Source organism: Ammospiza nelsoni, chromosome 6, assembly GCF_027579445.1.
Source record: "Ammospiza nelsoni isolate bAmmNel1 chromosome 6, bAmmNel1.pri, whole genome shotgun sequence".
NCBI classification, from domain to species: domain Eukaryota; kingdom Metazoa; phylum Chordata; class Aves; order Passeriformes; family Passerellidae; genus Ammospiza; species Ammospiza nelsoni.
In genome coordinates, this window is record NC_080638.1 from 25,899,222 (window position 1) to 26,122,678 (window position 223,457).

Here is a 223,457-nt window from a genome sequence, read left to right on the forward strand (position 1 = left end):
GGCAGATCTAAGTGGGAGTGAGCTGTTGTGTCTGGGGATGAAGTGAAACCGTAACTGGGATGGCTGCAGTGGCCAGCTCCTATGGGAAAGGTGTGTAACTTTCTTTGTGCAGAACTGACATTAATCACATGCAAAGGACCCTGAAAATATTTTGCCTTATAACATCTGCATGGAAAAGCAAATGATGAAATCAAGGGGGAAAACCAATAAAATGGAAGAAAGTGGAGATCACAGATTTGTTAAAATAGTGGAATTCTTGCTAAATTCTGTTAGCTACACAAAAGAGTATTTGGAAGACAGCACCGCAGAACCCTGCCACTGTACAGGAGTTGCAGTCAAAATATTTTTCCAGCAAAAACACACATCCGTAGCCTGGTGATTCACTCCATAATATAAGAGGACATAGTGGTGAATGTTTTTTTCCTTTTTGCTACATAATGCATAAGGTGTTTTCAAAAGTAACACCTTTATGGACTCACTAGAGGAGAAGATAGAGACCAGATGATGATATAATGGTTGGAGTACTTAGGAAGAGAAGCAAATCGCTTAGTGAGAGAGAATATAAACCAACTGAGACTGAAACAGTAAATGAAGATTATGGCAATTAATTCTAAACAGAATAGAGGAAGCATTGAACATTTTTCAGAATATAGTAGAGAATTAAGACCTAATTAAGTTTTATCTGAGGAACATTTTAAAATTTTTCTTTTGCTTTGTTAACTTTGTCATTCTAGTTTCTATACCACAACAAAATAAATTGACCATTCTGCATTCGAATCTAATAATAACATTAGATATTAAGAAAATATCCTTAAGATTCTAACTTAAAGTGTTAAATTTTACACTGTGTTAGTGAAGGAAGAGGTGTTCCTTGAATATGTAAAGTTTAGATGTGGATCCGAGTTTCAAATTGTGTGGCTAGAGTCCGTTTCTAATATTTACTAAACATACTCAGTGTGTTCTAAGTTATGTGAAACAGAAGCAAGAGAAACCTATAGTCCCTATGACATGGTCTTCCCCTGTGCATTAAAAATGTTGGGTTTTGCTCACTCAAATCTCTGATAGAGTTACCTACAACTCTGCTGACATAGAATGAAGAACAAATGAAAATGCAATACACAGCCTCAGATTACCTTAAACTCTTAGAATGCTAATATCATGTTAAATAGTCAAGTTTCTAAAATCTCAAACTTGCAATGAAATGGACATAAGTATATGTGACTGTGAGGGAGGTTAGATGTGTGTGCATACATGTGGGTGACTCATGTGAAGGGAGTGTGCAAGTCTGGATCTTGCTCCCACCTGTGCCTTTATCCAGGTGTCACCCAGTGCTCGTAGGGAGCAATTAATTTGTTCCCTCACTCCCATTTTTCAAGAGCTAGTATGACAGAGGGAGAGGTGTTAAGAAGTATCTCTGATTCAGGCACCTGACAGGAAAGCAGATGGTTGACATCTTATCAGAAACACTCAAGGGTTATATCTTGTTTGTGTTGGCAGTACTTGCCAGACCTATCGTGCCAATAAAATATTAGAGGTGAATCATCTTCAAAAAAGAAAACTCTCTTTATCATTCTGTCTACATTTTTACATCTCCATAGTGGCTTCTGCAAACAAGAAAGGTGTGAGAGCTGAGAGAAAGATGTCTGTCTTTCACATCTATTCCCATGACTACTTGTTTCTTTACAGGCCCAATTTATGAATTCTAGGTTTTTTAAGAAAGGAAAATTCAGCCCATCTAAGCTGTTCCACTACTGAGATATAAGGTCATCTTTCTTTCTGATTGTGTGATTGATTTTTACCACAAACTTCTTATCTGAGTACAGCAACTATTGATGGCCAACTACATTAATAGCTGGAAGTCAAAGAAAGACACAAGTCTTCAGTTCTTTAGAAAATGCTTCTCTGTGGACTCAAAAATTAATTTAGGAGATACAGCTTGCTACTTATCCATTTGAATGTGTTTGGGGAATAAAGGTGGCTAGGCTTCTGTCTTCAAACTGAATTCTTCTTTTGCTGGCTTTTGAGAGAACATTTCCCTTTTAAGCTCTTCCTCTTCCCTTTTTTTTCTGTGCCAGAGTGAAGGTATTAAGCTGTGCAGTTCCTAAGGGTAGGCCATAGGCTACCTTTGCAATGCAGACATTGTGCAAGGCCTGGATAATTGCCATTTCACTGCAGGGAGGAGTCTCATCAGGAACAGAAGAGGGTGTTTATTTGCATTATTTTTACATAGAGGATGTTAGGGAACCAGCAAAAGAAGGAGCAGAACCAGCTTTCAAAAACACAGAAGGAGCTACCATCTCAAAGAAAACGTGAAGAAAGATTTGGTTTGGTCTGTTGTTTGGTTTTGCAGGTTTTTTTTTCCTATTTTGAAAGTCAATTTACTTATGGTTTTGTTTCCTTTTCTTCTTATTTTTTTTTCCTAGAGTGAAGTATTAAAGGGCCTTAGAAGTTGGTTTCTGTCCCACCTTCTAGATACACACACAAAAAGGGGTGGGGTTAGATGAATCTGTACTTTGGACATTACATTACAAAGGACCTTTTGCAAGATTCTTTATATCTCAGCTTTTGAATGTAGCCATTTAATGTAATCTTTAGTTTTGCTGGTCTGCACTGCGAAGTAGAATTAATAGTGGTCCATGAGATGATCATAAAGTTTCCCACAACAAATGTGCAATTGGAATGCTTAGAAAACGGCAGTTAAATGAAAGGTCAAGAAAATTAAGTAACAACTAAACTCTCATCTGCTAATCTGAATTTTATATTTTTGTGAATGAAAGCAGTTGTGGTAACACTGCAGAAGATGGCATCTAGTTTTATTAAGAATAAGTGAGCAGTAACTTGAGAAACACTGCAGGGGACAATGGTGACAGTATTTGAATGTTTATGACACCTACAAGCATCTCTGGGTACACAGTAGTAGTGCCAGTACTTAGAAAGGGAAGGCAGCAAAGGAAAAGGTGATAACATAAAATATAAATTAATGTTAAAATTTCATTTAATGTATTTAACATGGAGACCATAATTTACAAACTAGGTAACCAGATGCAAAAGCTGTCAATCCTGCATCTCTTTAGAAAATTAAACAATTTCTTTACACCAGTAAAGTTGGACACCCAACTGTCCTATGTATGGGTAAAATTTGACTTTTAACTTACCTGGTAATTCAAGCTACCACCTCTTTAGTTCACTGGTGGTATGGAAGAGGGAACTCATGTGGATAATGTGCCAGTGAAATAACGAAAGAAATTTAAAGGGCCACTGGAAAATCTCATGGTCTAATACCTACGGTTTTATAATTTTGGTGTTTTTCTGTCTTTTCTGTTTATTTAGTGGAGGTCACTAGTAAAAAAGAATTTGGTCAGAGTGCAGAGTTTGTAATTATCTTTACAGTTAGAATTTCCTGAACTATTGTTGAACCAAAGTTCGCTAGGGGTTCTAAAAGATCACCTCGTCCAGTCTGTACTGCATCAAGACTAAACATATCAAGGCTAGTACCAGCATGCTTATCAAATTGTGTTCTTATGAAAATCCAGTGAAAGAGACTGCACAGTCCCCCTACACAGTCTGCTCCATTATTGAAAAATCCTCAGTTGGAATGCTGATCAGAAAAATCTTTTAAGCATTTCTTGTTGCAAATGAAGTTGACTCTTTTATGTCTTTCTACTGGAGCCATAGAGGATGGCTGATCAACATCTCTGTAATTAGCTCTTATAAATATCAGCTGCATCTGGCTTGAAGCTTTCATATCTTGACTAGGCATACCTAATTCTTTCAGCTTTTTCTCAAAGGGATTGATTTATACATTTCTTGTTCATATTATGTTCTTGTTTCTCTTCAGTTGTTTTTATGTTTCTATGGTGTTCAGGTGGGACCAGACACAGTATCCAACTGGGTCTTCTGTATTGTGCGAATTTAAGAAATCAAATTGTCTCCTGTGATCACTATGTGATACACCTGTTAAGGCGTTCCAGAATTCAACACATTCCTGGCAGTGCTGCTGCACTGTTGGTTTCTATTGTTTGCTATCCTAATATGCTGTATCCGTGTAGCCCAAAATTCCGTGCAGTTTATTCATTTTTCATTCTGTTTCCCAAGAATAATATGTTTCTAACTACTGTATTTTTCCTTGTTGTTTTTTGGACAATCTGACCAATGGGATTTGGGGTGTCTGATCTCATCCTTCCTAGTCTTTCCAGCCCTTTGCCTTTGTTTAGAGGTTATCAGTTGTTGTAGCACAGATTTTACAAGCATAAATATTGCATCATTTAAGTTGTCAGTGAACATAGTAGGCAAAACAGAACTCAGGACACATCTTGAAACAGATCTGAAGTGCCTTTGCCTTTTGATGAATAATGACTAATGACCACTGTGGTTTCCTTCTATCAGATGCTTGCACATCTTCCCATATCTGTATTTAAAATGTTGTTCCATGAAAGTGCCTTGTGAGATGATGCCAAAAGCCATACAAGGTGTAACATATCTGTTGCCTTCTGTTCACACAGCGAGCTTTACATTACTTGAAAAAGGGAACTTGGTTTAGCATAAATGCATTTTGCCAATTTTTCATGTGTTTTTCATTCTAGGAAATTAATTCACTCTATCTCAAGTATTTAAAACACGATTGCTCCAAACCTTTCTGAACACAACAATTAAGCTACCCAATGTGTTGTTCTCTTCTACGAAACCTAAGGTGTGGAAAATCATCTTCACAAGGAAAAGCTCATTTGAATCCTTTAAAAATACTTTGATAGGTAAGACTTAGACTTTTTGTTTCTTTCTTTCCCCCTTTTTTTCTTTAAACCTATTATTAAGATCTTTGCAGTTTCAAAATAGATAAAGTGTCTTCTCCCTAACAATCTTACCTTGTTCTGGTCCCTTTCTTCTTTTTCCAATGACACCATGTTCTTGGTTTTCTTTTTCCTGACACAGGTTTGTTATTTAAAATCACCCTGAAAATGATGGAAACTATTAATGTTATTTCGTAGCATTTATTTTCTGTCATCAGATTGGTTTATTTCTCAAATGTTTCTTTTGGAGGGGATGTGTCTGAATTATGTCCCAAAATGGTTAATAGGATAATAATCTTCTTCCTGTTCCATTTATAATGACTGGTTGAGTTTTTTTGCTTGGGCATGTTGTCATATAAATTAATTGTTAATTATATTTTAATTACTTCTTTCTCATCTGTCTCACAACACATAAGTGTTATATATCACTTATCAGTGATCTATAAATTGTTGCTGGTTACTTCATGATCCTCCTCCCTCATAGGTGTGAGTAGAAGCAAGTACCTATGCTGTGCATGGGTTGAAGTCTATTCTGATATTTCCATAACCTTAAAGTTATTTACTCTGAAAGAGGCAAGACCAAAGCCATATGGTTAAATTCTACCAGCATTATTTAGCAACTAGTCTGCTTTTACCATAAATGTCCATTTTCACTGCATAAATCTACTTTACAATTATTCCTCAAAGATCCCAAATGTAATCAGGGCTATATTTAATCAAAGTATTTATCAACAGGTAGGTAATTGAGAAGTTTATAATATACATTTTCATCTGTTCAACTGCAACCTACTTAGGAGATTTTTGGGAAAGATAATACTATGTGCTTCTCTAACATTTCACCAGGGGATTTCAAAATTACTAATAAGACAGAGGTATAGTTTAAGGAAGAGAGGAAAGTGATTTACCAGAATACAGTGTAAGATGCAGAGGACTGGTAACCACTCTTTAACAGAGTGGGTAAAAACATTTGTTCTCTGGGGAGAGAAGAACTGAAGAGCTAACAAGTAAATTTATTTGTATGTAGGACAAATATTTTTCAAGAGGCTTTTGTTTCAAACACAGGGAAACACTCATCTTAACAGCTGACTGTTCCATGACCTAAGTATATCATTATCAAGAAGTTCTGGGCCCTATGTCTGTTCTTTATCCCGCTCAGTACTTCAGCACCTAAACTTCTAAAAGCTTCTGTGGGCCTGAAGTCAGAAGAACTCCTCTGAGTTATACAACGTGATGATCTAGCCTTAGTAGAGAATATAAACTTAAATGAATTTTGGTTATGTTGCTCTGTATTTTAGGGAGATACAGTGAGGGTTTTGCATTCTAGTCAATCAGCCAGTCAGTGTGAGGTTATTGTTTTGTCTCTCTAAACTTTAACCCACTATTCAGAATTCTTCCCCTTCGGCCATCTTAAACTCTGGTATCTTGAAGTTTATTACTTTACAATAATTGCGTGTACTTTCTGTCCCTCAGTCTGTCACTGACTCCAAGTCAATATTAGGATAGAGAAGTTTTTTAATCTCTTCACCTCGACCAGTCCCTCTTGACGACCTGTATTTGTTGTTACTCTTCTGCAACTTTGCACACGTTGCCCATCTTGCACTAATGTGGATCTATTCCTATCTTGAGGCAGTGGTTCTGCATATAAAGAAAAAGTCTGCTTTCTAAAAATTTTGGTGGCCACGTACAGAAGAATTTAAACATGGTTTGTTGCTTACTGTTTCTTTTGGTGTTACTGCTCTTGGGAGTTCTCCTCAGTCAAGCTGTGTTGGATTATTTTCTCTTTTCACTGAGCATAATTTGTCAAGACAGTCCCTGTTTTAATTTTACATTGACATTTTTAATAATACCCCTTGTCTTCACCATTTTACACTTAATTAGGAGTAGCATAATTCAATCACATGCTGTGCCATTTTCTTACTCTTGTGATTATTTAAAGGATGGGATCAATTGCAGCTTCCTCTGGATTCATCTATGGGATGGCTTTAAATAAGATCATTTCTATTACTGTCCCTTTGGTGTCAATTTGACAAAATTCTCATCTTCTTCTGTGGTCCAGGGTTTGGACTATCTGAGTCAGCCTTCTGTTCAAGTCAATACTTTGAAATCAACTGAGATTAATTATTTAACAACAGTCCCTATGCGTTAAAATGTCAAATCATGCCAAAAGGACCATAAAACTGGCTCTAAGGGTGATCTCCAGAGAAAGCCCATCTACTTTTTAGTGCAGCACAGAATATGAGGCAATTGTCCAAGAGTTCATTTCTACTGCTGCAGGGAACGACCCTACCTCTTTTTTTAGGGTACCTGAGATTCATACGTAGTCAGCTGTCTTCGGACACCGCGGCTATAAGGAAAACACCAAATAGCAGAATATTGTCACGAACGGAGGGGAAAATCAGACGTTTCTCATAAGTAGCAACTTGCATGCTGGGCAAAGGGCTCGTGAACGTTTTCCTTTCGAAGGAGTTTGGCAAACGGGGACAGGACGGGGAGAAGGGCTCTGCGATTTGTCCTGGGTACAGCAGGCTCGCACAAGTCGGGAAGCGGTGGCAGCGGGCTGGGACCGGAGGATACCGGGCAGCCCTGCTGCGGGCAGCCGAGACCCTGGAGCGATGTTCCTTGGCGATGCTGCGGGAGTTGGGACAGGGAGAGCCGACACCGACGGCCCCGAGCACCGGAGCCGCTTTGGGAAGGGCTTCCCCGCCCGCGGCGAGGGAGCTGTACCGGGAGCAAGGACTGAGGGCGTCCGGGGTGCTCTGGGCGAGCCCAAGGGTCTCGCCGAGGTGACGGCCCCTCGGGGTGGGGAAGGGAGGTGCGCGTTTCGCCGCGGAGCCTCCGCCACGGAACCGCCTCTGCCTCGCCGAAAGTTTGCGAAGTGCCTCGGCGCTGGGGGGAGCGGGGCGGGGGCTGCCCCGGCAGAGCTCCTCCTTCGGGGCCGGGCCTGGGCGGGCGGAGCGGGGAGGGAGCCCCCGGCCCCGGAGTGCCGCGGCTGCGGACGGAGCGAGCGGCGGTCGTGTCGGGGTGCTCCGCGCAGGAGGAGCCCGCGACGTCGCTGCGGGCGGCCCGGGCACGGGGCCGGGGCGCTGCCACCATGAGGCGGCGCGGCGGGGGTTGTCTCCTGCCCGCGTCTCCGCAGCTCCTGCTGGTGCTGCTGGGAGCGCTGCTCCGCTCCAGAGGTAAGCGGCTGCCGCGGCACGCTCTGCCCCGCGGCAGCGCGGGGGGCCCGGCTGCCGTCCCGGGCTCGGCGGCGGAGATCCGCGCCCGGGCGGAGAGCCCTGCCCGGCCGCGCCGCTCACCTGCCCGCGCCCGCCGGGCGGGGAGCCCTGCCCTGCGCCGCCCCGCCGCGCTTTGTCCGCGCCCCGTCCCGCGCCCGGACGCGGGGCTCTCGCCTTCGCGTGTCGCGGCGGGCTGGAGCCGGCGGAGTGCCCCGGCAGGCCGGAGCGCGGGGCGCGGAGAGGCGCTGCCCCGGAGCCCACGCGGCCGCTGCCCCCCGCGGAAGTTTGGCGGCGGCGGGCGCGGGCTTTGTTCCCGCGGTGCGAGCGGCGGGCCGGGCCGGGGCGGGCGCGCAGGTTGCCTCGCAGGCTGCCGTGCCCGGCGTGTCGGGACAGCCGCCGCTCCGGAGCAGGAATGCAGCCGCGCACCCGCCGCGACGGGCCCCTTAAAGGTACAGCCCGGCTCCGCGGCGGCGCCCCGGGCAACCTGCCTCGCCTCGGCGGGGACTGGGAGTCCTCCCTCAGCGCCCTGGCACAGTGGGGCCAGAGCAGGAGTACCAAAAATAGTGATGAGGGGAGGCTTTCGCTGCGCTCCTAGCGAGCCGGGAGGTAGTCTCATCAAGTCTCTCCATGAAAACTTTAGCTTTGTGGTTGCTCTATCAACTGACATCTGCTGTTTCTTCGTCTTGTGCCGTGGTTCTTGATTTTACAAATGCGCCCGGTGGAGAAGAAAACATCCAAACGATTCGCAAAATTGTTTATAAAGAGTTAGAAGGCTTTTGGGGGAGGGGTGTGAGAGGAGATGCGTACCTCATTTCTTTCCCTTCACTGCTTTGGCAGCTGCTGTATAATTTCACCCATCCGTTTTCTCCTGTGCTACTCTGAAATTACAGGAAGCATTTGCAGTAGTGCTGCTGACCTCCATCATTCTACAAGTATTGCCCCTGGGGCACAATCATAGGAAGTTTGGGTTTCAAGTAATATTATTTCTCTTCTAACAAAAAAACTAATTGCAGGCAGTTTTGAAGAGTGTGCTAAGCTAACTTGGATAGACTGACTAGAGAGGGCTGTAGTGCTGTGTATCAGAAAGCCTGCTTTTTAGGAGCCACAAGGACTCTTGAGTTCCCCCATGCCACACAGATACTTAGCTGCCCTCTAGGAGTGAGAAGGATCTAAAAGAGAGATCTTAGTGTAGGTACAGATCTGCATGTGTTTTGTTTTGGCTGTTACCCAGGTGCTCCTAGTTAATGTGTCTGGGCTGTTAACAGCCATGTGGGGGATGTCTGATTGTAAAATGCAAGTTTGCTAGTAGGTGGTTGTTCCTTGATGTCTCTAGGATGCTTTTTTTATGGCAGTTTGTTTCTCTTTCAAGTAGTTTTCCCATCAGTGCACTTTTGTATCTTCTTGTCGGGTGACTGTGAGTTTATGTTTGCACGTGCCAGCTGCTTCCAGAAGTGAATATCCTCTTTCCTACATCAAAATATGAGGAAATAAGGACACAATTTTGCAATAAGGACACAATTCCTGAACAATCTTTTTTCTATTTGAAGTAGGAACAAACATGAGGAGATACTAGGACTGAGGTGGCAGAGAAAATGCCAAAGTTTGTGATGAGTCTGTGTTCTTTGACTTAGCTAGAAAATTTTCCAAGTTGTCCCTTAGAAGTACCTGCAGGGGTGGCGTGCAGCTTAACTGTCACAAAGCATTCACGGAAGTTGTGATGCTGAACAGGTAAGCTGTTAGAAACTCTTGGTCATTCACTGCTCTGCCTCAGTACAGGACAGCGTAGAGCAAGCAAGTCTGCAAGACTGACCTTTGACTCTTTTGTAGTGGATAGTGGCAGATCAAACTGGATAAGTCTGTGCCAAAAAATCCCCAAACCAACAAAAGAGGTCTGCAAGTATCATGAGCTCTTGGAAAAGTGCACTGCAGGTAAAAACAGGTATAGAGAGGGAATTTAATGCTCATGTCAAGCACTGCTGGTGGCTAGAGCAAAGAAGACCTGATGTTAAGATGGTCTGTGTTAGTATAAATACAGAATGTCACAGAACCCGTCTGGCTGATGTGTTTGCTGTTTTGGCTCCTGGAGCTCTGTCAGAACAATACATAGCTAATATCAGAGATTCACTTCTGAAACATCTTGACTATGTTTTATAGTTGGAAACCTAAACATATTGCTTCTGTGGAAGTATATTTTGCAGTGGGAATCAGAGTTTCAACTGCCTGGCATTGCTGTTGGTTCTGCAGCTATTAGCCAAGTGTAAAGCACCCATTTGTCAACTTGGAGCTGATAATGTCCTTCCTGGGTGTGCTGAGAGTGCCAGGGTTTGCTGAATCATCAATTTGGATGATATTCAGAGATCTCTTGATCACCCTGAATTATCTTGAATATTTTTTTTTCCAGAGTGGTGATGGTTTTTTCTGTATTTCTAAAATGACGAGCAATGTGCTGCAGGTGGTGACAAGTGATGGTTTTTTGTTTTGCTTTTGACAATTCCATCCACTAAAACATAGTGGAAAAGCATATGGCATAAATCTTCCAGTATGAAGTTAGCGTAACTGTTTTATTTAGTATATATAACCAATTTTTTTTTATATTCTCTTTCTAGAAGCTTTCAGTTGTGTGCTATAGCACTGTTTTCTGCAATAGAGAAACTCTTCTTATGTCTTGGAAGTGTGGGTGTATGCAGCAATTTATATTAATAGGTGCAAAATTAATAGGTGCATAGTTGCATAAAGTGTTTGCATTTCCAGAATGTCTTGTGAACCTTGAAAAGGGATATTCTGTTCATGTGGGCCGCAAAATATGATTGCAGAAAACTGGTGGTTGTTTTTCTACATTGTATTCCTTGAAATTACAGAAGGAAAAAGTGGTTAGATACAAACATTATCCAGTTGTTTGTAGTTCAAACGAGAAAACAGTACGTGCTGTATGTTAACTAGAAAAGAAATCAAAGTGATTTGTATTTTGTTTTTACTTGTAAATGCTCAACAGACTAGTGAAATTAACATTAAAAAATAGTTAAAACATTAATTCTGTGAGAATGATCTGTAGTCTGATAGTGCTCTTGAATCTTCGTGCACTCTTGTGAAATAGGCAAATATTATTCTTGTTTTGTAAATGTGGGAAGTGAAGTAGAAATTGTCTTGCCCAAGGCCAACTCCATTTGCCCTAGAATGCAACTTACAGTCAAACACAATAGAATGTATGCTTCATAACACTTATAAAAGCTGATAAAGAGATATTATCTTAAAAACCAGTCAAGGTTTTAAAAATAGGTTTATATAGTAAGTGCATGTTCTGCAGCTTCATTGAATTCCTTTGCTGCTTGTGACTATTTCTCTTTTTAATAATACTTACATTTCTCTCGCTGATGGTCAAAAGATCATAAAACCACAGAAATTTTACTGACTCTGTTGGAAAGGGTGAATTGGTAAATAAAGTATTATTAAAAGAAATATAAAAGAAAGGTGGATACTTTATTTCTCTAGTCCTCCATTATTTGTGGCTTAGCTTTTTGTGATGTTTTGTTATATGGGTTTACATAATCAGATGGTATATATTAGACTTAAGCTGACCATCTTTTAAGGTGTCTGGCTTTACCTGATAAAACATCCAGAGCTGGAGCTCTGATATACAACAAACCCACTCCTTTAAATGGTATACTGTATTTAGTGGCTGTCTGTGTTTCACACAAAGCAGGGCAAGAAACAGTAATGTAATTGTCATCCACAAATCTCATGTCCTTGGTGGTTAGGCTCTTACTTTTGTGTCTGTGGTGTCAATGGTTCTTTGCCATTGCTGTTAGGTTAGGTATTACTCTTTTATGGGATTTTGTTGTCTCTACTGAGTGAAAACTGGGCACTGTAATGCTCCTTGAATCTCTTCTTTCTTCTGTCTGTAGATTTCCATTTCCTTGTACTAAAGATAGTAAGCATATGGATGCAGGAGCTTGTTATTCTGTAGACTTGTGGTTTATTCATGCTTTATATCTGGTTGCTCTGGGACTGTTATCTGGGAGTATTTGACTGCCCTCCTGTTGTGAGTGAATTCATGTTCGGGTTTTTTAGCTTTCCAGGCATGTTTTTTTGCCTCTCTTGTGCAGAGCTGTCTGATAGATGCTGAAGTGTTCCAGCCTTTGCATCTAGTCTGGGGGACTCTTGAGCTGCAATCAGTCTTTCTGTGAGCAGCAGATATCCTTGGCTGTTGAGACCCTAGATGAAAGGAGACTCACTGTGTAAGGGCAGGAAAAGAAGTTTTCATAAAGACTTTATTAACATCAAATGGAGCTGATGTTTGTTGAATTTTATAGTGCTGAATTGTGAATGACTGAAATTCCTCATGTCAGGGAATTAGGTAATTTAATATAGAAGATAAAGAAAAAAAGGGAATGGAAGTATCATGAGCCCTATTCTGATGGCATGAGATGCATTAAGCATTCTGGTATAAGCATGTTAGCACACCTGTGGGTTGAAAAGTAGTAACAGAAGCTTTGTCTGTCATGAGGTTCTTAGGTGATTAGGTTCTTCTGGTATTAGCCACCAGTCAGCAAGTCACAAACCATTAAGATTAAAGGACAGCAATGTAGGTGCATATTCAGTGTTTGCACTGCTAGCTGGAGTTTTGTCAAAATGTATATGACCAAAGACAGCGCAGATCTTGTTTCTCAAGCTGTTGTATGTTGATAGCAACTTTCTATTGTTGCAATACTCAGAAGTAAAAAGCACCAGATTTTTTCCCTGAATAGGTTAGAGTAGAATTCACCTTCCTGTACTGTAATGATGAGGCTGTATAAGGAACTGTTGTCCAGCAAAGCTTCCAGTAGATAAAATATTTGCCTGAAAACAGCCCCCATGTTCTGTAGTGTCAAGGTGGAATTTTACTCTTGAAGTTAAATCTGCCAGCAGTGAGACGTTATCATGACTCCAGGCAGGGGAGACCCCTCTCCTGGCTACCAGCATGGTGACTTCCTCAGTATGCCCTAGCAGGGCATAGTCTTCTGTGTCTCTTTGTTACTGCCTGACAGCCCCTCCCAGCTGCTGGAGCTTTCTGTTTCTATTGCATAGCAGCAGTTCTTTAATCAGAAATCTTGTTAGTATTCAAGGATAATTGATCCGACTCTCTGGTAGGGGGTGGGGACCCAGCCTTGCATCCTTCTCCTACTTGCCACCCCTAGTTTGACCCCTGTTGTCTCTTTGTTTCCTCCTGTTAAGTTTGTGCCAGTGATATGTGTGTGTGCTGTTTTTCCAAGCAGCCTGAAGTTGGCTGTAACCAAGAGCAGCAGTTAAATAGAGCCCGATTTCCCCGCTTCCTGGCGTTCAGTTGTTCGGCTCCATTTTCTGGTCTTCTGTGTTTTTGATTTGCAGAGAAGGAACTTACTTGGTGCCCCCGGGCATCTCTTAAACCCATTAGAACAAACTCCATTATTTCACTGTACTTAGAAATCCTCCTCCTTTAGCCCCAGCATCCATCAAAATAATGTATCCTCTGTAAGGCCCTCTGGAAAATGTTTAATAGGATCTTTTCAAACTCAAGGAGAGTTCCAGTTGGAAAGGGGGAGGGTAGAAGGCTAATGGAAGATCTGACTGTGACTTGCAGTAAGCCTGAACTTGGCCTGTGTCAGCTCTCCCTTCACCTCCATGCTGAACAGAGCGGATCCAACACTGGGATCAAAGCTGGAAACAAAAGGCTTTGGGAGAAAAATTTCCTGTCTGGCCAAGAGGCAGCCACACAAAAGTGGTTCATAATTTATCACTCAAGGTTTATTTCTGCTATGCTTCTTCTGGAGAGATGAGGAAAAAAGAAGTGACTCTCCTGCTGTTTCGAAGTGGATAAGTGATGGCTTTGGAGATTTGAGGCAGGAAGGAGCTAGAGATACCATGGAAAAACCTTTTCAGTGCATTCTGTACCCCGCTCCTCTCAGACATGGTCCAACATTATTTCTCTTGAGGGGAACCCTATTCTTGCATTTTGAACTTTCAGAGAGTGAGGACTTTTAACTTCTCTCGTAATTTCCAAATCACAGTGGAGTGGTGTTGCCCTTGGCAAAATCAAGTTCTTTGACTTTCCAAGGTGTTTTTCTTAACTTAAGGATTGGTCTAGGTGCTGTGTCTCTGTGTAACATGAAGGAAGGGCTACATTTGCCCCAAAGGCTTTATAGTCTTAATTGGACATCTGACATCTGATAAGGATCAGGGGGTATGATAATTCTACTGGGATAGATAAGGTCAATATTAAAATTGTATTGCTTTCTAATTAAATTTCCTTTAGCTTTGATTTAATGGGAAAAGCTTCCAAAGTTTTTCATTCCAATCACTTCTTAGAATGATGATAGAGAGAGGTTTTGGGTAGGAGTTGGCATCAAAGACTACTGAAAGCTGGTAGCTGTGTAAATAAGGATGAGGAAGTAAATGCAAGAGTAGTGTAAACCATGAGAAGAAGGTAAAGGGATATAGGAGTATAGATATTAACAGAAGCAAAGATAGGCATTTTGGAAATGAGAGCCAAGGATTTGAGCTGGCAAAGGAACAGAAGAGTCGTGTAAGGAAATCCAAGTGGAGTAATTATGTGGGATCTGATGGCAGAAAGCGTTGTTAATTAGGTAGGATAAAAGATGGAAATTTTGAAAGTGAAGATGAGCATTGAGCATAATTTAACTGCTGAGACAGGGAAAGACTTATTTTACTAATGCTTTAAAGGAGGATGTGACAAATTGTTAGGAATCCGTGACAGTAGAGTCCCTGACCTAATGGAGTGGTTTTATGAAATATTAGGAGCCTGGCAATGGAGTCAGAGGTGGAAAGGGAGACTGTTAGCAGAACACTGTGAGGGTGAGCCCATGAGATAGATTCCACATTCCACCACTGCAGACAGAGGTGGTGATGGAACTGTCGGCCTTGGGAGTACATTAGCTGGAAGGATTTTTGAGTGGGATGTCCCAGAAGGTATTTTGGCAGACAGTGTTGTCTGGAAAAGTGTATGAAATTGGGAGGGCAGAACTGAAGTGAGAAGGTAGAACTTTTGAGATAATTGCTTGGACAAAAGCATCAAGAGAGAATAGGACATTACTATGGGTTTGGTAAGAAGTCTGAATATAGAAACAAGTGTAAGTCTGGTGGCAGAAAATTGCTCCTTTCCTGGAAAAGCAGCCTACTTCTCTTCCCCTTCCTTGTTAAGAATTGCTGTGTGAAAGAGTGAGTCACTATAGTGAACAGTTAAAACACAGACACCTGATGTTTTCAGCCTTCTTCTCTGAAAGGCTTGTAAGGAGCATCCTGGGACTGTGCGAGGTTAGAGGGAAATACACACTCTGCTCCTTTAGCCTGAATCTCCAGCTCTGTCAGTTCATTTGACTTGGTGACAGCTGGTAGTGCTGGGACAGGTTCTTGCTTAAGGTGCAGCCGTTCAGTATATCAGAACGGTCTCGTGGGATCTAGGATTAGAATAAAATAAAGACACACCTTCTTTCTTTTTTTTTTCTCCTTTGTGCTCCCACCCAATTTTAGTTCTGAATTTCCATAACTGCTGAATAGTCAAATCCTTTCTTTGCAACTCTGAGAGCAGCGAAAAAAAAAAAAAAGAGAGGGAAGTCTTGGGGTTGTAATTTCCTGCTTCTGTTCCAGGCTTCTGAGGATGAACTGGGAGGTGGGATAATTCTCTGAATTAAAACTGCATTTGTTAGGAGGAAGCCAGCTTTACTGCTGTCCTTTCTTTGTTATTCAGACTTTGCCACTTCTTCAAGCTTGACAAATTTAAGAAATTAGGTTTTTGAGGCCTCAAAGACTGTATTCTCTTCACTGTGATTTTTGAAGCCTGCTACTCTTGAAAAGCCTGAGTTGAGCTTCTTGTGGCTGAAGAACATGCTGCTAATTTGTGCTGCCTTTATAAAAAGGGCCTTAATCAGCATAGTACCTATTAGCATGAGGAAAAACACAACAAGTCTGTCTGTGAGAGAAATCTAGAGAGTTTGTAGTATGGGAATGGGGAGATAGATTGGAGGCTGCCATTCTGGAGCCTTTAATAGCCAAGAAACAGGAGAGAATTGTCATTGGTAAATAGGAATGCTAGAGAACTACCTGCATTTTAGTCATGGATCTCAAATAGAAGTATTCAGTGTTTAAATCTTAGAAAGCATGATGCAGGAATAAGTGAGAGACTGGGTCAGGAGTTCTTTAAGAACAGTAGTCATTAGCCTGCAAACAGACCTAAGTTAAATACAAGGAAAGACCAGGTTGAGCTCAAAGCTGTATTCATGCAGAGATGAAGTGATGAAGGGAATTTTCTTGGGCATTGTCTTGGAAGCTGGGAAGGACAGATTTGTCTGGTTGATGTGGTTGTGGCCCTTTGCTATCTTAGGGAAGGCTGCCTCTGCACCTGACTTCTTCCCTGATGCAGTGAACAGCAGCTGCAGGAGGGTGTTGAGTCATGAAGAGCTGATTGCTGAGCAGTTGTCTCCACCACAAGGGTGGTAACCTCGTGTGTTCCAGTTTGAACTGTCACCACTCATGAGTCAATACTGTCTGTAGGCCTTTGTTCACTGCATTTTTGAGTGTATGGAAGAATTCAGACCTGCAATCAGCATTACCTTAAACAACAGAAAACCCTTAGGCCTTTTGGAGAAGACCTTTAGGCCTTTTGGGTGATAGCTGTTAGTTTTAGGGGGTTTGTTTTTGTTTGTTTTGTTGATTTTTTTTTTCCCAGGCACTATGTTCTTTTAGCTGGGAAGCAGGTGGATCCCCTGCCTGTGCCTCAGCTCCTCCAAAAGGGCAGATTTGTCATCTTTGCATCTTTACAGTTACGCTGAATAATTTCTATGCTACCAGTATTCAAGCAAGAAGAACCCTGGTGTTCCTGGACTTCTGCAATCTTCAACTACAACCTTTGGCTTGAAGCAGCTTGCTCACTAACAGGAGAAGCCTGTTATTTCTCTGAGGTTTCTCTTGTTTGTGATCTGCCTTCTGTGACCTGGAAGAGGAGGAGCTGTAATCTTCTGTTGCTCCTAGGGCAAATTCCAGACTAAAACAAAATAAGTAAATTTCTTAGGTTTAAGCTTTCCAGTCAATTGTCCCTAGAAAATGTTGAATGTTGTTTTGGTGCTTCTTTTCTTGCCTTGTTATGGTTAGTTGTTTACCCGTTTGGGAGCAAACTTTTAAGCTTTAAAGGAATGTCTAAAAAAAAAAAAAAAAAAAAAAAAAAAAAAGAGGACAATTCCTGTGATACACTGTAGTAACCTTTTCTTGGTTGGTTGTGCTGGAGAAGCAAACTTGGTGATGGTAATATGGAAGAATAAGAGAAACTCAGATGATTATTTTTTGAGAAAGGACCTGTGAGCAGTTTTCGTGATGATGCTTTAGAGCAGACTGGCAAGAAAGAAGGGGTGGCAGACACTTGCCTCCTTTAAATGCTTGGCAGTCCCCCACTTAATTGGGTACACAAGGTGGAAAGTTAACAGTTACAATATAGAAATAATGGGAGATACAGGGCAAATTAGACCTATGTACAGTTCATGAATTGAAGGATAAAAATAAACAGTGCTCACACAGTAGCCTTCGAGCAAGGAAGGGAGCGAGGCAGAGATGCCATCTTTGGTATGTACGTCTTGATTTACGTGCTCGGGCAAAGCAGCCTGTGAGCTCAGGCTTCGATTAAGTGACTGGGACAGCTGCCAAAACACCTACGTTAGCTGGCTAAGGTACTGCGGTGCATTGGTCCTGCAGGGTCATCTGGGGAAGGTGTGGAGTGTTGTCTGGGTTTGTCTTGGGTTTTTCTTGAACAACACTGTAACAACATGCTTTACGTCCTATGTCAAGATCTTAAACTAAATGTGGTGGCAATGCTAAAACTGCTTCTTGAAGTGTTGTGAGGACAGAGGGCCATTGGAGTTACACCCTAGAAGACCAGGTAGCCTAAGGAGCCAGCTTTTCTGACTGTGCAGGCTGCATACCATAGTCTCTAACATATGTGCTTTATGGCTCCATGCCCTTTAGAGACAAGCAGAAGGGGACTGGCTCACAGGAGCAGAATGACAGTAGCTCCTTAAGGAGAATATTACCTGTTATGGGATGGGGTGGGTAGACAGCACAGACCCTCTACAGCCCCACCATAAGGAGCCTCAGGAACCTTTGCATGCTTAAGGCTTTGTGTGACTGTGCTGGCTGCGTTAGTGGCCCTAGCAAGTAGGGCATGTTTGAACTGTTCAAACCATTAGAAGTGAATACACTGCTGAGATTTTCCTCCTATACTAATCAAGAGTAAATTAAATATTTGACTCCCACAAGAACGAACTCCAGAGCTCTGAATGTTCTTCCCTTGTAACCAAAGGGAGGTAAACTTTTTTATTTTCAGATATGCAAAGACATGAAGTTACTGGATCTAGAGATCTGTGTAATGATTACTATAGAGTAGGACTGGGAGGATTCCCACTGCTGATCCTGGCAGCAGCAAAACCAATTCTTTTTATGCAATCTTATCCGAAACAGCAAAAATTGTCTCCACCTAATAGCACAGGAGAGCCATAGGCTGAAACCAAATGAAAATGCTATCCATGCCTATGAAAACATTGTTTCTGGGGTTTGACACTCCTTTTGAGGCTTGGGAAGCAACTAATTTTGTCCAAAATTCACATGAGAAACTAGTCAGAATCTAAGCCAGAACACAAGTTTCTGTAGCAGAAAAAAAAGTCCAAACCTGTTAGCCAACTAAACTGCCATAAGTTATTGTAAAAAGTTATTCTGCTGGCACTTAGTGCCAAGTGAAATGTGGAAAATGAAGTCAGATTCTACCAAATACTGAGCTGGCATGTGCAATTTGGGTTGCACTTTGCATACAGGGAGAATACCATAAACAATAAATGTTGGAATGAGAAGTAAAAGGAAAGGCTGAGAAGAAAATTTTATAATCTTATGAGTAAAAGACAAAATATATTAGAGCAAAGAACATTTATCTTACTATAAATAAAATGTTCTTCTTTGAAACTTGGACTCCATTCTGTGTATCCCTTTCTCTTAAAACCTCTGTGGACATGGGCCCTTCATATGTTGAATCCACTTCTGGAAGAAACTCAAGCGTGCTGTTTTTTACATGTGGGTAACACTTGCAGAGCTGGTTTTGCCAATAAAAGTGTCTCCGAATTGATTGTGGTGGGATGTGGTGTGAGTTCTGATGTAACATGAGGCTCTTTGCAAGTGCAAATTTTGATGAGAACTCATCTTTAAAATCTCTAGTAATTTTGTTTTCTTGTTGCTGTTGTGATTTGGCTCCTTTCTTTCGGTGGTCCATTGTTGTATGGATGATGTTTGGAAATGAAATGTCTTCCATCTGGTTAAGAAATTTGATTTATCCTTGGAGGCCTGAACTGCTGTCTTTGCTAACAGGAAATAAACAATGTTCCAACTGTCCCAGTTATCACCCACTTGCCTTTCTCCAGATCCATGTCTTTTGCAAGGATCCTAGAAAGATGACTTACTGATCATGAATTGCATTTTGGCAATCCTCTGTTCTTTCATATCTATCAATTCAGTCCTCTCCTCCTGTTTAAACTTGGTAAATTAAACACATTGCTTAAAACAATTAAACAGTGGGCTTTACTGTGGAGGTCTGGTTTGCCTGGACACAGTTCATAGCTTGTTTCTGGTGGCACTAAGAATGCAGCTCCAAATGACTTACAACGGCATGTTACTGATTCAGAGTAGGTTTTAGTATAACCTTGCTTTCTGGGAAATATTCTCATCAAAATACAGTTTTATGGTAATATATCGCTCATGTTTTGGAATAGCAGAATTAGAGGAGTTTTTGCTCCTGCTCCCTTTTATTTTAGTAAAACTTGACTTCTCTGAGAGAAATTTTTTTGGCAGGGATACTAGGATGTTGTCACTGCTGAGGGTTCTTCTTCTCTGCCTACAGTGTGTGTGGCTTGGCCTCTAGCTGCTGGGCCTCCTTGGCCCAGGGGCGCGGTTTCTTGTTGCGCCTAGTCTGGTGTAAATGTGGGTTGTCCCAGAGAGCAGTCTCACTCCCTTGTCCCTTTGATAGGTCTGTGTAGATATCTGCTGGGTGAATCAGTCCAGCTTGTTGGTTTGTCGCAGAACTGGCCTGCAGAATGGTGAAACCACAGGTTGTGTGGTATTGGCAAACTGAAGTGAATTGCTCTTCAGTGAGCTCATCAGTGTAGGCCTGATGGAAGGACAGAGGGAGGCAAGACCAGCCGTTTTTTTAGCACTGAGTTGCTGCTTCTCTGCTTTGCCTTGATAGTAATTTGGAAAGGCTTCCCTAGAAACAAGGAGAGGTGAGAATTCAAAACCAGGATTTAGCTTCTGTGGCTCACATAAGCATAGCCTCTTCATTGTATTGTTACTTGTATGACAGCGCTGTATTAGCATCCAAGTGTGGTGAAAGATCAACCTATAGATGTTACAATACATTAATACATATAGATGGTGCAGTACATTAATTGTTGATGCCCTTTGTGGTGGAAACTTCTATTCATTAAGGTGGCAAGAAAAGACCTAATATCTTGTTTTAGTTGGGCTACCACAGACTAAAATTGTGAGTTGTTGCCAGAGAAATTGTCAATCTGAATATGAAAAGCTTTATCGCCTTGCTAGTGCCTTGATTATTCTTCCTTATTCTTGCCTTTTAAATCGCTGATGTCTGGCAGAGAGTTGGTTTTTGACACTTATTTGCAGACTCTGGATTAGAGTTTTGCTTGCTCTCCCCACCACTCTCCACTGATGTAGTGTGATGATGAGGTTTCACAAGCCCAGCCTGGGCATGCACACAAAAGAAGACACAAGCCACTCTCCTCCCAAGCCAAGATGTGGAAGTGGCAGTGGTGATGCAAAGTGTCTGTTTAGTCACGGGAAGACAGAGTTAGCTGTGGGAAAGCATAAGCTGTCTAAATGGCCATTCCTGTTCTCCCTGAATGAATATGTGGCAGGCTGAAGGGGAAGATGTACATAGGATGAATCTTACACATGAATTGTCAATTGGATCACGTCAAGATTCACTCTAATGGAAATCAGAGCTTCACAGTGTTACATGCAGCATGCACGTACAATATGAACAATCCCCTCTCTGAAGAATTAATTTCTGCATGTAGTAAATTGACAGATGTATGAAATAATGAGAAAAAATACCCACAATGAAATTAACGTAGTAAATAGAGGCTTCACTTAAGCTTTGCCTTTTAGTCTGTATGGTGATGCTTTTTCCTGCCTTTCTCTAATTGTTCTTGTTGAAGCTGCCTTTCTCTAATTGTTCTTTTTCCCCTTCTGATACAATGCACGCAAGATTATCACAATTAGACACGCTTGTTGTGTCTGATGTCTGATAATAGGAGAGTGAAAATTATTCTCAGACGTAATGTCCGTCTTAAGAGGATTTAGTTGCTCCTTTTGCCTTGGATCGTGCATGTTCCTGTCATCTGCCAGCATATTCTATGAACAGTTGGCACTAGTCTAATGAGGAGCATCATATCTAAACCCAGCTCTCAAAGATCTGTTCTGTGTCTGTGACTCTTCCACTCTTTCCCGTACCCTGACTGTAGCATCTCTTAGGATGGATCACAAATTGATATTTAACCATGTAATCACAAAAGTCAAGAACAGAAGCTTAACTTGGTCTGGGTTAGAAATCCAAGTTTTAACCTAGATTCCTGGCTTGGGTTAATTTAGCTGTTGATAACTTCACCTAAAAATTAGGTGTTCCTTGTCGCTGCTTTGTAGCAGCAAGCTAGATTGCTGGGTAGAATTCTGTAGATGTGTAATTGGCTCCAGTGGCTGTATTTACCCAATAGCTCAAGTGTTTTTCCCCACACCTCCTGGAGATCAGCTGTACAGAACTTGGATTGGAAGTGCCATCTTTTCAAGCTGTTACATGAAGATTCCCTATGGTTGTTGAGTCAGGTATGCTAAGAGCTAGGTCTGGGATTTTTTTACTTTTCTCGCAGGATAGTTGACAATTTTATTTTGGAGTCTGCAGGCTTTTTTCTTTGGAGGGTAAAGAAGTTAACCACAGTGACTGGTTGCTTAATAGCTGGTTTTTTTTCTGTATGCTAAAGTCAGTGTTTTTTTCCCAGATTACAATGTTACATTTTTAAACATTTACTTACTCAAGTGTAGAATGATCTAATTCCCTATGTTTATTCCTTTTCATAAGAATTTTCAGCACAGTAGCATGTCTATCCTACTTCCAAATGTACAAACACTTGGTAAGCAGACTGTAATAAGAAAGTCACGCATGACCCACTGTAGTAAATACATTTTTAAAGCCTTAAACAGGAAATGACCCCAACTACTTCTGTCAGTTTGCCTCTGAGGCCATGGTTCTGCAAGCAGTGAAGCAACAGAAGGAATCAAACTGGGCTGGGTGAGGAGGAGTTGGAAGATCCTTCAAATTTGCATCTTTTTGAAGCTCATTGCCCACTGCATAGCTTTTACTCATCCGTTTTTTTATCAGACTGCACAAAACTATGCCAGTTTATGGGGTTGTAGGACTGGCAGTAAGAGAAGGAGGGCTAAGAGCTCTTTAGGGTGGGACAACTGATGGATGTAAAATCACCATCCTGAGTCTTCTTTCTCATTTTGAGCAAACATCTTAGTGTTTCTGGAGAGCCTGAGACTTGTGTTAACAATTAACTATATTTAAATCAAGACTGCTTTCTGCCCTTTGCTTATTGTGCACAGAAGGTTTGTTTCAGAGGGATACCTGGAAAGAAATCAAGAAACTAGATTACAGTGTGAAGGGCAGAAAATTTTATCTTCCCCATGGAAAACAGGTATTTTCCTCTGAGGACTTAATACCTAAATCATCATATGTGTATTCAGTTTGCAGAGTGTTTGTGCAGTTTTAAGGAGGGGCAAAGGCTGTTGCTATTTGTAATTCCACATTATCAAATTGCATGTTTGTACAGTGAAAAAATGAAGGGAGGGTAACGAAACTCCAAGCAAGCTTCTCAGAATGCGGACTTAGTGGACCACATTCAGTTTCAGAATAAAGGGCCAGGAAATGGGAAAGCTAACTGAGCTCTGAAGCTGAGATGGATGCTGTCATGACGGTAATGCTGTGTAGCTTAATTGGGTACTGTGACTTAAGCTGACCTGATCTTGACTCATCAAGGCTTGTTGGCTGAAGGTCCAAATGTACCAGATGTTCTTACTTATAGAATGATCCATTGGAATAAATGTTATGTTCTTACTGTGTCTGAGAATGGTAGCATAAGGTACCAGAAAAATTCAGCAAATTTAGTCAAGAAACAAACTGCACACTAGGGCCTTTTCCCCCCCTCAGAAATACTTATTTTTTCTTTTTTCTTCCTGACTGAAAAAAAGGTAATTTTACTTCACAACTGTTGAAAAGAGTAACTCCTCCACTTAGGAAAGAGAGGGGGAAAAAGTCTGTATTCAACTGAAAAAACTCCCAAGAACTTCTCAAGGTAGACTGTAATTACTGGAGGTAAAATTCTGCTACAGGTAGACACATAGCCCTGTGTTCTGTCACTTCTCTACAGTTATCCAGTCATTTTAGGTAGCATTTTTAGCACTGATGGGCTTGGGTTGCTCTTTGATCAGAGGAAGTACTCTATATTTGGCTGAATAATATTGTATTGCAATGCCCACAAATTGGCTCAAAAGCCTGATTCAACTTAATTTGTCTATTGTACTCTACTCCCCAAAGTATATAACAGAATACAGAAGGAAATACAGGTGGAATAACAGAAGGAAAATTGCTCTTGAGTCATTGTGGTAAGTGCATCTGTAAGACAGGAGACATCACACAGTCTATTCATGGGTTTTGGCCCTGAGATCATTCTAGCAAAAGGAAGTGTGCTTGCATGGGGGACACAGAAGAGTTTAAAAACTTTTCAAGTAGGGAAAAATTCTTCTTCCAGGGCTGAATGATGTGTCTGCTTAAATAGTTTCTGAGCTTTATGAGGAATCTTTTATTTGAATAGGCACTTCAAACCCTGGAACTTGCTCCAGGAAGTAGTATCAGAAGCACTTCTTAATAATATTATTAATACAGACTATTCTCATGAGAAAAATCTGCAGGCATCTTTAGCCTGCTTTTGTATGGAAGCAGTGGTTATTTCAATATGTGTGCATATCTTCGCACCCAAAAAAACTGGTCCCAGAGAACAGAAGTTTTATGAAAACAGGCAGCACAATAAAGGGAAGGGACCACAGGAGCAACCTGGCTGTAGGTGGAGATTGCTCATGAGTTTGCATTTTGTTAGACATGAAAGAATCCCCTCCCTCCATTTGGCAACAGATGCATCAAAATTGTCTGTTAAGAGATGAATCCATCTGAAACTGGCTTTGTGAATCCTGTTTCTCATGTAGCTATTGAGATTATTCAGGTGTGCAAGTTGAGGTCTTACTGGACATAAGCCTGTTTGCAGGTCCTCAAGCAGTGGCAATGGTCTGAGTGGTTAGTTCATCAAGCCAAGAGATGTTTAGTCCTCTCTCATTGGGAGGCTGAGGTCTTTAATGGGCTTTAATTGGGTTGCACTTCAGGACTCAAAGGCTTTGTTTGGTTTAGGATGTGGCTGCTTGGTTAGAGTGTAATATTTCTGGAAAGAAGCATATTAAACCTGTGTTTTGAGCTCACTGGTTGCTGGCTATTTCCCAAATATGAATGAGGTTTTGGATGGGTTTTCTTTTTTCTTTTTTTGTGTGTTTTTTTTTTTTTTTTTTTTTTTTTTTTTGTGTTTGTTTTTTTTTAATGTTTATACTCGTGAAGTTTTTGGACTGGATGTTATCAGTTAAGGTTCTGATATTGTGCTTATCCCCAGCTTAAGGGTCCATGGAGGCTGTGCTCTCTTGTATACCAAGAAATTCTAAGTAGAATATCTGAAATAATTACTACTCCCAGTGATCTGCCCTGTGCCTCTCAGTGGCTGAATATGAGATGAAATATTGCTGAATGTCACAATTTACAGCCTGGCAACTTTCATTTATTTTAGCATGCTGGGTTATAAACTGGAGCTTTAGGAACTGTGCACAAGTGTCCTGAGGTGATGTATTGCCAGATAAGATCCTCTGGATTGCTGGCTCTAGTCTGATTGAACTGGAAGGAAGCTGCAGGCGTGCCTCTCTTTTCCCTCTGTTGCTGTGCCTCTTGTGCTCCTCAGGCCGTGTTACGAGGCCTGCGTGCCTCAGCCTGGCCAGGGCAGAAGGTAGCTGAGGGCTTTTGCTGAGGGCAGGGAAAGGAAGGGAAGGTGTCCTATTTACTCCTAAACCTCCTCCATGTCTTGAAGCACAAGAGAGACATTTTGTAATGCAAGTTGAACCAGTTCTGATGGTTTTTCCTAACTAGTTACATCAGAAAGGCCAAGGATCATTACTTCTTTTGCTGATTTTTTTTTTCTTTTTTTTTCTTTCAGCCTTCCTCCCCCTCCACCTTTTGTCTTGCTTTCAGTTCACCCATCTGCATCTGGTCTTGCCCAGGCAGCTGCTGCTCTATTTGTATGTTCCCTGGGGGAGCTCTGGTGCTCCTTTAAGATCTCCTGTTGCTTTGGGAATTCACCTTTTAGACATGGTGCTTCATTAGCCTCTCTCATTTATTTAGTACTGTGAGAAAAGATTTCCCCTCCCAAAAAGCAGAAGAACGAGTTTCCAGCAGCATGTGCTTGAGAGAAGAGTGTCTCTATGTAAATAGAACAGGTTTAAAAGCAATTGGCAAGGGAGCAGCTGGAGAGGTTTTGAAGGAATATTGTTTGACCGAGTTGGCACTGTGAGACCCTTAGGAGGCTGAGGCTGAAGAAATCCCCCCTGCTCTTTCTCCATGGGGAAGGTTTGTCCACTGATGAGTGACTGCACTGCCCCTGTGCACTGTTGTCTCTTGTCCCCTGCCTCGGTCTCAGCACGGTTGCTCCTTTTTGTTGCAGCTCGTTAGAGGAAAAATAGCCATTTGGGATTTTTTCAACCATTGGGTTCTGCATTTTCTCATTTGCCGCCCCTCTCCCCTGCCGGGCGTTGTGGGAGTCGTCCCCTCTGCAGGCGATGGTGGGAACGACTCCGGCCTCACTTATCATCAGTGACAAATCAATGGCAGCCTTCAGAAAGCTGGCCCCCAGGATCCCCGCTCGGCCCAGCTCTGGAGCAGTGGGAGGCTTCCCTGGTGGATAAAGGACTCCTTGCAGCCCTGACTTGTTGCCTTAAATCTAACTGAGGAAACCTTTTCAGTCTCTTCATCAGTGGCCCCCTCCCCTCTCGATTTTTCTTGGGGAAGGTGGCGGCTGGTGGAAGGGGGGCACATGGGGGAGGTGGGGGGAGACGAGAGTGGGAGAGCATTGGGGTTTGTAACACTTTTTCTGTTTCCCCTTCACAATAGCCTGGCTAGTGCATGCAGAGCTGGGCTCACAAAGCCTCCCTGAAGTGCCTGGAGTCCCGCAGGGCTCCTCACAGTGAAAGTTTGCTGTGTGTATTCCTACCAACAATGCAGCTGGGCCCAGCAACTGGCTCCAGCTTTGGGCAAATATTTCTACAGCTTTTCCTTAATCACTTTTGAGGGAAGGAGGGTGAGATGGGTTTGAGAGGTAGGACGGTGAATGAAATTTTGTATATGCAAAGGAGACAAAAATATACGTGGGTGGACGGATTTATCTCTGGCCTCTGTGGCCCAGGCTTCTAAAAGGAACCTTTGTCAGCATCTGTGCTAAAGCTAGAGAGGGTTTGGGGGGCATCACTGTTGGATCTGAAGGAGAAGGGAGATTAAGGCAGACAGTGCATAGTGGTTTCAGCTCTGCCAGTCTAGTTTTTTTGTTTTTCTTTAAGAAGGAAGCATAGCTGACAAGCCCTTTCTGTGTAGTTTAATCCAAAGTGTTGGTGTGGACTGAAAGTACAGCCTTTTTTTGTGTTATGTCTAGCTTATTTCTGCTCAGCTGTTCTGTAGGGTTTATGCTTGATTTCCTATTCTCTCTTTACCTGTGAATTACCTCTCAGTTTCTAGTTCATTTGATCTGGGTCGCAGCTCAAGACTGGAAGAAATCAGAAAAGTGATATCCCTTTAAAGCAAATTATTTCACCTTCACTGTCTGATAAATTTTGGCCTTGGATGTTGCTTAAACCCACTGCTGTAGCCCTGGGATCGACATGTAGGCTCATATTAATATGCTGGTTTTGTCTCCTGTTTCTAAAGCTGCAGTGGAGATAACTAAGCAACATGAAACTGCTTGATTGAGCCAAGAAGAGATCATGTGAGCCCACTTTTCTGTTGCATTATGAGGAAAAATTAGCCAGGACACCTCCTTTAAACATTGCTTTCCGCCTCTGCAGGGATGGCAGCAAGCTTGGCATTCCTACAGTTTGGAGTTAAATTCTTACATTAGTTAAGATGTGTTGCATGTGTATTAAAGGTTCAAATGCCATCTTAGACCTGATGTTTCTGTTACTGTAGGAATATTACCAGAAGCATAATCCTTGTTCCAGATGTATTATGTCAGAAATTAAATTTGGGCAGGAGGTGCTTACCTGTGTCAGTATTCTCCTAGAACACAGAATACTTTTGCTCTAAGGTCATAGTTCCACAGATGCTTCACACTGAGCATAACTAGGGTCTGCACATATGGAGACTGAGCTTCCTGGACTCTGTCCAAGGCCACATGCAGGATGAGCAAGACTACTGTGCAATGGTAAAGCTGAGAGCAAAGTTCTTAGCATAGATATAACCAGTGCTTTTAAATAAGGGATATCCTTGCCTTTCATTTGAAGATGAGCACAGAATATGAATCCTTATTTGTAGGAGGAAATTCCTAATAGGCCAAATACAGAGCTGAGTAAAAAGAACATAGAATAACATGTGTCTTTATGTAGATGTTCAAGTACCTTTACCCCCACTAGCATCTGGTGACTGCACCATTGTTTTCTATTACTGATGATATAGTGTTTGTAGAAGCATTCTATCCATGGAACATCACAACTAGTAGTGAGGCAAGGCTTGTAGGGAAAGAGAACCACTTTAGTTAGTCCAACTAATGTGGCTGGAAAAACAAACAAGATTTTGGGAGCAGTTTGTCCTGAGAACTAAAGTAGAAGCCTAAGTCTTTAAATTAAGCACAAGTTGAGAACAGTCACTTTGAGTTCAGCTTGACTGTGTTAGTGAATTGGATATTACAAAGGAAGTTCCTGATACTTCTGGAGCAGAGGAGGGATGATATGTAGGAAAGGAGTTAGGGCATTAGGAGCCAAGCCTATTCCAGTCCTTGCCTGATTCTCTCTTGCAGTTGATTAAAGTGTCACCAATTTCTAACTTTCCTGGCTGAAACTTGAGGGAGAGAGAGAAGAATTTCTCCTTATAAGTGTCTGTGTAACTTCAGTTAGACATAATTTGGTAAGTTTGGAGAATAAGGATGGAGAATGCTTCCCCCTTCCGTGTTTAAAACCTTGCCATAGTACAGAAAAGTTGGAGAACGTTAGAGAGCTTCTCATACTCTAGAAATAAAAAAAAAAAAAAGTAAAGGAAAAAGTCCAATCCAAAACCAGAAGAAGCTTAAGGATTCTTTGGTGTCTGAAATTAACCCATGAATAGTGGAGTTGCAAATACTTGGTAAATATTCAAACATTTCTAATGTTTTAAAAACTTTCAATCAGTATTTGTATGTGCTGAGTAAGAGTTAAAAACCCTCCCAGCAGCAGAAGCCTCTTTGATGCTCACTGTGGTGGACATTGACTGTCCAGTCACAGAGGCTTGAGTTACCCAGGAGCTCTGCTCCAGTTATTGCTCTGTGTGAAGGGCACCAGAGGAGCTCTGGTCCACAGAGTGCCTTCTGAGAGGCTGCTCTATGGGCTGAGGGCTTCTTTGCTGACCTACAGGCCATGAGGAGGAGGAGGAGAAGGCAGCTGCAGGAGGCTATTTCTGTGTGTCACAAAGCAGTGTTGAAGATTGTGTTGCAATGCAAGAAATAGCATGGAGAGCTGAGTCTATCATCCCACAAAGGATACATGGAAAACCAGTGCAGCTGTGTGCTGTCAAATACCAAATAATACAGCCTGTCTGCCTGGTCACATTATTGCAGGTAATTTTAAAGGATTAACTTTTTTGGTAGCTAAGTGATCCAGATGGAAAAGAGCTATTCTTTTGCCATCAGTGTGGACCTGGCTTAAACTTGTATATTTGTTCTCAGTGGGAATAGAGAGAAAAGTGATTGTGCTGGCATCTGATTTGGACTGAGATTGAATTTATGGACATTTTTCAGGGGAGGAAAAAAACCAGTAAAGTTTAGGACGAAGGAGTAGCAGAAGACAATTGAAGATTATAGAAGTAGGGAAGCTTGTTAAGAGACAGAAGGAAATGAAGGAATGTGGGTATGTGTAAGGATGGTTCTGGGTAGTGGTTGTCAGATGGGACACTCTGCCTCATGCTCTCTTTGCCTCCATCTAGTTCATTCACACCTGTACCTCATCTCCCAAGCTCATCTAGCCTGTACCTTTTACTCCCAAGCCCCATTTTCCTATAGTGGCTCACCCACAAAGCAACTTTTGTCTTTCACATTCTTTTCTGTAGCCCATCCTTTTTCTTAGGAAAAGGGGACTTGCTAGTTTGAGAGGCCTGAGGCTGACCTGTTTGGCACTCTGTTTTACCTTCATATCACCTGTGTTACTCCCCTTTCCTTCTGTAGCGTTTTACAAGCATCCAACCCTTCTGCAAACCATTCTTTGGCTTTTCAAGTTGGAGACCTGGAAAAAAGTTGTACACTTGGGTTTCTGTCATGGGACTCTGTCAGAGGTTTAGAAAACAGAGCTGATGATACCATTTAAAGAAGTAGGACGTGAAGGTGAATCTGTGTTTATGGATTGCATGACTGTTCTGGTGATGAATACAATATAATAACTGTGCATTGAGTTCAGGAATTTGTGTTGCAAACAATATGGAGATTGTGTGCTGCCATAAAAGTGCAGAAGCTGTACAGGTGAATTTAATTCTGGGATTTCATTAAAGCTTTTTCTAACTTGTTTATAATGGATTTTAAATGTTCTGTGTAATCAGTAACAGCTGGATTTTTCTTCTGAAGCATGCTGCATAAGATACTGTTTTTGCTAGACTGTTGCTCAGTTCTGCATACCGGGAAGCAACCCTTTTAAATTCACACCTGTGAGATGAAATTTACTAAAATCTTCCAGGTCTTGGCCCCTCATTTCCTTTCTGTGGAGGGAGAGCTGGTGTTGGGGGTGTGTCTCCTAGTATGGTGTTTACTGCTACCTCTGCTTATCCTCATGGACCGTTCAATGCATTCAATTACACTACTGTTCCTCTGTTGAGGACTGTATTTGTATATAATACAATATTTTTGCTTGGACTTGTCCCATAGCAGTTCCTTTCTCTTCCTGCTCCTGCAGGAAGAGAAGGTCCAGGTCTCTCGTAATGCTGTGCTTGCAGCCTCTTTCAGTCTCTTTTGACCCATTCCCTGTTGAATGAGAGCGTTGAGTAAAGGCCACAGGTCTGCAGATGAAAAACACAGAGAACATGAGTTGAGATCCATGTTAATTTCCCTCCGGAAACTGCCTCTCTGTAATTACAGTTCCAACATCCTCTAGAAGAAAAGGGCCCTGTCTCCCCCTATGGCCCCCCTGGCAAATTTGATGTTCCTTGCAGCAGGGAAACCAGGCGTGGAGCGGAGCAGGTCAGCTGGGGCTTGAGAACGCTCCCTTTTGGTGTCTTCATTGCTGAAGGGGGGTGGGGGCCTCTTGCTGTTCTCAACCCCCTTCTTGCCCCTTCCCTCAAATTTCCCAAGTAAATACAATTTTATTTTATTATATTGCTGCTGATCTGCTGTTGTTTATGATACAAAAAAGGTGGAAGGGGCAAGAAGGAACGAAAGAGTCTGGCGACTGGAAGAGATGAATTGCTGAAGAATGACACTGGCAGGGACTATTGTTCATTTTAACGCTGGAGCAGGAGCAGAGAGAAACATTCACACGCCATTCTTGGGCATCCTGCTGGGCAGGCTAGGAAAGGGGCATTCCAGCTGGTCGTGAGATTTGGCTGGACAGATTGAATTGGGTTGAATAGAATGCTTGCCGTTTTTTATTATTATTATTTTTTTTCTTATAAAGAAACCCACTGATTAATTGCAATGGAACCCGATTAAAGGCAGAGTCTGAAACCCACACAGACATTAGACATAAAGCTGTCAGCCTACCAGCATGTGATGACTGGGCCTTAACCCTTTACAAGGCAAATGGGGGAGGGGGATCCTCACCAGAGTCAACGTTGCTCAGTGTGTGTATACGTGTTTGTGAGAGACAGGACTTCTGTCATTTCGGGAAGGAGTTGTGTGCACAGCAGGAGACCTGTAAACAGACTATGTCTCATGAAAGACAAGGGACTGGAGAATGAAAATAGGGTTTAGGATCATTTTGTTCATGGAGAGGATGTATGAGGGTTTGCTCAAATGTTACTAGCTATATTTTAATAGTTTTGCAGAATTCAGTAGCCCTTGTCCACCCATATCTGTCTTTGCTTCTCTGCAATCCTGAATGCTGCAGTAGGAAAAATTCTGCAAAGAGACCTGTGAAGTTCCACAGATTGCATGGGGAATGTTGCAAAAGAACTTGATAGAAACATGAAGAGCATAAATACCAGGTGAGTATATAAAGGAATGCTATAATGTGTGTGAGAACAAAGCTGTAGTTGAGCTCAATTTGGGGACTGGTGTGGAAAGTGGATGGCAGCTTGGATATATGTTGTCTCAGCAATGATAGGATGGAATTTCAGAATGCTTAGAAACCCCTTTCTAGGACTAAAAACTCATTTCTGTTATACATTGATTTAATTTTACAAATTTTCAAAAAAATCCGTGTTGTGGTACTTGTGGTTTTCTTTAACCTATTTTTTTTGCTCATCTGATTTAGTGTCTGGACATGGTTCAATGCTCTCTGCTCATTCTCTTTTTTAATACCCTGTTTGCAGCTTGCTTCTGTTGAGAAGCACAGATGATTTATTCAAATAGACTCTTCAAGCTTTGAAAGAGGTCTCTGTGCTGCAGTGCGAGGAGATTGGTGGGGGACAGATGCTCTTGCCCCCCAGCAATGCTCAGCTTCAAGTGTGGCACAGTAAAGGATGGCACATAAGTCCTCTAATGAGTGTGCTCTCCAGTCGTTTTATCTTTTTCTGCAGCACCCTGTGCACATGTGTGCCCACTGGCTTGGAAATGTTTCTGTAGAGAAGTGGAAAGAGTGGGGATACGGTTGGAGCAAACAAAGGTCCTTTGTGGGCTCTGGGAAAATGACAGAGGGGTTGCTTTTTGCTCTCTAAAGCTCCTCATTCCTTCCAATTCATTGAATAGTTAAGGTTGGAAAAGGTCTTTAAGATCAATGAGTCCAACTGTTAACCAAGTACTGCCAAGTACACCCCTAAACTATGTCATTAAGTACAATGTCTACATGCCTTTTGAATACCTCCAGGAATGGTGACTCTACCATTTCCCTGGGCAGCCTGTTCCAATGCTTGACAACCCTTTTGGTGAAGAAATTTTTCCTCATAAATCTAAACTAGGTCTTCCCTTGTGTAACTTGAGACCACTTCCTCTTTTCCTATTGCTTGTTACTTGGAAGAAGAGACTGACCCCCATTTCACTACAACATCCCTTCACGGAGTTAAATTTGGTCTCCTCAAGCCTCCTTTTCTCCAGGCTAACACCCCCCGCTCCCTCAGCTCTCCTCATTAGAGTTGTGCTCCAGAGCCTTCTCCAGCATCATTGCACTTCTCTGGATGTGCTCCAGCACTTCCAGTGTCCTTGTAGAGAGAGGCCCAAAACTGGACACAGCACTTCAGGTGTGTCCTCACCAGTGTTGATACAAGGAGACAATCACGGTCCTGGTCCTGCTGGCCACACTGTTGCCGATCCAGACCAGCATGCCGCTGGCCTTCTTGGCCACCTGGACACAGCTGGATCATGTTCAGCTGCTGTTGAGCAGCACTTCCAGATCCTTTTCTGCTGGACAACTTTCCAGCCACTCTTCCCCCAGCCTGTAGTGCTGCATGGGATTGTTGCAACCCAAGTGCAGGACCTGACGCTTTGCCTTGTTGAACCTCATGCAATCAACCTTGGCCCATGATCCAGCCTGCCCAGGTCCCTCTGCAGTGCCTTCCTGCCCTCCCACAGATCAACACTCCCACCCAACTTATCTGCAAGTGCCTGAGCTGTGCCTGATCTCCCCATCCAGACTGGTAAAGACAATAAATGGGACCAGGCCGATACTGAGCCCTGGGGATCATCACCGGTGACCGGCTGCCAGCTGGGTGTAACTCCAGGCACCACCACTCTCTGGGCCCGGCCATCCAGCTGGTTTTCTAACCAGTGAACAGTGAACTCATGTGAGCCACGAGCAGCCAGTTTCCCTGGGAGAATGCTGTGGGAAACAGTGTCAAATGTTTTACTGAAGAGGAGGTAGATAACATCCAGAGCCTTTCACTCATCCACTAAACAGGTCACATTGTCATAGGAGTTTTCTGAGGTAGAAGTTGCTTATCTTCCTTTTTTTGTCCTACATCTCTGGTCACTTCATTCAGAATGCTTGGCTTCACAGGAAGCAGCTGTCAAATGGGGGACTCTTCATGCTCACTTCCTGTTGGGAAAAGAAAAGTCAAAACATGGTCTTTAAACTCTCTCCATGTAGATATTTGTGTTGTATCAACGAAGAAGGGCATTATGCTAAGTCCTACAATTCATCAGTAAAATGAAGAACAACGTGAACAGACAGGATCTTGTATAATTTTCACTGCATCCTGTTCATGAAAAAGAGACTGCTGCAAAAGTTCTTCCTGCAGACAGATGTGTACCACTCCGCTTGAGAATATGGGATCTCTTGAGATCCTATCAAGGGGTACTGGAGATATTCACTCACTCTCAACTGACCAAGGATGACAATCAAATTTTGTGGTAACTCAGAAACAGTGTAGCCCAAGGAATCAGGAATGACAGTTTCCTGAGATTCTTATTCTGTATTTTGAACATGGAGATAGGAAGGTAGATGTTAACTACTGTAGTGCAGAAAACCCTGTGAGCAAGTGGGACTTAAAAAGTCTGCTGTTCATGCAGCTGAATGTGGAGGGGAGGCATGGGGAGAGTAACTTCTATACAAAAATCTCCTTACTCTTTGGTCACTTCCCATGTCTTCTTGTTTCTTTTTCTGCTGTTCATTTGTGGCTTCTCTTCCTCTTCCCCACCACCTACTAGTCCTGCTGTAGTCCTTTCCTGCAGCTCTGTTAACGTTTAACAAATTTCCCTCCAGTTCCTATGTTTCTTTTGGCTGTAGCTCAAGGCAAACTCCCCAGATCCAAAACTAATTTAGGGCTCTGAGCAACAGTAGCATTTAAATGTTGGCTTTGTGCCATCAGGCGGGCAGCCTCTTCACTGAGAAGAAATCTAATTCCAGTGTTTATTAGATTAACAGTGGCCTCAGGACTGGACTTCCTTTTAATGTTGTCCTTTTAAGAACTGTAAGGCTAATACAGGAACTTGGAAATCCCCAGGAGAGTCTCAGGAGCCTGGCTCTGACCTTTTTTTTTTGGAAGCAGGACTTGGATCTGATATAATTTGGGTCAGATGGCATAGGAGAGCAGACTGGTGAGGTAGAGCAGGAGGTGTTGACTTCCCAAGCAGTGTGTGTAAATCCTTCCATGTTTGTGCAATAGTGGCTTTGATTTCCTGCAAGTTTGTTTCAATAAGCTCTCTGGGGTAAGAACCTAGGTATGGAAGGGCAAATTGTGCCCTGGTTAAGAGGTGGACTGGGACTGGGTAGGATCTGTTTTAATTTCTCAGTTTGGCCACAAGCTCTTTGGGAAGTCACTTAAGGCTCAGGTTTCCAAGCGTGAAGACTGCCTGTGGTGGGAGGTATGAGTATTTTGTAATATTAAGAGTCAGGTCTGAGTCTCTTAGGCCAGCTGTGTAATGATAGTTAAATGTCTAATTTTCTACTGATTTTAATTGCCTTAGGCACCCAAATACTCACAGTTCTGTGCTGTTTACCTTCCAAGTTTTTGCTCCTGTATTGAAGATAATACTTCTCAGCTTTTTAAGAGGTGTTAAAATTGTTCATTAGTAGAAAAAGGCAACTTGACACTGTACTAGTAGAGACCACCCACATACCTAGAAAGATGTGGTTCCATGACTGGACCATTTTGCTTTCTGTGTGTCTTCCTCTGCCTGCCTCAGTGCTGTTGCTATTATTTAATTGAAAGTGAAACCCAATGTGAACAGTATGAAACTAGCTGTAAGGGATTCTCTTACAGCTTTTTGGGTGCTTTTTGCTATTGTGGTTAATTTTTCTGGGGTGTGAATATAAATGAACTGTGGAACTTGGGGGTTTGTAGAGGCAGCACCTGAGACTTTGCAGAGGAAGAGTTTGATGACCATGTTCTAAGTATTGCGAGGCAGTCTGGAGTCCAGGTGCTGTGGGAGGTGTAGGTCGGTGCTTCGTGGGCTGCCCTGAAAGCAAACAAATATGGGTGGGCTAAATAGGGGTGATGTACAGTATAGCTGCCCTGCAGTAACCCCAACACTGACATTCTTGTTCTTCCTGTTGGCAATTCTGTTAGAAAGAATTTATCCCACCTAAGCCCATAAAACATATTTGCATTAAACTTGTGTTTTTGAGTGCATGTCTCTGTGTGTATATGTGTGTGCATATATATATTAAAAAATATTGCTGGTAAAGGTTTCTTTTTTACTTTAAAGATAATCCAGTTCTCTGGTAGTTGCTGTGATGTCTGTGGTTGTGATACCTCTCTCTTTGCCAGACCCAGCTGTGTTCTTCCAGCTAAATCTGGCTTGTTAATAATTGCCCCTTTGCCCCTCATCCTCTGAGGGCAACATAATATCATGTGTGGAGTTATTTTTTAAAAACAACATACAGAACAACTCTCTTTGTCCCAAGATAGCTGCATTTATCTTGTGGTTTGTGCTTTTGAAGTCCTCCTGCCCGTGGGATTGCAAAAACGAGCTCCTGCCTCCTTATTGCCACAAAACCACATTGTGTATCCTATCCCTCCCTGGAGGACTCCTCTGCTAGGCTGGGCTCTTGTGGTTGGCTTCCCAGTCTCTCGTGTGGCAGAGCTGGAAAGCTACAAAGCTCAGATGCTCCACTGCTAACATGAGGGCCTCTTTATAGAATACCAAAATAAACTCCTTAACATGATCTCTCTATAAGAAAACAGTCTCTATCTTGTCCAGGAACCTGGTCTTTTTTGTATCATGCCGTAATGATGGGAAGAATCTGACTGCAGCCTGCAAAAGCCAAAATGAGGTTTTTTTGAGCCAGTTGATCTCGTTGCAGTGTGTGCCTGGACAAGTGCAGTCCTGCTAGAACCTAAAGTTCCTTGAAAAGGAAGACTTTTTAATGCTTTCACTTTTACTTTCTGAAAAGAAGTGTATGGCTGTGAGTATTGATTGGTGTGTTCTGGGACTGAGCAGAAGTCTTGAAAAGGTTAAACAAATAAATGAGTTTTCTGGGTTTTGGAGAGAAGTTCTGGAGGGTAGAATGTCCTTACAGCTTGTCCAGTGCCTGGAGCATCTGAAAGATGAAAGAAGCTGGATGATAATTTCCTGTGGGACTAACTTACTTAGAGTAGTTCAGAGAGCCAGTGCCAGGTGAAACCTTGAAGACAGAATAAAAATGGCTTTGAAATTGTGTTGAGCAAAGTTATGGGTGATTTGTAAATCGAGAGAGCATTGGAGAAGCACTGATGCAGTAATTAACAAAGATCATGCGGGGTGTGGCAGAAGAAGCTAAAAGCTCAAGCCACTTTTAAATCAAAAGGAAAAGGATTTTCCTGTAGACCTTGTAGTAAGGAAGTGGCTGGATTCTGAATTTTCCAAAGCACGTTTATCCTTGCAACCCAGGTCGAAAAATGGCACTTGTAGTTTTTCTTGGATCCCTGAAGCCTGTGAGCACAACTTCTCAAGCAAAGATGGCAGTGGTGCTTCCTCCTCTTAGCTGCCATCTTTTGACCTCATTTTCCTTTGGCCCACCTCAAGACACCTTAGCTGCTCATGACACTGCAGGTAAATCAGTGCAGTTTACAGCCAGCAGATGAAAACAAATTGACATTAATTTCAGTTTTTGTTAATGCTATGACCTGTAACTGTTTCCTAAATAGCCTTTGTCATGGTTGGAAGCTGTTATTGTTCAACACTATGTGCAGACAGGAAGATATATGGATCTCCTGTATGAAACTGAAAACTGAGTGAGGATTTCTTTTTTTTGCTTGTTTTTAGCTCAATTCATATTTAGTTAGTGGTGAGATGACACCTGTGTGTTTCTCAGCTGTGAAGCAAGGGATTCAGTGAAATCTCAAGGATGCTTGCAGCTTGGAAGAGGAATGGGGGCAGAAGCAGAATAGATGTTGGACAAGCACTGCTTGTTTGTTACACTTAAAAGTTAATACTTGAGTTACTTAAAATAAGAGAAATTAAGTAGAAGAGGGAGGAATGCATGTATTCAAATTAAATCTTTATTTTCTCATATTGTAGTTATGAGTGACAGATGCCAAGCTGGTTTTCATTAGGTCTTGTAGGTTGCTTGCATTCATCTCCATTTAGTGAAGGGGAAGGATTGCAAAGCTCCAGAATTTCTGCAATAGCTCTGAGATTCTGATTCTTTGAGATTGTTTCCCAGAAGTGACAGAGCTTATCCTTACTGTGACTATAATTAACCTTTGATGCTTCTGTAGCTGAGATAATGTAAGGATCACTTTAGGATAATTACTTCAAGGATGAGAGAAATCTGTCTATGAAGTAATGGAAAAGTTAAAGGAAAGCTCACAGAACTTAAAATGCCAATGTTTTCTGCTCCATAACTGGGAAAACAAAGTCCAGTGTTTTACTTCCATGAACTTTGATATAGCAGAACACTTTCTGGCTGTTCATTCATGAGTGCTAGTGAAACTCATAGGTAACCGTCCTAGGTGAAGTACATCAGAAGTACTTTCTTACTGTGGCTTATTTGCTTAAAACAGCAGGTTGCTTCTCCAGCTGGCTCTTAGCAATTGCTTCTCTAGCTGGCACTTGATAATTTTGAAAGTCACCTGGTAACTTTTCTGCTGTTGTAATATTATTTTCTAAAATTTAGTGTACTGCATGTTTCATGATAAACGAACAGTAAATTGTTTGCAACCTTTATGGAACAGGAAAGGGTAGAGGTTGTAAGTGTGTGGGTTAAAAAAAACCAACCCCAGTGAAAGAAATGGAAAGTTTTGTGTCTCATATTGCTGAAGTGACTAATTCTTGCAAAGCATGACGTAGGCTTAAGGTAGTATTTTCAAGTGTTTGTCCAGCATGTGTGTGTATTCTGAAAGGATCTGAGTCCTGTAGCTCTGCCTGTCAGCCCTTGTGGTCCAGCTAAACATTCTCAGAATGTTTTAGGTTGGATGGTGATATCCTTGAGTGCTGTTATACAGTAACAACCTTTTGTCATTCTGTCTATTTCTCAGTGGACAGTGTTTAATTTATTTTTTAATGTGCTTGAGTGGAATGATCCTGCATGACAAGTAACTTAGTCCTGGAGTAAGTCCCTTGAATTCTTTGCTGCATTCTATTGACATGCAGTTGCACAGGAGCCTGCGGCTATGTAAGAAAATGCTGCTTCATGTTAAAATCAGCAAAGCATGTTTCTTGATGGCATCCTTCAGGTATCACTCTGCACTTCATAATATAAAATGGATGACATGCTCTCTGCCTAAGAGAGAAAAGCTACAGGTAATGAAATGCCAAGACTGAAGGGATACTTTTAACAGTAACATGAAACAAATTCACAGAGTGGGAAACAGTGTTACTGCTCCTTGGAATCCCTGTAGGGAAAATTATTTAGTCCACAGAGAAAATAAAAGTATGTGGGTTAAAGGTTCGTAGGAGGCTCAGTCTCTTCCAGTTATGGCCTTGGAGGTAAGAAACAGAATGTCAGAGGTAACATACTGCAGCTCGTGGTTTTCTGAGGTCTTTGCACCTTCATAGATTCTTGGTAAAACAAACAGATGCTCCCACTGTCTAATGTTTTTGTACAGACTTAGAGGGAAAGTGGGAGAACCACCATACTGAATTCAGCTCTTTTGAAAGGCTCAAAGACTCTTTTAAAATGGCTATTTCTGTCAACATAGGACATGATGTTTGAAGTAGGCTGATATGGTGCTTGGTTTCTTGGATGTCACAGTATTTGACAGATGTGTGTGGAGCTACAGAGCAAAGCCGGCATTTTCTAATCTCCTCCAGTTACAAACGTTTGAGGGAACCATGTAGTTATGGAAAGGACATTTGCCATATAATGGCTATTAAAAATGCAAAATGTATCACTGTATGATCACATTTCAGCCAAAATATCTGGAAATTAGAGTTGAGGTGTTTTACCAGGTCCTTAAAAAGTGGTTCTGGTATTCCCAGGAAGGAACTGCATAGGATTCTAAAGAGAAGGCTGGGGGAAAAAGTCACAGAATGGGTTGGGTTGGAAGGGACCACAGTAGGCAACCCCTTGCTCATGTAAGATTATCCTAGATCACATGGCACTGGATTGCACCTAGGTAGTCTTTTAATATCTTCTGTGAGGGAGACTCTGCAACCTGTTCCAGTGCGGGTCACCTGCACAACAAAGAAGTTGTTATGCTTGAGTGGAACTTCCTGTGTATCAGTTTCTGCCTGTTGCCTCTTGTCCTGTTGCTTGGCACCACTGAGCAGAGCCTGGCTCCATCCACTGACACCCTCCTTTCAGATACTGATAGACATTGATGAGGTCCCCTCTCAGTCATTTCTTCTCAAAGCTGAACAGGCCCAACTCCCTCAGCCTTTGCTTATAAGAGAGATTCTTCATCTCTGTAATCATCTTCTTAACCTTCCACTGGACCTGCTTCAGGAGCTCCATGTCTCACTTGTGCTTAGGAGCTGAGAGCTGGAGATAACACTGCAGGTGTGGTCACTCAGATGCAGCTTTCTCCTGTCTAGCCTCACCTGTTAAAATTCCTCAGTCCATTTGAAATAGTTGTCATTTACGTGATACTTCATGCCCGCTTTTGGACAAGAGCTTAAGGCTGAGATTTTGATGTGTTTAACATGCTTTAGGTGGTTGATAGGTTTCTGCTTCTATGCTGAGACTTCATGTGTTGTCCGCTGTGAGCTACTTCCATGGGTAATTAAAAAGTTGCTCAGGAAACAATGTTTCCTATTCAGAGAAAAAGCCCTCATAGAATTGGTAGTTGTTGCCTTTTGTCTGATTTCAAGAACTAAATAGTCAGCAGGGAATAAAAATATACCATGTTGGTTCAGGCTTCAGACAATCTTTTTGCAGTCTTGAGGGAACTGTGGGCTGTAGCACACTTTTGATAAATGTTTGGTTACTGTGGTTAGAATATGATGCCTAATTTCCCTGTCCAAGCCTCAGTATGGACCTTAATCTTACACTCCACTTCTGCAGATGGGGAGACAGTGTCTTCCTCCATGATGTGACATTTATGCACAATTAGCTTAAAGTTTTTTTTTTTTTGGTTGCCATATTGTGTCATAGCAGAAACCAATGGCTAGTCTTTTATTATTGCTCCTTGATTTTTCCAGGCATTGCTGCATCCCAGCCTTTTCTATTAATTTGTTCAATCTGTTTCAAATTAATTTTCACCAGATGTACTAGTTTAAAAAGTATTTTTTAAAGGTTGAATCTTAATTTCCTGCCCATAATTCCAATCTTCTAAGGTCCCTTCTGTATTATTTCTTTTTCCTCTGTTGTGTTTGGAGTAGAATATTTCCTACTTTGGTATCCTTTGCAGGCTCCTTTAACTTGATACTTATTCTTTCTTCCAGATCATTAATGAAGTTATTTAATTGGACTGGATCTAATGCTGATCCCTGTAATACCTACTAGCTATCTCTACCCCCTACAGCTTGACTTGCTGCCATTTCTCATTATCTTTTGTTTATGGTCCTTCAGCTGACTTTTTTGATCTGTGTTTGCTGGTAACCCAGCCAATTTGAATAAGATTTTGAGTAGGATTTTATGGCAATAATAATGCACCTTCTGTTCAAAGACTCTGTATATGTAGAAACAGATTAAACATTAAGCCTCAGTACATTGTGGCAGCATAATAGTAGTACACCCACTGGTAGAAGGGAAGAAGTAATTTTGTCAAGTTCTGTAGAAGATACAGAGTTAGGACAAGTATCTAGAGACCTCAGTTATAGTCCGGTTGATTATTGCAAGGTGTTAATTTATGACTTTAAAGTTTTGGAAGAAGGAACTGTAACAGTTGCTTCTTAATTATTGAGTCTTTTAATGTTCAAATCAAATGCTTCTTCAGTGTATTTTTTCAATAATTGTTTCTGTAAATGCTTTCCTACTCCCCAGGTGCAGCTAGAAGTTTTCAGTGGGATTGCTGATCTTCAATTCTGTGGGATCAGAATTGGGATCCAGAGACTCTCAAGCATGTTTTTAAAGACCTCCCATTTCTCTCCCCAGGCAGTGTTTCTGAAAATATAGCTTCTGTTCCAGTCTCACTCTAGCTCACTCATACATCATTGCACTAACACTCAGTCAGTTTACACTTAGCTGTACCCCTTATTTTCTTCAAGTTCTAATTAGCAAATGCCCTGTGGAATTTCTCTTCCTTATGCTTTCTATTCTTTGTGCTCACATTGAGTGTAACATTTTTGAGGTTTGAGGCGTGTAGTTGTGCAGTTTAATATGGTAACTGAAGGTGATTATGCTTGATAATGTGCCTCTCCCTAGCACTTTGGACAGTCACATGTTTAATTGAGAACAAGGTGGTTCAGCATTGAGGTTATCTCTGCTTTTTCAAATTGAAAGGGGAACTTCTAGGACTAGGAAACTTTCATTCTCACTTGGAGACTGCCAAAGTAAGGACCATATTCCATTACCAAAAAGCTGTAACTTCAGTGTCTTCTCTGGTTCCATGTGGTTTTGTTGATGGTTTTGTCTTTTTTTTCCCCCTTAATCTTTGCACTATCACATACATCCTCAAACAAAACTGTAACGATTCTGTTTAAAGCTTTGAAAACTTTTGGATTGCTCTTCCTAGTGATGTTAGCTTTAGTCTAGGCAGGCTTCAACAACTCGAAGACCATGTGGGTACCCAATCAGAACTGCTTCAGATGCTTCTGTGATGGAAGTAGAAAAGAAAACTGTTGGCTTTTATCAGTGCATGGTGCCCCTTCTGACATCAGGCTGTTGTGCTGTAATGTTGCCTTTTCTGTGTCTGCCAGCAGAGCTCTGAGTTTAAACAATGGTCAGCAAATCCCTCTTCTAAAGCTGGATTAACTGTACTTTTTCCTTCAGTGGAAACTGCTATTTGGGTAAGAGAGGAATCCAAAATTTTAGTTTTCCCTCAAGACAGACAAGCAAATAAAGCCGAGCTTCTTTGCTGTAGGAATTCAGGGAAGTGCTGGATAAAGAAGGAACGTGTATCATCTGAACTATGTTCAAGACCATCTGACATCCCCCCATATGCCCTCATCAAGATGTCTATGTGATGGGAATGCAAAAGAGAGCCTGGCCTGGAAGTGCAGAAAGAAGGATAATTGTTATCTGATACAGATCTTCTAGCAATAGGTGGACAAGGTGTTAAGAAGGCTATTAAAGGCTGTGCTACAGAATTCACTAATTTTAACCCCAAGTAAACAATCAGATGCTCATGAGTTCTTAAAATACAGAAGAAAGAAATTCAGTGCATCTGTTGAAGCCAGGGCAAAATACTCTGATGCTTATTCCAGATTTGTTCAAAAACATATCTGGGGATACCCTGCCATGCTTTCTCTGTGGGGAAAAAAAGGTACAGCCTTATACCCATCACTGTTAGGACTTTAGTTCTGTCCTTTCACCTTTAAGGCCATTAATCATATTCCATTTCATTTACACAGTCCTGGATTTCTTTTTCCCTCTTTGTCATTCTGTCAAATGTCTCGTATTTTCACCCTTGCTCAATATCCACTTATACCTTCTGTCCTCACAACATTTTTCTCTGGTAGAGTTAGAATTATAAAATATGGTATTGTCATATTTTTGGTTGTGTCTCTTGTAATAATGAGGTTTGCAGAAAGATCTTTGCCTTCCATTGAAGGTCTTCTGTAGGCCAGAATTAGATGCCTGTCCATGGAGGGGGAGAAACCTGGATCTGGATGTTACTCAGTGCTGGACCAAGAGGATGATTGTTCTTTCCAGAGGCTTCTGAGTCTGAGATGAGCAGTCTGTAAATAATGCCAAATGTGCTTGTAGTTCTGGCTTTTCTAAAGCTATTGCTGCTGTTTTCCTTGCAGCATAGAAGCACTTAAGGGATACTTAGCCATGGTTTTACCTGTGCTATACGATGCTACAGGTACATGAGGAATTGGAGGGTGGTGCAAACAAACTGATGGCTGTGAACTTCCTACTGCTGATTTTAAAATTAGCAGTAAGAGGTTGTGTGTTAGGATCAGAAGGAAAAGATACAGTCAACAGGGTAATGTGGAGTGGGAGTCTCTTTTATGTAGATGTTTCTTGATACCTGGATAAAAGAAAATTTGGAAGGGCAGCATGGCATTGACCATTGAAGCCATATTCTTTTGCAGTTGTTCATTGAGGAAACTTCATCCATATGTGAATATGATAAAATTCTGATAGTGCTAGAATGCTACTAGAGACTGACAGGAATGTGTTGATCTCAACAAAAGATGCTTTTTACAGTGAGAACAATCATGCAACCTCCCCACTACCTCCCCAGAGACATGACAGAGTCCTCATCACTGGAGGTTCTCAAGATGCAGCTGTGCTGGGTAGTCTCATCCAGGCTCCATTCTCCACAAAAGGTTGGGCCAGGTGATCTTTTGAGGTCCCTTCCAAACTGGGCTGTTGCATGATTCCATGTTGTATCAACAGCCTGTCAAAGGTTGAGTTGCTGCAAAATAGTGTTAAGAGCTGCTATGTGTCATTATTTTTATTGAAGAGGGAACAGGTTAGAATCTTTCTTTTTGGAATAAAGCATGCCATCAGGACTTAAACAAAACAGTATTTTCACTCTCCAATAGAAATCTACTGTTTCTGTCAAAGCAACAACTACAGGCCCCAGTTTGGTAATTTTCCTGTTTACCTAAGTTTTCTTTATAATGTCAATATTTTTATCAATCTATGGCAAATAAAAGGTTGCTCTGTAATAGCTCTGAGGGTTGCAAAGCAAACTGAAGCTGTGTATATTATTAGGTTTTGTGTTATGGGGCTATATTGTTTGGCCTTATGAAGAGTTGTTGGGAGGTGAGGGAAGCAGAACAACCTACTGTTTAAGCAGCCCTGCCCTTGCTTGCCCCTTTCCCCCCCCCCCCCCCCCAAAAAAAAAGATAAGCAGAAATGCAGAAATAACAGGATGTTAATTGGCTTCTGCTTTGCCAACTTTAGACATAAAACTACATAGATCCTAACTATTGTTTTAAGAGGGGTGAACTGACCCTTCCTTAGGAGACATTTCATTTATCAGATAAAAATGAAGATGTGGAGGATATTTGGAAGCAGTCTGAAGAAACTGAGCATGCCATGCTAAATTGAAGGTGGTGGCAGATGTTAAGTATGAGGCCTGTGTTTAGACTGACTTCCTGTTTTTAAAATCTGGAGGTTGTTTGTATACTTTGCTAGAAAACTGTTTGGTTACTGGATCCTGCTGCTATGCATCAGGAGGGAGCCAAACTGCAGATAGAGAAGATAATTTTTTAGTTTGTACCCATGGGCAAATGAGAGTAGGAAGTTTTTTTGTGATCACATGAGGGATCAGGAGAGGCCATGAAAATTGAGTGATATCAGCTCAGCATGTGGCAGTATCTCTGTTTAGCTTTTTTGTGTTGTTTTGTGTATATTGCATTGCTAAAATATGTCAGGGTTTTTCCTCCTACATAAGTGAAAATATTTTTGAATACAGAGTAAATAAAATGTCCAAGCCTGCAATGTGATGTAAAGTTTCAGGAAAAATATTTGTCATTACTAAGCCCAGAGGTGCCTCTCGTTGTTCCTGCTCCAGAATAATGTGTACAAGTGCAATTAGATATGTCCCCTTTGATTGTTGGTCCAGTTGCCTGAACAGCAAACGTTGATTTCCATCCTGTTCCTGGTCCACTGACTAACTGGGATTGAAACGTGACACTGGAGCTTTGTGTGTGTGTTTGGTCAGCCTTCTGTCTCAGGCTCCCAGTGTTTAATGAGAGTTTGAGCTAAGGGAGTAGATCTCCTGCTAAGGCTTCTCACACCAAGTGCACCATTTCCGCTTGGAGTTGGAAAAAACATGCTTCTCATCTTTATCCTTCCTGACCCTCTACTGTTACAGATACAGTTACAGGGTAGTGTCACTGGAGCTCTGAGCACTGGGAAATATTCATGAGACACCAAAGGTGAAATACTATCCACGGTGAAATCATTGAGAAAATTCCTGCTGCCTTCAGGTGCGCCAGCTTTCATTCACCTTGTTCTTTTGGCTGGGAAAGAATCCCATCCAGGATTTGCTTCTGAAACTGTTCATAGGCTGAAATCAGTGTGCTTTCCCAGCAGTCATATGCATTACTTGACAAGTGTAAAACCAGGGTAGATCATGATTTATAAATGACTAGAAGGCTAGTTCTTCTAAGGATCACAAATCACAAACCATTAGATCTGCACTGGTTGTAATTTGAAATAGGTGAGCAAAGTATGCTTACATAATGGCTCTACAGACACCAGCTAGTGCATATGAAGGAGTGTTGGTATCTGGGTCACGGCATGTCCTTCGGTTTCCAACAGTTTCAGTAGCATGGTAAAATCACAGAGCAGAGATGATGGAACATAGCAGCTTTAATGAGGTGAGAAGAACAGATTTAGTATGTGTGTGCTTATATGTAACCTAATATTAGTAACAGCTTTGAAGAGCGCTGTGTGTTTGACAATACAGCAGATGAAGTTACAGTTTGCATGCTCGGACAGCTGCACTAATTCTTTCCTTGCTGTTGCAGTGCTGTACTGCCATGCTGTTCACGGGGAGGGCCAGAAAAGCTGGTGAAAGGATTGAAGAACAAGTCCTCAAAGGAGGGGCTGAAGGAGCTAGGGTTGTTTAGCCTGGAGAAAAGGAAGCTCAGGGAAACCCTATCATAACTCCTGAAAGAAGGTTGTAGGGAGGTAGGTTCTTTTCTCCCAGGTACAAAGTGACAGGATGAGCAGAAATAGTCTCAAGTTGTGTCAGAGGAGGTTTAGATTGGATATTATGAAAAATTTCTTCACCAAAAGGGTTGTCAACAGTGGAGGACAGGGTACCCAGGGAATGATAGAGTCTCCATTCCTGGAGGTATTTAAAAGGCATGTGGATGTGGCACTTAGAGAAGCAGTTTAATGGTGGACCTGGCAATGTTGGGTTCACGGTTGGACTTGGTGACCATAGAGATCTTTTCTAACCCAAATGATAGTGGTCTTGTGTACTCCAGCTGGAAGGGGTATTAAAGTAGCTGGGGTGAGTGTTTTGGGGTGCTTTTGTGGATAATGGTGGAAAATTGCTTTGGAAAAGGTAGTTTAAACAGAAGCTACTTTGGTTACAATGTACAACTAGTTCTGTCTTTTTAAAAGGTTGTAGCACCTACAACAGCAGAAGATGGTTTGTTCTGAATTTTCTGTGTTGTCAGTTTGAACAAACCTGTTTGATTTTTGTGGGTGGATGTGGTTCTTTTGAATTTCTGTTAGTTCATTTCTACTAGTCTGAAATGTTGCATAGATGATAAATTGCTTTTCCTTAGCAATGTCTGTTGCTTTTTTTGCCTTCTGGCTACATTACCCACTTGCTGTCCTTTTAAGCCAGCTTTTGTGCTGGCCATACCTGATAAGTCCTCCAAAGATCTGATTGCCCTGGCCTCTTGCATTCCTTATTCACCTCCTGTTCTTTCAGCCTTTGTCTCTCATTACACCAGATGATGGCTGCTTTTCTGTTGTATGCAGTAATACCTTGAGATGTATGTTTTGTACTAAACCTTTCAAAGGTAACTTGTAGTGGACATGAGTGAAAAAATAAAAGGTTTTCACATCCATGATAGACTGAACAGAAATCCTGCAACCAATTTTTTTCAGCTTGGAAAATAGTTTGTATTAAGGCCTTGCAACCTGCAGTGTAGCATTTGCAAGCAGGCAGCTGAGGCCAGCAGAAATCTCTTCACCCAGTTTTGTGCCGAAGAAACATAATGTAATCCTTTTTCAAGGAAGTGCATTCTCTCTGAAGTTAAATCTTTGCTCTACTGGCACAAGTGGATGTCTTTACTGGAGGGAACACTGCTATTGAAAGAGTTGCAGAAATATTCCGTCAATTTTGTAGATATTCCTTTTCTCAATTAGAATGGAAAATAATGAAAGTATGAGGCTTGTTTTTTCTTTTTCTTAATGGGTACAGGTTATGGTTAATCACAGGTACACTAGATGTATGAGTGAGATCAATGAAATCAAAAAGGCTGAAAATAGTTCAGTGTGTATGTAATTAATTACCACTTGGGGCAGGTATTTCTCTGTAATTCTTTCCTTATGATCTGTTGCTTAATCTAAGAGCTTTAAGTTTGTTTGAACTGCAGAAAGAAGGAACTATGCAAAATAATCCAACCAGACTAGCTTGAGGGAGTTGATGATTGATAATCATTTGTTTAACAGTGATATTGATTATATAGATTGTCTAGATAATGTCAGACAGAAGTTCAGGCATCACCTTTTCCTTTTGGGGGTGGGAGGTGTTACAGCCTATTCCTTCTCAAGGCAGAGATTTTCTTAAGAGGTAGTGTGGGTTAATATCCTAAATAGTTGCATTTGCACAGGGGTCAGAGTCAAGAGTTGTGTTAGAGTATTGTTCTGAAGGTGGGAAAGGAGGGCTGGGAGGTCTTTAGGCTAACTTTAAGGCTGGAAAAAATATTCTTATCAGGTTGTACGTTATCATTTGGACTGCATTTTCTTTTGGTCAGTTTGTAAAGCTGAAAATCCTCTTGCTTTTATAAATGTCAGTTATGCACAACCTAGTGTAACAGTTTAATGTTTACAGGTAAATAATAAAATATATTTTTTCCACTCTCACTGGAGTCTGAAATGTCTAGAATAGGGACATGCAAAAGGTTTGCATTAAAAAGCTTAGGGTTTGGGGAAGACCCTTCAAATAGCAAGGATTCTACTTCTGAGAGTTTTTCCTTGTATTGTGATGTCAGAACTAAGTGAAGAACAGCAGCAGCGCTGTGGTCTAGGAGAGGACTGACTTTGTGAAATAAAAGGGGTGTTCTGATACCTGGTATTCCTTGAATGTTTGTGATTAGTGCTGAGTTATTTTTCAGCTGATTCCCAAGTCTCTTTTTGGCAGATTGCACTTTGCTGTTGCCTTCAAAGAGCCCCTTTCCAAGAAACTGTGCATAGTAATTGATCTCCAATTTCAGCATGTGAGGAGGGTGAATATTTTCCTTTGCAGTCAAGGATGTGTTTTTACACAGTAGTGTGTATACACTTTCTGTGTGTACACAGAGAAAAATAGATGTCATTTTGTATTTAATGTTTGCTCTAAAATAGATGGGATCTCTTCAAAACATTTTTCTTTTTTTTTCTTTCTTTACAGGTGTTACAAGTAGCACTGAGTGCTCCTGTGGGCGTAATCATTTTACCTGTGCTGTCAGTGCTTTTGGTGAATGCACCTGCATCCCTGCTCAGTGGCAATGCGATGGAGACAATGACTGTGGGGACCACAGTGATGAAGATGGCTGCAGTAAGAATACCATCCTTGACTTGTGTTTGGGAAAATGAGTATCTTTTTCTCCGTGTTTTACAGGCACATTCTGCCATTTGTGTGACAAATGTTTTTGATTGTAGATGATTTGTACTTTTGACTGACTCAGAGTTGAACAAAGCCATTGTCCACTGATATAAAACACAGTGGAAGCCCAACTCTGGCTTTTTTTGCAGCTGGTTTTAGGTGGTGCTTGGACATGAATATGTTAGAGGGAGAGGAGGGACAGAGAAGAGTACCTCTCATTTTTCTACCCTTGCAAAAGCACTATCTCTGGGTTAAATTATATAATTTTGCTGTAAATCATATTAATTAATGGAAAATAAATAGTGTGAAGAGGCGTATTGAGAGTGTCTGCCCTCTTAAGTAACATTCTAGTTTCTGTCCTTGCTGCCCTGTGAAGGGAGGGAAAGGCAAGCGCTGAAATAACATTCACTGATCTTGGGATCTGCTGAGAGATGTTACCTTGCAGGTACTGTATATCTGCATAGTGTTGGCATCTGTGTAGCTGGGCCCAGCTAGGTGAGAACTGATGTGAAATGTCATTTTGAGTGGATGTAGCATGATAGAGATGAATAGAGAAAGCCTCTTTCCATGGAGACACAAGTAAGTTCCTTTTTTACCACACAAGTAAGTTCCTTTTTTACCGCATCTCTTTGGATTCCACAGAGCGTGCTAGAATTGAAGTGTAGAAAAAAAGGCCTAGTCTCATGAAACTCCTTTCCTAAATGTTGCCCTAGAGCTGAAAATTTAAGGCTCCTGTCAGTGGACATTAGAGAGAAATTTATCTTCCTCTGCTGGATCTTCTCTCTAACCTTTCCTGGTTTCTGCTGTTGATTCTACTGTATGGAAAGGAGCTTTCCTAATCTTGTAAGTTTTGTCTTAAAGAATCTCTTCTTCCTTAAATGTGGGAGATGTCAACCCAGCTTCATGAAAATTTTCTTCCTTCTGGATTCTTGCTTCTTAAAATTTGGTGAACATTGAGCAACATGGAAGACCTTGAGTCTTGGGGAGGTGAGGCATATCCAATAGCTAAGCTGGTTTTACCAGCTTTTTACTAAGCACAGAAGAAAATTCCTTTTCTTGTGGGTTTTCTTTTGCAGGTAGATGAGGAGATTGGGGGATGGTGGTGGGATTGTTTTAACTTTTTTTTTTTGTGGGCTCAGTAACGATTTAGACAAGAGATACTTCTTGATATAATTTTCCTGGTAATTCAACAACTTCCAGCACCAAAAATTTCAACCTAAGCAGTCATGGTAGGACTTGGGGGTGGGAAAGATAAGATCTTCCATAGGAACAAGCAGGAGGTGCTAACAAGAGTTGCTTCATACAGCATAGGCTTAAACTGTGAATCTCTTTGCCAAAAAACATTGATTCTGAAACTTTAAATATTCTCAAACAGCAATATGACAAGTTTATGGATGTAAAATCCACTAAGGGATGTTAAAGATGAATGTGCCACCTCTTGTTTGGGAAGTCTTGTATTACAAGTAGACGCAGATTTTGTGTTTTGAGGAAGAACTTTTTTTTTCATGCTGCTTTCTTCCACTCTTCTCTTGGTGTCTTCTGATGCATCACGTGTCTCTTTCTGTGGCCTCAGAGAGAGGAACCCTCTTGGTCTTGCACAGTAAGATATACTATATTAAGGAGACACAATATATTAAGGAGATCTGGCCTGTATCTATTGTTGGAGAATTTTGCTCAGAAATGGCTTATAGAGTTTTGTTCAGACATGCCATAATCATATACAGCTGATGGAAAAGTAAAAGGCAGCTGTGAGGAGCAAATTCTCACAGCCTGTTTCTGTAAACAGCTAAGTTCTCAGGCAGTCTTCTCATAACAGGTAAACATTCTGTCCTTGGCTCTTTTGGGAATAGACATGGAGGTTTTGAGAACCTTTCATATCAGGGTGAAAACACAAATCTTGGTTTCAATAACAAACCACAGGTATTGAAAACAAAAGGAGGGGTTGGTGTGTAATTTGTGACCTATGATGAGCTCGGATTTTGCAATATGTATGAGCTTAATTAACACTGTTATAAAATATGCCTGGTGAATCAATAAATTGGAGTTCGATGCTGAATCAAAGGATGGGTCGATTCCCTTCGTTTTCAATAATCTATTTGAGTATAAGCTGTGCAAACTAGGAAACAGTACTGAAGAGTGAGCAATCTGCTGATATTCTCAGGCACTGGAGGTTGGAAGAATATAAAATAGAGATAGACATATAAGAGACAGAATATAAAGTGATGCAGAGAATGTGCGAACTGGGTTTGACTTCTGCCTTTTTAAATTTACAGTTTCTAAGAACGTTGGCTGCTGCAGTTAAGACAACAGAAAAATTTCTATAAATATGTTGGCAGCAAAAGGAGGGCTGAGCAGAGTCTTCCCCTTAGCTGAGTGTAGAGGGTAGCATTGTGTCAGGGAAATAAGGAAAAGACTGTGTTACTTAATGCCTTCTTTGCCTTAGTCTTTAATGCCAAAAGCAGTTGTCCTCAGGATACCCAGTTCCTTGAGCTGGAATGTAGTGACAGAGAGCTGAGTGAAGCCCCCATAATCCAGAAGGAAATAGTGACGTGCTATGCTGATTAGACACCCATAAGTGTATGAGCCCAGAAGGGATGCACCCAAAAGTAATGAGGGTGAAAGAACTTTCCAAACCACTTTGTCATTTAGCAGCAGTCCTGGTTAACTGGAGAAGTTCCAGTTGAATGGACATGGGCAAATGAAGCACCCACCTACAAGAAGAGTTGGAAGGATTGTCCAGGGAACTAGAGGCCTGTCAGCCTAACCTTAGTACCAGGGATGGTCATGGAGCAGATCATCCTAGTGCCATCATACAACATGTCCAGAGCAACCAGGGATCAGGCCCAGACAACATGGTTTTACAAAAGGCAGGTCCTGCTTAACCAACCTGATCTTCTATGACAACATGACCCATTTAGTGGATGAGGAAAAGGCTGGGTCGATGGGCTGAGACCAGTTGTGTGAAGTTCTCAGAGGTGAAGTGTCAGATCCTGCCCATGGATCACAGCAACCCCAGGCAGCACTGCAGACTGGAAAGCTGTGCAGCAGAAAAGGATCTGGGAGTGCTGGTCAACAACAGCTGAACATGATCCAGTGTGTGTGTGTGTGTCCAGGTTGCCAAGAAGGCCAGTGGCATCCTGGCTTGTATCAGCAATAGTGTGTCCAGCAGGACCAGGGCAGTGATTGTCCCCCTCTACTTGGCACTGGTGAGGCCACACCTGAAGTGCTGTGTCTGGTTTTGGGCCCCTCTCTACAAGAAGGACACAGAGGTGCTGACATGTGTCCAGAGAAGCACAATTGGGCTGGTGAAGGGTCTAGAAAACATGTATTGAGAGAAGCAGCTGAGGGAATTGGGGTTTAGCCTGGAGAAAAGGAGACTAGAGAGACCTCATTGCCCTCTACAACTACCTGAGAGGAGGCTGTAATGAGGTGGGGGTCTGTCTTCTACCGTGTTTCAAGTGAAAGGATGAGAGCAAATGGCCCTAAGTTGCACCAGGCAGGATTGGACATTAGAAAATGACTTTTCCCTGAAAGAGTGGTCAGGCATTAGAATAAGTTGCCCAGGGAGGTGGTGGAGTCATGGTCTCCGGAAGTGTCTAAGAGGTGTCTGGATGTGGCACTTGAGAGTATGGCTTGGGGGTGGTGTAGGTTGATGTTGGACTAGATGGTCTTGAGGGTATTTTCCAACCTTGATGATTCTGTGGTCTTAATCAGAATATAACTTGCTCCATTTATACAGAGTAGTAAAGTAATTCAAGGGGGAAGGACTAGAATAGAAACTGTCTTTTTAAATATTGCATCCTGGTAGAATAGATACAAAGAGAACTTTTTCAGCTGACAGCCAGCAGCACTTGAAGAGCAATTTAGAGGAAAGAAGAAAGCAGAAATAAAAGTTAACATTTCTGTAGCATCCTTTGCCCTATTTCTTAAGTGCATGACTTCAGCACACACATTCAAGGTTGCAGTGGAGGAGCCTGAGGAACACTTACTCCTTTAAGCCTGTTACATCTTGCTCTGAGTGGCTGCTCGTTATGAATCCAAGTATGATACTATTCTTAGCTTGTAAGAACTAGATCAGCTCTACAGAGTAGGCTTGTGGTAACTGTGCTGTTTTGTGTCTGGCTTAGTTATTATAGCACCAAACCTTTTTGCCAGAACAGGTTGCTTGCTAAATCCCTCTCTTCTGCTTGGCTTACAGGAGCCTTTTGTAGGTGTACTCATTTGTGGGGTTAAACTTCCATTTTCTCTGCTTGCTGACTGTGCCAGGCATAAACAGGGCAGCAGGAGTGCAAGAGCAGGGGTGGGGTTTGAGCAGCAAACTTGAACAGCAACTTGAACTTTAAATTGATTTAAGCTTCTCACGAATCAGCAGTACATGAGAACAGTCGGTTCACCAATTTTTCTTTCCTCCCCTGGCTATTTGTCTGTGACATGCATAAACTTTCCTGGCTGGCATGAAATTTTGAGCTTCTCTGTTTTGAACTTGATGTATCATTTTATTTATTGACTGAAATGATTAATTTTTTTTAATACAAATGCTGAGCTAAAGATTTGGGTTGTTCTGAAGTCAACCAGCAAGCCTAAGATATATTAAAGGCCTACTTTAAAAATTCCTCAAAAAACTGGGGCTAGTCTTTGTTCTGGAGTGGGCCCAGTTGTTTTTTCTGACTTAGGAACCACAATCTGCAACCACTTTATATGGAGTCTTCTGAGATGCTAAAGCTATTTAGATTCTTTTCCAGAAACTGTATGGATGTGCAGCTCTGAGTTTTACAGGCTGGAATTATAATATCAAGTAAATGTCTCTGATTGAAAGAGTGAACAGATGGGTTTGCAAGGAATCCCACCTTTCCACTGATCTGCTGCAAGCTAGTTTTAGAGTTACTGGATTTTCTTTTTTTCTCCTGTGAATGTCCAAACTTTCCAGAGAAATAAATCTGCAACTATGCCTTTTTAAAGTGTACTTTTCTTCAGGATATCATATGCTCATATGTATACTCTAACCCAATACAATGAGAAGAATGAGTTCTGTCTGCTTCATTGGGAAGGAGAGAGGAAAATGGGAAGATATTGGACTACTGGACTCCTAATAAAGCAAGAGACTGAAACTGGCTGGGGGTTAAGGTGAAAATTACTTTAGCAAGTCAAGATTCAGTCTTGCATCTGTGTCTCTACAGTACTGCATATATCCTTGAGTAGTTGATTGAAGTTTGCTAAATTCTGTATTAATGCAATTTTCTAGCCTTGAATTGGTAATCTGTAGTTTTGGTTAAAGAATAACAGCTTGAAATGCAGTGTGTGGTATTAAAAAAAAAGAAAGCAAGATACTTGGTAGTGAGTGGAGTTACAACTCTGAAAAACAGGAGCAGACATGGGAAACCCTCCTTTTGAGAGATATTTTCAGTTATGAGGTAAATTCTTAAAATATGGTATATTTTACTTTGTTTGGATTTTTAATACTGTGTTGCACACTTTAAAACACATCACCACTTCTTGATTCCACTAAATTTTTCCTCAACTGTCACTGTTTCTGCACACCCCAGACACTTTACATTTGTACCAGTGTCCTTAGAACATCTGCCTCCATAGGTATTTTCCATTCGTTCTGGGAGAGCCTTGCCTCTGCTTACCTGTCTCAGAAATTGTTCTCCTTGCAGATTTGAAGCCGTGCTGTGATGGAAGCCAATTATTCCGTGGCATGTTTGCTTCCTGCTCTGGATCATGTTTACAAGCCAGAGTGCTGTAGTAATAGTAGCAATAAGCAACCTGCCAGCTGTCATGCCAGCTCCATAGACTTTGTCTGCTGTCAGCTCTCTGGCTTGCTGACAGTGTCTGCCTTGGAAGCCCTCGCTGCACATGCACAGGGTAGTTCAGCTGCCTTCCTGCCTTGTGCCAGCAGAGACTGCTTTGGCCTGTCCCTAAGGAAAGCCGCATGCAAGAGGAGGAATGGTTTTCATTCTGCCCTCCTGCACGCCCTTTGAAGTCCTCATGGTGTGAATGAGTCTTACTTCCTGTGGCAGGGGTGAAAGGATAACTGAGTAAACTTGGCCTGAGGACTGGTACATAGTTCTGTTCCTCATAAGATACACCAAATCTCCCCATAACCATCCTCCCAGAAGAGCTTTCTTGCTCTGAATTTTGGATCTGTATCATACATAATTGACTTGTAAATGTGTTACTTTTTGGGAGGCAGACTTGTTTGCTTACCTCCCTGCACTGTTGTACAAAACCTCTTCATTTGAAGGGACTGAAGAAAACTTTACTTCTTTTACCTTAAAGCTTACTGAAAGTGGTCTGTTCCCATCTCATGGAGAAATTGACACAGTTGATGTTGAGCTACAGCTCATTCAAGCCCAGTAGCGGGTCTCTTCCTTCCTGGGCAGGACTGTCACTATAACCTGCTCATCAACCCCCCCAAAAAAAAGAGAAAAATTAAGATGAGGTTAGGATAAAAAATCTCACAGGTCTTTTATTAAAATTAACAGAAACTTTGAAAGAGTAATATTCCTTCTATCATTCACTTAATCAGGAGCTCAGATGCAAAGGCTCGGGTGAAGCTTCACTTGTAAACCTCAAGTTTTAAAATCTAGGAACTCGTGTCAAGAGTTCAGTATTCTCTTGAAAACACACCAGTTCCATATCTGCAATTTTGTCATATTATTGGGCCTGGAGTATGTATGTTTCCTTTAAAAGGCACCAGAATTAATGCAATGCCCCCTCAGGCAGAGTGCTTGTGATCAAAGGGCTGTGAAAGATTGGATGCTGATAGTCTTTACTTTTTCTTTTTTTTTTTTTTTCTTTTCTTTTTTCTTCTTTTTTTTTTCTTTTGACCCACAACATCCTTAAATACAGTTCAGCAGTGCAATAACATTTTGTTATTCTGGAACTAGATTTTCTAAAATGTTTGTTAGTAAAATGCAATGTCTCCTTTTTCTTCCTGAGAGTGGAATAACCTCCTTTATTTTTGTTCCTGGATTTTTTGCCTGCTGTGCTGCAGATCTCAGCAACAGATCTGTTTGTGGATATGTGTGTGTTTTTACATATGCACAAGTATGAACATAGCTGGGGGTGAGGCTGCACTTGTCTAATGTAGGTAGCATGATTTTGTTTTGGTTGTATTTATGTTTGAAATTGACTTCTTATTCTTCACATGAATGAGAGTTTGTCTGATTAAGTAGCCAGTATTGTTCAAGCCTCTCTGTGTTCCAGAGCTCTGAACACCAGTTGCTTGCTGTCCTTGGGTGCAAAGCAACCTGCTCACCACAGGCAACAGGGATAAAGTGTTCAAAGGACAGTGGGACGTGATTCAGTCTGTGTTTCACCTTATAAACTTCCCTTTTCCCCCGCCCTCCCCCTTCTCCTTCTGCTTGGCAATAAAAGAGTGTCCTGTGTAATAGGAGTTGGGAGAGGGGGAGGAATAGCAGGCTTACGATAGACCTAGCTTTGCTGAAACATTGGATGATGTCCAGTGTGACCATGCAGAGGGATGAGCTCAGGGAAATGGTTGGAACTTCAAAGGCCTTTTTGTATTGCTCACTGTCAGTTGACAGATGTGCTCTCTTTAGCTGTTGCTGCCCAGCCTAGTTCTTCCCACTGGCTCCCCTTCCTTGAGTTTGCTCCCCATCCTGCCTCTGGCTCTGCCTGGAGAGGCAAGTTAGTACCTGTCTGTCTGGGTATTTACCTGCTTTCAACTCCATCTTGGGACTTGCCTTTGCTCATCTCTCCTAGGAAAATATTGTTTCTTTGCATTGATATGGAGAGATCAAGCTGGAACTGAGCAGAGAAGGGGCGTTGAGGCTTAACTGTGTTTACTGTTGGCATAGCCTAATCCTGCTGTGAGCACTGGTGAAAGCATTTTACTACAATCTGTGATTGGTCTCTTATCAGGAGAAGTGATGCCTATGAAGGACTTGTAGCTATTTCAAAAAGTAATACATATCCTTCATTTTACAGGTTGGAGAAGGGGGAAAAAGAGGTAGAAATGTTCCAGGGTCATACCTCAATATCAAGATAGGATAAGAATATGGGGATTCAGTTTCTAATCTTCTTGATGCTAATCCAGTTTGTCCTCCAGCAAGATGAAGAGGTCTTGTTCCACCTCTGTCAGTGAAAAGACTTCTTGCTGCTTCATTTGTATTTCATGTACCTACTTTGTGACTATGGCTTTTAAAGTTAGCTATGTGAGTGAAAATAATACACTTAGCAGACTGTATAGCTGCTCCATTATGTCAGAACAAGACATAGTGGTGGTTGTTTGAATGTCCTAAGTGTGACCTCCTAACTTTTGAATTTCCTCTTAACTTCAAATTTCCAAACACTTTGGATGTATTTACAACGGTATTAAACATTCACTGTGTGCTAGTGATATGGCCTTGGCTTTAACTCTATAGAAATAAGACTCATCAAAATATGAAGTGATAAATGGCCAAGAGAAGAGCTGATTAGTAACAATCCTAGAGCAAAGGGCTGTGCAGTGGAAATGAAGCCTGATGTTCTTAGAACAAATCGAAGGAAACTGGAATGGTTTTGTGTAAGCAGTGTGCTTTTTAGTGGGAAGAAGGGATTGGGAGGGCAGAGCTAGGAAGAGGGGGATTAGGAAGATTGCCCCCATGTGAAAGCTGCTCCCAGAATTTCTTGCATTTTCTTTTGAAGCATCTGTTTCTGACCGTTATTAGATTCAGATTACAGGTTTATGTGGATCCCTGCCCTGATCCCATTGGCAGTTCCTCTGCTCTATGAGACATCAGCCCTCATTCATTAGGTTGGGTTTTTTGGTCTCAAGTGGGTTTGTGGTTTTTCTTCCTCCTTTAAAGGAGAGCTCCTGTAGAAGGAGATTTAATTCCACCCTGCCCCCACTCCAGTGTTTTCTGGGCTAGCACACTTTATCTCTGCTGGGTTAGGGAATTTGGTCCTCCTTTGTATATGGCAGTTTGTGTTTTGCTCTCTTCCCCTGTGCTTGAAGCTTGATTTTTATATCTAGGGGGAGTATGAAATTGGTTGAACTGTTCCCTGTAGGGGTGGAATTTCATTTTATGTCTTTAGCTCATGAAGGGATGCAGCAGTTCAGTGGGATAATGGTATCTGCTCTGAACCAGCGCTAATGGCTTAACCCTCTGGGAGCCTGAAGAATTCTCCCCTGGAGAGTGAGCATGCAAATTCCCTTCCAGGTGGCTCCTGTGCAGTCCTTTGGTGATTAGTCATGCTAAAGCATCTGCTGGGAGGATGGTCTTAGTCTTGAAATTGCAGCTGAGGCCAGGGAAGGTCTTTCTCAGCGTGCAGTGTTTGGAAGTTGTTCTTGGGGGAGAGAGGTCTGATCTGTGGGACTGATTGTCTGAGTCAAAAAATGTCCTGGTTTTATTTGGAAGCAGAGTTTGCAAAATGGAGAGTTTTCTACTTCTACCTGCCCTGAGGAAGAAGACAAAACTCCTTCATTTTGCTGCAGCAAACCACAGAAACTGAAATATAAGGAAGGGGGCCAGTTACTGGAAGATCAGGACCTGTAGAGGGAAAATAGAGATTTCTGTGCTTCACCTTTCTGAGTATTTCTTATCCTTCATACCCCTCTGGGGCCCAGAAGTAGCTGGATATGAGATGGATAGATATCTGCATGGGGTAGCCTAGACATGATGGGAAGGACCTTTTCCCAAGGACCAATGCCAAATTGTTTGTATGTTGAGGGCAATTACATCTGTTGTGATGTCCTCAGATACAGAAATGCCTGCCACACTACAGGAACAACTGAGAAGATTATCTGAATTTGTGGTTAGAAAAATGAATGTTAGAGAAAGTCTGAATTTATCTGCCCTAATATATTCTTAGAGAGGGGGGCTTTTAGGACAAGCCCTTGGTGAAAAATGTTGGAGGGCTTGCTATGGAGAGCAGTGAATGATTCAGTATGAATAATCCATGCATCTTTAACAGGACACTGGTGGCAGTCCTGGGCCAAGGGGAAACAGAGGGTTGAGAAAGCTGGAAAAACTGAAAATGTGACTATTTGTTCTCCTTATTAAATCATCCTCCTTTTGTGTGTGGCTGCTGTCTTCACCTTCCTTTTTTACCCACCTCCCTCCCCTCTCACTCCCACCTCCAGGACAGTGTTGGCAGGAAAGGGAGTAGCAGCATAGCAGAAGAGGGCTGGCCCGCCTGGTGACAGATGGGAGTTGCTGTCGGCAGGCTGGGCTGGGATGAAAGGGTTTCAGGCAGGGTTTCAGGGCCTTTCTCGCCCTCGCCCCGTCACATCACTGAGCAAATGCTGTTCTTTGGAGAACACACCTGTCAGGAACAGTCTTGTGCAGCCCCTTGCCTACCACAGCTGGCAGCACTTAAAAGCATGAATCTCTCAGAGTTGAGTGTTCCTCTCATCTGTGGGGGAAAGAACAGGAATGATGTTCCCCCTTGAATTCCAGCTTTGTGGCTCCAGGCCTCTTCAGATGCTGTGGATTTGTGGTCCCACTCCATTGCAAACAGACTCCTGTGTGGGCAGGCATCATCCCATGTCTGTCCCCTTCTTTCATCCTTTCTGGATGGAAACCTTGAGCAAGCTCAGGACTGTTGTCCACGCCTGAGGTACAGAAAATTATCCCCAGCAGTGGATTCTTGCTTCTCAGCCTTTCCTTGCAGATTTTTTGGGCAAGAAACCCTGACAGAGTCCCCATGCTGAAACACACACTGTAGCATGTGACTTCATAAAGTCAAAACACTGCTTCTGATAGTTCTCACTCTAAGGAACTTGCTGTGTAATAGAAACAGGATGGACTGCCCTGGGAAGCATGCAGGAAAGATGTTGATGGTTTAACTTCGCTTGTTATAAAGCAAGTGCAGTTATGGGAGGACAGCAGGCTCAAGGATGAAAGAGGAAAAAGGAACTCAATGGGGGAATTGCAACAGCTACTTTATTGTGGAAAGGTCAGTGTTTCTCTGGGGAAGAGAGACTGCCAAGCTACAGACCTACCCTGACCCCCCCTCTAAGGAACAGCTCTTCCTGATAACTTGAAATTTTGTCTTTTGTTTCTAAGAGATTTAGCTCTGCTCCCTCAGGAGGGAAGGAACTTTGTTTTCAGGAAGGAAGCTGGCTGCAGCTCCATGAAGTGTTTCTTTGCTCTTTCAGTGCTGCCCACGTGCTCCCCCTTGGACTTTCACTGTGACAATGGAAAGTGTATCCGCCGGTCGTGGGTCTGCGATGGAGACAATGACTGTGAGGATGACTCTGATGAGCAGGACTGCCGTAAGTCACCTGTCTGCGGAAGAGGGTGGGTGCAGTGCCTGCCTGCTGTGACTGGGGAAAGTTGACCCTTTTTATTACAAAAGTCTATCCACTAAATTGGACCACTGGCTTGTAGTAAGCTATATTCTGCCCATGACAGAGGTGTGTACCTGTAAACCCTGCTGCCTTGGCACCTGGCTTGCTGTTCAGCTGCCTGTCTTGGGGGAGGGGATGCTTCTCCATCCAGCTGTAGAACCGTTTATGCCCTGCAGCCCTGCTAGTTAATGTCCCATGAAGCACTTCCCTGAGCTGGGCTCTTCATGCCCTCCCCTGTCAGTGGAAACACCTAACCCCTGCCAAATCCCACTGAACTGCCTGTCTGGCTGACTTCCTGTGGCCTCAGGTTCCACTGTCTGACTTTTCTGCAGTGCTGGCCTGTCACCAGCATCCTCTCCCTTCAAACAGGGCTCCTTGAGGAGAGGGAAGGTGCTGTAAGGATACTGCCTACTCAAGAGTTGTGTGCATGGTGCTCCAGAGTGACCCTCTTGGAGGAAGCCCATCTGAAGAAATATAGAAATAAAGCTCTTGACTGTAAAGTATTCTATGTCCACTGCATGCACGGAAGTTAGTTCACCTTCTGATCAGTATCTCTGATCTTTGCCTGCCTTTTTGGGCAAAGAACTGGGAAGCAAAGTTCAGGGCTTGACATCCTGTGTGATGCTCTGGAATGCAGGACTAAACTCAGTTTTCCAGTCCATTCAAATATATTAATGAAGGAAAAGATATGTAATTCTGGGTCTCTTTGGTTTTCTGTTTTTCATAAACGTTTGAAATGCCCTCATATCTAAGATAACAGTGGACAAGGGTGTGATCAAAAGATTTGGAGACCAATGAAAGGAGAAAGAAGGTTCTGTGCTTGAGAGATTCCTGGGAGGTTATTCAGGCTAGCAGTAACCATAGGAGGGTTTCTGTTGGACTGGAGTCCTCAGGTGCTGAATTTGCAGTCCTTTTCATTTCCTTACTTGTCTGCAGACAAGCTTCCTTAGGAGACTGGCAAGGAGAGTGGAATGAGTCTCCAAATACTGAGGTGTTCGCAAGAGGAAGTTCAAATTTTCTCTCTCCCTCTTCAGTGAACGTGTCCTTTGCTTTGAAGACAGCTTTGACATTATTGTGAAAAGAAGGTGGATATACAATACTGCTAGCATTTATCTGTTAGATGATGGCAGAGACTATTAACTCATTTAAAAAGAGGTTTGCATTACCTTTTTTCTGTTCAGGGTTATCTTGAGTCTGGCTTGGGACAGTGCTAAAATACATACCAGCATGGGATGGGTGGCTTCATCTCCGTTCCAGCTAATTCCTTCAACCTAAACCTCAAGTTTTTGAGCCTGCTGTACTGTTGGTGTGTGAGCAGAGTGGAAAAGAGACACTCAAGAAATCTCCCAGTGGCTCCCTTTATATTTGTTAGGAGAATCAGCTCTCCAGCATCACTGTGTCCTTGGAGGATGATGTTGCTTGGCTTGTAACTTGTCACACATTTGGTGTTCTGCAAGCTAAATCTTCTTGCCTTGCCTTCACCTTACCCCTGTTGTGTCCTTGCAGCTCCAAGGGAGTGTGAGGAAGATGAGTTCTCATGTCAGAATGGATACTGCATTCGCAGCCTGTGGCACTGTGATGGTGACAATGACTGTGGGGACAACAGTGATGAGCAGTGTGGTGAGTTAATGTAAATACTGCCTTCACAGTACTTCAAGAGGAGTTGTGCAGAGTCCAGCCTGTGCACTTCTAGGATTCCCGGAGCATGGCTAAGGCTCCCAGCTGGCTTTTCTGGGCTGAACTTGTGGGATATAACATTCCAAGGGTTGGCTGCTTAGGATCTTGGGCTATGTGACTTACCTGTCAGGCAAAAAAAATCACTTGAGACCTTTCATTCCTTGACATGGGATTGTGAATTCCCCTCGGATTCCTGTTGAATCCAGCACTCTGTGTCAGTTCAGTGAACAATGCCGGTTTTGCTCAGGCCCTGCCTGACATGGATATGTATGGTTTAATGAGCAGTCTTGTGTGTGGGTGCCTTAGGAGCTTCAGGAGGATGTTGTGGTGTTTTCCTGGGTACTCTGAGAAAAGCCAAGGCTTTGTTTGCATTGCTGTCTCTGCAGATATGAGAAAGTGCTCAGAGAAGGAGTTCCGTTGCAGTGACGGCAGCTGCATAGCTGAGCACTGGTTCTGTGATGGGGACACAGACTGCAAGGATGGCTCAGACGAAGAGAATTGCCGTGAGTGCTTTTCTTTGTAATCACAGGAAATAGCCCTTTGGACCTGCTCTTGCCTTGGGTTTTGGCATGTTTTCTGCAGCAGTGATCAAAAGCAAGTTAGTCCTGCCTGTACTGGCAGCTATGCTACCTTCTGCTGCCTACCCCAGAGGGCAAAAAAGAATTGTGTCTCTCTTGTGTTACCTCACAAGCATACTTCATCTGTGTCTTGCTGCTTCTTTCTTCCCATAGCTGTGATCTTGGGTTGAGCAGGAGGTTTATACTTTACTGAATATAGCTCTCTATGAAACTGGAGGAGTTGAAGGGCAACTGGAAGGAAAGAATATTATTCCCTTCTTTTTCCTCTTGTCTGATTCCAGACTAAGATTTTGGAAGTGGAGGCATACTCTGCTTATTGAAACCACCCTCAGGTACTGCACACTGAAGACACCTCCTGCCTGCCCAGTCTCCATTCATGTAAATGATTTTTGCAGGATGTTGCCCAACAAGTGACCCATGCTGTAGGAGGGGGGTGGTGTTGAGGCATGAGAACCCACAACAGTTGTTTCCTTCTTCACCTTCACAGGCTTGTAGCAAGTGGGACAGGAGTTTGTGTCCCTTTCTAACCCACACAGCCTCTCTCCTGAGTGTGAGCACTGTCCATGTCTCTGGAACTTGCCATGGTCCCTTCCCCCTCCCTGCTCTCAAAGGCATTTTGCAGAATTTGTTCTAGATAGCAAGAAACTTCAAAAGGCTCTGGGAGGGGGATGAGGGCCGCCAGCTCCTGAAGGGCAGGGGGAGTGGATGCATGGGGGAGTTGTCTTTTATCTTTCCAGATAATGAGACTTGACAGAAAGCCAAGGGCTGCAAACATTTCTAAGCCAGGAAAGGACTCTAAGAGGAAGCCAGCCTCTCTCCCTCTCCTTTCGCTCTCTGCCTTTCTTGTTCCCTTGCCTGTCACTTCACCGAAGGCCATGAATAGACCCTTAGGAAGGGAAGAGAGATGTTCCAACGTTGCCTCCTGTGGGAGTGGAGGGGCACCCAGAAGTGGTGCCCCTGTTTCTCTGAGCTGAAACACTATTTCAGTCCTAGCTGGCAGTTGTCTCTATAAGACATTTTAAGTAACTTGCTAAGAAGTTCAGTTTGGCTACCTCCTGTTCTTTTATCTTCATCCATGTGGTTGTCATCTTTTTCTTATCTACAATCATGTTTGTTGTTCGTCTGGTACAAGGTGGGATTACACACTTCTTTTTTGTCTGGGTTTTTTTTCCTTTTCTTTTTGTTTCTTCTGGGGATGTGTGTGTTATAATTGAATCACACAGCATGATAATTTAAGTCACTGATTTAATTTTCTCAGGGAAACTGAAACACTCAGGCTCTTTTGGTGAGGGCCACATTAACACACATTTTCATATCCAGCTGCTGATGCTCACTGAATTAAAGCTCTTAGCTCATGCCTTCAGGCTGTGCCCATTTCTTCAAGTTGAAGAGGCAGATGTTGTTCACTTTCTAGACTACTCTTTCTTTTCAATCTTTCTTTTCCTTTTTGTTTAATAAATTTATATTCAGAACTCCTCAGTTGGGAGACTTGTATATCTGAAACATACAGTGTGTTCTCTAAATAGTATGAGGTGTCAGATTCTGTTGAGTGGGACTCAAAATATTTTTCATGCCTTCCCACTTAGTGTACTGTTGAACAGAGAGCAGTAGGCAAATCCTTGACCATTAGTTTGTTTGGCTTTGCCCAGGGTCATCTCTCTGGCAGCGCTCCTTTCTGAATAGGAATGGTTGTTTTGGCCAGAGCTTGAGAGGAGAGGGAGGGGGAAATCCTCAAAGGTCAGGTGCTGGCCTGGACACCCTGCTGCTTGCTTGCTTCCTTTGGTCTTCAAGTGATTATTTTTGTTAAAATTTTAAAGGAATCATTCCTTAGTTTAACCTTGCATTCTGACATGCCACAGTCCTTAATATGAGTTATCCCTAAGGTTTCTTTATTTTTCTGTTTTTCTATCTACCTTTTTTCAGATTTATTAAACAATTTAAACACTTTTTTGGCATTAAGACATAGAGCTTCAAGCATAAGATGGAAGGTGCCACTCTTGGATCCTTTTTGAGACTTTCCCATAAATTCTTCCTTCATATCTTTTTACTTCTCTAGAATTTAATGGCTTTTGAAAAGTTCAGTGTTTATAGCCTAATATCCTATGTAACTTTTTTAAAAAATTGTATTTACTGGATCATCCGCATGAATCTTTACATATAAGTTTAACCTGCTTTTCAATGAAGCAAAACCAGCATTCCTCTCTGTAATACAAATCACGCAGAGATAAGCAGCAATGAATACTTGCCAGTCCATTATGGGGCTGAGAAAGTTGCCTCTAAACTAGACCGTGCCTTGTCACCTCACATTTCTTTTCTTTGATTCCCTTGTTAGCATCAGATGTTCCAGCTGCCACCTGCAGCTTGGAGGAGTTCCAGTGTGCATATGGACGCTGCATCTTGGACATCTACCACTGTGATGGTGATGATGACTGTGGGGACTGGTCTGATGAATCTGACTGCTGTAAGTTATCACAGGGTGTTGTCCTTGTCCAAGAATCAGAGTTGCAAACCTAAATGCATTTTGGGTTGTCTGGAGAAGGGGTTACAGTGTGGATGACAATCTAATTGTTCACAGATAAGCTGGCTTCTTCATTATTAGGGGTTTTGTTTAACTCTGGAAAGTGAGAATAGTGATGAGAACTATGTAGTCAGTGCACTATTGCTTACAAGAATTACTACAGTTTTTAATAGAAATCTATGCAGGACCAAGTTCCTTAATAATAGGGGGTAAGGGTGAAACTGAGGAGCTTTGGGGATTGTTACATTGGTCTGAGTTTGCTCTTTTTGTGTTTTGATATCTCTGCAGCATCTCACCAGCCTTGTCGCTCTGGAGAGTTCATGTGCAACAGTGGCTTGTGCATTAATGCTGGCTGGAGGTGTGATGGTGACTTTGACTGCGATGACCAGTCAGATGAGAGGAACTGCAGTAAGTGCTGGGAACTGGTGGAAACATTCTGTTTCTGTGGATGCAAAAGAGTGTTTGGGACAGTTAGCTTTAGAATTTGGTCTCTTCTGATCCTTCTTGCTCATCTGATGTTCCTCTTTCGGGCCCTCAGCTACATCTATGTGCACAGCTGACCAGTTCCGCTGCAAGTCAGGACGCTGTGTCCGTCTGTCCTGGCGTTGTGATGGGGAAGATGACTGCTCTGACAACAGTGATGAGGAGAACTGTGAGAACACAGGTTTGACCTGCTGCCTTGCTGCTTAATAGCTAATTAAGTTTCCATCCAGATGGTAATAGGTATAAAGTCTCTTTTTGTATTGCTTCAGGGACTTCAGCCTAGAGTTTCTGTCCTTCCCAGAGAATGGGATCTGTAGGCTGTCTTACATGCTTGCTAACTTGTGCAGGTCTGTGTGCTTACACTAACTTAGGTGAAGGTGTTTTCTGGTCAAGTATCCTCCTGTCTTGTCCTTACACTGTGAATTACCACAGAGCTCTGGGACAATTCCATTCAGACTTGGGAACATCAATAATGTACCAAGTTACTACCTTTTCACATGGGCTATACTAATTCTCGCCTTCTAGGTAGTTCTGGATAGCTTTCCTGTTGCATTGTGAAGCTGCTGAACAATTCTAGCAAGCAGTGGAATCAATAAGAACATTTAGTGGAAGAGAATAACAAGACCTTTATTTAGAGCATTAAGGGTGTTGTCTTCCCCCTTAGACATTTGCTCAGGAGTTACTCTTTCTAGTATTCACTTCACATATTGCTATTCCTTTGTGTGATAGTGGTTATGAGGAGCAGGAGGGTTTTAACGCACCCTAGTGTTATGGTAGGATTCAAGGAATGTCTAGAATCTTCTCTATTCCTTAAAGTCTTCAGGATGTCTATAGGTTTTGTTGAGGACTAGAGTGTGCTGGTCCATGAATTCATCCTAGTGAGTGGAGCCCAGCTATGTGTACTGATCCTTCTGCATCTGTGTATTCTGAACAGTGGTTTTAGGGGTGACAGAATGGATTTGTGAAACTGTACCTCTTGTTTTGGGGCTGTTGAGGAGTGGAGAGTGGCTGTTCTATGAGGACAGCTGAGCTCAGAGGATCTGGAGGGGCACACTTTGTAGTCAGTTTGAGAGCAGCTGCTCTCAATTGGTCAGCTGTTGTGAGCATCAGCATGGTGATCCTGGAAAAAGCAATTGTACTTAAAAGACCAGCTGGTAACCCTGTTTCCTCATCCTGATAACAAAAGTACTTAGAGGTACTGAAAGAAGCAAAGCCAAACTTCCAGAGCCATTGAAATTCACTATCTCCATATCAAACCAAACACAAGGTACAGTTACTGTGAGGTTAGTTGTGCAGTTCTGTGTTAGGTCTATGGTGACAGTGAAAGGTCTATGGTGAAAATTAAACTGGTTTTTCCAGGAAGTGTACTCACTCATCTAAGTGACATAGTGTGGTGTCCCAATGTCTGTAGCAGGAGTTAAAATCCTCTTGGTTTAGAGCAGAGATATATTTGTATTGGCCATAGAGAAGATTCCTAAAATACTAGGCAATCAGCTGGTGTGAGGATCTTTATGTTCGATATGACAAATGAAATCCAAGTTTCAGAATCCTTCATATACAGTATTCCTGTGCTCTGAAAAGTGAATCTGCATGTTGTCTGGTTTTGTGTTTGCACCTGGTGTGTCTGTAGTTCTTAACTGTACTTGTTCATCTTACAACTACCCTTTTCCACACTGTTTACAGGCAGTCTGCCAATCTGATTGTTTCTATGCTGGTAATGTATTGTCCTATTATCTTTGTAAGATTATCAGAGGGTGATGATTTAGGGACCGCTAATCAAGTTAGCTCAAAAAGTACAAGAAGTAAGAGGCAACAGGACAGTGCAATTATTGCTGAAGAAACAATCAGATTGGCAAAGTCCCTACAAACAGTATTACTTTGCTTACAAGAATTCTGTGCAGTCTCCTTGCCAACAGCAGAAGTTGAAGCGTGTAGGTCATGTGAAATCCTGTTGCCTGAGCTCAGATTTCAGGGATGCATGTAAATCTCATTCCAAGTCCATCAAAGTACAGCTAGAGTTAGACAAGATGTTCCTTCCTAGGCAGGCTTAAGATCCATAGCTGTGCTGGTGTGACAGATCAGATTATTAAAGTGAGGAACTGATTCCTCCTTTGCACATGCTGAGTAGGTTTGTGGATTCTGAAACCAAAAGGAGCTAAGCCAGGACCTTCCAGTCATTCTAACAGAATCTAGTCAGATGAACTTCACAGTAAAGCAACAGTAGACTCGGACTGGCAGAGAGCTTGCAGACCTCCAAATCAGCATAAATATATGCAGAGCAGTAAGGACTGCTAGATGAGCTGAATTCAAAGGAAGAGGAAGTAATGTATTTGTGCTCATATGAAAAGTTTGTAACAAATCTTGGAAAATGTTCGGTATTCTTTTCTTCACCATGACTATTGTTCCATCAGTAAGCTGTGATGTGCTACTTTTCCCTTCTATTGCAGGCACCCCTCAGTGTGCCCCAGACCAGTTCCTGTGTGGGAATGGGCGTTGCATTGGCCAGAGGAAGCTGTGCAATGGAGCAAATGATTGTGGAGATGGCAGTGATGAGAGCCCACATCAAAACTGCCGTAAGTCCTCCCAAGTTCAGTCTTAGACACAAATGGAGGCCCGTTAATGTGTGGGAGTCTATCTGGTGTTACTGAAGGATGTGTGTAGGAAAGAAAGTCTGAGCTGTGATAATGGAAGCGAGTTAAAGATTGAGGAAAAAAACCTTGTTGGTTTTGCCAATTAAAGACTGCACACAAGGAATGATGGGGAAAAGATTATGATCTCAGATATCACCATTTGTCTGCAGGGACACTGAATCCTAAAAACATGTTAATCTGAGCTCTGCTGTCCTGTTCAGTTGTGGCCTGCAGAGGAGAGCTCTGGCTGCAAAGAGGAAGCTTCCAGCACAGCTTGTGTCCTCCCCCTCTTGTTCAGCCTGCTTTGAAGGGTGACTGCTGCCTAGCAGCTGAAGGCAAGAGCAGCTGCCTTGTGGTTTCTGCTCAGTTATCTTCACATGTTTCTTCCGCAGGTCCAAGAACAGGGGAGGAGAATTGCAATGTCAACAATGGTGGCTGTGCTCAGAAATGCCAGATGGTGCGAGGGATGGTGCAGTGCACTTGCCACACAGGTTACAGGCTCCTGGAAGATGGCCGATCATGTCAAGGTGGGTTTTTGGAGCAGTAGCCTCCTCCCTGCTGCTTTGGTATGTTTGAAATTAGTGGCTATAATAGGGTGAAAATCAGAGTATGAAAGCAGATGCAATCTGTCAATGAGATTTTTGGGCTTGTGGATGATCTATCTAATGGTAACTTTCTCTGTAACATGCAGATGTGAATGAATGTGCTGAGGAAGGCTACTGCAGCCAAGGCTGTACCAACAGTGAAGGAGGCTTCCAGTGCTGGTGTGAGCAGGGCTACGAGCTGCGCCCTGACAAACGTAGCTGCAAAGCTCTAGGTAAAGGGGAGTTCAACCTAACAACACAACTGGGGTGTGTCTGTTGGTCCAGTTCTCCTAATGATGTCTTTAGTGCTTCACTGGCAGCATTGTGCTGTTCACAAACAAACATGTGAAGGAAAGGAAGTGCCTGTACTTGTGTTAGATATGCCCACTCTGTTGATAAATGTTTGTGAAAATTTTGTGTGATTTTGACCATGGAGAGAGGTACTACACTGTTTCCTTTCCCTGCCAGGGAGACAGCCCTTGCCTTTTCTTCCTAGTCCTTTGTCATTCCTTATGACTTAGAGTCTGGGACAAAACAAGCTTTCTGTCTCTGTTCAGGAAGTGTCTTAGCCTTTCCAATAAGTGAGGTTGTATCACAACTCCTCGTGGTTTGACCCTTGATGAAGGGCACCAATGTTGAATGCTGTGAGTGGCTGCTCTATGGAGATCTGCTGGGTTTTTTAAAGATATCTATACACTTCTTTAAGTTTATTCCTCCTCTAATGTAAGAGCTGAGGGATTAGAAATTTCACTTAAAGACTTTTAGATTTCATTAAGAATTCCCCTAGTGATATCCATAAAGGATGTTGATATTTTGGGGATGGGTTTTTGCATTGGAAATACCTGCTGAGTTTATATCTGGCTGAGGCAGATTTCAACTGTGTCCTGTCTGTAGTAGAAGGTGTAGTAGAGCATGTGTGTTTGCATGGCTAGGAAATGCATATAGGAAAAAGAAACTCTAGTCCAGCTGCCAAGCTGCTGTCCAGTGATGTGGTTTCAGAGGCTGAGGGGAGGCAGGCTTTGGTAGGACCTGGAATGATTGCTTCTTGCTGAGTTAATGTTTGCCAGAAGGTTTAAAACTGCTCATCTTTGAGTTAGGACTGTGTATAGAGGATGTAAAAACACTCTCTGAAGTGTTTTGCATTTGAGGGTTGATTTCTGCTGCCAGTAGTGCAAAACTCTGTTCTGAGCCTTGGTGCAGAGGGAATGGTAGGCAGGACCCAGTCAAATGCTGTCAAATACTCCAATGCTGTCTTCCTGTATATTCTTAGGGCCAGAGCCCGTGCTGCTCTTTGCCAATCGAATTGATATCCGACAAGTGTTGCCTCATCGTTCTGAGTATACGCTGCTCCTGAACAACCTGGAAAATGCCATTGCCCTTGATTTCCACCATAGCAAGGAGCTGGTGTTCTGGTCTGATGTCACGCTTGATCGCATCATGAGGGCCAATCTGAATGGTAGCAACGTGGAAGAGGTGGTTTCCACAGGGCTGGAGAGCCCAGGTGCGTCACTGCAAAAAAGGCAATGGTATAGGGTGGGTGAGTGGAGGGAAGTGGGGGCCCAGCATTCAGAACAAAGTGCATCTCCCTGAGGAAGGCTGTGGGTTGGATGGAATGGGTGTTAGGTGAGTGTCCCCCCCTGGAGTTAATCTTGGCTGGCAGGAGAAGAAGCTGGGCCTCTTCTGAGGTGGACAGAGAAAGGGAACTATTTTTCTGTGCAGATCCATGGTTTCATTCTGTGCTTAATTCTGTCTTGTACATAGGTGGACTTGCTATTGATTGGATCCATGACAAATTATACTGGACGGACTCTGGGACATCTCGAATTGAGGTAGCAAACCTGGATGGCACTCACAGGAAAGTGCTTTTGTGGCAGAACCTGGAGAAGCCCCGAGCAATTGCCCTACATCCTATGGAGGGGTGAGTGAAAATATGGGAAACCAGGGGAAACCCCAGTGAGCTCCCCATGTACATGCTTTTTGTTGAACATAAAACTCCATTCTTGGTCACAAAGGTTGACTCAAGACTTGAGTTGGCACTGACACTTTGGGGAACCTGTCAATGTTGGGACCCTTCAGAGCCTTAATCCTGCTCTGGGCCCTTCAACTTTCAGCAGGCTGGGTGTCACTTTTCACTTCTCCCATGGCTGTGACCCAGTCTCATGCTCAAGGTCACAGGACTGATGTTGCTTTGCCCTGATAGGGAGTGATGCCGGGTGCAGTATGTGGGCTACAAGTTTTCTAGCTGTCTCTCCGTCTCCTCCAGTACTATCTACTGGACTGACTGGGGCAACACTCCCCGCATTGAGTATTCCAACATGGATGGCTCTAATCGGCGCATCATTGCGGATACGCACCTCTTCTGGCCCAACGGACTGACCATTGACTATGCAGGACATCGAATGTACTGGGTGGATGCCAAACATCATGTCATTGAGAGGGCTGACCTTGATGGACGCAATAGGAAGGCTGTTATTAGCCAAGGTAAGTAACAGGCTTTCTCCAGGGAGTGCTTTCTGCAATAAAGACCACAGAGTAGTGCAGTGCTGATCTGAGCTTGAGACACTGGCTCCTGCATCTGTGCTTGACTCCTCTTCTTTCACTGTGGAATGATTTCTGTCACCATTGAGGGATGGAGTTTGCCATCCAGTCATCAGTGGCTGCATCAAAAGCAGGTTGAGGGAGGTGAGTCTGCTCTTGTGAGACTCCAGCTGGAATACTGCATCCATCTCTGGGGCTCCAGACACAAGGAGAACATGGAACTGTTGGAGGAAGTCTAGAGGAGGGCCACAAAGTTAATAAGAGGATTGGTGCGCTCCCCTACAAAGGCTGGAAAGAAAGTTGGGACTGTTCAGCCTCGAGAGGAGAAGGTTGAATGGAGACCTCATTGCAACCTTCCAGTACCTGAAGGGAACCTACCAGGAAGCAGGAAGGTGACTCTTCATCAGGAACTGTAGTGTTAGCACAAGGAGCAGTGGATACAAATTAAAAGAGGAGAAATTCAGGTTATGTATTAGGAAGACATTTTTTACTTGTGAAGATGGTGAAGTGGTGGAACAGGTTGCCCAGGGAGGTTGCGAATGCCCCAGCCCTGGCATTGTTCAAAGCCAGGTTGGATAAAGCCTTGAGCAACCTAGTCTCATGGGAGGTGTCCCTCCCTGCCTATGGTGGGGGGATTGGGACTACATGATCTTTAAAGCCTATTCCAGCCCCGTAATGTTCTATCTGTGATTATAGGACAGCATAGAGGAATGGTCTGTTAAATTAGTGTAAAGTGTATTTGAGCAGGTTGAATGTGGTGAAGCCTAAGAGGCAGTGAAAAGAGCATTCCCTTGTCTCCCTGCTAGCCTGAGTCATGTTAGATGTGATCATATTCCTGTATTGGATGTCTATTGCAGGGCTCCCACACCCATTTGCTATCACTGTGTTTGAGGACAGTCTGTACTGGACAGACTGGCACACCAAGAGCATCAACAGTGCCAACAAATTCACAGGCAAGAACCAGGAGATCATCCGCAACAAACTCCACTTCCCTATGGACATCCACACGCTGCATCCTCAGCGCCAGCCAGCAGGTAACTGCAGAGCCGGTAGAAACTCATTTGAGCCAGTAGGAGACCCCGAGCCGCCCACTCCCCGTAAAGCTGGGAGATGACATCCTGAACCCAGCATGTGGATGAACCCCCGCCTGTGCCCGGGGCTGTGGCAGAACTTGCTCTCGCGTTGAGGTCCCTCGGCTGGTACCTCGGAGTTGGGTGTTACCGCAGCTCCCCCTGCTGACACCGGGGATGGAAGCCTTTTTTCAGTAGGAAATACTTGGGGCTTGTTTGCACAAGAGAAGTTTTGGGTCAGGGGAAAATCATAAGTGGACGTTGTAATGACTGACACCTCCCTTACTCCTCTTCAGTTGCCATTATCTGCTCTCAAAGTGCATTGAGTTAAATATTTGTTTTAAAATTGAGCCCTAAAAATTGAGTTAGTGCTTTAGTTTGTATGTTTCCTTATTTGAATTAACTTCTGGGTTGGGAAGTTATATCCATGTGGTCTTGACACCTCAACTAGTGCTTTTCCTCGTTTCTTTACTCTTTGCTTTATGTGTGGTTGCTCTTGTCTTTGGCTACTTGAGCAGGGAGAAACCATTGTGGGGACAACAACGGAGGCTGCACGCACCTCTGCCTGCCGAGCAACAAGGGTTACACCTGCGCCTGCCCCACGGGCTTCCGCAAGACCAGCAGCCATGCCTGTGCCCAGAGTAAGTGAGGTGGGACCACATGCTCAGATCTTCAGTGGGTGGCAGAGGGCTGGCAGTGGGACTAAGCATCAGCAGTACTTGCTTCCAAGGAAATGCAGCTGGATAGACTGAGATAGAAGTATTAAGGGTCCTGCCAAAGGATGCTTCACCTTTTTGATGCATTCCCCTGTTCTGTATTCTCACTGCCCTCACTAGGCTTCATGGGTGGGGATACAGACAAATTCCACCTTTTGTCCTTATTTCAGGGCTGCTTTTGGCACCATGCTACCTGGCACAGCTGATTGTTTTTCTGAAATTCTCATAATGGCTGTGTCAGTGATAAACAAAACATTCAGTCCTCATCATTGCCACATTTCTCTTAGTATACAGCTATGTGAAAGAATTTGACCGACTATCTACCAGATTCTCAAGAGCTATTTTAAAATAGCTATTTTATTTGGAGGGATGTTTGTGCCATCCTTTGAAGAATATGGTTGCCCTTGTTCCCTCAGCATAGGTTACACCCCAGGAGAGAGCTCACAACCACTCTGACTCCCCGTTGCCTATCCTCTCCCAGTGGTATTTTGCTTCCAGTAAAAAAAAAAAGAGACCAAAGGCATGCCAGTGAGAGATGATGTAGGTAGTTAAGGTTGTGGATGTAGCAGGGAATTGTCTGTCTATCACTTTATTGTTGAACTTAGAGAAATTAAAAGAAGACCTTTCGACCTTTGATCAGGTCTTGACAAGTTCCTGCTTTTTGCCCGAAGGATGGACATCCGTCGGATCAGCTTTGACACCGATGACCTGTCAGATGATGTCATCCCCCTTGCTGATGTCCGCAGTGCTGTGGCTCTAGACTGGGACTCAAAGGATGACTATGTCTACTGGACAGATGTTAGCACTGACTCAATCAGCCGAGCAAAATGGGATGGATCGAACCAGGAGGTACAGTGTTCACTGTGTGTGGAGGTCATCTGGCCAGGAGACTCCTTGAGCATCAGATTTGAAGCCACTGGGATACACTGGCTTTTTAAGGCGCTGCAGTTCACGGTAGATCTTTTGTTCATTAGTTTGCCTAGTTCTGACAAACTAATGAGATCACTGCACACAACATAACCAATTGGGTGCATGGAGAGCCTTAAATGGAGACATGAAGCATGGCCATTTGTGGTCTTTGTTCAATTCCTTTGTTGTAGCCCTAGAATCTGAAAGGAAGAGGTATTAAATCCTCTATTACATTCTATGTTTGGACTGAGAATCATGCTCTTTGGAAATGCTTTCTGCACACACTTCTAGGCTGGTGGTGCTATAAACGAGGCAAAGAGAGTTCAAAGTTTGGATTTGCAGTTTGTACAGGCACAAAAAAAATGGAAGTTTCTCCAAATAAAACGCTTATTCAGACTTCAAAGTCCTTAATGTTCTCTTGTATGGCATTGCTCTGCTCAGGCCTTTTGAAAGTTAACATTGTTTGTGAACGGGTAGTGCATTGGACAAGTGCTTTCTCCCAAAGGTCTAATTTCACTAAGGATTTTTTCTTGATGTTTTCATTCAGGTTGTGGTGGACACCAGCCTGGAAAGTCCAGCTGGACTTGCAATTGACTGGGTCACCAACAAACTATACTGGACTGATGCAGGTACTGGGATCCTCTGCTTTACATAGATTTCTGTCTTCCTTATTAGTCATGAAAACTGAAAATCAGCTGGGTAGTTCTGTCTGTTTCATTCCAAATTTGTCTAATTTCTGTGTGGCAGAAAGATGAAGTTTCATGTCACGTGCTTCTAACTGAATGTGAATTGAGGCACAACCCTTAGTTTAATTCTTTGCAGTATCCCCAGTACTAATTCTACAAAAACATTTGTCGCTGTTGTCTTGCTGCCGAGCTTGTGATTGTGCGCATTTATGTATCTTCCATCAGTGTATCTTGGGGTGCAGCAGGTCATACTTGGAGCATGTTCCTAAATGAGCCTTGCTTGGTCTTATCCTATGCAAGCTACTACAGCTCCAGACCTCAGTCCCCAAGGGGACTGGGTGTCAGAAGCCAGCTCGCTCTCAGACCAAGGCTGCGGGACAGCCCTAGCAAGCAGGGAATATTCAGCTCTTAGTGATTAGGCAGCTCTTGTGATTTCAGCATTGCTTGCTAGGTAGCTTTTTCCCTTGGCCTAAGGCTCCAGCAGACGGTAGAGAGAGGAGAAGGAGAAGACACCGGCTGTTCCATGTGTATGGCATTATTGTAGGGATTCCATGAAGGGTCTCAGCACTTCTTCTTCCAAGTTAGTAGGGGTACAGTATGCTACTTTTATACCCTTGGCCCGGATCCAATCCTGACCAATGGCAAAGGTGTTAGAGTGACCATAAGTGACCAATAGTAGGGTTAACACGATATTGCCTTACATGGCTATAGGGATAGGGTACAAGGCGGATGTCCCTGGAGACAGGAAACTTCTTTGCTGCTGTGTCAGCATTCAGATTCTCCAAGGGGCCCTGGCTAAACCTGAGGGGTTTACTACATGTTCCCTGCTCATAGTCATAGTTAAGAGAGATGTAAGGAAGATTATTCTTTTCTAGCTGTTCTCTCATGGCATGGGGGCTTAGGTAAGAGGTGGGTTATATACAGGACTCCACATCAGTGACAGCCACAGAGGTGACTTTAGAGGATGGAAAGTGACACTTTAAGCCAGATTTCTTACCTATCTTCCAGCTAAGAACACAAATGGATATAGGGGAAGAATGCATTGTTGTATGGAGGTTTTTTTGCCTTAGCTCTTGTAATTCAGATTTCATCTCTGTTATTTTCTCTCTCGACTTTTGTAGGAACAGATCGGATAGAGGTGTCCAATACAGATGGTACCATGAGAACTGTTCTAATATGGGAGAACCTAGACAGACCTAGAGATATTGTAGTGGACCCTGTTGGAGGGTAAGAGAGTCTTTCTTCTGGGATGACTTAACAATTCTTGCATGTCTAAAGACTTTGTGGTTCTTTGGTTTTGTACAATTTTCTTTCTCATGGGTGCCATTGTTCTACAACCTGCTAGTGACCGAAACTAGAGACATGATTTTAGATGCTAATAGAACAAGATAAGCAGAGGTAATTGCCTGTTGTGCTGTGGAGCTTGCAGGAACTGGCTGGTGTTTTCATTTGCTTATCCTGGGGATGTAATAACTAGAGATGTGGCACGAAAATGTTGAGAATGGGGCCATCTAGATATTTTTTATTTCTCTGTTGCACATATATGTTGAATTTGTATTCAAGCTCCCTGCTTATTGACTTGAGTTTCAGTCAGAAGGATATTCTCAGACCTTTTGGAGATGGGGATAGGGTGGGTAGGAAAAAGCTTGCCAGCCATTGCTTTAGAAGTGTTAAATGTCTTGAATGAAAGAGTGCTATTCTTTCCTTGAGTGGATTCCTGGAAGACAAATGCAGCGAGAGTGTAAAGGGCTACTGGTGTACATTGCTAAATAATCAGTTAATTTTTAGACTTTGACCTATTTTCTTGAATTTTTTTCTTACACATTGTAATTGGGCCAGCCCATGGGCAGTAGAAGATCTATAAATTTGAGTATGATCTTAGGTACATTACAAGAACCCAAGGCTGGACACGAGAACACTAATACTTTAATGCTTCTTCCTGCTAGAGCCTGAAGGCACCAGAGTCAGTTGCTTCTCTGGTAGTGAAAAAGGGCATTCACTTCTATCTGGGCTTCTTCTTAGGTTCATGTACTGGACTGACTGGGGAGCTAACCCAAAAATTGAACGTGCTGGGATGGATGCCTCAAACCGCTTGGTGATCATTTCATCCAACCTGACATGGCCCAATGGCTTGGCCATTGATTACGAGTCACAGCGCTTGTACTGGGCAGACGCAGGCATGAAGACCATCGAGTATGCCAGTCTGGATGGAAGCCACAGGAAGGTAAGGAAGCCGTCTTTGAGGAGCAGCTCTGCGAGTCTGAACACAAAATGATGATGCTTCCTGCCTCTTTTTCCAATGGAAAAGAAAAATTTACAAATCAAAGTACACAGTGGCTTTTACTGAGAGAAAAGAACTCCTTTTCAATTTGAAACTGTATGAGAGAAGTTTGAGGGCCAAGGTTGCCTCATCATTCTCCTTTTGCTGTGATTGTATGTTCAGAGGGAGCAAGGGAAGCCTCTTCTCCTTAGTGACTTCATAGTCACTAATATATGTATATATATATATATATATATATATATGTATAAAATATATATTTTTAAAGGATTTTAATTTATATAATATTTTTCTTCGGGTGATGGGGGTAATCTGAGCAGGTGCTGATTGGGAACAATCTGCCTCACCCCTTTGGACTTACTCTTTATGGCGAGAGAATCTACTGGACAGATTGGCAGGCCAAAAGCATCCAGAGTGCAGATAGGAAAACTGGGCAGTCTCGGGAAACACTGCAGGACAATCTGGAGAATCTTATGGATATTCATGTTTTCCACCGGCACAGACCACCAGGTACAGAGCTCACACCCAAGCCCCACTGAGCTGAGAGCTTGCTCAGGCTCTGCCATGTGGCTTGTCTTTTCTGCAAGCAGCTGACCTGTCAGCTGTCATTGTCTTAAGTGTCTGCGTGGAGCATGAGAATGTGAGAATTAACTCTTGACTTGGCATTTGAGGGCATTCTACAATGTGTTTCTGTAGCTGCTGCATCTCTTTTTTTGTGCCAGTGCTGCTGGCTCATGGATTTCTCATTTTCTTTTCTGTAGTACATACTGCATGTGAAGTTAATAATGGAGGCTGCAGTCACCTGTGCCTTTTGGCACCTCTTCCAAAAGGCTACAGCTGTACTTGCCCTACAGGGATCAATCTGCAATCTGATGGCAAGACCTGCTCCACTGGTGAGTGTTCTCTGTAGAATCCTCATTGCAGTTTTGTATCAGAGCTACATTTTGCCTCTGCCGTGTTAGAGAAAAAATTTCACTTTTATGTGCTTACCTGCTTTATGCCTTGAAAAACCCATTTGGTGCCTGTACCTTCAATTTGAGTGGGAATTACTGTGAAGAAACTTACTGATAAATGGATTGATGAAGGAGACATTTTTCTTGAAATTATGTTGGCCAAGTAAACTAAACGTCACATTTTTTCCCAGACTTTTGCCCTAATATTGAGGTGAATTCTTAAACTACAAGGTGATATATTCTTTACTAGGTCTGTATACACTCCTCCTGTTGGACCACTTCTGTGGATGGTGGAAGGCACTTGGCTTCAGGCCATAGTACATCCACTTTTCCTCCCTAGGAGAAAAAGAATGACTCCTAATTTCAATTTCCCACACATATTAGCAGAAGTAACTCTTCTGTGAGTGTTATGCCTTTCAACATGGATGTAAAGAAGCATTAAGTGATGCTCAAAAAAGTGATGCTTTTGTACACAGGTTGTCCATAAGCCAAGATCTATCTAAAACACTTTCCCTTTTCCACTGAAATGGTTGTTAACTCTAGAATACTTGATAAATGATGCCTACAGTTGGCTGAACTTGTTCCTCACTAATATGTGTCCATTGTCCACTTTGCAGGAATGACTAGCTTTCTGATCTTTGCCAGAAGGACTGACATCCGAATGGTCTCTCTGGATATCCCCTACTTTGCAGATGTTGTTGTCTCAGTCAATGTCACCATGAAGAACACCATTGCAATTGGAGTGGATCCTCATGAAGGTTTGAACTTCTTACTGTATCTGACTGTGTTTGAAAGGCAACAAGTAACTTCCTATCTAAATGCCTGAGTAAAGACCCAGCCACTGATCTTACTGTAGGCTGTGGATTTGGGTAGGTTTTGTTTTTTTTTTTTTGTATGTGCTGCAGATAATTTGTTTCCAGTGAGGAAAGAAATATCCTTACAGGAAAGCAGAGAACCCAAACTATATGGAAAAAAACTGCCTGCAATATTGAGTGGGGTCCCTGTGCATTTTTGATTTAAGAAAGTTCCTCTTGCTGAGGCCTTTTACAACAGTACAGCTGAGATGCTGGATGCTCATGTATAGTAAACATCTGATGCTGTGCTGGATGTAGACACTGTTGCACTGTAAGGTAGATGATCTCATTTGGAGAAGTCAGATGTAGAGCTCTACTACTAGCTGATGGTATTAGGTGTTCTCTATCCCTGTGTGGAGGTCAGATCTTCTGTAAATGTCCTACATATTTTGGGGAGAATTTGCACTGTTTTATCAGTCTAGCTTAATAATCTTTTGCTGTTATTATTCCTGTACAATCAGGTCCAGTTTGAATGGTGTAGCAGGTAGTCAAACACATGGATATGGTTTTTAAGGATTTTGCTGTTTGCTTGTTTGGGTTTGATTTGGTTTTGTTCTGAGCTTTTTCAAATTTCTCTTTCTTCTTCAACCCAGGAAAGGTTTACTGGTCAGACAGCACATTGCGGAAAATCAGTCGCGCTGCCCTTGATGGCTCACAATTTGAGGACATCATCACTACAGGTGAGGGAGATTTTGATCTGAGAGCCTCTTGCTTCTTTGCAGTATGAAAAGAGAGATTCTCTGATACCCTGGTAGAATACATTTTTGGTGGAAATGCAAGCAAAGCCTAAAGAAGTTGCCTACAAGATGGACAAGAGAAATACTAGAAATTCCTGACTAAATTGGGAGAAAAAGCGGTGACCAAAATGTTTTGCTATTTTCTCAGGTCTGTTGACTACAGATGGGCTGGCTGTGGATGCTATTGGCAGGAAGATATATTGGACAGATACAGGAACAAACCGGATTGAAGTGGGCAACCTCGATGGCTCCATGCGGAAAGTCTTGGTCTGGCAGAACCTGGACAGCCCTCGGGCAATAGCTTTATACCATGAAATGGGGTTAGTGTTGTCAAGAGATTGTCTAGGAGTTACACGGGACTTCTGATCTCCTTTTCCGTAATACTTGTTAACTTTTCCCCAGGTATATGTACTGGACAGACTGGGGTGAGAATGCCAAGCTGGAACGCTCTGGGATGGATGGCTCTGCACGTGTGGTGCTGATCAGCAACAACTTGGGCTGGCCTAATGGACTGGCAGTGGATAAGGCTGGGTCCCAGCTGCTCTGGGCTGATGCACACACAGAGGTCCGATTCTGTTCTTCAGTGTTGTTTGTCATTGGGTATTTGGTAGTCTGGAGGCTGCTTTGAAGGTCTTGAGCAAGTTGTCAGAAGAGCAAGCTTTTCTGAGAGTATGGGCTGTGGAGGGAAGGCCAACCTGAATAAGATCACTTGCTGAGACTGTTTCCCACTTGCTACAGTAAGTGCTAGCAAGAGGAGAAGTGTTTTGAGTATGGGCTGACATTCTGCTTCTTCCCGTAGCGGATCGAAGCTGCGGATCTCAATGGCGCGAACCGCCGCACCCTGCTGTCTCCGGTGCAGCATCCCTATGGCCTCACTTTGCTGGACTCTTACATCTACTGGACTGACTGGCAAACTCGCAGCATTCACAGGGCTGACAAGGACACTGGTGCTAATGTCATCTTGGTGAGGGCAAACCTGCCTGGCCTCATGGATATTCAAGCTGTTGACAGGGCACGGCCCCTGGGTAAGTTGCTCCCCAGGTGGCAGATATTGGTGGTGACGAGGGGAGTCCTTCAGAGCTGTCATTGGAAACAGTTCTTTGGTGTAAAGCAGGAGTGATAGAGGGACTTGCCAAACATCAGCTTTCATCTGATGCCTTCTTTTAAGGCATCACTTCTTCCCTCTTTAACTATTTTTGCACTCCTCCCTGTTTACCCAGCTCTATAGGTCTAGTGTTGATTACTGGATGCTTTTTGACCCCTTTGTCCCATTTCCTTCATTGGATTGCACTGACAACTTCATTCTTGCACACAGCAGAGCCACTTTCTTAGGACAACCGAACAAGTCATGCCTTTAGGCTTCACCAGACTGTACTGACACTGGACAATTTCCCTTCTTTAACTCCAGAAGACTCTAATTCTTCTTAAACCAGTTGCTGAAATATTATTTCAAGTTCTAGTATTATTTCCCAATCACTGCAGGCTTCATCTTCTTGTCTGCCTCTTTGCTCTGCAAAATCTCTGCTGCTTTAGTTGCTCTTTATGTATCATGTTGTCCTACTATTCTGTGCCAGAGTCGATTCTTTGTTACTCCTTAGGGATCATATAACACCCTATCTTGCCTCCTTGCTTTTCAGTGGAAGTTGTTGCTTTGTGCTGTGGTTTTATTTCTGTAGAATTTCCCCAATACATACTTCTATAGAAAACTCTGCTGCTTTTCCTGTGGGTACTAACAGCAGAACATCACTCCTGATTGCATAACTTGGCAACATAACTTAAAGCTGACCAAAAGTCTAGCCATCATATCCACATTGTCTTCTTCCTATTCCCTGCACCTGTCTCCTGGGCTTATTCCCTCCTAGTAAATGTATGCTGGGTTCTTTACAATTTAAAAAAATTATTATATGACCCTAATATGTCAGGCATTTCCAGCAGGCTTCTCTGATGCCTTTGTTTACTTGCCACTGTGTGCAGCTAAGTTGAAACAGAAGCTTCTTTGTCAGCCTGGCCTCTGGTACATTGTCACATTATTTCCCTACAGGGTTGGATCTTTCTGTCAGCATTACCATTTGTAGCAGTAATAAAGTTAAACTGCAGTTGCATAAGTCTGGGAGCATTTGGCTATTTCTTTTTCCCTGGGAAAACTATGATTAGCAAGGAATGCAGGTTAAGATTTTTCTTCTAATGATCCCTCTTCTTATGGACCCTCCTGTTCTCTTTGCCAATCATGCCCATACCTACTGTGAATCTTGCAGAGAGGGGAGAGCATCTCTGTACAAAGGGCTGTAGATTCCCAGCAAGGCTAGGATGGTAAGGATGAACTCAGCTGCTAGCAAGTTGTGCACGTACATAGCCTTTAAAGTAAAGCTTTGGTCTGTGAGATCCTAAATCTACACTTTCCCTGTTTCTAAAGGCTTCAATAAATGTGGAGTTCGTAATGGTGGCTGCTCCCATCTTTGCTTACCTCACCCCACTGGTTTCTCCTGTGCCTGCCCCACTGGCATCCAGCTGAAGAGAGATGAGCAGACATGTGACTCTTCTCCAGAGACCTACCTACTTTTCTCTAGCCGTGCTTCCATCCGTCGTATCTCGCTGGACACCAGTGACCACACAGATGTGCACATACCTGTCCCTGAGCTGAACAATGTCATTTCTCTGGACTATGATAGTGTGGACGGCAAGATTTACTACACAGATGTATTTCTCGATGTTATCAGGTGGGTGCCTGTCAGCTGCTTGGCCAATCCCCAGGTCACCCAGTGACTTGTGCTGAGTGTGCTAGTAAACTGGGGAGACTGAGCACTACTGCAGTGCTTACACCTTGTCTTTGGTACACAGCATCATGCTGAAGGTGTGCTTAACCTGCCAGAGACAGAGGCAAAGGCATGATTACTTTTTGGGAGGTATTAGTATACAGTGGCCCTGTGATTGATGGAGATGCAGCTTTCCAGGAACTACCTATTCCTCACTGCCCTTTGTCATTGATTTTGATCCAGGCGGGCTGATCTGAATGGCAGCAACATGGAAACTGTTATTGGTCAGGGTTTGAAGACTACAGATGGCCTGGCAGTGGACTGGGTTGCCAGGAACCTCTACTGGACAGACACAGGACGCAATACCATCGAAGTGGCTAGACTGGATGGAAGCTCCAGGAAAGTGCTGATCAATAACAGCCTGGATGAACCTCGAGCCATTGCTGTCTTTCCCAAGAAGGGGTAGGTATGGGGTTATTCGTGGGGCAGGGAGAAGGGCTGCACAGAGGCAAGCTGGAAGAGGAGGTTTTGGGAGGAAGAAGAGATGTGCCATGTGAATCTGCAGGTACCAGTAAGAGGCTGACTTTGAGTGACTTGTAATAGTGAGGCAGACAGGGAATTTGAGGGTTGGGCAGATAGCTGTGAGAAGCAGGCTATATTATCCTTTTTGAACCTGAAGAATCTGGCAGTTTCTTTCATAACTAAAACTTTCTGAAGGCCAAGTGAAATGGTCTTTTCTTCTTACACTTGCCTTTTATCTCTTCAGGTATCTCTTCTGGACAGATTGGGGTCACATTGCTAAAATTGAACGGGCAAATTTGGATGGCTCTGAACGTAAAATCCTGATTAACACTGACCTAGGGTGGCCCAATGGATTGACTTTGGATTATGACACCAGGAGGTCAGTGAAAGATTTTCTATACTTGCATATACTTTCTATACTTCCTATGCTTGCATAGGGTTAAGGGATGTAATGAATTTTTTAGCACTCTCAGCTTTATTTATTGGAGTAGCACTGTGGGTTTGAGTTTGATTTTGGGGTGTTTTGGGGCTTTTCTTCTATAGCTTTTATTTCCTGATTCATCTTATGATTCCATGATCTTGGTCAGCAAATGACTAGAAAGTAAAGAGAGGTTTGAATAGGTGGAAGCTCACCTCTTTCCCTGTGCCTTCAGGATATACTGGGTGGATGCTCACCTTGATCGCATAGAGAGTTGTGACCTCAACGGGAAGCTACGACAAGTGTTGGTCAGCCACGTGTCACATCCCTTTGCTCTGACACAGGTGAGAAGATTTTTCTGCTGCCACCATTCTCCCTGGTGTGTTGATGAGTTTGTACAGTGGAGTTTGGGAACAGGGAAGTGTTACAGTCTGAGGAAACCAAGATGGCTGAGGGGATAATACTTAAATCTTCTCTGGAGCTAACAAAGGAAGTTTGTCTGAACTGTGGGGTGTAGACAGTCATCTTCTTTACAATAAGAGGGTAAGGGTTTGGAAAGGCCTTTGTTTTGGGCCTTCTGCCACTGGGATGTGTTTTTTATGGATACCTTGTGTCTATATGACTAAATATGCTAATAATGGCTGTGATTTTTCTTTGCTGTCTCCCTGAGCAGCAGGACAGATGGATATACTGGACTGACTGGCAAACGAAATCTATCCAGAGAGTGGACAAATACTCTGGGCGGAACAAAGAGACGGTCCTAGCCAATGTTGAGGGATTGATGGATATCATTGTGGTTTCTCCTCAGAGACAGACAGGTAAATATAAGGACCTTGATTCAGGCAAATTCTGATTGTAGACCAAAAGAACTCTAGAACCACCGCACTGTTGTGGATGTCAAGTAAGGACAACATCCTTTTTTATGCTCAAACTATTCACACATCTTCCCTTAGCTCATTCCTTGTCTGCCTGTGACTTTTCAGTGAAGTACATCTTAAAGGTTTTCTGTTAAAGCTTTGATTAGCAAATATTACTTTCTTGTTGTTCACCCAACATTGTGTTAAAGCAGAAGAATGTGAGGTTTTGGGTTTTATTTTTTTGTTTTTTTTTTAATCTCTGCAACTGTGTTGTCGGGGCTTCTGTCTAAAGATTTCCAGTACCTTCCTTTCAAGATTGCCCTAATCCAATTCAGTGTTTGGCTATTGTCATCTCTTTTAGCAATCAGATGATGGGCAGGGCATATGCCAAAAACAAAATAACTTGCTGGATTTCTAAGAAGTATTTCTGGCTAAACAGCAAAGAAGGTTGTTGCTCTGAGCCCCTTTTTGTTCAGATGTAACATATTTAGAAGATTGTTTGTTCTTTCCAGGTAGTAATGCTTGTGGAGTGAACAATGGAGGCTGCACTCACCTCTGCTTTGCCAGGGCTTCTGACTTTGTCTGTGCGTGTCCGGATGAGCCAGATGGGCGGCCCTGTTCTACGAGTGAGTTTACTGAGTGTCAATTGGGTAGTAGCTTCCATAAGTGAGCCACTGCTGCTGCTTATGCAGTGGCAACCAGAGCAGATGTGGCTCTCCGGTGTGTAGATCTTATGCAGTCATATATTGGAACTGAGGCCAGTGGTTGGGAGTAAGCCTCTTTGTCCTTTCTGCTGACAGACTGGGTTTGAGGTGGGAAGGCTGCTCATATAAGCTATAGAGAGTTTTGGAAATGGCCTATCAGACTTGTTTATCTGTCCCACAAAGTTGGAGTCCTGCTTATTTTTCTCTCTTGTTCTAGTTCCTGGTGTGGTGCCCCCTGGTCCAGAACCAACCAGTGTAAGTGAGAGAAGTCAAACACCACCTGGCAGACTAGGTACTTCAACAACCAAGCCTCTCACATCTCTGGAAACAGTGGAAGGAAAGTAAGTGTTCTTGTTCCCTTGGAATTGGGGTGGGAAAGTCCCAGCTTTTCCAAGGTTCTACATGAAAGCCCCCTCTGGTTACAATCATCCATATATATCTATCCCTAGCCAAAACAGGATATTCCAGCTCCTGATTTCACATTCTTAATGAATGAAACTATTATGACAAAGATGCAGTTGAGACGGCAAAGAGCCATTGTTGAGATGGCAAGAAACAGCTGGAGATCCTTTCTGTCCGTGTTGTTGAAATATGTGTGTGGGCTGACTGTACTGAAGTGTTAAAATCCACCTTTAGCTGATGTGTCATAACTTGATTGATTTTTGAATCTCCTAATTTTGAGAACCTATTTCTGAGAGGAGGACAGAGGAGTCTGTTGCTTCAATTCACTGAAACATCTCAGACTAGACCCACATGGCTGAGGAAATGGTTCTGCCCTGGGAAGGGGATAGCTTGCTTGGGGCAGAACAGAATCTTTGCAGCTCTAACATTTAATTTACAGTGCAAGTAGTTAAGAGACTCTTTTCTGCTAATTCCCTACAGCCTGCTATTTATACAGCTCAGCAAAAGAGTGGTTCTATAGTATATGGTTGAGTTATTTGCAGAGCAAAACTTGCACTTTGTTGAGTATGATTTATTGGACAGAAATGTCTTCATGCTGACTCTGAGACATTTTGATTTTTGCTTCAGCACTAATGCTGAAATTTGTTTCCTGGAAGATATGAGTACATCTGTGTACCTGAGAGGCAAATCTAGAATGAATTGGATATAAAGATACTGCTAACCAATAATTGATATATCCGTGCACACCACCTGTATGTATAGTTGTCTCTTCTCTGGATGCAGAATACTGAGAAAGAAAAAGGAAGACCTGTGTTTTTTAACTGGAAAGGGAAGGTGCTAGCCCATTCCATCCTGTTTTTTGAGACCTTTGTTACTGTTGATTCTACTTCTAGTAAATAACTGTCCTTTTGTCATTCAGCTGCTCTGACAAAGATGCCAGGCAAGGCTTGTGTACTCGTGCCAACGAGGCGGTGTTGGCCACCATGGGTGAGTTGCTTTTCTTTAACTCTTCTCCACCAGAGTTGTTCCTCCAGATGTGCTCAGGCATTCCAGTCCATAGGTCTGAAACTGAAATTTCTGAAATTCAGACTTAAATTACTCCAACGCCCTCTGAGTAGAGCAAAATGCCTCTGTAGACATTCATTAACCTAGATAGGGACTTTTCCAAGTGACTCCTTGGTCTGAAGAATTGATCTGTTTTCTTTCATCCTATACCTCATCCACTGGGCTCTTCCCATTAATAGTACTCTATTTCACTGTCCCCTTTGTGTTTAGTTGAAGGTGGTTGACTGTAGTAATTGCTTCCCAATGCAGGAGTAACCTGTCAGCAAGTAACCTGTCATGTAACTCCTCCATTACAACCCCATTACAAAGATCTTGACACTTATTGATTTGCTGGGGCCTGGGTGGGAGGAAAGTTGACCATATGTTTGTTTCATATGAAGCCAAAGAAAACCCTTTGCTAAACATTAATGTGCTGATGTTTTAGTTTACATACTTCTGTATGGGTAAAGCCCCAGCATCAGGCATTACACCAAGGTCAGTATTATCCAGTGAAATATAAAAGTACATAAATTACCCTTGATATTCACTTTCAGGAGAAGGACTGCATGTCAGCTACATTATTGGAGGTCTTCTCAGCATCTTGTTTATTTTGCTGCTTATTGCTGCTTTAATTATATACAGGTAAGTGATCTTTTTTTCCTCTTCTGCCCAATTGTAAACTCTTGCATTGTAGAAGGAAGTCTCTGAAAGCACTAAATCTTTCTTTATTTTCATTTACAGTCCTTTTTTCCTTCATTGGAAGGAGTGCTTGATGATTTTATTTGCAAGGTTTTAGTCCTGTGCCTCTAAAGTGTTTGCAATGCAGTTCTACTATTTGAAACCTTATTGGCTGAATTTTCTGCAGAGAGCTTATGAGTTATGGACAGGAATGTGAGATAATTCATATCTCAGTAAATGTATGAGCTCATGTGCTTTCTGACAGATAACTTCACCAGTTACTGCCATGATAGCTTTTGTGATTACATGGCAGTGCCTTGCTGTACTGCTAGCTAGTAAATGGACTCATAGCTGAAGAGCCAGGTGAAGCCAGAATTCTCTCTTTGGAGGACAGTGGAGATGGCTGAAGCCATTCACTTGCTGAGCACTCAGGAACTTTGGATCCTGGCAGTGGGTTCCTGTGACTTTTCTGACAGCTCTCTCCCTCTAGGCATAATAAGTCCAAGTTTACGGACCCTGGCTTGGGGAACCTAACCTACAGTAATCCTTCATATCGGACATCTACCCAGGAGGTGAAGATTGAATCCATTCCCAAACCAACCATGTACAACCAGCTGTGCTACAAGAAGGAGGTAAGAACTGCTGCTAAGACATGGAAGCCCAGCCCAAGCTGCTGTTGAGTATCACAGGCCTCACTAGGTGGAAGGATTGCAACTTGTGAGCATTTACCTATAGGACACAGAAGGACAGCTTCAGTGTATTGCTCAGACTGCTATGGACATCAGCCAGCAACACTTCTTCACTAGTGAGCTGTAGTGAATTTGACCTGTCTTTAGTTCTCTGCTTCTTACCCACTCCCACAGTGTCTTGTATTTCATTTGCATTGAGTGCTGGCCCTCGAAAGTGCATGAGCCAATTGAAATTATCTTCCTTGGATACAGGTCCTGGTTAGTGACTTGCACCAAGGTTGCTTTGGACAATCACCAGGGGAACCAGGCAGCCAGAAGGGATTTGGTAACAAGAAAATGGCTCCTGGCTGTGCACAGCCTGAAAAGGGTGGGATAGGGGAAAAAAATAGAGCCCTTATTAAATAGAGCATTTTAAAGGCCCTTCAGAGGTCCGTACTTTGTGCCACATGATGGAGAGAGTTTAATATGATATCTTGCAGCACTTAGTTTCTCATCTCTTTTCTCCTCAGAAGCTTTCTTATCACTCAGATAGCTTCTCATCTTCCCTGTTCTGATTTCCGTCCACATCCTCACGTCAGGTATCACTGCTCTGTGTGTTTGATCCTGCCTCCCTCACTCAAGCTCTGTTGTGTGGCTCAAGCGCTGTCTGTACTAATTGCTCTTTCTTGGTTTCCTCCCCTGCTTTTATGTCCTTAAACTAGCTCTACTGTCTGTCAGGAACATGCAAGTAATTTTCTGTGGCAGATTGTTTGGTCTGGGCTTTGGCTACTCATACTCACTGATATTTTGAACAGGCAGCTTCTGTTAGGACAGTTTGTGATTATCTGTTAGATTACTTGGTTCCTCTGGCAGGGATCACAGACTTACACAGGGGAAAGTTCTCCCTTACTGTTTTTCAAAGGTACTATCCAATAGATTCCCCAAATCTTCAAGCCATTTTAGCTTTATCTATTAAGGATAAGCCAGGATTATTTATCTGGGAATCTAAATGCTTTCCATTTTCCCTTAATTCTGATGCTCCTTGATATACTCAGATGTATATTTCCCCACTGCCTCTACTTTCTCCTCAGGGATAGATCAAGTGCTCCTTATTTCACAGTGAGCCAAGTTAGATTTCACTATTTTAATCTCAGTGTGGTCCCTTTTGCCTCTGATAATTTTTGTTGATTCCCTATAATCTCCTTCCCCTCTGCTGCTGTGAGACTTGGACTCAACAGTGGTATTCCAGCTATGAGAGGTGAATCTAGAATGACTCAGATGTAAAGATTTGCAAACCTTGAACTGATCTCCTGTCTACTTTTACCATGAGCTTTTCTGTCTGTTTCTGCTTCCCATTTTGTTTGGTGGGGTTTTTTTCCTTCCTTTTTAGGTTCAGTGTTCTTACTTTCTTCTGTCAGGGAATATGTACAGTTGAATGAGAAGAGCAGCCTCATCCTCATTCTGCTTCCACAACTGAAGAATCAGGGAGTTTGGAATGAGAGCCCTTGCAGGGAGGACTCATCTGGGGGTGGTAAAGAACTAAAGGAAGCTTAAAATGGGTTCTGTCATTGTGGCAGTTAAAGCCAGTGGCTGTTTACATGGAGGTCCAGCTCTTTGTCTGCTTCCCTGTCGTTATTCCAGCTCTGCATTGCTCTTTGCCATAGTTTTCCATAGACGTATTTTTTTCATTCATCTGTCTTCTCCCTAGACTGGTCCTGACCACAGCTACACTAAGGAGAAGATCAAGATTGTGGAGGGAATATGCCTTTTGTCCAGTGACGATTCTGAATGGGATGACCTGAAGCAGATTCGGAGCTCCCGCGGAGGGATCCTCCGGGACCACGTCTGCATGAAGACAGATACAGTCTCTATCCAGGCTAGTTCTGGGTCACTGGATGACACCGAAACGGAGCAGCTGCTACAGGAAGAACAGTCTGAATGCAGCAGTGTTAACACAGCAGCAGCCACTCCTGAGCGGCGGGGCTCACTCCCAGACACAGGCTGGAAACACCAACGCAAGCCCTCCACAGAGAGTGAGGTCTAAAGTACACATGACTTTGGGAACAGTCATACCCGCCCTACCCTCTGCTCTGCACAGAAAAGACAGACTCTGCCTGCCTGGCGAGGAGGGGCACAGAGAACAGCCTCTCTTGCAAGGGGCCTGAGACTGAGACTGCCTTTCAGCATGGCACCTGGGCAGCTGTGTTGTTGTGTCTGGAGAAGGAGGATGGGTGGGTTGGTTGGAACCCAGAAACCCTTTTGACTCATTTTCACTGTCTGTGGTTTATTTATATGTTCCCTTTTCCTGGAAGTTGCCGCATTAACTTTTGCAGTGACTCGTCTGGCCTGAATCTGGTTCAGTGTCTGTTCCCTGGCAACCTGCAAGTCCTGTGCCATCCAGCTCACGGTCAATGCCCATGAAGAGAGCAGAGCTGTCTCATTGCTGGCTCCTGGTCACAGAAGTACCCCTAGTTATTCCAGCACTAGCAGCACTCTTTGAGGCTTTGTGTTGAGGGGTCTCTGACATGAGAGAGGTCTTTTATAGATGGGATATACTTTGGGGCTCAAGAGGACACTGACACAGCATCAGGTCACCTTGTAAAGGCATAAAGAGGAGATAACCACAGCTGCCGAGACTCACTTCATGAGAGCATCACTGCTTACTTTCATATCTGCTACTAAAAACTTTAAGGAATGCTCAGATGGGAGCACTGTGTCTGTTGCTGGCAGTGGACACTGCTCCTGTTCTCCCCTTTCCCATTAAAACATGTTTCTACTCTGGAAAAACAAGAGTCAGCAAATGCCCCTTTCAGAACTGTTCCTGTGGGTACTGGAGTCTGAGTGCTGGACTTGAGACAAGAAGAAATTGGTGTTTTACTTAGCTCTACAGGGCTAATGGGGGGAAATGGGTCTCAGCAAGACCTAAATTTTACTGATCTTTGCATAACTGATACATAAAAAATGAAAAAGAAAATTTGCTAGGTCCCCACTAGTTCCAATTCTGTAAGGTCCCAATTATTTTGGCCTTTAGGACCCTTGATTACCATAATAAGGGAAAAGAGATAATTCCTAGGTCAAGTCTTTCCCAGGGGAATGCTCAGTGCTGACGGTTGGGAACTGCTTTATTACTAGGCTGAGCCCATTTGACCTAGAATGGGAGACAGTAATCAGGGAGCTGCAAAGGCCATTCTAAGTAGTTGTTTATCAGACAGAATTGCACTTTAAATTCTTCTGTTTCCACTAAATAGCTCTCATTGCCAAATAATTTTTCCCATCAGCTGCATGAGCTTCAGTTCTCTCGCCTCCAAGACTCTTACCCTTTAGGGAATGTCATCCTACCCTTGCAGCCAAAACCCAGCAGCATTTGGAGCTGGGTCTTGCATGCTCCCAAGGACTATTGCCACCTCTTCATACTCTCTTGTCATCTGTTTGTTCAAAAAGAAAAAAGAGAAAATATTGCTTGACACTTTTCCAAAAACAAAATTTATATTAACCCCTCAAATCATATGGTAAAATATTAAGCATTAAGCCAGATCCTTGGAAGCAGAACTTCCCAGTGAAGAATTTCTCACTGCAAACTTTGTAACCTCTTTTATCACATGGGAAGAGGTCAAGTACATTCCCATCCATGGTGTAAAGAGAACAAAACATACACTGGGGTATGGTTCAGAGGTAGGGGGAGGGTACAACTCCCATGCAATATTTTTTTCAGCTGATTAAAAAGAAGAATCATCCTACTCTGCTTGAACCTTGTTTATATGCTAACAGTCCTGCTACCCCTGAAAAACACCACAGTTGCCAATAGTTTGCCTGTACTTTTCACAGTAGAGGTAGCTTTGTAGATAGGGGAAGATTGCAGCTTCGACCTGGCTAGGTGGCTTGAGACTCTGTCCCTAACTGCACCATTGGGCTGACTGGTGTATATTCCTGTGGAAAATGAACTGGAGCTAAGGCTTGGATTTCCCTGTGTAATGTGGGACTCTTCCCTACTCCCAGAGGGATTTTTTTTTTAATTAGATTTTTATTTAATTATTTATTTGTTTGACTCCAGCCTTGGAAGCATTGATTTTGTTGGGCAGAGGCACTTTTGGATTGAGGTGTGGACTTGACTGGTCTCTGAGAAAGGAGTGCATATCACTGACACGGACGCTGCCCATCTAAGCCACTTCACGCAGGGACAACACCAGAGGACTCAAGCATAAGCAGAAGAATCAAATCATGAGCAGAAACCATGTATAGGGACAGGGGCATCAGGGCTGGGAGTGGGGACATGGGGAAGGAAGGCTCTGACCTGTAGGACCTCAGGGTTTCTTTGGGTTTTGGAATGGGTTGTTCTTTTTTTCTCCCAGTAGCTTATATGACCATGCACCAAAATCCTGAGGTGGGACAGGGGTGAAGGGAAACATCTGCCCAGACCTGTTCTTAAGATTAAGTCAGCCTGTCAAAGTAACTGCTGTCCAAGTCACAGGTGTGGAAGGGAAGGGAAGAACACAGTCAGTCTTCTCAACAACTCATGGTGTTTGTGAACTCCACCTTGATCAATGTTCTCTGCTGCTTCTTAGGAGAGACCCTGCACACTCCAGCCTAACAACCTTTCATGACTGCTCTCTGCTCCCTTCCTCAAATGATTATGGTGAAAAGGAACAATAAAATGTCACACAGCCTCCTCTACCAGAGAGGTGGGCAGAAATTCGTGTCTTTTTTCTAGAGACAGCCCCAGTGAGATGCTGCCTTGGGGATGCATCATGGTTCCCATTCCGGGGAAGAGAAGACCCTCGTTGCACTTAGGATGTTAAGAATGTAGAAAGGCTACTGGAGGATGATCTCTTGAGCACTGATTTACTATGTAAAAAGCAAACCTCTCTCCTGTCTGTCCTGAGCTAACGTCAGTGATTTCCGCGTGTTCCTGTGTAATGGTTTTAACGTTACTCACTGGAGACATTGGATTTTCTGGAGTTATTTAACCACTGTGTTCAATATTTTAGGGGTTGATGATAATTTAATATAAATTTAGCTTTTCTTAACCACTCTGCCTGGCTTTTGGTTGTGAATCATGCATGTTCTTTGGACTCTCCTTTGAATGAGGAACTCCCAAACCTGTCAGACAGGACCTCAACTTTGCTTTATTTGAGAGGAGCAAGAAGACAGGAAGAGATTTGGGTTTGTAGAAACCTGATTGTAGCACACACTGTACCCCTTTGATTTTGAATCAAGGGCCCAATATCTACAGTCACTTCTGCAGATTCTTTCACACACATAATACCTCTCACTCTGCCCCACCTTGCATTTTCACCCCCTCTTTAACATGGGAACAGCAGAAGGGGCTGTTCATATTAGGACTGTAGAGTTCTCAAGCCTCTGCCGAGCGGAAAATAAAGTTCTGAAGAAGAGCTGGTTTTTCTTTCTGCAGGGGGTTTTGTTTAAGCTTCTGTTGGCTTTTATTTATAACCAAGAGTTTAAATAGTGCCAAAGGCTGAGTAATGAATGAAACATCCATTAATAACTGACACTACAGTACTGATGCTAGTCTTGTAACACATTCTGTCCCTTTCTGATGAAAGAACTACCTAAAACATTTAAAACAACTGTATTTCTGCTCATTTCACAATTGAAGCACTGTGTAGAAGCCATTTCAATCAGGTCATGAAAAAATTGCCTCTCTTCCAAAAAACTGATGGTGCTCACATGGCACGGTGGGGAGAGGGCAGTGTAAGATTAATTGCAGTTGTGTGCATGGCATTCTGGCATCCCTTGTCTTCGATTCTGATTACCCATAAAAAATTTCCTTCAATTTTTAAAGCTGAAGTGAAGGAACAAACGAGAGAAAACACACTGTGCTCCAAAACCAGTTCACAGAATGGGTCGGGGTGGAGAGGACACTGTGGGTCACCTGAGCCAACCTCCCTGATCAAGCAGGGTCACTCCAGAGCACATGGCACAGGACAGTGTCCAGACAAATGCTGTGATCTCTAGTGAGGGAGACTCCACAACTTCTCTGGGCCCTCTCCCAGTGCACGGTCAGCCACACAGTAAAGAAGTTCCTCCTATTCCTGTGGAATTTTCTGTGCATCAGTTTCTGCCCGTTTTCTCTTGTCTTATTGCTGGGCACCACGGAGCAGAGCCTTCTGACACCTCTTCAGATACTGACAGACATTGGTGAGGTCCCCTCTCAGTCGTTTCTTGAGTTGCTGCTTTACAAACTCACTGACCATAAAGACAGGGCCTATTGCTCTGTAACAGGATCTTCTCTAGAGCCGAATCCATCAGCTGCGACATGCTTTAGCCCTTTGCCGGCGGGTCCCGCGGTCTGAGCCGGCTGCCTTAGGACCTGCGCCTCTCGCCAGGCGCTGCTCCGGCCGTAGAGGGCCCGGCGGCCCCCTCCTGCATCCCCCATGGGGACACGGCGGCGGCCGAGAGGGCGGACGGGCGCGTCTCGGTAGCAGCCGAGCGGGGGGCGCGCGGTGCCGCTGGAGCGGCCCGCGGCGGTGCGCGCTCCCGATGGCCCCGCCGCTGGTTCGGGAGCGCGCGGAGAGCACGCGCTGCGGCTGCCGGATTCAAACGGGCCAATGAGAGGCGCGGGCGCGAGCGCGGGCGGGGCCGGCAGCGGCCAATGGGCGCGGCGGACACTGGGAGGTGCGGGCGGTGCTGGCGATTTCAAACCCCGCCGAGCAGCCGCCGGACCGTCACCGGCCCGACCCGCCGGGCCCAGGTGAGACCCGCCGGCCTTGTCCCTGCCCCGGTGAGCTGCGGCCCCTTCGCCGTCGGCTCTCCGCGCCCGTGGGAGGGTGGCTAGGCCTGCCTCCGCCGCCAGGCCCGAGCCTCCCCGTTTCTCCCGGGAACCGTGTGGAGGCGTAGTCCCAGCGGTGCGACATCTCCCCGCGGAGATGGCCCGGGCCCGCGGGCTGCGGCGGCATCCGTCCGCAGAGCCCGGCGGCGTGAGGATTGCGGCTGGTAGCAGAGAGAGGCCGCGGCCTGTACCGCGCCGCGCCGCGGAGGTGCAGCTCGCTCAGCCGCCCGCCAGCCGGGGGGCGATGGGGCCGCTGGGAGCCGCAGGCTCGGCCGCCTCCGTCCGTTGTGGGCCTGGGGCTGCTGCTGGGCGCCCTCCGTGGGAGGCGGCCGGGATGGTGGGCCTGGGAGCCGCCGGGGGAACGGGGCACTTCTGTCCCTGAGGCTGCGTGCAGGATCGGTTCCCCCTCTAGAATGTCCTTAGCAAAGCGTTCTCTGGGGTAATTGTAGTTCTAGAACTACAACTGGCGTGAGCTCATCTTTTATTTCTGCAGCTCTGTTGTTGGGTGCGAGTGTTAAGATTGCCAGAGCCCCTCCAGGAGGTGCTTCCTGTTGAATCCTCTCTAGTATATGCGAAGAAGAGCTGGATAGAAGTGTGTGTCCCATGCTTCTGCACGCACACTTTTCCTGCATTTCATTTGATTTTGTTTCTGAAACAGGTAGTCCTGTGATTCTTCCAAAGACAGTACTTTTCAGGTTGTTGTGCAGAGTATTTTTCTCCTGAATCTAGAAGTTTTGGGTTGGAAGACAGACTGAGGAATGACACCTCTGTGTGCCTTAAGCAAATCAGAATTCTGTTCTAAGAATAAAAAAAAAATTAAAAATCATATGTGCTACAGTTTTCTAACTGATTTGTGTTTGCTGTGTGTGATCTATCTGGTTATTCTGCAGTTTTTACTTTTTGCTGATTTTAGTGTTTGATTTACTGCTGAACTGCAGTGCAGTTCAAGTTGCCTTGTACAGGTGAGAAGGGGATGAGTAGTTGTTGGGATGTTGAGCTACCAGCAATGGGAGCCCTTCCTAATGTATTACTCTTGTATCAACTAAAGTGTTGCTGTAGGCTTTCAGTGAATCTAGTAGTTTGAAACTGTAAAGCTGCTAAGTTCAGAATCCATGGAGTCTTGAATATTGGCATATTCTAAAGGTGTACTCACAAAAGTCTGTTATTAAAACTTTGAGAAAGGTTCACCTCAGAAAGTAGAATGATTGAGTGCAAATTGCCTGTATAGTTTTGACTCTAGTGTCTAACATCAGATCAGTTGTTTGTACAAAATTTAGAATTTGGTTTGGTTTTCTTGCCTCAGGCTTGGCCTTTCTTTAAACTTCGCTGTTTTGGTATCTTCCCTTCATATTGAACTTTCTGATTCACCGTTTGGTTTTTTTCCTACTTCAAGAATTGTGGTAGGGCTAAGCCTTATAAGCAACATTGGGAGAGTGATATATCAAAGCAGAATCGCTGGCAAATGGCCTTCAGGTACAACAGACTGTTTCTGAACAAATGGTTGCAGATGTATTGAAATTCTCAAAAACACAAAGTTGGGTACGTTAATTAGGTGACCTGCTATAGGAGAAATTATGTGACAACTTCACAAAAAGAAATTTGAATTTTAGAAGTATGGGGGTTATTCAGACTGCTTTAGATCTATATTGATGGAAGGTTCCTCCCTTGGTGTTGTAATGTGAAAAAGGGAATGCATGGTGATGGAACATGATTCCTGGTTCTTGTACACATAGGACTTGTATTTTGTCAGACTTAACTTTCATGCTGGCTCTGGTCCTTCCCCTTGTATGGGTCAGTTATGTAAGCTGGGCCTCTGCCTCTGAAAACTTAGTTTGCCACGGTGGGTCTGTGCTCTCATACCAAAGTCTGCTAAAATGGGAAGATCTTGTTCCTATTTAATAGTCGATGCAGGAAACCTGAATTTCAGTGTAATGTTATAAATGGTTTCACTCAGTGTGTTTGGTGATAAATATACAGCAGAAAAGCACTTAGCATGTTGTATGCTTCTTCAGTCAATCGTTTTGGGGTTTTTTTTGCTACCCAGTTGTCATCTGCAAATGCAGCACTTCTGTTTGCCTCTTCTTATATATGACTAAAGCACATCTTAAACAGTACATCCAATTAGAAACTGCTCTGAATATTTTGTGGAGTAGAAATAACTATCTTAATTATCTAATTTGGAGGATTTTGTTGTGAAGGATGCGTGACTGGAAGGACACTTGAAAGATGTAAGTGCTTGCAAACCTTTAATTAAGGTTTTCAAAGTCACGGTCAGTGTTCATCTGGTTCTCTTTTTTCCCATTCCTACCTCTCCTCTGTTTCCCATTACCAGCAGCTGTCCTTATATGGTTTATAAAAGAAATATATAAACTTGTATTGCTAATTTGTTTGTAAACTATTTAATGTAAGTGGTTTGTCAAGTCTGCCGTAATAGGATGGCATTAAAGCCATTTGCATCTGTAGCAGAATGGTTGGTTCAAGACAACATAGTCCAAGACTAATATGGTGTAGCTTTGCTGATGCTTTGTTGTAGACTGTTCCCAGTGGTTCATGTTATATGGGTGGAGTTCTGAAGTGACATTGAAAAGCCTTGTACCCTTTTGTTTAAACTAACTATTGCCTTGCACCGGGCAGTGTTGCTCTGGCTTGTTTGAATAAAGTGTCTCTTGACCTGAGCACTTGTACATTGTCTGGAGTTGTCTCTGACAGCTCGGTTGCTGCCAATGTCAGATGTTGAAAAGCAGAAGCTGCTGTGCGTGTTTGTGCCGTTCTGCTGCAGGGGTAGAGTGAGGTGGTAGGAAAAGTTACTTGGGCAATTCAGTGGGAAGCATGGCTGGTGCTAGCGGTGCCTGGAAAAGGCATCTTTATTCAGCTAGCTAGAAAGATGGCCGGAGAAATACAGCCTTACATCACATGGCTTGATGCTCTTCTGAGGAGGAAGCAAGTGACACCCAGTTACCACCATACCAGCTTCTTCAGTTGCTATTGTCGCTATAGAAAAGGCATCTCAAAATGTCAGACGATGGGTTAGAGAGATTGCTGATGAATCAGCTCCACCAGAGCGCTGTCATTACACATCTTGCAGCAGCATGAAATGCGGGGATGGTATGGTGCCAGGCTCTTCGTTCGTACCTCCTTTGAAGGCACTGTTTCTCCTTCCCCACGGCTGGCCTTGTTCCTGCTGTCGGGTTTCAGAACCGCTCCCTCCTTCAATTAGGGATTGCTGGATGATTGGTGGCCTGGGATAATGTCTGCTGCATGCTGGGCTATGACCGCAGCTCCCTCTGTTAGAGCAGTAATTGTTCTGACGGGCATGGGCGTTCGGGGTATGACTCATGAGGCCAGCAGGCCTGGCGGGCCAAGCTGCTCGCTGGTCGCCGGCCCGGCGGCCCCTTCTTTGCCGAGAGGCGGCACCGCGGCCGCCGGCAGGGCCGAGCAGCGCCTGCTGCCTCTCGCCCGGCCCCGCGGGGGCGGCTCGGCGGCGGCGTGAAGGGAGCGCGATGTGCCCGGGGCTGCTGCGGGGTCAGCGCGGCGGGGCCGCCGCTCCCCTGCCCTGCCCTGCCCGCCTTTGTCTGGCCCCGGCGCGGGCCGGCTCCCGCCCAGGTGCGGCCGCGGCGCCCCGAGCCCCGCCCGCGGCGGGGAGGGGCTCGTCCCGGTCCGCCCGCGGTTCCCGCCCGCTGCTGCCGGGAGCCGGCCCGGAGCTGTCAGGGTGAGTGTCCGGCCAGGCCCGGCCGAGCCGCGGGCGGTGCGCGGCGGCGCTGCCAGGGCCCGGCCGTGGGGCGGGGGCGGCGGGCACAGACAATGCCGGGCGGGCGGCCTGCTCGCCGTGCCCGGCCGCGGCCTGCGGCCACACGCCCGCGGAGTGGGAAACGCCGCCGGGCTGCGGGGACGCCTCGGGGGCTGCGGGCAGACGTGGAGGGGGTGTTCTTCTGGAAGGTGCTGGGGATGGCGGGGGCGCCGCTAGTTGCAGAAGGAAGCCGTGCTGGAGGGAGCTTCCCTTGGAGAAGGAGGGAGCTAGTGATGTCTCCGCGGGAGCCTTCCTTCATCAGCAGTTCCGGCCGTCCTTTTAAAGAAAATCACATGGGCCTTTTCATGCCTGAGCTCCGTAAAACCTCTTGAGGGGTGGGGGCCTTTGCAGCTTACAAGCACAGTCCCACTGACATCTTTCACTCCCAACTGTCCACCCTTAGAATTATGTCAGTACATGCCTATGCACTTGCCCGTGTGTTGCCCTTTTCCCTTTTGCCCTTCTCTCCTCCCTAAGACTGGCTTCACTCCAGGTTTACCCATGCAGTTACAAATTGCTTTTGGTCTTAGCTGTAACAAACACAAGGTCAGTTTATTTTGCATTGTCTCTGTTTTATATGAATGGAAAAGAATGGCCCTGGTTATTTTCAGAGGCCATGTATTAAAATGTGTTTTTCCAGAAAAATTAAGTATTTGTATATCTTACCAGTAGCTTGTCATTTGTGCTATTAAAATTTCACTGTGGTGAGTTAGGGCATGCAAATTAAAGCAGGCAAGAGAGAATTTAATGCTGTTTGCTCTTTAATGCAATTTAGCGTACATTTCTCCTTTTTCTTTTTGTTATTCTGAGGTCTTTCTAATTTCTCATTGGGAGTCTTTGTATCTTGCAACTTATAATTCATCTGTCAACTGAAAATGCCAGCCTTTAAAATTCTATTAAATTTTTATTGCCTACTGTATTATGATTTCTTGGGTCTTCACCATTTTTTCAGAGCCACTTTATGTTGTGTCTAAGGGGAAGGTTTGACTGGCAAATAAAAAAAAAAAAACGCGTGTGACTAAACTTCTAAGAAAGTGAAACTTTGTCCTTTCAGAGCCAAAGAGCAAATGGACCCAAAACTGCCATTAAACAAAAAGACCAAACAATTCCTTCTGCTGAGAAAACTGTGGCTGTACTACCAGAGATCTGCCTGCCAAGAAGTATAGTTTTATCTGAAATGTGACATCCAATTATATGCACTCCAAATTTATGTCCTATTGTATAGGAACATTTCAAACAGATTTTTTCCTTTAAAAATACCTGTCTTGATTTCTCTGAACTTACTCTTGAGTAATGCTTTTGAGGACCTCTCAAAATATGAAAATATTTGATGGTGTTCTTGTGCAACTGTAATATTCAATATGTGAAAGTGAGTAGGGAGAGGTAGACAATCAGTATCAATAAACATCTGGTTTTGTTTAGCATTAAATGGCTTCCTAGTTTGCCATTGTACATCTTCTGTAGAAAACAGGCTGGAAGCTGACACTTCACAATAAAATACAGTGATAGATGATGAATGTATGCTTCAAAAGAAATCACATTTTAGAATGTTAATGATGGAAAGACTTTTCCTTAGCTGCACCCCATACTATAAGCTATGATGTTAATGCGATTCAGCTCTGCAAATTGTAGCAGGAAAAGCATTTATTTAGAAGTTGAGTAAGAGCTGTTCAGAGTAGTTCATGGTGAATCCAAACTTTGGATATTTTCATACTTTCTCACCATCTTTTAATGTGTTGATCCATTTGTTTTCCAAATGTATGTATATTTGTTTGGGAATGCTCACTTTTGTTTTTGAAATTCTTGCATTTGTGCTGCCTTGTAAATGCTTTCCACTCTTGCTGCATTTTGCATGGTCTCCCTTCAAAAGATCCTCTTCTTTCCTTGATGGTCTTCATTTTCTCACTGTTCTGTAATATAAAGCTGCCCTGCCAAGAACTGTCAGGAAAGATTTGTTATTCATCTCCACTCCTGATTTCTTGGGTGACTTGCTTTTGGAAATGTTGCATTGACCACTTTTATGACAAGTGTCTCTCACAAAACCTACTTTGGCAGTTCAGTTGCTTAAGAGGGCTTGTTTTCTGGATTTTACCAAAATGAATGTTTTTTCTGAAATACTTAATTCTGTTTGTTCCAAGTTGTGGCAGTAAAAAAAAAAAAAAAAAATCTATGTAGGTCAACCACTTCATTGCTGCAAATTCACTAGTAATAAGGGAATTTAGCTGTGTTATCATATAATGAGGCCACTTGCTATTTGGTTGTTGAGAAGTAATGACTTGAGGTTTGCATGTCCTTGCAAAGAAGCTTTTAAGAAAAACCTTTTTGTCAAGTGCAGGATACTCTATGATCACACAGAACCCAGTGACTTAATTGAAAAGAGAAACAATAATCTTTTATTCTGTTAAATGCAAGATGCAGACAGTACAAAATCTTGGCATTAGGACAGACGTGAGCAGTGATGAAGCTAGAAAGACTGGATGTTTAAGAAGGAGCTTTCCCTCTGTGACTGTGGAATACTTTCTGAGAAATTGTCTGTTCTAAAGGGATTTGTAAATTTACTGGGGGGTATAATTTTATCGCTATTTTTGGATGGCAGATTCAGTGCAGAAAGTAACTTAACCCATTTTGTAATTGAAGTATCGATTGTAAAAATAGTGGGGGAGCTCTGTTGACCAGACTGAAAAAAAAAATAGGTGAAACACTGTTTCATGGTCATTCAACTCCCTTCCCTATGCCTCTTTTATAGTGTGTGATTTCCCCCAAGTTAAGTACATTGTGATGTGGGAAGGGAATTGCTAGATGCTGTAGTGTATCACTACTGTACAAGCAAGAGGCTGTACTTTGTGGCAGTGAACTGTTGTATATGTGTGTTTTGGTTTAGAGCAAGTCTGGGAGAGAACCCCTAAGGGGGCTCTTGTAGTAAAACAGATTCAATTGGCCCCTCCCCTGAACCGGTCCAGGAGAAACTGCTGCTTTGGAGAAAAGTGGAAAAAAACATTTATTAAACAATAAAACATAAACAATATTAAACAATAAAACTCCTTGCTGTTCTAAAAGAGATGACAAACTGAGAACACTCTGTCCTTGGGTTGCAGCTGAGTTCATTCAGTCTCTGATCAGTCCCTCCGGTGCTGGAAATGTCGCAGGCCAGGCCTGGCCCGTGGACCACAGGTGCAGCTGCCAGCGCTCCCCTGGCTGTTCAGTCCAGAGCAGGTTTCAAGAGGTCCAAAGAAAAAGGAAAAAAACTACAGTCCAGGGAACTTCTTTGCTTCAGCTAGCTAAACTAACTAAAAACAAAAAGAAGCTCTGTTCTGCTGTCTGTCTATCTGCAGACAACACAGTCAGGAGCAGGAATGCGGAGGACTGAGTGCAGTGTCTGAAAACAAACTGTGTGCTTCTTCTCTCCCTCCCTTCACTCTCTGGAACACGTCTTAAAGGTGCAAAACTTATTATTCAGCTTAAAACAGAACGAGATGATTGGGGATAAAAGCATCATATATTGAACTCAGGACAATGTGTAAGGATAAAAATAATTGTAAATCAGTCTGGTAATGGACAAGCCTTTTAAATAGAGTTGGTATTGACTTTAGGGTTTGAACTGAATTGAGGTTCTGATTGAGGACTGCCCTACAGTTAGACTTCTTTCCTTGGCAGAACAGATCTCTGGAGAGAAATAATGTTTCTTTATATTGTTGAGGTAGTAAGTTCATGCTTTTGTCAGTTTTCTAAAAAAACAGTGTAGATGTCTAGTACAGGTGCCAAAATTTTATCCTGGTGTTTCTGTTGCTGGCATGTGTGTTCATGCTTTTTTCCCATTTTTCTTCAGAATAACTCTTATCTTTGTATTGGTTCCTTATGTGTTCTTCAACAAAAAAGTATAAAGAGGCAATAGCTTAAATTAGTTCCAAGTTTCTGATTAAGAATCAGAGCTACCTAATTTTCTCTAAAGTTCATTCTGCTTGTTGTTCACAAGGGTGTATGTGACTTTGGGAAGAGACCACTGCGTCTATTTATGTTGTCTGCATCCACCCTGAGGAAGTACTCCATTATTTCTATATTAGTGCATTCAAATGAAGATACTCCTAATGCCAGCTCAGTTTATACTGGCAAAGCTGTCTTTGCTGATGGCACTTGGCTGCAGAGCTAACTCAAGGAATGGGGAATTTTACTGCTGGAAACTGTTTGCTCTAGGGCATGCCTGCATCCATTGCTAGGTGGGCTGTTTGGAAAGCTTTTCATGTGAATTCAGTCTTGTTTCTTGCTTTTGGAGAGAAGTCATTGCCTTTATAGAGTTAGATATGTTTTACCCTCCACTTCTGTATTTGCCATGAGCATCTTATTTTGGGTGTGGGGTGGTGCTTTTTGTGTTGTTTTGGTGTGCATAATTGATTTCTGGGTTTTGGTGGGTTTTTTTGGTTGGCTTTTTAAATAGGTAAAATGCATTGAGTTTGAATCAGGAGTTTGTTGATTTCTGTTTCATTTTGAACTCTCTCAGTAGGCTGAAGGAGGGATAAGAGAACACAAGCAGGAGTTTATTTAAGCAGATGCGTTGCAAAAGGCTGATGGGGTTTGGATGCAGTAACTCACTTGCGCCTTTGACCTTGTATGACTGTTTGGGATTGGCATGGCCTTTGAGTTCTATTCTCATTGTAAATGAGAATAGAATGAGTTCTGTTCTCATTGTAAATTTAATTTAGAGTACCTTTTTTTGTTAATTCCTGACATGGAGGAATGCTGTGACTAGTTTTTTGTTTGTTTTGTTTTGTTTTTGAGTAAGTTGAGCATTAAAAGAGATAGTGGAAGAGAATTAACAGTTCAGTGGAATGGGTTTTAGGTAGGCTCACATCTGAGTACTTCGCTTCTTACATACTGAGCAGATCCTTTCATTCTCAGTGGCTTACAGTTCTTTGGCCCTCCCCCCAAAAAAAGTGTGCTTCTTTAGAAGCTCACTTGTTACCACTGTGCTGATGTCAAGAAAAAATATCCATATTGTTGTTTGTTTTGATGAGAAAGGGAATGAGAAGGAAACACCCTAATAACGCTGGGATGCACTTGTTTATGTATGTAGTCAGCTTGTGTTCTGACATTGACTCTTGTTTTACTGCCATTGGACAAATTAATAGTTTATGCAATTACAGTGAGAACAGTATTAACATCCATAGGAACTTGTAAATATTTAAGGTAATCTTAGTGTAATTTGCTGTGGGGCTGTGTGTATTGGTGACAGGTAGGGGTTTTGGAATTTTTTGTGTTTCTTATGGTTTTTGTTTTTTAATTATTGGGAGGTTGGATTGTTACTTAAGTATCTTCTAACTTATCCAGGAAGGAATTAAAAAGACTGTTTTTACTGTATGCTGTTGCTAGCCTAATTTTGCTGTCACGTTAGCTGTATGTGTTAGTGTTGTGTTGCTGACAGAAGGCTTTGAAGTACTTACTTATTTAATTTATATGACTGAAAATATGCCCCTAATTCAAGGGATTAATTTTCTACAGACAACCTCTGAGTGAATTAGGTGAAATATTTTGTGGGCCAAAGGCTGAATTTCTGTTAGAAGCATTCTGCTAGTGTTGTGTACTTTATGCCTGTAGTGGTAAATTGTTGTGTATGGCGGGGTTATAGAGTTCTTGGCTTGGTCTGTGCATTCACACTGGTGTGTTGAAATGTGTTACTCCCTCTCTGGTTTGATTTTGTGCTTATAAATAACACTGGGAGCCCTTTCTACTGCTGCTGCTATTTTCATTTTGCTGACCTCTCTGCATCAGACTGGTTGTCTCATTATTTTCTGAGCAGTCAGATTAGTTGTACAATAAGTCTGAGATGGGCATTGAGCCTAAGATCTCATCTGTCATACCCTTATAGTCAGTGTTCTTGTTTTAGTCTAAAGGAAAGGAAGAAGGGGAAAACCACTACAACTTGAGTGACTAAGGATTTAAACCCTCCACGTGGCAAGAAATTGATCTGTTGTTGACAGTTGCTGACGCTGGCTACCTTAGGGCAAAAATGGGTTTTGTTCTTCTTGATAACTCTTCATTTCAGTTGTGCTGTTTATAAAGTTGTTAAAATGACTGTCCTTACACTTGCATCTGATTATTTTTTGACACTGATTCATGGCACCTGTTGCTAAAAGCACGTGTCAGTAAGAGCCAGTTTTTAGTGTTGATGGGAACTCATTTTGGTTTAGTGCCTTAGCTGTAGTACATTCCTCCTCAAGCTTAGGTGAGGTTATATTCCACACGCCTTTTCAGCTTACTAAAAGTTTTACCTATTGAGACTTCTAGTGTGAGAAATACTACAAATTGCACTGCTTTCTAATCTTTAATGGCTTCTGATAATTTTCTAGAGCTAAAAAAATAGTGGTCTGGTCTTCAAAGTATGCATCTAAATATAATTACAATCTCGGATTGCATATTAGCAATAAGATTTGCTACAGAACTGGGGAGTTGTATTGCTTTGGAATTTTGTTGTTGTTTTGGAAATTTTTGTGTGTGTTGTGGTTTTACTTTGGTATGGGCTGTTTTTAGGAGTTTTTTGGGTTTGTTTGGGTTTTTTTGTTTTTTGGGGTTTTTTTTTGGTTTGTTTTGGTTTGTTTTGTTTTTTGTTTTTTTTTTTTTTGGTCTTTTTTGTTGGTTGGTTTGGTATTATGCTTTTGTATTTTTAGGTATAAGTATGTATTCACCCAATATTTATTTTTCTGTTTTCTAACTTGTCCTTATCTCCACAGAAATTATTGTAGTTATAGAGAGAACCTGATTTACAATGGGGGACGACAGTGAGTGGATGAAATTGCCCATTGATCAGAAATGTGAACATAAGGTAGGTGATCATGGGTTTGGCTTGCTGCATATCTCTGCTCATGATGATTTTGTAGTGTTTCTGTATATAAATACTTGTAATTGGATAATCTTGACAGCTGCATGGTGTGAGTATTAACAGATCTGAAACTGCATCAGCTCTATCCAACCTAGAGGCTGAATAACCTCTATTAAGCAGATTTTAGTAGCGTTGTATGGCGTAAGCTTGTGTGCTGACAGACAAGTGTACTCATTCACGTGGAGAAATTACTCATCTGTAGCTGAAACTGTGGGCTCCCACCTCCTCACTGGTGTTTGCTAGAACTTATGAAGAGCAGGGGAGAAGACTGGCATCTCTCTGTCCAGATCATTCTTGGCAGGAGAAAAATAAATATTTTGTCCTGTTGCATGTTATTCATATAGACACTGAAGAGAAATCTGCAGGTGCCAGCTTGCTGAGCATACTTTCAAATGTGATTGAAGAGCTTTGTGAGATTGTTAAGGTTGTAATAGCACAAGATTTAAATGTCCAATTTCTGGTTCCAGCTATGGAAAGCCAGATTAAATGGTTATGAAGAAGCCCTTAAGCTCTTCCAGAAGATAGATGATGAAAAGAGTCCTGAATGGTCCAAGTATCTTGGATTGATAAAGAAATTTGTGACCGACTCCAATGCAGTGGCTCAGCTGAAAGGACTGGAAGCAGCGCTTGCTTATGTTGAAAATGCTCATGTAGCTGGGAAGTAAGTAGCCTTTTCTTGCTGCTCTTAGGCTTTTAGGCCAGTTTAATGTGCCTCTCTGAGAAAGGCTGCAGCTGCATGTAAATTATGCAGTGACCACTATCAATTCTGATCTGTACTGTTAAGAGCAGAACTTGCTTTCCAATCTAGAGAACTTGCTGCATGGCAGGCCTTCCTTGTGGATGACCTCCATGTGCATATTAACTTATCACAGCTTGCTTGCAGCATTCTAAAAACTACTGAAGGCACTAGTAAAAATTTCTGAAATAGTGAAAAAATTGAATCTCTCATGTGGTGGTGTAAGTGCTATGAACTGGGATCTCTGTTCTTGTTTTATTGAAACAGTCTTACCTATACAGGATGAAGCCTTTTTTGTGTAATTCATACATGAAATAAAATATGGTTATGTTTATGTGACATTGCATCCAGCATAACCAATATGAATCTTCATACCTGCCAGTTTCTTCACTGGATGTGTTTTAGTACTTGCATGTTGTGTAGCCCATGAAGTAGACTATACTCCTGAGGGTGAAATAAAAGCATGTAACAGGCCAGTTAGTCCACTTTGGTCCACTGACTTTGTGACCTGATGAAATGAATAAAGGTCTTAAGTAAGAACAAATAAACACAAAGCTTTGTTTAAAAAACTCTAAAATCCTTGCACACTCCTTGATTTAAAAGTGGTGTCAGTGATTTAGTTTATGTGAAACTTGGAAGTATGTGTGAAATACTGTGCTGGGATTATGTACTGACACACTTAACATATTGCAACATATATAATTCCAGGACATGGCATTTATTTGTGAACTTCATCTAGAGACTGTTAATGCACTCTTGTGAATGTCTACTATTCACTGGTGTAGTCTGATATTAGAATCATATTAACTGTGATTTGTGTTCTTCTATAAAACTAGATGATGAATCCATCCCTTAAAAAGGGTTATTTCCTTCAAGGTTATCTTAGGATGTAGTCCCTTTTATGTGAAGGCTTGTTGGGTCTTAATATGGATTTGGTGCTGTGTGTGTTTTTCCTGTGGTAATGATGTAGAACACTTAAGTCACATAAATGTTCCAAAACTAATACCCTCTCATCTTTCAGGACAACAGGAGAAGTAGCATCAGGAGTTGTAAATAAAGTGTTCAATCAGCCAAAGGCTAGAGCAAAAGAGCTGGGTGAAGATATATGTCTAATGTATATAGAAATTGAGAAAGGAGAGGCAGTACAAGAAGAATTATTAAAGGGTCTGGACAACAAAAACCCAAAAATCATAGTAGCATGTATAGAGACACTGAGGAAAGCACTAAGGTAAGCTTTTAGTTCATGGTGTATTTTGTGATTTTCTTCTTTTTCCTCACTCCAGCAATATGTGGAGTCTAATTTTATTGCTGTCTTTATCAGGCCCTTGTTCTTGTTGAGTAGAATGCATCTTTCCTGAATTGGTATTTTTTGACAGCAGCAGTTGACAACATCATGGGGTTTGTTAGATGTGAGGGTTGTCTATGTTGTACTAGACTCATCTGGATCTCTTTCATTCTTGGTAACTGTTTACCAAACTTCCATTTTCCCAGCCTCTGAGAGAAGGGCAAGATTCCTGTGTCTTGTACCAGACTGTGAAGCTTCACTTCTGAATATCTGTAATAAACTCACTGATGTGAAAACTAAAACATAGTTTCGTTTTTTTGTTTTAGTTTATTTTAAACCACTGTTTTCCTCACTGATGTGAGCATGTTTAATTGGGTACACAGTGTGTATTTTTAGAAGAAAAGGAAAAAAAAAACCAAGCTCATTGCACAGTAAGCTTCTATTGTCCATATAATAATTCCTTTATTGAAAAGGAGAGCTGCTAGTGCTTCCTAAATATCAAATAAAATTTAGAACGATGTAGTAGGCTTCAGTATTAGATTACTTTTTGGTTCCACATGAAGTATGTTTGCTGCCATTGAGTGAAAAATACTGGGGTTTTATGAAATTCTTGTACTTGGTGTATATATAATTTACTGACCATTAGGGTTTTTTTTAAAGAAAACAGAAAATTTTGTAATTAATGGACAGAACACTTCTTTCTGAGTAAAGTAGCTCATGTGCAAACTGTATGACATATGTGGAGAGTGCCTTATGTTATATGTCTTTTAGAGAACTTACTGAGGCATACATAGAGATGATCCTTGTTCAACTGATTTTTTCAGGATTCAGTAATATCAAAATAAAGCTTGGGCTTAACACATTACCTATGCTTCTGCTAAGTGAAACTGCTGTCCTATATTTAAGAATGTGTTTTAGGTATTTTAATTTGCTTATCTAGTTAAATGTCCTTTTAACAGTGCAGTGTAGTTAGAAACCTGCATAACCTTCCTCAGTATCTTTCAACTAACTACTTCTGTAAAATGTGCCACATATTTTTTTTTCTTTCTTGCAGTATTTTATTATCTTTGTGATGTTGAGATCAAATACGCTTATGCAGCCCTGTAGGCTTAAACTCCATCTTCTGCTTCTGAGCTGTGTTGCTACTTAAATTTTTCTTATGCTTTGGTAGACTTTCTGCATTGATAACAAAATTTTTTTGTGTTGTACCTAGGTGGGTAGCTTGAATGCATTACTAGTTTAATTTCTGGTGTTTTCTGTCTTGTGCTATGGTTTCTATTCTTTCTTGTTGTATTAATTAGATTACATGAATTGGATACAAATAGGTTTGCATAGGCATTTCTCCAAATATGCTCTCTTTTTAAGTCATGATAGAAAAATTGAATTATTGGGCAACTCATTGGTTCATGTATTTAAATTGTGTTACTTTCAAGACCTGTTTTGAAGGTTTTTACACTGAGTGTTTTTTAAAATTGATGTGGAAATAAAATGATGTGCACCAGAATTTCTAGAAAGTGAGACATGTAGATTTTAGTCCTTGAGCAGCCTTTTTTGCTAACTTTTTTATGTGGAACTTGAATTGGAGAGAACCATAAGAAAAAGTGTGATTGGTAAAAAGGTTAATTCAAAATTAGGAAGAAATCTTTCTGAATCAAAAAAAAAATGCTTTTGAGGTGATTTATATATGATACCTTAGTAACTACAGCAGTTAACTTTGCAATGTGTTTGAAAAGAAAGTTCTTGTGTTCTTCTCATTCATCAGTGATTGAAATAGGAAGTTTTGTGTATTAAGTGCAGCAGCACATAGAATCTTCTGTCAAGGAAGGGTGGTTGGCTGAGGAAACTTGTTTTATGTGTTCCTTCAGTGGCACATATTTCAGCACATATGTTTTCTGTGAAGATGACCCAAGCTCACTATAATTATCTGGTCCAACAAGTGGGAAAGTGACTAATGCTTTTACTGCAGCTTGTTTCCAAGGATAGACAAAGGAGATTCTATTCTGATTTTTAAAAAAAACAAAGTAGGTCATACAAATTTTGGTCTAAGGACAACTTCTTTCTTGCTTCTCTTTTGTCTTTTTTCCCCCCTTGGCAAGGGAGCTGATTTAAACACTGGATTGGATTAAGTACTTTGAAGTAATTTGAGAGGCCTGATTTTGTAATTCCAAGCTGGGTGTGGAGGTTAATTTTGATAGGGCATATATTCTTTAAATTTTATGGCAGCATCTCAAAATAACATCTAGCATAATGGTTTGAGTAAATGACAAAATTGCTAAACATGCACTGTGGAATACTTTCATAAACTGTTTTTTGAAAAATGAGTTATTTGTGAATTGTTCCCTGTTCACGGACACTGATGCTATTCTGTGTGTTTCACTGTCAGTGAATTTGGTTCAAAGATAATCTCACTGAAGCCAATCATCAAAGTATTGCCAAAGCTTTTTGAATCTCGGGAAAAGGCTGTTCGAGACGAAGCCAAGCTCCTTGCTGTGGAAATTTACCGTTGGATAAGGGATGCTTTGAGACCTCCATTGCAGAACATAAATTCTGTTCAGGTAGGCAGGAAGTATTTCTGTATCCAAAAATTTGATGCTCATCCTCCCTGATTCTGTGATGTTGGGCGTTCTTAAAGCCAAAATTGGAATGTATTTTTTAGCTGCATTTAACTTTACCCAAAATATTGGTCACTCCTAGTCATTTGTAAGGAAATCATAACAGAGTTTGGTTACTCTGAACATACATGAAGTTGTGGGGTGCAGCTTCATATTGGAACTGAGGGTAACAATTGAGCAGTAGAATGTAGCAGAATGGTTGCCCTTACAAAAGACCCTTGCACTGAACATCTTCAAGTCAAAAATTGTTATTCTCAGTTTTCTTTTTTCTGAAGTTTTTTTCTCTGTGCATCCCTTCATACTTATTCTGATGATGCTCAGGATGTGACTGTTTCTGTTCAGGAAGTGGCATTGAATTATGGTAGAATATTTCATCATTTTTAAACTTTACAAATTATGCATGTCCTTTCCTCCTACCCACTTGAGTTAATTATGTTCAGGTGAAAAGGAGTAGCTTGCTTTAAAAGGGCATGGTTAAAAAAAACCAAACTGTTTCATCAAATGTAGCTCAGCATGTTTGTTTCATCTTAGTTTTACTGTATAATAATAGCATGGCTGTAAAGGAAAGCTTCCTTAATGCTTAGCCCTTTTTATTTCAAAGTCTGCAGAGGGGCCACACCATTCTGACTGTTCTACTATTTGTTCTTATGTAAATGCTTTTCAGTAATGTTTTCTTCTTTGACTAAGTTTATCCACAGACTTCTGAACAGTGAATGTGAAGTCACTCCTTTAGTGGCAGAAAAAAGATAGTAGTGAAGTGTAGTGCTGTCTTGGCTTTGAAATGGGAAAACTGTAATGGCTTGCTTGTCTTGGGGTATGTCCATAATGTCTCTGATGTGATGATTCCTTTCCCTTTTGGCAGCTAAAAGAGCTGGAAGAAGAATGGATCAAAGTGTCATCAGCTGCTCCTAAGCAGACCAGGTTCCTGCGTTCCCAACAGGAGCTGAAAGCAAAATTTGAGCAACAGCAGGGACTTGGAGGAGATGCAGATGGAGGTAAACTATTTAAGCTATTGGCAAGTATGTAGTATATAGTTGGTGAAGGAATGCATTAAATCCTAAAGAAGCTTTTACTCAAGCTGGTGCAAAATGTGGAGTTCACTACATAAGAAGAAAATGTGTCTGAGGCAGAAACTTTATATGAAAGAGTATCTGTCTTTTGAAATAGCAAATTCACCACTGCTGATAGCACTTTCTAAGCAATGAGCCTTAGGTGGTGCTCTAAATATATAGATATTTTGTGTCACTCTGTTCATATATTTCTCTTTCCTGGTCGCAGGAGATGATGATGAGGAAGAGGCAGTACCACAAGTAGATGCATATGAGTTGCTTGAAGCTGTAGAAATTCTCTCCAAGCTTCCCAAGGACTTCTATGAGAAAATAGTAAGCATAAACTTAAATACTACCTGTTAATTCTTTGTATAGCTGATGAGTCTTAAAATTTATGGGCAATTCTGCACTGTGTGCATTAGTGCCACGGGGATAATAACAAACTGGTGTTAATAACATGCGGGCTATCATAAATAAGTTTCAAAGTTGGACTTAGCAGCAAGAAAGCTGTAATTTTAGGTGGCTGAGGTATGTTCTGGGGAAGGACAGTATTTCATATTTCACTGCAGTTACTGATGCTGAACTGCAGGGAGACCTTGGTTTTCTCAGGATGGAATAAAGGTTTTTAATCTAAGGCCTGTAGCGAGTATGCTTCTCTAGCGCTGTTTCTATTTATAGATTAATGTAAATTATTTGCTTTACAGGAAGCAAAAAAATGGCAAGAAAGGAAAGAGGCACTAGAGGCTGTTGAACTGCTAGTGAAAAATCCCAAGCTGGAATCAGGAGACTATGCAGACTTGGTGAAAGCTCTCAAAAAGGTAGTAAATAAAACTCAGAGTGCACATATAATTTAATTTTCTATAATTTCTTTACATGATAGTTTAAAAGTTACAGTCGATATAGTACTCACAAGTAAAACAGTTGTGGAAATAACCCAATCTGTGCCCCACTGATTATTGTCAGAAATTCTTCCATTTCTCTCAAACTGGTTTTCTCTTCAGGTTGTTGGAAAGGATACAAATGTTATGTTAGTTGCTTTGGCTGCCAAATGCCTTGCTGGACTAGCTACAGGCCTCAGGAAGAAATTTGGACAGTATGCAGGCCATGTAAGTAAGAGTATGTACTTTTTTCCTGATTTTATTCATGCTGGACACCTTTTTTCCCTTTCCTTTTTCCCTGTCAAGCCTTGGTATTTATCAAAGGTATTCTTTGTACAATTATGAATGCTTACCAACCCCTTAAAAGAGTAAGTATTGAAATACTTGCCTAGATCTTTGTATCTTAAGTTTGAAAGGACCTTTTTCATTCATATTCAGCAACATGAAACTTTCTGTTGCAATATAAATCTTCTGTACTAGGAAAATTGAATTGTTCTGCCATTAAATGAACTTTATTTACATTGCCTTGTCCTAGAGATACCTCTACAGGAATGCATTTGTAGGCCACAGTGGAAAAAACAGTTTCTAAATCGGAGTTCTTCTTAGCACCTCCATGTTGTATGCTTTATGTTGGTTAAGTTTTTGAATGTTGGGGGAAGGTAGGTGGTGGGTGTTCTGTTTCCTTGTTGCCTGGGTTTTGTGGGGTTTTTTTCTGCCTTAAATAGCAAAAAATTGTGAGATTTTTGGTACCAAAATGTTCTGGTGCTCCAGTTAAGTGCTGTTTGTTCACTCCTATGGTGCTCTTCTCTTACCAGTAGCTAATATCAGGGAATACAGGGAAGCTTAACCAGTATGTGGGAGCAAAGTTAATAAGTTGCAGTTCTCACTTGTTTCTCAAGCCTGCATCACTGTGTTCTTTAAGCTGCTCAGTCAGTTTTTTTGTGTGATATGCAAGAGTAACAGAGTAAGAGAACTGATGTGCCTGGCTGCTGGTTGTGTCGTCTCTGAATTGGGAAGTTGATGAATCTCAGTTCTCCAGAAACATTCAGGTCTCTTGAACTCTGAACAACAGTTTGGACAGTCACTTTCATTCTGAAAGCTGTCTGTAGTTACAAAAATCATTCTGGCATCTGTTTTATAGTTGATTTCTAAAGGTTAACCCTTACAGCTACAGACTCAGTGTTGAAAAAGCCAAGCTTCTAAAACAAGGGTGTAGCTCTATAGTTGCCAAGGAAATGGCATTGAGAAGAAATGACTTTCTCAGTAGTGGCAGCTCTGAGTTGCATAATCTCAGTACTCATTTTAGCAGTTCACTTGATTTGTTTGCTGGATTTATTTACTTGTGAGGAAGATATAGACTTCTCCTGAGAGTGGGCATTGAAGTGTTAAAAAACAGAATTGTTGCTAGAATTGTATAATTATAAAATCTGTTACTTAAATATAGGACTGCAATGCTAGTCTGCAGTCTGTGTTCCAACAGGAGAAGTGAAATCATGCATACAATCTCCTCACTGTAATTGAATACATGTATGCCACCTTCACCTCTGACTGCATTTGTACCCCTGGACTAATTTTTCTTCTTTCCCTCTCACATGGGCTATGATTTCTAACTTCCATGTTAAAAAATGCTCATTTTGCCTGTCAGTATTTTCTAAAACAGAGGCTTAATGATTTTAAATATCTCCTCCTTATGACTTTGTTCTCTGTGGGGGCCAGGGATATCTAGTGCCTGCAGTAGCATGTATGATGGTCTTTGTGGTGCCATGTGTGTTATCTGCAGGTTTTTGAGTGTTGAAGGCTGTGAACTGGAAATTTGGAGGTTGCAGCCCAAGATACCACCTGAGCCTAGGTCACAGTATGTCACAAGTGGTTGGGATCCTATAGTGAGCTTCAGAGTAGAAAGCAAATCTATTTTTTGTTATAAAGAGCATATAACTTTCTGTAAAGTATCTGACTGCTTCCAAAATATGAACTGTTATGTTTATGAAAGTCTTGAAAACAGCCTGCTTTCCACAGTTAAGATCAGCATGTTTCTGGCTCAGTGACAGAAGTCCTTACTCTTACAGAGCCCCTATAGACCTGTTCATATCTGCAGTGTAGTTATTTTTACTTTTTTTCCCCCCTTGAATATTTTATTTGTTTGGTTTTTTTAGCAGTGACTGTCTGAGCACCTAGACTAGGTAGGAATTGCTGTCAAATTTCAGTATGACATAGTTTACTGTCAGATGTGATTTTTTCAAGGTGGTAGATCTGAAAAATATTGCTGCAGAGAGGATTCCAGTTGCTTTAGAATCTTGATCTTCTCAGCTGCAGATCAGATGAGGACTTCCTTAATGAACCATACTTAGTGCTGTCAGAAAGCTGGGAAAGAGGGGCCAGGTTAAATTCCTTCTTGGATTCTTAGAATGCAACAGCACAGCACCCTTTATGTTGTGAAATCATTCATTTCCATTCTATTGCTCTGTATTCCAGTACAATTCCATAATATGCAATTATGTGAACTTTGAACTTGTAGGTCTGCCTTTTGTTTTGAAATTGTTTAAAAATCTATATTTGTTAATAGAGTGACTGGGATGAGTTTAATGTTGGAAAACTACAAGAGTAAACTAGTTCAGACTGCTGTTGTGTACTTCTGGAGGGGTACAGTGGAGAGGTTTGAATTACTGGCTTCTCTGCAAAGTAGCATGGGGTATACTATCAGGCTTTCCAGTTATATTAGTGGAGAGGGATCTGACATTTTTGTTCCCTTTTCCATAGGTTGTTCCAACAATCCTGGAGAAATTCAAAGAGAAGAAGCCCCAGGTAGTGCAGGCGCTGCAGGAGGCCATTGATGCAATCTTTCTTACAGTAAGTAAGAGTGAAAATTTCCCTACTGTCTGAGAATTGGTCTTGAACTTTGATTTGCTTTTCTCTTTACTGAAATAATGACTTTTTTATTCAACACTGTAGACCACATTGCAGAACATAAGTGAAGATATTTTGGCAGTCATGGACAACAAAAACCCAACAATTAAGCAACAAACATCCCTTTTCATTGCAAGAAGCTTCCGACACTGCACACCTTCTACTCTGCCAAAAAGCCTGTTAAAACCTTTCTGTGCTGCACTTCTCAAGGTAAAGCAGAAGGAATTGATACTTCTCTGGCATTGACTTGATCACTGTTGTTGTGAAGCCTTGGATTGTCTGGGGAGAAAGACCTGAAAGTAGCCCAGACACCAAAGAGTTCTTGTATGCTATGTAGCCCTCAGAGTCAGTTTTGGCTGATGTCCAACTTGAAGGTGACTGTCATTCAGGGGAACAATTTGGTTTCCTTTATCTTTGCTTTTTTGAAGCTGTAGACTCACTATGTTTGTAGTAGATTTGGGCAGTGATTTACAACTATTATCCCAGACACTGTCACTTGCATTTTGCACACATCTCTAAGTTTTTGTTGGAATGCTGTTGTTTCCTATGAATAAAAGAACAGCCATCATTGAGTTATACACAGCAGTGGCACTAGAGCAATTATCAATGTAAATTATAATGATATAAACTTTTTTCTTATTGCAAACACTCCTTTCCTTGATATAGGCAATATCCCTGGCTTTAAAAATTGAGATTATGACAAGATTACAGAACTTTAAGCTCTTTATGAACTTTCATGATGTTTAAAGCATGAATGTTCAACCTCTTCTTGTGGGGAAAAAAACAAAGATGAGAAAATGGCTGTATCTGAGAAAAAGTAAAGTTGGTCAATACATAGGAAAACAGAAGTGTAAAACAACCTTTTTCTTTCTGCAGTGGAATGTCAAGGATTGCTCTGTAGTATATTTAGATTCTAAATAAGGGGAGGGGATTTGTATAGAATATGTTCAGACATGAGCCACAAGTCACGACATAAATTGTCTTTCTCTGTAGCATATCAATGATTCTGCACCTGAAGTAAGAGATGCTGGGTTTGAAGCATTAGGCACTGCCTTGAAAGTAGCTGGAGAGAAAGCTGTGAATCCATTTCTAGCAGATGTGGACAAACTAAAGCTTGATCGAGTGAGTATTGTTAAAAATGTTGTAAAAAAGGCTCCATTTATGCATTTAAGATGCATCTTAGGCTAGAGAAGGTGAACAATGATGCTTTAGCCTAGTTAATTTCAGCACAGATTTTTGGATATGTATTTTTTACTTAAGTATTACTGATGTTGCAGGGAATCTGAAAATCTCTTGATTCTTACATAAAGTATCTGGCTGTACTATCTGTGAGGTGGGATGTGAGATTTAGTTGTGGTTGGTGGTAATATGGAGGGGTTTTTTTAACACTTCATTGTCTGAAACAAGCTTTTAGGTTACAACCATATGGTCTAATTTTGTATTACTAGATAGGATTTGGTATTAAAGACTTACTTCCCAACAACAAAGTTGTTATACTTTTGCATAAGCTGGCAGGTATGTTCACTGAATGAAGACTTTATAATTTGAGGTGCTCAGGCTTAGTCTTTGAGCATCTATGAGTATCCCTGGGATGTCAATGTTTTCTTAGTATATAAATGCACTTCATTTTGAACTAGGAGAATTATTTTGGCAATACAGTGATGGTTGATGCCACTGACTGCTTAACCTTATTATTGAAGGAACACCAGACAACAAAGTCTTGGAAAGCAAACAACCTAAACTCTTCACATTTTTTCCATGGTAGTCAAGTTTGAGCCACTGCTGGTAAAGGGACACTGTGCATCCAATTTTGGTAGCTAAATAACTTCTTTCTACCCCCACCTTTTTTTTTCCCCCCTCTGCTTGGCAGATTAAAGAGTGTGCTGAAAAGGTAGAATTGGTTTATGGGAAAAAAGCAGGAGGAGCAGCTGAGAAAAAAGAAGGCAAGCCTATTACTGGAAAGACCACTGCTCTTCCAGGACCTGCAGGAGATAAAGAAACAAAAGATGCAGCAACCAAACCAGGACCACTGAAAAAAGCATCTGTAGCAAAGGTGAGAGGCTGTCTGACAATCAGCTGTCTGCGATTGCATCAAATAGATAGTTACTGCAGATCAAAGGTGGCCTGTTGAACATATGCCTCCACTGAGCTATCACTGTCCTTTAACAGGAGTAGGTGAGCCTAACAGCAAAAGGAATTTGTGACTTTTGGGAATGTAGTCAAATCTGTTTTTAATGATACAAACTGTCTTGTCACTTAGGTCTTAATACCAGATTTTGATTTTAAAATAGTGGTAAAAGACTGGAGACATGCAGAGAAGCCTCAGATGTTGTAACATTGATGTGCTCTGTGATATAATACTTGACTGAAGTCAACATTTCTTGGAACTAGCAAGGTTACTAATTAAGTATTGGGTATTTTTTCAGCATAGTTTTTAGTTTGTTCCTTTGTCTATTCTGAAGTAATTTGAACTCTTAGCCTGTATTTCTTTAATATTATTCTTTGGATTTTAAAAATTTATAGCAGTAGATGGTCTTTGTAACATGCTACTTAGTTCTTCAGGTGGGATACCTGTAAGTGAATCGAAGAATAGATAAAATTTTGAAATCTATTGGTACTCAGATAACCTGAGAAAGAGACACCAGTCACAAGTTTAGTATCTAACCAGTATCCATAGGAAAACAGAGATTAAGTAATTATTTCCTGAACTTTCACAAGTACATAATTCCTTCCTTTCTCATCTTCCATTGTCCTGTTATATTTTGTAAAACCTGTAGTCTAAAAGTAATATATAATTAAATGAGCTCTAATTTATCTCTGCCTGCAGTTCTTATGCTATCGGAGATACACATTTTTCTGACATTAGAATACAGAAATATAGTATAGGAAAGACAGCAGTTCATTTGCTATGTGAGCTAGAGAGCTATTTGATCTTGGCTAACTTGTCCATTTACTTTCTAGCCTGGGGGCCCACCGAAGAAAGGCAAACCAGCTACAGCTGCAGGTACAGGAGGTGCTGGGCCTAAAGGCAAGAAGGGTCCTGAGACCAAAGAAATCTTTGAGTCGGAGCTCTCTGTGAGTATTCTGCTATTCTCTAAAATACACAGCCCTCTATAACCAAAGATTGCAGCTTTGGTTAGTCAGTTTTTCAGGTACTACAGAGTTTTTTATGGAGGTTGTTTTTGTTAGGAGAAGGGAAAGCAGTAGGTATAAATTGGTAACTGGTGAAATGGGACTTCGGTAAATACACCTGTTCTTCAGGCTGTTGTTGGCACCAGGTCATTTAAGACAGTAAGTAATAAATCATGCTTATACCCTTATGACAGGGTATGTTTTTGTCCCTGAAGTAGGAAGAAATTTAAAAAACAGTGATACTTCATATGTAATTTAGGACACATGATTTGCTGAAGGAGTCTGGTATTAAAAGCCTGAGAATACATTATTCTGGAGTTTTCATTGAAATCTGAAGTGAAATAAAGTAATAATTAAATGAACTAATATGTTTGTGCTGTTCATAGGAAGTTACATTTCAAAAAACTTACTGAATTCTGCATGTTAGCTGACCATATTCTACCTACTTACCTGAGTTTACCCGGTTCCCAACCAAGAATCTGTGGCTCAAACAGTAAAAACAGCTATTAAAGCTTTGCTAGGTGTATCTGCAGGTTTTTTGGACTGTCAATCCAAACTATAGTTATATTTGGAGTGTTGCTTACAGTGAATAATTTCTCTTGTGTATCCAGCTTATATTGTTAGTTATACAGTAGAAAATGAGAATACAGTTCCTGAAGGTGATGCAGACACCAGTGAAACAAGGGAAGTTTTTATCACTAAATAACTTTTATTTTCTGTTTTGCTAAAATGGAGACAAGACCTGTCTGCCCTCTTTAACTTCTGAATCGTTGTTGTCAGTGTTTATTCAGACTTGATCCAAAATTACCTTGCAAATTTTAGGTTACCTCTGCTTGATTCTTTAAGCAGATAGTTGGTATTCAAGATTATTTTTGACTGTCTGCACAGTTTCTCATACTTTCCAGAGATTACTTTTCTGTTGCAGTGCAATTTTAGCAGCTTTCTAAACCCATAAGACCCCTAAACCACAATCCATACTAAAAATCTTTCAATCTACAACAGAACCCTTTTCCTGTTTTGTAAATGTACCACAGTACAAGGGTCAGTCCAGTATATTACCTGTCCTTAAGGTTGCTGCTCTCCTCTGAAGGGATCCAGTGGAGTGTTAACTTTGTTCTGATCTGGCTGCAGATAGAAGTTTGTGAAGAGAAAGCTGCTGCTGTCCTTCCAGCTTCTTGTATCCAGCAGTTGGACAGTGGTAACTGGAAAGAGAGGCTTGCCTGCATGGAGGAGTTTCAGAAGGTATGTTTGGAACAGTTGATAAGACAGGCAGTAAGGAAAGAGAAAATAAGTAATAATTTCTTCAGCTCTCTAGGCCTGATAAGTCTCCTGAAATACTTACTAGTAGTAGTTGTATGTCAGCACTTCAGATGGATCAAGTATTAAACAATACTTGAAAAAGCCAAATGGCTTATATACTTTAAATTCCATGACAGTGGTGGAGTAAGTATTTTACCTTTATGTAGACAGTTGTGCTTTTGTCAAAATAGTTGTATTTTGATTGAAGATACTTAGAGGTATTTTTAAAACTCCAAGTAATTGTAAAGCTTGGTCTCAAAGGTAGCTAGATTTAAACAAAAGGTTTTGCAACAACTAAGACAGATTTATTGCAAAGAAATTCCTGCTGTGTGTGTGTTATGCAGCAATTGATTATAATCAACTATTTGCCAGTTGAAATTTTTATGTTTAGAGGCTTATACAGTGCTAGCAGTCTTCACAGCTAGTGGAAAGTACTTCGTGTAGTCACTGACAAAAAAAGCTTCAACTGTAGATGTACAGGTAGTTCATACCGTGACACCAGTACAGTAATGATTGAGCTTTTAGTATTTAAATGGGAAAAGTGACAAGCTTCATTTGGGAAATGGTGACTGGCTGCATTGAAATGCTGCTGCAGAAGCCTGCTTTATTAAAATGTTGTCATTTCAATTGAATGATTAACAGCTAAGCTCCAGTAATTTAGATCATATTCAGGATTAATCTCTGCTGTGTAGTCAACATTCCAACATGAAAGCTGCATAATATACTTCATCTTAATAACAAAAGCAGCTTTTTGAGGGGCAGTTAGGCTGTTCCTGGATTTTGTTTATTTGTTTTTAATTAAGTGTTAAATTCCTAGGGTGGGAATGGCCAATAGTGATTGTTAAGGATATTTGTTAAAGAACATTAAAGGAGTAGTGATGTGGATATGTTGGTTAAATGTTGGTTCAGTACCTTAGACTCCTTGTAAAAATTGGTCTTCAGGTAAGTTATTATGCTGAGACTTTCTCTAATTTAATTCAGTATTAAGAAAATACTTCAAGGACAGTTAAGAACTTCTGTTTGAGTTTTGTATAATTTGTGACTCACTGGCTAACTTAATGTTTATCTTTTAGGCTGTTGAGCTTATGGAAAGAAGTGAAATGCCTTGCCAAGCCCTAGTAAGAATGCTGGCCAAGAAGCCTGGTTGGAAGGAAACAAATTTTCAGGTAATGTATTATCCTTGAATAACTAAATAGCCCATTTTTGTTAATGTAAAGCAGTTTCCACCTAAAAGGCTGTAAATGTACATGTCACTTTGGCCACAGTTCTGTCTGTAATCAGTGAGTAAATAAACTCTCAAATTGGATTTTATTTCTGTTGAGAATTGAGACTCTAGATGTCATCTAAGGTATCTAAAGGTTGTCTTTAGATGTATATGTATACATGTGCATTTATATAAGTTCTAAAAGTAGATAATGGCAGCCCAGTATTAATCATTGTGTGTATATATATAATAGTTTGTATTTGTGTGTGTACACGGTTTTTGTGTATAGTCACATAAAACACCTGTGTGTGTACAAAATATCTGTGTGCATAAATACTTCTAGATATTCAAATGTGTGTATATATATGTAAATACAAATTTTGTCCATATGTTAGTATTTACCCACCTATAATTCTTATATGTATCTATAGATATATAGAATGAGAAAAATTAGTCTAAAATACACAAACACATGAGTAACTTTCTTGCTGTTTTGGACATTGCAGGTGATGCAGATGAAACTGCATATAGTTGCATTAATTGCACAGAAAGGAAACTTCTCCAAAACTTCAGCACAGGTTGTGCTGGATGGTCTTGTAGACAAGGTTGGTGATGTGAAATGTGGAACTAATGCAAAAGAGGCCATGACAGCAATAGCAGAAGCGTGTCAGTTGCCATGGACTGCTGAGCAGGTGAGTGAGCAGCAAAGGTATTCTTTCAGTAAATAAAATCTGAAATAATATGTAGGGTGTCCTTTCAGTCTGAGAAGTAAATCCCAAATCTTTGATTTTTCTCTGTTGCATGAAAGTGATCTGTTTGCTTTCAAGATGCTTCCTGAGGCAGAAGTTAAATATATATTCCTCTAAAGCTGAAAATAGAATCATAGGATGGTTTGAGTTGGAAGGGGCCTTAAAGACCATCTAGGTCTTCCCCCTACACCCTAGGCAGCTGTACCTTCTGCTAGACCAAAGCCCCATCCAGCCTGGCCTTGAACATTTCCAGGAGTGGGACAGCCACAACTCCTCTTTCAGTTCAGACCTTTTGCTCTTTGTCCAACCGCTATATGCGCTTTTCAAAAGTTTTCTTGGAGGCCTCCTTCAAGTACTAAAAAGCCACAAGAAGATCACCCTAGAGCCTTACCCAGGCTGAAAAATTCCAATTCTGTCAGCCTTCCCTCATAGGAGAGGTGCTCCATCCTTTAAATCATGGTTGCCCTGCTCTGTACTCATTCAAACAGATCCATATCCTTCCTCTGCTGAATGTCCCAGAACTGGATGCAGCACTGCTGGTGGGGTCTCACAAGAGCAGAGGGAATCCTCTGAGAATCCCCTCCCTCCCCCTGCTGGCCAGAGTGCTTTTGGTGCAGCCCAGAACACAGCTGGCTTTCTGGGCTGTGAGTGCACATTGCTGGGTCGTGTCCAGCCTCCTTGGAGGGACTGGATGCTCTCTCTTGCACACACTCTCTTTCCAGCCTGTGTTGATACCAGGAGTTGCCCTGACCCAGGTGCAACACCTTGGCTTGTTGAATCTCTTCAGGTTTCCATGGGCTCACTTCTCAAGCTTGTCCAGGTCTCTCTGGATGGCCTCCTGTCCTTCAGGTGTGTTAACTCCACCACACAGCTTGGCCATCACAAACTTGCCCTCAGGAAAACCTCAATCCTTTTGTCTGTCATTTATGATGTTAAATGGCACTGGTCCTAGTATGCATCCCTGAGGGGTGCTGCCTGCCATTAATGTCCATCAGGACTCTGAGCCATTAACCACTACCCTCTGGATGTCATCATTCCACCAGTTGCTTACCCACATAAGTCCACCCATGAAATCCATTACTCTCTCCAATTTAGAGAGAAGGATGTTGTTGGGGACCTTGTCAAAGGCTTGACAGAAGTCCAGCTATATGGTATTTGTAACTGCACTGATGTAATTGCTCTATCAAAAAAGGCCATGAGGTTGGTCAGGGAGGACTTGCCCTTGGTGAAGCCATGCTGGCTGTCTCAATCCCCTCCCTGTCCTCCATGTGATTCAGCACAGCTTCTAGAAGGATCTCTTCTGTGATCTTCTGAGGCATAGTAATAATGAATAATTATCTAAGGCTCTTTTTAAAAAGCAGGTATGAATCCATAAAAAAGGTGTCTCTAGCTGCCTCTAAGTACTTCAGGAACTTCTGGTTCACTTCAGTTCCAGTTCTATCCTGCTATAGTGACACAGTTGCTTTTTCCTTTTCCGTTACCTCAGCTTTTCCTGTTCACTTGCCCTGTGTTTTTTGCAGGTGTCTTCACTTATTTATTACAGTGCTTTGTCACCTGGTTTGCCAGTGCAAGTTTACACTTAACTCTCTTCTATTCCAGGTTGTGGCTACGGCTTTCTCTCAGAAGAATCCTAAAAACCAGTCAGAAACTTTGAACTGGCTTTCAAATGCAATTAAAGAGTTTGGCTTTTCTGGGTAAGTCTTTTAAGTAAATTGCTAAGAGAAACTTGAATGAAAATGTTTCTAATCTGGAACTAAGATTCTGTTCATCTGAACTCTAGTTCCTTAAGCTCTGATGTTAGCCATGTTCTTGTAGCTTTTAAGTATATAACCAAGTATTGGCATTACTAGTTTGATAGGATGTGATTACACTACTAGCTACTTTACTCATTCCTTGATCTTCTCTGAAGAGCATTTGTCTTAAGGCACTTACAGGTGTGGGGTGGGCACAGAGCTGTGGTATTGCATGCCTGTTATACTCCTGCTTGGATACACCTGCACCCAGGTGGACCATTATACATTTTATAGTGGAAAAGAAAAAAACACAACAACTGAATCTGACAACCTACAGAAGAGTACATAATCAGCATGCCTGTTAATCTCCTTGGGAGACATTTTGAGGTTGATTACAGTTGAATAAAGTTTTAGCCAACAAAATAGCTGTTATTATATCTGGCATTGTGAGTGTGAGAAATTATTTCTCCATCAGATCCAGGGATAGCATGCCTTAATTTTTAATCACTAGTCTTTTAACTGAATGTGGTCAATAGAGTTTAGTCCTGAAGAAAAAAAATCTCTAAGCAGGGAAAACTTCATATATCATTTTGACTACTTGGGGAGTTACAATGCCTGTCTTGAGATATTTTGTGGCTTTTAAATGGATAGTGATGTTGATTAAGTCTGGGAAATAACCTCTTCTTTAGTAAATTCCACCAAAAATACATATTTGTAGCATGGAATGTGTATAGATGTGTTACTAGGACAGCAGTATTTGAGGCTGCAGAGATAATATATAAGATTCAGGAATTTAAACCTTCCTTTATTTCTCTTGTAAATATCCTTTTGAAAAATGTGCCTTTTTCTGGAAGATTATGAGACTAACTAACAAAATAAAAAAAGATCCACCACAACAGTAATACACCCTCACCTTTATTGTATAGTCATGTTTCAGGTACTTAAGATGTTTCTTGATTCATTCCTCAATATTTCAGTCCTGGCAGTGGATTATGTAGTTTAAGAAAGTTTCCAGCTGTGATAATAGTAGGCTTTTGTATAAATTGTTTACTGATTGATTTTCACAGTAGGCTATTCTCCAAACTGGTCTTTCAGTAATTATTTAAGCAGCTGCTATCTGCACTGGTACTGTACCTGTGATGCTGTTTTGTGAGTGATCATGTCTTCTGTATCTAAGTTAGCTGTGTAAATCTGTCTAGGTGTATCTTTTTAATTAACATACTGTGATGATTTTGTTTGTTGGTGCTGTTTCCTGTGTTGTGTTTTATTTATGGGAGACATCTTCTTTCCACAGATTGAATGTCAAAGCTTTCATCAGTAATGTGAAGACAGCTCTTGCTGCAACCAACCCAGTGAGTAAATTTAGAATCTTAATCCTGAATTATTATCAGACCCTAATTTGAAGACTCAGTGCCTTTTCCTTTTTCTGGCAGGCTGTGAGGACTTCTGCCATTACACTGCTGGGAGTAATGTATCTTTATGTAGGCCCTTCTCTGCGAATGTTTTTTGAAGATGAGAAGCCAGCCCTTCTCTCCCAGATAGATGCAGAATTTGAAAAGGTATGAAGTGGAGCTCTCTTGCTACCAAGTGTCATTAAAGCTACTTTGAAACTTCAGTAGCTGGAATTCGTAGCAATTTTGTGGTCTAACCCTTGGGCCTGTAGTTGAACCAGGTTTATATGACAGTGCACAAAGGCTGCAAATTCATTATGTGTAGCTATCTCAATAGCCATTTTTTTTTCGTTATGAACTTTAAAAGTTCCTGGGTTTGTTTGAGTAGTATAATGGTTTAGAAGTCTGCTGTCCTGATCCAGTGCATTCATATCATACAAGTGGTTTTATTTTTAATGTCAAATGAAAAATTGTAAAATTGTTCTTTCTGATTTTGTGTTGCTTGCAGATGCAAGGACAGACAGCACCAGCTCCAACTCGTGGCATTTCCAGGCACAGTGTGGGAGGTGGGGATGATGGTGAAGAAGAAGAACAGGAGGAGGTTGGGAATGATGTTGTGGATCTCTTGCCAAGAACAGATATTGGGTAGGTTTGTATTCTAACACCTGAAGATACACTGCCACTGCAATTCAAAGCTTTGCATTTATAACTCCTTTCTAAGCAGAAATCTATGATGTTAAAGGACTCAAATACTAATAGTGCTATCACTAAGTAAATGGGCACTTTCCCTGTTCTTCTCTTGCAGTGATAAGATCACAGCAGAACTAGTGTCTAAGATTGGGGATAAAAATTGGAAGATCAGAAAGGAAGGTCTAGATGAAGTGACAAGCATAATAAATGAAGCAAAGTTCATACAGCCAAACATAGGAGAACTTCCAGCTGCTCTGAAGGGTCGTCTCAATGACTCCAATAAAATCTTGGTATGTTTTTCAAAGTCCTGTTTCAGTTGTTTCCAGCTTAAATCTTAAGGTAGTCATGATTTCTGAACCCTGATTATTTCTATGTGGTCTCTTTCAATGTCATTAGATCAACAGTTGGAAAACAGTGAGCTGTGTGTTTCCAAATAATTTATTTCCCTATTTTAATAAATATTTGCCTTTTTCATTTAAAAATGCTTCAAAAGAAAGGAAAAACTACCTTTACTCTGAATGTAATAAAAGGAAATCTTAAAAGTATTTGACTCATTGCTTCATTTGTGAAGCAAAAGTGAATTGTCCCTTGTTTGAAAATATTTTTACTTGAAATTTAATTTGTTCAGAATATGGGAGTATTTCTTGGTTTTTTTTATGTGATGAATTTTAAGGCTGGTTTCATTGAGCAGGCATTCTAAAGTAAAAGCTTAATATATAGCAGTATCTCTTTTCCATGTGTAACTGGGAATTTTTGCACAAATGCTTGTAATACTGTTTTAAATAAACCTTTTTTTTCCTTATGTGCAGGTGCAACAAACACTGAGCATTCTTCAGCAACTAGCAACAGCAATGGGCCCCAATATCAAACAGTATGTGAAAAATTTGGGGATTCCTGTCATTACAGTCCTAGGAGATAGTAAGGTAGGACAGATGTCAAGATCTCTTTGCTTTTTGTGTATCTAAGCTATGCCTGAAAGGTGGTTGGTAGTTAAAACTTCCTTGGAAGCTTACCAGTTTTTTTTAAAAAGTTATTGCCTGAATGACAATTTAAAATTCAAGTATAAATACATGCCTAAATGTATATTCAGGTGTATTTCCTCCTTGTAACTAAACCCAGTGAAACAATCTGGCTTTTAATTTAATGTGGTAACTATATGCATATTTCTGCTGCTGAAAGTACAGTATTTTAGACACTGAACAAGATTTGCTTGGTAAAGTTTCTTGTAGAATTTTTAGTGTATCACTGGATTACACTATACATTGTTGTTGTCTTTGCCACTGTGTAGAGACCCTTGGAACTGTAGGTAGATGGAGGACATTCCCAACTGGCACGGAAGCTTGTGTAAATAACATCAGTGTTGAATTTGACAGGATACTGTGTCAAAATAAAGCTTAGGACCATGGGAAAGTGCTATTTGAAGCAATGGGTAAAAAGGCTTGGGAAGGTGCCAATATCTTGTGCCAGAAGTCATGGGCAATTATCAAAGATGGCATACTTCAGCTGTCTCTGCTTGCAATATGAGTTGGAAAAAGAGCAGAAGCTGGATCTACCTGTCCCAAACAGAGGAAAGATTTGGACTGGTTCTAGGGCTAGATAAAAATCTGGTTAAAACTGATATCTCTTTAAAAGTCTTCAAGATCTGAGATTTTATATGACTGTTAAATTCTTTAAACTCACCAGTTATCCTGAGGTAACAGCAAGCTCCTTTTGTAGAGTCACCAAACTTTTTAGGTTTGAAGGGAACCCTACAGACCATCTATTTCCAACCTCACTGCCATAGGGACACTTTCCACTAGGCTAGGTTGCTCAGAGCCCCAGACTGGAAGGAGAGTTGCAAGTATGTAATTTAAGGGTAAGACCAATTGTGATTAACTGAAGCTGTTACTAAAATGCATAATACTGATGTAACTTGTAAGCACTGTAATGCTGACAGAAAATTGTATACTCCTTTGAACACTCTTACAGTGCTGATTTTTTTAAGTACTTCAAGTGCAAGATTTAACTAGTTTATTAAATTTGTCAAGTTTTTGAAGATGAGGATGGTCCATTTTGGGTCCTACTTCAGTGTGTTTGTAGTGGACTCACTGAATAATTGAGGAAAGTAATCTGCTTGAAGCATGAGTGAAGACAAGTTAAATTTGGGTGATAGGAACCAAGGCCTTGTCAGAGAGGCTGATGACCATATGTTTATCTGCAGCACACGATTTGTTTGTTTTCCTCAATGAGATAGAAGATGGGAGAAGTTGGTAAAGCAAGGATGCTGACTTCTTGTTTACATATATGCTTGGATGTTACTTCTGCATTTAATATGGTTCATACTTTACTAAAAGAGTCTACTACATTATTAGCTTTCCTCAGAAATTCAGCCTGCAGGAGAAGGTCATATGTATAAAGTCATGTCTTGACTGATAAAATTTTAAAGAACCATGGTTGTTAAATATTCCATCTGGCTTCTCATAACTTCATATAGCTGCTTCAAAAAAGGGTGCTGTTCTAAATTTTGCTTGGAAAAATCATGATGGAAATTGGTAGGAATTAGAGGGTTCCCTCACTCTTGATTTTGCTCATGTGTATCCTAAATAGGAGTGCCCTAATAGCAGGCTCCATAATCCATTTGTCTTGATTTATGAATGTGCAGCCTATTTAAGTGCTATATAAGTCACTAACACTATTTTTTAGCTTCTTTAAGAGTTGCTCTCAGAATTGTCATCAATGAATGGTAGCATGTAAAAGTAATTTTAGAGATACCCTTTCACTCTCTTTATTAAACTTATTTTTTTAGGAATTATGGTAGATGGGTATAATGTCTGATTTAGAGATTACTACAGCTGATAAAATCAATAAAATGAAATTCTTCTGAATCTTAGACTTCTTAAGCTGCAAATAAAAAAAGAGATTTCAAAGCCCATGGTGTGGAAGCTTTTTTACTTTCATGGGAAGGAAGACTATTGCTTCTTCTGTCCTAATCTTCTGACCCCTCTTTAGGTTGATTCTTTTTAAATCTTGTTCTTGCTACAGAATAACGTTCGTGCTGCTGCACTGGCAACTGTGAATGCCTGGGCCGAACAAACTGGCATGAAAGAGTGGTTGGAAGGGGAAGACCTGTCAGAAGAGCTCAAAAAAGAAAATCCTTTCCTAAGACAAGAGGTAGGCTTCTGTCAAGTAAGCTTCTTATGTATGTCAAATCAAAATAACCTTATGTGCTATGGACTCTTTATCTATGCAGACTGAAATGACCCAATGCTACCATTATGTGGGAAAAGAAGTAGCTGTGTATTTGTTCTGACATAAAATTGTTAAACCTTGAAAGGCTAATAACAAGCTTTCTTCCTGCATAATAGCTGTCATTTAGACTTCAGTGCCTCTAAAATGAAACTTCTGTCATTTTTGATTAGCATTTTAAGAGCTAGTTTGTGGTCCCTTAAATTCACCATGGAACAGAACTGGAGACATTAAAAAGAATGACTGAAATTCTATTCCTTTCAAAAGGAAGAAACAGCCTGTAAAAAGACCAGGCTTCAAGTTCTAAGATAGTTGTGTTAACATGCTGTACTTAAATTAGTTTTTATATTTGCTGATATGAAAATTGATGTTGTTGAAGAGCATTTGTCTGAAAAATGTTTGGGTAGAATATAATGGTATGTGAGGGACTACTATTCAGACTCTCGTGCCTTGACACAGCACTGTGAACACTTCTTTAAAAGCTTTTTTTTTTAAACTTTCTTTCAGCTTCTTGGTTGGTTGGCTGAGAAGTTGCCTGCCCTCCGTTCTGTTCCTTCTGACCTACTCTTGTGTGTGCCTCACCTGTACTCCTGCCTTGAAGATCGAAATGGGGATGTGCGCAAAAAGGCACAGGATGCCCTGCCCTTCTTCATGATGCATCTGGGCTTTGAGAAGATGGCAAAAGCCACTGGCAAGCTGAAGGTACTTCTGTTACAAAGATTAGATCATGTGATCCTGAATGAGTGACTATTAAATCCTATTCACAGTCTCATGACATGCTGTCTTGAGTCATGTAAGCTTGTCTGCATTGACTATTTTCAGGGGAACTGAAAATAGTGTCAGGAGCTGTGAGCTAGAGATTTCTCTGCTTCAGAAATGATTACTGAAGCAGAGAAATTACAAGCTTATTACTTCAAGAGCTTGATATTTCACTCTGCTTTTCTTCTGAAAAAAAATTACTTGCAGATAGCTTCCATACCAGTTCCTGTCCCGCTCAATGCTTTTCTACTCATACTTTAACATGTTTTCTAGCAGTTTGGTTTGGCTTATGGACCCCTGAGTGGTGAGTAGGCACTCCACTGAAATCCAAAGACCCCTCACCTAGAGTGAGTTTACACGTTTCCCATAGATCTTGCAGAAGAAACTTTAGGGAAAGATGTTTTAACTCAGAACAAAAGTATCTGAGAACAATGATGTTTTAAGATGACCATTGTCCGAGATGCTTAACAGAGCATGGATTGTTTCAAACCAATTTTAGTGTTGTTGTCTGTAGCACGTATTGGAAAGATTAGTGATAGGCATTATTAAATTTATCACTCCTTTTTTGAACTTTTCGTTCTCTAGCCAACTTCCAAAGACCAGGTACTGGCCATGCTGGAGAAAGCCAAAGCCAACATGCCAGCCAAACCAGCTCCTCCTGCTAAAGCATCTTCCAGAGGGGTAGGAGGAGCAGCTCCAGCCAAATTCCAACCTGCATCAGGTAACTTCTCTGACATTTTGGGAAATGACTGAGAAAATGGTGGATTTTGAAGCTTTTTGACATGCCAGAGGAATAAACATACTTAGCTGAAGAAGTATTCAGCCATAGTTAAGATTCTGGTCTTTCTTGCATTTGAATTAGCTTCCAATGTAGGAGGGTGTTTCCTTTCCACACGACCATCTGTCAGCTGCTATTTGAAAACATCTACTTGGTATTGAAGCTAAAACCAAGCTGGGCTAAAGGGGGAGATTTTTTCTAATTCTAATCTGATTTTAATATTTTTTTTTATGTTTTCACATTATTTTTTCTCTGGACTATTTCCTCAGTGTAGTTCACTGTGGGACAGCCAGAATGCTTCTGTGATGGGATTAGGGGACAAATGATTTGAAGAATCAAACTGCTGGGGCTAGCTTACTCAAGCCAGATTCAACTACAGCTCTAGACATTAGCCTGCACTGTATATATGTCTGCATTTTTAAATTGTTTTGAAAAAATGGCAAATTGGCTGAGTACCATAATCTTAATTAGGAAATTAGGAAAACTTTGTATGCCAGCATGGAATTTAAGGGACTTCTTCAGTGAGTCTAAAAGCCTCAGACATATGTGTGTTAAGCATATTATATCCACAAACAGTTTTTCTTATGTCCTAAGAAGAGAAAACTGATAAACTAAAATGGGCTTCTAGATAACTTTAAGTGGTCTACTGTTTCTCCAGCATTTGCTGATGATTTGGGATCTAATACCATGGAATCTAAGCCTGATCTCAAAAAAGCCAAAGCAGGAGGACTCTCCTCTAAAACTAAGGTATGTTGATTGCCTTTTGTGTAAAATCAGTTTTATAAAGTTAGTAGCGGTGGTCTGTTAATGTGTTATTGGTAGAAGAGTGTAGTTCTTGATATGGACAACTTTTATTAAAAATCTTCATGTTTGTCTAACTCTGAGATGACAGACATCCCCATATCATTTACCTGATCACTGCTTTTGTCATTACCTATTTAATTCCTAAAGTCCGTCTTGTCAAAAATCAGTCTAATGAGAAACTCATTCTGTTAGAAATTTTCCTGGCCTCTTTGATTTTGTGCTATTGTGAATTCATTCTTACTATTCCAGGGCCATGAATGTTAATTTTGAACCCATGTATCAAAAGAAATTAACCTCTGCCTTACAGTATGAAGGGCAAGAAGTTCTCAGTCAAAGCGCAAAAAGGGAAGGAGTATGTTTAAAAATGTAATGATCTCAACTAATTACAGTCAATTTTTGGTTAGATTTTTCTGTTGTTTTGTATTACAGTAATATTTTTTTTGCTGTTAATAATTAAGTTTGTCCTATGTATATAACTAAAAATAACCCGAAATGTTCTACAGTCTCATTGTCTGAAGTAGTGCTGTAACAAGAACATTTGATATAGGTCCATATTCATGGTAAGAATGAGCAGAACAATCCTTGAAGGATGTTGGAGGTCTGCTCAAGTCAGTGCAGTGTTCTGCCAGAACTCTGCTGGTAGAATTAAGACCTTTATTGTCAGACAGCTGTTTACTCTTAAGTTTCCATTCCAAACCTTCTAACACGTGCTAAGCAAAGACTTTTCTATGGCTTATTTCCAGCAGTCAGATGTTAATAGCAGTATGTCCAAGGGTAATGCCTGCCTGTCCAAAGCTAATGCAAGCCTCAGCAAGGGCAGTTCAAGTCTGACAAAGAGCCAGTCTGTCAAACAGGTACCACGTTGGGTTTTAGGGATGTGCGTGGGTAACTAGCACACTGGTTGAGAGTGATGTCTCATAATTCACAGGGTACTACTGTGCACACTGTCATGGGTATTGCTTCCACAGCAGCTGAGCACACACTTCTAAACTTCTAATCAACATTTTTCTTTCAGCTTCTCTCTGCCTCTTGTACACATAGGGTGAGGGTGGCAAGTATCTAACACCTGCAGTTGCTGGGACTGAGCATGTATATGGCTTGTGTTGCCTGCTAATACCTTGCTTCTTTCAGGTACAGGGAAAGAAGGTGCTAAGCAAGCCTAGTCTGAAGGAAGACGATGATAAATCAGGCCCTATTTTTATCATTGTCCCAAATGGGAAGGAACAGAGAATGAGAGAAGAGAAAGCTCTGAAGGTGAGAAAAATCAGAATGTGTTCACAAGTTTTGAAGTGGAGGCTTTTAACACTTTCTTTAGTTTTTAATTTAGAATTAAACATACTGTGACATGTGTTAGCCACTGTCCATCTCTTGGAGTCTGATTCTTGAGTTGAATTTCATACATCAGTAGTGGGCTTACTGTGGTATTTCTTTTCTGATTTTCAAATTTTGTGCATTTATACATTGTCATAAAAACCTAAGGACTTTTCACATTTTTCAAGTAGTGAAGTATCATTATGCTTAGTCAATTGTTTTCAGGTAGAATGTCAGAGTTCTAGGGTATGTTGCAAATGCTTTAATATACTTACTTTGAGCAACCCCACTTAGCAATTTAAATAGGGAAAATTCTATTAGTGAAAATATGTGTGTTATTTATAACTTGCTAGTAAGTAGGCCTGTCTGGAGCTTAAAAACAATGAATTAAAGTGATAATTAGTAAGATAATAGCGTAAAGATAATCAGTCCATATGAAGAAAACTTGTCATGTAAAAAAAAAAATTGAGCAAACACCACTAATTTTTCATCACTTATTGGTAATAAGAAGGTTTTGAAAACAGATTCTAAAGCAGAATTAAAAGATGTTCAATCAGCAGCATCTATGAGGAAGAAAAGGTATTACTTGCTGTGAGTTCTAAATACTGCCTTTTACAGGTGTTAAAGTGGAATTTCACTACTCCCCGTGATGAATATATTGAACAGCTGAAAACTCAGATGTCCACTTGTGTTGCCAAGTGGCTACAGGATGAGATGTTTCATGCTGACTTCCAGCACCACAACAAAGCACTGTCTGTTATGATTGAGGTGAGTTTGGATCTGTGGTAGAAGATGAGGCTGACAGAATTACTCTCTGCTATGAAAGATACTCCTTGAATTAAAATAAAATAGAAATTCTCTGAGGAGCCAGGGATCATTGTTCTGTGTAGTTGAAACCTAAACATATATAGAAATAATTTTCAGAGGTATGATGAAGTTGGTATTAATACTGTTTCTCAGGAGAAGGAAAAATTTCCTCACCAGAGACTTCTCTTAGAATTTCAGAAAGGCATCTAAGTTAAAAGTGAGTATGTATTGTTCTAAGAATATACCAATAAATGTAGATTATCTTATCAGACATAGCTTAGTTTATTTTCTTATTGAACAGTGTATATATGTGTTTCATTTATGTAACTTTTTTTTTAACTGCCTTCAAGCACTTGGAGAGTGAAAAAGATGGAGTCATCAGCTGCCTGGATTTGATCCTAAAATGGCTTACCCTGCGGTTCTTTGATACCAACACAAGTGTTTTGATGAAAGCACTTGAATACCTTAAATTGCTTTTCAATTTGCTGAGTCAAGAAGAGTATCACCTCACCGAAAATGAAGCATCCTCTTTCATCCCATATCTTATCCTAAAGGTACAATTCGTTTTACAGAATCTAATGTTATTTTTCATGAGGATTATGGCAGAATACCATCAAGCATTGCAATATGTTAATTTTAAATATATTGCGAATGGAGTGAAGTCCAGGTGGTGGCTTGTGTGACATTCAACAGGCTGTGTTTATTTAACCTGGAGAAAAGGAGGCTCAGGGGATATATTAGTGCTCTTCATAACTACCTGAAAGGAGGCTGTAGCAAGGGGGATGTTGATGTTGTTTGTCAAGTAATAAGTGAATATAATTAGAACAAAAGGACCCAAATTATTCTAGGGGAGGCTTACACTGGATATTTGGAAAAATTTTATTTGTTGAATGGGTTGTCAATCACTTTAATGGGCTGTCTGGGGAAGAGGTTTAGTCTCCATCACTGGAAGTATTTAGAAGACATGTAGATGTGCCACTTGGGGGCATGGTTTTGTGGTAGACTTGGCAGTGTTGGTTTAATGGTTTGACTCAATGGTGTTAAGGTTGTCTTTTGTCACCTTTACGATTCTATATGGCGTATTTCCCTTAAGAGCCATTGACAAAAAGGATTTTTGCCTTGAGAATGATTCTGGCTTTCCTAAGACTATTTAGCATAGTCAAAAGTATCACAAAACTGTATAAAATATTTTGTATTTCTTCCCCTCTTTTTAATTTTTTTACGTTAATTTTCCATTAGGTAGGAGAACCGAAAGATGTCATCCGTAAGGATGTACGTGCCATTCTGAACAGAATGTGTCTCATCTATCCAGCCAGCAAGATGTTCCCTTTTATCATGGAGGGGACAAAGTCAAAAAACTCCAAACAACGTGCAGGTAGGAAATGGCCTGTTTGAACTGTACATGTGTAAAGTACTTGAAATTGCTTTGTTTTGCATCTTGAAAAACCCAGCATAAGAATGTTGAGTGGGATGTGAAATTTGCATGCACATGGCATTTTATGCAGATGTTTGCAAGTGTTTAAAGGATGGGATTTTCAACTAGTATCATATTGCTTTTTATATTTTGGTGTCTTTATACCTTCCGAAGACAAGGAATCTCTTAAGTTGCTATGAGTATTATGAGTCCCTTGAGTAGGCTTGTTTTCTTAGTGAAACAGTGCTAGTGAGAACAGTGACAGTACTGTGTCCCTACTCACCAAGGGAATCAGTTAATCTGAGCAAGAAGTGTCTCTAGACTGTACATCTGTTTCACCACAAATAATGTCTGTAATAAAATTGTGGCATTTGTAGTTCAAACAACTTCCTGATCACTTTGAGAGTATCTTATCCTGGTATAAGCAGAAAGTTAAATTCTATACATAATATAGTATTGCAAGCTCACAACTGTTTACCTGAATGTGATGTTAACTGTAGCATTGCTCCTCCATGGTTATGGGAAATACTTGAAGTGTAGAAGGATGACTGACTGCTTTTATCTGTGAAGTAGTCTGCTGTAGCTTACCGTTGATCCCATAAATCACCTGGAGTATATCTGTCCTCAGCTTTGTGATTGGCAGTTCTCTACAGTGAATGTTCAAGCTGTACAAGCAACACAGGAATTGGGAGGGCTCTCTTCACAGCAGCTTTTAAGTTGAATGTGCATATGTTATCATCTTCTTTTAGAATGCTTGGAAGAGCTTGGATGTCTGGTTGAATCATATGGCATGAATGTATGCCAGCCAACTCCAGGGAAAGCCTTAAAAGAAATGGCAACCCACATTGGTGACCGGGACAACACCGTGCGCAACGCTGCACTGAACACCATCGTGACTGTCTACAACGTCCATGGTGACCAAGTGTTCAAGCTGATTGGAAATGTCAGTATAACTGCACATGAGTTCATGGTGGATTTGGGTTAGCATGCTGTGCTTGGTTTGGTTTGTGGGATTGTTTGTTTGGGCTTTGGTGGTTTGATTTTTCTTCAAGTCAGTCCTTATGCTTTTGTAGGGGGATTACCACTGTTTTGCTTGTGATTGATCATGGTACATCTTGCTGTTGGTGTCAAGAGCATTTTGTAGTTTTGAGAATAACTTACTACATCATAGATTCTCTGATGGCTATTTGGTTAATCCCAGATAGCAGAATATATGAAATCATATGGTTTGGGAAGGGACCTTAAAAGCCATTTAGGTCCAAACCCCCTGCCATGGGCAGAGACACTTGGACACTTCCAGGGACTGGGTATCCTTTTTCATTGCCTCAGCCACTCTCACAGTGAAGAGTTTCTAATCCAATCTAAATTTATCTTCTTTAATTTTAAAGTAATTACTTTTCTATCACTGTATGCTCTTGTTAGAAGTCCCTCTCCAGCTTCCTTGTAGGCCCCTTTTAGGTACTGGAAGACTGCAGTGAGGTTTCCTCACAGCCTTCCCTTCAGTATGCTCCCAACCCCAACCCTCAGACTGTTTCCAGTAAGAGATCAGCCTGTTTCCAGTAAGAGAGCTGTATTTAACCTGGATGTGCATGAATAAAAAAAAAGAGAAAGACTGACCTTCATGGGAATTAAATTGTTTATAAAGAGTAACTTGCGTTATAGTCAATTTTACAAGTGACACATCTGATTCAGAGTATTTGGATAAGTTATTTGGCCAAGAAAGGCTAGTTGTTGGGGCTCCAATGAGTTCTCAGCTATTTTTCTTTGTCCCCAACTTATCCAGTTGCTTTGCAGTTGAAGTCTGGTAAGTTTTGCTTGCTTGCTTCATCTTACTGCATTTCATTTTTAAAGTGTCAGAACGATGCTGCTTTGTATTGCTGCTGTTTTGCTCTCTGAAAATTATACTTAATCATTATCATCTAAAATGCAGTAAAAGTTAAAGATGGTAAAACTCAGTTTCCAGTGTTCAGCAATGGAAAGCTAGTTCACTGTGTTTCTAATTACTGTGCATATCAGATTAAGTAGACTGAATTCCAATCTGAATAAAAAGCAGTTAGATAATTTTTTTACAGTTCTGTTCTCTGGATTTGACCTTGGTAATGTTTCTAGCAGCATTAAAACTGATTGGAATGTGATAGATATTTTAATGCTTTTGCAGCTTTGTTGTGTTGTGTCATATGCCATAGGGCATACAAGCTATTGGATGGTATTTTATGGAATATGAGAAGGCTGCCCCACTTTTTTTTTTTTTCCAGCTTCTTGAAAAGTTGAAATTTAATGTGACTCTTATTTTCTCTGGTAACTGTTCCCATGAGAGTTAATATTACATTTTCATTAACATCTTATATTTCCATCCTATTTAACTATTGTTCAGAGTGCAATCTGCTTCTGCCTCAGTTTTACATAGTCCATTTGCTTTTGAATTTTCAAGGTAAAGGAAAAACTGTAGCACCTGAACAATTCAGCTCTTTCTGAGCTTCAGTATGGTCCATCTGTGGGTTCTCAGGAAGGTTTCTAAATCTAGGGATGCTGGAGAGTATTGCTCATGAAATTGTAATGCCTACTTTTGTTCAAATGGAGTAATTGGTAGTCTTCAGTCTGGTAGATAAGCAGGTAAATATTAATCTTTTCACTGCTTGAGTTGGAGCATTAAGTTGCCTGATCTGGTATTCATATTGAATTATGAGTACATTGAACAGGACAACTATCAGAAGAACTCTGGCTTCTGTGGCAGGGTCCAGAGTGTTCAAGCACTGCTAGTAGGGAATGTAGAAAGGTGGGTGGGCTTTTTTTTTTTGTTGTTTGGGTTTTTGCAGCAACACATGCAACAATTACAAACACTGGATAGTACCATAGTTTGAATTCAAAATTAACTGTTTCTTGAAAGAAAAAACAGGGCTAGAAATAGGTGTATTCTGTATTACAGCTTGTCAGCATGGGTTAATTAGCTCTTGAAGTAGCATCTGACAGTCCAGAGTGTTCTGGTGAGTTTGCTGCTCAGAGGTAGCATTGACAGTTCTCACCTTCATATTAGTGAATTTCAGTCTGCACTGATAAGTATGGTGTGAATCCTCTAGGTGACTGAGACTTCTAAAACCCATACAACTCAGGATGAGTGATAGCATTGTGTGTTACAGCTTTCAGAGAAAGACATGAGCATGCTGGAGGAAAGAATAAAGCGGTCAGCCAAGAGACCCTCTTCTGCTCCAGTGAGACAGGCAGAGGAGAAACCTCAGCGTACTCAGAACATGAGTGCCAATGCCAGCATGATGCGCAAGGGACAAGCTGAGGACATGTCCTCCAAACTCAAGTATGTGATGTTCCATTATGGTCTCTACCTGCATAGTGGATGTGCTAATATGTCTGACAATGTCACTTTAGTTCTTGTATCATCATCTTCGCATGTTGTGAAAAATGGCCAAATAATATAAATCTAAATGTCTGAAATTTTTTTGTCTTGTCTGTCTTGAAATCTTTCTAAATGGTCTTGTGCCTTTTTTCACTGCTTCTCCATGGACAGAATTATGTATCGCACTTATAGGATGTAAGTACTGCCCACTAACTCCTTGGTAGCAAGGCTCTTGTATCTTTCAATTTCTATCCTTGCCATCCCTTCCTGAGGGTGATGGGTTTGCCATGGCTAGTTCTAGATTATTTATAGATCTCTGAATAAAAGAAAAGAAAGAAAAGAGAAATACAGGTTTCTGTCAAGGTGACTGTAGGTCAGGCTGCAGACAGACATGGCACTTCCACATTAAGCAGCTGTTAACGATATTGGGAGAACTTTCAGTCTGTTGGACTAAATTTGTTGGACCATGTTCTGGTTGTATTAGACATTAAGCATAAAAATGGATAAGCATGTGTGAATTGTAGAGCCTGGGACAACAGTACCCAAAACAAAAAAGCTCAGAAACTATTCCTTGCCACCTGCTCATCATTTTTGATTAAAAGTCTGTGCTGAGAACTATATATTCAATTATTTCCTTGAGAAATCTGATATGCAGTATAGGTCATGTGGGAATGCTGTGAGTCTTGGACTCAGAGGGGCTTGTGAAATTGCTCTGTACGTGTGCATCCTATCCATTATTTTTAAAAAAGGCAAAAAAAAAGCCCTTCAAACTTAAAAGTTATATTATTTTAATAGTACTGTAAACTGTGCTAGTTATCCCAAACCATGCATACCTGGCACAGGTACAGGGTATCTTGTGGTTTACAAGAGAAACTAGGAGGACAAGTAAAGTAGCAGCTGCTCTTCTGGCCTACAGAAGTTTGTTTTACTAAGGACCAGGGGAAAAGCAGAGTGAGTTAAGGGGCTTGAATATAATCCAAACTGCAAAACCTGTGTTAGTATGAGAACTTCAAAGTTACCAGTGGATGGTAGTGCTAATAATCTTACCTCTTAAACTAAAACTCTCTCCTGGTTTCTGTAGCCAAAATCGCAACATGGGCAGCCACCCGGAGACAACACATACAGTTCCACGGGAATTTCAACTGGATCTTGATGAAATTGAAAATGACAATGGAACTGTCAGATGTGAGATGCCAGCACTTGTACAACACAAACTAGATGACATCTTTGAGCCAGTCTTGATTCCTGAGCCCAAGTGAGTTTAGTTTTACCTCCTAAGTGAAATCAGCAGGGCTGCCTAAAAAAGTATTTTGAAAAGGTGAATTGATAGTGCAAGTTTCTACATTCAGACTTGTTTCCATAAGAGGGTAATGTCAGCTAACATGAAGAGATGGCAAAACAAAGGTTTGTTGTGCTCTTCTGAAATCTAGAGAACAGTTATGTTTAATGAAAAATATTAGTTCTACTTAGGCATTTTCATAGTTAATACCATAGTCAATACCATAGTTTCATGGTATTGAGTTTGTAAATGCATTATCAGTGTCTTTACAAACAGTGCAATAGACATGGTAAAAAGAAATTATTCCTTCCTTGAGAATCCTCAGTGAAGAATGAAATCCTTTTTCCTCTAAATCTTCATTGAAATGCAGCAGTTAAGTGTACATAAGTGTAGCTCTCCAAAAAGTAATGAATCCTGTTTCCAACCCTTTAGAATCCGTGCTGTGTCCCCACACTTTGATGACATGCACAGTAACACAGCTTCTACTATCAACTTTGTCATTTCCCAAGTGGCCAGTGGTGATATAAATACAAGCATCCAGGCTCTGACACAGGTAAGTGAATTAAGGTAGCAACTAATCACACTGTACCAGACTTTGCCTGCGAGGGTGATGAGTTGCACTGTGGTGGAGCATCCATGTCAGGTGATGTGGGCTCTGCTCAGAATCTCCCTGATGACAAAACTAAGTGCACAGGGGCCATCTGACTCGCTTTAGCAATAGAAATTCCACTTGAAAGATGTAGAATAACCTTAATGCTTTTCTCATGAGTGCTTCTGTGTTATATTTTTGGTTTTGTCAAATTATTTCTGCTAAGAGTTTGTAATAGCCAGTTAGTCAGTGATTCTTAACTTTTAAGTTTGAACTGTTTTAGAGATCCTTGGCAAAAGGATTGTCTTGCCCCATAGTTTTTGCATGGGTTTAAGGTGACTTTAACTAGTTAGACGCTTTTTTGTCCAGAAGATTTCATAAAACTGTAAATTCCAGAATCTATAATGCAGCTGTTGCTGTTTTCATTTGTGTATGGGATAGGATTACAGTTCTCTAAAATATCAGTAATTGATTGTGTTTGGATTAGCAATACAAATCTCTAGCTACTGGTTTTGGGTGAAAGCTTAGAATACAACTGCCTTGGCAAATGGATTAGTCAGGACAAAACCTTTCCTACAGAAAAGTATTTAAATTATTGTTATTTTGCACTGTTTGCATTATGTTGACTTTACTCAAGTGTTTTGTTTTTAAATCTTAGATTGATGAGGTTCTCAAGCAGGAGGACAAAGCAGAAGCTATGTCTGGCCACATCGATCAATTCCTAATAGCCACATTTATGCAGCTGCGGTTGATCTACAATACACATATGGCAGATGAGAAGCTGGACAAAGATGAGATTGTCAGACTTTACAGCTGTATTATTGGGAGCATGATCACGGTAAGGCTTGCTGTAAGAGATAAGGTGAAGAACAAATAACTTCTGCACAGAAGTTGTGGGAGAATGGAGTGTCTGTTCTGTACCTAGGTTAGCTTCCTACTAAGTCTTTCTTAGGAGGGTTTGTTGCCAAATGCTTATCAATGCACCTTTTGAGAGTAAGTGGGGAATAAGAATTAGGGGAAGAGAAGAAGGTCTCTGCTTCTGCAAAATACAGCCACTAAGACTTCTATTAAGCTCTAGTTTTAAAATTCTTTACCTTTTGCTTGCTGAGTTGGTGGCCTGAGTATTTTCAGAAGTCACTCAGTAGAAATAGCTTTGTTCATAGTTTTGTTCTTACTTTTGTGGGAAACATGGAGATGTGGATATGTCTTGGTTTGATAGTGTAGTCTAGAGAAGTCCTTATAGTACAGGATTATGTGCAAGGAAAACTGACACTTTCTTCAATCTGTAGTTATTTCAGATAGAGAGTCTGGCTCGAGAGGCATCCACTGGTGTGCTTAAAGACCTAATGCATGGTCTTATTACATTAATGCTGGATTCTCGGGTTGAAGATCTTGAGGAGGGTGAGCAGGTCATCCGATCAGTCAACCTCTTGGTAGTTAAAGTTCTGGAGAAGTCTGACCAGACCAACATCTTGAGGTAAGTAATGAAAAGTGCACAATTAACTGCTCTTCTTTACCTGTTCTCTTATGTTCCTTGAACGGCTGAGTTTTACTTATTTTGTAAGCAAAGACCGGTGTCTGTAGAATCACTCAGCTAGCTAATGAAGAATTATCACTGATTGTGATCAGAATTTGACTGTACACCTGCAGGCAGGCTAAACAAGCCAGCTTAGTATGGTTCTTTGTGCTTTTAAGTTCAGCAGACTGTCTCTTAAATTCTTGTAACATACTAAAAAGAGAGAAGGTAAGAGCTGTTGCTCATCTGCTGGACTTACCCCAGTCTCCGGTGTGGTATTCTGTGGTGAGTTGGTATTGGTTTTTTTCTTATGTGTAGCACTTTTTCTGTGTAACCTTTATAAATTTTTTCCTTCTAGTGCTCTGCTTGTCCTGCTCCAAGACAGTCTTCTAGCAACAGCCAGCTCTCCTAAGTTTTCCGAACTTGTCATGAAGGTGAGCCTGTAGTAGAGATTTTGAACTTACATGGTTTCTCTGAATCATCTTACCTGAAAGAACAGATGGAGTTAAAAAAATCAGTGTCCATAACTTGAAATATTTCTTACAACTTCTACAATTCTGATCTTACGAGATGTCACATATAGGGACTTTAGGGGGGAGCTTAACACCTGTTAAGAGTTTACAGAAGCTTGTGTACACTAATACAAACTCCACACAGAGGTGCAGTCCTCCATACAGTCACCTGCTGGGCTTATTAGCTTGAGGACCACACTGTACTATGGATTCAGACAGTGCCAGGCTGGAGCTGACTTCTGTCCTGTCATCTGTATTGACAGGCAGAGTGAACAGGCAAATGTCTGCATTTAAAGCATGAGCACGATCGTTTCTTACCATACAACACCCTTTTGTAACTGGTTAAGATTTAAAGACAGCTCAGGCATTCTTAATGTGGTTAAACATAAAGAACTTGTCTATGTGTAGGTATAGATAACATATATATATATATATATGTATTATCTGCTGAAATTTCTTCACACAAAGTATTCAGTCTCCAGTTATAGGTAGAGAACCTTACGTATGCATCAGCTCTAAAGAAAGATCTGGATACTGTACAGCCAGTTGCAAAGAGAAAGTACGCACCAGTGCAAACCTGCTTGATCAGCAGACACAGTGCCTGCCTGTATGATGTGCTAGCAGAGTGAAGTGGCTCAGTGATAGTGTTATGTAACTTCTTATATAATCAAGTGCTTCTTTCTTGAGTTGTCTTGCTTCAAGTCAGCCTCTCATTGCAGTGTCTGTGGAGAATGGTGCGTCTTCTTCCGGAAACCATCAATAGCATCAATCTGGATCGGATTCTGCTGGATATCCACATTTTCATGAAGGTCTTTCCCAAAGAGAAGCTCAAGCAATGTAAGAGTGAGTTCCCTATTAGGACATTGAAGACACTCCTTCACACCCTATGCAAGCTGAAAGGGCCCAAGGTCAGAGCAATCACTAGTCACATATTTTTAAATTGGATGTTCATGCAGTCTTTAGAGTATTTCCTCTTTTTTTTTCCTTTTTTAAAATTCCCCTTTTTTCTCATTTTAGATCTTAGATCATTTAACAATGATAGACAACAAAAATGAGTCTGAGCTAGAAGCTCACCTTTGTAGACTAATGAAACACACTATGGAGCAGACGGGAAAAGCTGATAAGGATACAGAAAAAGGAGCTTCTCGCATAGTAAGTAACAATGTGTTGGCAGGGGAAGGGGGTGTAAAGCAATTCATTTAAGAAACAAACTAAATTTTGTGTAAGTAGTAATTCCATTTTCAACATGCAACTAATGTTGGAAATACTCTTGTAAAGTGAAATTTTCATTTACGCCTGTTTTGGAAATTTGTTGTATGTGTTTACCTGAGTATACTGTGCATACCCCAGGATGAAGTACTCTGCAGGAAATTCAGATGTATATCAAAAGTTTTATGCTGCATGGTACTGCATCTGATCTACTAAAAGTAAGCCATATCCAAAACAGGTTTTAAACACTTCTCAGAAGGAGTCCGACATCTTCATGATGTTCTTGCTCACATTCTGTGTATCAAGTGGCTATGTAGAACCCTGATCACTTCAAGGTTTTCTTCATCTTGGAAGCTCTGTATCCAGCTAGCAGGTGTGAGGGTGTTTGTCTGATTTCTTTTTTATTTTATTCTTCGTTTTAAAGTCTCCTTTTGTTTATTTATTTAGGAGGAAAAGGCTTCAAAAGCCAAAGTCAATGATATTTTGGCAGAAATATTTAAGAAGATTGGCTCAAAGGAGAACACCAAGGAGGTGAGTGCCCCCTTCCTGCAAGAAAGAGAGCATGATATACTAGAGTAGTGTATGCAACAGTTGTAGTAATACATAGCAACTCTTCCTTCCCAGGGTCTGGCAGAACTGTATGAATACAAGAAGAAATATTCTGATGCAGACATTGAGCCCTTCCTGAAAAATTCCTCACAGTTCTTCCAAAGCTATGTAGAAAGAGGCCTCCGACTGATAGAAACAGAACGGGAAGGGAAAGGACGCATTGCTACTTCTACAGGTACGTTATAGCAAAACTGATTGGTTTGTGAGAAGCAGAGCTAGAACAGTTACAGGTCTCCTGGTAGAAATTAATATTTGTGTACATTTATGGATTTCTGAAGCAAGCCATTTTCTTGCTGTTTTAGTTGCTTCGTGAGGCAGCATTCTTTGTTTACAAAACCAGAAGTTAGAACCACACTAAATGTAGAAAACATCTGAAAGACTTGGCAAACACCTGGTTCTAATCGCTATCCTGTAGTGTGGATTGAACATTTGCCTGTGTTTCATGTGTTTGGTATCAAGAATTGGTTCTGCAAGGTATAAAGGTGGTTTAAAACAGCAGTATCAGCTGTCAGATTCTCCTTTGACCTTTTTACTGAAAAACGTATAGGATGCTTTTAATAGTATTTTTTTCTGTGGAATTGGAAAGCTTATTTTAAATAACATGAACTGTTTCTGCAGAATTTGTCATTAATTGGGTGAATTACTGTAAAACTGTTTGTTGCTGAGTCTTTTCATTGCAGATAAATACAAAGGAGTATTTAATGAAATATTAGGGAAGGAATGTGACAAATTATTAGCTGACAGTAAAAGCTGGTACACAGTCTAGCAGAACTACCTCTAACCTTTATTTCTTACTCATTTCATAGTGTCCTGTGAAACTTTAGCCTTCTTTCTACTACTGCTCCTTCTCCTATCCCTGTATTGTGGATTCCTTTAGGAAAATGGATTATATGAGGTTCTTTTAGAACTTCCTAAATGTGTCCACCTATGTAGGACAGAAAATTTTACCTTGCATCGTAAAAGTCTGTACAACTGAGAAATACTAGTTCAGCAGTTTTCAAAACCTAATTTACTTGCCACGGTTGTCTTTTTTTTTTCTTCCCTAACTTTGTCTGATATAATAAAACATGCTGTTCCATACTGCAACAGTGCTTTATTTAGATTAAGGTATAAATGCTTAACCTTTATTCTCCTTTTATCTGTTTTAAACACCCTTGTCATAAATTAGTGAGAACAAATCCTTGTCCATGATAAGTCTTAAGAAAGAATTTGCAATTCATTTAATAATGGAAAAGGTTTTTTCATCATGTAAATTCCTTTTCTAGTCTCTTGGTAGGGAAGCTTTAAAAACCTTGTTATGTGCATTCCAGAATTCGCTCTTTGAGACTTTGTTGGAATAAAAAGCTTCAAGTTGCACAAATGAGAGATAAAGAGGGGTTAGAATCAGTGGTAAGCCCAAAAGTATGACTAAACTAGAAAAAGACAGACAACTCCAAGTATTTCTCACCTTGCCAATTGCTCTGTTCTCCCCTTGGACATGTTCACTGTTGATGCACAGCAGCATCTTCCTCTCCCTGCACTGTTCTCTTCAGCTGTTGGTTTCAGCACTTCTAGAGCTGAAACCTCTGCAGCCATTCCTTAAATTTCTCCATTTCTTTTCTTGGTTTTCAGTTGTCACTTTTGCAAGGAAATGAAAGGCCAGATATATCTATACTAGCAAATGCAAATAACTAGCAAATAATAGGTTGGTTAATTCTTCATCCATTGCATCTTTTCACAAGGAACTGACCAAGAGGTTTATGCTTTTCTGATGTTTTAAATCTTTTAACTCTCCTTCCCCTCATCTTCCAGGAATTTCTCCTCAGATGGAAGGAACATGTGTTCCTGCGTCTACCCACACTGTATCTTCATCTATAGGAAACACAAATGGGGAGGAAGTGGGGCCTTCAGTTTACTTGGAAAGATTAAAAATCCTCAGGCAGCGTTGTGGCCTTGACAACGCAAAGGTATTGTACTTGACAACACTTGTAAAATCCCCTGGAGAGGCACTTGATTTGCACTCACTTACTTTTTTTTTTTTTTAATAAGAATTCAAATGCCAGAAGGCAGATTCCAATCAGAATTTATAATCTTTCATTTATAATGCATGTCCTAGCTACTCACTGCATGTCACTATGCCTAGTATAAATGGCTTTAATCTCATTACTTGGCCAGGTAGGCTTGCATTTCAGTCTGCTCTGTCTGCATTGCTGATGTTGTGTGCAGGTTGTTTCTACAGGCCTGTAGCTTATCATTCCTTGATGGGAAGTTGAATCTCAGAAAGGTCCAAACAGTAACTGTTCTCTAAAAGTTAACACCTCAGAGATTAAGGATGTGGAAATTCTAGACTTCCTGCTCTAAAACTACCATGAGAGCTGATAAAACTTTGAAGTTTTATATGTTTTGGGTGTATGGATACTAAGGTGCAGGAATGATAAATGAGTTTAGTACTGGAAATCTGTAGACCCAAATTTCTTACAGTTCAATGATCTGTGTGTTAGGAATCTAGTGCCAATTCCTGAAATTTGAATTCGGCCATGTGAGAAGTGATGTTCGCTCTAGGAATAGTCATCCAGATGCATCACTGTTTTAACCTTTGACACAAATTTGAGTATCAGCTTAGAGCTCTGAGGAGGGGAAATGTTTCCTAGATCATAGTAATAAGGTAAGTAACTCAGATGGAAATATTGGTAAAAGAACAGTGAATTGCCACTTTAAGTCTTTTACAGGTTCAGTCTTACCAGTTTCCTCTTCTCATTCTTCCAGAAAATTCATTGTCTGCTGATGTTGCACATAGGCAGGGATTTTTCTCTTGTGTTAGAATTTAGGCTGTTCAAGACTCTGGCAGTCTATCTCAGTAAAACTCTAGTCTGCAAGGAATTTTTTGATCTTGAAAGACTAGCTTCTTTGTGTCCCTGTTGACATAAAATTAAACATTAACTGCTCAGATGATTGAGCATAGTAATTAGCTTTGCATGGTTCTGATTTTGACAGCAACTGACTTTATTGCTCCAGATCCACTTGTGTTGTGGTGCTCTTTCCCTTTCCTCTGTTTTTATTGCTTGAAGAGATGAAAAGCCATTGATGATGATTTGTACGTTTTATATGGCCTTTACCACTTTACATCTTAACACTTCCCTTTTCTCCCTCATAGCAGGAAGACAGACCCCCTTTGACGTCTCTGCTCTCTAAACCAACACTCCCTACAGTTGCATCCTCTACAGATATGCTTCACAGTAAGCTCTCCCAGCTGCGTGAGTCCCGGGAGCAGTACCAACACCTGGACCTGGACTCCAATCAGACTCATTCCTCTGGCATTGGAACTACCCTGGCTTCACCCTCTTCTGCAGCAGCCAATATTGATGACTTGAAAAAAAGATTGGAGAGAATAAAAAGCAGTCGCAAATAGAGATGCAGAGAGACGGTATCGCTGTTGCTTGGGGCTGGCTTCAGCTTTAGTTTACTAAACTAGAAGTCTTCATAGTTAAATGGCCTCGTTTAGGCCTAATGTATACAAACTGGTTTATGTATAATACAGTGGATTTTGGGGGGTTGAGTCATTGTGGCACAAGTATTTGTACATAATCTGCTTCTCAATGAGCATCTCTTTGACAATAGAAGGCTGTCTGTGTATTAGTTTTAGTGTACAGACCTGTAAACAACCATCCTCTTGCTCAGACTAGTTTCTCATGACTTGGGGTTTTTATTTGTAAAGTTGTCTTTAAAATCTTTTCCTAGTTCTTGACTCTTAGAAAACCTTTAGTGATTTCACTTTTAATTTTGTGAATTCTTCTCCATGTAATCCTTGAACTGTTGATTCTGTATGGACACATGGCATGAAGTAACTAATTTAAGTGTCTTTTGTAAATAAAGTTTGCATTAACTATACCAGCCTCTATAGGAACAGCAGCAGCTGCTGGTTAGAGGTCACTCTCTATTTCTGAATGTTAGTGACTGGGCATCTAGAAACTGAACTAAGCTGACATGAACCTTGGGATTTGGATAGGGTAGGGAAGATGAGTGGAAATACACTGTCTGTGGGTGCAGTCCTGAGACTTTGCACTCTTCTATGAGCAGTAGTACATTTTTTATATAGTTGCTTTTTTGTTTTGGAATGTTTCTGTAACTTGAAAATACTTAGTTTGCTGAAATGTTTATTTTGAATTATCTAGTCCTTGTGATGCCTTTACTCAGATTGTGGTCCCAGCTGAGGGAGCTTTCTTTGAGGGAGCCTGCTGCTGATGATATGGAATAGAGTAGCAGTGGTGTATGGTCAGTGGACTCATTTATCCTGAACTCATCTGGTTAAGCAATGTTCCTCATGCAGGTAACTCACTCACTACATGCTTTTTGCTCTTAAGCATCAGATGTTACCATTTTTTAACTAAGATACCTAATAGAACTAGTCTGCAAAAGTTGTAGCCACTATTTTTTTTTTTAATGAGTGAACAGCCTTTCTCAGAAGCTCCAAATAATGAAGATTTAAGGCAGACACATTGCGTATCCTTTCTAGCTCTTTCATTTCTAGGGAGGTCATGTATTTTCACCTTACTGCTGCACTTCCATGTGAAAACTGGTTGTGGAGCATAAATTGCACATCTGTTCCATAGCTAGAACAGAGTTATTGAAGGGTTGGACAGGCAGGCTTAAAATAGCACACTTCTATGCTAGACTTTTAATCTCTTCCATGTAACTGCTGCTTTTGTTGTTTGCTGTGTGGACCAGCAGTCTCTGCCTGAGAGCCATTGCTGAAACTGTCTTGCCTGATTACAGTAAAAACGTGACTTTAAATTAGTACTTGTACTACAGATCTATGCCAGAGCTTCTGCAAATGTCTGAAATCTTCCTTTCACAGGACCCCCTAGGCTGGGGTTGCAGTTGACATAATGCTGCTTGGTGCTTATGGTGAGTTTGCACACTGTGATAGCAGGTGATCACAAGCATTCTCCATCCTGTGTTAACTGATATGATGCCATTCATTGCTCCACTGCCTCCATTTAGTAGTCATAGTCTCCTCTCATAACCTGAAATGGGTGTGCACTTGTGGAACAGAGCTCTGTTACAAGTGGAGGTTTGGCCCTTATTGGTTAAGTGCTGTGGTTTTGTGCACTTAAACCAGGGCAGTTTGTGGATAGTTTGTGTTGGCTAGAGTTACTGCCACTACCTCTCAATTACTAGCTGCTCTCTGAAGCTTAGTGACATTTTAATTAATCCATATGTTCCTTTACCATATTCAGCAGACATTCTGAAGAACTATTTGTTAATTAGCTCAGGATGTAAAACAGCAATGCCTGCAAACCTGCATAAACTATTTTAAATTTGAAGCTGACTCAGAAGTGAAATACAGGAATAATTGAGTAGCAGAAGATATAGTTGTTTTTATGAATGAGTTTTTACCCTGTGTCTTTGTAGTGTTTGGTTGGACTCAATATCCTGGGAGTTCTGAACTAAAACTTGTGCACATAAATTAATAAAGCCTAATCTTTAGCCCAGACAATATTTAAATAACATTAAACTGAATTTTAAAAATTAGTCTTCTGTATTGTTTGTAACAAGTCAATATGAACAGTGACTTTCTCCAGAAACTGTATGGTCCTGGTTCCCCTCTTTGGTCACAGATTTGATAGTAGTGAAGGGGTGAGGCTTAAAATTTAAACATTAGAAGGGCTAAATATTTTCAGTGTTCAATATATGTGGTTATCAATGACTTTAAACAGTCATGAAACTTGAGATGTTGAGGTTTTTTTCTTCAGATTTCATTGAGAGGTTGGTTTTTGTGCTTTATTTGGGAAAAAATGTCATGACTGTTTTAGTAGAAAATTGGCCAGTCAAGAATTTGTGTTTACTCTGCTGTACTTCTGGGTCCTTGGTGGTCCACAAATTCCTACTAAAGAGGAGTTTATGAAAGACTGAAGCTTGTTTTTGGAGAGATCCCTTTGTAACACAAGCAAACACCTGTAGTGCAGGATGTTTTCACTGCAGGTTTTGACAATGACTACATGAATTGCTTCCTTCAGAATTTTGCTATGCAGGTGGAAAACACACAATGAGGACCCAGCACCACCTGCTGTGTAGGAACTTACTGGAAGTGCTGCTTAATGTATTCAAGCCACTCTTCCTTTGTAGGATGAATTGCGCACAGTGGTGCTGGTATTTATTGCCAGCTGTTGTAGTGTGAACAATGTCTGTCTGATCAAAACAGCTTCTACTTGCTTTACTTTTGACATTGGTGTCTTGTGGAATGCTGCAGGTACTGTAGGGTGGTTATCTCTGGTACACACATGGATCAAAAACTAGAACAGAATATTAGTTGTCTTGAAGGGAGGAAAGGGATGGTGCATGAGGGCATAATCTTGCTTGCTGTGACTGACAAGGCCATTATGTGGGGTCCAAAACCTGTTGGTTGTAGGTGATGGAAGGGAGGGGAATTTGAAGCACAACAGGTAATTAGCAGTATAGCTAGTGCTGTGGTACTCCTGGCTACTGTCATGACTTAGATACAACCGCATCTAAACTCAGCATGAATAAAAGGAAGAAGATGGGTTTCAGAGCTTTTATTTTCAAGGGATAAGAGCTTCCTTTTCTCAAGTTGTAAGGATATAACTTGTTTTACTTCAGGATCTTCTATGCTTATGTTTCAAAGTGGAGCATTGTAACAAAACTGAGATGAGGCAAGGTAAATGCTTCATCTATCGCCCTTGATTTTCGATGACTTTTCGTATCCACTTTTTGAGGCGGAATACGTGGGTGTAAAATCCATATTTGCCATCTCGGTCACAGCCTTCTCCCCATGAAACTATTCCCACTTGATACCAACGGTTGTCATCTGGGTTCTAAAGTAAACAAAAAATGACATTGGCAGAAGGAGCAAAAGACCTTGATGGAATCACAGAATCATTAAGGTTGGAAAAGACTTCCAAGATCAAGTCCAGCCTTTGACTAAACACCACTGTGTTAACTGTACCACAGCACTAAATGCACTCTTTCAGTGAAGAAATTCCTCCTGATGTCCAACTTTACCCTTACTTGGCTCAGCTTGAGGCCATTTTCTCTTGTGCTTTGTTTGACAGGAAGAAGAGGCCAAGTGCCACCTAGCTACAACCTCCTTTCAGGAGGTCTCCCCTGAGCTTCCTTTTTTCCAGACTAAACAAGCCCAGCTCCCTCAGCCACACCTCATAAGACTTGTGCTCTGGATTGTTTAGCAGCTTGGTTGCCCTCTCAGATCTAAACCTTGGATGTGCCCCAGTCTGTTTAATGATGGATGCTACTTTGGGATTCAGACTGGCACCTCCAATAGAGTTTGTTGGAGTAATTTTGCCTCTACTCTTAAATCTCTAATTAAGAATTGGCCATCACTCATGCACTCTGCAGGTGATCTCCCAATATGCTGAGAGTTCAATATAGAAATGGAGCTAGATGACTGCAGGATTGGTCTCCATTGCTCACCTTAGGCATGACTTGGGTTTGCTTCAACTACTCAGCAGTGGCTCAACTCTGCTGCTTTTTTTAGACTATGAATTTCAGCACAGAACAAACCTATGTTCATATGTCTTATAAGCTTGAACTTGTTGAACATACCTTCATTACAAAAGGTCCTCCACTGTCCCCTTCACAGGCATCTCCTCTCTTTAGTGCATCAGGACTGTAACCTACAGGCAAGAAAAATGGACATTTGACTGTAGGGCAAATGTTGCCCATGGTGTTGGCCATGTTTTCTTTAAGGTTTTGGGATAATGGCATAAATATTTTGGGACCCATGAAAGTGCTGACGCTGTTAATTTGGACTTCTGTTTTTCCTACATGTAAAAATCCTAACTTTGCATCTGTCTTTGCAGCAGTCTTGAATCTACCCTCTGCTCTCATTGTTTTTTCATCAGAACTGGTGTTAGTGTCAGTTGCACTGACACTGTGCAAGAGCTGTAGCTTAAGCTACTGTGCTTCTCTTGTCTTACAAACTTATTTGTAATAGTCTGTTTTCCTTCTTGTTTTATTTACTATAGAGATTCACTGTTATCCCCACTTTTACTTTCCTGTCACTTAAGTTCTGCTTTTCCTCTCCCCAGCTGTCTTCCTAAAGTATCACTATGAAGAGGAAGAGGATTTCATTCATTCCTGATAAACTGGATAGTATCTCTACACATTCCCATCACCCGTGTCTCCATTTTTTCTGTATGTCTGCATCTCAGCTATTTCATATAATGTTGTTTAGAAAGAGAATCCATAAGAGCTCTGTATTTTCAGCACACTTGTGTAATTAGCTTCTATCCTAACTAAAGCAGTCCCGTGTATTTAGATGCAAGCAGCACAAATTTAGTCAAAATTCTCAAGGCTTGCTTGTAGGAACTGATGAAGTCTGCACAAGTGAAGAATATATCAGAAACTATTAAACTGGTACATAAATCCATAGTAACTTGAATTCTGTGTGCACTTCCCTTCTCACTCAAAAAGGGTATGATGCTAGAAGAGATTTAGGAAGACAGGAGCCTTCAAAATATGTGGCCATAAGTATGAATGGGCTCCAAAAGATTGAGACAAGCTAGTAGATAGGATAATAGGTGTGCAGCCTTTAATCTAGGAAGTCACTGAACTGCTCTGTACTAGTGAAAAGACAATTTTATTTGTGCTTATTTCTCCCACAGCTGCTGCTGCTACATAGTACCATTAGACTAATGCCTGACATGGGTTGTTGTTGCAAACTTTATTCTTAGCTTCAAATTCTCCAGCTTTCACAATTTCTGAGAGCAGAGAAATTTCTTATCATGGGAAAGTTATTCTTTGAGGAGGGCATTTGCAACTTTATCAGAAAATAACCTAGCTGCATGAGTCACACCAGGAGCTCAGAGCCCTTGACTTGACTTGTGGCAAGCTGTGCCTGTGACTCCAGTGTTACTTACCTGCACAGAACATGTTGTCAGTGACTTTGACTCTGGTGGATGCCTTGCAGGTACTTTGATCTACAATGGGCACATTAACTTGTTGCAGAACTGTGGGCAAGTTGGAGGGGCTAGTGGCCCACGTTTCTTTCAAGTTTCCCCAGCCAGTTACCCTCCCTTTGTAACCTGCCAGCATCAGCCTGTGGAAGGAAGCACAAGTATAATTAAATGTATGGTAACAGCTTTCTTCTGCCTGGCACTCTTAGTGCCAATAGCCTTGAGAAGTCATGTTTCTCTCTCTCTCTTTTCTCCTCACCTCTGCACAACTTCTTTGGTAGGCAGGCAGACAGGATGGATGTAGTCACTGAAGCTGATGGGTCTCTTTAAGTGCATAAGTGCAATGTCTCGGTCCATGTTCTCTTTCCAGTTGTACTTGGGATGGATGATTATTTTATCCAGCAGAGCAATCTTCTCTTTATTCTTTTCATATCTGAAATAGTTATGAAGGAAAACTCACTATACAGTAGCAGCTGAGAGTCTTCTGGAGTTTATGATACTCTCAGCTTTGTACCCTCTGAGACAATGCTGTCTTTACATAGGAGCACCCTTTTAGATTTCCCAGGCTTCCTTGCTCCCTTTCACTTCATCCTTTAGGATCAGCAAGAGAAGCAAATGCCCCATTAGATCCTATTATTGAGAGGCATGTGACGTTAGTTACAATACTTCAGTGGATACTGAATGACCGCCCAACTCCAAAGTATCTCATTACTTCAAGAGGAAGTCTAGTTCCTTCCACTTCACTCAGACTCTTACTTTGCTCTTACGTGCTTGCCAATCCGCACCAATATGTCACTTGTACTTAAGTTCTTGTCCCAGGGTGGATAAAAAAGACAATGAGCAGCAGTCAGGATCCAGCTGTCACTGATGAGGCTGGCACCACACAGCAGCTCCTGAGGAGACTTTTTGTAGAGCATCACCTGCCTGAGAGATGAGGAGGAAGGAAGTCCTTAGCAGGACTAAATGGTCCTAGTGTCTTGCAGAAAGTGCAGATTTGGCAGTGAGCAGGAAACAACATCGCTCTATACTGACAAAGTGGAGTGAGTAGCTCTGTGGCAAGTCTTCCATGGGCATGTATATCCTCTGTAGTAGGCCATTTATTTACCCCATTTCTTTTACCTGATGAAGTTTCTTATCCTTTTCATTCCAGCAAAGCTGGAAAGAGGAAGACACGAAGATAAAACACACCAACACACTTGCTTTCTCCAGTGGTTGCATACTTGATTCAAGAGGTGAGTTTCTTTCCAGCTATTTTAGTACTGCTCTGTCAGCCACTTGGAGGAGCTTTGATTAGAATCTATAATTTATGCACGCTGCCTAAGATAGGAAAGCCCTTTTATTTCTATCTGCTGGAGCTGAAGAGAAGGAAAACACAATTCCCAAAGACTATGCGAAGACAATACTTGCCAGGGGGAGCTGCCAACTTCTGCATCATCCCCACCAACAATTCTTCCTGTGTAGGAATCCAACAGCTCCCTCTCACTTTTGTCTGTTATCTTTTTCTTCTCAAATAAAGGACGAGTGCCACAATCTGAAAAAACAAGCAATCTTGGCTTTGCTACTCTACCTGAATCACAGTGGAGAACTGTTGTCTGCAGTCAGCATGCGAAGCTGGAAGATCCTAGAAAGGAAGTGCTTACTAGCTCCATGATTGGAACTGGATATTGACTTTTGAGAGTTCTTCAAGAAATTTAAGTATCTTCCCCTGCTTTTAACAGCTTTTGGCTAGCTGATGTTTCTGAGGAACAGTGAATGAGAAGAAGCTAAGATACAGCATGTTTGCAGAAGGGCTATCCCTTCTGCAGACATGCTGTACCTAGAGTTTTTGCTCACCTGCTTCACCTGAACCAAAAGTTTTTTCATCAAAGAAGGGTTTGAACTCTTTAGGAAGAGTAGAACGTCCTGATAGTCCCTCAGTCTCTTGGTTCTCATCCTCTAGCGAGCTGTCTGAGAGATGGAAAGACAAAGCAAAAGGTTTAAATGTAGTTGCCATAATTATCAGCAATGTAAATGTTCCTTTCCCCACACAGTAGGTCTGATGAAGGAATGATGTTTTAAAACAGTGCTCTTTTTAATGTGCCTTGTCCACCAGTGTGAGTTTTCAGGGAGAACACCTCAGAGAGGTAACAGTGCTATGCACCTAAGGCAGGTTAGTACACGTGACATATGGACAAACAAGACTCCCGTGTGCATGGGCACGTACATCCTTGTCTATTCCTCCCAAGCCAAGCATTTCATTCTACTCCTGTTCTTTGCCACTGCCTCAAATATGGGCCTACCCAAACCTAAGCAGATTTCTCACCGCAGTAGTGCAGATCACAGTAGTCAAAGTAGGGTGATTCATTTGTGACACACCAGACACCCTCGTCATCTCTGTCTGGATTCCGACAGTAATTCTCCTGCAGCTCCACTTCTGGGTCAACTTGTTTTCCATGGAGCACCTCTTTGGCTTTCTCAGAGTTCCATGGTAGACACTTAGCTCCAGACACAGTGACTGAGAGAGTCCCTGTGTAAAGCATGCCTTTCTCTGGTTCACAAGGCTCCATTGGTGCAGGTTCTGCGGCCCGTGGAGTGAATGGAACTGTTGTTCTATCTTCACCTGGAAAGACAGAGGGCTGTGATTTAAGCCACAGCTGTGCACTCAGAAGTGCAACTAGCAAATAGTACCAGAGCCCCTTAGTAAAGCCTAGAGTTCCATGGGGCCTCCCAATATGTTTAGGAACTCCCACAGTGTTTCTATGCATGGGATGGCCCTCTAAAATATTGCAGTGTCAGAGATGGTTCAGCAGTATGTGAAGTGAGGCTGGCACTATTCTTCATATTTCTCTTTGTCACTAACATATGAGGAACAATATTGTGTTCCCTTCTGGGGCATCTTTGAGAACCAGCTCAAGGGATGGGTAGGTGTCTCAAGCATCATAATTCTGCTGTATTAGCTCCTTCAACACCTTATTCTAAAATGCATAACTAGGCCATATTTGGGGGAGCCTTTTACTGTGATATTCTACTAAAATAGCAAATTTAACTTTTGCCAATGTTTCTAAATCTAATGATAAGTGAAAAATATTCCTGCAAGACTTCTCACATTTTTTCTTGTAAGTATTGTAATGACTGCAAGTTTTAAGCAGCATTTCCGGAAGGAGTGGGTACCCTATAATCTCTTTTGGCTGGGCCTCAAGCTGCCTTCTCCTTCTGCACAGGGGGAGTCCCCATGTGAAGAGATACCCCATTTGACTATTCACTCTGGTGGCACAACAGCCACTGGGCAAGTAGTATTCCCCTTTATTGTATTCCCCTTCTCTTTTTTGACTCATGTCAACATGATTATAAAAGGTCTGTGCACAAAGGCTTTTCTAATCCTGCTACATCCATGCACACAGGAAGTTTAACTGTAAGATACTGCAGGTCAGAAATTAACTGGTGAACAGAGGTAGCACAGATGCCTGATGGCCACATGAGGCATCTGTGCTACCTCTGGCATCATGCCTGATGCCTGGCCTCAAAGCAGAGCAGTATTTCTTTTCAGTTTGTTAGATTCTGCAAACCAGAGCAGTGCTAATGGCTTTTGAAATTTCAAAATAACCCCATGTCAAAAAGGTTGCTGACCTCTAACTTTTTCTTATGAGTTGTTGCTTCTAGTCTCTGTTTATGAAAGAGAAACTTCTGCTGTGTGAGAAGGTTCTCTCCTTTACCAGAGGCCAAGCCCCAGGGGAGTTGGCTCTGTATTAGGGAGAAACGGGAATGTGTAAGTGTAGGGGGATGATCCTCCATCTTCAGTTCAATGATGAGAGAAAGGCATCTTCTCTTTACATGAGACTGTAACACCTCTACAGGAGAGAATGGGAAGGCAGGCAGTCAAGCACAAACCGTAGTTATTTTGTCCTAAAGGTAGGAATTCAGACCAAAAAACATTATGACTCATGGCTGTCTCTAATTTGAGACAACTGGGCCAGGATTTTGGGGTGACTGACTAGAAAATACTATAGTACATTCCAGGGTACTGCTGACACTGGTTTTAATTTAGATCTGGATTAGCATAATCTAGAGAAAACAGCTCATTATGTATGGGCAACTCAGTGACTTTTCTTCCTCAGCTCCTTTACCCTTTAAGATGCAGCTTCTCTACTCCTGCTGACCTCTGTTCATGTAAGTATTCCCCCTCCTTAACCCTCTCCTTGACTGCCTTAGTATCAGTCTCAGTGCAGTGTTTTGCTGTGAGTGAAGGGCTCTCTGGAGTGCTGGGGCATACCACACACGGGGATGGGACACGCCTCCCGTTCTACTGTCGGGTCTCGGGTATAGCACCATGGGCCTTCTGAGTTGTTGTCTGGGTTCCTGCAGTAGTTCTCAATGAGGTTGGGATAAATGGTGGCATTAAATCTAGGAGAGACAAATCTGGTTAGGCTAGGAAGGAAGGACACCACAGAAAACTCTTAAAGGAGTATGCAGGAGATGAACTTACTTAGGAATATGTGGATATTTGCTTGTCCACACTTGACATTCAATCCCAGACTTGGTTTGGCTAATTGTTCCCCGATAGTTCTGGCCCAGCCCAAGAGCGCAGTTGCCTGTCAAAATCCCAACACGCAGTGTAAGACAGTCAGGGGAACTGGATGTTGCATTTTTCAAGGTCAGAAGTACCATCTCACATATCCCTTTAACTTTTGCTGGGTGCATGAGCCTCCAATAGCAGAGGCATCCTCTTCCTGTGAGAGGAGCACACAGCCTAAGCTTTCTGTGCTTCATCAGAGGGAGCTATCCCTGAGGGCTCTGTGCTTTGCTTTGGCTCAGAGAGGCTGCTCACACCTGACTGTGTCACACGGACAAGGATATTCACTCCATACTATTTCAGTGCACAAACTAGATTGTTGAAATTATTACTGGGGAAATAAAGAGTAAGACATAATTTCAAATTCCTCCCCTAGTATTTTTCTTTAAAATTAGATGGCTTCTCCAACATCAGTTTAATTTTTTTTCTGTACAGTCTCTGCAGGAAGCAAGTTCCTGGCACTCACTCTATCAAGGAGATTGAGGTCAGCATGAAGTTCATACCTTCTAGACAAGCATCCAGAACTGTCCTGGCCTTTCCCAGGCCCTGACATACTAGCAAAATAAGAAGAAAGAGACACATTATATGAAAGCAATCTAAATAAGCATCATCATTTGAACCAGTTTATCATCTAGGGACAAAACACAAGTGCTTAGCCCTGGAAAATGACCTCTTAAAAGAGGGAGCCATCTTTCCAGGATGGGACAGTGCATCCTAAGGAGTAGCAGTACCTGCAAGAATCAAAACAACTTACCTTGATATTTTGACCAAAATATATCCTGTAAAAAAGATTTTAAAAAAATTAGAGACACAGAACATCAAACCTTTCTTGGCTACTGCTATTCAAACCAGTAAGAGAACATCCCATCACAACAAAAGACAAGACTAACCTAGCTCTGTTTATACCATTTACTACAGAGTCAAAGCAAAAAAATGCAATAAAAAAACACATTCCCACACATCAGACTCAGCAACCAAGACAATACTGTTGTTTCTAAGGAGACCAAAGATGTTTACAAACTTCATCAACTTGCAGAGCAAGCAGTGCAAGTAGTGCAGTGGGCTACAGCGCAGAAGTCCAAGCAGCTGAACCCGGAATTTCTAAGGCCACAGATCACATGTAGGTATTGGCTCTCATCTCTGCCATGCAGCCTGAGGCTGATTGCTTTTGAAGTACTCCAAAGAGGTAGTGTCTTGCTGGCTTAGGCTCCTAACTGTTTATGTGTTGTTTTTTTGGGTGTGAAATTCTACAAGACACCAGCCTTGGGGCTAGGAGCAAATCCCAAAAGGATGCAGCACAAATTTGGCAGAGTGAGTGAGTCTGGAAACCAGAAAAATGGGCAGGGTGTGCAGAAGCTCAAGGGAGTCTGAGGAACCTGCACTCAGTGTTTTGACTACTGTACCAGTGCTTCTGTGAGTGTCTGGGATAGCAGCTCATATGTGTGTGATACCATGCTGAGCTAGTGGAAGGTGCTATTCAGGACCAATGGCACCGTGTCACTTTATGCATAGAGAGGGAGAGAAAAGAACCTGAACTTTCAGGTGTAGTCTGTGCAGTGTCTCAAGGAGGGAAGCTCCTTAAGGAAGCCTGAGCTTGCCATGGGGTGTGCACTCATCAGCCTCATCTTTGGTTCACAGAATTGAGCATTACAACCCTGGCCCCTGGCTGTGTGGACAGCCTGCTGGTGTCTCCCTGCAGAGGGTGGCTGGGGGATGTTTCCTGGTACGTACCGTCTGATCGGTGGATTCAAGGGCTTCGAAAGCCTCCTCATAACTGCAAATCTCCTCCAAGCACTCTCGCTCCAAGTTTCCCTTAAGCATCTCTTCTAGAAATCCCTTGTTGGCACGTCGGTGGCGCTTGAGCAGTGACAACGCCTGCCCCTTTTCCAGGAAAACTATCAGGTCAGAACACTGCCAGTCAAAGGGCTGCGCACAGCCAGAGGGCACCTTTGTCTCCCCTTGCAGTTTCCAAAAACCGCATGTGGCTGATGTGGTGATCCCACAGCCCAGCCTCCCCCAGCCCACCACACAGAGAGGAGAAGCCCTGTCAGGTCTACACTTGATGATCAGAGCAGCCTCTCTGGAATTCATCCTGTCACAGCTCCCATCACTTACAAGGAACAGAAGTGACAGAACGCTTCTTCCTCAACAAAGCTGCTCTGCTCATTTGCAGTTAGATAGAGGCTTGTTTGCTTTGAACCTGCTGGTGACCCTGTCCCCAGCCACTGTATTTCTGTCTTGCAAGCCTCAGACCACTGCGATAAGCACAGCTAGATTTCATTTCATATTCAGAGCCCCTGATTTGAGACCTGGAGACAGCTCTTCCCCTACACAGTAGTGGGTCCAAGAGGACTTAACCTCATGTTAAGAAAAGACAGTTAGAAGCTCTAATAAAAGGAGCAGTGGGCAGGAAGGTGGCATATTTTGTATGACCTAAAGTTTCAATAAGAGACAGCTGGAGGAAGCAATGGAGAATTGGAGTCACCTAGGTCAGCTGAGAAACTATCCCCAAAAGCCCGATGGTTATGTTAGACTTGATCCTGGACTAAGCCACAGTCCCCTCCTGCCATTTCCCAAGTGACTCATAAAATGCACTGGGTTGCTGTCACCAGCTGACAGATGCAGCTGTGTCCTCCCATGTTCACTCCATTCTCAGCACCCTTTTGCTCCCAGCTTCAAGCTTTTAGCCTGTCCTCCTGACTTGAGGAAGAAAACTTGTCACCTGTGTTACCCCTGGAAAGAACTATTCCTGTCTTCCTCCTGTCATCTACCGGGACTTCTGCCCTTGAGTCTTACCTCCAGCATGGCTCAAGGTGAGGTGCAGAAGGCTGGAGAAGAGCAGGCCCCTCAGTATGCTGGTTTTGGTCTGCGCCATGCTGTACAGCCCTGGCTGCAGGGGAATTGCAAAGGAAGCAGAATAAGCAGAGTCACAGCCCTGCTGGGTTAATATTGAACCAGAATGAAGAAACAGGACTCCAGGTCGTGGTGTGTCAGGGACAGTGGGACTCTTATCCCTCCTCTCTTGGCATCTGTCCCTCCTGTCAGAGCATCTTTGTTTCCTTACTTCCTATTTCATATCTAGGAAGATGGCACGAGTAGTAAGAGGACAAGTTTGTCCCAGGGCACAGGGAGAACTGGGGCCAGAGAGAGGTACCTCTGCCAGCTCACAGCCATCCCAGCCAGAGAGCTTGCTCCTTTTCCCTGGCTTTGCTCCCGTGCAGCCCATGGCACCATCACTGCCTCCCCACCTGCCTGACTCTTCTCAAAGGCTGTACTCAAACGCAGGAAGACTTTGAGACCTCCTTAGCCATTCCCAGTCCTTCTCCTTTTATCTGCAAGCCCCCCTGATTCTCCCTAGTGCTCAGTTGTCCTTCCTTCCCACAGTTATCAGCAGGCTCAGCCTCAGCTATTTTGGCACCACAACACACAGTTTCAGTGTTCCTCCTTCTCCCTTGCCCATGGCAATGAGCAGAAAGGATGCCTTTGACAGCCCAATTGGAATTTAAATTTTCCTCCCAGTTAGGTTAGTTAGCAGTGCCATTGGCAGTGCATTCTTCCCAATACCTTATAATTTCCAGCTGAGTGGAGGAGGATGAAGCAGCATGAAGGCTGGGTTTCCCCCTTTTCTTCCCCCCATAGTGGAATGTGCTAAAGTCCATCCAAAAGGAAACAGAAACTCTGACAAGCAGGGAGCTAGCACACCCAAAACCAGCCAGGAAAACAAGGGCTTCCAGGAACAGGGAGAGAGGAATGGTCTGGATGTCATGACATCAGCTATTAAGTCAAGAAGTGGTCTACCAGAGCTGAGAAGGCTCTAATGATTGCTACAGCAAGCAGACTATTGGCAAGAGTGGAAAAACAGGGCAGCATGGGGGTAGTCTCAGGAATTGCCACATGGAACAAAAGTGCCTCCTGCCAGCAGGGAGCATATTTTGCGCTGTGCCTCTGTGCAACTGATACATCTGTAATGTTTATCTCCATAGAAGAGTGCAAATATTAGCATTAGGGTGGCTGAGGAATGACTCTGGACACTGGTACAAAGAGCAGTTGCAGAGGCTTCCTTCCTCACATAATAAGAGTATCTCCTGTTCTCATCCACATACATCTCTACTCCTCACTACGGATTTTGGAGAGACACCTTTAGGAATGGCTAGCATTCCCTGGGTGGAAATGACCTGGGTGGAGACTGTGTGAATGGGATTAGACACAATCCTAGAAATACCCATGTTACTTAGCAGGGGAAGCAACATTTAGGCAGAGAGCACAGGCAGGGACAGGGAAAAGCACAAACAAGAGTGGTGAGGTCAGAGCAGCTGCTGTGTCCCACACAGCCACCTCCACTCCTAACTGGAGGAGGAGCAGCTTTCAATCTCCTCAATCACTTTCATTTCTGCATCTCTGTCTCTTCTTAATAATAACCGGGCAGCATTTACACTGCAGCTTAAGTCAAGGTTGTTATGCATAGATTTTTACCCTCTCCTTGTCTTTCCTTTAAAGGAAAAGTCTTACCACCTTCCATGGGATCATGCAGAATATAAGGCTAACTTTAAGCAACACTACAATTCAGCAGTTAAGCTTGGTTATCAGACAGGTATGAATATCTTCTAATACCTACCTATGCCATCTTCCTTAAATGTTACTTCTGCTCTGGTTCCTACATTTATTTTGTTGCTTTGTAATTGGAGATTTTCACCACATCCTGGGACACTTTCCAGCCCTTGCTTGTGTCTCACAACAATATTAGTAATTAAAGATGCTGACTCCTCACATTGTGGCCTTTTCCATTCCTTAATGTGCTTCTAGGGCTCCTCTCTGTTTCTCCCATTCCCGTGGTTAGCCTCTGCAGCACCACAGCATGCATCAGCTATCACCTCTCCAGGGGTGTGACTTCCACTCCTCCAACATTTAACTCTTCCATTCCTGCAAGCAAATTTTTATAATTTCATTTTCTCTCTGCCTTCACTCACCCATGGATGATGGATGCTATTTTCTTTCTTAGGACAAGAGAGCTAAGATACCTTTATCATCCAGAGTGACGGTTTGTAACACAGTTAGGAGTTTTGATCTCTTTCCTTCTATGTGTTAATTCATCTTTTTAAGTAAAGAAAGCCTTTGGCAATTTTTTTTTTCCTGTGTAACACTTTTTCAACTTTCAGGGAGCAGAATATAGGGGGTTTGGCCTTGGCCCATTTTTTTTGACCTTGGCCTGTGATGGATAGTTTGCTCGTTCAATAGCTGAGGCATTTATCCATCTCTTCCTAAAGGGAGTTGTACAGTTTAATCAATGCAACACCTTAGATACAATCACAAAGATAAAACCCTTATTCCTTCACACAGGGGTTTCCCTGTCCCTGAGGGCCAGGGAGCTGCCAGATGGGGTCTCCTTCCCTTGTAGCCTGTTCCTTTTCATTCAAACATCTCGGTCAGGTTTAAGCCAGTTTACAAGTTGGCCAGGGATTGAACCCTGACTGTGGTGTGAGGTTTAAATGTAACACTTGTGTGCATGCCTGACACCTGGTGTCACCCTGCCAGCAGGAAGGACCCCAATCATCCAAAAGATCTTGGCACTTGTCACCCAGGAGTGTTGCAGCAGCACCCCAAAGCTTTGGTGAAGCCCTGCCAGCATGGTGGACTTCATTACCCAGCAGAGCTGTGTGCTTGCTGCTTGAGCCTGTACTGGTAATGGGTGCACAGATCTCCAGCCAACTGGGTAATCCACGTGTCTGCTGTCCCAAAACTTAACCCTCACTGGCACTGAAAGGAAGCATGCTGTGTAACTGCTCCCCATGCCAGCATATGACACCAGGCAGGCACACATCCTTTTCCTTGCTATCCTTCTTCCCTTCTCACCAGCATCCTGACAACTGCACCAAATGAATTGCACTGGCATGAGGGCTTGTTATGGATTCCAATAAAAAAGGCACTCAGAGCCTACAATGTAGTCATTAAAATGCCATTTACTGGACATAATACAAGAAAGGGAATGGCATTAGATAATCCCACACTCCTTCAGATGCTGCAAAAACCAAGCACTGCACAGCTATCCAGTCAGGCTACAACACCCTGTACAGATCCTATCCATGCTGAGGTTCACCAGCACCATGGTCTTCATGGCTTTTATAGGAATTTCCTAGGAGTAAACAACTTTATGCCTCATTTTGCTGTCAAGAAAAAGGTTGTTCACATGACAACATGCTGTTTCTAAGACGAAGACATGGTGGTGGCATCACCACCAGGGACCCATGGGAATCACCTCCTGCTGAATCACCTCCTCTCCTCAGAATTAGCCAGCTAAGTTTATCTTGCAGCCAAGAGATACGTGCAGCACGGCACAGACATGCTCCCCCCACTCAGATCAACAGTCAGGTGAACAATATTTCTGTGAAGACCTCCTAATTCATAATTGCTCCTTCTGCTTCTCTCCTGTTACCTTGGAATAAAGAAGCAGGCCAGCTATTTAGGGGTCTGGGTTCTCCCTGCCCCTTCCCCCCACTGCTCCCCCTTCTCTCCCAGTTCTGCTGTGACAGAGGGCACACGCTTCAAACACAGCACATGAGCCCAGCTCCAGTGAGAACATTCCGCAGCTGTGTCAATATTTGAGTTTGGATAGGCACCAAAGAGAGAACAGTAGGAAGCACTGCACCTTCAAACACAAGCCCACTCACATGCATGTGCTCCAAGCAACTCAGGGAATACTTAGCTCACATGCCCCTATAGAGAAAATAATTAAAAATTAGGACACCCAAAGGTTTATCAACCGAATTCATCCTCCATCTTTACATCACATCAAAGTGTCATGGATCTCATTCCAGCACCTTGTCTGCAAACATGTCATAAAAGTTAATGAAAAAAAATTTAAACCACAAAGAGCGACTTTTAGGAGTGTCACATAACTGCATTCATAGCACCCCAAGAGGGAATTATGCTACTTATGATTCCCTGGTGCCTTGTGCAGTGGGCATAAGAAACTCAGAGAATTTAAAGCCACTAAGCAAGACTAAATAAAAAAAAAAAAAAAAAAAAGAGGAATTGCAGATGTTTAAGAGGCATAAAACAGAGCAAGAATAGCTAAAACTGAGGATTCAACAAATCAAATTGGTGTTCCTATAACGCGGAAAGAGAGTGCAGAGCAGGCAAGTCGGAAAGACCTGTTAGGTCTGGTATTGTCAACTCTTCATAGGAGGTCAAGTTCACTTCATTCGTCCAACAGGACTAATTTACATCAGCATGCCTCAGTTGGCAAACAGAGACTGAAGAAGATGGAGCAGAGGGGATATTTGGATGTAGTTGTGGCAGTGCTGTCTTTTAATGTTTTGGTGCAGGGCTAGGAGAGAAGGAGAAGAGAGGAAGCAAGAATGTGTGAAGAGAAACAAGGGAAAAATTATTGAACCCAGTATGAATGTGGAGAGGAAATGGACAATCTTCTGAGCAGGGATGAACTAGTCAACCTTTATGGAGAGGTGAGGAGCCTTTCAGCTTGGGACACTGAAAATTGCACAGTGGGACACAAAACTATCCTTTTCATGAACTCAGATAGACTGTCTAGTCACCATAAGCAAAAGAAACTGACAGCAAGCAAACCAGATGACAGTGGAGAAGGAACATTCAGCCCTAGCTCCAAGGCAGGACTTTGCTTCTGCTAATTGTGTAAAATGCTCTTCATATTACAAGCTACCTTGTAAACACTTGGAAAGCTGCTTGCCAGTAATGTCTGGCACCAGCATGAGCTTCAAATGATCAGAAGTGTTGCTTAGCTCCAAGAGTAAAAGCCCAGGAAAGTGCTTGAATAGCAGCAAGTAATTAAAAAACTTGAAAGGAAGGCACTGTTCAAAGTCACTGCTTTGAGACTTTTCCTGCCTTCCCCACAGTGCACTGTCACTGACTGACAATGTAACACAGGCAGAACAGAAGCACTGCTCATTAATTCTTCTCTAGGAAGTTTTCCCCATCAACAGCCAATGCCTTCCCTGTGCCAGGCCCAGCATGTGGCATGTGTAGGCTCATAGCTTCAATGAGCAGCTAGTGCAAAGACCCAAGTTTATACAGGCAGTTAACCCCAAGACTACTAATTCTGCCTGGTGCTGAACCACAGGGCCTTGTTGCTAACAGAAAGATGAGAGAGCTAGATTTTATTTTGTTTTTTTACCTTGTTTTTATAAGTGCAGAAGGCCAGCCAGGGCATGTTGGGACAGCCAGGGATCAGTCTTGACCTCTGCCACTTCTGCCATGTCTCCTGAAGCCCATGCCCTCCTGGATGATGGCCACATCACTGAGTGAGGCCTCATCCTGCACCATAATGCTTTTGTCCTCAAGCTTGGAGAGGATGATTTTGATTATATCATTTGCTGGTGGACACATAGCTTTTGTCCCATGTGCCCCAGGATCCGGGATCTGCCTTTAGACTGGTAAGTAGCAATGCAGTGACTGCTGGCTGTGATCAGCAGCTCAGCCTCACTCACTGGCCTCAGCACCTCCACCCTGAGCAGGGTGAGCCCTGCTACAAGCCCCCCCTGCTGGCCCTTTCTCTGTGGCTTCTTTCTTGCTGCCTGAGGTAGGCCACAGCAAGTGAGGCCACTGTAGTGGCGAGTTCCTCAAAGTCCTTTTACCACCTTGTGGGTGAGCACATGGTGCACAAGGCTCTGGGGAAGGGCGTAGCCCATGCCACAGAGCTCGCACTTGCAGGGCTTGCCAGCCAGGTGGGATTTCTGATGGCACCATAGCTTAGTGGCCAGGGTGTAGGACTTGCTGCACTGCCTGCAGGTGCAAGTGCACTACCCCATGTGGAAGCACATGTGGGTGCACAAAGAGCTGGAGTTGACCAGGTGACACACACATATGGCACACTGGCACCCCTTGGGACCAGCTGGGCCAGTCCCAGCAGCCAAATGGATCTCTCTGTGAATGCAGAGAGAGAGCCAGCATGCAAAGGCCTTGCCACACTGCTGGCAGGACAAGGGGTGCTGGCCAGTGTGCAGGGCCTGGTGCTCCTGCATCTCTCCCCTGGGGCGGCAAACCTTGTTACACTGGGTGCACTGGAATGGCCACAGCCCCGTGGGCCAACCCGTGGGTCTTGAAGCTCCCTTCTGAACTATAGCTCTTGCCACACTCCGTGCACAGGAGGGGCTTTGTGGTCAAGGTGGACAAAGTGGTGCTTCTTGGGGTGGCAGAGCCACAGGATGGCTTTATCATACTCGCTGAAGCACCACCTGTATTTGATCATCTCCTTTTGGGACAGAAATTTTAGGGGGTGCTTGGGCTACCAGAGTAATCCTCCACCAGCTGTATATACTCCTCCTGCCACTCGGGGCCCTTCAGTAAGCCTTTCCCCCCATGATGTGGGAAAGCCAGTTTGAAGGTTTTGGAAGCTTTGCTCTCCTTCTCACAAAGCTCTGCAGTCTCTCCTTCTGTAGGACTGGCCTTCTGAGGTTCCTGCCCAAGTGTCCTGCCACCAGAATCCTTCAGGCACTTCTGGAGTGCGCTGGCCAGAGCATGCATCTTGCGTGGCTTGCCAACCAAGGGAGCATTGAACCAAACCCTGCTTGAGGGAGACAGCAGATCCAGGTCTCCAGGACTTGCTGCCTGTTGTCCCGTTTCCACTTTTCTCTGCTGCAGATCTGGGATCTACAACCTTATCCAATTCTTTTTTGCACCTGCCACTGGTCTAAATGGTCGAGATGGGCTCGACATGCTGATTCTCAGTCCCCAGCACGCTGGCTTATCATGGCTCATGTTTGGAAGCCTCTTGCAGCCTGTGAAAATATTTGGTGGACAGCCTGCTAACACAGGGTCATTGAGGACTGTGGTTTTATCAGCTACCACCTTGGAGACCTTGGGATCCCCTGCACAAACACAAAGGCATGATGGGTGAATTAAGGCTGGCTGTTACGTTGACATGATTGCTGCTGGATAAGAGAAAGATGAACAATGGAGATGGATACTCTGCTGTGCAGTATTCCTGGGGCTCTGCCATGAGAACCATTACTTTTATGATCTTTTTCCCTTTTAAACAGGGGAAGAGGGACGAATCTCTAATTTCTCACTACAAGACAGTACCTGTGCAGCATTCCTATTGTTTCACGATAAGTATTTCTACGACGTATCGTCATGACTGGCATAAAACAGGGCGACACGCTCTTTTTTGGGCTGGCAGCTCCTAAGAGCGATGCACGGTCCGGACGGCCGTCCCGCAGGGGCTGCAGGGCGCACACATGGCGGGGCGCACACCCAACGCTCGGGAAGGCCGGGCCGCTCATCCCACCCACTCTGGGCCTCGGCACGCACCTACGAGGGGCTCTGCCCTGCGGGGGTGGCCCGGACCTCCCGCGCCTCCGCAGCCGCCCCCTCGGCCTCGGGCGCTCCGTGCCGGCGGAACGCTGCGAGGGAGCGGCGGACGCGCCCGGAAGGCGGCCGGCAGCGGGCGGGGCGGGGCGGGATCCCCCAGCGGCGAGGCCGCGCTTCCGGCGGGCGGCCGTGACGGGCGGGCGGTGGCGGCGGCAGGTACCGGCACCGGCGGGGCGGCGTGGGGTGCCCGGGGAGCGCGGCCGGGCCCCGCCTGCAGCAGCGGGGCCCGGCGACCTGTCTTGGTGCTGCTGGGGCGGGGGAGCGGGCCGGCGGCTGGGGCTGAGGCTGGGGCTGAGGCTGAACGGGCCGGGGCTGGGCCCGGAGCCCCGAGCGCACCGCCCGGGTGTTGCCGGGCTCGCCCTGTGTGAGGGAGCGGCTCGGTTCGTCCGCGGTGCGCGCCTGGCGGGAAGAGCCGGGCCGGCCGCCCGCCGTGTCCTCGTCACCGCTGACCGGGGCAGGCGGCGCAGGTACCGCCGGAGCGGCGCCACCGGGGCTGCTGCTGGCTGCTCCCGACCTCGGCGGCTGCGGCGGGGCTGGCGCTGCGGCTGGCTGCCATTAATCCCTGTGCCCAGCAGCAGGGACTGGTACTTGTCCTGCCTTCAGGCAATTGCCGTGTACTAGGGGACCTTTGTTTTAACAGAGTAAATAGTAAGTCCGTGAGTCTCGTGAGCAACCTTGAGGTTCCCTCAGGGGTCTCCCAGGAGATGAGTCGAAGGGAACGGGAGAGAACAGATGTATTGTGGAGAGAGTGATGAGGAGGAGGGGGAGGAGGGCTGCAGCCCGCGCAGGGCTGTGTGTGCCTCGCTGCCTCTCTCACACGAGTCCGGGGTGGGTCCTGCACGGCACTGAGAGCAGCTTCTGTACTTTGTGCAGCAGCTCCGGAGAGGACACTTGGAGAGTTCAGCACTTTTGCCCTCAGACCCTGCAGAGAACAAAGGGGAAGTTGACTCCTCGCTAGAGTGGATTTCCAGCGGGCACGGAGGTGGCCTTCAATAAACGGATTGAGGTGACTGGGGAAGGAATGCTGCTCAATTAAAAAGTTGTTGGAATAATGAAGGACCAAAGGCTTCCCTGAGCAATAGTGTGTCTGTCCTGAGTTTACTGGTCATGGTGAGCCAGGACAAGGTCTGGCTCTTGACCTCTACGTTCTTTCAGGGTAGTGCCAGGGTAGTGATGCTCTCGGTGGTATCATCAGTCTTGATGTGAGGGAAGACAAGGGGTGGGCTCTGTGAGTGAGTCTCGGTTCTGGACCTCATTCATGCACGTGAGTACCCTGAAGGTCTGCTGCTGAGTAACTGCTCCCTTTTCTTTGGACATGCTTATTTTTGACACTGTAGCAAAGTGCAGGGCCTTGATTGATGTGTATAGAAAAAGAGACATCTGTGCAAATAGGCTGAAACTGGGAGTTGTGGATGGCAACAGAGTCATAAAAATAATCCTGGAACCAGGACTATGTTGCATCTGACCATTGCTTGTTCATCTTGCATGGAAGAAGAGGTCACTTGGCTTCTGTAATTCTGTATTGTATGTAGAGTTCCAGGGTGTGGTAATACATGCATGGACATATTTTGAAGTGTAATTCACTTCTGAACTAATAGTACATCTCAAAGAAAAACAGGAAAAGGAAACTACCAAGCAGGTGTAGCTTAGAAATAAGTGATAGAAAAATAGTGAAATGAAATTGCAGAAAAAAATAGTTTTCATGAACAGCAGCCACCACGATTTCCTGGGTATAATGTGAATGGTCTTCCTTGGGTAAATTCTGGATGTTATATAAGGAATTTTCAGTTCAGAATTTCTGTGAATATTGTATGGTTTGAGTTCTCTCCTTTAGTGGAGTGTGCTGTTCTCCATCACATGTCTCTCTTATCTAGGAAAGTTAACTTTTATTACACAGCAAGTGTTCAGGTGTAGTGCAGTTGCAGAAAACATACTTAAATACTTGGAAAAAAAGGTAACAGTTGGGTCTTTAGAGCTTGGCAGTAAGTAAATGCTTCTGCTGCCATGTGTGATTCTTAAGGTTTTAAATCTTTGGCTACAACTTTTGCTTTTCAAAATCTAGGTATGTAATTTTTCTTATTATTTGCTATATGTAGTGTACCACTTACATCTTGTCATGACATTTATGTAAAACAGATGCAGTTTTTAAACGGAGTTAAATCTGTTGAAATGCTCTTTTATTGTTAAAAAAACATGAAATGATTTAACAAACACTTTACTCATTTTAACAGCTATATCACTATGATACATATGGACTTTCTGTTTAAAGACAGATCCTTAGGGATCATTTTTGAGTACACAGGAGTCTCATGCAGCTTCACTATTGGAAAGTGAAATGTATATCCTTATATGAAGATCCTCAGTTTGTGTTTTACATGATAACTCCAGTTCTCTCCTTCTCAGAGCCTAGTTCCCAAGCATTTAGAAGATTTCATGTCCTAAACTGCTGTATGGTTATCTGATGTGAGATCCTGTGCTTTTGCCTTTTGCATGTTGGGAAAGGGCTGGAGAAAAATCTTCAAAATCTCCTGGGGCTCTCTGGGTACTACAGTATGGTTCACAAGAAGGACCTGAAATCTAAGAGGTCTTCTGCTCTGGATCCTGCTTCCATTAACACCATGGAGCAGTAACCTACGGCCAAGGAATGGAGCTGGCTGTGAAAACTTCATGAAGGTATCTAGAGAGCCTTGTCTGTTTTTCCAAGGGGTGAGGCCAGAGCACTATCCACTGGGCTCTTTTTGTGGTGTGGATCCTACTAAAAAACAACTTCCTTCTTCCACATGGTGCCACACTAAGATAAATTTTATGCCTCAGGGGAAATCCCCCAGTGCTGTCTAATAACCTGCTCTTCTGTCTCTGGACAAGTGCTGCAAGTTGACTGTGACGCTGAGTGGTGAGTGTAGGGACAAGTGTAGGGACACTTGGTGACTTGCTGGCCCTATGGCAGTGCCATCACTGCTCTCTGGGAGGATTTGGTCTCCAGGTGTTTCAGGACTTGTCTTTGGGGAAGTGGTTCCTCCCAGGCATCCCCAAGAATCTCCCATGAAAGGCATCTCAGTGGATGGCAGCAATGAAATGTGGGTCCTCTGTCCCCACTAGGGCTGGGAAGTCCCTGAGAGCTGTGAATGCTGAGAGGCTGTCCTGGGGAGCCATGGATGCTTCCTCAGCATAGAGCACTGGCTCTTGGGGCTGCTGAGCTCCTGTGGGAAATGCTTTAAGCTCGCTGAGTCATAGGAGTCAGTGCCTGCTGTTACCATAGAAATCGGATCAGCTGCTAGGGGTGGGGAGTCCTGGTCCCTGGCTCCACTGCTGCGTGGTTCCAGCATGAGCTCAAAGTGCTGGGGAACCTGATTTTTTGCTCCTTGTCCCGTTGATATCAGAGGAGGTCAGGCAGCTCTAGCAGCCCTGACCAGAGGGCAGGAAAATAATTTTGCTTGGATCTTTGCATGGCTGCAGTGGTGGGACCCTGTGTGTCTGATATGTTGTTTTGAAGACCTGCTGTCTGTATATGTCATGTCTTTTGTATTTAGGGAAGCATTGCATTTGATTAGCAATAGCTTTCAGTCCTTTGGGAGCCCTGGAGAGGTGAAAACTGATTGTAAACTGGTGAGTAGCAGATAAAGGAGGATAGGAAGTAAATTATAAGCTTGGAATGGTCCAAAGGGAGAGGAAAACCACTGAATATCCAATTTCCTGTGCTCTCAAAATGCATTCTCAAGCTTGGTGGCAAGTATAGATCTGAGCATGGATGTGACACCTTCCAGAGCTCAATCTCTCACAGGTTTTGTCCTCTGTGCTCAGTCTGAGTAACTGTTTCATTGTTTCCTCTGCATAAATATACACATTCAAGCTCCAGGGATGGAAGATGCAAAACATCGTCCCCCTCTCCATTCTGCTAAAGGAAATAGCTTTACTGTGAATATACTTTTCACACTAAGGTGTTGTGCCTCCTCAGATCATCTTTGAACCCTTTGCTCTCCTTATAAAGCAAAGTAAGCGCAAGCATTGCTGTGAAACAGTGCTGCAGAGACTCTTGCTGATGCAAGGTGTCACTTGATTTTTCTACACTTCCTCTTGGCTTGCTGCCTGCTGACCACTGAATTACTGTCCACGTGGTCAGTGTGAGCAGTCCAGATCTACATGGTTGTCCTTTTTAATGTTTCCTTGCTTACTTCCAGGAGACTGAATTCAGAGGATAACAGCAGCTTCTTAAGGATTGTCCTTAAGAGTTGGTACTCTTAGGGGACGTCCTGTATGCTGTGCTAGCTCAATCCCAGCTTTAATGTATCTTCTACTTCAGATGAGAGTGAGAAACATTTGCAAACAACAGCAAACGCACTGAGCTGTCTGTTTCTCGGACCCTCTTAATTCTTTGGTCTGCTTATTGCATGCTTGGTGAAAAATACTCATTCAGGCAGTATGGCTTTAAATGAAAGAAGTGATTCCTTGCTTCTAGCTATTATGTAGGAGAAAGGATTTACTGGGTGATGCTGAAAGGAGATGAGGATTCTATGTGTATTGTTCTCCCTGTTTTACTAGCTCCGCCTAAAAAATTCCTGTTATAAGGAGCTGTTCACTTCTCTGTTCAGATCGCAGCACACTGAAGCACGCACTTCAGTGTTGTTGAGAGCTCTGGTTCTCCATTATGGGGAGAAGGAGGGGGGTGATTCTTGGGAAAGCTTCCAGTACCGGGCCAACTGTGGAAACAGCCGGGCTTTGTGCCAGCCCTTCGGAGGGAGGGGGAGCTCAGAGCCATACAGGGAGTGTATCAGGCAGGGGCTGGTGCAGCCTGTCGCCTTCTGCAGAGTCCTGGTGCTGCTTCTGTTTCAGGAGAGAAAAACTGTTCTGCCTAGAGCTGTGGTCAAGCAGAGATTCCTTGAGAGGGTTGGTACAGCTCTTGATGGCTTTTGATAGCAATTGGCATGAAAGAATCTGATATGTTGTGCCTCTGGCGAGGAGGAGGAGGAGGAGTTCCTGCTTGTATTAAGGGGGAGGGGACACAATCTCTGGATAAGTAAGAATGAGGGAGTATTGGGGGGAAATCGGTGAGAAGAGGAAGTGTCTCTGTGGGGAGGTAGATTTGTGATCTCTGTGTCTCACCTAACAGTCTCTGCAGTCCGTGTTTAGACACAGCGAAATAAACTGCGGTGTTTGGGGACCATGGCTGCAGACCCGCTCACGGATCTTCAGGATGACCTGAACTTGGATGATACCAACCAGTCCCTCAGCCAGCTCAAACTGGCCCCCTCCATAGATGATAAGAACTGGCCATCAGATGAAATCCCTGCTTTTCCCAAATCAGGTAAGTTTCCTGCTTGTTTGGGATCTGGGTTTTGGCCAAAAAGCAGTTGTTTGTCTTGCAGCATTGTGGTCTTATCTACATAAACAGAGAGCCCCAGCTCCATTTAAAAGCTTTATAGATGCATTAAACTTGCACCACACCCAAGTGAATCAGCCTCAGTATTGAACAGCACTAAAAAGTGCAGAGCCAGCTGCTGTAAATATGCTCTTCTCAGTCCTGTGCCTGGCTGCATTTTGGTGCTGACAGAATAGATGTGCTGTAAATCTTTGAGTATGCTCCATTATGGTCTCTTGCAGGAAAGTTTGGCCTTCTGGACTGGAATGGTCTCAAACTTCCATCTGGGAGGTGGGGCTGGAGGTCTGAGTTGTTGCTCTGAAATCCTGTGCTGTGAACTATGAACAGAGAGGTCAGGAAAATTAGCTCAAGGATAAATAGTATGACCATCCATCAAGGGACTATGTTAAGATCCTCCTTTCCCTAAAAAGCCATGACCGTGTCCTTGGGTTTTGTCTTTGTGAATATTTGTGACATATTTGAACATTCGTTTGAGGGAGTGTACATTCTGAGGGACACATATGGATCTCATAGGACTGAGAGGACTCTTCTGAAGTCATTGCTCAGAATTCCATGTCCACTCAGAATTTCAAAAGTGGGTTTTCAAGGTGTATAGTTGCATACATTAGTCCCATGTAGAAGTGCCATTTTTTCTTATACTTCAGTCTTTCTGTACTCTCCAATGTGCTCCAGATCCCTTCTTCTGAGTGCTTGTTTCTTGTACTTTGTTCAGATGACTCCAAAGGCTCCCCTGAGCCTGTCACTCACCTGCAGTGGGATCATCCCTACTATGATATTGCCAGGCACCACATTGTGGAAGTAGCAGGTAGGAACCTTCCTGTTTTCTCCTTTGATGTCTTTGCAGCTGGGCTGAGGAAGGACTTTTCTAATAGGGCTCTGGGGACATCTGTTGTTTGCCAAGACCAAGTGGCAATGACAAGTGGCACAGAAAGAAGACCAACCTTCTTGAATGTTTGTGATATGTGTAATTTTCCATTGACTTCAGCTAAACTTGGGTTGCTTCTTGGCTCTTGCTGACTTGATTATATTATTGTCAGGACTCAGTTGATTTTGCTGAATTGTTTTAGATATGGCTCTTTACTACATCCTAAACACAAAAGTGGTTTTTGCTTGATAATGCCACAGAAGTTATGTAGTTAGGCAATACAGCTATAAGGTCCTCAGCTGACTGAGTAATCCACAGTAGGTGGAATCACTTGTATCTGAATGGCCAGAGCTTGCATCCTGTTCAGAAATAACATGTACAGAAATCTGAAGTAGGGGGAATAGGCCTGTGTTCCACTGCAAGGAAAGACCTGATCATTCAGGGTCACAAGCATTTGGATTTTCCTTGTGTTTTCTTGTCCATATTATTTTATTTATGCTAACCCTTGGTGATATACTGCTGGGACCTCTATGAGAAAGAGTTTTGGAGGATTCTTTAGGTGGCTGTGGTGAGCCTGAGTGAAGGGTAAGGCCAGTTTGTCTTGTATTCCTTGTTTTTTTTTAAAAAGAAGCACTTCTACAACTTGTTGTGACTTGATTCATACTTCCTGCTTGACTATAGCCACCTCCTACCCCTCCTGCTGCCACCTCCTACCCCTCCTACTGCCATCTCTCTGTAACTTGGTCCCTGCCCCACATGTGAATTGTCAAGGAAGCAGAGGCACAAGCTGGAGTCCTCCTGATTCAGGGTTGTTCTGCAGCAGAGTTTGACCACAACGAAAAGAGTCTCTGGCACTTACTTTGGTAAGAGTTGTCTTGATATCATTCTTTTCTAGGCAGTTTTCTCAAATGAGCTTTCTTTTTCCTGATCTCTCATGTTCCATCTTTTGTGGAACGAAATTATAATGGCAGACTCAAAACCTTGTTGTTTATTGTTTTCCTGCTCAGTTTGACAAGCCAGGTGTTTGACATTTGGGCTGTTATGCCTTATAGGTTTGCCAGAAGTGTTTTCATTTGCAAATGTTTTGCTAAGCTTCTTTTCCATGGGGCTGGAGTTTCAGGACTGCCAGTTATAGAGGTCTGCACCCTGGTCTCTGCTGCTGGAACTGGAAAGGGACAGATGTGTGGGCTCCACCATTTCAGTAGTAATAGCCAGAATATTTGGAATGTGAATGGCACAGGTATTTGAGGACTGTGGGAAAGGGTGAGTTAAACGATAACAGTTGTTGCTTTAGGCTAAGTTTCAGACAAAGTGCTTAGCAGAGTTTAGATCAGAGACATTGATATGACTGGAATGTCAGCCCAAACCAAGGATATACTTTGTCTGCTGCCTCCTGGGATAAACACCACTCTTTCTGAGGTATTTCTGTTCCAAGGTAACATGACTTTTTCTTTGACAAGCTCTCTGAATGGAGTATGGCTCCAGTGGAGGTGTGTGTCAGTGGCTGTTGGAACGGAGCCATTTGGCCATTTGACACAGTCTAGGGTAGCAAATGAAGAATTAGCCAGCTTCCTGAAAAGCTTCCGGGGTGGGATGATGGCTGACTGGGAGCTGTGCCTGCATTCTGAACTCTTCCCCGTTGTGGTTTAAATTTGTATTCCTAGTGAGCTCCGTGTCCCTGCAGTGTCTCTGTATAGTGCAGAAACAGCTCAGAGAAGCTTCTGTTCTTGCCTCTTGCGGGCCAGTTTTCACGGGTAGCTGATGTGTCTGGAAGCACGTGATGGATCCACACATGGCATGTGCTGTGATGCCTTTCTTGGCACTGGAAGAACTTAGAGCACAGCTCCAGATAGAGGATTTGCTGCCATGTACCATGTAGGTTTGAGACTTGCTGGTTTCTCATCTCCTGAAAGGAGAATTTAGGAAGTGGATCAAAGGGATCTGACTTGTAATCTTGGTTCTGGGGAAGCTGATAATTTTTTTTTGGTCAGTAATTGAGAATTTTAACTGTTCAGAGTATCGGACAGGGTAGTCTTCTCTGGATTGTTGTTGGAGGCAATCAATCTGGGACAGTCTGGAAAAATCCCATTAGAGGTAGCCAGGAGAATAAAAATCTCACTGGAGGATTAATATGAAACTGTTCAGATGTGTCTCTGCTGACAAATTGTGTTTGTCAGCAGCTCCAGGTGCAATGAACACTGGCTATGCTGAGCCTGAACCAAAATTATCCTAGATCTCTTGTAAATATTAGCAAATGGCAGCAGATCAAGGATAGTTTTGTCCACTCTGTTGATTCATTAGCTTTCTGTCCCATGTCCTGCCCTGTTCTGCAGTTCAGAGCAGAAAGTTTGTGGCTAACTCTGTTCCTGCCTGCCCTGAAATATGTTCTGTGATGATGGTGCTATTTTGAGACAAAAGCAGAAGGCTGGTTCCCATCCTCAGGCTGAACTTCATGATCCCAGTGTTATCCTGTGTGGTCAGAAAGTAATTGCATCTTGCTAGATGTGTGCATTGAGTTAATAACTTAATAAAAGCCCAGTTTTGATGTTAAAAAGTTAGCACACTCATTTTCTAGCTGGCCTTAATTCAGTCCAAGGCGTGCTTCATTTGAAATGTCTGGTTATCTGACCTAAGAGGAGAAAGTACTGAAAAACTTTATGCAGAATTTGTTCAGAAAATAAGTTTTTGGGGTTTGTTTCTCACTTAAAAATAGTGCAGTGGTTTCATGGAGACTCTCCTTTGTGCCTTATTGCTCCTGTCTCTTCTGGGGACTAGGATCTTGTGGGAAGAGGCTGTCCATGGGAAAGGAGCAGGCATGTCACTGCTGTCCCATGTGGTGGTGTGTTGCACAAAGATGACAGCAAAAGGCATCCGGGCCACAGTCCTGAGGGAGTTCTCAGAACTGGATATTGTTAGGAATCACAATATTTTGGTTTAAGGAAACATTCTTTTCGTTCTGGGACTTGATGCTTTTCTGAAGGAAGATGTTGGTGTTGTGCTGTTCCTTTCAGATCTGCCTTAAAGTGTGTGTTTATGGAGTGTTTTACACAGGCTCTGGAGAGGTCTCTGTGTGGTTTCGTTCTTCTTCATTCTGAGTGCCTCTTTTTGTGAGCGCTGTAGCAGTGAAATTCCTCTTTACATGTGGCCTGAAGCTGAAAGAGAGGAGGCTTGATTTCATTGCACAGTCCACTTGTTTTTTTCCCTTGCTCATGTCACATAGAATTTGGAGGAAACACAAGCTCCTGGTTGAGAGCTGTTAAGGAACTATCCCAAGTTTCTGTTATGTTGAGAGTTTCTGTGTTCTCCTGCCAGTTCTTACATGGTGCTGCTTCCATCCTCTTGGGGGTTGAGGCAGATGTGACATAGTCTTGGCCTTGAATTTTAGCAGAAGCTGAATTACAAAACTGAGGCAGGTAGTTAATAATAGTCTAAAGCAGGTTTCTGGAAATGGCAGTTCATACTGGAAACCTATGGCTGTGTGGGAAGAGCAGAGCTCTTGTCAGCTCTGGCAAGGTGTTCCATCCTCATTCTGCTGCCAAGTCTGAAATACTGGTCTCTTCTTTGTGGTCAATATGCAAAACTATGGCTATGAGGTTCATCAGCATTCCCATTTTACACAATAATTGCCTTGCTTTCTTTTGGGATAAGAAAACAGAGGCCTAACATATATTGGCATATGAATTCCTCACTGCCGTGGAGGGTAGAAGATAGTGTATCATGGATCAGGAAAGTGGCTGTCACTATATACTCCAGCTATGTAATCCCTGCCCAGTGATTTCAAAACTTTGTTGAAGCTCAAAGCATGTTTCTGCTAGTTTGTGTGGGAAATCTGCTGCCTCACACCATTAATTGTCAATCTGTGGGGCTGCCTTCGCAGAAAAGCTGTGATGCCAATACGTGTGAGACCTGTAACTGAAGTGGGAAAACAAGGTGGAGAGCTGTGAGTGTACCTTCTTTTGTGTTACTGGATTGAAGCTGCAATTCCAGCAGTAAATCTATTTTCATTGGTGAATCTGGTTCCAGACCTACCCAACAAACATGACTGCAGGTGCCAAAGCTGTAACTGGTGCTGATGATTTGCTGTAGGTGTTGGTGATTGACATGGAGAGGTAACATCAATCTTGGAGCACCAGTAGCTGTTGTTTCTCTAAGCAGGCAAAGGTAGAAGTGGCAGACAAAACTTGTGTTGAAGATGTTTTGCAGGGTGTCTTTGGTGGCTAATGGACTCAGCAAAGGGTAACAAGGGTACCTTTCAGGCATGGTACATTGTTACTGGCTCCATCAGCACAGACTGCCTGCATTTCTGCTGCTTTTGGATGTAGTTTCCAGCTTTTAACTGTTTTGTTTGTTCATTTCTTTAAGAATATTTTGTATGATAAAAAATATTAATTGCCTCTATAGAATTGAGTCTATAGACTCAAAGCAAGCCCAGCTTGTGCACCATATTTTGATATGCAAGGTCAAGGGAAGGAAGAGTATCTAAGGAGTTTTAAGTTTATAAGGGAATGGAGAATTTCTTCCTAGAGCTCTGCTCTGCAAAGGCTTCTGTCTTGATAGGCCCATGTGAGTCTGCTGAGTATATAGCTGTGAGAGTGATGGAAAGGGGCTAGGTGTGATAATAAATGCCTTCATAAACTATAGGAACCTTTTTAAAATTCTAATTGGCTGTTCAGTTTTTTTACTCAGAATCTACTAATCATGAAAAAAAGTTATGGGTGTGGGATGTGTTATTCATATGGTATGATGCCATTCTCTGTACACTTCTGAAGTTGTTCAGAGGACTTCAGAATTAATTGCAATTAACCCTTTTAAAAGTGGTTTACAGCAGTTACCATTTTGTTGGCAGAGGAAGTCTAACAGTAAGGGCAAGAAATTTGATTATACAGAGTTAGTTGCAAATTCAAAAAGAAGATTTGGGAATCAAGGCTTGCTGTTATTGCCTCTAATTGTTAGATAAGGCTGCTTTTTGCAGAGGAGCATGGGGGGAAGATGAAATGGAAGGAGGTTGAATCCTGCAAGACAGCAGCTAAATGCGTCCCGGTGGCAATCTGGCTAGGCTCTCAGACTTTAACCTCATGATTACTTCCTGGGAAAGGATGCAAAGCTTGGCTTGCTATAACTTTTTTTCTGTTCCTCCAGACCAGGGTGCACTTGATGGGGCCCAACCAGGTAGGTAGATTTTTTGTGGCGCTAACATTTGGTTCTGTAGATCATGGTATTCCTTTAGCATGACCATGGCCTGTAGCTGGACTGTCTCAGGGGAGCCCAAACTTTGCTCAGCCTTAGGCTGCACTGGCAATTTTTCAGGAATCCAAAGACTGCGCAAAATTGTTGTCTGAGGGCTGCACCTCTGCCTCAGACACAGCAGAATCATCTGAGCCAAATTTGGTGTGTGGGCTTTACTTTGGGCACTTCGGGGCTCATGGGTCTCAATGTAAATCCTGTTCCTGTCCTGTCATGGTGGTGGCCTGCTTGGACCAGTTCAGTTTGAACTCCAGTTCATCCTGTTATCGTATGTGGTTTGGAAGTTCATTCTAGGATTGCTTCCTATTCTTTCACATGATCTACTGCTGCGCTCACGTGCTAAGCAGCTGGCACTTAAACTGGATTCTCCATCTGAAAGCAACTGTTATCTATTTCTTCTCCATTTGGCTGCAGAGATGTTGTGTTCTGGTAACTTGTGTGCCCAAAGCTGGGCTTGAGTTCCCTGGGCTTGCTGAGCATTTGTTAATACTCTCCGGACTTCAGTCCTAAGTCTCAGTAATTTGGCTGCTGGGGCTTTCATGCTTCTCAATGTACATGAAAACTTCTATTGGTGTGAAATTCTTACTGCTAAGACCTTCACACAATCCATAGAAATGCTAATTCTCATTTCCTCGTTATGTGGAGTCTTCTTCCCCTTTTTCTGTGCTCTCAGACATCCTCCCATACTGCATTCTTTAATATGACCCTCTAGTATATTTTTGTATCAGTTACAGCTAAATTCACTTCATAAGGCTTTCTGATTCTGGCAGCGTTTGGATATTGGGAATATCAAGGTGGATGAAATAATGTATTAAAATGCTTCTGCTTTGAACTCCCTACCTTCTTTTCCTTCAGGGCTAAATCCACTTGGGAATTCAATAGGCAACTAAAATGTACTATGCTTAAACATTTCCCAGCTGTGCCACAAGCTTAGTGCAGCTAATTGAAATGAAATTACATTTGACAGGTTTTTACTCACAGTGGCTCTGATTAAACATGCTAAGCTTTGTGAAACTTGTGTAGTAATATTCCAGTGTTCTGTAGTGGTGCTCTTTCCTTGGCCCTCAAGTCTGTTAACTTTGCTGTTTTAGCAGTAGCACTAGCTTTTGGTGGCAAGTTTTATCCATCTGCATTGTCCAAGTATCAAAGTATTAGGATATTCCCATATGAATCTTTCAACAAGAGAGGCACCTAACTGAGGTGACCTGGTGAAGGTAGGAATGAGCAGTCTCTAGACTGCAGCTAGGCTGCCTCAAATCATGACATAAATGCTACAGGATGTATTTCAGGATATGAAATGAATATATTTCTATTTACCTAGAAATAATAAATAACAGGATTTGCATGCCAAGGATGTATTTTCCATGTGCAGATTTGTGTATTTTTTGGCTGTGCAGATTCATTAATTGCCCTATCTTGGGACATTATTGCTGTCTTGATGTGAATTTCTGCTGTGATACATTTGTATTGCTGCAGGTTTTAATCTGAAACATTTGCCTCAGTATTTTAATTTCAGCCCTTTTAGAAGTTTAGCCTTGCACTCATGGCTTGGACACACAGCAGTGATTTTCCTTGCCCCTGTCTTAGAAGTGCCCTGGAAATGCTGCTTTTTGAATGAGAAGAAAAATGCAGTTCAGGCCTTAAAAGTGCCATAAAAATATTCAGGAGCTTATGTCAATCAGTGCTACAACTGCATGTCTCTTTAGATGAGCAGCTGTCTTGTCTGGCTTTAGATATTGGCTACTGTCTTGCTCTTTGTTGTTAAAAGCAAAATAATCTGAATCACATCCTTCAGGGAGGTAGTTTAATTCCAGTGTACTTGAAAATATTTTTTAAGTTGGGGTGTTCTTTGAGTACTGATGGTATATAATTTGTTATTCGTTTGTTGTTCGCTATTGAGCATTCCTCATCTGGGAGAGGTAGGAGGCAGGCTGAGAAGCCAAGTGTTTACTTCATGATCTGTAGTTGTGTTCAGTGGAAACTTCAGCTATTTGCAATTGCAAACAAGGGGTGAAAACCTAGATACATAAGATTAATGCTGCCAACAGGAACGCAAATAGTACAAAGGATGGAGCATCTGTGAAAGATCAAACCTGATAAGAATCTGTTCTGTAGGAGGCAGAGGGGCCACCTGAAGGTAGTTTCCTCCAACAAGAAAGTATGGAATGGGCTTTATGTTCTTGTTTATAAATTGGAGCAACTGATTGTTCAGCTTTGATGCTGAATTTTTGATTTTGTCATGTCTGGAGCAAGGAGACTGATCAGATATATGTCAGGTGGAAACAAGATTGGCAGTTGATCATTTTGAAAATCTCTGTGTTGACAGGCTGAGTTCATTGTGATGAAACTGGAGCAAAACCCAGAACTCAGAAAAGGGCATGCTGGTTCCTTTCTAGGTCTCATGCATAAATTCATTCTGATTTGGAAGGCAAAACAGGCCACTCCTTTTTCAGTCATTCAGGGCACTGTAGATTATCTTTTGATGTACTTGGCCTTGGAAATTGTCCAGGAGAAACATGCCATCTCCCCTTTGGAAGAGTCATGGATTGTCTGTTTATTCTTTACCAGCGATCCCAGACTATGTAAGGAACAAGACTGTAGACTTTGCATAGGCCTTGCTGTAGGCTTTTATGTAATTTCAGGGAAAGCTATTTAAGGTATGTTGTTCTGGAATTGTGGCTTGTCAGGTCTGATAATCAGTGCCCAGAAGCCTGAGCTGAGCGTATGGCCACCCACAGCATGGCACAAACATGGTACTGCACTGCACACCACAGAGGTCTGTGTGTGTGATTAAACTTGAAGTCTGCATCTGGCCCTCAGACCATCCACTCTGGTGTGAAATGCAGCCTCAGTTAACTGAAGATATCATCTGTTCTGAATTTAGCATAGAGCTACGTATGATCTGCAAAGATCTGTTGTCTTTCTGATCGTTCTCTTTCATGAGTATAAAACTCAACCGATTCTCAAGTGCTGCATCCTCTTGGTGCTTTATACAGGCCTTTGTCCTTCAGATAGAGACATATGAGTTGCTCAAGACCAATGGGAAGGATCACAATATGCCATGTTTCTTGCCCAGGACTTTGTAACCTGCACTTAGTCTTTTAGACAACTAATTTACATTAGACCTGTCCCTAAAGCTCACAGTGAGCTACCAAGAAACTCTGGAGTAGGCACAGAGTGGGCTGCCATGGGATATGCAGTGTAATGTTGGTCTTGTGCCCTGGCTGTGGCTGTACCTGGTTGTTCCAGACGAGCCTTGCATCACTCTCCTAGTCCTGCATTCCGGGTTGTGCGCCCTCCCCCTGCCCGTATCTCCGCATGTGTGTGTCAGTGTGATGGCCTGTGCCGCCCCTCTGCTGGCCCGTTCCTAGTGCTGCCTCAGTGTCCTTAGCTTTGGTGCAACTTCTGCCTTGTGTGCATCACTAAGTTCTGTGTTGTCTGGTGACTTGAAAATGGGACTTGCAAGGTGAAAATAAAAATGAGCAAAGTAGCAAGAGAATCTGTTCTGGCAAGATGGGGGCAAAAAGGGGCCAGGGGCATCTTAATGTCATTGCTGGTGTGTATGAATTCTATGGCTGCCATTTGCAGCACCAAGTGGTCCTCTGGTACTAACAGGCAGCATTCCCAGAAATATCAGTTTTGCTGTTCCGAGACCCCAGCTGCTGCGTGGCAAGTGTAGCCAAGTGACAGTTGAGCGCCAGAGCCTGTGCAAAGCTGAGAAAATGGCTGCATGAATATTGTAAATCAATGCTGGGAAAAGGATATATTTCAAGAGGAATGATGTATTGCAGGTCAGTCCTGCATAAGTAGTGATCCTTGCTGCTTTTCTGTGCTGTGGTCTGTGTGAGATGCTTTACCATATGGGAGTAAGGAGGGTATTGTTGACTATAGCCTCAACAGCCCCATTCACTGTTGCACTCTCTGCTTGACAAGAAAACACAGGTTTCAGAGCAGGGTGAGTAGCTAAAAAGGTAGGAAGACTTTTACCCTTAATACTAAAGGAACCATTTCATCTCCAATGCTGCAAAAAAGAAGTCATCTTTGTGGAAATGGATTGGGTGTTGTGTCTGGGAGAGAATCAGACTTTTCCTCAAACTCTGTATGTCAGCAGGATTTGTGACCTGGTTCTCACTTATGCAAATCTCTCTATTCCCCAGCATGTCTGCTATGCTTGGCCATGCGTGTCTGCTTGGGCTTTGTTCATGGGGCTGAGATCTCTGCTGGCAAAAGTCCACTGATGGTTGAAGACTTGCTTTGGGGAAAACTTGGCTTGTTGTCTCTGAAGCCTCAAGTGGTGCCTGGGAGTGTCCTCCATGACATGACGGTGCTTTATGGGTTATTCGGCTCCAGTGTGATGGGGACTGTTTTCTGCATGGCTTTTACAAAGAATGCTTTGTCGTGCTGCACTTTGCAGCTCCTTCTGTCTCAGGCTGGAAAAATCTCTCTGTGGATGGAAAATCTAGGAAGCGGTGAAGAGCTTATTCTACAATCCTTCTGGAGAATCCAGCAGCCCTACTTGGCCCATCTGTAGAAGAGACTTTATTTGGAAAGATGAGAAATTATCTGGAACTCATCCAGAAGAGTTTTTATCTGGAACTGCTCTTTTTCTAGGAATTTCTTGGTTTCCAGGGTATGAAATGGCCTGTGTTCTGTGTGCAGAACTAAACTCCAGGTGAAGCAAAAAACAGATGCACCAGACTATTAGAAGTTAGTCTGGGACTATGTGCAGGATGGAAGGAGTTGTTTTGCCAGTGAAGGGCAGTTTTCCCTGTACCCCCCTGGACATGTGTGTATCAGGAGCAATGCCCAGGCACAGCTTTGCAGGATTAATGCTCTGAGCACTCTGCTCTGTACTTGCCTCCATCCCTATGTGCCCAGAGGCATTCTGGTTTCCAGTCCTTCATCTCCTTTCAGGGCTGGAGCAGGGAATCTGTTCTTGATTCTCATTGTTGACTTGCCAGGCCCTTGGCATTCAGGTTTCTGCTTCCACACTAGGCCCATGATAACTGCTTAAAACCAGATTTAGCTTTGCTGGCAGCTGTGCCTTGTTATGGTGGTTTCTCATTCTTTCTTTACCCCTTGCTGCCAATACCACAATGAAGTCCTTACCTCCCTGTAATCTCTTGCATTTTATCTGCAGGTGATGACAAATATGGAAGAAAAGTCATTTTGTTCAGTGCTTGCCGGATGCCACCAAGTCATCAACTAGATCACATGAAACTGCTGGGGTAAGTAGAATCTTAGTAGGCTGATGTTAATTTCTTAAATCTGACCTAATTCTCAGCTACTGGATTCCTGGGAACAGATCCATCTGCAGTAGCTTCTTTAGCTGGACATGTCATCCCAAGTGCTTACCTCCATTGCTGGAGTTGCAAATCCTCTGTTATGGCACACAAAAATAGTCCCAAGGGGAGGAATAGGCTCTCTGTTAGCAGAGCACAAATTGAGTTCATCAGTTCTTTCTTCTCAGGTACCTGAAATTCACACTGGACCAGTATGTGGAGAGTGACTACACTCTGGTGTACCTGCACCATGGCCTGACCAGTGAGAACAAGCCATCCCTGAGCTGGTTGCGGGATGCCTACAGGGAATTTGATCGCAAGTGAGTAAAGCTGCAGCAAGCAAGGAAGTCCTGTGCTGTTCTCTAGCCTAACATAGAGAATCTTCCCCACCCCTCCTGTGTAGCTTGGTGATCATAATTTACTGTCACTTATTCCTCTGCTTGAGGAGGTGGATTGTTGTTTAACACAGACTGAAACATAGGTTAAACAGCTCCTTCTGTAGTTACGTGCTTTAGGCCAACAGGCAAGCAGCAAACCCAGGACCTGGTGCAAGTGTGTCAGCCCCACAGTATAATTGTAGTTTCTGAGGAGGCTACTCACTGATTTTAGATGAAAATTGGAATACAGGGTAGCATGCCCTTAGGCTGCTGAGTGGCCTGACACAGATACAGAGCATGGGAGAGCAGAGGCCATGGGTGCTGGGGTGTGGTGAGGCTCAGTGCAAAAGGCATGAAGCAACCAGAGTGCCCTAATCTTGTGGAAAGGTTGGTTCCTCTGCTTAAAGTGCAGCTTGTCATTACTGGGCTTCTCTTGACAGATACAAGAAGAACATCAAAGCCTTGTATATCGTGCACCCAACCATGTTCATCAAGACCCTGCTGATACTCTTCAAGCCTCTGATCAGGTACGAAGGAAATACTGTTGGAGGCTCACCTGCATGTTCACATTGCAGGGGAACAATGGGGCCTTCTCAGAGGGGCACAAGCTGAGCCCAGGCTGCCAAGCCTATCCTGGAGTCTCTCACCTTTTTCTGTCTCCTCCCACTTCTGAGCTCAGAAATACTCACACACCAGAAATACCTACAGAGTAGGTATTTAGGAACCTACAGAGTTTGCAGCTCTGTGCTACTCCTTTTCTCTCCAGCCAGGTAGAAGTAAAAAGTTGCAGGCTCTGTAACTCAAATATTTAATTTATTGTGATACTGAAATAATAACTCCATGAAATAATTGGGAGTAAAATCTTCTCAAGCCTACTGCTGAACAAAGAAAGGAGAAATCCACCATTTGAGGGAGCTTGCTAGGGCTTCTAATGTACCTTGGAAAGTCTTTGCATCTCCTGTTAAAATAGATGGAGTGGGAGGGCGATGTGGGTGACATCTCTGCTGCTCAGCCATACCTACCCTTTGCCCCACTGATGTTTCTTGCAGCCCTCTGCACTCCTTTTCTGTAAGAATTCAGTTCTGTTACTGGATTTCCCAATTCCTCACATATCTACCTTTCTCTTGTTTTTCAGCTTTAAATTTGGACGAAAGATTTTTTATGTGAATTACCTTAGTGAGCTGGAGGAGTATGTGAAGCTGGAACAGTTGGGGATCCCAAGCCAAGTGCTAAAGTGAGAATACTGTCTGTCTCCCCCCCTGCTTAGGGTTCTGTGAGAGGGGACCTTTTGGGCAAGGGAAGGAAGAGATTGTTCAACTCAGGTTTTGCAGGGTGTGCTGACAAGTTGCCTTCAAGACTGGTTTCTCTCTATAGTCCTTCCTGTGTGTCCTTGGCCCCAGTCCTCAGTTCTGTCTTTGAGTTAAAAATCCTCCTGCAATGAGACACCAATCCTGCATCTCCCACTCACCCTCTGGGGACTTCTTGCAAGATGCTGACCTTGACACTGACCTGGAGCTCGTGGTGTGCATCTGCTGTTGTCTGGTCACCTGCTTAGCTCATTCTGCACTGCTCAGCTTGTCTTTGGGGCTTCCCAAAGTTCCCATAATCTCAGCCCTACCAGATTGCTTCCCTGTCCCACATCCACATATACATCTGTCTCATCACAATGCTGTCCTGGCCTCCTGCCCATGCTGTTACTCAGCTACTCCACCTTTTGATTACAGATAGATACTCCTTTTCTCCCTGCTTTTTTTTTTTTTTTTTTTTTTTTTTTGGCAAGGAGATGTTTGTTCTTGTGCTCCAAAGCTGCCTGTGGTGGTTTGCATAGGTGTAATTGACCGTACCAGCCTGGTGTTGCTACCAGTGGGTGTGCAGTGCTGGGTTCATGCACTTTCTGGGAGGTGGAGTGCCTTTTTACTAGTCTGTGTTTTGCTGCAGGTATGATGAATACCTGAGATCCCTGCAGAAACCTTTGCAAGTGCCCCAGAAGCCAACACCCCCACGCCCACCGCTGCCAAACCAGCAGTTTGGAGTCTCCCTACAGCAGTGAGTATTTCTGGACTGTGTTGCTTTTGCCCTGACTTGCTTGGTGTGAAGTCACTGTGTTTGTTACTGAACAACAGCAGAAAATGGCTGCGAAATTTCTTGCAGTTCAGACTTCCTACAAAACTTCAATCATTTTCCTGAGGAACTTTGTGCTCATGTCCAGATCCTGACTAAGTAATTTCAGTTCCACCCTCTTGATCCCTGGGTTAGATTATTTTTCCAACTTAGGGTCACTAAGGGAGGAGCAAAATAAGAGCCATGGGGACGGCTTTACGGCACTGGAAACTTTCTCTTGAGCAAAAGATGTCTGTAGGAGGCTGACAGGGTTCTCTTTAGGACTATGCTGCTTTGAGCAGCACTGCAGATTTGTTTCCTAGTTGGTTTTGAAATCATAAATTCTATTTTAAAAGCACCTCTATTCAGCCTTGTAGTGAACCCCACTCCCCATTCCTGCACAGTGACAAAGGCAAACAGACACTGGCAAGGGCTGGTGATACCGAGTAATTGTTGAAGGTATTTTTAACTGAGCGTGGTTTTGCCTCTCTGGGGAATGAGGAGGAGCCAGTACTGTGTAGCTAGACACATCCTCTGAGGCAGTCTGGGAACACATTCCCCAGCTTCAGTGCAACATTTCCAGATGGTGTTTGCTGTGGTGCCGTGCTGCCTGAGCTTGTTAGCAGCCTGGGAGGGGTCAAAAGCTCCCAGCTATCGAGTGGTCTGGGCAGTCAAATGTGAGGGTGGCAGGGAGCACCTTGGTGTCATGAGGCTTTGCCTGAGGGCCATTTTGTTGATAAATCTTCTGTCACAGGAATGTGGTGGCCAAATTTATTTTTTCTCATGTGTCAGCCTATTTCTGCCCTTGCTCCTATGGGGAAGGAAAAAGGAAGTGTAACCCTTTTCACCTGATTCATAACTAGCATCCTTGCCTTCTGGGAAACCCTTTGCCCTGGCATATACAGAGATTTTTAAAGAGGATGGAAAAATGTTCCTGTGGTCTAGTAATGAACTCATAGTTGCTCCAGTGAATGATGTAACATGATGGGTGAAGAGGATAGAAGGCTGGAATAATGGCTGAGCCAGGGATGGGGATAGCAAGATCATATGTAGTACGGCTTGTGTGGGTAAATTCAAGAGTTGGAGGCTGCATGTAAGGCAGGACCAGTCCTGTGTACCAGTTGTGTGTAACCTGTTGTTTCTTGGTGCAGTCTCAGAGAGAAGAGCCCTGACCAGTCTCCTGTTCCTCTGGTGGTCAGAGACACCATTGCTCACTTGCGGGAGCATGGTAAGTGTTTGGGGAAGCTGCAGTCCCAGATCAGTGACCTCTGTTCTGTCCAAGCTCCCATCAAGACTGTGTTAAGATAAAGAAGAACAGCAGTTTAGAGTAGGGTGTAAAGCCTGAACTAGGTGAGTTAGCCTTTAAGTGAGATTGTGGAGGGTTTAGGAGACCCCCTTCTTTCAGGATTCCACGTTCCTACTTGTGTAAAAGTATCCAAATGCCCCTTGTATCCTTTGTCAGATAGTGGAAGCAGAAAAAATTGTTGCACTCTAAAAAAGGGACTTGTTGATATCTGTCTGAATGCCCCACAGCATGGATTTATAATTGCAAAGGCCAGCATTTTCAGAGACTCTCACATGGCTGATTGTTTTCTTCTCCATCTGCTGTCACTTCACAGCTCTTAATACAGAGGGGATTTTCCGGAGATCAGCAAATACACAGGTTGTCAGAGAGGTCCAGCAAAAATACAATATGGGTAAGTGCCCAAACACATCAGAGCCCCTCTCATTCCCTAATTACTACTGTGCAACTGCAGCTGTGTAGGAACTAGTCCATCTTGGATCCTCTCCTTTGATAGGTCTGCAGGTGAGGGCTCATCTTGGGGTATGACCTGAATTGCAAGGGAGAAGTGTTTGGTACTTCTGCTGTGTGGAAAGCATATTCCTTCCCACTTGTATTCCCTTAACTATTCTCTTTTTTTCCTGAAAGTTTCCCTGTTTCTTGGGGTGAGATACACCATCTTATTCTGGTTATACTGAAGGGACTTAAGATGACCAGGATGGAACTTAGTCATGTTTGATTTGATGACTTCTAAAGATGTAATGCTGGATTCAGCACTGGTTTGTATATGATTTTGGGACATATTTTCCCACTTTGCTAGAAGATGTGGTACTTTGGGATTCTGTGTTTTTTAAAATACCTCTTCCTTAGTTTTGGGCTCTGACCATCATGTCCTGCCCTTTGTCTGGAGGAGGTGCTGCTTTGCCCAGTGAGCACTGAGTCTCTGCTCTACTTTCTCAGGTGTGCCTGTAGATTTCCAGGAGTATGAAGATGTCCACCTCCCTGCTGTGATTCTCAAGACCTTCTTGAGGGAGCTACCTGAGCCCCTCCTTACTTTTGGCCTCTACAGCCACGTTGTCAGCTTCCAGAGTGAGTTGTAACAAGTGCTACTCCCTGAAAGTTTCACTGGCTAAGGGCAAAGATGTCTTTGTGGAGACATGCATGGGATAACTTGTGACTGCCAGCAGGGCCTTCATCAGGACGGGTGCTGAGAATTGTCCTGTCTCTCTTGATTTTTAGGTGTGGAGGAGATGAAACGTGTGGATGTTGTTCGCAAAACGCTCCAGGATTTGCCAGAAGAAAACTACCAAGTGCTCCGTTTGCTGACAGCCTTTCTGGTGCAGGTGGGCACCAGCCTAAGCATTTACTTGTCACAACGCTGAGAGGCACAGGCAGCCTAAAGGTGCAGGCACACAGCCTGTGTGGTCTATACCAGGGAGACTGGAAGCTCCCCAGGCTGGAGATAGAACTACAAAGTAGCTGAGTAGAAGAGGGGTCTCAGATTTTCTTTGCAGTACTTCCTGCTGCCAAGAAAGCCACTGTAAGGCCATTCAAGCAAGAGGGCAGATCATGAGTGGTGATTTGGACTTGTAGAGATATTATCTGCCAGTGCTCTTGATCCTGTTGTTATGATATAGCTTGGTCAGCTTTTCTCCCCTTATTTTCTCTGTCTCTGGCTTTGGGGAGGGTAGGCAGCTGCTGTGCTATTCTGTAGGATTCACAGTCATCTCTTTCCTTCCCACATAGGTCTCTGCTCACAGCGACAGAAACAAGATGACAAACACCAACCTGGCAGTTGTGTTTGGCCCAAATCTGCTCTGGGCCAAAGATGTGGCCATCACTCTAAAAGCCATCAATCCCATTAATACCTTTACCAAATTCCTGTTGGACCACCAGAAGGAGCTGTTTGAGGCTGCAGAGGCCTGAACCCAGGCCAGCCCACACCTGCACACTGTGCCCACCTTCCCTTCTTTGTCTTGGAGCTGTGACTAAGCTGTCTCCAGTACAAAGACCATTGATCTTCTGGGTGATGAGCAGAGTGAGGGCTGTGGAGATGATGGTGAAAGTGTGCAAGTAAGTGAGCAGGAGACCTGCAGCTCTGGATGGGCAGGGGAGCTGGTCTCCCAGCTGCTGAGACTGGAGTCCTAACCCACCTGCGCAGCTTCTCCGGGGCTCATCACCACTCTTCTGCCCTATCAGATGACCTGCCTTCCTTTCCTCCTTCCCTTATGTGCAGTTTTTCTGCCCTCCTGGTCCCTTCTTCAGCACAGATCTTTTTGTTCAAGCTCCCAATAGCCCCAGCTCACCCCTCCTTGCCTCTGCTGGGCTGTTTGGGCTAGGGCAGGGTTGCTGGGTTTTGTGATGGAGACATTCTTACTGTGAGTGCCATTTCTCAGCACTGAGCATGCATTCTGCCTTTCCCCAGGGGCACCTAAAGCAGGGAAGGGAGCAGCAGCCCGTGTGCTTCAGGTAGCAGCGTGTCCTGCACTTGCAACCACCATCCCTAGACCCCCTGCTTTTGGCAGGCAGGTGAAGGACAGGCTCATGGCAATGTGCTGTTGTTGTCTGTCAGACTCCAAAACAATGAAGCTGAGTTTAGCCCAAGCCTAGTCCCTCTGGTGTCACCCACTCCAGGTACTATTCAGTGTTTGCTGGACTGTAGTGGGTGACTTGCCTCCTGTAGTTATCCAGCTCAGGTGTGTTTGTCCTTCCAGCAGCACTTCCAGCCTGACTGGGAAGGGTCATGCCAAGCTTGGCTGTGCATGCAGGCTAGCTGTGACCCTTTGACCACTGGTGAGTCTGAATGTCAGGAGCAAGTGCCCTGGTGGCACTGAGCTGCTGAACACCATGAAGATTCCCATCTGTCCTGGCAGCAGTAGGCCTCTTCTGGCACATGTATCTGTGCTAACTGGCACAGACTGCCTTGACTAGTTTTTACTTTTTGAGCATAACTTTTCCCCAGCACAGTGTAACAGAGAGCATGGCCTTGAGGGAAGGTCTGGGGACTGGGGCTGTCCTTCACCATGGAGTGCAGCAGGCCTGGATTACAAATTTCTGACCAGGTGCTGAGCACTCGTGCCAAAGCTGTGAGGGAGCAGCTATTCCATGCCAAGGGCTTTTGCTGTGTCTTCTCCTGGGTTCATACCTTCCACCCTGCCATCTGGTCAGGTGCATGCTGTATGCCCTGGGCACAGCTGGAAAGGTCATGTTCTCTGCAAGGCAGGCTCAGAGTGGGGTGGTCCTGGCACCTCCCTGGAGCAGCTGCGGTACTGTCACAGCATCTCTTTTGGGTTTGGGTTGCCTCATTCCCATTACCTGAGCTAAAAGAGATCCTTCTCCTCAGCCTGGGTCTTTCAGAGTTAAAGGAGGGAGCTTCTAGCCTTACTTCACTGGTGTGATTTATCTTTGTATCGTGTGCCTGGGCCAGACCTCCTTGCTGCATCTGGCCTCAGGGACAAATCTTTTGGACCAAGCAGAACTGTTTTTTTAAAGCTACTGGATTCTAAAGAGAATTTGCTTTTTCATAATATTTTAGCCTGCCTTTAAACACTGACCAGGGGTCAGTGCCCCTGGCATAGTCAAAGTAAATGGCATCTGCTGCAGGAATTAAGGAGATTGCTCTTTTTGCTAAACTCTGGAATGGGGATGGGTGCAAACATAGGCAGCTCTGCAAGGCAGTGCAGGTCCAGCCAGCTGCCTTGGAGGAGGCACACCAACATGTGGGTGGGAGCAGTGAACAAGTAAGTAAACATTACTAAGGCTGGAGCAAGAGAGGTTCAAAGACAGGACTGGATCTGATCCTTTCTAGATACCGGGAGACTTTGCCCTGTGGAGGTTACCAGGCTGCTGACTTCTTCAAGCCTCCCTCTTCCAAGAGTAGGAGCATTCCCTGTTTGGCCAGGATATGAATTGCTTCATCCTGAACAATTCACAGCAGTAACTAAGTAAATGTTTTGGAGGGAGAGCTAATCTGCTCCTAATTCATTTGTGATCTCTTCTAGAGTGAGTTAGCAGGGCAGATGTGCTGTGCAGGAGTAATCTGGGGTGGACTAGTGTGGAGAGAGGTGTACTTCCCCCAGTGTTTAAGGGGCAAGGCCGTGGAGGCTGAGGTAGCCTAGTGCAGCTCCTTTTTTCCTGCAGGCATCCTGTCCTGTGCAGCCTTTGGTAGGGGGAGAAGGGGACTTGGTGCTCTGACTGTATCTGCAGCTGACACTGGCTTCACCTTCATCTCTGTGGAGGAAAGGCAAGCCCACTGAACTTCTGGGACAAACACCCAAGCTCGGCAGCCTGGAATGCAAGTGCCTGTGTGCATGAGGCCTGGCCCTGTGCACTCTCTAGGGAAGTGGCATGTTCTGGCCTTGCAGAGCAGCAAGGACTGTTCCCTGCCCAGTAGCTAGAGGAGCAGTGCTGGAGTAGCTCCTGTCCGGGGGTAAAGTGGGGAATACTGCAAGTGTCTGAGTTATGGCTGGACTTTGGCGGTTTATTTTAGGGTGTTTTTTGGGATTTGGGTTGGTTTTTTTTTTAGTGAATTCTTGAAATGACATTTCCTTTTTAGCAAAATAGAGGCTAGTTCATCCCCTGCTGGCAGGGATAAAAGCCTGTTCCAGTTCAGTGCTTGCAGAGAGTGTTCAGGGAACTACTACTGCTCATGGTAGGAAAGTGCTTGCAAATCCTGGAAGGGACCCACTGTAAATATCCCCTTTCCTCTGCTGCTCCTTGTGCTGGAGCTGCTGAGAGCCCTGGAGCAGGCATAGTAACCAGGGTTGCTTTTGCAGTCTTTTCTCCTGAATGCCTTGTATTGAAATATTCCTCCAGTGATCTGAGCGAAGAACTGGCCCGGGCCTGCCTGCAGCCTGTGTCAGGTGGGTGGTGACCAGAGCCTGCTCCTGCCAAGGCCATGAGGTTAAATTCCCTTCTCACATGGGCAGGGTGCTGGCTAGGCAGGGCTTCTCTGCCTTGTATAGGTCAGGGTGGTATACAATTAAGGTGCTGGTCTGTGTCGGTTTTCTCCTGCTATAGAGCTGCCCAAGGGTCTCTTTCCTGGCTTACCTTTCAGGTTAGCTATTAGCCATTTATTCCTGTGGGGGTACTTGTTCTGCATCAACCTCCTGCTTTTTAGCATCTAGAACATTCCCCTCTGCTAAACCTCCTGCTGTCTTAATGGCCTCTGATCACTCCCTGGCCCAAGCTGTGAACTGACACCAGAGCTTCTGGGCAGTGCAGGGGGTTGGGGGCCATCCAGATGCCTTGTGTGCTAACATGAGAGAGCTGAGGGCCAGTTTGGTCCCAGTTTCCTTTTTTTATGCACAGGGGCTCCTGTGCAAAAACTTCTGCTTTGCTTTTGTTGCTGGTGTTCCCTGCCTTCTTTGTTAATGTTCATCAGGTGCACGCCTGGATTTTCACAGTTCACACTGTTTATTTTCTTTTAATCTGCACCAATCTTGTATTTCACAGTTTGCACTTTTTGTATTTCAATAAAAATCAAAATGTAATCTCAGATCCAGACATGTTCGTCAAGTGGCAGCAGCAGTGACACATCTACAAGAAACAAGTAAGGCTGTCTATGCTGCCAACCACAATCATGCTGCAAGGAAGGAAAGAAAGTATGAAATGCCCCCTGTGTGAGTAACTCTGAAGAAATATTAGGCTGCAGGAGCCTTGGACTGGAAACAGATTTAAAACAAAAATGAAGTAGTGTAGATTTGGTTCTTCTGAAGAGGGATGTTATTCCACATTACCATCTTCCTGTCATGATGAGCAGTCTGCCTAGGATTTCCAAGGGTGCCAAGCAGGAGCCACTTTAGGAATTGCTGGCTAAGTTTATCCTGGGGCAAGTGATACACTCAGCAGAAGCCTGCACCTTCTCATTTTGATGGATGTGGATTGCTAACTTGATGAGCAATAGTCTCATTAGGACCATGCACTCCTCTTGATCCATATTCAGTTCACCACTTTTTCCTAAGGACTGCAGTTTGCCTGTTAGTAAGCTTTTGGCTAGGATGCAAGAATTAGGAGTAGAACGGAGAGGGCTGGGGCTAAAGCCATCAGCGTCAGGCAGTAGCCTGACTGCTGGGATGTCAGCGATGGTGTGTCAGGGTGATGTGTTGATGCTGATGTCAACACTTGCATGTCTAAAATGTGTGCTGCTTGTCTGTTTTTACTGTACCAGTTAAGGCTTCCCAGTGTTGCCAGCTCCCCTTCTGTATGTTGACATGGCTCCTGTAATGGGGTCAGTGTGGTTAACATGCCAACTATACAGAGAGATCTCAGACCTCCCCAGTGTAGCAGGTGGTCCTGGCTCTGGGCTTTGTCACAGTGACCTGCCTGGCATTGTGCTGTAGCAACATCAGCTCAGAGGAGCTGGAGAGCAGGTGCATCTGTCCCTGACAGGGAGCTGGCACTGGCAGGACTGCGTTATGTGCAGCCATGGGCAGTACTGAACAGTGTGAGCACCACTGCAGCTGGACACTTTCTCATGAGTATCTGCCCCCTGACTTAATGGACACTGTTCTGAGAACATTTTTTTTATAAATACATAAAGTAGGCTGACAAAGTGATGATATTTAATTGTTCATGACCTTGGTGGTTAATCATACTTATGTGATTGTTTTCTTTGTCACTTATTTCCTGATGGTTTTTCCAATCCCTTGTCTTCCCGGTGACATGGTGTAAATAGTGGAAACTGAAAGCCCTGTAGTAGGCCCTAGATCCTACAGGATGGTTTCTGTGAGTTTTCACACTGCACTGTGTCTTTTTAAGTTCATTAAATGACACTCATAAATACACATACATAAATGCATATAATGTAGACTGTGAGATTCCAGTGGTATGCTCAGTTTACTGTCTTACCTTCTGAAGATGTGATTAAGAAAAGATTGCTTTTATTAGTTACCCTTCTATCCCAAGCTGGAATATTCCCTTCATAGAACCTTCTAATACACAGAGTCTCTTCCCCCCCCCCCCCCATTCATGTCATTTTATCCACTGTGTCTTTTTTTATAATAACCAGACACCCTTTACACTGAAGCTTAAATCAGCAGTTGTTATTAGTACATGGATTTTTATAATCTTGTCTTTCCTTTAAAGGGAAGGCGTTGGCACCATACCTGGCACTGTCTGTTATACAGGGTTAACTTTTACCAATACTAGAATACAGCTGTTAAGTTTGGTTATTCTTTCTGTATTTTATTAGTCTCTGCTATCTCTCCTGTCAACTCAAAACACTCCTATGCTTCTTAAAGTATGTAGCAACCATGTACAATGCAAATTTTCTGGTAAATTTTTCTGCCTTTTCCCACCCCTTTCCTCTGGAGATAAGTTAATATTTGTTTCCCAATTCATGGTGAGGTCAGCAGGGTCAAACACCCTATGACTGTTCCTCCCACCTCCAGGCACCTGTTCTGTCTGTCCCTCACTGTTCTTCCAGTAGGTTGATCTCAGCAAGATCCCACTGACCTCTCCAACTATAATGCACCAGTCCATTCTGCCCTCTCACAGAGGCAGCAACTTGCTCTGTCCTGCATTCACTGAGAGGCCCCTGACCCTCCTTTTTCCTGGAGGAAAACAAGTATGAGCATGGGACTGTCCCAGACCTGTTGGTACACAGAAAAATGGAGAGTGCTGCTTACACAAAAGTTTTATTGGAAATTCTTTGAATACTTGAAGTACACCAGAGACTTTCCAAAATAATACACTTGAGGAACCTTCCCCTCCACCCATAGTATCTGTAAATCAGCAGCTACATAGATACTGTCCTTAATATTCAGCAGAGCAGAGAGCTGCTGAAATAAACAGCCTTCATAATACAATCTGTGGCAGGCCACAGCAGCAGAGCATTTGTGCAGTGGTCAGGGAACTCAGGGCCTAGATGTAGCAACCATGTGTTAAAACTGAAGACTGTCCAGAGAAGAGGCAGGTAACTCAGCCCTGGAGGCTCTCTTATTGCTGTGGCCATCCAGCTCAACACTAGCAGCTTATATAGGCAATTTTCCAGCCTTTTGAAGAGGTGGAAATGTGCCACAGTGCCATTTTGCCTTATGAGATGTGAGAGCTGTAGCCATGTTAGGAACTCCCACAATAAAGGGGCACAAGTACAAGCCCTGACCTCCTGGGTGGGGTTAACAAGAATGGCAGTGCTCCCTGCCAGCTCCACAGCTTGTCAGCAGAAGAGCACAGCAGGAGTGCTGGCTAGATGAACTTTAACCTCAACTATTCTCTATTCATATGGTATGAACCAGCCCTTTGCCTCCTGTCTGCTGCTCTGCAGCCCAGATTGTATCACTTTGGAGACTAAAGTTCACAACCACCTGTCTACAAACTACTTCCTACGAAGTGGCAGACCAACTTCCTGAGCACAGGTGAGAGGCAGTTGATCCATTATTTCCTTGTTCTGCACCCTTCTGTGACCCTTCCCACTTGTGAAACAAGGTGGCTTTTGGATGGGTAACAAGTATTTGTTACAGCCTGTGTAACTGAAGTCCTGTTACAAACTGTTTCATCTTGGAACCTTTCTTAAATGTTTCTGCATCTTTGCATGGACAAAGCAATTTCCATGTGAGGTTGCTAAGAAGTTGAATCAGTTGAGTAAAATAAAAAGGTTCTGGTGGGTAATTTTCCTTCAATGAAGCTCTTACCTGGAGTTTTAGAACTTACAAGGCCTCCCACCAAACACATCTCTCAACAAAAATTCTCATAAACTTCAAAGCATCGCTTTGCTCTGGCCTTAAAGTAAGCTGCTGTGAATTTGGCTCCTTGCTCCAGCAGTGACACAGAAATAGTGTCCCAGAGTGGAGCTGGGGTTCCCTCATCAGCTGCAGGCAATGAAGAATGCAGCTAAGCTGAAGCTGCCACATTGCACCAACTAGAAGGCTGGTTACTCAGCCACTCTGAGGAAATGAAGATGGTTTCTTAGTCCTCAAGAAACACAATTCCACTTATAAGAAACTAGGGGGAAAAGAAGTGGTTTTGGACAGTAAGGGGTCTTGCAGTTGCACACTCTAGTTACACGGGGCAGGAAGAGAGAGAACCACAAGAAACCCCACCTTATCCAAGTTTCTGTTTAGTGTCACTGTTTCTCCTCCCATCCTTACATGAGGCAGAAGACATGCAACAGCCAAATCACCCACAGAGCAATTCCAGCCACTCACACTGTCAGTGGCTGGATTATTACAAAAATAAAATTTCAGCTACTCAAAAGACAGCGGATTAAAAAGTACCATAAGCTTCCCAAAAAAGTGTGCTTCTTTAAAGAAGCTGTTTTCTGAATGGCCAAACAACACTACAAATTCATCCATGCCTATCAGAAAACAGCTTTTTACCAAGTCCCTGCCACTCCATTCCACTGATGTGTGCATTTCATTTTATCAGTGAGCCCTGGCTGGATGTAATGGACACACAGTCCCCTAAACAGAGTATAATATTAATTAAGTCGGTCTTAGAAAATAAATATCTTTGATATTTTCTTGCAAAGAGAGACTAGCCTCACTGGCTAGGGTTCCATGGCACACTTGCTCTCTGCAGTGATCAGGACAGAATGACCTGCACTATAACATGAAAACAGAACATCTTTTAAATATAGGTTTCTTTAAAAGCAATAAATATTTTTTAATTCTTAAGATCATCTATTAACCATAAAGCAGGAAGGTTTGCAAGGATTAGAGGAAAAAATCTTGGACTAAGACTCCTAGTTACATAACCCTAAAGAAATAGGATTCCTAGTATTTACAGTTATGTTTCAAAAGCAGAGACTATGAATTCAGCATCATCACAGCTGCTACGTGCAGGCTTGCCAACAGTCAACACTGTTAAACTCAGCATGGCCGAGTGTCAGTGCACTCGGGAAGGAAATGTGGAAAGCATTCCTGAAGTTTCACTCCTGCTTATCAGCCACCTAACAGAGGGTCTTGCACAGTGTAGAGACCCAATTCCTTAGAAGCAGGTAAACAAAGGTAACTTGGATTATGCAGGTCCCAAAGCTGACGTCTCTCCCTGTGCTCCAAGCACGCACTCTGAAGTCAGGATGAAATGCCCAGTTCTGTGGAATGGACTTCAAACAGTTGAATTTGCTGAACTCACAGACCCTGGAAATAAGCCAAAGCTTTCTATGCTCTAACAGGATCAGAGACTGCAGGTAAAAGTCTGTTAGCAAGAAGCTCTACGTAGGAAACTTACACCATAGGACCCTTGGAGGAAGCATATGGCAACTTTCCATAACGCCCCTCCATACAGAACACAGACTGAACAGAAAGTAAGTTTCCATACACTGAGGTTTGACTTCCTGTGTCCCTACTGAAGTCTTAAAACTGACTGTGAGCGAGCAGGAAAAGCAGTCCAGAACTATGTGGTGGAAAAGTTGAGGAGAACCAGCAGCTGAGCTGTATCTGTCATTGAAGAGAGAAAAGAAAGCTCACTTGATGGAGGGAACTAGTCAATGTGAACAAAAGGCAGAGGAGGGGCAATAGAGATATCTGTTGATGTCATCTCCAGGATGCCTTGGGGAGAAAGAATTGCTGCAGCAGAACTGGGAAACAGCTTCACTGCAAGGTTTCCACAAAAGCATCAAATTCTTTGACATTTTTCTCATGGACTGCCAGCTTCTCTGGTAACGAGTCCTGGAAGGTAAGGAAAAATGCAGATCAGGGTTCATTCACAGCAGACAGAAGGAAATTTTAAACACACTAGGAAAAAAAAAAATCTTTCTCAGTCATGCAACCCCTCACCAATGCTCTGGGCTCACCTTTCTACGTGCACAAAAGCAGGAGCCCTCTGGCAGCATCCAGGAAGTGACCCTGAGCAGGGCACTCTGCCCAGAGCCTGTTTGTTCTGCAGGAACTGGAGGTGCACTGAGGCCTCACCTTGTGCAATCCCCACCAGCTGCAGCACAATAACCCACTCGAATCATTGCCTTCATCAAGTCACTTTCTGCTCTCTGGTTTTCATTTTTCTCCACAGTATGGCACAATGCCAGAGAGCCTAAGAGAGCGCCCGTCCAGATGTGACTCACCAGCCACATCAGAACTCCAACTCTTTTCAGGCTGCAAAGTCAGGCCTGGTTTGCCACCAAGTGAGACACCCAGAGGCAGGATTAGTTTGGGGAGTTTCAGTGACCAAGCATGCTGCAGCAGCCTTCAGCTTCTAGACACACTGGTTTCAGAGACTCAGGTGTACCAGAAACAAATCTGCATTTATTTGGAAAATATTAGTGATGGCCTTCCTTCTGAAAAGTATAGGGAAAAAACCTCTATCTTCTGAAAAGTATAGGAAAGACATGGGGCCTGTTAGAGTGGGTCCAGAGGAGGGCCACAAAAATGATCAGAGGGCCGGAGCACCTCTCCTGTTAAGATAAGGCTGAGGACTTGGAGTGATTCAGCCTGAAGATGAGAATGCTCTGAGGAGACCTTATTTTGGCTTTTCAGTACTAAAAGGAGACATTTAAGAATAATGGGAACAGACTTTTTAGCAGGGGCTGTTGTGATAGGACAAGGGACAATGATTTTAAATTGAAAGAGATTAGATTCACACTAGATAAGAGAGAATTTTTTTATGGAGCTGGTGAAAAATTGTAACAGGCTGCCCAGAGAAGTGGTGGATGCCCCATCCATGGAAATAAACATGGCCAGGTTAGATGGGGCTGAGCAACCTGATTTAGTTGAACATATCCCTGCTCATTGCAGGGGGGCTGGACTAGATGACCTTGGTTCCTTCCAACCCAAACTATTCTACAATTCTATGAAGATACTTTTTTCAAACAAGGAATAGGGAGAGCATTATAAAGTACATATGATTTCCACAAACAGAAATTTCAGGATTCCATACCAAATCCTCTGCCATGGACTGTGCTCCAATGTCAATGGAGAGGCTGCTGAGTTGAGGGGGGTTCTGAAATTCACGGTAAAATGTCCCCAGGTCCATTGGAAGAATGTCATCTTTTGAAAATGCTGGTTTCTACAATCAAAGACACTGCTGTTAATTCCCAGAGATACTGGCTTCCCTTTTGTTACAATCTCAGGTAAAGTTGTTACCTGCTATCAGTAAACATCTTGGCATTATAACTTGCTGCAGTAATGCATATGAAATAACTGAGGAACAGCCAATATCACTTGATATCACAATAGCACTTGAGCAGTTGGAAGAGAACATATCTTTGGAATCTAGCTCCTCTAGATGCTAAGAGAGAGGATGCCAAGCCCAGATGTTAGTAGAGAACTGAAATGGTATTTAATTTGTAGCGGTTGATGCCTGGTACCAGTGTCCTTGGCAGTTCTGGGACTGTCACACTCTAGAGTGTGGTACTGTGAATGATGTGTCTTTACCACTCCCACTGAAAATACTCTGACATCATTTGCCATCATACTAGCACGTGAAGCCCACCTAAGGTGCAGTTTAAGAGCTCTGATGGGGGCACTTACAAAGTCGACCATAACGAAGTCATCGTGGGTGTTCCCTGTGCTGCTGCCACTGGAGCCCTCTGAGTGTAAGCTGCCGTGTAGAGGAGATTCCGTTTCTGGGGATTCAGGAGGATTGACCTGCCCAAGAAATCAAAGATGGTGAGTACTGATCTTACAGTCATGTCTGTGTGTGCTTTGGCAATGTGGGACAGTTACATTAACTAGAGCAGGGGCAGCAAACACATGCTGTTATTTGCATGTCTACAGAGCCCAAGATTCAACACAGGAGACTTCTTGAAAGCAAACAAATCTGAATAACTAGTTATTTTGTCCAAAACCAAAGTGTATTCAAGGCAGAGAATAGCATGGATGTTTGCATAAGGGATGCTGAGAAGGCACATATACCTCTGGAAGAGTCTTACCATGGGGTCGTTATCTTCCAGCTCAACATTCTTGGGAGCAAACATGGCAAAAGGAATGTCTAAGTTGGCCATGGTCACCTGAGGAGATTTAGCAAACAGAATTTCACTAAGATGCTCTGCTTACCGGGCACAAAAAAGATACTGAATGTCTTTGTCAGGCCAGCTGAAAACGGCCCAAAATCACGTCAGCAGTTAGGCAGGAGGCTGACAACCTCATTTAAAAGGCATGAAATCCAAAGATGATACTCTGTTGACCTAATGCAGATATATATCTTGAGATGGGATTGCTTCTATACATATCTTGTATAATATAGGCAAGGATTAATGAACTGCTACAAATTGAAACAATTCTCATTTCTTCATCCAAAAGGCCTACAACTGCAGCCCTACGAACCAAGCAAATCTCTAAGCTGCCCTAGCTCAACTTCAATGCTTGCTTCTAGTGATGAACTGGTCTACTGCATGTTCCTTCAAGGAAGGGAGGCTTGCTATCAGCTTTCCTAGTTTATGGATCTGTGGTATTTGCAGATCATTGTGAGATCCAAGTGGAGTATCAAGTCTTCTATTCTCAAATAGGGTGCTGTTCTGCACCCTAAAAGTGGAGCGAGGTCAATGGCTGTCACATCCCAAAAGGATTTTATGAAAAACAAAATACACCTTGGCAAACGTAGGGAAATGCAGCAGGCAGAAATATGCACTCTGTGAGTCTCTGAGGTTGCCCTGGCATTGGGGTGCTTTTTGCTCCTCTATGTATGAACAGATGGGAAAAGAAAGGTATTATGGTGCTCTCTGAGAAGATCTACTGCCTGTTACCTGGTTAATGGGTTTGTTGACAAAAGCTCCCACCTTCCGGATAAAGATGGTCTCCAAAAGGTCATGTGGGGAGCCACACTTTCCTTCACTGCTGTTGGATACTGTTTCTGTATCCTCACTGGGGGAGGAAAATACATAATTAGTGCCTTCTGACACAGGGTAGATAAATAAGGTTTTTTATGAGACTCCTTCATTTTTCTTGGTTTACTCCTAGAAGACAGAAGAAGGACAACAGAAATCTGTTGTTGTACCATACCTTCCTCAGTCAGGAGCACAAAAGGAAAGTGGACACTTGTGCAATCAGGTTTTTGTTTAAAGATGTACAAAAACTATTTAGTTGAATATAAAGTTGCTGAAATAGGCTTTTCTTCTGGGAAATGAGCTTTTAACTTGTGTGTGTCCACAGGTTCATTACTACTATTTTTCAGTAACACGGTACTCACAGATCTCTCAGGAGGTGAGAGATCTCCCATTATATCTGTCACTCAGTTCACAAATGCAGCAGATCTGGTACATGACAACAGCCACTCCCAGTATGATTAATTCACTCCATAGCTATTAGCTATATTACTTCCATGACCTATTGTTTTGTGTTTTTTCCTACCACAGGTATTTAGAACTTTAAAACAACAACAAGAAAAAAAAGTTTTGTCCCATGGAAAGAGGATTACCTAGAAAGGACTGAAGAGGATTACCATTCAAGTATACCCCGGAAAGTGAGTTTTGGTTTTCCCAGAGCAAAACCTCTGTGACTCACAACTATGTGACCCCAAGAGAGATTTCTCAAGAAATAAATATTACCAGAAGGATTTAATTAGATGTGAGGGAGTTGATTTAGGACAGTTTGAGGTTGCATTGTTTCCTTTTAAATAACTTTCTGCCTAAAGTTTCTTACTAAAATGGTGAACAGATTTATGGTAACTACAATTGGCTTTGGTAACAATGCACATTAAGTCTAGAGAATTTAAGACTCATTTTTGAACTTACTGCATCTTGTTTTACAATCAGCAAAAGCAGCAGAAAGATTGAAAAAACTATAAAATCAATAATAAAGTTGATATAGAAGAAGATATACTACATAGAAGAAGAATATTGCATAGACTGGGAGGTTTAAATAGATGCGCAAGATCATTGTTTGGAGTAAGGCTGAAAAAGCCCCAATCAGAGAAATCTGCAAGTTGATTTGAGGAATGAAAAGACAATAGTTATGCTACAAACAATAAATAAAAAGGGGAGACAAAAAGTTTTATCTTAATAGGCTTATAAGTGGGTTAGTAGAAGTAGTGGATCATCTAAAACCCACCCACCTGCTAGAAGGAGTAGCTGCTGAGTAATGGACTCCCTCCAGTGGGGTGCACATCCTCTCTTGGTCAGCTTGAGTGCCATGTGCTGGCTGGCTAGGAACTGGGGGAACTCCCCCTTCTTTGCCTGGACCAATCAGCTGAGATATAGAAAGAAACAGTCAAGTTAAGAAATCTCAAAATCAAACCAAAACCGCAGTGCAATAAAGAGTAGATTTCCATTATACTGGGCATAAGTTGTGGGGGTTTTGGCATATGATTGGGCTCTAGCCCCTGTAAGCCTCAGAAAGATGTCATGTAGGAGTGTATTATCACAATACAAACTCACTTTTTACTCCCTTTCTACTCTACTGTCCATTTCAGGCCTGTTTTACACTGCAGAGTTCTCTGGCCATAAGTCCTCGGCTTCATGGGAAGGAATGGAGGGAAAAAAACCTTACACCCCCTTGCTACAAGCCCATTGCTCCTACACCTTCAAGAGAAGGGAAAGTGGAGAGGGAGGTGCTGCTCTCTTCTCCCTGGGATGCAGTGATAAGATGCATGGGAGTGGTTTGAAGCTGCTCCAGGGGAGGCTGGACATTTGGAGAGAGGGTGGTCATAAACTGGAACAGTGTTCTCTTCCTAGAGAGGTGGTCCATGCCCAAGCTGCCAGTTTTAAGAGGCATTTGGACAATTGCCTTAATACCAGGCTTTAACTTGGCCAGCCCTGAATTGGATGTTGGATTAGATGCTGACTGTAAGACCACTCCAACTGAAATTATTTTATTTTATTTTATTAACATTTGTGTCAGCAAAACTGGTGCAACATCAATATCACAAGCAGAAAAAGACTTCTGTCAACTTGACTTATTTTTCTGATGCACCAATGTAAGTATGTCAATATGAACTGCCAGTGTATTCTATGCCTAACCTACAGAACTGTGCTTGGACAGCTACAGGGGCAGCAGCTCTGTAAGACAGGCAACGTTTGGCATCAGTGACAAGCTGGTGCAGGCAAACAGGTCTGGTGCCTGCTCTCTTGGCATAGTTTTTCCACATGACCCCATACCCCAGTAACGTCAGGGATGCTGAGGAGCCGATTCCCAACTCCTGTGGAAGTTGTGCTTTCTCTGTGTTTACTTTATATTCTTTCCATCCCTGACAGACAGGACACCAATGCAAGCACTAGTTTCAATGTCTCTCTCAGGTGTACAAGTGACACAAATGGTTGCAATACCAGCCACGCTGGTTCTACTCTCTACAAATACCTGGTGAGGGTGTGCAGCATTCAAACCACCAGCAAAGAGTACAGGATACCCCATGTCAGCTGATCCAACTCCCAGGGCAGCAGGCTGATAGGAAAGACGTGAGCTGGAAAGCTAAGGAAGAAGAGAAAAAACAAGGGCAAAGGAAGAGGAGAGAGGAAAGGGAAGGGGAATGCCCCACAGCCTGAATAATCACCAGTCACTGAAGAAGGAACAGGAAAAGTCAGAGGCACAGCATTTCAGGCTGGCAGAAGGATGCTAGATTTTCACTGGAATCAATAATGTAGGTTATTGTTCTAAAAAATTCTTACTGCTATGAGGACTACTTGACAGTAGTACAGGGGACTAAGTCTGAGCCTTGACAGGAAAACAAGATTGGCTTCGTACACATGTAGGAGGAGGCTGTGCAAGGTATGGCTGACATCCAGTCTCAGGGAAGCTCTGCTCTACAGGCCTCCTTCAAATATTGGAGTAGCGGGTTACATGAATGCCATCGTGAACTTACTGAAGAGATAATATTTAATATTTTTTAATCCCAAAACAACTTCATTATCAACTCTTTGAACCTACTTCCATTGCAAAATTAAAACAGCTTATCTTCCAGGCCTGTTCAAATAGGTCACCTGTTCAGTGAAAGAATACATGGTCTCATAAATGTGCCAGGTAAAGAGAACTGGGGAGCTAACCCTTGTGAGATTGCTTTAGGAATTAAGTGTTGGAAGCAGTGAAACCCAGGAGAAATTCCTTATACATCCCAGGCAGAAATCTACCCAGTCAGGTTAGATACAACTTTCCTTTTTAGACTTGCCTGACCTCAAGAGGAGTGTTACTTCCAGAGCTCAGTGTGAGCTCCAGCAGCTCCAAAGCTGATGTTCTTTACAGGGATCAAAATGAGGAACAGCACTTTGATTCACATGAGGCTAGTTCAGCTGAGTGGAGCTCTAATGGCTATACAGGTTCTAGGGACACTGGCTCTCAACAGAAAACAGTCAGAATTGTGCCTTCCTAGTGTCTTTCACTAACAATCCTTGACAGCTGTTGTGTTTTTAGGGATGCCTGTCCTGTCTTTAGGAGACCTTCATCTGCAAAGGCATTTAAGATGCCAGTCTCAGTAAAGTGTCTGGCTCATTATGGGTTCACCAGTCCTTCCCATGCACAACAAACACTTCACATTGTCAAATTTGTATTTTCCTGTATTCATTTTGTCCTGATATAACTTGTATTCTGAAGATGTACAGCATATGCTATTGACAACTCACTTGATGTGAAAAGGCCAGCCCCATCACTGGGACCTTCAAGGTGTCCGTCACCACAGGAGGAGGGGTCTGAAAATGTGCCTTTGTGACAGTAAAAACACACTGTGCATAGACACAGACAAACAGAGGAAACAAGGAAAAGAGAGAATGAGGGGGGAGAGAGAAAGAGAGAGAGAAGGACTTCAGAGAGGAATTATGAAGAGTTGGATGAACTGAATGCTAGTGAAGAGGTTTTGGCTGCAGCAGCCACACCTACACAGAGAGCAGAAATCTCAGTATTGCCAGAAGCACATTCATTTTGTAAAGAATTGACTGTTTTTCAATCTGAGTGAACCACTGAACACAGGTAATATTTTAGACTCCAGTAAACCCTGACAGAAAGTAACTGCCAGAGACTCTGTTCCACAGTTAATTATAATCGGTACCAGCGAATTAGCTAGAAAGCTGAGCAGATATCAGAAAAAGTAAAGTACTTTTTTTTTTTTTTTTAAATTTACAAATTACTTGTATTTCAGCACTCTCCATCCATCCATCCATACTTTCTATCCTCCAGCTTTCTGAGGGATTCTATTTTGGCAGGTCTGTGCTGCACCCTGAGAATGAAGGTGACCCAGACTACAGTGCAATTCAAACACACTGATGTGAAGTGGGAGCTCCATCAACAGGAGCAAAACTCCAGAGTACAGTTTCACAGAGGGTGCTAATGCACAAAGGGCAAACCAAACCTGGTTCAGTCCCATACCTCCTCCCACAGTCACTTTCCTAGCAATGGTTTTCATTTTGAGGAAAGCTTCAGCTTCATTTCTGAATATTACCCATGGCCAGACTCTCCTGAATTTTGGGCAGCTTCACAACACACATATGTAGACATACAAGCTCACAAAGAAGGTGACAACTATTTCCTTGTATCACACAGGTCAGGCCTCACTTTTACCGAGAAGGCAGGCAGAGATTCATACAATTTGCCTACAAAATCACACAGTTCCTAGTATTTTCCCAGTCATTAACCTGCACAGGACATGTAGAAAGCTGGAGAAAAACATAACTACTTCTTTCCCTTTTAATTTAAAGTCCACTCAGCCAAGGCAGCCTTACAATTCTAACCGTGGTAACAAAGACTGGCAGTTGCTTTACATATAGCAACTATGAGCCACAGAAAAAGCAAGAATGTAGGCTTATACTTTATGTGAATCCTCAAGGTTCAAGTGGTTTCATCAAGCTTTTCCCCCCTCAGTGACAGTAAAGCTTCATGACCCCTGTGGAAATGTCAACTTCAATGTAGTTACATACACTGCTCCTGTTAAGTAACACTGGCACGAGCAAGCCAGTGGAAATTTCCTCATGAAATCTTTATTTACCCCACTTTAGGACACAACTCAGCCACAAACTAATTTCCTGAACTGTGTATTGCAGAATAAGAAAAGCTCTATTCTATCAGACTTACCGTGAGTACTGACTAATTAGTTCAACATTGCCTGATGCCTGGTCACCTGAAATCACTTTGGCACAGAAATGCTTCCTAAGAGAAGCTCATTTCTAGCTTGTTCATACAGGAGAATACATTCTGCTAAACCAGGCATATTAATTCCTCTGAAGCAGCAGAAAGACCCCTAGCAAATTCTTTCCTTTTGGAACAGCATTCCAATTATACTTCATTCTATGTTTCACATTGACAGTGAAAGAGATTTAGAGTCTTTGGATTGTCTTTAAAGGTCAGTAGAGCCATCTGCTTGGCTGGACAACAAGGCAGGGCAATCCTGAATATTTAAAGCAATAGACAACTGCAACTCTTCAAAATACAGAACTGTGGAATCACATATGTAAGACAGTAAAAGAACTTGGGAGTTTCTGGGGTTTTATACTCAAAAGGAAACCATTAGCTATTTATTTTAAAATTGAAACTTAAATGCAATTTGCATGGGCAATTTTTTTTTGCCAATACTTATTCCTGCTGCCCCAAAAAATTTTAATGGTCCTATAAATACAGCTTTTGTCTTTTTTCTGTCTTTCTCTAGCATTTTCCTGGTATTTCAGTGTCTCTCTATGTCAGTCTCTTACTCCTACTTAAGCTGCCTGGCATCAATGTCTTGAATTCCTCCTCTTGCAGTATTGGTATGCAAATGTGTAAATGTGTAAGCACACTGCTGTCCTCTTCAAGCACAGCGCAACCCAGCTACAGAAATAGGCTCTTCGAATCCTCAGTAATTCAGTCTTTCTAGGCCTTTGGAATTTTGTTGAAATTAGTATCTAATTTCAATAGATTTTACTCAAGAGTGTAATGACATAAATAACCCACACATTAAATTTTAATTAGCAGCAGGAGGATTTCTGTTTGCACAACAGCTGATGTAGGAATATGCAAACTATTCTTACAGCAATTGTTCTATCCAGAAGTAAAAAGAGCCTGGTTTCTCTTACCTGAGATGGAGGAGAGGTGGAAAAAGATGTGGTACACACTTCTTGGGAATCTTCTACTGAGGGGTATACTGCACCATTGTCTTCACCAGCTCTAAAGCAGCAAGAAAAAACAAGTTTTCTAACCAGAAATATCCCTTAAAACAAACAAATAGTAAAACACAGTGGGACAAACACTGCAGGGAGGTTGAGAGTATTTGGGTGTAGTTGAAAGGAGAATTATGAAGGGCTCTCATCTGCTTACCAGATCTGAGGAAAACAAAGTGGGAAAACATGAGTTTTCCTCAGATGTTTGTCTTCTACCCCATGTAAAATAACAGGTGTATCTAACTACTGCTTTTCTTATACAAGGTAGTGCTGCTGGCTTTGGTGTTTACACAACCATTGTCAAACAACACCACTGGTCCAAACCTGAATGCCCTCACATTCATTTTAGAGAAGGCAAACCTCTCATCTCCAAAGAGAAATTAAACTGATCTTCCCCCAGTGGAAATATCCAGGGATGCATGTAGACATGTAGTTCTGCATCAGGATTAACCATTACGCTTTCAAATTCCTGAAGGCAGCCAAGATTAAACATCCTTTGCGTCCAAGTGCTTCTGTGAAGAATTTGGGAAAATACTGGGGCTTGCTGCACTCAGCCATCTCGATGTGAGGAGAAAAATGTCACCCTTCATCACATGTTTAACTGTGCCAATTGACTGACACTAATTCTCCAGTGTCCCTTCCCATGCTGTCAACAAAGATTGGAAAAGGCTCTGTATTTGGGCATAATAGATGCCTTTACCATGGCCCATGACTTCAACTCAGTATTTCCTCACCTGTAATTGCAGGGATGCATGGGTGAAGAGCTGGGATAGGGACGGTCCACAAAGTGATCAATTATAATCCCCATGATAGGAGGGGTCCTCTCAAACTGCCTGCAAGGCAACAAGCAATGGTGTTACTGGCTTTTTCTCTCTACTCTTCCCAATTCATGGTGCCCTCACAGAAAACCCTTGTGTCTATTGGGATCAGACTATCTTTACAATTTAGTCCTGTGACTCCAGGCATGCATCAACAATTTGAAGTTCTAGAGCCTGGCTCAGGGCTACCCAAATACTCCCCTTGCTGCAAGCTTAAGCAAGAGAGAGAGCGTTCTTCATGAAAGAGAATCTCAGCAGGAAGGGATAAGCAGAAGGGAAAGATTTGGGGGCTCAGAACATGAGGGGTTTAACAGTAAATTATTGTAAAACAGTTTATGGCATGATCACATTTTCTCACCTGGTTGACATGAAAGCAAGGTTGATTCTGTAGGCACAAGACAAAGTGATGGTGCCCACTGGGGTACCCACTGTCCCAACACGGACTGTCTGGAAACCTGTAAAGTTAAGGAATAGTTCTCAGTTTCACTGATTATTTATGTGCCACACTTTTTTATTCTGAGTTTACATTATCTTATTTAAGTAGTGTTACCATTATCTCTTGCAATGTGAACCCCAAAAACACACATAGAACCCATAACAAAACAGCAGCACTAGGATGCCTTGCTGGTAAGCTTCACTTGCAAGACTTCTGATGTTGCTTCCTGGCTTCTTGGTCTAAAATATTGTTCTGAAGTGCTTCTTGTTCCTTAGTAGATCATGATTTCCTTTACCAGTCCTGCCCCTTATCAACACAATTCCGTATCCTTATTTCAGTTCTGTATCACTAGAGTCAAAATGGCAGTGACCCGAGACTTTGTCCAAGTACCACCATTGTACTTGTCCCCTTGTGACACAAGGCTGCACTGGCAGAGCCAGACAAAAAGCATATGTAAGCCTCAGAATAATTTTCCCTATGACACTTGGCAATAGTAACCAAAAGGCAGTCAGAATGAAACACAGTTCTGCTCTTGTTTGTGTGTTGTCTAATCTTACCTTCTCCCAAGCCACTCAGCTGGACTTCACCAAAATATATCCTGAAGGAAAAGGAAAAAGAAAAGCTGTTAGATCCAGTTGGGACATAATGCTATAAATATCCTTATTTCTTACTTAATTTTGGGAGTTGGAAGGCTGGAACTACTCTTCAGGAAAAAAAACTCCAAAATAAATGGCTGGAATGCCCATCTCAAAAAACCTTACAGCTGCTCCACAAGAACAGGTCATGTAAAATGAAGGAGAAAGAGAAAATGGTAGTCCAATCAGGAATTTCTCTTTAACTTTTTTAAGCCTCTGTGGTTAAGTCTACAGTTTAGAGCAAAAATGTGATGTGATACAAACTTCACAGATAGGTCTGAGTCTAAAAGCTGATGCTCATCACACAACATAAGAGGTTAACTGTGCTGTAAGAGTTGCTCTTAAGTACATGCCAAGTCAGCAATGAAGGCAAAAAAGTGAAAATGGCTGGAATTTGAGTTTTCAGCTGTGCAAATGATAACAAGCCTGAAATTTACAATCATGTAAATTAGCTATGAAAACATGTCAAAGACTTTTCTCAGAGCCAAAAACAGTTTGGAAGACAACTATGAACTACAAACCAGTCAGACTCACAGGCTAAACAGAGTTGAACCCAGTATTTGGATGAGTAAACTGCAAAAACTACAGGACATGGAATTGAGGATGCATCTTTAAAATGGAGTAACAGGAGAGTCTGAATCTATGCTGCAAAAGTACACATTGCAGTTATGTGCAATGTAGAGAGCCATTTATCAAACAAAAGCCAGACACCAAACAACTGGATGCTAATAAGCAATTTAAGGGATTGCATTTGTAGAATTTTTTTACTCTTCCTAACGTGGCAGGCAAACACTTCACAGCCTATGTTTAGCTTTTCTTTCAATGGCTCAAGTAAAGGTGATACACAGACCAAAGTCATCTTCTGTCACTGATCAGTAGTACTTCTATAAAAATAATTTGATTTTATTATTGCTCATCCCTTTTTAACTACATTTGCAGCTACACTGTGCAAGTCTAGTCTCTTCTGTTTGCATTTCAAATGGGAAATTTTTGCTTTACCTGTACAATATTACATATTCATGGCCTTGTTTCCTAGAGAGTCTGTAGGCTGGAGTTACTCTGGTTATAGCAAGCAAAGACTTCAGCAATAGAGACAGCCTGTTGTATACAGTGTATGAAACTTTGATTTCTTTGTCACACCTAGAGAACACAAAGGAAAAAAATTAGTCCACAACTAAGCTGCTTTTGTTTGGTTTTGGTTTGCAATTGCTTTTGATTATTTTATTTAAAATACAAATTACTCTGGGCCAGTTGTTTAATTTTATTGCCAAAATGATAAATAAAGCTCCAGTGTGGCTACCTGTACTGACCAACCAGCTAAGCATCCTGCTTCAATCTAGTCACCTGCTGTAGAAGAAATTGCTGAAACATGCCATGCAGCCTCCTACTAAACAGAGACACCTTTTCAATATGAAAAACACTTGTCATTACTGAGACTATGAATTCTTGTATCTGAGGAAACCTACCAGTTGTAATGGAAGAATGAAGAAGGAATTAAATTACTAGTTTTCATTCTTGACACTGGTGTTTAAAGAGACTGACTGCTGCTCTAGACAAAGAGAAGAGTTCCCTCTGGAGTGCCCCTGGCCACACAGCCAGTATGTGCTCATGGATTAACCACATGTGCCCACTGCATCAGCTAAGAACTACAAACACAAAGAATGCACTTACTTTTCATTCATTTCCAGACACCAAATTTCCAGCTCCATGGAGTCCCCCTGGATCAGACAAAAGATGGCAAACAAAGACTCATTTCAGAATACAGACCTGTTCAAATCTCATCAGTGATCAGAAGTGACCACACCTCTCAATAGTTTGTCTCCTGGCTCCCACTTTCTTGTGATGCAATAGAAAAAGGTGCACTGGAAGTGTCCCTGCACAATTGTATCACCTGAGGGAATACCTTCTTCAGAATGCCTAAGTTCTTCATGGGCTAAGAAAGTAGTTTCTTAAAATTTAAGAATTTAATTTTCTTTAAAAATTTAGATTTTTCTGCTCTGTCATTTGTGTGTTTGGCCTCAGATTTTTGCAGTGAATTGCTTCTGTTAAACAATAAATTTCATTTCATTAGCATATCACCTAACTTAATAAAATTCAGATATTCTCACATTGTCTTGGATTAAAGGGCAGGAGCTCTCATAGTTGGCTTAAGATTCAGGCAGAAAACCCCACAAACAAAAAAAGGGGGCATCTGTTTTGACTCAGTTCTCACCTCTGAGGTTTTGAGAGAAATCTCCACGCACATAGACCGTCCAACAGCAGGCAGCTGTCCTGCCAGGGCTTTCTTTGCTTCATGAGTAACCTCTGGTATATCTTTGATTGCCAAATTGAACTGCAGAATCAAAGAGATGGTTCCATTTTTTTTATTTCTTTGAAAAACTGTGTGATGGTACATTTCAGACAGGCTCACAGACCCATATATAACATACTAGGTCAGTGTCCACTGAAATATTTATGAAACAGAAAATTCCCAGCTGGGTTCAAGCTTTTCATATTTACAAAGATTCCCTTGGCTGCTAATTCAAACGTTTTTCTTATTCCTGCTATAAAAAATATACTCCTTTTCCCTCGCTTCAGTCCTATCTTCATCCACAGAGTATCCTGAGTCTTTTCAATTTTAATAAAGCCAAATACTAAAATGTCCTGAATTGCAGAGTAGCAAACTTCTGACAGATAAGAACTCATCACCCCACCCCCAAGGAGATCTTGGAAATGTGCCTTAGCTGACAGGAGCTGCTGAGAGGCATTATTTCTCTTTCTCCTCATCAGCCTGTAAGAGTCCAGAGTGATTTGCTGCATGTGAACAACCACCAACCCTCTGCAACATCACCAACGTAACTACATATAGTACCTACTCTGTGAATAATTATTATTGTCTGCACAAGACTGTAATAATCACATGGTGTTCTCAGCACACACACAGAGTTATGGAGTGGCTTTAAAAATAAGACCTTACCCAGTCAGAACCTGTTGGGGAGGATGATGAGCGGGTACAGATTTTCTCTCCAAGTCGGGCCTGGACAATTACTTGTACTGTCTGGAACAGAAATAAAAGGATACTTAGTGATGTTCTGGGCTCAGCACCAGCTCTGAGCCTCAGTTCAGAGCCTGAGCTACACAAGCTGCAAGTGAAAAAGATGAAAGGGCTGACCAGGACGTAGAGAAGTAGAGTTTGCTACACTGTTCTTCAGTTCTAATAACTTTAAGTTATTACATGTAATAGGCAAATGTATTTCAGAAGAAAAATCATTTTAGGCTGACCTTTCTCTGTAACAACACTAAGAGACAAAGTCAATTTTGCAATCAGGATTTGCAGTTTTCAATAGAAAATTCAGGAAAAATTTACAAAAATATCCCAGGCCATGACAACTAAACTAAAGACAAACGAGCCTGTACATTTAGACCAAAGCCATTGTCAGATTATCTACTTGCACCTATGTATGAAGTGAGGCCAAATTTTATAATTACATATCAACATCATTCAAAAGAAGATTCTGGTATTATTGTTTTTGGATGCAATATAAAAATTTAGATAGGCTGAAAGAGTGGAGTCCAGCAGATAAACTACTTAAAAGCTGGTGGTTAGACATGCTGCTAGAAACCCGAAGCTGACAGAGGTGTGAAGTGCCTACAGCTGATTCTAAAGCAGGATGTTTCTGGAGGATGGAAGAGGATTTGAGGGTAGAAGAAAGGGGAAAATGTTTTTCTAGTTTTTCTCAGGAATCTCTTAAATTTGACATCAGCTCTTCTTGCTTTGTTCTTCAGCAAAACAAAACAAAACAAAACAAACAACAAACCCAAACCTCAATCTTGTTACTCTAGCCACACCAAGTACATAATTTGTTTTGTGGCATTTTTTAAACAAGGAAGAAGAGGCATTTGTCCAAAGAAGAAAAATTACCTTTAAAGCAAAAAATTTGATGAACTTGTCCAGGTCCTTCCTGTCCTGGGAACTGAGATCAGTGTCCATTGCATATGGCAATCTGAAATATAGCACAGGTCTGGGAATGAAGTCTTCTTCAAGCTTTCTGTTTAGATTTCAAAATATTTTTGCCATTAGAGGCCATCTCAAAAGAAATGATAAATACCAAAGTGCTCTAACTGTCAAAATCCAAACACGCTAAAAACTTTGGGATGTGAGTGTGCGGTGTAAATGCATATTGATAGTTTATGTGGTCAGTGCAAAGATCAAAAAATTAAAAAAAAAACAAAGAATGCTCACAATTAAAACTCAGTACAAGTTCTTCAATTTTGCTACCTTAATTTTAAAAAGCAAAACAAACAAACAAAAAAACCAGAACACCCCAACACCACAATGACTGCATTCTATGCCAAGCTAACCATCAGACATGGAGGTCTCTGCTTCAGAAATAATGTATCTTCAGCTATCAGCACTGGTCAAAACCAAGACAAATTGTTATCTTGAGCTTGAAATTCTTAGAATAGTATTTCAGCAGAAATCTATATAATAAACCACTGCTGGAACAGGCTACGCTGCTTATTTACTTTCAATAAATCGTACTTGAAGTAAAATTATACAGGTACAAAATTTATCTACAACCAACTGAAAAGACAAATTTTTGTCAAGAAATAGACCAAAATCATCTGTTCAGTTCTCTTGAAAGCTCTGATAATACATACTTAGCTTTCACATTGACACTGCCTTGTTTTTCAAAATACAATTGTTTCTAGGAACACAATGAACTTGCATAGCATCTGAAGCAGGGCAGGGCAAGGCACTAATCCTATTTTTGTCACCATCATGTCACATGGCTGGGATAAATCACAATTCTTCTGTCTCTCAGTTTCTTCACATATAAGTTAATAATCATATAGAGACCACTGGGGAGGAACGCCTTAATTAGCAGCACTCACTGTAGCTTTTGCTTGGAAGCCTTCAAAGCATGAATTCCCTCTTAGCCCCGCTGCAGTTCTGGGACAGCTAATCAGCCTGAGGCAGCTTGTCAGCCATCCCGTATTTGTATTTACGGAACGCGCTGCTCCTCGCAGGAATGCCGGCCAGCTGAGGTCAGGGGCACGAGCAGCTGCTGTGCACAACGTTATTCAGTGTCCAGTCATCAGGCAAAGACTGAACTTACTGCAAGGTATGCTATTTATGCAAATGGAAGCTTGCAGGGCAAAGGGGCCAATAGCCCTGTTCACACAGAAAACAGAGAATCTTTCGTGACCATACACATGCAGTACATCTGTTTAAAATATCACATTAATGACAGTAAAGCCCAATGCTTCAGGAGCATCAATCAAAAAGGGCTGCAAGATAAGAGTACTGCAAGTTACAGAGCATTTTATAGAGAACAGTGCTGCTTTCTGAATGACTCTATAAAAAGAAAGCTGGACTTACAGAATATTTGAAAGTTCCTAGGCTACATTCATACCACATCTCCTTAAGCTGTACTGTTCTCATTACAAATTATAATTTGAAAACTAGCAACACAAGTGATTCAACATCAGATGCATTTTCAAATTATCCTTTGGATATTTTAACCTTGTAATTGAAACTGTTATCCCTTCTTTCCCTGCATTTACCTCCACTAGAGAGATTACAGACCCTTTCCACTGTGGGGGGTGCAAAAAAAGGCAGCATTTAAAGTGTTTGACATAGTACTCAAAATTAAAAAAACTCAACCCTTTAGTACAGACAGGTACCATTACAAAAAAACCACAAATCCCCCCAAACAAGCAAACAAACAAAACCCCAAGCAAGAACAACCTGTTATTATTATTTTGACTTAATTAAGTACAGCACTGTAGGGGCTGAGGGGATCTGAGATCTCTGACAAACCTGGCTAATATAGGCAACAAAATACCCCATCAAAAAATATGTTTTCCTCAGCAAAGAGAATGCTGACATTTAAATACTAAAAAAAAAATCATACTGCCTTTTAATGTGAAGAGTGCTATGTGACCCCTGCAGAAAGATGCAAGGAAGTATATATCCCGATATGGTGGGAGAGCTGTCAAATAGAACACCCACATTTGCCTTTTGAGGCTGGAAAAAACTTCTGATATCAACTATTTCAAGATACTTGGGAACTAATGGAAGGTGTTAGGCTCACTGGTCTGTTAGGAAAAGAAACAAAGATGACCATCAGCATGGCTCCATGTGCAGTACAGGAATTTGTTGTGATGACCCAAATATCTCTAGAGGAGAGAAACAACCACCAGAGGATTCAAAAAAATGAGAGCCTCATGGCTCTGCCCTGCTGCAGCAGAACTGGGATTCTTCCTGGAAGATCTGAAACTACCTGTAACATTCATCAAACATTTGGAGATTCATACTGTTACCTCTCAAGCTCCAAATGCCAGCAACAGTTAACCCACCAGAGTCCAAAGTAGAGCAGAAAGTATCACGCAAGGTTTCCTGGAAAGGAATAAATAATTTCATGGGAAAACTGGGACTTTGGAACTCAGCTCCTGAAATGTCTAAAGGCTCTTATCTGACAGCCATAATCTCATTGTTGTAGGAGGGTCTCTGGTGATTGCCTGAGACCTTCTAAAGCTTAGAACAGTATTCACCTTTAGAATCAGTCTTGGTAAGAGTTAAGATGGAGCTAGAATTACAGCAAACTTGTTTTTTACAAAAATTCTTTGGTACTTTGAGGTTAGCTGCCACAGCTGACCTGAAGAGGAGGGAAATTCTTTAAACTGAGTTCCACCAAACTCAATCAACTTCTCACATCCAGTAGGTTGCAATGCCAGCACGGCTCTTTGTTAAGTGCTACTGCACAGGCCTATGCTTAACTCAAGGATAACACAGGCTCATTTTACACTGAATAACAACTAGAGGGCAATAACTTTTGGTATAGGTTAGAAAAATACAGATGACTGATCTCCCCTCAACCAGGTAATCCCTTAAGTAAACTGATATATTCACTAGCACAAGTGTGATATATATCAGCACAAGTGTGATATATATCAGCACAAGTGATGCAACAAGCATCTTTTCCATATGGCTTTTTGCTTTGTCTCCACTTCCTTCAACACCCGTTTTTATACTGTTGCCTTTATTTATATGCCTTTGTCTTCACTTTACTTGAACAGAAAGACCAGAAACAGCAAAGAACTGCCTCGTGTGGCTCTCTTGACTAAATCCTTATTCCTTCTCCCAAGGTTGAGACAGATTTTATCCAACAGCTTAACATCTAAGTGTTGTGCCTTATACACGCTACTGCTATTTATACCCTCCTTCTCTGAGAAGGATGACACATCAGCATAAGGTGATGGCGCTGTTCGCGTGATGCAAGGAACTGCAAGAGCCCTCCCCTTAATGCCTCGGCAGAGCCGAGAGGAACTACAGCGACAGGCACGCCGTGCTCCCAGCCCTGCTCCGAGCTCCCAGCCCTGCTCCGTGCTCCCAGCCCTGCTCCGTGCTCCCAGCCCTGCTCCGAGCTCCCAGCCCTGCTCCGTGCTCCCAGCCCTGCTCCGTGCTCCCAGCCCTGCTCCGTGCTCCCAGCCCTGCTCCGTGCTCCCAGCCCTGCTCCGAGCTCCCAGCCCTGCTCCGAGCTCCCAGCCCTGCTCCGAGCTCTCAGCCCTGCTCCGAGCTCCCAGCCCTGCTCCGTGCTCCCAGCCCTGCTCCGAGCTCCCAGCCCTGCTCCGAGCTCCCAGCCCTGCCCCGTGCTCCGAGCCGTGCTCCCAGCCGAGAGCAGCCCCGCTGGCGGCAGGCACCTGTAACCCGGCACACAGCAGCTGCACGGCAACACCGGGGATCACCGGAACTACATTACGTGTTCCATGCACGGGAATTGAGCCAGTGCATCTCTCTGACACCTACAGAAACAGGAAAGGAGCAGAAGCACCTGACACACACCAGGCATTATTATGGCTGCTGGGGAAAGCTGCTTCCATCAACTCCTATATTTCTGAGCCATGGCTGCTACAACTTAAAGTTATCTTGCTTTCTTTTCAACCAGACCTTCATCAACACAAAATAATTACTCATGGTTCTTATGCCAGAGTGAAACTGAAAAGACAAGAGGGAAGAAACCAGAGTGGATGTGGCTGTAAGGAGAGGGCTGTGGACAGCTCTCATCCCAGATCTTCGTTCCCAGTTACTGGACTGTGCGCCACAGACTGCATTCCTTGCCCATACCACTCGTCCAGAACTTCTTTTTTAATACAGGACCAAATTCAATCTGCAAGAATGCCCTATGAGAAGCCCAGAAAAGCCTCGTTGAATCATGCAGTAAACAATAAGCACATGGAAGTTTTTGAAGCTTTTAAGAGCTCCTGGAACAGGTCCTTCCTTCAATGAACAAGAAGCTTCACTGCAAGCAGGTATTTTGAGCACACTAATAAGTGACTATATAAAGATCTTCATAAACACAGTGCTCTGTTTCAAGACTGAGCCTGCAAGTCAAACTCCAGCATCCTACAATTACTTAAAATTAATCTCCATTTTGCCTTCTTAGTAGATTAGTCAGAAACCTAGGGAGAAGTAGCAAACAGTTCTAAGTGTGAAGGTGTGACATTCTCATTCTTTAAAGTTTGTGGATTTTTTTAAAAGAAAATATTAAATTCTATAGCAGAATAGAATAAATTCAATAGCAGAAAAACTGTTTCACATAATATAAACATTCTGATGCGATCAAAGGCTCTGTAGTTCACTATATGCTCAAGTCTTGACTGATAAAGAGGTAATTTTTCCTCCTGATCAGGAAACAGATTCACTTTTTAACCAATAACTCCGCAGCTTAGTAAATACCTTACCTAAAGCCAGCACAGCCAGCTCCACTGACTTAGAAAAAAAATTAAGTAATTCCTGTTGACCAGCAGTTACATTCTGTACTTCCCTAAGGTCTAAAAATGGTATCAGTCCAAAGGTCCATCCTCTCAGTTTGTTTGTCAAGCCAAAGTATACAGACTAAACCAGAATCTGCTTCTACATACTCTGCACTATAATCACCAACACAATCACCACTGCTCAACTATTGTTTGAACCCATGTTCAGAAATGTTAATATTATACAATACCATATAAGCAAAATAAAGTGATCCTGTATGATCCTTCCTACAGACAGCCTGGCTCATCTGAAAGACTTATTTCTTGCCACAAGAAGGAAGGGTCCTCCAGGTCAGGCCACTCCTGCAATAATTTGGAGATGCTCTAAACTTTATTTAGACAGCCAACTAATTTTCAGCTAAGACAGTAATTTGCCATGTTTTTCCCCCTTGGTATGTGCCTAGTCATATCACTTTTGGGATTTGTAAGTAGGCAGTTTGTAGGCTTAGTCCAAAGAGTCCCTTTTCTAGCTATTCACTGACATGGAAGATGTCTCTGCTCCCACTGAATCCACGGGAACGACTCTGACTGTGCCCTGAGAGCCACACCTCCCACAGGAAAGAAAGATACGACCACCTGTAAACCCCTTCTCTTTCCCAGCACATCACAAACTCGCGCCTCACAGGAAGACTATACGAGACCATAAAATGGAGCGTGCGGTCTCAGATCCCACTGTTCCCAACAGGCTGTGAAGCATTTTGATTTGAAATGACCACCTGCTGAGATTACAGCGGGCCACATCTTTCCCAGGCTCCACTGACAGCCACCAGTCGTTAGGAAAACGAATCGCAGCCGACACGCGGCTGTCGGGAACCGAACCCCGCGAGCAGCGAAGCAAAGTAAAACGGAGACGCGAAGCCGCAGCCAAAGGTTTAAGACGCGCATCACAGCCCCCTCCCCTGGAAGGGCCTCCCGCAGGCTCGCGGAGCTCCAGCCCTGCCCCGCGGGGGCCGCGGTACCTGCGCGGGGCCGGCAGTGCTGGCGGCGCGGCGGCTCATCCCGTGCGGGGCCCGCTCCGCCGCCGCGCCTCGGCGCCTTCTCCGCGCCCCGACCTGGCACGGGGAGAGCCCCGCGGCCCCGGGGCCGCGACCGCCGCCTCCAAGCCCCGAAGCGGCTCCGGGGCTCCGGCCGGCGCCCCTTCTCCTCCTCGTTCCCGGCCCGGGGGTCTCGCCGCGAGTGTCAGCGGGGATGCGCGGCCGGCGGCGGGGGCCGGGCCGGGGCTGCCGCTGCCCTCAGAGCCGCGGGCTGCGCCGCGCCGCCGTCATCACCGTCGCCATCGCCGCTGTTTGTTTTCATCCGCTGCGGGCGGGGGGGGGGAAAGGAAGGAAGGAGGAAGGGAGGGAAGAAGGGAGGTGCCTGAGTGTCCGCAGCGGCACTTTCGGCACGCAGCCGGCCGCCGCTCCCCGCCCGCCCGCGGCGCGCTGAGCCCACAGTCCGGGGAGGCAAGATGTCGCCAGGCCTAGAAAAGCGGGGCAGCGCCCGGTGCCCCTCCCGCCGGTAGCCCCTTGCCTGTGGCGAATCTGTCGCGGCGAATGTGGGGCCGGACCGGCGGGGACCGCCTGGGAGCGGCCGGTAAGGGCTGGGACGGCTCCGGCGGAGGTCGCGCGGCCCGTGGGGTCTGGGGCGCCCGGCAAGGGCAGCGCCCGCGGGGGCTGCGAGACCGCCCGCCAGGCTGCCCGCGGCTCGTGTCTGCCGTGCCCCGGAGAGGGTGACTGGGGACGGCTTTACCGCCGCGGGAGGTAAATTCCTGTCAGCGCCCCGCAGAGGTGTCGGCTCCGCGGTGAGTCCACCTGGCTGCCCTTGTATTTAAAAGCAGAAAAAAAAAATTAAAAGGTTTGCTGGATGATGACTGAAGGGAAAATGGTAACGGAGTCTGATAAGCTCAGCAGTAAGAACTGTTCTGAGTATCCTCTTTTGCTTTATGCAGGTGAAGCCTCTGGGAAAGCCCTGTTAGAGGGGAGCCCCAGGGGACGCCCCTGGCCTTCAGCCATGGCCGTACCTATCGCGGTTCTTGACTGCGACCTCTTGCTCTATGGCCGCGGACACAGGACTTTGGATCGCTTCAAGCTGGAGGATGTCACGGATGAGTATCTAGTATCCACGTACGGCTTTCCCCGACAGTTCATTTGCTACCTGGTGGATCTCCTGGGAGCCACTCTCTCACGCCCTACACAGCGATCCAGGGCCATCAGTCCAGAGACGCAAATCCTTGCTGCATTGGGTTTCTATACCTCTGGCTCCTTCCAGACTCGCATGGGGGATGCTATGGGCATTAGCCAAGCCTCGATGAGTCGCTGTGTTGCCAATGTAACCGAGGCACTGGTGGAAAGAGCCTCACAGTTCATTCACTTTCCTAAAGATGAAGCTACTGTACAGACCCTGAAGGATGACTTTTATGCGCTGGCAGGAATGCCGGGAGTGCTGGGGGTGGTTGACTGCACCCACGTGGCAATCAAAGCGCCAAATGCTGAGGACCTGTCCTATGTGAACCGAAAGGGTCTCCATTCCCTGAACTGCCTCATGGTGTGTGATTCCAGAGGAGTCCTCCTTAGTGCTGAAACGCACTGGCCAGGCAGCCTGCCTGACTGCACGGTGTTAGAGCAGGCAGCCCTCACAAGCCAGTTTGAAACTGAGCTACATAAAGATGGCTGGCTACTTGGTAAGTCAGCTTTTCATCCTTGTTTTCAGTAGAAAGTCAATTATATATTGTCTCCTTACTCTGGGCACGAGAGATATGTTTACTTTCAATTGCTTTCCTGCAAATTGCTTTGAGATTTATGACTCAGTTTGGACTACCCTTATCTTGGAAGCTTAGAACATTAACTTCTATTCTGTGTTTAAGTGTTCTAAGCTTAGAACATTAGCTTCTATCTGTTTTACAGTCTGATTATTGTATGTATTAATCCTCATTCATTCTGTTAATAGCTTTCTTTCAGTATTCTACACCTTTCCATGCTGAATTATGCAATTTTTAATTCTAGGTACTGCCCTAGTCCAACTGTTTCCCCCTGTTTTATGCAGTAGATTAATTCTCTTAAAACCCTTCTGTGGAAAATCTTCTTCTGTAAAACTGAATGCCTTTACTTTGTCACATTTGTAAACCAGAGTTACCTCTTCCGTGCCTTCTTTTTTCGCCAGAGGAAGAACTTATTCTGTATCTGCTGTACCAGTAAGCCAGGCTGAAATGTGTGGCCAACTGTAGGTGTGTAACCTGTCCCGCTCCTTTCCACGGCTCACAGGTGACAGCTCCTTCTTGCTCCGGACGTGGCTGATGACCCCTCTGCACATTCCCGAGACGCCCGCGGAGTACCGCTACAACATGGCCCATTCTGCCACTCACAACGTCATCGAGCGCACCTTCAGAACCATTCGGTCACGGTTCCGCTGCCTCGACGGCTCCAAAGGCACCCTGCAGTATTCTCCAGAGAAGTCCAGCCACATCATTCTGGCCTGCTGCGTGCTTCATAACATCTCCCTGCAGCATGGGCTGGACGTGTGGTCTGCACCAGCCACAGGACACATGGAACAGTCAGAGGAAGAATACGAGCAAATGGAATCAGTGGACTCGGAAGCCTGTCGTGTTCGTCAGGAGCTTTTACTTACTCATTTTAGCTAATGTTGTGACAGAGAGGAGGCTTTTAACAGTTCCATCTGGGAAGTTATCTGGAGCAAATATGCCCCTTCCTCTTCTTTAAGCCTGTAAAGACTTAAGCAGATGTGAGATGAGAAGAAATATACTCTCTTCATTTCAGGCAAATTTCCGAACTGCTCTCAATCTCTCCAGAGATTCAGTTTAATTGGGACATTTTTGCTGTCATGATGCTTACAGGCACCCCATTCACTTGAGAACAACGACTAATGTGACAACGGTGGGAAAATTATGGAAATTGTCTTTTATAGTGATGGAAAATTTGTAAACCTTGCACTGTTTTCCAAAGCAACAATTCTATTCCACTGTGTAACTCAAAACACTTATGATTGATTTTTTTAAACAGTATTTTGCACAAATTAAATTTCCACATGAGCTCTTTTCTACTATGAATTCATGAGCAGCAAAGCAAACATTTGTATTTTTGTTTGCAGGTATAAATTCTTGCTCAACACCATTTTGCCATTTTGCACATCTCACATACTCCAGTGATTTCTCTGAAAGCTAGCAGCTGTGTTCTGGGAGGGGTCTGGCATTTTTCTGGGCACACACTAGTGCTTGTACACATCTAGAGGGATTGAACATTCTTTCTTTCCCAAACAGGCTGGAGAAGATGTTAAGCTGTGGTGACTCTGTTGGGTACTTGACAGACATCAGCAAATGGTCTAGTGGAGGTGAGGCTGGTTTGCTCCTGCAGCAGGAAACTGGTTGCCTTGGTGGCTGCTGTAAAAGAAACACCAAGGACTGACTGGGTCACAGAGATTGAACTGATTGCAAAAGTTCTCCTCTTAGATCAAAGCAGAAGTGTGGAAAGGCTGCTCTAGCACTGCTGGCAATCTACTTCTTCAGTGGAACAAGATGACTGATGCACACAGTTGTTGCTGGCACAAGGCTGGGCAGTTTCCTGGAAATGTTCTCTTTCTAAAAGGCACACGTGTTTCCAAGGATCTCATGACAGCAGTCTAAGAAAATTTTGTTTCTTAGATTTTATTGTTTACTGGGCAGCAAATGTAACAAAAGTGGTAGGGAATGCAGAAAACTACAAAACTGTAACTACTTAAAGTAGCAGTGATACTGCCTGGCATTGTGGATGTGTCCTTTTAGAGGAAGCGTGTCTGGATCATGCCCCACATTTGATGAATACAAGAGTACGGGACAGGTTCGCAGTGCAGGGTGGAGATGCAGGGCTAGATACACTCTGCCAGGTTTGCAGTGGCAGTAAGCACTTAGTGTCTCACAGAAAACCAGGCATGCTTGATGATGTGTAAACAAGATGTTTTCAGAAGCCTCAGTGAGGGCTGTAAAATGTTATGTACAAGGATCTCAGATGTAATTCAGTTTTCTTTATGCAAGGTGTTATACAAGAGCTACTGTTGCTCACTGCAGCAAAACTGCTCCTTTTACCTAGGGAAAAGCAGACAAGCATTGTTTTCTAAAAAAAGCATTTTTAAGGTGAGAGTTGCTGCCATATATGGTGCCTGATGGCTCATAACTGCATCTGACGGTCTGTGCTAAAAATACTGTTCACTAGACCAAAACACCAGCAGACACTGAATGAGCTGTGTGGGTGGTGGTAAGGTCAAGTGAGACTTGGACATGTGTAGGTACAAACATTGTCACTTAATGATAAGCTGGAGTTTCTCAATTTACGCTATGAATAGCTCTTCCCAGTGTGTGCTGAGGCCAGAGCAGACTCAGAGTGCAGGCACTTCCTGGAACACATTTGCTGCTCAGTTTTGTCTTCTTTCAGCCACTGTCACGTGTGGTAGAGTTTAATCTCAAAACTGATCTCACTGCTTGTCAGTTTGGGCAAGAACTGCATCAGACCACACTAGACAAAGCCAATCCACTGAGCACTATTCTTACCTGAGTCAGATGTCAGTACCCTTCTCTTCACTCAGGAAATGTAGGGAGCAGTTTCCACCACATACTCCTAAGCAGCTTCCTTCAAAACCATTCACCTAGACTTTTTCTTTTCCCTCAGAAAGGACTTTTTTATTTTCCCTCATGGGGCCAAGTTGCTCAGAGCTCCCTCCATCCAACGTGTCCTTGAACACTTCAGGAACGGAGAATTCATAGCTTCTCTGGACAACCTGACAAGTATTCCTGTGCCTCACCACCCTCACAGTAAAGAATTTTCTCTACTATCTAATCTAAACCTAATTTCTGTCAATTTAAAGCCCTTCCCCTTTGTCCTGTCACTACACACTCGTGTAAATCTGGTCTTCCCCACCTTTCTCTAAGTTCACTTCAAGTACCGGAAGGCAGCACTTAGGTCCTCCAGAAGCCTTCTCTTCTCCAGGCTGAAAAAAATGTGAAAA

At 42.7% G+C, this 223,457-nt stretch overlaps 6 protein-coding genes and 1 non-coding gene across 25 annotated transcripts; 5 read left to right on the forward strand and 2 right to left on the reverse strand.

Moving 5' to 3' along the window:
* Positions 1-7,784: 7,784 nt before the first annotated feature.
* LRP4 (LDL receptor related protein 4) lies at positions 7,785-92,308 on the forward strand. Of its 3 annotated transcripts, XM_059474259.1 has the most exons (39): positions 7,785-7,963; positions 48,531-48,677; positions 59,833-59,949; positions 61,531-61,644; positions 62,088-62,204; positions 64,612-64,740; positions 65,086-65,205; positions 65,336-65,461; positions 67,728-67,853; positions 68,303-68,437; positions 68,602-68,727; positions 69,765-69,995; positions 70,256-70,412; positions 70,758-70,975; positions 71,890-72,066; positions 72,618-72,743; positions 73,459-73,667; positions 74,275-74,356; positions 75,535-75,640; positions 76,436-76,637; positions 77,012-77,201; positions 77,453-77,584; positions 78,262-78,402; positions 79,092-79,178; positions 79,384-79,555; positions 79,638-79,800; positions 80,035-80,260; positions 81,649-81,952; positions 82,232-82,450; positions 82,755-82,889; positions 83,164-83,272; positions 83,602-83,746; positions 84,298-84,411; positions 84,707-84,830; positions 85,811-85,878; positions 86,490-86,577; positions 87,104-87,245; positions 87,812-87,880; positions 88,990-89,121. In XM_059474259.1, the coding sequence occupies exons 1-38, from the start codon at positions 7,879-7,881 to the stop codon at positions 87,854-87,856; spliced, it is 5,454 nt and encodes a 1,817-aa protein (XP_059330242.1). In that variant the 5' UTR covers positions 7,785-7,878; the 3' UTR covers positions 87,857-87,880; positions 88,990-89,121. The 3 variants fall into 3 exon arrangements, with proteins under 3 accessions (XP_059330242.1, XP_059330240.1, XP_059330241.1); XM_059474257.1 differs by lacking the exon at positions 87,812-87,880 and having other exon boundaries at positions 88,990-92,308; XM_059474258.1 differs by lacking the exon at positions 87,812-87,880 and having other exon boundaries at positions 72,621-72,743; positions 88,990-92,308.
* A 1,608-nt stretch (positions 92,309-93,916) lies between these two features.
* Positions 93,917-148,060, forward strand: CKAP5 (cytoskeleton associated protein 5). Of its 4 annotated transcripts, XM_059473718.1 has the most exons (46): positions 93,917-93,990; positions 104,578-104,669; positions 105,194-105,387; positions 106,484-106,690; positions 109,131-109,302; positions 110,222-110,354; positions 110,638-110,741; positions 111,113-111,226; positions 111,410-111,514; positions 114,044-114,133; positions 114,236-114,400; positions 115,184-115,312; positions 116,061-116,243; positions 117,152-117,265; positions 118,454-118,564; positions 119,695-119,787; positions 120,332-120,517; positions 122,174-122,268; positions 123,602-123,659; positions 123,741-123,866; positions 124,207-124,343; positions 124,504-124,678; positions 125,198-125,311; positions 127,410-127,538; positions 128,121-128,315; positions 128,958-129,093; positions 129,809-129,897; positions 130,698-130,808; positions 131,086-131,208; positions 131,884-132,033; positions 132,423-132,626; positions 133,312-133,447; positions 134,236-134,429; positions 136,624-136,796; positions 137,007-137,030; positions 137,917-138,090; positions 138,547-138,667; positions 139,362-139,541; positions 139,993-140,180; positions 140,578-140,653; positions 141,451-141,639; positions 141,749-141,883; positions 142,388-142,471; positions 142,565-142,724; positions 144,341-144,495; positions 145,683-148,060. In XM_059473718.1, the coding sequence occupies exons 2-46, from the start codon at positions 104,613-104,615 to the stop codon at positions 145,935-145,937; spliced, it is 6,243 nt and encodes a 2,080-aa protein (XP_059329701.1). In that variant the 5' UTR covers positions 93,917-93,990; positions 104,578-104,612; the 3' UTR covers positions 145,938-148,060. The 4 variants fall into 4 exon arrangements, with proteins under 4 accessions (XP_059329701.1, XP_059329702.1, XP_059329703.1 ...); XM_059473719.1 differs by lacking the exon at positions 137,007-137,030; XM_059473720.1 differs by lacking the exon at positions 130,698-130,808.
* On the forward strand, positions 138,715-138,825 carry LOC132075231 (small nucleolar RNA SNORD67). The gene has a single exon (XR_009418744.1). It is a non-coding gene; the product is annotated as a small nucleolar RNA SNORD67 (small nucleolar RNA).
* A 1,007-nt stretch (positions 148,061-149,067) lies between the features above and the next one.
* On the reverse strand, positions 149,068-160,819 carry F2 (coagulation factor II, thrombin). 2 transcript variants are annotated; one of them, XM_059473722.1, is made up of 15 exons: positions 160,776-160,819; positions 158,804-158,897; positions 157,739-157,902; positions 156,762-156,786; positions 156,511-156,561; positions 155,921-156,026; positions 155,708-155,853; positions 153,761-154,057; positions 153,292-153,405; positions 152,862-152,989; positions 152,215-152,378; positions 151,718-151,891; positions 151,423-151,601; positions 150,107-150,177; positions 149,068-149,361 (listed from the first exon to the last, which is right to left on the reverse strand). In XM_059473722.1, exons 2-15 carry the CDS (start codon positions 158,880-158,882, stop codon positions 149,218-149,220), a joined length of 1,842 nt encoding a protein of 613 aa, XP_059329705.1. In that variant the 5' UTR covers positions 158,883-158,897; positions 160,776-160,819; the 3' UTR covers positions 149,068-149,217. The 2 variants fall into 2 exon arrangements, with proteins under 2 accessions (XP_059329705.1, XP_059329706.1); XM_059473723.1 differs by lacking the exon at positions 160,776-160,819 and having other exon boundaries at positions 155,708-155,838; positions 158,804-158,951.
* A 5,635-nt stretch (positions 160,820-166,454) lies between these two features.
* Positions 166,455-192,372, forward strand: ARHGAP1 (Rho GTPase activating protein 1). 6 transcript variants are annotated; one of them, XM_059473863.1, is made up of 16 exons: positions 166,464-166,504; positions 167,222-167,354; positions 168,851-169,021; positions 171,456-171,650; positions 172,438-172,530; positions 177,730-177,759; positions 182,975-183,062; positions 183,305-183,436; positions 183,934-184,020; positions 184,629-184,727; positions 185,432-185,539; positions 186,745-186,821; positions 187,213-187,290; positions 187,836-187,964; positions 188,115-188,218; positions 188,622-192,372. In XM_059473863.1, exons 4-16 carry the CDS (start codon positions 171,509-171,511, stop codon positions 188,799-188,801), a joined length of 1,347 nt encoding a protein of 448 aa, XP_059329846.1. In that variant the 5' UTR covers positions 166,464-166,504; positions 167,222-167,354; positions 168,851-169,021; positions 171,456-171,508; the 3' UTR covers positions 188,802-192,372. The 6 variants fall into 6 exon arrangements, with proteins under 6 accessions (XP_059329847.1, XP_059329846.1, XP_059329850.1 ...); XM_059473867.1 differs by having other exon boundaries at positions 171,465-171,650; XM_059473864.1 differs by lacking the exon at positions 168,851-169,021 and having other exon boundaries at positions 166,455-166,504.
* Positions 192,373-194,496: 2,124 nt separating this feature from the next.
* ATG13 (autophagy related 13) lies at positions 194,497-218,780 on the reverse strand. 7 transcript variants are annotated; one of them, XM_059473857.1, is made up of 19 exons: positions 218,447-218,780; positions 214,995-215,070; positions 212,590-212,671; positions 211,645-211,725; positions 210,901-211,020; positions 210,360-210,406; positions 209,688-209,828; positions 208,611-208,651; positions 207,976-208,072; positions 207,534-207,632; positions 206,716-206,806; positions 204,301-204,399; positions 203,045-203,155; positions 201,804-201,937; positions 200,497-200,614; positions 199,684-199,761; positions 199,283-199,399; positions 198,690-198,818; positions 194,497-197,485 (listed from the first exon to the last, which is right to left on the reverse strand). In XM_059473857.1, the coding sequence occupies exons 3-19, from the start codon at positions 212,656-212,658 to the stop codon at positions 197,408-197,410; spliced, it is 1,650 nt and encodes a 549-aa protein (XP_059329840.1). In that variant the 5' UTR covers positions 212,659-212,671; positions 214,995-215,070; positions 218,447-218,780; the 3' UTR covers positions 194,497-197,407. The 7 variants fall into 7 exon arrangements, with proteins under 7 accessions (XP_059329840.1, XP_059329839.1, XP_059329842.1 ...); XM_059473856.1 differs by lacking the exon at positions 214,995-215,070; XM_059473859.1 differs by lacking the exons at positions 207,534-207,632; positions 214,995-215,070.
* On the forward strand, positions 218,343-221,529 carry HARBI1 (harbinger transposase derived 1). Of its 2 annotated transcripts, none has more exons than XM_059473871.1 (3): positions 218,343-218,357; positions 219,415-220,146; positions 220,727-221,529. In XM_059473871.1, exons 2-3 carry the CDS (start codon positions 219,477-219,479, stop codon positions 221,101-221,103), a joined length of 1,047 nt encoding a protein of 348 aa, XP_059329854.1. In that variant the 5' UTR covers positions 218,343-218,357; positions 219,415-219,476; the 3' UTR covers positions 221,104-221,529. The 2 variants fall into 2 exon arrangements, with proteins under 2 accessions (XP_059329854.1, XP_059329853.1); XM_059473870.1 differs by lacking the exon at positions 218,343-218,357 and adding an exon at positions 219,084-219,267.
* Positions 221,530-223,457: the final 1,928 nt, after the last annotated feature.

Coding starts and splice junctions, on each gene's coding strand:
- LRP4 (XM_059474257.1), top strand. CDS start 7,879: ATGAGGCGGCGCGGCGGGGGTTGTCTCCTGCCCGCGTCTCCGCAGCTC. Junction 61,645..62,087: donor CAACAGTGATGAGCAGTGTG/GTGAGTTAATGT, acceptor CTGTCTCTGCAG/ATATGAGAAAGTGCTCAGAG. Junction 83,273..83,601: donor ATCCCTTTGCTCTGACACAG/GTGAGAAGATTT, acceptor CTCCCTGAGCAG/CAGGACAGATGGATATACTG.
- CKAP5 (XM_059473718.1), top strand. CDS start 104,613: ATGGGGGACGACAGTGAGTGGATGAAATTGCCCATTGATCAGAAATGT. Junction 105,388..106,483: donor AATGCTCATGTAGCTGGGAA/GTAAGTAGCCTT, acceptor CTCATCTTTCAG/GACAACAGGAGAAGTAGCAT. Junction 118,565..119,694: donor GCATGGAGGAGTTTCAGAAG/GTATGTTTGGAA, acceptor TTTATCTTTTAG/GCTGTTGAGCTTATGGAAAG.
- F2 (XM_059473722.1), bottom strand. CDS start 158,882: ATGGCGCAGACCAAAACCAGCATACTGAGGGGCCTGCTCTTCTCCAGC. Junction 152,990..153,291: donor TTTTGGTTCAGGTGAAGCAG/GTGAGCAAAAAC, acceptor TTGTTTTTTCAG/ATTGTGGCACTCGTCCTTTA. Junction 152,379..152,861: donor TTGGCAGCTCCCCCTGGCAA/GTATTGTCTTCG, acceptor TCTCTCAGGCAG/GTGATGCTCTACAAAAAGTC.
- ARHGAP1 (XM_059473864.1), top strand. CDS start 171,509: ATGGCTGCAGACCCGCTCACGGATCTTCAGGATGACCTGAACTTGGAT. Junction 177,760..182,974: donor ACTTGATGGGGCCCAACCAG/GTAGGTAGATTT, acceptor TTTTATCTGCAG/GTGATGACAAATATGGAAGA. Junction 185,540..186,744: donor TTTGGAGTCTCCCTACAGCA/GTGAGTATTTCT, acceptor TTCTTGGTGCAG/TCTCAGAGAGAAGAGCCCTG.
- ATG13 (XM_059473856.1), bottom strand. CDS start 212,658: ATGGACACTGATCTCAGTTCCCAGGACAGGAAGGACCTGGACAAGTTC. Junction 207,633..207,975: donor CTTGCTTTCATGTCAACCAG/GTGAGAAAATGT, acceptor GTTGCCTTGCAG/GCAGTTTGAGAGGACCCCTC. Junction 199,762..200,496: donor TCAACAAACCCATTAACCAG/GTAACAGGCAGT, acceptor AAATCTCCTCAG/GTGACCATGGCCAACTTAGA.
- HARBI1 (XM_059473871.1), top strand. CDS start 219,477: ATGGCCGTACCTATCGCGGTTCTTGACTGCGACCTCTTGCTCTATGGC. Junction 220,147..220,726: donor TAAAGATGGCTGGCTACTTG/GTAAGTCAGCTT, acceptor CACGGCTCACAG/GTGACAGCTCCTTCTTGCTC.